This window comes from Pagrus pagrus (assembly GCF_965226575.1).
Source record: "Pagrus pagrus genome assembly, chromosome: 8".
NCBI classification, from domain to species: Eukaryota; Metazoa; Chordata; class Actinopteri; order Spariformes; family Sparidae; genus Pagrus; species Pagrus pagrus.
Window position 1 is genome coordinate 28,336,508 of NC_140192.1, and position 288,358 is coordinate 28,624,865.

Genomic DNA, 288,358 nt, shown 5'->3' on the forward strand with positions numbered 1-288,358 from the left:
TATCTTATATGAACTTGAGTATCAAAAGTAATTTTTTGGGCCAAAAATGTACTTGAGTATGAAAAGTAAAAGCAACATGATACATACATTTACATGTATGTATACACTGAATACTATGGGTTGGCCGACTATCGGATTCATATTCAGAGTTTCACATTTTTTTTGTTTTATCCAATTTGTGATGAAATAAATTCATTTAAAATGCATTACTTTGGCTATGATGCAGCATCCAATCTGCAAAATAGGAAATACACGTACAAGTACCTCTAAATTGTACTTGAGTAAATGTACTTGGTTACATTCCAATCTTCAAGTAACTTTAGTAATTTAATGGAGTTAAGGTGCAATATTTGCCTCCAAACTAGTGGAGTGGAAGCATAAAGCAGCAGAAAATGGAAATATTCAAACTATACACTATTTAAGTACAGTACTTAAGTACATGTATTTGTTACATTCCAATCTGCAAGCAACTAACGTTATCAAATAAGTTAAAGTAAAAATTACAATATTTACCTGTGGAAGTATAAAGAAATAGAAATGCTCAAAGTAAAAGTGCCTTGTTACTTATTCTTAAGTAAATGTTATTGGTTACATTTCACTCTGCAAGTAACAAGTAACTAAAGCTCAAATAAATGTAATCAAGTAAAAGTACAATATTGGCCTCTAAATTGTCGTGGAGAGGAGGTATAAAGTAGCAGAAAATTGAAATACAAAGTACAAGTACTTCAAAGTTGTACTAAAGTAAATTTACTTTGTAACAGATTCAATCTGCAAGTAACTAGTAACTAAAGTTGCAAATACTCTAAACTATAAGTACCTCCAAATTGTAGTTAAGAACAGTACTTGACTAGATGCACTTTAGTTAAACTCCAATCTGCAAGGAACTACTAACAAATATTGTTTTTATTACCCAAAGTACAAGTACCTCAAAGTTATTCCTAAGTAGAGTGACTCATACATGCACTTGGTTACAAATTCAATCGGCAATTAACTAGTAACTAAAACTATCCCAAAAGAATGTTGCCGAACAAAATACAATATGGTCCTTCCAGATTTAGTGAAGTGTGTGAATGAAGCAGCAGAAAATGGAAATACTAAGAAGTACCTTAAAACCGTAGTTAAATACAGTGCTTGACGACATGTATTTGGTTAGATTCCAATCTGAAAGTAACTAGTAATTTAAGTAAGTATTTTCAGATTCAATTTTCAGCATTTTTCTCTTTTTCATGGAGTTGGAGCTGTAATAATTCATTTGAAATGCTCTTCTTTGGCTCTGATGCAGCATGCAAACTGCAAAGTAATAATAAGTGATAGTAACTAAGGTTATGAAATAAATTAGGTGGAGTAAAAGTACAATACATGTGTCATCATAAACTCACTTTTATAAATCAGGAAAATGAATCTCTTAAAATCTCAGCCTTCGAGGGCGGATGCAGGTTGGTGTTTGTCCACACGGGGGCACTGTTGTGCCATCATCACCTTCACAGCGTCTGAAGAAGGCCTACTGCCTTCTAGCTCATTGAAATTTCCTATCTGCTCCTCAGTGCAGGGCCTGAGTCCCCTCTCTCCTCTGGCACTCGGTGGCCGGTCCACATTCACCGCTAAACGAGTGAGACAAGGGAGGTGAGGTGGAAGGGAGGGCCGAGAGATGAACAGATGGGCAGAGCTGGTCCCTTTGGCCCGGACATCACTGCATCTCTGTACTAAGTTATTCTTAGACAAACTATCTGTTGTAGACAGGAGATATGGACGCAGGATATTTATTTTAGAACACCTATAATGGTTCTGTACATTTATTAAAGCTGGAAGCGGGAGCAGCTGGCTGCCTTCAGAGGGTGCGAGCTGTCATGGAGCGGTTAAGGAGAGTAGATGAACCACAGCACTTTAATTCATACATCTCATCATCACTCCCTTCACACCTCCTCGCTGCGAATGTGTGTTTGATGGAATGAGCTGCAGAGAGAGGAGGAAATAAATGTAAACACTTGTGTAACCACTCCACCTCTCCTTCCACTCCACCTTTTATTCAAATGTCACTTTACAGCAGATGGGGGGAGTGTGAAAGCACCTTTCACACACAAGTGTAAACATGCAGACGCTCAGTGTTTCTGCTCTGATTTTAAACCACAGGAACAACACGAGCTCTGTGATCCAGGAACTGAGAGTGAGCCGTTTACAGCTGGAGGTTCAGTGTGTAGGAAAAGGCCCCATGGCAGCACTTTGGAGTGCAGACTTGTATTTTGATATCTCTATTTCCACTGAAAAAGTCACGCGTTAGGAGGGGTGGGGTAAGCAGGAGAGGCTGTCGGAGTGTTTCATCTTCCTGCTCAGGCACCAGCCTCCCCACCATGTGAGTATTTACCTCAGGAGGGTCTTTAAAGCCTCTGAACAGTGTCAGATATGAGAGCCGGGGATGAGGGCTGCTGTTTCACTGTGTTTTCCTCCATTTGCACAGAGCCGTGAAGAAGAGCCCCCTAAGCATGAAGCAGAGGAGCCATGTGAATGACAGCCTCTGGAAGCAGGGAAGATTCATACAATGCATGTGTTGACACGACAACAGTGAAAAGATCAACACAGCGAGGGCTTTGTTGTTGCCAAAGAGACGAGCAGGGCTGAAGGCGAGCTCAGCACGCGCTGGAGGGAAAAAAACATGCAGGTACAAAGGAGCTGATGGAGGTCTGTGTAGTCGGGGCCAAACCTCTGTCTGTCATCCCCTCCACGCTGTCTCATGTTCTGGCCAGCCGCTGATCACACAGCGCCCTGCTAATGATGCTCATGATCACCGCTATTGGAAAAGAAACAGGCCATCTATACTGAAAGGTTGCCATGGCAACACAGCGCGACCCCTTAAGTGCAAATCACAGGGCTGGAGGAACAATGGTTTATGTAGCACACACAACTGCCAATACGGCTTCTCAGTCAGGCCTCAGTTTGGTTTCTCTTTAACTAAATAAACAGTTATTTAAAGGAACGGTTCACCCAAAAATTAAAAATACATATTTTTCCTCTCACCTGTGGGGCAACTTATTCATCGAGATTGTTTTGGTGTGAGTTGCAGCGTGTTGGAGATGTCTGCCTTCTCTCCACAATAACAGAACTGGATGGCACTCGGCTTGCGGTGCTCAAAAAAGCCAAAAAATAAATAAATACATTTAATTCAACAGCAATGTCTCTTTAGAGAAATCATGACCTAGTTACTCAAGACAATGTGGGAACATTTATTTAAACTACGAAGAAGGAAGTGTACATCTACTCCTGGATGAGAGGCTTGCTCACTAAGCTAATTAAGCTAGCTAACAGTACAGCTCAGCTGAGGAGAACACTATCAATGTTTACACAAGCTTCTGGTCCAAGAATAGATGAACATTTCCGGTGACACAGTTGGCAGGTGTAGTTCAAGCCCCCAGGGAGAGTGACAGGCTTTAAAGCAAATTTTAGGGAGCGGCCAAACCCAAAAAGCCCTCCTCCCATAAGCTTACATTGTAAATTAAGAGGCTGTAAAACGGTGGATACATTTTGGGGGGTTGCAACCTTTGCAAAATCACTAGAAGAGCCTCATGATTAAATCATTTTCTCCCCATTCAAGTTAGTGGAGGGCTAAACTGGAGGTCAGGTAGCATAACTTGAAAAGTCTATAGTGCACATGCTCCGCATAATGTGGATAAAATGGGTAATGGCCATGATGTAGTTTGGTAAAAAGAAAATAATTCCAACATGAAACTGCTCACAACAAGGTCTGTGGATTATCTTGAGTAACTGGATCATGATTTCTGGAAAGAGACATTGCTGTTGAGGTTTTCAAATGTATTTTTTGGCACCAAAGGCTGAGTGCCATCTAGTTTCATTACGCTGAAGAGAGGGCAGACATCTCTGCTGCCAAAATCTCCAGAAATTGCCAATTCTATCTAGCCTTTTCATGGATGGTGTCCACTGCAATGGACAGATACTTGGAAGCCATTATAAAACCATTTAAAGTTGAAGTACTATGTCCCATCGGACCCCCAATTCTAGTGGATTGTTATCATTTTTTAGATCTAGCATCATAAATTCAGGGAGTATCCCTGGAATGTACCATGTAATGTACCTGTATTGTTTTCACCCATGTCTGTTGGTTGGTTGGTTGGTTGGTTGGTTGGTTTGTCAGCAGGATTACACAAAAAATACTGAACAAATTTTCACCAAACGTGGATGGAGGATGGATGGCCCCAGAATAGACTCCATTAGCATTTGTTGCGGATCCAAATATATGGACCGATCCAGGATTCTTTCCTCACTTTCTTCAACATTGTGAGCTTTTTTGCAGATCTAGCAGATTTGAATGTTTTATTTGACACTGGATTGGGCTTGATTGAATTAGAGGGACTGTTGGCAGCGGTACGCTCTCTACTGAGTGGCATTCTAGTTTACACTTGAATGAATTTATTAAACAGCAATATAAAATCATCTTTATCTAAACATAGGACCACTAGGCAGAGTATATCCTTTGATGCATAAGGTCCACTGGAGTGGGCAGACGTATTTTTAGTCACAGAAAAAAGATGTACTGGAAGAATATTAATACAATCTTGATAAAAGTATTCATAACATCTTATTTTTTCCTTTAGAATAAAAATGATTATCAGTTATTCCAGATTCAACCAAAAAAAATATATTGAAAAAAAGTTATGGCCATTATTTTCCAATTATTTAGAAATAAAAACAAACATTCACAAACAACATTATGCAATCATTCATGCATAAAGGGCCACATGGATAAATAGCACTCTAGGTAAGAGGAAAAATATGTATTTTTGATGTGTTTTTTGGGGGGTGAATTATCCCTTTAACATTAGGAGGGAGCAAAGTACATTTCATACTTTGCTGTCCTAATAAAAGGTATCCCTGCTCTCTGTGCTCTGCTAGTCGAAACATCTTCCAGGTTATAAAATGTTTGCAGCCGCTCCTGGCTGATCCTGAGTTTCTGCCTCTCTGATTCATCCTAATGAAAAGGAGAGATGATTTCTATGATGTCCTCCCCCCTGTAATGAGGAGCTCTGTTTAGTCATCGCCCTGTGCTCCTTACACCTCCTACAAGCGGTGAGACTCCTGAGGCGAATACAGGACAGGCCTATTACTCTAAATGATGAGTCACAGGTTCGCTGGCTGATTTCAATGAATCGCAGGAGGACTGGTGGTGGTGGTGAGGCGAGGAGGGGATGTGTGCCAGTGGTAATCGCTCTGCGTGCAAGACGGGGTGAGTGAGCACAGGAGCTGACACGCTCCACTTCCCTCGATATAGTGATAGGAAGTGTCATTCGGCACTTTGAAAACGTACCACGGAGGTGTACAGTATAAGTCTGCCAGTCTCTGCTCCCTCCTCCTCCCACTCATTCTCTCTGAATCTCTTTTTCTTCCCTGCCTGCTTCTTCCTCTCTGTCTGCCTCTGTCAGCTCACCACGCTCGGCTGCTCTCATCTTCCACACGAACATCTTGTGGTATGACAGTCATGTAAGTGAGTGCCTGTGAACCACAAAGGAGATCTCTGTATTCTCACTGAGTCTTGGCGATAACCTTGGCTGAGGTGTGGCCCCCGCTCTGCCTGCCGCATGAGCCCTTCACCCCTCAACACAACATCTGCCTGTCCTGTGTGTCCTGTATGAGCTCTGTGACACACTCAGATGTTATGCAGGAAAGGGAAGAAAGCCACGTCTTCCAACCTGCCGAATTCAGTCATCCATTGTAATTGAACATATCCGCCATCGTGGGTTGGAGAGTAAATCATCATCTCCTCTTCAGCACTCATTCAATTTTACAGTCTTAGGTCAGTGTCAGTTCTTGTTTATTGTGATGTGTGTGTTTTATGAACAATATATCAATTATGTCTGTTAAAGGTGTACAATTGTGAGATATGGTCAGAATTTTAGTTTAAAAACTTTCAAAAATGATCTAACATGGACAGAGTGTGAACAAACAACAGCGCTGACATTCTGTCACAGACGTCTATGACCTGTGTTGCAGAGATGTCTTCTGAAGTTAGCATGCTAACCAGCTAGCCCCAGCCCAACCTGTCTCATAATACCAAGGTCACTACTTAGTCTAGCAAGTAAACAGAATAAACTCAATAAATGTCAAGAAAGGACATATTTTTTACCTATATACCTTTATAACAAGGATGGTATCAAAAATAGGCATCAAAAACACTGGATCCAACATGTCCCTTTTTTCAGTACCTCTCATCTGTGATGCTGAGTCTACGACCATGTAAGCTCTCACTGCGAATGCTAACATGCTGATATTTAGTAGGAACAATGTTTACCACATTAACAATCTTAGTTTAGCATGTTAGCGTGCTAACATTTACTATTTACAAAGCACAGATGAAAATATGGGCGTCTTACTGGTTTTGCAGGTGGTCATAAATCAAAGTGTTGGACAACATAACATTTTGACCTGATTAACATTAATGTTCAATGGTTGTCCAGACATTTCACCATAAAATAGATATACAGAAGTGGCAAACCTACACACATTCTTTACTCAAGTAGAAGTACTGATTCAACTTCTTTACTCAGGTAAAAGTAATAAAGTACAGGCTCTGAAAAGTACTCAAAGTATTAAAGTAAAAAGTGTCCCTCTGAAGGACATTTCTGTCCAAAGCTAACTGAACCTCATGTCATAGTAATATAATTCATATATTCAGAGTGTTAAACTTAAAGATAGATCAGTAGGTTTTGTCCAAACTGTTTGTAAACGCACCACAAAGATAGTTGATTGTTGAGTCTCATTCCCAGGACGTCATTTTGGTGTGGTTAAGTGTCCCGAGCACAGCAACAAAGTGAGAAAATAAGAAAATCCAGGCACAGGGCTGCAGGGTCTCTGCAGATACAAGACACTAACACACCCTTTCTCTTCTGTTGAAATAAGTCTTGTGATGTTGGGAAGGCGCTGTGCAATGACACAAATGAAAAATAATCAATAATTCCCCCAAAATGCATCAAAACTTAAGTCATGAGCCTGTTCAGAAAATGTAAGGAGTTGAAAGGACTTTGTGTTCAAATTCAGGGAGTAAAAATAAAAAGCTGTCATAGAAATAAGTACAGATACCTGAAAAATATACTTAAGTACAGTAAGTATTTGTACTTAGTTACTTCCCATCTCTGAGAAAATATATCACTCAAACTTTCATGTTCAGTTGTTGAGATGCTGTAGTTCAGTCTGGACCAAAGTGGTGGAACCAGCTGACCACAAAACAGATCAACATAACCATCCAATCATTTTTAGCCAAATCACAAGCATGAATCGTATTTTAAAATCTCAAGCCATACCTGGAAAAACCCTGATGATGACATCATGACATCTCTCTCTCCCTCTCTCTCTGTCTCTCTCAACCCAGCTGATCCAGGCAGATGGCAGACGTTAAAAGGCAGTTTTCTCACCACTGTCGCCAAGTGCTTGCTCATTGGGGAAATGTTGGGTCTCTGTAAATAAAGTATTTGTAGTATGGTCTCGACCTGCTCAATTTGGAAAGTGTCATGCGATGACTGTTGTTGTGAATTGGGGCTATACAAATAAAGATTCATTGGTTGATTTTCACAGACTTATACAGAAGAAAATGGCTTCATGGTGTCAGACAGAACTGCTGCTGCTGCTGCTGCATGGCTGCGAAGATGATCTCTTTTCCTTTTTCTTGGCCGCTGTTGAGCAAAAAACTGAAGTGTCTAATGTTTCAACCACCCAGTGAAACCACAACGCAGAGCAAAGTGGTCTGGGATGGGGGGGCGAGACAGAATTTAGAATGGTGTTTAGGGGGATGGGTGAGTGTAGGGGAGACGATGTAAAAAACATGGAGGAACCCCACTCCACCACATACACCCCCACCCCCTTCCATCTTCCCACTAATTCCCCACCCCCTAAACAAACTCACACACGTACTGAAAGATGAATGTCCAACAAATGGAGGCAAGAGGTGAGTGAGGCCCCGTATGAGAGGTGTATTGTGCAGCCGGGGGCCTGCACCCCCACCCCCACCCCCATCCCCACCCACCCCTTCGGAGGCCAGTAATCAAGGGGCCCCAGTTGTCGGGGCTAGGCGGGTGGGGAGGTCGAGGGTGAAAAGGGGCAGTGGCTGCTGAGGAGGAGGCAGTTGCTGTCTCACTAGGGTCTTATTTATTGGACTACTTTGAATCTCCTGCTGCCTCCTGCACTCCCTGTCACTCCCATTGATCACCCCCATGGATGGCTTTGCAGACTCTCCTCCTCCTCCACCTCCTCCTCCTCCTCCTCCTCCTCCTCACCCTCCTCTTCTTCCTCCTCCTCCTCCTTTCATCTCATGATGTACATTGTGTTAATAGCCTTCTACTCCTGGCATGATATCCAGAGGGAGCTGAGAAAAGTGCTTTAGCATCACTTAAGTGTGCAGTGTATATGTTTAGGGTGACATCAGTCTGTATTTGCTCTGCACAAACAGTCTGTTAAAAATGTGCCTGTAGGTTCAGAAGTACGTTGTATCACTTGCTGTTTCTTTAGTGTTCATGCCTCTGGTTAGATTATGGTGGTCTGCAACGTTGATCAGACATGGTGGCATAAAAACTAAATGATGTGGTGACCCAGCAGTTTAAGGCACGATGAACATTATGAACATTGCTCTATAGTTAAATGAATATAAGTCTACTAATACAGTCTAAAGTAACAAGAAGCTCACTCTGCTGCACACATAATGCAAGACATAAGCGCAAAAAGTATCTTAAGGAACAAGTGCTTTTCATGTTTCTTCTTCAATCGTACTTGTATTTTTGGGCCAGTATCCAACGTTATACTTTGCACATCATGCCATTTACACTGTTGTTAGAGGTGGTCTGTCTAAATGCTTGTATTAAGTGTTGGATACCGTGCGAGAAGCATCTCTACTGCCGATGCCAACTTGCAGCAGTCTGGTAGAAAAAAAGAGTGAAATGATGACAAAGCAAAGCTTCCTGTGAAAAACACCGAGATAGCTTTTAAAAACTCTTCTAACCTTCGAAAGCACATAAAGTAAATTGCACCTGATGTAGGTGAAAATGTAGTTAGCTATCTAACGTGAGCTATGTTAATTTTTCACGTGTGACATTAACCTTTGATGTCATGATAATGACATTAACTTATCTTGTAGCTAGTGGTCTGTTGGGCTTTAGAGAGCAGCTAACCTAACATAATGTCAACTTCAACATTAACGTTACTTCCATAATTGCAATGAATTAAAAATAAATATGGGAAGTAGCTTCATTTGCACTTTGAGTAATTAATTAACCAGGTACTTTTTACTTTTACTTAAATAGGCTTCTCACATTGTAATTTTCACTTTTACTTAAATCATCTGGGAGTAATTGTACTTTTACTAACTAACGAACTGTGGTGGAAGTTAAGGATTTTCCTACAGAGGAGCATCATCTTCACACCTCTCTGCACCCCACTAGGTTCTTGATGTTCATTTATGTTTTCAAATACATATTCAGTTCAAGAAGTGAAATTACATTTTATTCTCAAATTCTTGACACTTGTTTTGTGTACATCATGTTAGAAAATGACTGGGCTGTGTAGCCTCTTCCAGGAATTTTCCCACCTAACAGTAAGGTTCATATTGTATTTTATGAGAAATAGACATTCAGTATAGATTTACTAACAAGTGCACTTAATGCCGTTACATATATCAAACTATATCCTGCACACAAACAGAGAAATCCAAGCAGGCTTGTGGTTTATCTTTGTTCTATGTGAACGTGCTCGGCACATGATGGATCTTTTTTGTGGAATGCTGGGCAGCGCCTGGAATGTCCCGACCATGATAGGAAACATGTGTGTGAGATGAGGAGGTTGGTCGGTGGGAGATAATGGGATTCACTGTCACATGTATGCCTGGGGGGGCCTCCAGTCAGACATCTCAGGTGCAACACATGGATCATACAAGTCAGCTGCCTTTGCTCCATAAACCCATCGACCCCCTTCGCGGCGTGCACTCCTGTATACTCCAGATACACACATGCAAGCCACAGATACTTATGAAGTACAACATTGAGCCTGAGCAATGCAGGGCACATCAATCTGTGTTGTTTTTCTGGTCTAACCGCATCCACAAATCCCACCTCAAAACCCCAGGCAGCTTCCAGCCGGAGGATTCAGACACGCAGACAGACTATCTCATAACATCCCTGGTTCAAAATACCTGAGGCAGGCGCGTGTTGTCAAAATGTTTAAGGCTAGGTGTGGCATGGCTCCAGATCCAGCAAAGACTGGCTTTTGTAGCCACATTCTTGGAATGTCAGTCAGTCAACCGCTTTGGTCCAGACCGAAATATTTCCACAACTGCCATGAAATTGTCTAAAAACACAAGTGCCACCAGCAGGTTAACATTTCCATTTATCCAGTTAAATATCTCAACATGTTCTCTTTGTGCAGACAGTCATGGTTCCCAGATGATGAATCCTAATTATTTTTGGTGATTCCCTGAATTTTTCTGCGTGACACCAGCAGGTTAGACTTTTCACTCATCCAGTAAAATATCTCAACATGTAATCGATGTATTGACACATTTCTGCATACATTCAAGGTTCCCAGTGGATGGATCTTAATGATTTCGGTGTTTCCTTTACTTTTTGTCTCATCTAGCAGGTTAAAGTTTTCATTTATCCAGTGTAATATCTTAAAATGTACTGGACGGATGGGTTTTGTGCAGTCATTAATGGTTCCCAGAGGATATATCCTTGTGATTTTGGTGCATGATGGTTAACATTGTTTTTTAAATGTCTTGACAGCTATTGAATGGATTTCAATGATTTGGTACACACAGTCATGCTCCCCCGCGATGATCCATCTTACTTTGGTTTCTGACCAAAAACCTGCAATAATAATGACATTCCCATAAGCCTCCATTGTAGTCAATCGCATGAACGCCTGTTATCATGCTGAACTAAGATTGTGTACACTGTCAACGTTACATCTGTTCCATATTTGCAAGTTATTGTCACTATGAGCTTATTAACATGCTGATGCTATCGTTTTTCCTGAAGCAAAGAGTCATCCCTTTTTCTTAATAAATATTAGAACTGCATAAACTCTGCTTTTGTCATCTGCGTTTGGGTCCGACCCTTGTTGCTTCACTCATACCATCCCTGACAATTATAGCTGATCCATAATGTACTCAATCACCCGTGGCTGTTGTGTGGCAGAGAGGCTGCATTGCCGCTGCGGTGCCCACTACTTCCAGCCTGCAAGCACGTCGATAACGAGCAGCAGCCTCTCTGACAGAATCGTTTACTGCCTGGAGGGCATGGAGACGAAAGTGGAGTGTGCATGCCTGCCTCTAACCTACTTAAGCCTCACGCTGCACAAATGGAAGTGTTGATATGCAACATGAGATGTCCTGGTGGATTCCTGCCTGCAAGACTGACCAGAATAAATGTGCGAGATTAATGCCAGAGGAAGTACTGATGGTGTTACTGTGCGTGTGTGTGTGTGGGCCTAAATATGCGTGTCTTTGCTTTATTTAGTGCTTATGTCAGCAGTTGTGATTACAGGCATGAGTGTATTTTATTGCAAATTCTACATTTTCAGGATGTTTAGTCTGGAACAGTGGTCAAAATGATGCTCTAAATGGAGTTTAAACAGCAGTGTAGTGTAAAAATGTGCAGGTATGAGAAAGGAAATCATGCAGAGGGAGCTCTCTCTGGCTTTCCAACATGCTCCTGCTGTCAGCTGAGCAGCTATAGCATAGTTTCAGTGACTCGAGTTGGCTCCTTAATTCTATTTGCCTCTCAGGGGAACCTCCCCCAAACCTCTCACACACATTTTTCAAGAGCTTTGTTGAGCGAGTGGGGGAGGATGGGGGGTCTGTACACCCAGCTCCCACTGAGTCTGGACAAGACACATAAATCACACGCACACAGACACACAGACTCACACACACACACAAGTACTGCTATGTCATGAGGCGATGGGGTCCAGTATCTGGCCGGGGGCCTCTTCTCTTGCCTTAAATGTTGGAAGAGCTGAAAGAAGAAGGGGGGTGAGGAGAAGAAAGAAGAAGAGTAGGGGGAGGGGTCAATTATTAGTATGGTTAATTAGAAACTCTTTATTCTTATTCTTATCAAGGCCTTTCTATGTGGAGTTTGCATGTTCTCCCTGTGTCCTTGTGGGTTTTCCTTCAGGTGCTTCCTCTCACAGTCTGGAGAAATGAAGGTTGACCACAACACAAGACATACTGTATTAGTGCCTTAATGATAAGTCAATTAATCAATTAGTCTATCAGTTAATCAACAGAAAATTAATCACCAAAAATGTTTATAATCGAGTAATCATTAAAGGTGTAATATGTAAGAAATGGACAGAATTCGAGGGTAGCTCCAAAACTATCTTTGCTGTAGCTATCTTTGGTTACAGCGACTAGCTGCCATTAGCAAGTAGCTCAGTTAGCCATTGAGCTAACTTATTAGCTGACAGGATAAGGTGACCAGATTTCTGAAATGAAAACAGGGGACATTTCCAGTTCGGCAGTCAATATATCATAAAAATATCCAATATTACGCTTCAGTTCCAAAATCAACACATCTGAAGACACATTGTTTTCACATGACAGGAAGGAGATTAATTTGAAAAGTAACAAAAACTAAAGATAAATGTAGTTGAGTAAAAGCACAAAATGAACCTATGAGATATAGTGGAGTACAAGTATACATTTGTTGCTCAAGTAAAGTACAAGTACCTCAAATTTGTATGTAAGTACATTACTTGACTAAATGTACTTCGTTGCATTCCACCAGTGACTAACAGGCACACTGTGAGAAAGAAAACAACTACACTGCCTGGCCCAAAAAAAGTAACCACCTGGATTTCACTAAGCAAATGGGTACGAAACCTTCAATTGGATAATAACCGCAGTGATTAATATGTTTCAGCTGGCAACAAGTTATTTAACCCTAACTGATGCAGTGAGGAGCTTCTCATTTCTTAAACAACCATGTCGGAAGACATATCCTGTGGTTGTGGAAAATGTGTTACTCTGTGCAGTGCTTTTACACAACATTATTAGGGAATTTGGCAATCAATAATAATTAATGATTATCAGGGATAATATGTTCAGACGCAACCGTGAAGGCGTGGCACCCAGCTCTGTGAATTTCAGCGTCTGTATCTGTGTCTGGATGTCTGCGGCTCCCAGTGTTACCTGAGGCTGCCGGTGCCCAGCTGTGGAGCGCCTGTCCATCTGTCTCCAGTGAGTGGCAGTTTCTTAATTGGTGTTTAAAAATCAATAAATATCAACTGTGACCAGCAAGAAGACTTACCACATCCTAATGAACCCAAAACAAAGAGATTTCTCTGTGATCTGACTGCAATAAATGGATCAAAAGGACACTGAAATAACAACATCATAATGCCACCTTGTAAAAAGCCTGAATATATGCTTCATCAGGTCTGTCGACCAAGACAAGCAAGCAAGCAAGCAACTCAGATCAATCAGGGCTATGCTGTGCTGAGACATATTTCTAAAACTTACCAGGTAGTCTGACTTTCTCACTCACTTCCCTCCATGACAGCTCTTTATTTGTCCTGTCTCGGTCAGAGTAGATGTGTTTTCGTACAGCTCTGGGTGTCCACAAACAGCCTCAGTTAGTGATTATTATCCTCTCCTCCATTGTTGTTCATGTTCAACGTCTGGACATCAGCCGATAGGCTTTCCCAACACAGCGTCAACTCATGAGATTTTGTGTCGCGTTTGGTCTGAACACTCCATTAGTTTATGTCAAGTTTGAATCAAGTGTGTTTTAGAACGAGTTAATGAGGCAATTAAGCTCGTCCTAGTTCGGTCAAAGAGAAACTAGTATTTTTCTGTTTAGTAAGCTGTAGTAATAGATGTAAAAATATTTCCTTTCTTGACTCAAGTTTATTTTGTTTGTTTTTGACTAAGTAGCAATCTCGCCATTTTTAAATCCCCTAGCTGAAATTATGTGGGCAATCAGACTGTCACTTCTTAAGGTAAAAAGTGGTGTAACAAGACAGGACAGGTATTACCGCTAGCTGGTTAGCATGCTAACTTCATCTGACATCTCTGCATCACAGTACATACAGTAGACACCTTTGAAATAACGTCAGCACTGTTGTTTCATCACATTCTGTTGTTAATGTTCATTTTTTAAAATGTTTTAAACTAAAATTCTGACCATATCTTACAAATTGCCTCCTTGAAGACCTTCACTGAGTATTCTCTGTTCTCTGTTCTCTGATTTGTGACGGATTTGCTGTTATTCTCTGGTTTCTGGTTAATTGTGGCATTTAGGAAGTTCTGATTTTCACATTTAGATCATTTCAGACATTTTATAGATAAAATAATCAATTAATCAAAACTCAGATAATTCAATAAAAAAATAATTAAAAAAACATTAGCCACAGTCCAAAAATATATCAGTACATATGGATAAATACCCACACGTGATTGAACCTCAACCACCTATGCTAGTAGGTTATCATCAATATATATATGGTAAATAGTCTAATTCAGAGTTCATAAAACCAGGCAGCTCGTTCTTTAAAGTTTCATTAATAGATTTTTGGCAACAAATGATCAAAAAGACGAAAACAAGCTGACACACATCTTCTACAATATTCCTGCTTATTTACACATCCAGTAATATCATCCTATTTAAATAATTTTTGTGTTCTAAGTCCTATATTTCCTCCTCCCTGAGAAGAATATCTGATTTTCTGGCTGCCAGATATTCCACTATATTTGTGTCTATCTACTGTTTGGTGCTATGTTGGTAACATACAGAGGATTTTCACTAAAAACAGCTGTCTTCCACAACATTCAAAGGTCAGCAGGAGACAGAGTTAGAGAGCGAATGTTGGTATTACAGCTATATTTGAGAAAGTAAGCTGTCATTTCAGCTGACAGATACACAGTCGGGAGTTAGAAATAAATGTGCTTGTTGTCCAGCTCTGTACACACTCTTTCAGAAATTACTTTAAAAATGCTGTTGGATGGATAATGCTGTTATCCATGGGTTTATTTTGTAGGATGTCCTTAAAAGAACCCAATGCCAGATACCCAATATATCTCATTTAGTGGGATGTTGGTACCTCTCTCCCTGTACAAAGAGAAACCAATAAGCATAACCTGATCATAATCAACAAATCTTTGATAATATATCCACAATAATTTTAATGTAATAGTTATCATGTACCTGTGTGTCACTGTCCTCAGACCCCTACTGTTAGTTGAGGTTTCTGCCCTTAAACACAGACCCAGACACCAGCTGGGGACCAGGCCTGGGCTCAGAGGAGAGCAGCTCCCCAGCCAGGAAGTTACAGAGGGAGGCCGACAGGGCCACCGGCCAATAGACCAGCTCCTCCCAAACCACTGAGTGGAAAGGCTAGAGGGAGAAGTGTAGCCGCTGTGGAGGAGGAGGAGGTGACGAAATCATCATATTTTGTCTTAGCTGCAGTGGTCCACCTTGTAAATCAAATCAAATCAAATCAAATCAACTTTATTTATATAGCCCAGAATCACAATCACATTGCCTCGGCGGGCTTTACAATCTGTACAGCAAGCAACATCCTCTCTCCTTAGACCCTTGATTCGAATGAGGAAAAACTTGCCATATCGAGAAAAAAAAAACTTTTAACAGGGGGAGAAAAAAAAGATGGAAGAAACCAACAAAATCACAGTTTACAAAATATCAGATATCAGAATATCTGATACATGAAATCATATAAAATATATGTGAAGAGTGTGGATCCAGCAGGACGACTGAGCGGAGTCACACAACCTCCTCTCCACCGTGGTGACCTGGAAGAGGGCAGACCACACAAGATAATTAGCAGTAAAAAGAAAACATCAGAATGAAGAGGCATCAAATTTTACAGACGTAGATATGAGGAGATAGTAAAACAGAGGAGATGGAACAAATCCTGTGCTGTGACATCAGTAAAGTGTTCATATAACAGAATTTATACCAACTTCAATTTCTTCCAAAATGAGCTCATTAACTCTGATGTAAAATTCAACTGCCTTCAGTGCCAACACATCAACTGACAGTTCCACTGCTTTCATCTCTTATTGTTTCACTGAGAATTAATTTGGTTTAAGTGATTACACTTCAATTCTAGGTGCTATATCGTAGGCAACTGGAATTGTTTCAGTTTCTTGAAGATATTTCACCTCTCATTCAAGAGGCAGTTAACTGAAGAAGCCTCACATGTTAAATTATAGCATATTTTGTCATTGTGAGCATGTTAGCATGCAGACTTTAGCTAAAAGCACAACTGTGCCAATATCACATTTTTGTGTAATATTAAATCTGATTTGTGATTATTTGTACAATTATTGTGATGTTAAAAAAGTATATTGTGGTATATTTTGTGCTGTATAGTTTGTTTGGTTTAAGTGGTAGAGTCTGGTGTGGATTTATATCCTTTACAGGAAAAATTCAATATATTTCAATAAAAAATGCATCTTGAAAAGCATCTTGAAGAGCCAAATAATCAATAATTTCATTTAAAACTAATAGATATAAGTGGTTACATGTTTTAAAACAAAACATTAGTCAGAAAATGTTATCCTTCTTATTTTTTATGAATTAATATTTATTTTATATGCAACTTTGGCAACACTGTTGCTGACAAACACAATAAAGTCAATGGAGTGTAAAGAAGGAGCAGGGTGGAGGATGGGCAGTGTGTAGTCTGCTCCCACCGCCACACACAACCCCATCAAACACACACACACACACACACACACACACACTATTCTGCAGCCTCCCCTCTGAGACGCAGAGATCCATAAATCCTGTCACAGTTCACAGACAGTGACACGCCTCGCCTTTGCCCCTACTCCATATCACCCTGACTCATCCAATGTACACGAAAGTCTTGCTCAACCTCACTAGTTGTCTCTTCTCACATCAACTGAGACTATTGAACAAGCAAATGTAAATATCTGATTAAATATGTATAAGCCGGGACCATGTGAGTCCTTTGGGTGGATCACGCATGTGTGTTTGCAAATGCATTTCACTGAGCTGCACGATCAGAGAGGTATGAGGAGACAGACAAAGATAAGGTTACCATTTTTCCTGCTTAAACATGCATCCATAGCTCTGCTGGTATGTATAAAACTAATATGTAAATATTGCAGTTCTTCAGCATTGACACAAATAATATTTATACAGCTGATAATGCTCACAAACCATTGCATGCCCTCTGATTTTAAAGGAAAAGGTTCACCCAAAAATTTAAATTCAGTCATTTCCTACTCACCTCCATGCCGATGGAAAGTTGGGGGAAGTTTCCAATTACTTCCATTCCTATTAGTTTCCATTAATCGGCATAATACAAGTCTACGAAAGCCCCAAGATCTCACATCAATTTGAAAAGACATTATTAACACCCGAAGCTGAAATCTTTGCTGCTGCTGCCAAGCTAAAACTGCACACCCTCTCTGACATGAGTGCACAGTAGAGTAAATATCTTTTCAATCAGCACAGTCTCCAGTCTCCTACATACCATATAGACATTTCTACAAAACGTGTCACATCATGTTCACATTATATATTTTTTGACCTGACTTTCATACTAGAAGGCAGAGGGGATGGTGGTGGAGTAACAGGCGAGGAGGCTGCCTGAGTGTGTATAACATTTGTAAGGTCGAAACCACTAGATATTTTTGATAAGGGACTACTGTGTTTGTAAACATGACACCACAGGATATTTTTAAGGAGACATCAGGACAATTTCCAGCCAAGAAGTTGTGACATCTCCAGCTGTGCTTGTTGTGCCCAAAGCAGGTTTTTTTTAAAAGAAATTGTATTTATCAAGTTTATTCTCAGGGACAGTGCATATTAATGAACATTACTGTAAATCAGGAGACAGGTTTTAAACAACAATCACAATGTAAGGCATACCAATTACAGTAAAAGTACTACAAAAACATGGAGAGCAATAAAAGCTGAGCAAATCACAGTACAACGAAGCAAAGACGAACAGTACAATAACAAGCAAACACAAGCAGGCACAGACATGGCACGTCATTTTCTGAACAGCTTTGCAAAAAGAGACATAAGCAAAGACAATAAGCAGAGACAGATTTGAGAGACAGGACAACTAATAACAGTAAAAACAGTAACATGCCCACTGACAGCACCAAATCAAATAGGTTTTGAAAAGAAGTCTTAAGTATCATTTGTCTGTCACATGGTGAGTTTGGAGCACACATGTCTGTATTTAATATTCTCGAGGTGACTTGAATGCTTGAGAACATGTGCAAAGTGTTAACCAGCTCTCGGTGCTTCCAGTGCCGGCTGACGCCACCTCAAAAGAGCGTCATTAATTAACATGCCATTATCAGAGCTGAATGCTGGCTGGGGGAGATTAATGCTGTGAGGAGCTGCTAGTGGATTAAAGGTCACATCCTGTGTGTTAATCACGCAGCACCCCTGACCCTTGGAAGGAAACACAGTAGAATGGGCACATTATTGCCACCTGGCTGGGCACCAATCATTACCAGGAGCAAAATGAAGACTGGTCCGCAGAGCAGACACCGAGAGTGAATAGACGGGATGGAGAGGAATCAAAGGGTAGGATGTGACTTTTCTTTCACAATGCAACACAAGCTTGAATAATGACATTTCTGTTTTAAATTCCATAAACAACAAACACAAAAAATACACTATTTTTTAAAATAATAAGCAAGTCAGAAAGCTGCTCTGTAGTCTGGTGGTATGGCAGTGAATACTTCTGTATCTCCTGTCAGATGGTGGCAGGGTGAGCAGGGGTGGTGCTGTCTTTTAGTATCCCTTGGGCTCTGTGCAGACACCTCACTTCACTGATAGCATTGTTGCTAAATGTCTGAAAAGGACTAGGTCTTTGTTATATATTTTGTTGATTTGTGTACTTACATCATCCTAAATGGTTCCAATAAAATGAATTACATTTTCCATCCAGCTCCAGTCTGCAGTCAACATTACAGTAACGTGACATTAACACCAATAACATCTGCAGATCACTGCTGCAGTCAGGTGAATAAACGGGAATGAAGATAATAACAAAAGTTAAAAAGTCATCTCTGGCTCTCTCCCCATTGGTAAATGGCTCTGGATCAGAGTCAGAATCCAATGTCCAATAGCTCCCTAACACTCTAGCCGACTCTGAGCAGGCTCCTCCCCACAAAACACTTTGCAAAAGCAGCCATCTCCTCTGCCTCGTGATATATTATATATATATTCTTTGTGCACCATTCTGCAAGATTGTTGATATGAACTGTCATTGCTGTTTGTAATGTGACTGATGATGGTGGTGTCATCTCTCAAAGTCAGGGAGTACAATGTGAACAGCAGGGGCCTGAGCACACTGCCCTGAGGAGCTCCAGAGTTGAGCACTAAAGCAGAGAAGGCGTGACTGCCAAGCAGATCTGTCGAGTCAGTTTTTGTTTTTAGCAAAATAATGACAGGAAATCAATGATACAGATAATCATGATCATGTAGATATTTTTGTGCAATGATAGTTTATACTAGAAGTAATTTAAAATGATTGCAGAGGTCACTGGGTGCAGAACTGCTCCAAGGTTACAACTGTCCTTGCTGTTGTGAAGTAGAAACAAGGACGGAGGCAGGAGTAACAGCAGAGGATATCATTATCATTGAGTCATTTTGAAGACAACCATGCATCTTAGACAAGGCTTTCAGCACATATACAGTGTATTGTTGGCTTCCTTCACAGTCTCCGCTCTGTCCCTTACGGACATAAACACACAAAGACCCTTCAAAAGTCTGTTTCAAACACATTCAATTCTTAGTGTAAAAAAACCTTGAGGACTTTCCAAGGTGGATGGATTAATTTCTGGGTGTTCACGAGAAAAATGCTCACAGGCTGGATCAGCGCTTCTATATCATATTTCTGCAGCCCACACACACCTCCCACTCTCCCACATCTGACAAGAATCTCTCAGATCGGATGTGACTCACTAGCTTTGGCAGCCAAGTGCTGAATTCTTCTTCTGTTACTCTCTTACTATGACCGCTTCGCTCTTTCCACTGCCTTTATTTTTTTTACTCCACAGTGCACTCCAGCCCACAGTGAACAGGAATTTACATAATGTCAAAATAAGGTTTTGATTAAACTCACAGCTGTGGTGGTTTATTTCACATCAAACTGTGGCACATTTAGGGAATTATAACATCTATTAATAGGCATTTTTCTCAGCATTCACAAGACATGATGAAATATGTGTCTACAAACACACCTCAATTGTTCAGAGTGCCTCTGCGCACTCCGGACAAAAGGCCAGGTCAGGTGAAAAAGGGAACACACACTGAATGCCCAGGGAGTGTTGTAGATGCTTACAGAGCGTCCTCTATTCTCAGAGGAGCCTGTATTCCTGCATCAACGCTTTCCAGGATGCAGGTCGTTTGGTTCACTGCTCGTTTGATGGACTATTTTCCCTCCTTCCCGAGCAGGTTGTGTACATTTTGACCTTGGTGTCAGCAGAGCTAAACAGAAGCTGCTGAATAGGATATCTTCCTCTTCCTCAAGGACGTATACAGCAATCTGCTCCTTTATGCTTTTTCTCGGGTACAATTTGAAGGAAAAACTGTAACTCATGTCCTATAAAGTGTTTAATTTGCATAATTAGAGTGATTTGTGTAATCTATTCCCTCCACTATTCTATTGCAATTTAAAGGATGTCATTTTATTCTTTTACCATGTGTAAAATGAAATATGTGAAACACTGTGATATACTGTATGTCTTCTGTCATTAAAGCTTTAATATGTAGGACGACCTTTGTTAAATACTTTGTTGAGTTGTGTACAGACATTCGTGTTTCCCAGAAGATGAACCCTACAGACTTTGGTAATCTTCAGTATAAATTGTTTTAACCTTGATGGTTTCTTCGTTGTTCATCTAGCACCACCATCAGGTCAAATTTTCCCTTTCCATTTTTTATGATTAAATACTTGCAAAGCATCAGCCTGATCTGTTATTACCACTTAGTGCTAATTATCAAATTGTAGCATGCTAACACACAAGGGAATGAACATGGCAAACTTAATACCTGCTAAATATCAGGACCAAAGCATTGTCATCGTGATTATGTAAGCATGCTAATATTAGCATTTAGTACAACCTCATAGAGCTGCTAGTGTGGCTTAAGACTATACCTTGATATAATAATAATAATGATAAAATTACTTAACTATGATTTGAAAGGGGCCAATCAAAATAAATTTAGCTTTTTAGTGTCTTTCAGCACATTATTTTTGTTTTCTGGCTAAAAATGTTACTGTTTTGATAAATTCTCGCCCCTCTCATAGTGCTGTTTTTGATCACAACGAGCAGTTTTTTTCAGAAGATAAAATCTAGAAAGCCACTGTACTCTACCTGCCCAGCATCTAATGGCTGATAGACAAAGTAAGCAAGTAGTTAGTGAACGTGGTAAAGCATTTAGCAGCTAGAACAGCAGAGATATCCCTCAGGAGCTGGTGGAGACCAAGGACAGAGCTAAAAGAGGGTCAAATCTGGTGGGAAGTATCACAACTCTATAATCAAGCTAATATTGCTTCATGTTTGTTGATGTGTAAATGGACAACTGTATGTAACAAGTTCACCATATCAATTTATAGCAAAAGGCTACAATATATTAGTGATAGTTTACAGGTTGTTTCCATTGCCCACAAGTGACAAAAACTCAGTTATTAAAGGCTTTTTTAGGCAAGGCAATTTTATTTATGCAGCTCCATTCAGACATAAGGCAATTTAAATAAGACATTCAAATAAGTCATTAAAAAAATGTTTAAAGGGCATTCAATAGACAATGAAAACAAAGAGCAAAAATCAGCAAACAAATAGTTACAGGTTTAAAAAGTTTTTTTATGTATGTGTATTAATTTATCCCAAAGAAACAGTAATCCATTAATGCGTCTCTGTTACATACGGAAATCTGTTCTCTGAGGCATTGTAACCACAATGATCACTGTTTTTTTTTATTTATTTCACAATTGGTCGTTCTGTATGATATCCCAGTAACATTTGAGTGTCACCTGAGCTGTTAATAGTATATGTATTGTATTTTAGGTTCTTTGTCTCTTATGTGGTGGAGCGAAAACACTGTAGAGGCAGCAGTACAACTTAAAAATAGCTCCGTCTTCCATTGTCCTGTCAGGGTTTGACAGGGTTTGGGCCGATACTCAGGAGAACTCCGGCTGCATGCCTGGAGATTCCCTCTGCCTTTTGACAGTGAGATGTAATCGGACTGTCTGTTTGTTGAAAGGCATGCTTGAGTACTGAGTAGGGAGCTAAACTCTGAATGCCCCCGCTATGGCTCAATATGTTGCCTCACAACACAGAGAAAATAGACGTTTATGACGTAGCGCAGTGCAGAGGCTTAGCTTTGAGGAGTTCAACTTCATTACACTCGCTATAAAGCTAAAATTGCTGTGCCTCCCCAGTCCAAACACCAGCATTCCCTCAAGGGCAAATCTGGATTCTTTACTTGACAGAAGCAGTGCTCAGCTGTGTGATTAAAGTCTGACATTTGCTCAGATGACACCGGAGCATCTGGGGAAAAACTGGAGCCTCAGTCAGTGATGGACAAGGATTTTATTGTGTATTTTTCTGTGGCATCTTTGAGCGTCAAGCTCCCTCTTTTCAGTAGTGTTGCCTAAAAGCTCTTCCCTCAGGGTGTTCTTACTCAGCCTTGACACAGACACTGACACTACCTTGTGATTCCACTGCAAAAATCACATCAAAGTTCACTCTCAAACACACACACACACACACACACACACACACACACACACACAAAGACAGAGAGGGAGTGTGTAACAGACTTCAATCACAGGATCTGCTCTTGCACTCTATTCTTATCTGTGTACTGTTATCAACTCCCTCTAGACATAAGCTCTGTTGACATTTCACCTCATTTCTGGTGTAAAATACTTCAGAGGCTTTATTACTGCTATCAAATGCCTTGTTTTAATTTCCACTACTAAAGAGCTAGCATATTTTCAGTCTGTCCTCTGGGATCATTTTAAATCTCAGCTCTGTTTATAGTACAACATAATGTGAGGCATGCGTACACCTGTCCTGTTCTAGTTTATCCACAGCCTGGCTCATGAATTAGAGAAACCTTATCAACACTTATTGACATTCCCTCCCCATTACCTCCCTGACTCATCTGACTCACAGTCTGTGAGCTTATTCTTTCACCTTCCACCCACAGAATAACAATAAAGCCATCATGTCCATGTGGGAAATGACAAATGCCTTAATTTCCGTGGCATGTTAGATGCATATGCATGTGATCGTGAGTTGCTTGCAATGTGCTGACTCTGTTCTCTGCTGTATGTTCAGCTACCCCCTGCACAGCTTCCCCCAAAGCAGCCCATCCCCCACCTGAGACATTTTTGCTCTCGATGTGTGACTACATTACAGCAGCTTCCTCTCCCCCACTGAGTGAGCCTTCTGAGTCGGTCCCAGGGGTGTGGAAAGCAGGCCTTTTTCCCTGTCCATGGGATGTTATTGATGAGGTGAGGTAATGGATCTCCCCGCTGTGCTCACAGGGACACTGAGGATAAATCAGACAGTGGGTAAGACCCAACCAGCCATTCCACCTCTCTCCAGACTCAACTGCCATTTCATTAGCTTTATTTATGGGGGTTCTGCACTCTTCTGAACCCCTCCCCTTTTCATCCTCCCACAGAAAATACCGCTATTCTTCTTCTTTCTCCCTTATATAGTGCTATGGCAACACATATACACCCCTTCTTTCCTCCCTTTTTCCAGGAAAACATAGTATCCCTCGCCTCCCACACATCCACTCCCTGCCTGAGTGTAGTTGATGCTGAAGTGAAGATGTGAGCAGCCTGGGAACCTACAGTCTGTTATCATGAGATGGACAAAGAGCTGGATAGATAGTGTCGTGCCCTGAAGTGGTGAAGGACTCCGCACTGGCTGGGCTTTTAACATTAGACACAGCAGTGCAAGTCCATCCAGCACAGCACTGCCTGCAGAGCTGTATTTGAGTTGGCTGAACAGCAGCAATTCACCTCTGGGCTTATGGCTTAGCCACTTAGCGAGAAAACTGCAGCCAAAACCAGCTTTGTCCTTGAGGCAAGAGACAGGAATTCCTTATGTGTCCCTGCTGGAGAGGACTAAATTAACTCTTACCCTCACCATAGGATCAAATGTCAAATCTTCTGTCAGAGATGGTGCCCATTATTTGTAGGCAGGCCAGCTGGATTCTGCTTAAAAAGGTGAAAAAGCCATCACATCACTTCCACATCCATGATTTCCTCTCATCACTATGTGCTTCCAACTGCCAAGGTGTATTTCACATAAACTGAGGAGAGCCAACAACACCGTGACCTGATTGAATCTGTAAACAGCATCAATGTTATCAGTGCAAGTGCTGACTGTAGATGTTCATCGATCAGAGAGCAAATATCTAGACCGACTCGCAATTGATAGTTCTGAAAAGCCTTACTAGTACATGTCTCCAGAGGTGGGCAGTACAAAAGTGCATTTACTCACAGGACTCACGGACTGTACTTAAAGGAACAGTTCACCAAAACATCAAAATTCAGTCATTAGCTACTTGCAAAACATTTCTGGAGCGTCACAGCAAAACAGCATTGCAGCATTCTCCTGAACAACTCCACCTGGAAACAACAACAACAAAACAAACATAAAATTGCTCCATTCAACTCACCCGGCATAATCAAAGTGTCTTGAAGATACGTTAACACAGGACGCCCATTCGCTCAGTTGGTAGAGCGAGGCCGACCCATGGCCCTTTGCTGCATGTCAGCAAAGGGCCACGTTTTTTGCAGTTGAGGAGAACACAACACAACACAACACAATACAACACAACACTGTTATGATTCAGTGTCTTTTGTTGTGTTGTATTTTGAAATCAGGCCCTGGTGTGTCTCTTCTTCCTTTTCAGCTTCTCCTGTGTGTTCTTCCCTCTGTGTTTTTCCCTTCGTTACCTCACCTGTCCTCTTCCCTCCTCACTCTCCTCACCGGTTCTTCGTCTTGTCACTAGTGTGTCTGTATATAGTCTTTGTCCTCCCTCTTGTCTTTGTCAGTTTGTTCCGTCTTCCGTCAGCCTCTGTCTGCGATGTTCCTGGTTACCCCGTCTTGGTCTGTCGTTCCTTGTGTCTCCCATTTGGTATGTTTTTGGTTTCCTACTTCTCGTTTTGATTTGAACATTACTTTTTCTTTGCACTTTGTTTTTTGAGCCTTTTAGTTGCTACTTTGCATTTTGTCTTGTTTGCTTGTGGGTCTAGGATCCCTTGGTTTTTGTATTTAGTCAGCTTTATTAATAAAGCTCGCTTTTGTTTCCCCCATTTCCTGCCTCCTGTGTGTGTGTGTGTGTGTGTGTGTGTGTCTGCATTTGGGTCCTAAAATATAACCTCACCGGGACAGACACAACATCACGACACAACACAACATAACATGACACAACACAACATAACAGCACTTGACAATTTAAATTTAAATTTTGCACACAAAAAAATGAAAATGAAAATGTGAAAATATGCAAGTGCAGCTGAGATGACTAGTGACTTACTTGACTGACAGAAAAAAAACTGCCAACTCTTTTGATATTTAAATTTTTTTTGTTTTTTTCAAACACATTTCATGGTTTCAGTCTCACAAATGTAAATATTTACTGCCTTTCCCTAAAATTCTCAAAATAATAAAAATGTATTTTAAATATTCGTAAGGTTTGTATGATTGGTTGGACAAACTAAGCATGTAAAGGTGTCACTTTGGGCATTTGTCACTATTTTCAGAATATTTACAAACCAAACAATTAATCAATTCATGGAGAAAATAATCATTAGTTGCTGTCCTATACATGCCTGAGTCATAATGATCTAATGATTAAATAGTACAACAGACATTTTAGTGCATTGAGTACTTTTAAATGATTATAGTTACATACTTTTACTGGAGTGAGATTTTAAAAGCAGGGCTTATATCAATAACAGTATTTTTACTGTGTGTTATTGGTACTTTCACTTGAGTGAAGGATCTGAACACTTTCCTCCAGCACTGCATGTCTTGGTATCACATGTATTTAAAGTAGTGAAACCTTGATCAGACATGAAAGGCAGTGAATCATTCTCTCCTTGCATGCTTTTTCCATTAGAAAAAGACAGGAATTAGGGGTTTTGTTTCATTTCATGGTTAACATTGATGTCATGACAATCGTGCTTGAACATGTCCATACAAGGTCCACTCTGGTTTACTCTGCATGAATCCATGCAACCTAACAGATGGTTGACTGAGCTAAGATCTAGCAATGTTGTGCCGCTGCCAGTTTCATTACAGGGGTTCACTTGGACGAGGGACAAGTGTGAATACGTCTCTCACGCCCACTGCAACCACAAACACCAAAGAACTTACAGCACTGTAGCATTTGCTACATGCAGCAGTATGTGATATGTTAATTGATTATTTTGGTGCTAATTAATGCTAATTAAACTGTTAAAGTATTAGAGTCTCTTGCTCGTGGTGTGTGGTTATTTAAAAAGAAAAACCGATATCAGTGATAGAAAAACTGATACAGAACATAATCCAACTTTGGGTGAGGTTGGAAAAACTCATATTATGTCTCAACAGTAAAATTTGGTCAACACATGATCTTGATAAAGGGAAGGAAAGGAAAAAATGAGAGAAAAGTGTGTGCTGGCGGTCGGCCAGGTGTGGACAGACTCAGGAAGTTAGGCTGGAATTCCAACAATGCAGGCAGTCGTTTGACTCTTTACTGAGATGCAGCCATTTTTCCTCTCAGGGCTGTCTTTGCTGCGGCTAGGAGGAGGCAGTTAGGTGGAAGCGTTGTGGCTGTGAATAAATTTCAGCCCTGACTTTGCATTGTAAACCCAGATGTGTGAATGATACGAGGAAAATACTGTCATGATCAGGCCGATAAAAAACAGGCTCCTCTCTTGCTTTCTGTCTCTGATATCCACAGGGAAAGATCATTTTCACAGGTTCGTCTGTGACAATAATAAATGCCAGCGATGGCAGAATGAATTATGTCTCAGCTAAAAATGTACATCATAACGAAAGGAAGAACCTGGCATGTAATTATAGCGGTGTTATAAATAGCAACACAGGCCACACAGTATCCATCAGCTTCATCTAACACACATGATTTCAATCATGTGTGATTCTATGTTTCTGTTTTAATCGCGCTTGAATCCAATTTGTTTAAACTCAACATGCCTTAATACTACCCTAGCAGACAATAGAAACCTAAGAATGGGAGTGGGTAATAATATGTTACTAATCAGCCACAGTTTTGAAAGACGGCACCAGCGAAAGGGGTATTTGAATTTGTAATCAAAGCTGATCAGTCACAAAGGGAGCGCCATTAATCTGCTAGACTCCGAATGGCAGTGCTGTTTTGATGAGGATTTTCCCTCCAGCCTTCTCTGTTCTGAAGGATTTTCTGTTGTTCATCTTTTATTGCAGAGCCGTAATGACTCTCTGTAGTGCATCTATCAACTGACAGCCTTTGAAATCTCCAAGGTTTTCTTTACTGATGCAGTCGCTCTCAGTGGTGCCTTTCATGTGGGCTCTATTGACAGAATGCTCTCAAGTTATTTTTTAATAATTTTTAAAAGAGATGCCTCAGGTGTTTCCCTCCTGCAAATTCGTCTTTGCAATCAGGGAATCTTGTTCAGATATTGAGTATTTACTGTTTGTGAGGATCTCAAGGAAGTTCATTCCGCCATTTGGGCTTTTTGTATAGAGCACCATTTTACTCTGCAGGGGATCTGGCTGCAGATGAAACACAGCTGTTGACATCAAAACTGGCAAGTGAGAAACATTTGTGCTTTATCAGTGAGCTGACAAATTGGGCATCGCGGAGATAGGGGATAGATTATTCCGACATGCGCCTGGGCCCACAAAGCACATCTGAAGTAAACAGTTCTCTTTCCTGCTTTGTGACAGCTGGATGAAGAGATGGTGGCTATTCTGATGGTTAGAGGGGGTCTCCCAATCCACAGAGCAGAAAGAAAAACACAGGGAAGAAAAACAATCCCATCTGACATCACAGGGAAGGCTGCCGCTGAAATTTAGGTCAAGATATAGCCTGCCTGGAGTGTACCAGTTTTATGACAAAGTAAGGTTGCCAACGCCTTGTCCAAGAGGAATGGCATTACACAATTATACAACATAAAATGAAGTGAACCTGTCAGAACCAGCATTACATAGCAGCAGGTCTCTTTCTTTAATAATCCCCACTGAGTGACTAAAATGCTTTTAAACAAAATCATCTCTGTTGGTGAAAGAGCTGCAGTATGGGTGGTGGTTTGAAAAGCAGACACAGAGGTTTCAGACCATTTAGGGCACTGGCCTCAGCAGAGTCATCAACTATGTACACAGCATGGTTTGTTGTGATCTTCCAAATACTATCCTTCAATGTTAAGTCACTGTATTCACAGCTTGTACTTCTCCACGGGCATCAAGCAGCACAGATGTAGACTTCCTGGAGTGTCAACGCTTGAACTGACCCCCTTTGGAACCTCTGAGTCCAGACTGGAGCAGGATGGGAGGGAAGGAGGGAGGGAGGATACAGAGGGTTTTGTCCTAATAGCTGTAGTTTGAGAGGGACAATACAAGTTGTTGATAATGTGACGATGTGTGCCAACGATATGTTTATGTACATATGTATACAATATATATATATATAAATATATATATATATATATATATATATATATATATATACATACAGAATGAATATATATATATATATAGTGATATACTGTGTGTATATATATATATATATATATATATATATATATATACACAGTATATCAGGGTAATACTACTATTACTACTACTACTACTCCTACTACTACCACTACTTTTCCTACTCCTACTACTCTTACTACTACTAGGCCTACTATCGCTACTACTAATAATAATAATAATGACAAGAATCCTTATGATAAGAATAACAATAATTAACTAATACATATACCAAAATAGTGGGAAACAGTTATTGAGTACCATGAAAACGTCATATCGTTGGGACTCCAGATTTGCCTTGCCACATGGTTCAGTTGATGAGGTGTGCATTGGAAGTCAGTCAACTACAATCAATCAAGGACTTGGGATCCTAGTACCATTTTCCATCTTCACAAAACAATACAGTACATTAAGTGCTTGCTTTTGGCCCATAGCCCAACATTAAGTTTCAGGTTATGCCATCCAAGAGCAAAAGTTTAGGCAGCCCTGATATTGCTTGTAATAAAGGCTATGTGTGTGACCCTATATGTTTGTGAAGAAATGCAATTTGTGCAGGTGAGTAACTGGTAGCATGACACAGTACCTGCAGTCCAATCAGGTTGCACAAGTAGTCCAGTTCCTCCAGGATGGCACATCCATATGTGCGGGCGCAGGAAGGTTTGCTGTGTCTCCCAGCACAGTCTCAAGAGCATGAAGGAGATACCAGGAGACTGGCTGTTACACAAGAGCTGGACATGGTTGTAGAAAGGCATCAACTGAGCAGCAGGACCGGTATCTGCTCCTTTGTGCGAGGAGGAACCTGAGGAGCACTGTCAGAGCCCAACAAAATGACCTCCAGCAGGCTACTGGTGTACATGTTTCTGACCAAACTGTCAGAAACAGCCTCCATGAGAGCAGGTTCACACTGAGCACATGTGACAGGCTTGAAAGAATCTGGGAAAGCCGTGGTGAACGTTATGCTGCCTGTAACATCATCCAGCATGACCGGTTTAGCGGTGGGTCAGGGATGGTCTGGGGAGGGTTAGGGTTGTGTCCGGCCTCATGTAGCCAGAGTTTGTAGGCAGTTCCTGGATACCATTGACTGGCTGTCTCGTACCCCTGAGTTAAATCTAACTGAGCACCTATGGGACATTATGTATCGCCACAGACTGTCCAGGAGCTCACTGATGCCCTGATCCAGGTCTGGGAGGAGATCCCCCAGGACACCATCCGCTGACTCATCAGGAGCATGCCCAGACGTTGTCAGGAGTGCATACACACTACTGAGTCACATTAGTTGTGAGTTGCTGTGATAAAATTCGCACAAGTTGGATCAGCCTGTGATTTAAATGTTTTATTTTTTTGAATCCAGCTTTCAGTGGGTTACTGATGCTGGTTTCCACTGACCGTTGTTACGTCATTTAGTTCTCAACAAATGATACAATGTACATCAGTAAAGATTTTCAACTTAAATAATTAGTTCATCAAGATCTGATGTCTGATTAGTGTTCCCTTAATTTTTTTGAGCAGTGTAAGATTATATGTAGAGAAATATGTACAGGTTGTATGCAGAAATGTATATCAGATATGCTAAATAATATGCATGCCGATAATCGAAAATAGTGCAGAGGCTAGGAAAAAGACAAACTGTGGAAAATACCAGCTACTTGTCTTTTATATTTTTTTGTTATGGTGCCTTATGATGATGACTGACTGTAGCACCACATCTCTATATTTGTTGTGGGCATGGGAAAAGTGCAGTCCTTGAGTGAAGAGGAGGGGCGAGAGAGCATGCGGACCTATTGAGAGAGAGAGAGGCGGTTCAGCCCGCTATGGTCTCAGCAGCAGCGGCTTAGGGAGTAGTGCTAGACCACTGTGTTGTGTAGGAACAGGCACGACATAGCTGAAAACCGCTAGCGGAACAAATGAAAACGAAAACCACTGTTTCGTTTGGATTAATTCAGGGGCGAGACACTCAGTCGAAGCGAGAAGCTCTTTAAGCGAAATTGGACCAATTGACGAGGATTGGGACATTAGCTACTGGACGATAACACCGCCGAATGGTTTCTGTTGCCCCGCCGCTAAGGTTAGTTAGCTTCCATTGCTGGCTGTCCGTTGGTGTAGGGGGGTCTGTCTGTTCTGTTGTTGGCCGACGGGGTCCGGCTATTCTTTGGAGGAGAAACAGACATAGCCGTATTGACCTTTTCGAGGCTATACGTTACGTTTAAGCTACACGATTCGTCGAACATTTAGGGAATTAAATGTCAGAGAGCAGTTCAACTAGCTGGTTGCTCACATCACCACCGTAACTGTTACTCATAGTTGGTTGGCGATCGTCAGCTAGTTAATTATTTTAATAATCAGGAACACGTGCTACATGGCTAGGCTAAGCTAGCTAATAGCTAACGGTGCTAGCTGCCTAAGCTAGCTGTCAGAACTGCGGAGAAGCTAGCGCCGATTTTACAGAACTGAATTAATCCAACATTGATGTTGTGTGTGTGTAAACACGCTATTCCTCATATAAAAATGCCATTACAAGCAATTAGTTAATAATGCCCACTTTATATTTTTCTGTCAATAACGTATATTATGGTATATGGCTAACTTCGTTAGCTGCTAACCTGGCTAGACACAGTAGCGTCCGTTTTGCGTTTGTAAACAAAGGTTTAACATGAAGTTGACTTAGTACGCCCTGGCGATAGCTAATCTAACATTAGCCGGCAAAGCATTGCTTTGTTGTCAGATGGTCGATAAGCTATGATTTGCTTACAACTGTTGCCTAACAACCTTGATGTCAAGTCAATGGTAACGTTAGGTGAGTTAGCGTTAATGGTCGGTTGTCTCAGATTGAGAAGTTGCTCTTCTTACAGTATAATTGACACAGTTGACCTTGATTTTCAACATTTAAATGTAACAGTATAGGGAAGGTTGCTTTAAGAGTCACTGCTTGTGTCAAGTTATAATGATCTGAACAAGCGTTTTTGTTAGAGGCTGTCTAATTTGCAAACTGAACTTTGAAGAGCAGGGACATCTTTACAGACACGTTGATATTTTAATTGAGCAGCCAGATCTATGTGTGAAACAACAAACAGAACATTACCCCAAATGAGGTGATCATTAATATTAACAAAGTGTCATTGTATTGTTGCGGAAAGAAGGATATCTGTTTTTGCCAGCTGCTCAATCTCTACTGACCACTTCCTAGACCACTATATTATTTAGCTGTCATCACTGCCTCTGCAAATGAAGCTGCCAGATTCAAGCAGTTACACAACCAAGTGTGGTTTTCAGTGCATTTTTTGTGAACATACCTTGTATTGTATTAAACTATTTAGCATTGTCCTAACATCCATAGTTTTGATTATTTTGAACCACTGTAGTTCTAAAACCTGAGTTAAGTTAGAATGAAAGACACCAGGTGCAGGTTACATGTCAGTCAAAGCATATGTGAATAATGTTTTGTTGTGGTATTAGAATGATCTTTGTGCAGAGGCATTTTTAGAGATGAAGAGGTTGTCTATATGACTGGGACACTTTATGAGACACCCACTTTGGGGTTAATCTTGTTTTCCTCCTCATCTTCATGGAGTGCCTATTGATCTTACATAAAAACAAACAAACTCATGCGCTTTATTGGAACAGCTGTCAGATTTGTTGTGATAGGTTTGTTCACTTGCGCTGGGTGGAGGCAACATGTCTCAAAACTGTCTGCATTGGTACATACTATTAATGCTACATATGTTGTTGTGCCTTTGATGAACTGTCTGTTTTGATTATGTAACACAGGGTTTCCCTCAGGAAATGGTTTAGCTGAGGTGGTAAGCCATGATCTTAACTTGTCGCAGCTGGTGATCTACTTAGTAGCTAGTGATCTATAAACAAGAGCTACACTCAGTAAGCATTTGCTGTTTGAAATGGTACCTGTGCTTCGGCAAATGTGTCCCAAATTTTATGATGGTGGTCCTGTTCCAGGCGATGTGATCTACCTCTGCTGTTACACATGATGAAATAAAAAGCTGTGAGGAACCTTGTAACCATAGCAGTTCCTGTTACTGCTATACAATTAAAGCCTGGCATTGGCCAACTAGTATAAACTTCTTATTGTGAAACGGTTACAGATTCCTGAAGCATTAGCCAGTAACATTAGCGACTGCTACTCCCTCAGACGGTAAGATTCATGAATGAGGACATTTAGGTTTTATTTCTCTGCTGATACGTTTTAAATATACCATGAAGGATTTTGGAGAAATGACCACAGCCACATTCACTGGCATTATGCTTACACCACAGGTTCAATGTTTATGGTTGCCTACTTTCCTTACTATTATGAAATTTTCCTGATGAGTGGTGTACATGATGGAAAAAAAAAGCACACACAATACTCGATTTCCGGGGCTGATTCAGATTCTGCGAAGTAAAAAAATTGTATTGATAGACAAAGGTATGTAACGGAGGCAGGATATTACTGTTCAACAATAAATTGTATCATCTTCAAATGAAATCGGTGTACTGAACAATGAACAAGCATGTCTTCATTGCTCTGTTAAGAAACATTTTCATATTGAGGCATAGTGGACATCATATACACTGGTACTGATGTATCTGTGATAGGCAAATATCCCTGATAACAGCAGCCAACTGATACCCGCCAAGTTCTGGAATACATTTAAATACTTGTGTTTCTGGTAACTGATTAGCAGTTACCAGTTAATATGCCCGACAACTCTTGGGGAAAATGTCTGGCTTTATAGCCGCTAAACATGCTAACTATGTTAACTAGCTAGTTGCTACCTTTGCCTGCCTGCTGTTTGGTGCCGAGCAGCTACTATCCTGTGAGTTTTAAAGTTTTTTTTGTTGACCGCAGCTGCCTGTTGTGGCCAGAAATGATGCTATGAGAACAGTGAGAGTGAATGAAAACAGTGGTGTCCAGAGCTGGACGGATAAACAACAAGCCAAAATTCGCTATGAAGCAGAAGAGAGCTTCAGATTCAGCTGATGGTTCTCTGTAGGTTCATCACTTCCAGTGACCACTTTAAGATTGTTTTCACAATGCCGTTTAATACTTATTATTTATAGACGCCTTAATAGTGATGCCTTCTTGATGAAGATACCACGAAAGGGGGGTGAAAGTTTGGGGCTTCACTGAACTGGCAGTGGTAGCTGTTTACAAAATATATGCTTGATAGAACTTTGCTCCTATTGCTGTCATTAAAGATTTAGTGAGATCCATCAGAAATGACATCACAGAGAGTTACTTTGGTCATCAATATGAAAGATGTTTGATACCTTACTCTTTCTGAATGTAAAATGTTCTACAAGCATTTTTATAGTCATTACCTGTCCATTTGTATGATTGACTGTTCCTTCTTTTCTATGTACTATTAATGCTTTGTTTTTATTTAATCTGTAAAATTACTTTTCTATTACATCATATTTACTGCTTTCTTTGCACAGACATCCCCTAGACAATTGACAAGAAGATATAAATTAAAAAATGATTTAAATAAGGAAATATTTGGCCAAAGAATAAGAAAGACAGACCAGGAATCTAAGCAAAAATGTTTCACCAAGTTTTGAAAGTTTGGTAAGTTTGTTGTATTGGCACAGTTAATTGGGTACTTCATAATGAAGTTTTCAGGTATTATACTTGGTAATAGCGCCTGCAGACAGTTGCAAAGCCTACGAAGTCTGCTAATAATCCATAACGTTGTGACATTGCTGACTTGGGTTCTGAGCAGTCAAAGTACAGTATCAGCTTAGCAGTTTGGATTATAAAGAGTTAAATGAGAGTGAGGAGATATCTCTCCCTTTTCCAAAAGGGTAATGGGGGCAAAGATAATCCCGTGCTCAGCGTGGTGCCTCAGGGAGACCGTTTCACTGCTCGTTCAATTTCTGCTCATATTATGAAACACAACACAGTTATGAAACTGGAAAGGGGAGAGTTCTCGCTTATTTTATTGTCTGTGAAAGATGAATCCTCGCACTGAATTCTTGAGGGAAAAATAGCCATGTTGCATCATCATAAGTGACATAAGATTTCCAATAAAATTTCAGAAGTTAGTCCTTCAAAGTCATAAATGTCATAAACTGTCACTTTCAGTCAGGCTGGAACTGTCTGTCATTTTTAGAACCAAGTGCTCATGTCACTCTAATTATTAATCTCACTATCGAATATGAATATTTTAAGTGTACAAGAGTACATATGAGAGAAAATCCCTAGTTCAAACCATTTTTAAAAAAACATTGTACAAAATATATGATGTTTATCATTGATTATTTAGAATGATCAGCAAGTTATCATTGAAACTGCTGTTCTACTAGCACAATGTATTGCCACTTATACATTACACAACACTGACAGATACCAGGAAGTTGTTTATGTAAAACGTGGAGACTTCTTTTTGTCTTTGTAATATTATCAGGTTGATGTAGCCTGTTCATGTACAGTCCTCATGGTAGGTTCTATCTAGGCAGATAACTACTGAGGAAGTTGAGTTTGCACCTTTTTTTTTTTTAATCTCCACCTGTAGGTGATCATGCGTTTGTGTTTGTGTCTGCAGCTTATCTTGCATACTACTCAACCCATCAGCCTTATATTTTTGTGCACATATAAATGCTCAAGGATACAGTGATTTCACAATTTTTGAAAAGGGTGTTATGTGAAATAAAAAATAAATGAAAATATGCATTTTTTGCGGGGTTTTTTGCCACTGTGGGCGGCTGTATTCACCATTTAACAGTATGTGGTACAACATAGCAAACGGGATTATGACAATCAGCTAGGCTAACTGAGACGAACAAATAGGCGTACCTAGTCTGGTGCAGGCCACATTGTGGCCTAGTTGTGGCTCAAAATCTGATTTATCTTGAACTAGAGCATCTGTATGTTAGTTCTATACCTGACGTGTTATAATACACAAAAGTTTGACACAATACAAGATTAATAAATCCCTGTTTTTGATTTTTTTGTTTGGTTGTGTTACAACAACATTATTGTTTTAAATAAATAACAGCAAGACGAACCCAGAGTCAGTCAATACATAACACCACTCTATGCATCTGAGACTAAACTGCAAAAACACTATTAAAGCTTTGCATACAACTGTAGCAGAAAACTAAAACTATACTATACCATTCAAAAGAACTTAATAGAAAACTTTCCACCTCTGCTGGCTGCATTTTGCAGTTGTAGTGGCATTGTGGGAGGTGCTTTACTATCTGTTTCTTCAGATATTTCACCGTCCTCTGTTTCAGACATACTTAATAAAGCTCTGTCTTAGGGGTGGGTGATATGGCAAAAATATCATATCACGATTTTTAAAAAATAAAATCACGATTTCGATTTTATCACGATCTTAAATCAAAAAAAGAAAAACAGACAATTTAGGCCAAAGAAGAGATTTTAATTTAAATAGTTGCAGTTTTGCCAACATGTGCAAACAACGTAAACATACTAAAAGGTAAACAACAACACTCTGATAAAGTGCACTCTTGCAACATAAAAGGTAGCTTTCAATAAACATGAAAGTAAAATATTAATGAAGACATTACTGTTTGTTTTATTCAACAGTCATTTTAACAGGATTTAAGTATATCAAAACACTAAATAGCTTATTGAAAAGGGTCAAATAAGTCCGTCAGTGGTCGGACTATCCGACGGGGGGGTGGGGGGGTCGCGGTAATTTGAACACTGTACAATTAGCGCGATATAGCGCATTTACCGCGACCTATCCATGCGCCCGTGTGTGTGTGTTTGCGTGCCCGCTCGCCCGCACCCGAGAGAGGCGGTAGGTGGAGGGGCTAACTGGCAGAGATGAGAGATGATGAAACGCTGTTTTTTTTTTGTTTTGTTTTTTAAAAAAGCGGCCAACTCCTACGTTTGGCTTTCTGCCATGGCTCTCCATGCGGCTACCGCTACACACATAAACAAGGAGGTGGGTAAGAAAGCGCGTCACTGCCTGTTATTCGCTATGATTGGTCGCTCAGGTTGACGACGTAATACTTTTGGTGCGTCGGTGCATCAGCATAGAACTACAATTTATAGAATGTGCCCTAGACGATCCTACGATCTCTGCACTTTGGCAGATCGTCTACACATTCTAATCCTTCACGATCTAATATCGTCATATGGCCCACCCCTACTCTGTCTGCACACTGATGAGTGCACTCCTCTTTTTTATCCTTAAATGTGTTTATGAAGTAACCTTAGTGCTTGGCACCACACTATAATGTGCGAGTGAGCGAGCACTATAAACAGAATGATCATTTTTGGGTATTAGAAATGTTTGCTCTTGTGTAACTTTAAATGTTAATCAGATAAGTTTGTTGGAAACGATGAAAAGACAAGGAAAGAACTAGGATTGGGCGGTGTCCGCCGAATTGTTGTATGACGATGTCGACAGTGAAACATTGTGATGGACAATGACAGTGTTGTTTATGAATCTGAGGCAGCGTGTCCCCTCAGTGTTGTTGTAAGGCAGCATTTGCATATTAGCTCACCACTGTAGCCGCCGCTGTTTCCCACCATTGCTCTGTCATGACTCTCCAACTGTGTCACTCTGCAGAGAAAACCATCTCCCATTACCACCGACATACATCCCTGTGCCAGGTTTAAAAGCATCCTCGTCTCTGCACCACATGTCCGTAACTTAGCTTGGTTCAGCCTCATATGCATAAAACAACGTTGGCCGAATAGCCAAGGAAGCTAAACTAAGAAAAAAACTGTATAAAAATGGCATGACTGAGAGAAACAGCGGCCCGCTGCTGCCACAAATTTAACCGAGTGTCTTGGGTTCGCCGAACTGAGATGGTTTAATAAAAAAATAATAAACGGGACATGGAGATGTAATGGTAGTGCACTGAGCAGCAACATACTTCTTTTCATTTCCTCTCCCCACATATCGCAAACAACAACAACTCATGCCCTACGGCAACTCTGAGGGGACACGCCTCTTAACTGTGCTCTCTTGTGGGGAGCCTTTTGAATCACGATGTTACGATGGTCAGGGATTAGTAGTTGATGGCTGTCAGCCATCGGCGATGGATGATGGCATCGTTCATCGGCCCAACCCTAGAAAGAAGTAATCCTTTCTTTAATCACAAGATTGTTTTTTTTCTTTTTTGAATTAAGGCTTGCATCAACATGTACATAACTACATCCCTACATTGATTACATTGATTCCCCATGCTGAATTGGCTGAATAAACAATGATGAGGATTGACTGGAGCCATCAATGCTTGGCCATGTACAGATGGTTTGGTGTGTCTGATAAAGCCTTTGTAGAAGCACACAGCCCTCTGCAAAGGCTTTATCAGAGGTGAGCTTCTTTAATTACCTCTGCCATGGAGATTATGTTTTCACCTGTGTTTGTTTGTTTGTTGGTTGGTTTGTCAGCAGGATTACACAAAATCTATTGAACGGATTTCCACGAAACTTGGATGAAGGATGGGTCATGGCCCAGAATAGACCACATTAACTTTTGTTGCTATCTGGATAAATGGACGGATCCCGGATTTTTTTATACGTTTTCTTTAACATTGTAAGATAGGGTGTTTTTTTTATATCATTTTCATAAAATTCTCAGTGAATAATGCATGGATCCTAGTGTAAATAATCAGACATGTTTAGGTGGCTGGTACCTATGACTGAGAACAAATTCATGCAGATCCAAATGAAAACCTTTTTCTAGCATATTAAAATATGTTGGATTAGGCTTGTTGGGCAGAGGTATGCGCCCTATTGTGAGTGTCATTCTAGTTTCAGATGAAACTTTCATGAATGAGCATTTCACACTGCATATTGAATATGAATATTTACTGTAATGTAATTACTGTAGATGTAAGAATGATTACAGGGAAATGACAGAACTCTGGTATGTTGCGGCGTACTTTATGAACCCTAAAGTTTACATGCAGAAACCAAAGAGGGAAATATGAGGCAGTCACCGTGAAACTGCCCCTCAGGCACGTTCCCTCCTCCCCTCTCACTCAATGAGTAACAGCAGCTGCCTAGCATGTCTTGCTCACTAGTGGCCTGCACCTGGTAGGTTTCGTGTGTGGAGAATGTTATCCTTGACCCAGTGAGGTAGAATATTATGATCTGGCACAGCTGGTCTGTTGCAGTGCCTCACAATACTCACAATCAAAGTTCATTGGACTGGACACAGTGCCACCTCAGTTCCAGTGGCTGTACTGGGTTTGAAGTTGAGCAGCTGTAACTGTAATTTTCTGGAATTGCCAGTTGGAAAAACGTGGTTTTGACATGTTTGAGGAAAGTACCTTTCTCATCCTGCAAGAATCCATTAGCTTATTTTTCTCGTCCTCACCCTGTCATATTAAGGTTGCAGTTGTAAGGTTGCACTCATCAAAAGAAGGGGGTTGGGTGTGTTCGGGCTGCTGGCCTTCGGGTTAATGGGGTCTGGAGGTCAGACTTATCCTGCGCCTGTCACTCTGTAGAGCTCACAGGATTCATCTTTCCCACCAGGAATTTGTGATGCTGCTTGCAATAATAAAATTTAACAATTCAGTCAAAGTCATGCTTCACATTTTTACCAGTTGCCAAACTTTCAGGCATAAAATCTAATCTAACAGCAAATCAACAAATGTACACGAGCATAACTGTGTAATGAAGTTGCTATTCCTGAAGTTAGTCCTGTACACCTATACTCCTGAGGTGTGTAACACTCAACAAGCTCTAGAACGCTAATTCAGTTCTTCAACCAGGACAAATCAAATCAAATCAAATTTTATTTGTATAGCCCAAATTCACAAATCACAGTTTGCCTCAGAGGGCTTTACAATCAACAACAGCCAATGATCTTTGGTAATTTCAGTGTTGACTGCAGGCTGGTTTAAATGACGTGCTTTAACAGTGAATTTTAAACCTCTGCAAGGTAAAAATTGCGTACATATCTTTTTGCATCTTTATGCATTATTGTATTTCCACACTTAGGCAATAGGATAATTTTGATAAAACATTTGAGATGTTCTTCCTTGAGCATGTTAAAAGCTCTAATTTGATTTCAGTGCTGAATGCATTTTGAGTAATGAAATGAAACCAACATTTGTCATTTGTTTTTCTGACTTTGTTGCACATTTTGACTATCGAACACCAGCTGCTCAGAAAGACAATTTATTCTCTGACAGGAAATGTATGATATGATGGTTATCTGTGAGTTCTGTAAACATTCACATATCTTTCTTGTGGCTCTGTGGTTGAATCAATATTTGGACTACCACTATTTAGTTTGCCTTCTCTGTTGATCAGCTGCCAACCCTGTTATCAAGCTGCAGTTACCGTATAATTTTGTGATGGAGAGACCGCACTGATACCTGATGCTGTTCCAATTGATGTGGCAATAACGTGTGAACCGGCTATCTTTACAGCCCTATGTATAGTGTTTCTTAAGCAATTGCTGCTCAAATAAGTTGGTAAGCTTTGTGGTTATGTTAGATGTTTGTGTTTTTATGTTTATATTAATGAGAGGATAGATCACAGCCCAGAATAGACCTCATTAACTTTTGGTGTGGATCCAGAGAAAGGGACCGATCCAGGAATATTTTTCTCACGTTCTTTAGCATTGTTAGATAGGGCGTTTTTCAACATTTTTGTTGATTTCTCAGGGATTGATGCATGGATCTTGATTTAAAAACACCAGGCATGTTAAGGTGGCTGCGATCTATGAGTGAGTACAAAAGGGGATTGTTAGAGGTGTGCGCTCTACTGGGTGCCATTCTTAGTTTTAGGCTATATGAGTCTATACCTTTTATATACGAAATCCTGCTTAGTATAACTTTAATCAAAGGTATTGCTATTATTATTATTCAGTGTCGTTGGAGATAATCTTTAAATGTACCTTTCAAGATTTGAATTTTAAGCTGCTTAATTTTGGTTTTCCTTGATTAAGACCAAGTAAAATGATAGATTTAATGACATGACTTCACTAGACAAATGGACAACCAAAATGAGTTATTGTGTTGACTTGCTAGCCTTTAGAAGCCTCGGATATCTCTTTGATTTCTTATTCTGTGTGTTACTAGAAATTAATTAAAAGTTGAAGTCATTTATTATTAAGGCTTTCTATTTTGATTCCCTGGCTCTGAAATGGAGCTGCTATTAAAGCCAGTCACCCATATTTAAATGTACTAAAAGAGAGGCAGACAGTGGATTAGCAGAGATTAGAAATGACTCTGTGGTAAGTCATTCACTTGACTCTGTTATGCAACACAGATGGCAGGACATTACTCTTGTTTGTGTGTAGGCTCCAGCTGCGGATAGTGTTATATTTATCTCTCTGATTGGCCTAATGTTTCTACTAAGAGTGTGTGTTGCAGCATAGTTTGTTTTTCACATTCTGAGAGCAGCCAAGGGCACTCACACCTCAGGGTGGATGATCTTACAGTGGAAATACGAGTGACATGTATCGGTGAAAGGAATGACGGCCTAAGTGGAGTGTAATTACAGGTTATGGTGCGCTCCTGTCTTGACATGTGCACTGGATCCATGACAGTGCAGTATGGAACAAATTATTCCTCCAAGTGCATCACAACATCAAACTGCTGATGTAATGTCTGGTGATTGTTTTGTAATGTTGAATATTTTTCTCACTAAATCTTTCTCTGTCCATAATTCAAAACCTTGTGTATCAAATCTACATTTGATGTTTTGTTTTGTATGTTGTCTTTGTAAATAAATCCTGCATGGATTGACACCAGTGTTTGAAAGTACGCACACATGCACACACGCACATTCTCACACTGTACACACACACTCGAACCCTCTCATGCATAAATGGAAGCTCTGTGAGGCTGCTGTCATGAGGGGCAAACAGAGGCACTCGGGTTGCATGCGGCCATACAGAAGAACATTTCAAAGCTCTTGAATAATTAAGCAGCATTGAGGAAGTAGGTCAGCCAGCAGACAAGTGCAACTCAGTTTTATTTCCTGCTGCTTAGCATGGAGAGCTGAATATCAGGTGGGATTTAAAAACAGACAATAAAGAGGGATTTGTAAATTTAGACCTCGTATACCACATTGATGCTGTCACATTGTGTCCTGGAGCTGGGGAGTCTTTGTGTTGTGCCGTCCAAGAGGATCTGTTTTGATTGGCTCTGCTTTGATCTAAACGCAAGACCCAGGTGAACACGCTAAATTCTGCCGCGCTAAGTGATGACGCATTATCAACATCTGGTGGTGGCGTGTAAATAAAGAAGGAATCTGGTATGCGGTCTATTCAAGGACGTTTTATTACTGGACACAGCGTTGGAGGTGGAGCACTGTTCATTCCTATGAAAGCTGCTCAGTGGTGTTTTGAAGCCAAAAAAGCTTGACTTCCTGGCTATGAAAATACCTGGTTCCTCCGGTTTAGCGCCCGGCTAACCTGAATGGGGATAAAATAATTTAATCTGTTAAATCTGCTCTGCTAGACTTTCTAAATGTTGATAGTGAATTGAGTCATTTTCACCGATACTTCTCACAGATGCTTTTTTCATAATGGGTCTGTTGTTTTCTCTTCTGTTACAACTGTTTCCGGCGCATCTGTGACGCGAAAAGTGACTTCAGTGACGTACAGACAGGTTGCCTTGCCTGCAGGAAGTGGGAATGGGGTCGGTGGACACACGTTTAAAAAAACTTGTGTAGACCTGCTAATTTTGGTGGAAAAGCAGTATTGGTTACAACTTAATCAAATATTTACTCAACCATCTAAACAAAAGTCAGGAGTTGAGAACATCACACGTGCGTGTGTGGGGTAGGCCCTAGTTCTACTCCAGCCAGCGGGGAGGGGAGAGCCTTATGTAATTTCACACAGTGTCACTGAGGCAGCCGGCAGCAGGGGATCAGACAGGAAATCCAATAGTTGCTGTGCTGTCCAGCATGGATACAGCTGGATGATCACATCTGGAGGTATAGGCCAGCCAATCACTGGCCCTGTTATCTCTCTCTGTCTCATGTCTTCCCTGTCAGACACACACTGTATAGTCTGTCTAGTGTTGTCACAGTACTGGAATTTCTAATTTTGATACAACACATTGAAAAACATAGATATTTGATTCCATTTCGATATCACAGGAAAAAACACACATTTAGGGCATAATAGCTTAGATTTTTATTAAAGATAAATAAATGAAGCTAACATGACAACAAGGTGCAACTTTTCCAGAAGCAGAGGACATCAAAATGACTGTAGTAAACATAATATCACACTTTATAGGAAACACTCTCTTTTCCTCTTTAAATCATTCCTTTGAAAATACTGTGTCTGTCACTGGGATTAGAGAGCAAGAAAGCACAGATGGTCCTAATGAGTACTGAAATTGTTTCAGATTTTTAGAACTCATTGGTATTGAGAAATCAGTGTTTTTGGAAAAACTTGACAATGCTAATGATGGATAAAATCTGTTGCAGAATATAAATATTCCATGTGATTTCGCCAGTCCAACATTTTATTCATTATAAAATTTGTGTATATATATGACAGTAATATTTTTCTTTGGTTCTTGTTAGGGTTGTAGCAATGGACAAAATGCAGTTAATACTTCTTTTAGAGCTGACTTTTTTGTTGCAGCAAGGAAATCAAAAGAAGAAAATGTGCTCCACATTATGACTGATTGTTTTTTATTCAGAAGCTGACCTATAAATATATATAGAATATATTCATGGCCTCCAGCCATCAGAGCAGCCACCCCATATGTAAAGAACAAAATCTTCCATCACGATATGGATAATTTCTTCTCACGTTTTCTGTAAATTCTATGAAAAAAATGTCTATAGAAAATAACCACATACCTCATGACAACTTTTTGATAATTCTGTGAATTAACAACTTTCTCTTTTTATTTGGAAGCGACATAGAAAAAACCACTGTCACAGTGAGATGAAAAAGCTTGTTAATGTTGAAATCAAACTCGCACCACGTCCAAATCCCATATTCTCTCCTCTAAATCTCTCGCACCACCCAGCCTCCTTCCCACCGCCACGCTTGAAACAACCATCACTGAAACGTCACTGCGCCCCTCCACCTCCTCAGAATCATCCTCTGTCTCCACAGTCTGAGAACAGCAGAGCACATCCTGTCCATGTAGACAATACAACTAACTCTTAACAGATATGTGCCGGGTCCAGGCTACATCATTAATGTTTTCCCAAAGAAAAGCCAGGGCCCCTTTGAGTACAGGTAGCCTCCTCAATTCCTGTGTTCACAAGTAATAGAAAAATGGTGAATTTGCTGAGAAATACAACATGCTTAACTAAATCTGCCAATTTATTACATTCAGCTCTCATTGCTTGTCATATACAAACTGTCACAAAAGATTGCACAATTGGTTTTGACTCGGTAAAATTCACTCTATTAAACATCAGGTCTCTGGCAGGAAAATCTTTTGTAATACATGATTTTATCATCAAACACAATCTTAATTTTATGTTTTTAACTGAAACATGGTTAGACCAGGATAACATTGAAGCTGTTCACATTCAATCAAGCCCTCCAAACTTCTCTTTCCTAAGTGAGACTAGAATGCATAAAAGAGGAGGAGGTGTAAGTATTCTGTTTAATGAGTTACTAAAATGCAAGCAAATGTTTTATGGAAATTTTACTTCTTTTGAATATGTGGCTCTTCAGTTAAACTCTTCTTCTCAGACTATATTTCTAAATATCTGCAGGCCACCTAAATACTGTACAGATTTTTTTGATGACTTTGCTGAGTTACTGTCTCTTATCTGCACTGACTTTGATTGTGTGTTAATTGTTGGTGGCTTTAACATCCATGTTGTCCATGTTGAGGACAGAGAGACTAAAGAACTGTGTTTTTGGACTCACTCAGCATGTGACGCAGCCCACACACAACAGGGGCCACATCCTAGTCTTGGTTATCTCCAAGGGTCTGAACATTTCTAAGGTTCTGGTATCTGATGCTGCTCTCTCTGATGATTACTGTGTTTTGTTTTGAAAGTGTTATATCTGTGTACACACATGTTCAAACTGAGATTGTCTCAAAACGCCACATCACTGAAAACACCAGTGACATATTCATTCAGGATTTCTCCTCCACAGGAGGTGCAGTGTTTCCCACAGAATCAGACTTTAATTGTGGCTGTGGCCACCTAGCTGGGGTGCCATAGAGCATGCGACCTCAAGACTTCTGCCTTCCGATTCGGCTAACTTCCGGTTTAGCACCAAGCTAACTTGGATGGGGATAAAATGTAATTGGGCGGCTCTTCTAGACTCTCCAAATTTTATTGGACCGAATTGCCCAAATTTTGACAGTAAAACGAGTCATTTCGCGGGTGTTGTGCGACTTTTATTACCGTTTTACAGACACATCTTTCATAATGTTAGCTTAAGGGAAAAAGTCCCCAGTGCATCACACGACGATGTAATTACACGGCTTGGCCACGACAAAAACTGGCTTCAAGGCCACAGATTGTCCACAGATTGGCTACAGATTGTCAACATGTCTCTTCTCTCAGGCGTCTTCCCACAAGCCATGAAAACTGCAGTTATTAAACCACTCCTGAAAAGATCTAGACACATTGATAATAAATAATTATGGGCCCATATCGAACCTCCCCATTTTAAGTAAAATCATTGAAAAAGCTGAACACTTACCTGATAATAAATGGCTGTTTTGATGTCTTCCAATCAGGATTTCGACCACATCACAGCACTGAGACTGCTCTTGTCTGTGAATGGAAGTATGTGTATGGAAGACTGTAGCCAATTTTGTAAAGCACTTTGAATGGTCTGTGGACCAGAAAGGCACTGCCAATTACTATTCACAGTTTTGAGTGGTAGCGTAATTGATGCTTGCTCAAACTAAAAATGATATCTATGCAGCATAAAATGTACTTGTGTCAGGATTAGCCCCATTCACACTGCCCTTTCAAGGCAGGAATCTTGTGCCGATATTCTGCCGTCTGTGTGAAAGTTACAGAGGTGGAATGGGGGGCCAGTTTTGTTCCACTTCTGATCCGCCACCGGAGGTAGTAACAGAGCCGCAAAAGAGGCGGGTCGACCTTTGTGTGAATGGAAATGCTGGCAGCGCGGGACAGGAGTGTGTCGGTCTGATGGCGTTCACAGTCTGACAACTAAACAGATCCTTCACTCATCAAATAAAAGAAAAATGTCCCGCACTTCAACCCACAAGGCAAAGTTATAAGGCGAACAAAAGTAATGTGGTAGCAGGTTGTGTCTTCAGCATCTTATTTGAGGAAATAAATACTGAATTTATACGTGGAAAAGTGGTTGTCATCCTGTCTGTCCTACCGCCTCTTCGCTATTGTATTGTTGTAGTTACTTTCTCTGGCAACTTGTATTAAAAAAAAAAAAACACCACGACGGTCAGTCAGCCCTCCTGACCAAGACCGAAACCTGATGTCAGTGATGTACAACTTAACGCTTCAGATAAAAATCACAGATGGGCTGCCTTGCCTGCAGAAAGTGGGAATGGGGTCAATTGCTGATTTTTAACGGGTTGATCCGCGTTTGAAAAAACCTGTGTAGACCTGCTAATTTCGGTGGAAAAGCTGTATAATTTAGAGCAAAAAACGTAACCTTGTCCCTTTCCAGGATGTGTGGTGGGTCAGGATCTCTATCACAACACATTACATATAATTTATAAACTGTTGGTGGATACGTGTTTAGATTAACAGGTGGAAACCGGAGGAAACACGTTAAAAAAGCACACAGATCTGTACAGTTGAAAGTTGAATATATTTGTAATCTCGTAATGATAATGGGTACAATTTAATGGTGTCTTATCTGATGGTTAAGCCAAAGATGATCCATATTAAAGTTGTAACTGCTGCATTTTAACATATTTTAAATCTCAATACTACTTCCAGTTTCACAAACACTTCAAGTTTTTTTTTATCACTCTGCACTTGTGGTTGCAGATGTTTCTTCATACTGTTAACATGAAGTGTGCTGTTCAGAACGAAAGGTATGACAGGCTGTGGTTTAGGCAGATGATTGTACCGCTTTCTGCCAGACAAGTGCAGCCATGCCAAAGTTGACTGGGTGTTCACGTTTTTCTCACAGTCTCTTCATTAGCCGACGATGATTTCCTGTGTGAAAGTTGAGCAGATGTATAGTAAGATCAGCTTGGGGTGACAGGATGTTCTTTCACTGTTTGGACAGAATAGTTGTGCTATCCACCTGCCTGCTGCACTATATATCAAGCTACCACACAGGCAATAATTATGTCACCTGCTGCCTTTTATAGCCCCTCTCCGTCACTTAACATTTGATTTTACTTCCCTGTTGGTAACTTATTGTCCTGCTTGCCTGTTTCAAGGACCTTATGTTATATCTGGACACAGCCTTGGAGGTGGCTCTTCCCTATGAAAGCTGCTCAGTGGCATTTTGGAGCTAAAATCTTGACTTAATGGCTATGAAAATACCAGGATCTTCCGTGTTGTGGGGCCCATGGAGTGTGTGTGGAGATACAATTATTTAATCAATCGGCTCTTCTAGACCTTCCAAATTTTATTGGACCAAATGGCTCCAATTATGACAGTCGAACGACTCATTTTGTGGAGGTTGTGACACTTAGAAAAATGTATCCACTGTTTTACAGACGCCTTTTTCACAATGTTAGCTTATGGAGAAAGTGTTTGGCCACTACGAAAACTGGCTTTAAAGCCTGCCGCTCTTTCTGGGGGCATGGCCCATTTGCCCAGTTTGCCAATGATTGGAGGACCACATTAGTTTGGGTTACAATATTTTTTAGATTCCTCTGAAAATATTGCATTTGTGTTTATCTTGTCTGCTGTGTTTGAGGTTAAACTTCTAATATCTTATTATGGCCTCTGCACTACATTGATCTTGTGTTGTGTTGTCAGTATGTCAAGTGCCTTGTCAGCATTACTGAGGATATTACTGCTTGGCAGTGTAAAGGGCGTTGTACTTGGGTATGGTAGATCTTTTTTTCCTGCTGTTTTCCAATTGTTAATTTAAAGATGTTTGCAATCACCTTCCTGTTTTTTTTGGTTTTTTTTGTTGTGTTTTTTTTTACTGGCGGTTGTACTGTGACTTCCTCCTCTTTCCTTTGCTGTGTTGAATAAGTTCAACTCTTTCTGTCCTTTTTTGGACACTGATGCCCGGAGGAATAGACCATTTAAGGTACGAGAGCCTAAACAATGAGTTTTTATTACACAGAAAGCAGTCAAAAAATGATTATTGAGTCTAGGGCTGGGCAACAAATCAAAATTATATCGTCATCTTGATGAGACAATATATAGTCTTTTTTATCTCAATTGTGGATATCATTGTGGGTAATTACCTTTGCAAGACGAACATTAAGCAGGCCACATGTCTGTGATGACTTCTTATGCCATCACAAGATGCTACGACGTAACGTTAGCTGAGCAGAGCAGCAATCAGCTCTAACAAACAAGACCAGCTGACGACCACTAACAAGCTAACAAACACGCACCGCAACATTCAAGACATTAAAAAACTCTGAGGTGAAGAAAATAACTGCTCAGTCTCAGGCTCCAAAAGGAAATCGATTTGCAACACACTTGTTTGAGGGGAATACAGATGCTTGTCACGGGGTTGCCTGTAGTCGTGAGACGTCACCGTAGCCTGTTTGTGGCGGGGTGGGCCTGGCTCGGCGCAGTAATACTGGTAATGAAAAAGCAAAACGGCGTGGCTCGGTTTGACTTGGCACAGCCAAGCATGCTGGTGGAAAAACGGCGATACAGTTGAACAATACCAAAATATTATTTTGAGGCCATATCGCCCAGCAATTGAGTCTGCATTGCATGATACCTTGAGTTATCAAAGTCACAAGAAAAGTCCATAGATGGTTGTATAAGAATAAAAAATATTGATAACATAAAGTCATATGGATTAGGTGTACGGTCACATGGAAAAGGTTTAAGTGTTTATGCTGTGAGAACACTGAGCTTACCACACAGATTGACCTTGTTCCTGCAGCTTGACCTTAAAAAACCTCTTGGGGCCTCAATAATGACGCTTCAGCCGATTAATTGTGAGAGCTTTGTTTCCATGTTAAGTTTAGACGGATGTGGAGGGAGGTGAAGAGTGGGAGAATAGCAACCTGCAACTGCAAAATGAGTGTTCGAGCCAATGCAGACGCCCGTCAAGATTTAGTTGTTGAGTCATCCATTATTTTTCCCAATCTTAAATTTCATAACGTGCACTGGACCCATTTAAAAATCAGTGTTTGCATGCATGTGCAGTGTTCGTGAGCAGTTCGGTATCGATGCTGATGGTGGGTGAGTGAAAGGGTAAGCGGGCGAGAGCCTCCTTGTTCAGGGCCCTTCAGTAATGAGGCTCCAGGGAGATAAATCCTTATGAGACCTGACAGGGTGCCACATTCCTAGGCTGAGAGTCCTAGCAGCCCCCCTCCCCTGAGCTCAGCGCTTTAGGGCGCTGCTTTATACACTTCTGATGCTGTTCCCAGACCCAGCCTTATGCCTATTACAGTTCACTCATCTGCCTTTTCACCACAGCTCCATGCCTTTGAATCGAGCCAACATGTCTTTTGGCTGTCATAATAATGCAGAAGACCTTGCTGACCGCTCAATACCCTAAAGTGTTTTTGTTTTTGTGTATTAAAGTGTGTTATTGCTGTTACGGCGATGGGCAATCACACCCTAGGTTCTATCGAGGTCCAAGCCATGATATCAGGGCTTTTATCAAAAAATATGTTACAAGCTGTTAATTCCCTTGTGCTCTCTTTAAGAGCTTGACTGTCAAGCAACCAAGTCAGACCAGACAGAGATTTGATTAACTGTTTATGTCAGTAGAATTAGACCGTTGTTTGAAGTCAGCCTCCTGGTCTCCTTGGCAGGCTAGGAGCCGTCTGTGTGCTCTGTACTAGTATTTCCACACAGCCATTCCTAAAATGGAGTGGGAGGGTGGGGGGTAAGAGGATGAAATATTGGCTTGCACCGCTGAAGGCTGAGGCCCACTCTACTCTGTGCAGAAGACGAAAGCAAAAGAGGGGGAGAAGGAAAGCACGCTCGAGTGAGAGAGTGAGGTGACTGAGTTCATTCGCAGTGTTGGCAGTGAGCCATCGACTTGCCTGTGGGTGTCTGTAGCGCTGCCAGTGCATGTGTTTAGCCTCTCGTCTGGAAGGCCCCCTTCGCCTCAGAGTTTATGTCAATGCTCTCTCATTGTATTGGCCCTCTCATCTTGATTCAGGTTTTTGTCCTCTGCAGATCTTGTGACTGCCTTCAGACTTGTTTTCGTCCTTCTCAGGGGAATCTCTCTGGACTGGACGGTCATCAAAGAGAGGCTTTCCAGGAGGCTGGCTTATCTCACCCTCTCTTTGTCTTGCTGGCCTCTTTTTCTGCCCTTTGTTGCACATATTTGTGTGCTGTGTCAATCTCATGAGTTTTCCTCATCTAGTATTTCACCAACAGTGAGGTCTACTCCAGGACTTCCCTTTGTGTGGTCTGTTTATCCAGGTCTGTCTGACCAAAATATGAGTGTGGAGCAGTTTTGAAAATATTTGAAGCCACAGTTTAGACTACTTTACACAAAGGCAAAGTCTTGAGTTGGTTTGAGATTTTCAGCAGTGCTTTCCTATCTATGCCTGTGTTTACAGAGCTCCTCTGTTCCTTAAAGCGAGAGCCTTGTTCAGCTGTTGGTAATAGAGCTCTTTGCGTAACTGAAATCAAGTGACACTTTGTGTTAGTGACAGTCGAGCAGGAAGGAAGGGTACATAGTACCCCTCTTTGTACTGCAAAAGAGTCAAAACTAGAGCCAGACAATGGAGACTGGCACACTGTCACTCTACTATAGGTTCATAGAGATATGGATAGATTTATCTATCTATCTAGGTGTGTGTGTGTGTGTGTGTGTGTGTGTGTGTGTGTGTGTGTGTGTGTGTGTGTGTGTATGTGTATATATACATATGTAGAGATATATGTAGATGTGTATGTATATATGTGTATTTATATATATATATATTTATATTTATATTATATTAGAAATTAGAATTTCTCTCTCTGTATATATCTCTCTCTATGTCTCTGTATATATTTCTCCCTATCTCTCTGTATCTCTCTCTCTCTGTATATCTCTCTCTGTATACATCTCTCTCTCTCTATCTCTCTATATATCTCTCTCTCTATCTCTATGTATATCTCTCTCTGTATACATCTCTCTCTCTATCTCTCTATATATCTCTCTCTCTCTATCTCTATGTATATCTCTCTCTGTATACATCTCTCTCTCTATCTCTCTATATATCTCTCTCTCTCTATCTCTATGTATATCTCTCTCTGTATATATCTCTCTCTATGTCTCTGTATATATTTCTCCCTATCTCTCTGTATCTCTCTCTCTCTCTGTATATCTCTCTCTGTATACATCTCTCTCTCTCTATCTCTCTGTATATCTCTCTCTGTATATATCTCTCTCTCTCTATCTCTCTGTATATCTCTCTCTGTATATATCTCTATGTCTCTGTATATATATTTCTCACTATCTCTCTGTATCTCTCTTAATTCATTCAATTCAAAGGGGCTTTATTGGCATGTGTGCGTGTGCGTGCGTGTGCGTGCGTGTGCGTGCGTGTGCGTGCGTGCCATTCACTGTCCCTTAGGTTGTGGCATGTTGATACATATTGGGCAGCAAGATATGCCTTGTGCCATATGCCTCTCTATCTCTCTCGATCTAATTCTGTGTGTGTGTGTGTGTGTGTGTGTGTGTGTGTGTGTGTGTGTGTGTGTGTGTGTGTGTGTATGTGTGTGTGGGATGTAAAGTGTCTTTGTGTAGCTCTGCGATGAAGCTGCTGCGATATAGCTGACCTGGCATTAGTCCTAGTGAGATAACAAATACAGTTTATAGACCATCATTTTTATTTTTAAGCTTCAATGAAAATGTTTATACATTTGGCTATAGATGACTATTTAAAAATTGACAACTGCCCTTTGAGAAATGGAATAATTAACACAAGGTCACTAAACATGATCTGTTAAATAAGTACAATTTCTAAGTATGTCTTGCATAGGGATGTTAACGATTAGTGGACTGAACGATTAAACGTTGTTACCTTTGCTTGTGGGCGCAGTAAATATTGGTTTGTTAAACTTGTGTTAACCGGTTAGTGTTGCATCCAAGACTTACGTATGATTGAGTTCACCCAATAAAACTTGTAATTATCCAAAAGATTTTAGGCTACAGTGTAGATTGTTTTCAATGTTTTTTTTTAAAAAGCAGGATTCGTGGTTTCAAATGGCTCCTATAATATATGCATATTTTTCAAGTGTTTTCTTACTATTCAACTATTTAACTTGTCTACATTTTAACTTTTGTTTAAATGTCAAGGAAATAAGTGGTTTATAACATCCCTAGTGTTACATTGCATCTCAGCCAGTTCGTCTACTTTGATCGTGTGTTATCATCAAAATAAGGAAGCACCAAAATAAAACAAATTTTATTTAGGTTGTAACAAGATCAATAAAGAATTTCTCAACATTCCTTGATATGTTTTTTAACTGATTGTTATTTTCATATAAAAAACTAATTGGTGTGAGCATTTACATTCACTATCAGATCTCATGCATTGTTATTTACAAATGGAGTGCTTGTGGAATGTTTTTGGGGAGGTTGGCTCAGAGGTGGTGGCTTTGTTAACTTGTCAAGATTTTGATCAGTGCCATGTTGAGAGCCCATGTTTCTGCCTGCGTGCCTCTTGTTGTGTGCCTTGCATCGTGCTAAAACATGAGCCATTAGTGAGAGGCCCATAGAAATGGCGGGAGTCCTAATTTCTTTTTTGGCAGGAGTCACAGGGACACATGAGTACTGGTCCACCCACTACTACTATCGCAGGCTTTTAAGCATGTCTGAGAATGGTGCAGTTACAAGGTGACCGTTGTATCAAAATGTAATTTAATAGGACCGCAAGATATGCTGTAAAATTCAGATTGGGATTATTTGGGAACTGTTGGGTTAGTTAAAGAGTATGGTCTAGGCCTGTTCAATTTGGAAAGTGTCATGAGATCATTTTTGTTGTGAATTGGCGCTATACAAATAAAAATTGATTGATTGATTAGTGGAAATCATCATTTTTGCATCATGATTAAAAAAATTTCTGACAAAAATTAAAATCATGATGATGTGACAAACAAACATGTTCTCTTACATCTGGTGAACAAGATTTGTAGGCCAGGACATCTCTGCAGCAACACAGTACTTTATTATAATGCTGTTTGTCACACATTACGGCTGTATAAAACATTGCAGCTCCTGCGATTTGGGTATTGCACTTGGTAATATAGCAATTTCAACAATATTAAGGTTAATTGTGAAGCCCTTGAATTTCAGATGCATTTAAAATTCTTCAAATCGGTTCCCATTGAAGCTATTTTCATAAGTCCATAATGTTTCTCTTCAGCATTCTCAGGTTTTAAAAATATAGTTATACTGTTTTGTTGGTGTGTGCTGTAATCTGCATGCTCACTATAATAGGATTAATATCTTTCACTCATTGACTCTGTACAGAAAAAACCTCTCTTCTTAGTTTTTAGATATTTAGAGGTGTGCTACAGCTTCATGTGTACCTGTTTTTTTTTTTTTTAGTTATATCACCATTCCTATGACACTTAGATAAGACCACTCTATGTTGCATAACATCACCAGGAATTAAATTCTATTACGCAACGCTCAAGGACTACATGTCTATCTGTCATTGAGTTATTTATGTTTCCTTCTAAACCACCATTAAACTCAGTGTTTTAGGTTACGGTCTAGCTGCTTGACTTGGCTGGTCTCCGTCTGTGCGTCCTCAGTGTGAGGACAGTGGACTGTTCAGTCTAGCAGGTGCAGGGACTCTCACTCCTTTACATGAGCAGCTGTGGTAGGGAGGTGATGACATTCTGATATCCGGAGCAGACTGAGACACACACTTGGAGGTGCTTGCCAGAAAAGATCAAATTGTTTCTGAGGAAAAGTTACGCATATTGAATAATGTTTTTATAAGGTATGAAGGAGTCCAAGGTCGCTCCACTGAGGCTGTTCAACTTGAAAAAAATGTCTCACTGCACTTTTTTTTCTCTACAGGTTGCTGGCTAAGAGAAACTGCCAATAATGCACGGCATCTACTCTGGAAACACACCCACTTCCTGCCTGTAGAGGAAGCGGCTGTGCCAGCATGTCCTCCCATCCCCAGTCTGTGCCGTCGGCTCGGAGGACTGTGGACACACGGCACCTGCCAAACCCCGCCACTCTACCACTGCAGCTTCAGCGGGCACACACGGTAAGAGGCCTGGCACACTACGTGTCAAATGTCACCTGCGGTGTCTCAACATTTTTAAGGATACACTGGAGTTGTAGCTCTGTCCTGCTGCTTGGTGGATATTTAATGAACAGTGCATTACTGTGAAGCGGAGGGGAGGGGTTCAGGGAGAGGGCCTGAACCCAGGGGCCCCCACTGGTGTTTTTCCAACAGAAACATTCACAGGTTACAATGTTGTGCACACAGACCTGTTCCCTCATTAGATGTTTGAGTTGAAAGTTCATGTTGACATTCTGCAGCCACATTAAGGCCTCCCCCATTATTTTCATCCACATCTCCTCATTATTAAGATTATGTTCTTTTGCGTATCAGGGGCAAAGCTGCCGGTGCATCAAAGAAGGGGCCCCCAGCTAATGTAAAAGTTCATTCAGTGACCTGCCAGTGTTTTTCTTGTGTGGCAGGAGAATCGAAAGCTTACCCCCCATGGTCCTCACAGCTGCACCTGTAGTTAAGCCTACCACTCCCTCTTATCATCACTTTCAGGAGGAGATGAGGGTGGACAGGCTATGTCCAACATTCCCTGATTAGCAGAGGTGCAAGTTTACAGTAGCTGCATGGGTACATGTGTGGGAAACAGATGGAGGGAGAGGGAGACATGAGAGCTGGAGAGAATAAGAGAGGATGTTATAGAAGACACAATGAAGGAAATTGGAATGTAAAGATTTATTATTATTGTGATGTTGGGATGGTGCAAGATATTTTTTTCTGCTTTGACGACTTGTTTGTGTTTTAGGAAGTGGGACTGGTTGACTACCACTCTCATCATGCCAGGGACTACAGCTGCCACCTGGCCCAGCCGCATCGCCGCCGGCCCTCCTTACTTTCAGAGTTTCAGCCTGGGAGTGAGAGGTAGGTGCACCTTGTTCATGAGGTCTTGCCATTGCTTTAGATTCTTGGTGCTGGTTGTTGTATAGTTTAATTGTGCAATATTATTTACAATGTGAATATAGCATCAGGATATGTAACAGACACATGATGAAACTCATGTTGCCCAACAAATAGTTAACTCAGCCTAAATACCTTACCAATCACCTCTTCTGAGGATTGTAGATGAGATGATATTTTCACTTTCATATGTTTTTACTAGACTTTAGGGGTGGTAGTTTCACTTTATTTTGCTTTTGATAGCCTGAGGAGCATGGGAAGCTTATGATAGCCTATAAAGCACTGCTAGTGGCCAGGTAAAGAAGCACTGTTCTTTTTTATTTAATGATCGATAGGGCGAACTAATTGCGAATTCGTATTAGCGATGTCAGTTTTGGTGGATTTTGCTTAGCCCGGGGCCCAATGACCGATAACAAAACGGTTAAATATGAACACAAAATAAATGCAAAATTAGATTAAATACAAGAGGTGCTTTCATTTTAGTCTGAAACTTCAACACAATGTGTCAGCTTCGTGGCGAGATTGTCTGACATGTGCCGGACAGAGAGGCTCTGAGTGAGGAGCACATTAGTCTCACATAGCTGGACTTATTTCCACACTTTTTTTTGTTGCTGTGCCAGCGCTGGAAAATGGAGCACACTGGACTACATCTTCCACTCTGCGCTGATGAAGTTAGCTTTCATTCAGGGGCTTGTCAGAGCTCACATTAGCTTGCCTGGCCTGGCTAGCTTGACTTTTAGCTCTCGATGGCATAACGTTCTCTGGCTTCAGTTACCGAACTAGCTCTTTGTATCCCCCGCTGATTGGCATGGCAGCGGCAGTGTTTCCCCTATATACAAAAAGCAGCAGAAATTTGACCGCCGCTGCTGAGGAGAGGAGCAGGAGAGGAGAGGGGGGTGGAGAAGGAGAAGGAGGAGTAAAAAGGAAGAGAGAAGAGTGTGGAGAGGGCTGCTTTTCAGCTCTGATGTATCTAGTTCAATTAACACACCTGAAGTGATAGTGAGTAAAGCATAGAAACGTAGAGGACTATAACTGTATCATAAGTTTACAAACTAAAGTCGTATTTTTTTCTCACTACTGACACGTCATATCGAGATCACTTCACAAAGGATAGTTAAGAGTGAATAATCGGGAGAATGAATTGAAGACAGTTAGCTAGTCATTAGGTGGATGTAAATGCCAGAAGACACATTGAAACCTACTGGATGGTGCAATTTGCAAACGTACGTCCTCCGCTGCTACAGCTTCATCCTAGGGGAAACACTAAGCAGGGTGCTTGTTCCTCATGTGGTACAGCTAGGGGTGGACGATATATCGAATATATTCGATCTATCGCGGCTTGTTCCACTTGAGATGTATTAAATTACTATATCCACTACAAAAAACGAAGAAAGCCTCAACTCTGCATGTCCACATCTCCACCTTCACCAAATAGAATGTCAAAGGAACCAGTCCCGAAGCAAATGACTCTGGCTTCTTCGTTAGCCAAATCAATCCCATATGACAAAAAAAGCTCAAAATCTCATTTAGTCACTTGACCCAAAGTATAATTTGCCAGGTCACAAATTTTTTGCAGAGAAAATGCTACCAGAGTATGAAGGGAAGGAGAATACAAAAATGTACAACACATTTCAGTGTGAGAAAAGGTGGCCCCCCAAATGTGACCCACTTCTCCATCAGAACCTGTGAGCCTTATCTCAGCTTAACAGTACATTTCATAATTTGTCACATGCAATTAAAAACACTGTGAGAGTATTTCATGATTTTTTCATGCAGTTAGAAACTAAGTGAGAGTATTTAATGACTTGAGAACTAGGCCACAGTAGGAAGGCCTAGCATGCTGTCATTTATTTTCATTTGTTAAAATTATGAGGACAGTTGCCTGGTTCAAGATAAAAAGTTTGCTAAATTTAACCTGATTGTGATTTCCCCCTTTTTGCATGCAAATTTGAAAAAAAATCCAATAGAAGGGACTTTGAATCATCACACTGGTGTCATTTTATGCATCAAATGGTTGACTTTAACATTTCTACAGTGATTTAGAGGAGATTTCAAAATATTGAGGTGTTTGTGTGTGCGTGTGTGTCTCTGTGTGTGTGTGTGCGTGTGTGTCTCTGTGTGTGTGTGTGTGTGTGTTGCGATATAGCAGAAAATATTGCAATATTATTATAGAGCATTCAGCATAGTGCTGGCACTACTACTAAACTGAAAAAACTGAAAAGTAGCATTGCAATTTTTAACTTATATTTGACTTTGTTGCACCTAGAGTTTATTTTAGTTTGCTTCACTTTTTTTTTCTTATTTTTAACTCAAATAGATCTAATAAAGCAGATTGCAAACAGTGTGTCCGTATGCAAACTAACCTATAGACTAGTATACAAAACTGGTCAAAATCATTCTCACTGGAAGCATATTGTGCTGGTCGTCACTCTAAGAATTTTATACAACTCAAATAAAAATGGTCTTATTGCCCTTTAATATATCTGTCCATGTTCATTCTTGCAGCTGAGGGACAAAGCATGCTCAATGGAAGCGTCATGCAGACTGCATTTTTCCGCAGTATTATTTTACTAAAGCCTCTGCCAGTTAACCCTCCCCCAGTATAATCCTTATGTAATTGGCATCGGCAAGCCGTTCCTCTGTAATGTTGTGTTAAACGGCTCTGCGGGGCAATGGAGCTTGCAGAGTTTTGCCATCTTCAATAGACCAACAGTAAGTCAGGCAAAGCATTGTATGTACAGTACTCTCTCTCTGGAGACTCAGGTCTTGTACCTACCAAAGTTGTTTATTATTTATATAGCCATGCTTTTTTGAGGATGACTTTTGATGAGTGCCAATGAATAATTTATGTCCATGCCATACATTTTGCATGATGCACAGAGGATAAGGGGATAAGTCACAAGAATGTTTTTCTCCTCAGTTGATTGTCATGGCAGATTCTCTGGCATATGTGAAAACATGCAAGCAGTACCAGAGAGAATTTTCAAAAGGTTTATTTTAATAGAAATCAGCTGTGAGATAATTTGTGTACCTTTTGAGCTGACGGTAGAAAGCAGATGGTAGAATGACTCTGTAGCAGTGTGTGGCAGTTGCATGTTGTGTCGGAGGGACTTGAGCAGTCAATCAGATGGGATTATGGTCTTGAATGCAAAGCACAGAGCGGTGTGTTGGTTCTCCTTAACTGTTATCGTAGCTGAGCCCACAGTGTGGGAACACTGGGTCATGGGTTGATATGGAAATAGACACCACATTGTTCAACTGCGACCCACCAGCTACTGATTTGCTGACATACATCAATTTAATCCCGGGTGCTTTGGCAGTCACTCTCTGTATGCATTATGTCTGTTTTTTGTGAGCCAGATACCTTGTGCATCTTCTACAGGTTGTATTTGAGTAGATAAAAAAACAAGCATCCTTTCATTAGGGGAGATTAGCAGTTAGCCCACATTTCTTTGTGGAAAAAGTGAAATAAACCGCTGCTCTGTGGTTGGGGAGTCGGTTGAATATATCAGGTCTTCAGTATTCCTTTAGAGGGCTTAGAATCCAGTCTGAAGCCCTCATTCTATTTTCTCATTCAGTCTGAATAATGAGATTCTGGCCTTGGCAATCCTTGAATCTATTCTCCTCTCAGATGTGTCCTTGTCTTTTTATAAATCTCAGTAATTCTGCACACCATGTCTTGATTTGTAGTTCAGGGTTGTTCACATTCTGACTGAGAATTTCAAGCACTAACAAGGACTTGGAAGGTGCACTTTCCTTTAAGAATGACATGATCTCTTTCAAAGTATGACTGATCTATGTATCCTTCATCTCCTCTTTAACTGTCTTTGACTGAGGACAAGGTGAAAATGTGCCATTTAGTTAATGCTCCAAATGTTCTCTAATTACAGGTCAGGAAACCACTACATTATAATCACTGGCAAGCCACTGTGCTTGTTGTTTGTTTCATCCTCCACTTTACTCCAGGCAATATCTCAGTCACTCCGCCTCTTCCCATCTGTCTGAGATCCAGGCTACTTGAGAAAGAGAGAGAATACATTTTATAGCAAGCATAACCAGACCGAGAAACCACTTAACAGAGTTTCTTTTCTGGGCAGAGCAGAGAGTACAGTGCAAACAAATGTGGTGCAATAATGCAGAACCAGTTTGTACAATAGCTGTTTTTTTTTTTTTTTGTCATTTATCTGTGAACTATCAAAGAAATATTCTGAGGCTTCAGTTCAAAACTTAGTATACAGTATGTATGTGTGCATTGTCATATATGTATTTACTGCTGTTTATTTACAAGGTTAAATTCCTTTTCCTGTTTAGTTGTTAACCGTGTAAACCTCAAGTTTCATCGCAATATGATAGTATATTGATTCATTGGACAGCGATGCAATATTTGCCAATATCACTGAGTCTGCCAAAGAGATGGGATAAAAGATTTTATCGTGATAAAAACACTCACAATACGTTGATCATGGTGAATTTTCATTATTGGGATGATCCTGAATCAAGATAAGTCTGAATATCTTCACATGACCTTATGATGTATTATTACATATTTAAGATTCTTTGATTGTTTTTCACAAAAAAAAGATGTGTCCTGTAATACAAAAAATTGTTACCCAACAAAATCTTAGTTATTAGTAAAACCATGAATCGCAACTATGTTGGACATGATAACTGTGAAATTAAATTTTTATAACGTCCCATGCCTCATCTGCCATGATACGATTTCAGTTTAATTCCATTCTTGTGGGCTTGTGATCGATAGGATATCATATACCCATGTAACACAGTTACAGAAGAAGCTGCCACCCCTTTTATTTTCTGCTTTTGGCCTGAAAAGGAAAAAACAACACATAAATAAATGTAACTGGTTATTTGCAGTAATGTTTATCTTAAACTGACTCCACAAACACACATGAAACATGTCTTAACAAGGACATTTAACATAGTGTACAATTCAACTCAATATTAACTTTCCAGGTGACAAAACAATTGTTTTTGCTCGTCACCATGGGCTTAATCCTATGGCATATTACATTGCATAAATTAGCCTTGCGGCTAACAGACTTTTCCTTCACTTTTCATATCCGCAGCTGGTTTAAGTCACAGCTCACTACAGCAGTACCGTTGAAATTTAGTCTGCATGCACGTTTTTTCAGCCTAACATTGTTACCCTAATGAGAGCAACAAATTGGTTGACTCATTGTCTTTTTCTTGGTTTCCTGCCATCACCTACCTGGTGCTAGTACTGTTTGGATGTGTAGGAAGAGAGTGATCTTAGACAGACAAGGTGACACAGACGTACCAGGGGAATTTTAAGATAAAGGCGCATCTTGAAAATTATGATATGGATGTTTCACTCTGCTTTGATCACACTGAATCATCAATCATTGAAGATATATCAGTCCATATCAATGGATTGTTACATCCCTAGTAGTTATTTACATTTTGTTGTTTTTTTAAAAGATAATCTTTCCACCTGTTTTTTTTCATTTGTACTTATCATTTCAAATGTTTAAATTCTAAAGGGTCTGTTGAGAGAATCAATGCTGCATTACTCAAAAGCAAATTATGATGCATATAAGAATCAATTGCTCTACTACATTGCAGTGCCTTGTAGATCCCAAAGTTAATGTTAATAATGTCGTTTTTGTTCAGCAATATGAACAGAAAAGTGGAGGGCTTGACCACATTTTGCAGTTTATGAACTCCACCCACTGTCCCTCCTCTTCTGGGCACTTTGTTAGTTTCATTCATCCCAGCTGTGGTGTAGTTAGCCTGGCTTCTCTGTTAGCCGTCCACAGCTGGGGAGCAAGGAACAGATTGGCAGCCACACAAACGCCACAGTGCTTTTACAATAACAGGCTGCGATCTGCACACATGATCTCTGTTCTTGTCGTTACTGGGTCCAAACCAGTAAGAAAGTAAAGGAGCTCTTGTGGAGGTGTTGTGGTGCCCCATCCTCCTCCTTCCTGCTCGTTCCCTCCCTTCACTTCTACACACATCTCTTTCATCCTCCAGACAAATCCTCCCCAGGGATCAGATTATTCTGCACGCTCACAAGAGGGACAGGGAGAAGGAAAGGGGGAGAGCGAGGGGAAGAGAAGAGGGGGGGTTGGGCTGCAGCTTGATGATGTGATTATGTAAGTGCCAACCCTCTATGGAGATGAGGAAGTGTGCGACTGAATGAGCGAGAAAAATGTGTTCGGGGGGAGTAGTCACACACCATCTGGGTATTAATTTTGGCTTCTTATTTTTCAAGGTATTATTTAGGCCATCACACAGATAGACATCCACAATCCATTTCTTTCTTTGGCACCCCATGACACCTTTTAACATGCAAATTTAGCCCCACATATTACATAAGTGACATGACATATCTGTCTTGTATAAATCTCTTGGAGGATGCTCTCGATCGTTACAGCACCCTGCTAGGCAGAGACAGGCTCCATGCTCTTTGGCACATAAATAAACCACACACTAGGCCATTGTGGGCCTGGACCAGCAATTATGGTTGTGTTTTCCCTCTTCTCTTCAGCAACCACTTCCATTTTGACACTGGCAACAAAGTCACTAGCATTCTGGCATCTGGCTCCAGGGCAGACATGAGAAAACCATTTCCCTCAAAAAGATCAGGGAGCCATTTACAAGTGGGCTAATAAAATATACCAGATCTGAGTAGCTAGAGCAGTTAACAGTTGAAAGCTGTCATTTGACTACACACACTTTAGCTTGTTGCTATACAATCTCAGAGCACACATACAGCAGATCATGACCAGATCACATTGCAGTATGGTGCTTCCCCTTCTCCAGTGGTTCTTGAATAGTTAGCATTCCTGGCTCTCTGGATCAGGTCTAGTTTCTAGTTTTAGGGTACAATATAGGCATAGCCATAGCTGCCACTGCAAAGTACAATCCCATATCCAATGTTTACCCCTGACCCTTGTTTTTGAGTGCTCCCTTGCCCTTCAGATCACAGTTACAGGATGTAGTGGTTGAAATCTCCCCCCTATGAAATGGAACAACCCTTCAACACCCTCATACGACATCCATTGAAGTAGATGGTGATCTTCAGCTGTGGTCATTTCTCTTAACCCTGGTATTATCACAATGCCATTTGCCAAAAGAAAAGCATGGACGCTTGCAATTTGTTCACAATTTCATAGTTTCAGTTAAGTTATCAAATAGAAAAGGGCATTCCTTTTTTACCTGTTTGGTATTAAGAAGAAGGCCATAACACATTGAAACGCTGGAGTTCTCATAATTATCGGTTAGAGGTGTGGCTCTGAAAAATCTCAGTTTGGAGGGTCATGTAGCCCTAACACTGTGCCCTACCCTACTACCCAAACAAGAATCAGGGTGTGAATGCGCAAAACAGAAGGGGTAGGGTGTTTTGGGACTGGGCCGAGTCTAAACAAAGCACTTTCTTTATTGTTTTGTGTGTGTGGCTATTGACTGCCTAGCTACGCCTGCAAACCCCACACAAAAGCCACTCTACCATATGCTGCTATATTTAAAACCATTTGATGGTGATGTTACAGTGAGTCACCATTTCCAGTGTTCATGCTTCCCTTTCCTTCCACTTTCCTCTACTGAGTGACCCACTGCATGTTCCCATTTTGCAGAAAAATGGTCTTCAGTGATTACTTTATGATGATTTTGTTTGAATCAGATCAAGCCAGCTGGCGTTTGTGTGTGCGTTGAACACCACTGTAAAGATTTGGGTCAGCCTGATCCAAGGCTGTAACTGTCATCCTGTGCTTTTGTATAAATGTGTCTCTGTCTGGTTAAATGCACCCTGTATAAATGGGATTTGATTGAGCCATTGTGTCCAAACAAAACCAGCACCATGCTTCATTGCTCGATGAGAAGATCAATATTTTCTCAATGTTTGCAGATGTCTTCACATCTAAGATTGTATAGCCTTGGATATCAGTTTGATGTGACACATTAGATTTCCTTTTTGTGTGCGTCTCATTTCGTTTGCTCCATCTTGCTGTGGAGCTCTGGTCTACATCAAGTAAAGGATCATAACAATCAAATTGTCAGTCTTCACATATGGGCCTTTTGTTCCATTAGTTATTTTTTCAGCTGTTCTTCCATGCTAACTTTGATATGTTAACATGCCTTCAGTTCAGGTTAATACTTGTTGGCTAATGAGCCGACATACACTACACACAAACATTTCTGTGTTCATAATAAAACATTGACTATTTAATAGGCCGGACTCTTAGATTTTCTCCAAAACTACACCAGGTTACAGGACCTCTCCTCACAAGTTTCAAAATAAAGTGCTCTGTAACTGGACAAAGCTTTTTGTACATGTAACATCCAACTGAAAATGAATTGCATTATATGCAATTTTATTGAGCATGTTGTAAGCAAAGTTATTTGGTGACCTTTCGGTGAAATTGTCTAATTGAATTTAAGTTCCGCCTGATAAGCATTTGCACAGTGTATACTGGTATCCAGGACACTTATTGTGAAAGGTAAAAACTTAAGAAGTCTGTCAAATGAGCTGCAGTTAAAAGTTTGCTGTTCTGGTTCAGACAACAGAGCCTTTGTGTTTTTATTTTGCATTCATAGCCCTCGATGACAGTGTTTTAATTTCCCCAAGAAACCAGGTGCAACAAATCACACAGAATTAGGTAATTGTGGGAATGTGTAAACTGCATTTACATCCGGGTCAATTGACCCTGCAGCACTCCGGATTTTATCACCTCGGCTCGGCTCGGCTCGGCTCAGATCTAAGCGTAAGACCCGGGTGAACACGCTAATTTCCGCCGCATGTAGTGATGACGCAGTATCAACTTCCGGTGGTGGGGCATAAATGAGGAAGGAATTTGGGATGTGGTCTATTAAAGATGTTTTATCACTGGACACAGTGTTGGAGGTGGAGCCCCGTTCATTCCTACGAAAGCTGCTCAGTGGTGTTTTGAAGCCAAAGAAGCTGGACTTCCCATCTATGAAAATACCTGCATCGCCGACCAAGCCGGCTCAATAATTTGCTAAAATAATGAAATAATAAAGCAATAAAATGGGCTATGGATGCAGTAATTACCTTAGACCTTGCCAAGTTGTGGCTTGAAAAAGTATTTAATCTCCGTGTCTTTGTCTTGTGTGTTCTTGCTAGTGCAAGCTTTGCTGGCATCCTCATTAGCCCCATTCACACTGCCCTTTGAGTGTGGGAATCGTGCGTCGATTCTCTGCATCGTCATCTGTGTGAAAGTTTCAGATGTGGAGAGGGGGGACAGTTTCACTGCGGCTCTGATGCGCCTCTGGAGGTAGTATCAGAGCAGAGGCAGGATGGCGTCTGTGTAAATGGATAAGCCGGAGGCACGGATCAGGGGTGTGTCGGTCCGGACCTGTTTAACTGTCAACAGTTAAACAGGTCCTTCACTAATCAAATAAAAGAGAAATGACCTGCAAAGCAACGTTACAGGATAAAACAATATTAATGTGGTAACTGGTAGTGTCTTTGGCAACTTACATGAGGGAAAAAAATGGCAGTTATACGTGGAAAAGTCTCTGTCATCCTGTCTGTCCTACTGACTCTTCATCACGTTTCTGACGTCTGTCCCCCGGCAAAAAACTTTCACTCACCAAGTGTTTGTTTCCTTCCACTATTGTGTTGTTGTAGTTACTGTCTTGAAAAAATCACCGCGATGATCTCCTTACCGAGACTTCAGTGAACTTTCCCCCACAAAACACCATCCCTCCCCGTGAGTGAGAAAGTCAGACAGCATCCGCTGTCTACTGATGCCGATTATGTAATTATGTAATTAAGCGCAGAAAAACGTAACTTTGTCACTTTCCACGATGCATGGTGGGTCAGGATCTCAATCACAACACATTAGGACTACATCCATATGATTTTAAACAGTCAGTAAATACATGTTTAGATTAACAGGTGGACACCGGGGGAAAAATGTTGAAAAAAACCACACAGATGTCAACATCTGCATTTTTGGATCCGCAGCGCCGGCGCACTGTATGCATTGACACACTGGTGCGGCTTTACGCTGGAGCTGCTTAGTTCTGTGTAAACAATCAAATGCGGAGAATTGGCAAGCCTTCACTACAGAGATAATGCAGAGTTTCTGTGTGAAAAGGGCTATTACAGGTTTCCCCATGCCGTCTCACCAGCTAATTTTCTAATCTGTTGTGCTACCACTGCACTTAAACGCTGTTCTATGGAGCTTACAACTGGCTTGCATTTTGTCCAACTTTCTGTCCTTATAAAATCTAAATCTCTTCCAGACTTTTGATTTTAGATTTGGCAGTGCATTGGAAATCTTGTCAGCGTTGTCGGACAAACTAATGTTACTGTGCCCCATCTCGCGAGAGTCTCATCATAGCAGCTTCACTCAACCGGTTCATAATTTTCAAATCGGGCCATTGACTGGTTGACAGTTCATTTGGATCGATCCAGAGGTCCGCGTATCGATGTAATCGTATCTTTAACTTTAAAACTGATTTCCGATTTTTACGCCCCTGATGACAACACACCCCCACATAGTGCTCGTGTGGTGACCATGCATCTCCAGTAGGTTGGTGTCCCTTGCATGGAATGGCCGGCCATGTAATCCGACCTGACCCCCAAAGAGCTTCTCTGGAATCAGTTGAAGTGTTGTGTCTATCCCCGTGACCCACGACCACATTACCTCCAGGAAGTCAGATTTGCTGTTGTTGCAGAATGGAGCGTTGTACCGCAAAAACAATTTACAACACACTCTTGTATTTGTCCAGAGTTGGATACTGGGTATGCAATAAATGAAATGTGTTGCACTATCTTTTGGGACCAAAAATATTCACCAGACACAAAAAGTAAATTCAGATATCTCACAGAATAAACAATCAAATGAAACACTAAAATGTCCCAATATCATTAGTCCTAGTGTATCTGACACTGACTGGCTGGTCCATGGTCATTGCCGGTCATGCCTACAACTGACCTATTGTTGTCCCAGGCCAGATGGATTGATGGATGTCACTTCTAAAAGACTTTGAGAGTCAGTCACTAGTGTGGATAAATACCTGATGCCAGGTAATATATCATGGGGAAAATATTCTTAAATTCAATATCTTGATAGCTGTTCCATCAGCAACTGAACACAGCTTTTTATCGGAAGACCTATATTAATAGCCGCTGCCTGTAGCTTACTGAGCATCAAATTTTGTATTTGTAGATTTTTATACTGTTCTCTAATCTGCTATGTTTGTACTGTTTCTGTTGCAGAGGACAAGAGCAGCATATCCGCTACGAGCACCTCTACCTGCCAGAGCCCAGCGGCCAATCAGACGTGGAGTATGCAGAGATCAAACGGCCTCGTTTAGAGATGGGACCAGAGTCTCTGATGAGGCCTTCATCCCACCGGCCACAATTGCCTCTGGGAGCAGCGGAGGATATGGCAAAGGTCAGTAGTCTCGTAAATACTGTGTGGATAAACGAGCAAATGACAAGAATATGATTAAAAGAATAAATTGAATACAGAATTGTGATAAAAGGAGGCTGGATGTGTCACCATAATTTTGAATTAATACTTAAAAATCAGTAATTAGACAGTATTTTGGGGAAATTACTGTTGGTGCCTTCAGGAGTTGCACATTTATGAGAAGATTGTAGAAATTTTGATTTCTAGTGTCAATAGGGTGACCACTTTTTAAAGCAAATGTTAGAACTTTATTCTTTGAATCTTTTGTTCTTTGATTAATCCTGGCAGCCTCCTTCAGAGGCACAAAGGATATTATTAGACACACCACCGCAGAAGTCGTAGAGCGAGGTTGTGCTTTGTTGGAGATGGAGCTCTGTGAGCAGCAGTGGGAAGACTGAGGAAGTTGTGAAATAGCGATTAATAAATAATAGAGCTGACCTAGATTTCAAAAGACTGAGGATGAAACTGTGTGAACTGCACATCAATACGACTTGCTCGCAGTGTAGAGCTTCTGATGGGGAGGTGTTCCTGACATTATACAGAGTGCTTCAAACTGCCAGGGGAGGCAGACAGCCATGGAATGGTAAATAGATACACCAATAACTGAGTGTATTGGAAAAAAACATTGAATCTTAAGCTAGCAGGAAAATATTCAGGAATGCCAGTAATTGGCCTGAGAGCACAGGGACTGTAAACCTATTATGTAAGTCATGTCAGATGCAATCACTGCATTGAACAAGTGCACCAAAAGATAGTGCAGATATAAGGGGAAATACAGCTGAAAATGAGGCAAATGGCAAGTGTAGGGAGTCACAGATACAGGGAAAAAGGGAACGGGAGGAGACAAAGACCAACAGGAAAGGAGGGAGTAGGCCAGTACTATCATACAAAGCTGATGCTGGTATGATGACTCACTGGGCAGTGGATCAGAGGACCAAAGCAACATTTTGTACTGTTCACCATTGTGCAGTCAGAGTTCTATCTGAATGGGTCAACACAAGTCAGCTGACCCTTGATTACGAGCACCAGATAAATAAATAAGTCAATATTTGCTTATTGCAGATACATTGGTATTGCCTTTTGAGGCATCCCCCTTAAAGAATACGTTCACCTCAAAATTGTCTCACCCCCATGACGATGGAAAGTCAGGTGACGTTTTGTAGTCCACGAAACATTTCTGAAGCTTCGCAGCAAAACTGCATTGCAGCATTCTCCTAAACAACCAAATTAGCTGGGAACTTGTTCTAAATCATTAAAAAAACCAACAGAATAAAAATATAAAATGGCTTCATACAGCTCAAGTTGGACTGGAGTCAACTCTTACTTTGTCAGTTGAATTGCTGCACTTATTTTTCGGATGGAGGACAGTGTGAGGTAGGTAAGAGCAGCCTGTGTCTTAGCTTTGGTGCTCTCATTTAAGTAGCTGAACTCCTTTTGATCCAGAGATGTGTACAACCTCCTCTCCTGTTGTCCAGTGAGTCTTTGTCTGTCAGCAGGCTCTCAGGAGAGATCCGCCATGATGTGCTAAGATTTGATAACTGAACTATGACTTTCTGACTATGTGGAAATCTGATGTTTTCACATCACAGATGATGACCTTATGTTGGAGTTAAGTCTTGGGCAGCAGCTCTGCAGGCACACTATGTGTGATGTTTGTTTATGTGTTAAAAATGACTGATGTATAGTTACATGTTTTAACTCTCAAATAGCTTCATTAATATTGACTTAAAAGGACACTTTTGGGCATGCTATATTCATAATCCTTGTGCCAAACTGGGTCATTTTTTTTGCCTGGCTTTGGTGGCCAGGTGTCTCTCTACAAGGGATGGAAATTAATTTAATGGTATTGAGGCTTAAACATCTTAAACTGACTCCCTGGAAAGACAGAGATAAAATAAGTATTAAGCCAGAGGGGGAGATGGAAAGCATGAGAAAGCCAATGCAGAATGGATAAAAAAGACAAGAAGTGAAACTGAAACATGAGTGCAGAGATTGATTCTAGCCATAATATGAAAGGCTCTGGGTCTGGACTGATGACATTATTGACTCAAGATGTTCAGCGGTCAGGGACAACACATGCCAGTTGTCAAAACACAACATCCTGAATGTGATTACAGGGTTTCTATAGTGTGTTGGTTTATGAGCAGCAGTGACATGTCATATGGCAAGACTCAAAAACTGTATAAGGAGTTATTTCATAACTTCACTACAACTTATTTTTTGCAAATGTAAATTTATTTGACTTTATTATTTGTACAAGTATGAGAATATGAGATTGTAGATATCAAATACAATTTTAATCTGACCTACTTGATTCCTCTCATTTACTCACTTATTTTAGGGATACAGATGTATTAAAATAATTTATAGTTGCTGTCTAACACTTAACACAACACCCATTGAGGACCACTAGTCCACATTTTGTTATGTTCCAAGACGATGACACAGAATTGACATGCATCTACAGTCAGTCTTTGGCTCAAAGAACAAAACATAAAAACAAGTCTGCAAAAGCCGTTGTTCACATTTAAAGCTCATAGATTCTCCTTTAAAAAAACATGGTTTTGAACATATAGCCCCACTGAGATGGAAGATTCAGCGTTGAAAACTAAGTGTGTTTTCAGTTTCAGCAGCCTTGTGCATCTGCTGTTGGCTCCATGTCAAAACAAGAGGGACTATTATGAACATTCTAGCATAAAAACAGGATGTCTACAACTTTACTCAACTGTTTTCTGGAATGCATATACACAAGACTATGTGCCGCAGTCACACAGGCTGCTGCTCACTAAATGGAACATATTTGCACAGACACACTACAATACCCAGAGGTAATTTAAAAAAAAAAAAAAAAAAACCTGATACATGCACTGCCGGTGACATCATGCTGTGGTGTGTTCTAAATGTGCTGTGCTGGGCCAAGGGCTTATCTATTGGTCTATGACCTTATCACACTATGTCACAGGTGTAGTGGCTGTAGATGTGTTGCTGTACTCTGGTCTTGTGCCCTACACTGTCCTCTGAACTCGTACAGAGGGAAAACTTGCCAGTCTCAGTATCAAACCCGCAAATCCTTCATGGTTTAACACACTCTAAACCAGATGCTGAGTTATACTTTCTCATCATGGACAGCTTGTACAACATCTTCCATTATTTGTCAATTTTTATTATTATTTTTTTTCATGATAATGAGACATGGACCAATAATAGCATTTGGCTAACAACTTGATCACAGTGACATTTAATATACAGAACAGTCTAACAGATTATGCACTTATAAAGACATGGAGAAAAAGATAAACAGACACCAACTGTCATATGAGTCAGATGAGTGATTCCCCCCCACCCTGTGGTGGCAGCTGAGGGCACTAAAAGGCCGTTGCCATTGTGTCTAAAATGGCAAATATGAATGACAGAATAACCCATAACATTTAAAGAAAATGTGGTTAACTGGACATCTGTTCTAAACATTTGCACACACTTTATCGTCAATGAGTTAGCAGCAGAACAAAGAAGCAACCGTTTAATAAGTTTAAATTAAAAAAAAAGTTGAACATGAGATGCTCCACTTCCGGCACACACCATTCAGTGATGGCATGTTGTGTAATAATATCTGGTTTTACGTCACTATGGTTTTGAGCCCTGTGAGAGATTTCCAGCATGCTGAGCTGTACCAAAGTTCAGGGGAGTTTGAGGGGTCATTTTAATCACTCAAGGATGTTGTTTTAGAAGAAGTCAAGCCATCCTATGAACTATTTTCCATTGTTGTATTTATTTATAAGTGAATATTTGAGATTTACTAGCTTTAGCAAACATGAGCTTCTTCATCCATGACAGCCCCTCAGCATCCTCCGCTGCTGACATTTCCAATCACAGGGGGGGTCTACAGGGCTATAATGCAGCCTGCCTTGTCCAGATTAGCCCACTTACATAACCTTCATTTCAGACGTTTAAAAATAACACAGAACAACAAGCAAGCTCAATCACACACACAGTGGAGGCTATAAATCTAGAAGGCTCGCATACATGCAGACAGTATGAGCACACATACCGTCAGTGATCTGGGAAAGATGATTAGTGACCCTGCAGAACAAGTGGGCCATCTCTTACCATTCGTGTGTGTTGTTGTTACATAAATAGGCGCATGTTATAACAACTCCATTTCCACTCTTGCATTGCATGTGAAGGGATTACTGAGAATTGGCTTAAAGCCTGATGTACCAGGCTTTGAAAAAACAGTGTTATGTGTGCTGGGCTTTTCAGCACCCACAGGCGAATGTGGACCAGACACCTCATCAAACTGTCTTGAAGATGTCAGGTGATTAGACAACCCAGCATCTGTTTAAATATTTGCAAGACGATTTATTTTTTTTAACCATATTGTGCAGCCCTAACATGAGGTGATGGACACCTCATTCATCATAACAGTTGAACTGGTTTGACATTGTAATAACAGAGATACACGGCTACCCCCCAAAAAGATGCTTTCAACAAAATGATTATACTAAGGCTGAATCGAGGGAAACATTCAGGTCAAATGACTGTCCTGCTCATCGTATTTAGAACTTCAGCAATTAGCCAGATTGTTTTGCCCTGTTTTGTTATTTGTGATGCTGAGGAAAACTGAAATAAAAAAAAATAAAGTAGTTGTCAAAGCAAAACCCACCTGGTGTTTGTGTAGTTGTTTATATAAAGCTGTGTGAATTAAGGAAATTTGAAAAAGGCAAAAATATTGAAAACATTTTTTTTTTTTTTTTTAATACACATGTTTAATGTGATACAGCAAAATGCAACAATCTGCGGTGTAAATTCTGATAAAATTTTGATGAGTCTATACTCGGAGTGTATACACTGACTGAGGAGTACAGTATTGTGCCTGGATTTGTTTGATGAATTGCTTCTCTCTTCTCTCAACAGTGCATCTGCTCAGTTGATGAGCAGCACTGTGTATTGTTTGACTGACAGACACTCATGTTTAAATTTTTCTGTCAGAAGACATGGCAAATAAATATCCACTCAATTTGATCTACAAACAAAGTGTCTTCAACAGAGCCAGCTACCAGTGCTCCTGTGCATAATCCTGGCATAGAAGGCTTTGACCTCATATTCATTAGTGTGGTCTAGTGACAGTGAGACACTACACTGGCTTTCATTTCCCAGAAGAGTTAATTACTGCCTTATGCTACCTCCCTAAAGGATACACAGAGTGTTTGGGTGATTTCTGGTAGAGTAACCTACAGACCTTGTAATCAGTGGAAGACTGCTATGCTTTCAACTCGAGAGAGAACGCATTAAAATGTGCAATTTCATTCGCCTGAGATGGTGAATTTATATCAAGAGGGTCCTTATGCTCTGTTGTTCGTCAGATACCTTACACAGACCTGCTATCTGTAATTGGCTTCATCCAAATATTGTTTGAACCATATGAAATTCTTCTTTGTTGTCATTCCTACCTCTACTGTCAGATTTTGATTTAGATTGATGTATTGTTTGACTTATGCTAGAAAAGTATACACATCTTTAACATCTAACTGTGTCTCTGTTGTTGTGTGTGTAGGATCGTGGGAGCGGCATGGGGAAACTGGAGCCTATCTCCCCTGTGAGCCCAGTCCACATGGACCCTGACTTGGATTTGGTGCCGGCTCGCTTCTCCAAGGAGGAGCTGATCCAGAACATGGACCGTGTGGACAGGGAAATCACTATGGTGGAGCAGCAGATCTGCAAGCTTCGCAAGAAACAGGTCTGCACACTCTGCTCATAACTTTGAGATGATATTGTCTTGCATAGCAAATGTTAAGAGATCATACACAGGTTTCAAGTTTTCCTGCTTACTTCTTTGATTTTAAAATGGATTTATGCTGGGGTATGAATCTTTGGCAATCTCAAAAAATCGATTTTTGGGTGTCCTGATTTGATTCAGAAATGATTTTAAAAATTATCAATCGAATGAATAGAAAGGAGGCACTATTTTGTCTTTTACTCCAGTTAACTGTGTGCTAAACCATTTAATTGGAGTCCTCAATCTGCTGAAATACAATATGAGAGACAACTAGAATTTAAGATAAATGATCTTCAGCCTTTTAATTTTAAGGAGGTAACAGCAATAATTAATTAATTAATTTGAAAGCATGCAGCCTCTCTGCTGCACTGTTAGCTCCGGGCGGGGTCTATCATTGTACAAGGCACTGAGCAGAAGCTTTTGGTAAAATAGACTGAGCAGTTATTTTCTTCACCTCAGAGTTTGTTTAACATCTTGAATGCTGCGGTGTGTTTGTTAGCTTGTTGGCGGTTGTCAGCTGGTCTTGTTTGTTACTGCTGACTGTTGCTCCGCTCCGTTAACGTTACGTTGTAACGCCTCATGGCGGCATAAACATTGTTCACAAACATGTGACCTGCTAAATGCTTGTCTTGCAAAGGCAATTATCCAGTTATCAAATAAAAGAAACACTTGCAACCGCTGCCTTGTTTGAAAATGAACTTCCCAAGATAACTCTAGCCTGTGCGCACTGTAAATTGTCCGGGTGCTGCTCTACCCTTGCAGTTTAGTTCCGCCTTTTTTATTCTGTCAACAAACCCCTACCAATTAACATTTAGAAAATCAATTTTGGACAGTTGTGCTTCACCGGTCTCAAAAAATGCATATTAGGTTAATTCTCCAGTCAGTGCCCTTGACCAAGCCACTGGCTTAGATCTGGAGTTGGCCCTGCCCACTGCTCCTCAGGGATGGGTTAAATGCAGAGAGCAAGTTTCACTACATTGTACATTGTATAATTGTGATAAATAAAGATTAATCAGGATGTTCTAGAAACAACACAAACACAAGTTGCAGAGCTATGGCATCCCAACAGCGTGACTGGTCAGTTGCAATGACGGTTCAAAGGTGTAAAGATTTTCTCAATTATAAAATGTATCGTGATGCAGACTTGGAAGATTCTGCATTTAGTATAATCAGGAGTGTGCAGCCTATGTGGGTTGTCGATTCAGCTGGACAATAACGTTTTTTAAGCTATGTTGCTCTCTTGCATTGAATTATGAGAGCGAACATTAGGCTGAGGAGATATTGTGTAGGGAGGCAGATATTAGCACTGCAGATTAATTTGTGTTTGTTTATGTAATGCTTAAGAACGGAGGTGGGTCACACAGATACTGGTGTTGAAACAATGCAGCTTTTTATATTGTAGGCTGTTGTAGTCTCATTTTTAAAGGACTTTATAAATAAAAAGGGAATTTAAATGATGAAAAAGTAGCCATGTGCAGTAATATAGTAAATTGATGATGTCATAGATGCATTGCGATTAGTCGACAGACACATAATCGACTCGTGAGGCCAGTTTAGATTCACACCTGTAGTCCTGAACAACATTAATTATGATGTCTTAGGTAGGGGTTGACCAACATGACTTTTTCATGGCCGATACCGATTATTACAAAACATGGAGACAGGGGACCAATATTTGGGACTGATATTCATTTGCAATAAAATGAAAATCTGTACTGTCTTCTCTTGATTAATTAGATTTTCTGCTACCTTCTCTACACCACATTTACTTGATACATTTAGTTACTAGTTCCTTTGTACATTCAGATTGTTCAGTGTTTATAGTAGAGGTAGACCAATTTTTAAAAGCCGATATAACGACAGTGGTTTATAAGATGCATTGCGTTGCGGACGTGGAAGATTCTGCATCGATGCAGAGACAGAGCATAATCGAGAGTGCTGATACATGTTGATTGTTGATTGTCCGGCCTCAGCTGGACAAAAAAGTTACGTTGGGACGTTGCTCCCATGCTTTGAATTGTTGGCGAACATTAGACTTACGTTACTTATGTTGGAGGCATGTGGGAGGCATGTCGGAGCGAGGCAGAGATCATCTGCATGTGATAATAATACCTCGCTGAGTATTTTTTTTAAAGCGACATCTCAGGGCACATGTCGGATTTTATGACCTTGCTGGGAATCACGAACAGGATGAGACCCACTCTGAGCCTGACATCTGCCTCACAACAATTACTAATCACATTAGCCATTTTCAGCCGAAGCTAATGTCTGCAGCCATAAATAATAACAGCAAGCCCGGCTAATCAGCCAAGATCTGTGGAGGTGCTGTCAACTTTGCTGTCCAACCCTGAGGAGAGGTGTGTGCAGCAGGGTCAGTAGATGCCTTATCTTGAAGCTGCCCTGTGAAAACAATATTATTGTAGATGACAACAAACATGTAAATGATGAAAAAGTAGCCACGTGTAGTAACATAGATCATTGAGGATGCCATATACTGAGATGCATCGAGATGCATTGCAATGCATCGAGAATCGCTTTGCATTGGAATCGTTGACCGTTGAATTGTAATCGAATCGTCATATTTTAAATGTTTTTATTTCTTTTTTAAATGAAACACTGGAAATTGAACAATCTTTGGTATTAACTTTATTGAACTGTTAAACTGAACATTAGGGCCCTCTCTCTCCGCCTAGTCCCTTCCACCCTCTCGGCGATAAGTTAAATGTCATGTCATGCAGCTTAATATGAACCACCTCTTTAGAAGTATTTGCAGAGATGATTTAGGCACTTATTTTTTCTTATTTTGTGCACAACCTGTAAGAAGAGATGACCTGCAAAATTCGAGTAAACTTAAATGTCATTTATCTGCATTCTGCCCTTATTTTGTCCAGGCTTTTAAGCACTCTAAGGTACCCACAACTGTATTTGTAATGCTTGTAGATGTCTGAGTCTTTGCCATTGTTGGCATCCTTGTTGAGTTTTCTTAGTAGCAGCATTTGGCTTGTTCGAAATGTTCATGTGTGGTTTTCCAATGCGACTTTCCCTGCCAGGCTATAGTTGGCATCGGTGTGATAAAGTCTTAAGCACACTTTGCTGTGTTGTAATCGCTGCATTCAAGTTCTGTAGCTGTTTCATGAGCCATGATTCTCTTCTCGGCAGCTGCATTCCCTTTTCTCTTGTCTTCTCTTTGGCTTTTTATTTAGCAGAAAACTAGGTTAAAAATATATAAGGCTATAAATAACAGCTTCCCTAGGGGAGGAGGAGGATTATGGTGGAGGTTTTGTGACTGCTAAACCACTCATAACCCTGCTGCACAGTCTCCCTTTTGGCTGCTTGCCATGTTTAGTAGAGAAGCTGTATGGTGGAGCTTACTCTGTTCCACCTGAATCCCTCTTCATCACCCATGTAGTTATACACTATTAACACACTGTTCATTGAACTCAATTATTTAAAAACATCATTATCCAAAAGTTACATAAGTTTAATTCACTGATTAAAGTGTTGTACATGTGTTGATCTTGGTCTTCTCCTGACTTTCGACCACTAAATTACGTTATTGACATCTCTCAATCCTGCAGGCTCCTATGTAGAGCTATAGGTTTGATAATCTGTAAATATTCTAGCAGTAGCTGTCTGTTTGATATCAAGACATAAGATCTACATGAGATCAATTTAATTTCATGATTAGATGGATAGTGTCGTGGCTGGATTGTTTGGAGTAGAGAATGCCACATTGGTAAATACAGTATTAAGTAACGTTAACAGAATGGTTTCTTTTCCTGCCTGCGTGGTGCCCTTCAGTGCCCTGTCCCTATCGTGGACAAGGTGATGGTGTGTCGTTATATATTCGAGACTAGTTAACTTGTTGGGAGAATAAACTGACAACGGGTCAGATGAGAGGGGTCTGGCTATGCAAGACTAGATATGACTTGAATGCCACACTTGTCAGCCTCTGGTAAAATCAGCTGTTCCAACGTTAAACGTTAGCAATGTTTTCACGTTTGGCCATATTTTCCGACTCTATGATCTGAGTAATGCGTGGAAGGTAATTCATCAAGTGGAGAATTACTTTACGAAAAAAATACCTCTGATGTAACGTTAGTCTCTTAGTCTACATTGGAAAAACGTGACATTAATTAAAGTCTGTCGCGCATTTATGGCTGTTGCATATCTAACGTTAACTTACAGCAGTTACCTGTCTGTGTCAGTTTGTTTACTTTAGATTAAGAGGGAGATTAAGAGGATTTAGATATTTTCAGCAGAAGTGGCATCAAATGATGATGATTGACTCAGCGTATCCTCCATGCAAAATGGTGACGTGCTCTCCCGTATGGTCAGTGGAGGCTGCGACGTGTGAAAAATTGCAAAGTCGTGTGTATTTTTCGGTCAATATATCTATCTATTATGTCCACGAAATCGAGCATTTATGAAGTACTTCTAGTATTATATTATTATTGCTACTTATTTCTAGTAAAATATCAAGATATATAGTATTTATAGGCACAACGCTGAACACCAAGCTCTTTGGTTGAGAATGGCCTCTAAATTACATTAATGTAGCAAATGCCAAGTGTTTCAGAGGGTTTTGTTCATTTTTTGGTTCCCATGAATTAGCTACAGCTCATAAAATCTTCCAACAACAAAAACATTTCACGTGATGAAATCGATAGTTACAAAGATAAAAAGAAGATGCCTGCTACCTGCGTGTTTTGTACATCGCTCTTTGTTAATAGAGAAGTTGATGGAAGGACTATAATATGAAACACTTGGTATTAAATTAATATACTTTGCTCTGTGTTTTTAAATCAATTTTCCATTGGAGCCAAAATAAAACTTGTGACACTTGTGAATGATTGAGAGGCAAAGCTCTGCAGCTTACAAGGATAAATCTTCCTCTCACCCTTCCTCAATACACACACACACACACACACAGTATTTTTATGGATATTTTTTTTATAGTCCGGCTCTACTGAAGCATTAAAACATCTGGACTAATTAAGTGACACGGTAAAACTTTATTTAAAGAGTTCTGGCAGAGTTGGTGGATGGGCAGGAGTTAGTGCTTAAGTTACCGCCAGCCTGTAATGTCAGCCAAGCCCAGGATGGTTGGTTTATTTTGTTTTACTTTAAAAGGGGACGGGGGGACAGGTCTATGTGGGAATGCTTGTGTTGCCCTCACCAGATGCTTATCCAGGTCTATCATCCACATGATGATTCATCTTGCTCCACTCTCATGTAGGAGGACGCCCATGACAGGAGGATGAAGCTTGATTTATGCTTCTGCGTCGCGGCGACGGCGTAGCTACGTCGTCGACGCAGACCCCTACGCAGACCCTGCGCCGTAGCCTGACGTGCGCCTCCAAAAAATCCTGACTACGCGTCACGTCGACGCGTCGAGACGCGAACGGCAAGGACTGGGATTGGTCCGCTCAGACCGTCATTCCGGCAGTTGCTTTTCCGGTCAACAGTATAACAACACCGCCAGTTACTTCTGCTGCTTGCATGCTTGTCTCCTATTGCTTGTGAACTCCATGCTTTGTGAGATCCCAGCAGGGCAGGAGGAGTATTGGTGTTGTGCAGCATGTAGCTTGTAGCCCCACACTGTGACCAGAATGCTACACAGCATATGCGCTCTGACCGCAACTGCAGTGCAAGAGAGCAAGAACCCCCCGAAACCAATCCCCCCACCCCCACCCCCCCTCGCGGCTTGGCGGTGAATTGAACGCGTTCCCTCGACGCAGAACTTCGAATGCTCAATGACGGCGTAGGGTCGACGACGTAGCTCCGCCGTCGCCGCGACGCAGAAGCATAAACTAGGCTTTAGAAGGAGGAGTAGTGGCTGACTTAACTGTAGCTTGAAGCTATATGCTATATGCACACCACTCAGTGACACTTGGCTTTGGCCTATAGACACCTGGTTTTAGCTTCTGTCTTACTGTATAGCCTGCACAGCTAGCCACTGTATCTTAACATTTTTTGCCACATTATGTCAAAGAGTATAACTTTTTTTTTCAGTGTCACAAGGCTTTAATGTTCATTTGAACAGACAAATATTTTTGATGATAGTGTAGAGATATTTATCAAACTTATGGGATACAAAGTGTTTGAAATGCATTTACTAAAATGGACATAGATGAAGAATACCTTTGTCTTCATCTATGTCCATGTCTTTGAAGGGGAGTCTGAAAAGTTAAGATATAGATTTTGGTTCAGATGCTTTGATGGCCTTTAGAAGCTGAGTTAATTATTAAATATCAGTTGATAGTGGCTGCCAAATGATATTTTGTCAGATTTTACTCAAATGTCTGACCTTTGTTTTTGCTCTTAAAAATGTTTACTTAAGCAGGAAAATCAACGGTCCATCCAATAAAATGTATCTTTAATTAGAAGTATAAATTGAATTGGTTTGGTCTCAAATACCCAACCCAATTGTCTGTTTATGCATTTGATATCCAAATTTAATCCATATTCTTGTAATTAAAAAAAGATTGATGATTGCTTTAAGAGTTTTAGCCAGCTATCTAACAAGAAGCTTATACAGATGTTGAGTAACATTGCTAAATAATAATAAAGACAAAGGGTTTGCTCATATAATAAATGCTACAAACTGCAACACCTTTGGCCTTCTTTATGCCAGTATGTGTAGAAACTGCTGTTATCTGTGTTGCATTAGAAAATTCAATGTATGAATAATTTAAATGAATAATTTTTGTCTCATTATTGCCTGCTACAGACTGAAGAAAGTGGCAATTTCCACATGCTGCTTATTGACATAGTTAAGTGTGGGAGGATTAATGATCCTGACCAAGCAACGGTTGGTTAGATGCCAGTCTGACCAGTAAGTTAGAGAAACTTTTCCAGGGTTTGTCTGGTGTTCATTTCCCACATTTGCCTCTCTTTTGTTATCACTCTCTCATTGGATGTTCCAGCCACACAGCAGGCATTGGCTTTGTTTACAGGCTATTGTAGTAAGTCTTTGATTAATTAGGCCCTGGGGAGTTAATAGCTATTACGGCTAATGGGACAGTTTAGTCTCGTCCCTGCTTGGAGAGTTGGGGGAGGGAAGGTTTATCTGACACACTCTCTCTAACCTCGCAACAGGAACTGGTGAGCCACAGGTCTTCCTGGAAGATCAGGGCACTTCTGGTTAGTTAAATGTTTACCAGCATATTTGTGTGTGTTGTGTTACAGCAACAGCTGGAGGAGGAGGCTGCAAAGCCCCACGAGCCAGAGCGGCCCATCTCACCGCCACCCAGCGAGGCCAAGCACCGCAGCCTGGTGCAGATCATCTACGATGAGAACAGGGTCAGTAGTATACACAGACGCACCACACACACACACACACACACACACACACACACACACACACACACACACACACACACACACACACACACACACACACACACACAGACAGCAGACACTCACTCACAAGAACACATTACCCTACCTCTCGTAGGTTACTTCTTCTTACTTCTTAGTCATCTTAATTCTCCATCTTGTTTTACTGTTTGCTCAAAAAATACTTTCATTTGCTTTCCCTTCACTATTGTTTTCACCTCTGGTCTCTTTGCCCGCACACCATCTTGCTTGCTCCACCACATGTCTTTCTGTTTCCCTTTTTCCTCTCTGCTCTGTGGACTTTTTTTTATCAGCCTTTTTATACTGTTTATAAAGTCAGTCAAAAAACACAACTTGCATTTTGGGTTTTTTTTTTTAACCCACAATTCACAACAGCAGGTGAGCTGCAAAGGGGGGAGGCTTGTTGTTAATCATTTAGCCTGTCAAAACCATCAGAACCAATGTGGTACCAACCAGGTGCACTTAAAGTTTTTACAAAACAATGGCATAAGTACGCCCACATTGAACAGGAGAGGCTTCAACACAATCAGTGTGCATTTATAGGAGGAGCGTAGGTGTAATCATTTAAAAAATATTGAAATTTCAAATGACCAAGTGAATTTAATGGTGAAATGTGTGATAACATTGCATTATAATGAAATGCAGCAGTGTGGCAGATGATGTCCACACAGATAAAAAAAATGAAAATAAGAAATGCTAAGATGGGTCGCCACCAATACACCCGCCCCTGCGTGGCAGCTCCAAAGATTGAAAATCAATATATGGCAGCCAATGTTAATTTTGTGGTGGGCTGCCACCAATAAGTGAATGTATGGGAAACCCTGCGCTCAGTCTGTAATCCCCCGCTCGAGCCCACATCACCTTTCAGATGAATTTGGTTTCACTTGATACCATTTGCAGTGTTTTCATTACCATAAGTGAATGTAAGAGTGAGAGAGAGCTGGGTGCTTTCCTCCTGTGGGTTAGTGTGGTTTCGGTGAGCTACCTCTGAAAATTCTCTGTTGTCTAGTAGGTTATTAGGTTCTAACATCTGGGGTAGGGCAGCCAGTGCTAGAAATGTATACAGAGCCTGTAAAATAAAACAGATTACCCAGCTTTGAACAACATTTGACCATGAGTATAGCCTTACAGTGTGTATTTCTTTCATTCTGTTTTTCATCTCAGACACAGAGATAGGATATGTCATTCTCTCTTACTTTTTGATTTATTCCTCAAAAATCGTTGTCAGAGGGCGTCATAAAGTGACCATCTCCTACCTGAGCCTGACACTCGTTACTGTCAGACGAGGCTGAGTTCTTACCTAACAGAATGAGCTACTAAAGGTCAACATAGCGGGCATGATGAATCACACAAGTCCACACATGCACTCTATAAGGTGACACACTGAAACAAATCTTTGTCTTTTATCACCTATAAAAGCATAGCAACTTAATCAATCTTTAAAGAAAAGGAAACCAGAGCGGTTGACAGATCATATAAAGCTATCAGGAAGTGTTAAGTTTGTCCTTTTCACAGCTATCATTCTGTGCAGCAGTGCTCTGTGCAGAAGATATAAAGTGATTTTTAGTGCGCTCAGTCCCTCTAGTGGTCGAATGAAAAAAGTATCCTTTTGAGTGGAATTGCCATATTAAAAAAAAAAAGAGAACTCCTCTCACCTATCACACCACATTCAACCTCTTTGAACAATCCCCCTATGGGAGACTAGAAGTAATAATGTTTAAACTTCACAGTTCAGAGGAGAAGGCCTCTTGGATGTTTTGCTTTTCATGGTAAGGTACAGCAGTGAACTGTGTGTGTAGAGGGTGTGTTGGCAAGCAAGCATTCACCCTGTTAAGTGTCATTGAGCAAGAGACTAAATCCTCAGCAGCTCCAGGGCTTTTGTTGTCACACGTCACTTTAACCTGCACACATGTCAACAGATAACCATCAAAATGCTCCGAGAGGCCCCTTTAAAGGAAACACCGTGGTGTACAGGGAGCGTCCTTCATGACTTTCACCCTTTCTGTTATCAAGCGTCATTAAATAACAGCACTTCTATGCAACAGAGGGGCACTGCAGATTGCTCAAGACTCCTCTGAAAGGCTTGAAGTTAAGAATGACTCATGGCTTACTCCACAATGCAGCCTGACCTCTGTAACACTTTCTACTTCCCTCTGACTGACAGGATGTACTCTGGCCTACTGCCTTCCCCCCTTACCTCTCTCCATCCTCCTTCTCTCTCTTTCTCTGTCCAGACTTAACCAGTTTCTTCTTTTTCAGTTTCAGTCATGGGAACCCCAATGACATAGTGACACCATTTATTAATTTATTCATATTTACATTCATTCTTTGTCATTACATAGGTTCAAATTACAGTTTTTAAGTCTCTCATGTCCTTAAAAAAAGAGAGATTTAATACACTTTTGTTAACCTGTAGCCAAATATAATGGATTTCTATTTAAAACTCAGTTTTCCCTGGCCACATGCAAGTCAGCAAACCGTACACCAACCCAGAGCTTCTTGGTAATGCTTCTTAATGTACGACAAGGAACTGTTACCTAGTTATGAACAGTCCCAGTGTAATACTGATGACTCTCTGTGACCAACACAAGCAGATGCATACATACTGTACAAAATGCCTGTTACCGGGTCAGACTTCAACTTGTCCAGCACTAAAACCAAGTTTATCTTGTTTCATGTCATCATCCTTTGTCCACAGAGGCTGCCTGCTCAATGTTTAGTAACCCTTTACAACACCAGAAGAAGGAACTTCACTGGGTTTTTTTTTTTTTTTTTTTTTTTTACAACAATAACCGTTCAGCCACTCAACTAACATTTTTTTCATAATCCAAAACACATTGGTGATCTGCAACAGGACAAAAGTTTTTACCCATACAGATTACTGCTCCCTCTTCCATACAGGTAATTCAGTGGTTATACTTATCTAATAAAATATGTATTTGTTTAAATCCCTGGATAAGCCTCCAGGGATGTAAACAAATATAGCTTTTCAGTGTCACTTTAAAGCAACAGCAGCAATTGGCATTTTGGGCGATTTGGCGCCCCCGACAGTTCTTCAGTGCAACACCACTGTTGTGAATACAAATCCCAGGTCTGTAACAATTTGTCAGATATAATGTAGGTGCCAACTGCCAAAAAATGTAAAACTCTTACGTCATAACAATGTGAAACTTCTATCTCGAAGTAAACATGTATGTAACGCTGTGATCCGACCCTCTCACTAAAGTTACATAGTGAAGCAACAAGTGATGTGGGGCGGAGTGGCTGAGACAGAGATACCATTCACCCTGTTACAAGACACTGTACCATCAACGTGATTTTGAAGCTGTTATTTTAAGGTAAAATAGTTGCATAATGTTGCTTTTAAATCCCTGGAGGCTATTTTCAGTGGCAAGTGCCATGATCACAGTGCAACCTGCAAATGGCTTTTTTTAAAATCATGTTCTAATGTAGTACCCCTGTGTGTCCTGTATAGACGGATGCATTACACCTTTTCAACATCTACCTTGAATGCTTCTTAAAAAAATTAGATATAATATCTAACATGTCCACATTAAAATGCCTAAAAATGACTAGACATTTACTCTGTATTTTGTTGAGTTGTGTACTTTAATGACCCCAAATGCTTCCACCAATGTTCAAACCCGAGAAATGCATGATTTTACTCAAGATAATGTTATGTTTCATTTACTCACCCTTCAGTATAACTTCCGGAAATCAGTGAATATGACTAAATGTGAATAAAACGTTGATGAAAACCTTGTCTGTGAACTTGGTTTCTGCCTGAGTCACGTAGACGCAGTTTCATCGCAATGGTGGTTGTTCACACTAAAGAAAACAACTCCCATAATCCCAGGCTACTTTGCGACATCATCAAACTACATCTTTTGTTTTCATTGTTTTTATTGAGAGAACCCTAGCAGCAGAAATTAAATACTGGGCATTTAAGTTGGCTTTTAAAAAAAATTGGATAACTATTGAATTAGAGCAGCAATAATTAATCAATTAGTTGTCAACCTTTAAATTAATTGCCAGCTATTCTGATAATCAACTACTTGGTTTGAGTAGTTCTTAAAGGAATAAAGGAAAAGAAAATTCTTTGTTTCCACCTTCTTAAATGTAAAAATGTTCTGGTTTATTTGCTCCTCTGTGACAGTAACGTGAATATCTTTGACAAAACAAGACATTTGACAATGTCATCTTGGGAATCTTTGGGAAACGCTGATCAATCTGTCACACCATTTTCTGACATTTTAAATGTGCCCTATATGCAATACAGTGCATCAAGTGGCCACGTGTAAAACGGGGTAATAGCATTACATTAAAGCTTAATGTTACATGTCAAACCTATGGCGTGTGTACATGTAAGTGCGTACATGTGCAGTATGTGTGTTTAAGCACCTGGCTATAAATACTTAAGCCTCCACTTGCCTTTTTTGATGTCACTGCGGTGTCATCTGTCCCCTCTGGGCGCTGTGTCACCAGCTCTCCCACACAGGGTTTTAGCCATTGTCAACCCTGGGGTGGCTCACCTCAAGTTCACTCTTCTCATATTTGGCACATAGCTGTCATGGACACAAACACAAAAGGAGACAGCCCCACTGAGGCTGCATTATCATAATTCTGTTGAGCTATGCTAAATCCTCATGTCTATGCTAGGTTACGATGGCTCTGTAGCTCCTTCTCTGTTTCCCTGCTTTCTCTCCTGCATTCACTGCGACGCGCTACCAGAGTGTTGTAGTGCTGTGATTTTTCAGGCAGTCACAGTTTTATGTTTTCTGGGTTTCTCCTCAGTCTTCTCATGTTTAAAATGTATTCAGTACAAATATTGAGTAACGTGCACGTGTGAATGAAATTCTCTGTACAGCTTCTTTTCGATCTCATCCACACTGGTCTCCACATTGCTAAATTTGTCCTTCCTTGTATTTAATGTGAAGGCCAAACTACAGTAGTTTTCAGGTCAGTATCATGCAGTCTCATTCAGAGATTTATTTAAAGAAGGAAATGAAGAGAAATCCTTGAGCCTGCCTGCTCCCCAAGGATGAAAGGCTGACGTTAATAATTGCTGTTCATTAAGTGCTCCTGTAGTAAGCAGGCTCTCTGAGGCAATACTCTGCAGCCTGTTACACCTACTCACTGGTGCGGAAGCAACAGGAATGAGGGAAAAAACCAGATCAATGCAAAACGACTGAAGGATGAATAATGGCATCATCTTGGGGTATTTGCATTTGAATGATGGTAGTAGTGTATGCATGTAATTCATCAGAGCTTCATCTTGGCTACAAACTGGAGCCGTGTCATTTGGCTTCACTCACAGGTGACTCAGTTGGAAGCCAGTGTGCGTGAGCTCCTCTTGGGTCTTCCATCCAAGTCTGTTAGGGTGAGTCTTGTATAAACCTGTGGAAGGATCCCAAATACCTCCTGTATAACCTCCACAGTGAAGACGGAGTGAAAGGGACAAGGTAGCAGCGTGACATGGTTGGTAGTGAAGAATAAAGGTTGACATGTACACACACACACACACTGGCAGGTACTGTCTCTGTTATCAGCTCTAGTCTCGTCTAAGTCCCAGCTCCCACATCTTCCCCTCCATCCAACCCTCCCTCACTGTCCTTCCATCCCGTCTGTCACCCTGCCAGTCTCACTGCGCGGTCACTGAAGGAAATGAAGTGAGATGGAAAGCAACAGAGCATGTGGTGTGTCACCAAGGAGGGTCTGTTTGATCGATGGAGTGGAGAGAGAGAAATGATGAAAAGAGTGAGAAGGGTAGCCTAGGACACTGCTCACACATTTTTCTGCTTGAGCTAAATCAAAATGTATGGAAGGGCAGAGAGGCCATCCACAGACACAGATGGGGGTTTTTGCTGCCCAGCTTTATGCCCCAACACATCACCTTTATGGTACCTGCCACGATTTTTTGTTTTAAGGCTGATTGTTGTAGGTAGTAAGCTGGAGTTGAGATCTTTCTCTGTCTTTCATCAGTTGTCTCTTGTGAGATAAGCACCAAAGCCCTTTGCCCCCCCCTCTATGCTCCTTTCCCTGTCTTTTTTGCTCTATCTCTCCCACTCACTCTCTATTCCACTCCCACTTGCTTTCCTGCCTGCCTGCTCTTTCTTTCTACCTCTCTCTGCTCAGGGGAGGTGAGTAATTTTTTTTTCTGGGAGAGGGGAGAGAGAGAGAGAGAGAGAGAGAGAGCTGCGGCCCAGCTCAAGTTAAAAGCTCTAATAATAGTCGGTGCATCCATCTTTCTATCCATCCACACATCCAACCGTCTGTCCATCCATCTTTCCAGCGAGCGGCGGTGTAGCCTCAGCAACCGAGTGAGCATGCTCACTGCGTTGCTGTGGTGATGGCAGAGTTGCAGGCAGCCGGCTAATGTGCTACTTCTGTTTGTGTTATCTTACCAGAAAAAGGCAGAAGAGGCTCACAGGATACTGGAGGGACTTGGACCCAGAGTAGAACTGGTGAGTGAAGATTTTGATCTATGTTATGCTTCTGTTGTATTTTTCTTTCTCCTGCTCTCACGTCTTTGGGAAAGTTTTGTTTTAAGTCAGGATAGAGGGATAAAAGATGCCTCAGAGAGAGAGGAACAAGTCTGCATCACTTGATGTCCACAGTTCTTTGCAGGGTTGTGAAGTAGTGATGTAGAGATATTTGATTACTGTACACAAAGCTCCATTAAGCAGTATTAAACGTATTGATATTGAGCATTGAATTAGATGACACGTCAAGATGCAGTGTCAAAGTGTGAGAATAGAAATCGGATCACTTCTCACTTTGCCATATTTTCAAAATTTTGACTTGTACTCCGATACAAAGTCCCAGAGTACCTTTGTACTTTGCACATACTCTGTCTACGTGTCTATTCATCTATCTTCCATTCACTCACAGAATCACTCTCCCAGTGAATCTGAACACTTGATGCTGTTACGCTCATGCTAGATTCTATAAAAAGCAGGTTGTCCTCTGTTATCTGTGGAGGACGTTTTTAAGTGAACAGTTCTTTCAGCCTCCGCCAGTTTTCATTCACTCATATCATGATGAACATTTCAGCAGTCACTGAAATTCTACATTTATTTGTGTCAGAATCGTATTGATGAGATGTTGAAGTGAACTCTGTCTTTTGTCCATCGTTAATTTGCTATTTACAGTGTGTTGCAAAGCTCAAAAATAAGATTGATTTATTTGTTCCATTTTGTTTTCCAGCCTCTGTACAATCAGCCTTCTGACACCAAGCAGTACCATGAGAACATCAAAATGTGAGTCTGTCACAACACACTTCCACGTTATTAATGTTTTACATCCAGCCATAGATTCATAGCTCATTTATATTTGATTTTTATATTGTATACTCCTACAACTAACGATTATTTCAGTGTCGATCAATCTAACAAAAATTGTCATGATTAATCGGTTAATCTTAGGTGAAAAGTCTTGTCTTTAAGTTAAGTGTTGTCTTCTAGAGTGTTTTTTCCAACCAACAAAGATTTTACTTTATTATCACGAATGACAAAAAAAATGAAGAAAATCCTTTCTTCCTTTCATTTCCGATGTTGGAACAAGCTAATGTTCATATATGTTTTGATACTTTTTGTTTGAAAAGTGACTTAAACACTTATCAAAATATTCGGGAGATAATTTTCTTTTGATCAACTAATTGATTAATCGACTACATGATTAGTCATTGCAGCTCAAATGTAAAAACAAAAATAATTTGTTGTACATTATATCACCAATTGTAAATATTGCAGGATGTTAAAACCTATCAAAGGGTAAGAGGCCAGAAAAGGTTAAGGTGCCCTGATTTACAGGGAGAAACATGACTTGTTATTGATTGTATTTAGAGGGATTATTTGTTTCTGTACAAATTTAATAACTCTGAGCCAATTTACTTATAGCAGCTATTAAGTCCCATGGTGGTTGTGTATTGCCTTTGTGAGAGAGTCTCAATCACTACTCCTCAGCCCCCCCTCCCCTTGGCAGATCACAAAGAAAGACATTACAGAGGTTATTCTCTATTCCTCAGAATATGACTGCTAGCTATGTTTTGAATTGGGTGGCAAATAAACTGGGGATAGATGTTTATATATTAGTTGTAAGTAAATCTGAGATTTTTTTGAAATAATATATGAGGTAAAATAAGAAAAGTCAGAAAGGGGTAGGAGTATTTGCTTTTATTATGTTGTTTTAATTTTTGTTTTGAAATAAAGTCATTCATTCATTCGTAGCTACTGGATGCTAGCTTTTACCACTACTGAGCTAACAGGATAGATTTTTATATTCCTAGCACATTTAAAAACAAGACTTGGATACAAAAACAGCAATCCTTATTTCCATAGACAGATGTAAAGGCACAGTAAGTCATATTTGATTTCTAGTTGTGTTTTTCTGCAGCTAACAGAGCCTCAAATCGTGTAAGCTCAAACTAAAAAGCTCGAACTAAAAACCCCAAACAAAACAAACAACAAAAACATAGCTATCGATTCTCAAAAATGGTCTAAAAACATTATTGATTTATTGTTTTCCCCTGGATATTATGACATGAAATATTAACAGCAGGATGCATTTCTCAGCATCCAAGGTTGCCTTCGATGAATGATTAATAAATCATGTCAGTTTCATGTTAGTGGATATCTGCAAAAACAGCATCAGAGAGTACACAATTTTGTGTGGCTGCCATGTCTATCAATAGGGCTTATGAGCATCTGTAATCCTTTAAGGACCATAATTCACTTCGGCACATCAAAGGGCTGCAGGAGGGTTATAATGGCTCTTCTCCATCGTTGGCACTGAGGTTTGGGCAGCGTGGCATACCACAAGATGTGTCTGACCTCTTAACCACACACTGCTCTGTCGTCACTCCTTTTGATCCCTGCACCGTTTGATCAGTATTATTGCCTCAAAGGAATTAACTGAAAACTCCTCTCTCCCCCCCGCGTGTGTGTGTGTGTGTGTGTGTGCGTGCGTGCGTTTGCGTGTATGTGTATGTGTGTTATTAAATGCCACTGTGTAGCTTTGACACCGCACAATTGACTCCTTTGTCAGGCTAACCGGTTTGATAACCCTGGCACTCGTCCCTGGTGGGATAGATGAGTACCAATATCTCTGTGGAGTCCATCCCAGTTCATCTCCTGCACACAGAGTGCCTCCACCACTCAGCTGATAATGTTCACCTCTCTGTCGTTATTTAGTTTGAAAAAATCCATAGTATATACTTTGTATTTCCACACATCCTATTAATTTTTTTTGTGTGGGATACCATTGGCAAGCTGAGCCCTCAACCATGTCCTACTCCATACAGTACAGTTGCCGGAGCATATCATGGCCGTCCTTGACAATGCTCGTGTTTCCACCAGCTACACCACTGCACGTTTCAACAGTGTCCCAGAAGTACTCAATGGAGAATACGCACCAAGTCTATGTTTTTGAGGGACGCACACCACAGGTGGACTGCAAGCTGCACAGAGTAGATCGAGCCAGACAGGAAGTCAGACAGCAGAACGGCATGGTGCAGTCTGGTGAATTTTCAATATAAAACACCCTGTGCAGACTCAGGAGTTACAACACAACAAAGTCAGAAATATTGAAAATAAACCCACTTAAAACAGACAAACAACAAAACAATTTAACAATATAAGCTACTCAACCACATTAGAAGCACAAAAATCAGGGAGAAATGACATAATAATCACAATCTGCAAGTCAACAATATCAGGCAGGCATGATGCTCTGCTTCTGAAATGCTGCAGAAGTGATATGAGGCCACACGGAGGACGGAACAGAACGGTTTCGCACATGCCGGGTAACAGAGAGTACCCAGTGGAATCAAGGGGTTAGGATTTTGGAATGACCAGAAAGATGTGGAACCACCCTTGTGGAAGTTCAAAATGAATCAGGAAATAAATATAAGACTGTATTATGAAGCTACACAACTTTTTGAAGTCACTTGTGAGGATTTTTGTGATTATTCTGGTTATGGAAATTCAGGACAGTCAACTTGTCCTGAGTGCTTTTCACCACAATACGTGAAAAAAATCTCCAGTTGTCCCGTCCCTAGTATAAAAGGGACAGTGTTACCTTGGGAAAACACTGTACAATATAAATAAAATGTTACTTTGAAGTCTGAAAAGTTTCATCTCAGTGTGCTTGTACTAATGAAGAACATCTGCCACAAGTGTGTGTGTATAATGAATCTTTCAGCCATCATGTTTTAGTGGTACTGTATTATGCTAAATTACAGTGTTCTCTGATATCTCAGAAATGGCACAGGCTTAGAGCAGGACAAAGGAAACCTTTCGCTGCGGTTCAGGGCTACTAATCTCTCCCTTTGCCATCTGGTGTCCACAGGACAATGCCATCTCTGTCTTTAAAGGGCTTAATCTATCACTTCTGTTTTTGCCATACAGTACCAAGTTAGTTCTCACCCTTTATATACCACGACAAGTGTGGATATCGGCAGTATCTAGCTGGATTTGGCAGTATTTCTCTTTTCTGTTGCAATGGCTTGGCTCAGTATGTGTCTGTTTGTTTGTGTGGGAGGGTTTATGTGGGTTGGAGGTTAAGGCTGTTTAGTTTTAACTTGGGTTTGTTATTGCAGATAACGTGTTTGGGGAATGAAGAATAGGTCATCTTGTGTGTTTATCCCTCTAGACCCTAAATGTTATGCTATCTTCCAATTTTCACAAAACTCATACACACCAGTAGCCCACTTCCTCGCCTGTGACCTGAAGGGCCCTGCGGCTCAGCTGCAGTGACTAATGTAGAATAAGATTACATTAATCAGCGGGGAACGTGACCTTACGACTGACAGATTAAGTGTCAGGAATAAAATTCTGTCTCGCAGCAAAGAAAGAGACAAACTGAGTAGCTGCCTGAGGAGATTACTGGCCCTGACCTTTATTTGAAGCATTGTGGCTGGCTGTTCCCAGACCAGACAAGTTTTATAAGTTTGGCTCACCTCGCTGTCCTTTCTACCCAGAAGCGAGTTTGAGTTTATCGAGCGGTGGCATACAAGGACAGGCATTGTTTGTGTTCAGTGTGTGTATGTGTGTGTGTGTGTGTGTAAGGAGTGTGGTTTTTGTTTGTTTATTGGGTAAAGAGACAGAGCCTAGTGCAGAGGAGAGAAAATGTGCACCAGAGGATCTGGAGAAAATCAAATACTTTGATTTACGATGTGACAAAAGTGATGAAAGCCAAAGCACTGTCTGAAGTAAATGTCGTTACCTTATCCTCCATCCCTCTCTTTCCTCATCCCTTCAGAAACCAGGCAATGAGGAAGAAGCTCATCCTATACTTCAAGAGGAGAAATCATGCTCGTAAGCAGTGGGTAAGTAGAGTTCTCAACAGTTTGGACCCTCTGCTGCGACTAAGCCCATGACTGATGACCAGTGTGAAACTGGGCCAGCTGCTCCTTGAAGTGCGTGGCCACTTTAGGTCGACCGAAGAGGACAAGAGATCTTTTGTCAGCGCTGTGCCCAGGGGAAGTGATTTGCTTTTGAAGAACAACAAAAAGTTCTCTCTCACACTGTCTTCTGAAAGAAAATCCTAGATTCTTTTTTCCACGCTCGTGTTGAATTCACTGTCAGCCAAGTACTTACAATGAGCATTGTACAAGGTTAGCCTGCACTCCTGCCTGCCAGTGATTGAGAGAGGCCGAGCCAAAGAGCATGACTATAAATAAAGCAGGGATCAATGGGGTGAGCTCTGATGCTCAAGCCAGGCGGACGTCTTAAAATCAGTTGGCGTGCCTGGAAGTTGTTATTGCAAATCACATCTACAGTTTTACTATAAAATTTGCATCTATTCACAATTCAGAAATATCACGGGAAAGTATTATTATTATTTTTTTAAATGCTTCCAACCCTACAGATGGTGCCAACAACAACTCTCACACGGCTCTGTATTTATTTTGTATTGCAAGTTTATGTGAGGCCAAAAAGAACAGTTCAAATGCAGCACCTGTATCAAAGCCTGCGAGTTGTGGGCGAGTGTCCAGTCTTCTCTCGCCTTGTGTCTAAGTGGAGGAGGTATCTCCTCATGGGCAAAGAGTGGTTTATGAGCCCACTGAGGGTCGTGTCTCAACCAGGTTTAATGGCCTGCTTTACAACCTGCCTGTGGGGAAGCTAGGAAAACAGTGGGGCTGTCGTCTGCCAGAGTCATAGCTCAAGACCAGACTCCCTTTAGAATACCAATATATCACTTTGACCTCTCATGATGGGACAAAACAAAAATGGAAAGCTAGGGATGATTACTGAAAAATTCATTTTTCATATCAGTGATTGAGTGCTTTGGGGGATGTATTGCTTCATCAGTTTATCAAACGTTGAATGATTGTAGTTCCTGAGACTCAGTGGGTCTGCAGTGGACTGAGATCTCTGTCCATCTGTCTGTGGCTCTTCAGGAACAGAAATTTTGCCAGCGCTATGACCAGCTGATGGAAGCCTGGGAGAAGAAGGTGGAGCGCATCGAAAACAACCCGCGGCGCCGAGCCAAGGAGAGCAAGGTGCGGGAGTACTACGAGAAACAGTTCCCAGAGATACGCAAGCAAAGAGAGCTGCAGGAGCGCATGCAGAGGTGAGATTGTTTCTCCCTTCCGCAGCAGGCATGGGTGATTGTGCCTGTGACAATTAAAAGCACAAGGTTCATTTCTTGAACTGATTCAATCCATTATTTGCCAGGACTGCTGTTACTTACTGTGGATTTGTTTCATTGTGCAGTGCAGGTGGCTCAATTACAGTAATATGTGGGTAGGTTTGATTGACAGGTCTTCTCTATTTTTCCTTTTTAGCCGTGTTGGGCAGCGAGGAGGTGGGCTGGCCTCGTCTGCAGCTCGCAGTGAACATGAGGTCTCAGAGATCATTGATGGAATATCAGAGCATGAGGTAAGCTCTTCTGTTAAAAACGGCTTGCTCTTCTGCAGCTCCTGTTTTCACATTATCACACTGATGGTGGCCAAACATCTGGATTGTCTGATTTTGTTGAGTGGCTGTATTGACTGCCAGGAATGAATTCTCAAGTCTCTGAGGTTGTGGAAATCGACATGCATATGAACATATTTTTTGAAAAGTAGTGTGAAGCAAGGGTGAATTAAATCAATTAAGCAGACCAGATCTTTATAAAATTTTTGGCTTCCCCATACAAAAATGTAAAAACATATACAGACTGATAGTATTTATGACTGAACTTTGAACTATTGGCTGTTTGGCTTGTACTACATGGTGATAGAAATACTACAAAACATAGCCTGCAAGGATCTGACTCGAGCTTTCTTAAATCACTCCAGCATAGTTTGGATTCAGAACCATATGCCACCTAATACTGGCATATAATCCAGCTGTAATACAGATAGTGTGGTATGCTACTGGAATAGCTTTGGTTAGCCTCACATCAAGCACATCAGCACAGCTGCTTTCAACTGAAATGCTCCCAACACTGGTGGTTTTTACTGCCTGTGTCTTTTTTGTAGTCTTCCTTCATTTCTCTCCTCCATCTACAACATGATCAGTCGACACATAGCGTGAGCTGTTGATGCAGTCGTGATTATTGTTCTGTGTACTCGTCCTCTGTATAAAGTCCAGCTGATTAATATAAACTCGGAGGCAGAGTGCAAAATCAAAACCATTAAATAACCTGCAGATTGTAACTGCTTTCAGAAAAGTTTCAGTAGCAAAAGGGTCTAAGAAAGCTTTTTTTCTGAAGCCCTCTCAGGCAAATTATATAAATAAATCTGACTTGTCTTGACCTCAAACACACCCACCGAACTCACACTTTTTGAGATGACAAGGTTCACACTTGGAAAACGTCAAAAGCTCACAGTTCACACATTTTGGCTCCAGTGAAAACCAAATATTCTTGCCCAATTGAGCCTAAATGGTTGAAATATTTTCAATAAAAAAAGATACTGTGTATTTATATAGAACATGCACAAACATTTTGACTGAGCTCACCAGATAAATGTCTTGCTCATCATTGATGTTAAATGTCAGCATATGCAGGAGATTTGCTGTGCTCGAGGTGTAAAAATCCTATAATGTGAGGCAGTCCTCCTGGTGTTAAGGATAATTGGTGCTCTGAGTTGACATTTCTGTGATATCCACTAGTCACACATTAGAGCTGTTCCTCTCGTGTCAGCCAGGTCCTATTAGGCTGAGCAGTGTGTCCGATCAGCTTGTTTTGTCTCATCTACAGAAAGGCTTTCTACCTTCCTGCCTCCTCCAGTTAACACAGTGCCTTGCCGTCACTCCCCTCCCCTCTCCTAGCCCTGATCTCATTTTGAAGATTTTTTTTCTGTTGGGTTGTAAAATGAAGAGTGACAGCAAATACGTCTGTTTTATTGGTCTTTACATTCGGCATGGAACATGCCTTAGTCTGCTGAGCCAACAAGACACCCTGACCTCAACACAGAAGGAATAACCACTTTACGTTTCACAAATGCGTCAATATAATCACTATGTTGTCTGATAGTTTCCCTTTCAAGACCAACCCACTCACTCCAGGATATTGGTTTGTTTGTGTGGCATTTGTGTGTGTGTGTGGCAGAACACAGAGAAGCAGATGCGACAGCTGGCGGTCATCCCTCCAATGCTGTTTGACGCTGAGCAGCAGCGCATCAAGTTCATCAACATGAATGGATTGATGGACGACCCCATGAAGGTGTACAAGGACCGGCAGGTTATGAACATGTGGAGCGAGCAGGAGAAGGACACTTTCAGAGAGAAGTAAGCAAAACATTTCTTTTTTCTTGTTATTTTAATAGAAAAATACTTCCATATATCCTTATTTCCTAGCAGCTGAATTGGGTTTTGTTGGCCAAAAGTACACCTAAATATGACTTTTGATGGTAACAATTTGGCAAAGGGCTTGAAATTTTGTATTCAGATTAAATTTTATGAACAAAATTCAGAAGGTTCATCCCTTTTTTTTGTCCCAGGCTTTTCACATTCAACCCATTACATTTTATTTTTTTACAAATCCCATACAAGATTCCAGCTCCATTTTCATTTTGTAGGCAAAACCTTACAAAATGAAGTATGTCTTCGCTTCATGTGAAATGTGTGTGACCGATAAACGGTCCATCAGTTGTTGTAAGGAAGTGAATCTTCCCCTTTCGTGAGAAACGAGAGGAGGCGTTTCAGGCTGCCAAATCAAATCAAACCCACACAGTAAAATCAGTGACTTTAGTCTACCCACATTCAAACAGAACAGCTTCAGTTCAGTTCTTCTTCTTATAACTGAGTCCAACACTTACAGTAAGTATTTGATCACTGGTGACTGTGTAATATTTTTATGATTATTGCAGGAGATTTGGTGTACTTTTAAGACGCTGGCTCAGTCTTGATCTTTAATTGTCTTTTTCTCACCTCCTCCATCTTTCACTTTGATATTCTGTGATCTACTTCAGCAAATGCCAATGATTTAAAATACTTTCACTTGGAGGTTGTAAGAGTTTCTTTGTTCTGCTCCCACAGGTTCATCCAGCACCCCAAAAACTTTGGTCTGATTGCGTCTTTCCTTGAGAGAAAGGTATCGATTCATATTCTTCTCTTGTTGTGTGATTTTCTGAGATTCAGTCTTTAGTAAATTATTGAAACCTTAAAGAAATACCATTTTTTTGAACAGACGGTGGCAGAGTGTGTGCTCTTTTACTACCTGACCAAGAAGAATGAGAACTATAAGAACATAGTACGGAGGAACTACAGACGCCGAGGAAGAAGCCAGGTATTCTTACCTTTCATTTCAAGTGAATAGTTAAAAAAGATTCTGTACTTTATATCAAGGCCCATTTACATAACACGCTTTGTAGGCCTGAAAAATATCTTTTTTAACCTGCAAAGGTAGAGGTTTCGTTTTGCTATTGCTAGGCAACAAGAAGTCAGCTGCTGTCTGTCACTGAGCTCACTTATCTAGTGACGGGAACTAAAAACTGGATTTCTATTTCAGTCATCATGCTCCAGGCCTGCTGCCATTCTCTGTTCTCAGACAAGTTTGGCAGGAACAACCACCACTAACCTTTCCCCTGTTTTTCTTGTGTACAGTGGATGTTGCATAAGAAACACTTTGATTTTATCCAGTTGGACAGCAGAAGTTGCATTCACATTTTTTCTATGCAGAGTTGAAGTTGTTTTAACGTGCACACAGGGCGCCTTTCAAGGCAAACACAGAGATTTGAGTTGTCAAATATAGCGTTTTTATCGATACATATTGATTGTGAGTATTTGATACAGTTTCAATACTGATTTTCCAAATTATACATACATCGGGACTGCTTGAAAATGTGAAAAGTTTTAATATTTGTGATCATCGCTGTTCGTGTCCCGTATGATATCAAAAGTAAAAAGTTAGACTCCAATCCAAACCATCATCTTTTCCTAAACCTAAAAGGGTAGTTTGTTGCTTAGACCTAACCAAATTGTGACTGAAACTGAAAATATCCTTTTAAATACCTAAAAAAGCAACAATCGATTCACCAAGTCTAAAAGTAGAAAACAAGAACCCCCACCCACACACAGGATACAAACTCCCATTCCATGCATGGAAATCATGTTCAAGATCCATTCACCCAGCACGACTTGCTGTGGATTGTCATTGACCACTTTTATACCATATCACTTTCTAAACGCTTTCCACAGAACTTCTCATAAAACTGCCCAGACAGTCTTACAAGGCAGACTATCACTTTCCATGCATAGAGATGTGAGGTCAAATACACAAATTATGGAAAAACAATGTGTACTCGGAGCACAGGCTGAGACGGTCATTCAACTCGCAGAAGCGTGCACTGCTAGGAAAGGGACAAAAGAAAAGGACAAAGCATGCGTAATATGCTTTTCGCTCCTTAGCTGTGAATAACTGTTCTCTCGGTACCGAGGGTGTGGCTTAATCCTGTGTAAACACACAGCAACCAACATCGGCCCCAGAGGGAAAAGCAGGCAAAAAAACCTGCCGTTTCTCAGTCACGTCGCAACTCCAAACGCTGTCACCCAATCTACTGCTTCCAAACCTGAACCTGGAACCATTGGCAAGGATGCTTGTACTGTAGCTCCCTCAGGGGAGGGAAGCTGGTCCTGCCCTGTGCACTGACACAGTTCCACACACCGGCAAGCACAAAAAGATAGGCTTTGACCCATCTTGGCTGCCAGAGAGGAAATACTCCTCCTGGCTCTACATTACTTAGTCTCTGATCCAGTGCTAGCTGTTAAACCCCATGGTGGCGGACGCTACGGAAACGGCACGTTAATTTACTATTGACCTTTTCCGGTGTGTACAAACATGGTGCCTCCTCATCTCTCCTGAAGAAACCTGCACTCATTACCTGGTGGTTGAGTAGCAGTGAGCACTAATAGCTCACAGTCACAGAGGGAGGTAGTTACAGAGGAGGAACAGAAAGTGCAGTGCTATGTGTCATAATGACTGCTACTGCAAGAGACATTATGTTGTCAATCATTATGTTAGTCAGCTGGTGTTTCCCAAAGCCCAAGATGACATCCGCACGTCTTGTTTTGTCCACGCAAAGATATTCAGTTTACTGTCATAGAAGAGGAGAGAAAATAGTCACATTTAAGAAGCTTGAACAGAAGAATGTTTACTTTTCTTTTGCCAAAACGTTTATTAATTGATCATCAAAATAGTTGGCAGATAATTTAATAGCTGACAACTAATTGTTAAGTGGAATCTAAACCACATTAAAAGTGTGTGTTTTCATGGCAGATAAGAGGTTCTTTTCAGTGTGCTGCTTAGTCAGTATGAAGCAATGTTTAAGGTTTTTGGTGAGACTGCATGTCTGTGCTAATCTGAACTCTAACCCTAAAAGCCCAGACAGGCAGGAAATTGGTGAGGAAGTGGTTCTGGGTGCTTCAAGAGCGCATTTAGGAACTTTCTTATCCTGTTTTGTTTTGCGTATGCAGAAAATGATAAGGGTGTTTCAGGTTTGTAGATGTTTGTACTAACCCTTCTTTACTTTAAACAAGTGAACCCAAATCTTTAGAAATGTCAAATAGGGATCTTTTTTTTTTCATGTTTGTTTTTATATGCTTTTGCAACTTCATGGTGCAGTTTTCTGTGTTATCTCATCAAGACGCCAGCCAGACGTCACGCTGTCAGCAGCTGTGTGCCAAAAGTACATCTAAATCTGAATAATGTCTTGGATTAGAGATGTGCCACAGGAAATGCCTCCTCAGTCGCTGTTTGCTAACAAGCCGAATATGTCTGTGGTTAAAAGAGATCAGCTCTTAATTATAGAAACATTTGGAAGAATCAGCTGAAGTGAAAAAGTCACCTTTATTACTTGTTGACAGTTTGTCCCCCCTTTCCTGGGTCAGTAGATTGATTGTGATCTCAGTGAAATTATTTAGGTGATAATTGCATCCATGTTTATGTTTGTGGGTCCACACAATGAAGTTAACGTGTCTAAATTATGCAGGTTACAGGAGAGATCAAGGTTTTTGTTGGAAGCCTTTCCTCTTTTTAACGCTGTACCTTGCTTCTGTCTCCCTCGTCGCAGCACGGCCAGCAGCAGCAACAACAGCAACAAGTGCACCGGAACAGCCAGGAGGACAAGGAGAAGGAGGAGAAAGAGAAGGAGGGCGAGAGGGATGAAGAAAAAAATGAAGCTGAAGACAAGGAGGATGGAATGAAGTGAGTTACTACTTGTACTTGGTAAACCTTCCAGTCATGAGTCAAAGTATTTCTAACATAAATTTGTGTGCTGCAACCGTGATCTTCTTCACTGATTGGTTAGAAATGCCCACTGGCAGATTGAGAAGAGTGAGACACTGAACCTGTGCAGCAGCAAAAATCTTCTCACTTTCCCATTTCTCCAACACACATTTTTAGAATAGTTCCAGGTCAAGCTTCAGCAAACACAGTAGGAGAAAGTTTTGGTGAGGGGAGCAGGTCTGGAAATCCAATCATTCTGTAACCCTCAAGCTCTCGCTTCCTCACCTCCAGCCAGACTTTCCACCTACGGCAAATCCGAGCATCCATTCGTTCTCCTTATTAAAACAGCTGTTTTCCTGTTTATGCTTCTCCCCTTCCCAACACTGTGCCAAGTTTCATTTTTAAAATCTGTGCTTATTTTGTTAGTCTGGGGTTTTATGGTGGGGAAAATAAGTGCGATTAGCCTAGTTGTCATTTTGAATTGTCAGTGTATTAGAAGGAGAGTGTGTGTGTGTGTGTGTGTGGGTGCAGAGGTTGAGGAGGAGGTGTTTTCAGGCACAGTGCCAGCAAAGGACGCAAAACAGCAGATGGAATATTGCTGCTTTTTGGTGCCTGAAAATTAATAGATGAATCGTCTATGTCTATATTCATGCACTTTATTACGATGTCAGCCGAGGCCGTTCACTACAGTAGCTTGAAGTATGAGCAGGTCATTTTTATTAGCAGTTGTGTCGGGCTATAAGATGATGATGAAGCATTGCCTCCCCGCTAAGAGGCGAGGCCAGGGGGACTCCGTGACTCCCAGCACACCCTGCTGCCCGCCTGTCCCTGGCACAGCTGGCTCGACTATATTTAGGGCGCAACCGGCTCCTCTCAGCAAGATTAATGGAGCTGTGGGAAGATGAATGGAGGTGCAGTGGGTTCAAACTCAGTGGCTGTCTCCTGGCATGCCATTGTGCTGACACTCGATAAATTATCTTTGAGAAAAAAGAAAGTAAAAGCAGTGTCTCTGTGTGCACGATCATATTTGGTCCTCCTAGTTACCTTACCAGGTCCATGGCACTAAAGATGATGCAATATAGAGGGCAAACTAGATGGACAAAAGATTAAATAATCTTTTTGGGATTGCTAGCATGGGAAAGACTGTATTGCTATTATTTATATTGAACTACGCTCGTTAACACATCGCAAAACACACTTCAAACTCGACCACCAAAATAAAACTCAGTCTTTCCACAATCACCTCTCATTTGGTCAAAACTAATTCTCAATCCACAAAGTTAGATGTGAAAATGTTTTGGCTCTACACTGTTTTCACCAGCTGCTGATGTCCGACTCTCTCTCTCTCTCTCTCTCTCTCTCTCTCAGGAAACATTTCAACCCATTGAAAAATAAGCGATTGCTAAGGTTTAGAATATACAAATACAAAGAATCACAAAAAAGCTGAAATTTAGCTCCGAGGGCCAGACTTCAAAAATCCCTTAAAAGGTATTTGGAGTACAGCTATAGGATTTTTCAAGGTTCCACAAATTTCTAAGAAGTTTCAAGATGAATGTTTTCAAGAAAATCACATGAACTTGAAGGCCTCAGTGAGTTAATATTTGGTTGCACTGTTCTGCAGTCTGTGGCCAATATTCATCTAGAGATATCTTCGTTCCCTGATCGTGCACCTTGTCTGTTATCTTCACAGTTATCTTCAGTGCTTGTGTCAGGGGTGTTTTGAACAATCAGTTTTTTGTTAATAACAACTTTACTTTGTCTAAATCGTTAATATGAGTGTCCTACAATGCTGCCTAAAAATGAGGCTGTGTTTTGGGCTTTAACTCAGTGACCTATCATATGTTCACCTTCAAACTGTCTTGCTGACTCTGTGGTCATTTCCCAAACACAGGGATGACACCTCTGGAGAAGATGCCGAGGACAAAGAGCCCACTGTTGCTTTCAAGGGTCGACGCACAGCCAACAGCCAGGGGCGACGCAAGGGCCGCATCACCCGCTCTATGACCAGTGAAGTGGAGGAGACCACCACACCACCACTCAACAATGAGCTTGGTCAGTATCTCTGCACTGCAACAAATTAGTGCCGGTCTGCTCCTCTGGTTAGTTTTGTTTTAACATCAGAAGAAATCCAGTATGCAGCGACAGGCACATTGTAATACTGTAATTGGAGAGGGTGTTGTGGATAGATGGTTAAAGGGACAGTTCATGGCAACCAGGTTAGCTAACCAAGCTAGCTTACGTTACAGCTTAATGTTTACAAACCTCTCATCCATGAGTGGATGATAAGGTTGGCAGTAGATGCACTGATACGAAAATTTTGGCCGATCCAGATAACCGATATTCACATTGCTGTTTTGGCCGTTAACCGATATTTACTGATGTCGATGGGGTCTGTATAAATATTTTCTACAATAATCATATTTTTCACATATTGAAAAACGTGTACACTGTGAATTTGAAAAAGATTTTTTATTTTTTTCAAAACATTTGTAAAAGGGTTAGGGTTAGGTCTGACATAGCTAAAACGAAAATATCAGGAACATTTAATGTGACTATAACTTGACAATATTTATAACAAACACTGTAATCTTAACACATTACCCAACTTAATGCTCTCAAAGTAAATGTACTTCACCCTGAAACAATGTCTGACACTAAAGTCTAGGCCTACTTCATTAGTGGCAGGTTTTTTTTTGACAAAGAGAAGCATTTCTGCTCTCTCGCACAGGATCCTATTTCTCTTTTCATCGACAACATGAGCTGCAGCAGAGAAAAGGCGTTCACTGTCGACCGATGTACATGGAGCTGAGAGGTACTTGCTTGCCGCTTTGGCTAGGGCAGGGAAGCGGGACATGTTACTTTTCCAATACAGCAGTGGACTCTCATGCCTGGGGATGGTGGGTTCACTCAGGTAGCCATGCACCTATAGAAATATATGTGTATAACTATACATGCCAAGCAATTTAGCAGGAATCAGGACATATAATATTATCCTTCTTTTGTTGAACAGGGCTACAGGCCAACCTCAAAAGGGAAATGTAGCAATATTAAAAGAGGTGCTGTAGTTTTTTCATTTAACAAAGTTAATCCATTCATTTTCCCTTTAATAAAAATTACACAAATGACTGAAAATTGAAACTGAAACACTTGATTATTTTAATAAAATACTGGGTCTGATAATACCCCGGTTGGACTTGTCAGGCCCGCCTGCTGTCCCATTGTTGAGTTTTCCTCCTGTATCTCATTAAACATGTCCAGCAGCGACTGTCCACCCCATTCACTTTCTGTACACATCTTCTTTTCTTGTGGCTTTTCAGTGTCAGGTGTATCTCTGGCACTGTTGCTATGCATCATCTTGTCCACTTGCACTACATGTATTGCCTCTTGCTTGATGACTGTGTCAAAATAGCGGTCCAAAATTGTTACAGTGGCTCGGAGAAAGGGCTTCCAAATTGGTTGTTTACAGCTTCCAGTAGTGTGCTCTCTGCTGTGCGGACCCCGCTAGCTGTTTTAGCTGCCCTGCTCAGCAAACGTTTCAGTGCTACAACAGAAGGAATTACATCAGCAGCAGTAGCCAAACGTGAGCTAAACTCTCTTGTTAACTCCACTGGCATGTGTTGAGAGAAGCAGGTAGCTCATGTTCTGCCCCATACACACCAAGTACACACTTCTGATCCAGGCAGTCTTTTCATTATAAAGAATGTGCTATACCATCTGGTTACTTCGTCTTGTTGTAGCATCTTGGTTTTCATGCCCAACTCCCATTAGCCACACAATCCAGATGTTTTGCTGGATTAACACTCCTTTGTTTACTGTGACCTGCAGTATATGAGCCATGCAGCCCAAGCTTTTAATACCACACTTGTCCATTCCCTTCTTCATATTTTGTGCGTTGTCACAACTTGCAACATGCACATTATCGTTCTGTATTTTCCAACAAGTAAACATGCTGTCAAATGCACTAGCTATGGCAGTCCCCGTGTGCGAGCCTGGAAACTCTTGGGCATGCAACACAGCTCTTTTCATTTCAAAGTTATCATCGATCCATTGAGCAGTAAGGCTTAACATTCTAAATATGCGTAGCTACCGTGTCGTGCAAAGCAGGGACGGAGACGTCAGAAAAGTAACGCCGAGTAGCAGGGCTCAATGTGCTCTACCGACTGGTGAAATGAAAATGGTTGGTCGTCCAGGGCAGTCATCTCCATGATTTTCTTTGTGATCGTCTTGGCCTTTGCGCTGTCCCTGCAAGTATTACACACTGCAATTTGCGTGTTCGCAGACATTACTTCACCTTCATCTTCTGCATGTAAATCACTTGCTGCATCGCAAATTCTGTGTGGCCTAAAAAGAAAAAAAAATGATGTAAGAAAAATGACTAACATCGACTGATACCGATATGTTGGCCGATATATCGGGCGTCCCTAGTTGGCAGGTGCTGTTTGTTGGAAAATAAAAGAAGTATGTAGTTTAAACTGTCTTGTTAAACCTTAGTAATATGTGTGATAAACACACACAACATTTGCTATAATGTCATATTCATTATAAGAGAACCTCCTATCAGGCTGATTTGAACAATAGAGGATTAAAGTACAAAAAGTATTTTACTCTGATCACACAAGATTGACTTGTCACCTTTGATCTAGTTGTGGCCTCCTGCCCCCACACCACAAGAGTGCACTGTTGTTCCTTTTGTCTCTATTCACTTATTCACATTCAGTCATGCACCACTTTTTGAGTGAAACTAAATATGAATGGCATGATAACAAATCAAACCAGTGAAAAACTGTCACTGCAGGAGATCTATAGTTTAATTCCAATCTGTTGGCAGGAGACAAAAGTATTATTTAAGGACAAAATACTCAGTTTGTCAGCAGTGTCCCCCTGCTCAGCTCTTTTTTTCCTTGCAGATGGTAAGTCAGCCATGCACACACTAACACTCACTGCAGGCTATCAGCGGTTTTTGATGTCTCAGCAGTTGTGTGTATATGCTGCAGTCGCTCCTGCAGCACAGGTTCAGTTACAGGGAATCCCCAGGTGGCTCAGGCTGTGGGGGCTCTCATCAGCAGCCCCCCTCGCTGCTGTTTGTTCCCCTGCTGGCAGCAGCGCTCACTGCCCCACTGTGCCCTTCACAGGGCCACGTAGAGGACACATAAGCACAGGCTCCTGCCTTGCTGTCTGCCAGGCAGGGCCAGGGTCGGCCTAGCTTACGGCCTGTGCAGGGAAAGAAGCCAGTTGTTATGTCTATAATCATTAACTGACTTCTCTCCTTGTATTTCCTGCTTCCTCCATCTAAAACAAACAGTCCTTGGCGACCCATGCTGCAGTGCCTCACTGGCAAGCAACACAAGTCACCCTGTGCCCCCACCCTCTCATTCTTTTTTCTTCTCTAATTTCTCTCTCTCCTTCCTTTCCTCGTGTCAGTCACTCCCTAACTGACTTTGTGACAACTGCCAGCCCCCACCCCCCCCTACCCCCACCCCCCTCCTCCCGCCTTCTCTGACTTGGTGGTTCTCTTTTTTTTTTTAACAGCCAATCTGGAGATGAATGAGAGCTCTCGCTGGACTGAAGAAGAGATGGAAACTGCCAAAAAAGGTAATAAAGAGTTATCCTTTCTTCTCCCTGTGAAGTGTAACTTCATCGCAGTTGCTGTGCATTATAATAAAGGTGGCAAAGGACAGCGCACAAGTAGCAGCTCGAGCTTTTTTTTTTTAGCATAGACAAGTGATGTGGCTGTGACTTCCTGTTAGTGAGGCAGCAACCACCACGTGCTGTGAGGTTGTGTCTATGAGTGTCAGTGTCAGTCTGTTGCTCTTTGGAGCCGTTTCCTCGTCTCTCTGGGTCAAGGCAGCCTGTCTTTTTATCAAGTAGGCTGTAAAGTCTGTCTCTTATCAACCAGCCTCTGCAGATGAAGCAGTCATTAACCCAGCCTGTTTATTGTCTCTGACTGAAGATTACCCAGAAGTCTGTGGCTGATCCACAGAGGTCACTGACACTGCCCGTTCTCCTGAGCGTATTCGATGGTGTTCGTTGCGTGCAATCTTTGAGTCTTAGTTACGGAGTTAGTAATGAGCCCCCACTCTCAGTGGTTTCTAATGCGTACTACTCTGTGGACAGGGATTTCCCACTGATCTGTCACACCAGATTGACAGTCAAATCTGGTTCTCATCTGTCATAGGTATTAGTGCTGGGTGCAGTTACGTTGATATTTATGAATACCCTCTAATTGTTTGATTCCTCTAATTGATTGTACAAGGAACCCTAACCTGTTGAATTATTAAAAATATTAATGTTTACATTAAGAATTAAATCAAACGATTTCAGAGATTGGTGGTTGATATCTGCATATGGAGAACTGAATTGGGATATTGTTATGATTTTAGCATCTACTTATAAAAATGCTGTAGTGACACAACAAAAAGTAATTACAAATGTAAGCCTCTGTATTTCAACCAAAGAAGATAATTTCTGCTTCTCACTGCCCGTATCGATAAGATAACCAATAATCACACGAGGACAAGAAAGGCTAACATATAGTGAGCAAAGATGGAAGATTTAATAATTTATAGCTCTAATAAGAGTCTTCTTCTTCTCCTTCTTGTCCTCCTTCTTCTTCTTCTTCTTGCCCTTCTTGTCCTTGTCCTTGTCCTCGTCCTCCTTCTTGTCCTCCTTCTTGTCCTTCTTCTTTTTGTCTTTCTTCTCGTCCTTCTCCTCCTTCTTCTTCTTCTTGTCCTTCTTTGTCTTCTTCATCTTCTTCATCTTCTTCTTCTGATGCACTTGTTAAGGCACTTATTATTGTCTCTATTTTACGGCTTGAATTTTACCGATAAATAGATCATATAAATTTCCCTACTTCAGTGAACATTTCAACATACATGAGTTTACGAGGTGCACTTGAATACACCCGACTTGTGTGTCTGAAACTCTGAGACAGACAGCAGATAACAGAAGCAGCATCACTGTAAATAACACCAAATCATGGAAGAGACTCTCAGCATAGTTTTTAATCACATGACTGTCCTGGGAGAATAATTGGCCAAGCACAAAATTTTCCCGCATTTTGCACTTGGTGGGACCCCATCATGCATCCAAAGGAAAGGGCATGTATGGAAAGATCGATCTTGGAATTTGTGATTCATTATTGGATCATTCAAACGACAATCCATTTTTTTCAAACCAAGCCCTGCATCTTTTTATAGGTGATTTTCAAAGAGTTGTTCTGAGGTGGGTAAGCACCATCTTTGTAAAGTCAAGTCCTGCTTTCTGTTCATGACTCAACCAATTTCACTGCAAGGCTGCTGGTTTGTGGCCATTTGGAGATGATGTGTCATCTTGCTTTGTGTGACTCTCGTTCTCCCTCTGACTAATTTAACCTGTCCTCCTTTGCAAACAAAACAGAAGATGAAGTGTTTCTTGCCTTGAATATGATATTGAAGCCACATTTGGTATGGAGGAGTTGTGGCATCTGTCTCGTGCTGTGTGTGTGTGTGTGTAGTGTCTCCTGCAGTTTGGGGTTTGCGTATGTGTGCGGGTTTGTGTGTTAAGGGGTTATTTTGCGATAACTGGCGCTGGCCTGGCTTGAACACGGTCCTGTGTAGTAATCCTGGTTAATGTCTTCAGTTCCATTCTCCTGCAGTGGGATTAGTGGGGCTCTCCATCCCAGAGGATTAGCCTGGCAGCTCGGTGGGAGCGGGGCTTCTGTGAAGGTCTTATATAACCAGAGCCCCAGCCACAGTGCTGGGGCCGAAGAGGAGGAGCTCTTCTGGCAGTTTTTCACCAGTTCTTACAGCCACCCCCCACACCTGCCAAATGGGATCCCCCCTGCCCCATTTCCACGTAGTATTGAATAAGCTTGTCATGGTGCTCTCCCCTGCAGATGCTAGACATGTATATGTTTTTAAAGAGGCTTCGGTGTCCTGATGCTAATGTGTTGAGCTAAACAGATCTGAATAATGGCATTTATAGTGCCTGGCAGGACATCATCATTCCAGCATGGCAGCGCCAGCCAACGCTGCCTTCGAGGATGGCATGGCCACACTCCGAGATGGATCACTCTGTCTTCACTGCTCTTAAAGACTGCGACCTCAAACAAGAGACAGCCAATCTTTGCAAAGCTTCTCTCATACACCCACCACCTCTGCCTGCCTGTGTGTGTAAGATATGTGTAGTAAAGGTTGAGCCTGTGCGCACCAAGCTGTGTGTGTTTGCATGTGCACCCTTCTTGGTCGCCGTTTATGTAAGTGCACTAATCTGGCAGGCTTTGCTTGGGTGCAGGCAGGCAGGCAGCTGGATAATGGCCCCTGCTCTGCTTGCTGGAAGAACCCATTTAAAGGAGCAGCAGGTAGAGAATGCCATATTACGTATTTCTGTATTTATCCCCCACTGTTGCTCTCTCGTTCTGTCCGTCTCTCTTTGATGGGAGGTGGCAACAGCCCAGATTGGCAAGAGCTGTGGAAGATTTGGCAAGTGGCTCTTTCCCCCACATACTCACTTTGTCTCTCCCCTCACTCGGTGTTGTTATAGACTGGAGAGAGGTCACATTCAAGATGAAAAGCAGGTCAGTCAGGAAAAATGTGAAAGCCTTTATGCTTTCTAATGGTATCAACATCAACTCCCTCTCTCCCCCTCCTGTCCCTCCCCTTCTTCTCTCTTTGCTTACTCTCCACTTCTGTATCCTTTCCCTTTCTCCATTGTCTCTTTGGCTCTTGGCTCTGCTTTCTCTATCTCTCTCTCTCTCTCTCTGCTCTCTGTTTACTCTTGAACTGACTGAGTGTGTGTTTGCGTCTGTGTGCAAGTGTATTAACAAGAGAGGGAGAGAGAGAGAGAGAGAGAGAGAGGGTTCGAGTGAGTGTGTACTCACTCATGCGTTTGTGTGTGTGTGCGTGTGCGTGCCTGTACGCGCATGTGTGCGTGCCGCGGTGCCTGCTGGCAGACTGAGGCAGGGGGTGGGACGGACCGACAGAGAGAGGGAGGGAGGGAAAAAAAGGGAGATAGAGGAGAGATCAGATGAGGGGAGAGAGAGGCAGAGCACCGCCCCACAGTCCCACTTTCCTGTGGAAGTCTTCCCAGACGACCGCCATTGGGGAGAGACACGGCAGAGAAGAACAGAGCTGCACTCAACGAAGCACAGGGAGGACACAACGAGAGGAAAAGGAGGGGAGAGGCCAGGAGCATGTGCCGTTTTGGAGCATGTCAACCTAACACCGGCTCAAGTATCAAGCCAGCTGGCAGGAAGAGCCGAGACTGAGCTGTGTTCATCTCCTCTGCTCTGAATCGGAAGGCCCAGCCCCGAAGAGCTTCCCCTCTGGCCCTCCAGAGATCAGACGGTCTGATAGTGTTATCCACCGCAGGGCCACGAGACGACGGCCGCAGCGACAGGCATGTGACAGACAGGAACAACCACTTTTTGGCTGCACCAGGTGTTGATTGGACTTTCTTTGGGAGGAGCTAAACGGAATACTGTTTCCTGATTGGGTGTGAGACCACCACCTGCTTCAGTATTGCTGCTGCTGATTGGATCTTTGCTCCATGTGTGTTGCTCCAGCAACTAAGGCCCTCAGTCGAGCAGAGTTGCTGGAGATTGTGTTTTGTGAGCTTGATGGAATAAACTGGACGTAGTTTGCTAAAGTAACCTTTGACTTCAGTAAATTATTTTCATTGTTATTGCTTCAGGATCACTGGGTGCAGTGTTTGTCTTGCTTTTTTGAATGTGTACCACTTTCTGTGTCTTTGTTTGCCTCCGCACGTGCATGTTTGTGTGTACTCGGGTTTGACTTGTAGGGCAGTCTGCCACCCCCTCCTCCCCTCTTGTGAGAAGCTGTAAAAGGTTAATAGGTGTCAGTCACATGTCTCAGTCCTCTCGGAGCAAGTCATGCTGACTGCTCTGCTCTTTGTAGAAGCTTTCCTAGCAATGCCTTTAGTGGCAGCGATGAATATTTCAGCTGATAAACCTCTTCCACTTGAACACTTGGATTGGTTTCTTTATGCGCAACAGGTTGTAGGTGCACCGCAGCTTTTAGACACCAGGAGCTCAGACTTGAAGATCACCTTTACTTTTTATGGCAGTGCTTTTTATACTGGCATTAATAAATCCTCAGCGTTTAGAGATTAGAGCTAGAGATTTTCTAGCTGTTATGGCAAAAGTGTTGTTTTTCTTATGAGTTGTTTATGTGTGACTAAGGAAGTGTTTGGCTGCAGAGATAATTACAATAGATAGGGCTTCAAGGGGGTGGATTGAACTCTAGAAATGCTGCTGTGCAGGCACTTGTCTGGATACTTTCTGATATTTGCAGTGACATGTTTATATGTATCTTTGAAATCAAAAGTCAAAATCGTGACACCCTGTTCCCTGAGTATAGTGATACTCACAATCATCATATGAAGATAAAGGTTGATGTTAAGGAGGCAATACAGTAGCCTTAACCTTTTTCAGAGATCCTTTATTATTATTATAATTATTATTATTGATTTGTTTGAGAAGAGGATTTATGCGAGACAGAGTTAAGAAACCAAACTTTGTTGTTTACAGTTGAATCCCTGATAGGTGGTATTTTTTGTTGTAATCTTTATTTTTCGTGAATATTCTTTTAACTTGTCTAACCTAAACCTGCAAAAAGACAGCAGGATAAAGTCAAGCTATTATTGTAAAATATCTTTTTAAAGAAGAATTTGTAAGTGTAAATAACAGTTTTTCGGGCATAAAACAAATTAAGGATCTGGATTTCCAACAAATCCAGATGTGATAGTCTTACAATAAGCCAGCTGCCAGCGCTGAAAAAAAAAAAAAAAGGCATTTAAAATGAGAATCCCCTACCCTGTACACATAAATAAATACTCAAGAATAAAATCCTATAAATTAAACTTGTAAACATCCAATAGACTGTCTTTTATTTCAGCTAACTTAGATAACAGATAACTTATTAATAGCATAATTCTCTAAAGTTTTGGTATCATAGTCCGTCTCTCTGATGAAGCTAAAATGACAGGGCTGTAAACTCCTGCCTGTCCTCTCCTTTGGCTCTGACTTCTGCTTGTTGTCCTACTGCCTCCATTAAGCGATGAGATGCAGAGACCTCTGAACCCATGTCCAAGGTTATCCCAGGAAGTGTTGGCTCCCTGCCAGTTAATAACACCACCACCCCTACCCCCAACCCCAACAACTCTTTGAGAGGCTGTCCTGTTGCCAGGGCCTGTCAGGCTGGCACAGGAAACAAGTGGGTGGTGTAAGCTAAGCCTCTTACAACACATACTGTTAATGAGCTGCCTTTAGCAAACAGCAGACTCTCGGGGAGGGGGGGGGGACACTGGAGCAAATTCTACGCTGTCTTTCTCACTTCCACTTCCACACTGACTGCTCTCTACGTGTCTTCCTTTAGCACACATACACCGAGTGGTGGTGTATGTGTGTGTGCCTCCTGACAGGTTGATCTATCACAGCTCTGGCCCAGCGGGTGCCTCTAGACTCTTGTGTAAGGCACAATCATGTGGTTGACTGCGTAAAGGACCAGGGTTTCTTGGAAAATGGGTCACATCAAAGTCAGTCAGAATGTGACACAGAGTGACCCCAGTGGAGAGAGTTAGTGATGTCATTGGTCCGACTGACGTTTCAGCCAGCACTCCTCTCTCTCTCTCTCTTACTCTTCTTTAATTCTGTATATTTCTGTCTCTACTCGGGAAGCATGTGGCATTAGGCCATGCAGCTGCTGGGAGAGTGGGACTCTGTCTGTGTTGCATTGTGAGCTAAACTCCCAGGGTGTGCTACAGTTTTGGCAAGAGACAAATATTGCTGGCTATTGATTTACTATAAGGAGACTTCCATATTGTGCACTTCACGACTTTGTTTTGAGATTTTGTTCATAGTATATAATCCAAAATACCCGGCAAAATGTGCAATCTTTACAATGAGTGTACTCTGCACAGCTAACATGATATTTATTTTTTCACAACTACAAAATGAATATCTTTTGATCTGGAGTGAAGATGTAGTCATGCAAGGCCAAATGTCATCTATGTCGGTCTGCCTTTGTTCCCATCCTATCTTAATCATTCTGCCTGTCCATCTGTTATTTCCAGGCCTTCTCCAGTATGGTAGGAATTGGTCGGCTATCGCCAAGATGGTGGGATCAAAAACCGTGTCACAGTGCAAGAACTTCTACTTCAACTACAAGAAGAGGCAGAAACTGGATGAGATTCTGCAGCAGCATAAAATGAAATCAGTAAGCACTAGGAGAGCTTTTGAGTTGTATTTTGTGAGGCTGACATTTTGTGCAAGACCAAGCTATAAAATTCTGTCTGTTTTTTCTTCTTCATCTGAAGATCTCTTGTGCCCTTGGTCAATTTGTTTATTTAGTGTGTGTTTTGTTTTGAACCAGGAGAAGGAGCGAAAGGCCCGTCGTAGGGGCAAGGCCCTGCAGAATGAGGAGGCCACTGCCGCGTATCCAGCAGAGGAGGAGGAGATGGAGGGTTCAGGAGCCAGCGGCAATGAAGAGGAGGCTCCTGAAGATGGAGAAGGTACACCATTCAAACAAGCTGCATGCATAATGCTAATTGTCAAAACATCTATGCTACTTGCATTTATTAACTGAAGAGTTTATCTTTTTGAGCATAATGGAATATGATGTTGTTTTATTCTAATAATTAGTATTTTTGCAGTAGTAAAGGGGTTATGCTGATGTGTATCAGCATTTGAATGTAGATCATTTTTTTGTAAAATGTTAAGAAAAGAAAATGGATGCCTTTGCAGGACTAGTTAATATGTACATTACTGTTCAAAAGTTTGGAATCACCTGCCACAGAAGCTTGATTCTGTACAGTCGGATTGCTGAGAGGACTTCCTTCTCCTGGATCCAAATAGATTTTATTTTGTTATAAAGGGTTTGCAAAATCAATGTTTCAACCAGAATGTTTCAAGAGAAAGGACAGAAAGAGACTAATACCATTTTACACAAAAATTAGCATATACATGCAAGTTTTTGAAATGTTGGTAAACCCGCTAAAATAGAGGGATTCACTCTTTCCCTTTTACGTCCATTTCTCAATACGATCCCGCCGGAAAAACAGGGAATAGGATAAAGCAGCACATCAAACACCTCATCAGACTATATCCAGAAGATGTTAAAACTAATAAGTCGTAATCAATAACTGAATTAGACACATTGTTTTTCCAGAGTTGATGATGGAAGTTGCTAAAGAGTGAGACCACTCCCTTCTTTCTCATCTCTGTTGAGAGTTTGCTCATGCGCAGTTCCAATCAGGCAGCTGGAAAGAAGGGGTACTGACCTGGAAGCCACCAATGGTGGTTACTTTTAATATCTTTCACTTCAGTCACTCTTTCAAACTCAACACCAACTGAACGATGTTCGAGCACAGCTAGAACAGAGATAGATGGAAACGTATTAACAAGCCTGCAGCCTTAACTTCAACATGCATCATAGCATCGTGCTGGAAAAGAAGTGCAAATTGGCTTGTCCATCCGGAAATTGTGTTTTCATCAGAGCTGGAGCCCATAAACACGTGTGATTACTGCAAAGTATTAACACTGTAGTGAAGTCCGATTGTACCCATTCACATTAAAGACAAAAGCCAGATGTAAGTGGGTGGTAGTGTTTTTTTTAATCCACTGTAAAAGGGGTAAAAGATGCCTCTGTGTAACACTTAAATAAGAATATAAGGCATCACCATTATTGGAAAAAAATAAATTGTAAGTGTCAATAATGCTTATAACAAGCTGGAATTAAAAGGCATGATACTTTAGCAAAGCTATTCTTGAAACTTAAAATAGAAACTGGTCTAGAGATTGGTCTAGGGTTAGCACCATTAATATCAGCTGAACATACTATAGACTGATAAAACACAGTCAGTCGAACCTCTGAGTAGACTGCAGAGGCACAGTTGTGGCTCAGTTATAATCTTGGGTCACTTACGTTTTTGAATTTTATTTGTAGGAAACAAAAAGTTAAGACAATGTTCTCCCCTCTTATGCAACTGATTGGGGACATGGACTGAATGGAAGTTTTAATTATTAATTAGATTTCAAATGTAAATTATACATTTGGTGTCTGAATCATACTGTTTTTACCTATGTTAAAATAGCCAAGGGAAAAAAAACATCAACAGGTGATACCAAACTTATGAACAGTATGTATTAGGTATACCTTCCTATGGAATGCAATCCAACGCAGCAGATGTGCCACCTTTACAAAGATTATAAGGGGATTTTTGTTATTATGGCCTATTTGTAAATAGAGTAGGCAAAATATTAGGAACATGTTGAGTTCATTGCAAACTGTAGTCTCAAAACTAATATCTGACAATGTTATTCAAAGCTGAACATCGCCTTGGTGTGAGGTAGAATTGTACCTGATATAGTGGCTACTGAGTGTATATAATGTAATTTGACAGTGAAACTCTTTGAGTAGCTCCCTGTTAGCTTGGAGAATCATGTTCTGCAGTGACAGCTATCCTGAAACTCCTGCCGTAGTTTGTTGATAGAAGTATACTGTGTAGACTGTACCTCCACAATAGAGCATTGAAGCCCTGGGGGATTCAGTCCATCATCCCAATTGGTTTTGTGTTCCTCCTTATTGTACAGTGAAACCTGATTAGGCGGAAGACTGACACTGTGAAGAATCTGGTTTAGCGGAAAGAGATGGAAAAAAGATGGAAGAAAAAAGGACATTGAGATATAACATGATTTATAGTGTAAGCTCTGTCCTGTCTTATGATCTGTGTTTTCTTTTTGTCCTGCCAGGTGGAGCCAACAACAGCTCTGACACAGAGAGCTTGCCCTCGCCACACTCATCAGAGGACAGCAAGGCTAAGGATGAGGGCTCGAGCAGGTCAAAGGCCAGCTCAAACAGCGGGGACAAGGAGGCCACCGGGTCCGACTCGGGCCCAGCCGGGGATGAGAAACCTCCCATCAAGGAAGATGCAGACTCAGCCATCAAGCTGGAGATAAAGACTGAGACAGGGGAGCCCAGCAAAGAGCAGCCAACATCAGCCAGCGATGCCACAGATAAAAAACCTCCTACAGCAGAGATGGAGGATGTCAAAAGCTCCACCAAGAGCTCCAAGAAGGACCATGGGGCCAAAACAGGCTCCCATGGTGACAGTGACTCTAGTGCCACCTGTAGTGCTGATGAAGTGGAGGAGACGGACAACACAGATAAGAGCAGGTAAGAGGTGGCAATTAGAATTCACTTCCCATTCATTTAGATAAAAATTATATACTCTATCTTTTCTGTTTTGTTTCATTGATGACATCATTGTGCCTGCTTGACATTATTAGTGTCAAAGTGCTTCTGGTTTTTGAACAGCAGTTTACTAGGTTGTCCTACTTCTCTGGTCTATCATAGCAGACATCAAATAATACAGCAGCGAGGGTTTTGAAGTGTTATTAGTTGCCTAGCGACACTGTGAAGCCTTGTTGTATTTGGCAAGCCACTTATGTGTACACCACGTATTGCTCTTTTCTATCAGCCAGAGAGTTCATTTGTACTTTGTATGAATGGTATATGTATATGTATATATATATATATGTGTGTGTGTGTGTGTGTGAATGGGTCTCTCAGTAGAGAAATGGGTGTCAAAGTGCGTGGGAGGAGTGATTAGTCCTGTTTGCACGGTATTTGTTCATTTTTTTCCATGACAGCAGACTACATGTACTGGCAGAGCCAAGGGAAACGCTGCCCTCTCTGCCAAAGCAAACAAAGGGAGTGAGTGCGTGTGTGTGCATGTATGTGTGTACACACTTTTGTGTGTGCGTGAAAGTCTGTGTCTGTGATTCAGATTATGATGTGTGCTTTCGGCAGATGTGCGAGACATGGATATGGATTTTTACTTGCAATTTATTTCCATAGTCTTAGGTTTGATCATCACTCATTCTACATTCTACATCCCTCCCCCCCACACACAGGAAAACACACACACACACACACACACACACACACACACACACACACACACACACACACAGACACAGATCCCATATATTCCTGCTGTTCCCCATCATTTGAATACTTTGTTAAGTGAGCGAGGATTCTGGTTTTGCCTGTGTCTCCAGGAGGGTTGGTGGAATCACTCTTTGTTGGAACAGTTCACCAAAAAACTTAAATTCCATCATCTCCTAACCTCATGCCGATGGAAAGTCAGTTTTGTAGTCCACAAAACATTTCGGAAGCTTAACAGAAAATTAGCATTGCAGCATTCTCCTAAACAACTGAAGTGGCTGGGAACTTGTTTTAAAACATAAACAATAACCGAAAAAATCATAAAATGGCTCCTTACAGCTTGTCCGGCATAATCCAAGTCTCCAGAAGCCCCTAGATTTGAAAAGACATTATTTACACCGTTTTTTATGCTATCTTCACTGTAGCTGCTAAGCTAAAAGCATTAGCGCACCCCATCTGTAGTGAGTGCATGAGCTCGACCAGACGTCCCTGTCAAATCGGTTTATGATCTTGGGTTTCCAGAAATTTGGATTACACCGGACAACTTTATGGAGCCATTTAATGTTTTTGGGGTTGTTTTCTTACGCTTTAAAACAAGTTAACAGCTACTTCAGTTGTGTAGGAGAAAACTGTAACACTGTTTGCTCTGAAGCTTCATAAATGTTTTGTGGACTGCAAAACTTCAGCTGACTTTCTATGGAGATAATGTTTCTTTAGGGTGTGTTCTTGTGTTTCTGGATTTTAAAATTTGCGTCAGATAAAATAAAGCAGTGTTTGGGCTCAAGTGGGACAAGCTTATGGGAGAAAGCACTAACTGATAACCTGATTTCTCTCTGTGTGTGTGTGTGTGTGTAGAATGATGTCTCCACGGCCAAGCCTGCTGAACTACACTCACGATGGGGTGATATCCTCCCCGCTGCAGAAGCCCATGGACCTGAAACAGCTCAAACAGAGAGCTGCTGCCATACCACCTATTGTAAGTCATTAATTAAACTGTGTGTGTCTCTTTTTTGTGTATTTTAATTTTTTTCCTCATACATCCAACTACAGTGAGGTGAAGAACATTTTAGCTGTCTAGTTGTGAAGAAGTCTTTGACCCACCTTACTTTCTGTAACAGAAATCTGATTTGCAGACACACGTACACAGTGGTATCAATGCTATCTTACGAAGATAACGGTATAGCAGGTGAAATTGTTAACTCATATTTGTATAAGATAAACTGGCCAGATGGAGGATGATGGGATAGATTGCTTTGTGGTGGAGAAATTAGATCCAAGGCATTCGGGAAACTTTAGCTTACCAAGATAAGAGATGATTAGTAGCTATCATGTTTATCAGATACTGTATGTGGCTAACCATATGTCCCATATAACGGCAGGTAGGAGTTGGCTTGTGTTACATGTGTGGTGTGATTACAACCTTTTACTTTTCCTCTCATCTTCCTGTGTGTAGATGCCAGAAGCCTCCATGCAGATCAGTCAGCGGAGTGGGGGCAGCAAGGCAGTGCTACCCCCCCATGCCCTGGCACTATACCAGCAGCAGATCACCATGGCTCACGGGGAGTCCTCTCAGGAGGTCAAACAGCAACAGCAGCAGCTTTCAGGCCAGCCAGGCAAACAGCAGCAGCCTTACAACCCGCAGGCAGAGAGAGACAGGGAGGCTCTTCGTAGCAGCAGCCCTCGTGTTCGCCCACGCAGTCCCTCCACCAGCGACAAGGATGGTACGCACACCTGCATCATGACAGAGCCAAAAAAGTTTATGTTTATAGGATCCTAAATCTTTTAAGTCACCAGTCACATCAATACTTTACTAGTCAGATGTATTTCAGAGTACTATAGATGGGGCTGAAGAATATTGGCAAAAAACTGACAATATTTTTCTTGTCCGTGATATATATTGTGATGAGAACATACAGGGAGTACAACATTTAAAACTATTGTAAAATGGATATAAAATAGCTCAGTCTATCCATACAAAACAATAAAGCAAATGGCAAGAAGCAATAAAATATACGTTTCCAAAAACTGCAAAACAAATAGACCATAACTCATTCAGTTTCCAGTAGCTGTATTATATAAAGCATGCAAAGCAATATTTGTGTGAATGTGAAGGACTCCTGGAGTTCAATCCAGAGTTTTCCCGACAACCCCAAAACAGTTCAGTTCCAATCTAGTTCGCAACCAAAAAAACAAAGGTTCTGTTCCGGGTTTTACCACAGGTCCCCACAAAACGGCTCTGCTAAGACAGGCGACTCCTGCAAGTTCACCTGGAAAAATCAAGCATCCACTTGATTATGCCTCTTCCTGACTAGGGCTGTCATGGTTTCAGATTTTGACTATTTTGACTACCGAAATTTGAAAAAAACAAAAAACAAAATACCATTGTTCACTGTGTGTTTTGTGTCTTTTTTTGGCAAAATAAACTACCCTCAAAAAACTAGTGTAGGGAGGTAGACAGAGACTTTGTACTAGTGAAAGGGCAACAAGATAAACTCCTGTATTAAAGATGCACAAGGCCGAATATCTTCGCTGGGTATTTTAATGTCAGGGTTATTGTGAATATTACGACACAGTGACACCCCTACCTGACACAGAGACAAGTCTTATGTTTCACCACGAGCTGGCGACAGTGACGCAGACTTTACAATCAAATCTGATGCAGAGGAAACCTGGCGTTCCTCGCTTCCTTTGACCAAAAAACACCCGGTGTAACACATTCGCTATTCATGCACAGCCTGCCTGTCACTCACGAGCAACAAACTGTATAGCCATGAACCCTTTAACCAGAGTAAATAATGTTACATCAGACAGACCTATCTAGAGTAGTTATAGAAAATGAGAAGTGTGTGAGTGGTCCTTTTGTATCAACCAGCAAAAGAGCTGTAGCAGGACATGTTTGAGTTAATTTGCCATAACTTTTCTTTCAGTGTCATTATTGCACATGCACGCATCTAAATGTTGATGCTGAAATGACATATCGTGCAGCTGTACTATAGGATGTTAGCTGCTGAAGTTACAAATATAGGAACCCCTCTCACTGTTTCCAATATTTTTCTCATATTAATCACCCCCCTTTTTTTTCCTGCCATCATTTTCTTTCTGTATGATCCCCAGTATTCAGCATGGTATTGGTATACTGTATTGTATATCATGGCACACTGCTAAAGTTGTCAGTGTTATAATGTGATTAGCAGTGAAAATGGAGGTTATGAAAGTGCTTCATATTATGCAGTTTTAGTAGCATTTGATCCAGTTTTACTTAGTTGGTCCTTGCTACATGCTTTAACCTTGAGTCTGTGTTCTCTAGTGCTGCTCAGGCTATTCAAGTGTTTCTGGGACACTCGTGGAGAGAGAGTACTGATAAATGATCTGGTATTGCTATTGACCCAGAAGGGAATATAGTCTAGTTCAGTGCACTTACTGTGAGCTTGTGGAAGCCTTTTAGCAACAGTACGCTCAAACACAGGTCTTTTATAACCAAGTGGGCACAGCAGCTGTGAACTCCAAAGTACAGCAACCACTTTTTTATGAATTCTTAGATATGAAAAGGACTTATAAAGCCCTGTATACAGTGCCTGACACAGAGGCAGGTGTAGCTGCCTTCTAGCATTTGGCTGTTGGTAAATGCAAAAGTCACACCATGTGGTAATGGTAGTAAAATGTTTGTGTAGTTAGTGAATAAAATTCTTTGTAGATGCGATGATCAATGGTGTGTTTGTGTCCCTCCAGAGCTGGAAGGCAACGAGAAGTGGTTACTGACTCTCCTGCAGGGATTAAGTAGGTTCACCCCTCGCCACAACATAAAAATTTTTAATTCCACCTTAACCACAATGCAGGCTGATCACCTCCTCTGCTGGATTTTACTGTGTGTGCATCACAATAAATATTAGCAGTGGCTTGTTGTGTATGTTGGCATCTTAATTCAGTGGTGATACCACCCTGGCTGGGAAGTGGCGCGAGGGGTTTTGTGTATACGATAATGATGATGATGGTAGCGGCAGCTGATGGACATCTTCTTGGATTAGTGGAGGTCTGGCTGAGTGCTGACTCTGTTTGTGTTGTACAGAAAAGTCCCGGGCATTCTCTCCACACGGTGATGCCAAGAAGCAGGCAATGGACCCGGATGACCTAAGAACCTCCAACTTGGGTCGGCCAGTTCTCTCCCCCTATCCCATGTCCCCGCGAGACATGGCCAAGATCAGTCATGACCAGCACCTGCTTCACTTCAACTGTAAGTCCTTTTCTCTGTCTGAAACTTGCTCTTTTTGATGCCAGAATTCCATAAGAAACCTCTTGCCAAAAGTCAAATAGTCAAACTAAATCCCAAGAATCTCTCGCTTGCCTTTCAGCGTTCCAGCAACCAGGCCACCCCTCACTCCCGAGTCTGCCACAGGACAGTAGTCGGCTAGCAGCAGTGAGGCCCCTCAGCGGCATGCCTGAACCACCTCCACTCATTTCCTCAACTAAGCCCGGAGGCTCCATCACACAGGTAAAAACAACACAAATAACAAAAGTATATTTGTGGCTTTTTGCACAGACATCTTGGTAGCATACTCGAAGATTTGCTATTTGCTATATTAAAGGGACCTTTCACCCCGAAAACAAAAAAACTACTGGTACATGTAGCACTATTTATCCATCTAGATTGTTTTGGTGCGAGTTGCCGAGATTTTGAGATGTCTACCTTCTCTCCCATATAATGGAACTCGATGGTACTCGGCTTGTGGTGCTCAGAGTGCCAAAAATACTCAACATTAATGTCTCTTCCCAGGTATCATGTCCCGGTTACTCAAGATAATCCACATCCACAATTTGCCTTCTCTGTGTTGTTACAGTTGGCGGGTGTTGTCTGATAGAAAGCCAGTGCCCAGTGCCATCTAGTTCCACTGTATTTTAGAGAAGGCAGACATCTCTATGGATAACATCTCCAGAACTCACACTAAAACAAAAGACAAAAAGACATGGAAAACCATTTAATTTGACATTTATGGAAGAGCAATGGTATTGTTTATCACCATTATAACCAAATACTTGTTATTTAGGGCACCCCAGTGCAGTTGCACAGCCCAGCTCATGGGGTTGACCATGGGAAGATGCCCCCCACTCAAATGGGCTTGTCTTGGATGGATCAGAGGAAAGTGGGTGAGTAAAATTGTCTGGAAGGAGTCGTGGACCTCAACATCACCACATCTGATCGTATGACGTCTTTCTCATTATGGTCTCTTTGTTCATCCCATTCCTTTCCCAAACTGTTTGCGCTGTACAGGAGGTCCTTTCCCCATGGTAAAGCAGGAACAGTTGTCCCCTCGCAGCTCGTCCTCCCAAGCTGACAGCATGTCAACTCAGGGAACGCCTCATGAAAGTGCTGCTGGACGTGGTGGGTGGCTCATTTTTTCTTCCTTTTTATTGAATTGTCATTCACAGTAAACTGGTGTTGGTGTTTTGCTTCTGCACTTTCCTTGTCCTGTCTAGTGGATACAGAATGTTCTGTTTTTTCCAAGCTGTGTTGCATCATAGATATATTTTTTTTAACTCACTTCATTTTTGCCATCAATCAAGATGCCATACAATTGTAATTAACAAAGTCAAGTTTTTTCACATGTTGTAATTGATAGATTTCCCTCCTCAGCTTGACAGTGACCTGAAACACACAGTTAGGACCACACCAGAGTAACTCTAGGACTTTAAGCCTCTGAATGGTCTTGTGTGACCCAGGCTAGACTTAAATCTCAATTGCAAGTCGGCGGGTAGTTGAGTTCACTGAAGCTCATCTAATCTGACAGAGCTCGAGAGGATGTGAGGAATGGGGAAAAAAACTACCCAATTCCATGTGTCCAAAGTTGGTAGATGCAAACTCAAGAAGATTAAAGACTGGAATTAAACAAAACACCATGATGAAGTGTTCAGAATGAAAATTAGACTTATCCGTAATAATATAATTGGCTGTATATTGGCTGTACTCACAAACTTGAAGAACTTTATACAAAATAAGTTTGTTTTACATTTTGTTCCTCTCAAAATGCTAAACTGCATTTCTTTCTTATTATCTCTACAGCATCTATTCCTGCTGTTCAAGGGGGTAGTATCACTAAGGGAATCCCAGGGACCAGAATGCATCCAGATTCCTCAATCTCCTACCGTGGAGGCTCCATTACTCAGGTAAGCTTAGCCCACCAAGATACAGTGAGTCCTGTTGTTGCTGCAAGAATTGAGTTAGCAATCAAGTGTATAACTTACTGGAGAATTACTCTGGATGCTAATCAAACAACAAACATACATAACAAAGGTGCACAGTGAATACTAAATTAGGCCCTCATTGACATTAATAAAGTTGATCCAATTTCGATATGTTTAAGAGCTAAATAACTTTATATTTAGAAAATATCTTTTGGTTCAGACATCTTTTTCTTATTTTAATTGCGAAAACTAAAATACTCTCAGGCTGCTAGTTTGATGGTGGAAACTGGTGTAATGCATAGATGATGATACAGTGTTATGCTTTTACTATGACTGTAGCAGAATCTCTCATATGAGCAGTATGTTTATTGCTGTGCTGGGTGCAGTACTTGGAATGTAAGTACATTTACTTAATTACTATAGGAACTTAGGTTTTCCATTTTCTGCTCCTTAATAATTCCAATACACTGCATCTTGGAGGCAAATATTGCACTTTACTCCATTACATTTATTCTTTTCAGATTGCATGCTACATCAGAGTACCACATTTATAAACTAGAACTCAGTAGAACTTGTACCTCTGCCAAGGCCCAAAAGTCCCCTTTAATTCAATCGGGCATCATCACTGTTGGTACCTTTTTAAATCCCCATTATCTCAGCTGCAGATTGGTGGTAGTTGCAGGTTTCTATCCATATTTGTTACAGTGTATAGGCTAAAAAAGACAACCCTCTTTTCAAAGCATATTTAAGTCCACAAGATTCAGATTTTATTTGGATAGATACCAGCCATGTAAATACATAAATAAGTATCTTATCTTTTTCATCAAGATCCATGGATTATTCCCTGAGTAATCAAAGAAAATGACAAAAAAATATATAAAAAACACCCTATTTCAAATGTTAAAGAAAGTGATAAAAAATTAATGGTTCCGTCCCTTTATTTCAGGATCTGTACCAAGAGCTAATGGGGTCTATTCTGGGCTGAGATCCATCCTCCATCCGATATTAGTGGAAATCCATTCAGTAATTTTTGTGTAATCCTGCTGACAAATCAACCAATCAACAGAGAGATGAAACATAACCTCCATGGCGGAGGAATAAAAAAAAACAAAAAACACACCAATTCTGATGATCACAAAAAATGCTAAGTATTAGCATTTTTAAAAGTATTAGATCCATTAATTGCCCAGGCCCATTATCTGTTGATCTGTAGTATACTGTATCATACATGTAAATATATGTATATTACATAAATTAACAGTGCAATGCAAAGTACATTTAATATGAGATACTTAAAGGGTTCTATCTTACGCTTGGCGCAAAGCAGCGCAAGTGTCATTGCTAACTTCAGACTGACAGTCATTGTCATGCCCAGTGCCCACGTTGTGTAAATAGCACATGTACTTGCGCCCACCTGTGCATGTTAGTCTTAAAGTGAGGTGTGGTCAGGTGCATAGCCGATTGCTATCTTGATGCAGCAGAAAGAGACTGCACAATAGACCAACAAAGAGCTGGTCTACTCAAAGTTGCAGTCTGTTTCCTGCTATTTAAAGAGCGCATTATGTATTATTATTAGTAAGATGCGCCTACACGGGCGGGTTCACACCCTGCACATGCTCTGATTAAATGATTTGAGAGACTGCTTTCCTTTATTTATATTTTTTTAATCAAGATCTTTTTATTAAGGTTCTACAGGGCGTAACAAAAGTGCAGTGCTGTTCGGTCATTGAAGAGAAATCTGAGACGAGTATGATTATATAATAACAGCAGCTGGCACCAATGTCAACATATAAACAGAATGTCAATGACCATAAACAAAATAAAACAAACCAACGGATGTACTGTATACACACTCTATATATATATATATCTACAATAAAACAAACAATAAAACAGTCCCTCCCAAGTCACTGCCAGTGAGCTATAAATACTGATATCTACCTGCCACACCAAAGACTTGTGGTGAATGAGTGAATTAGTGTGTAATGTAGTTAAGCTGCACGCAATAATCAAGCATTTACAGGGTCTGGAATGTATTTTAAAAAAGGCCTCCATGCTCCCACAAATATCCGGTTCGAACATTGAAGTGAGTATCTGATTTTTTCAAGTTTTGAGCAGGACATGATGTCCGCCAACCACTGTCCCACCCACTCACACACAGTGGTTGGCAGACATCATGTCCGCCAACCACTGTGTGTGAGTGGGTGGGACAGTGTCCCTCCACCTGAGCAGGATTGCTCGCCGAGCCAGAAGGGAAACAAAGGACAAAGTACAGCATTTTTCTGTTAACTGCGTCTCCCCCCTCCGTGACCCCAAACAGAGCAATCGGAGGATTTGGTTCCAATTTGACATTTAACACCTGAGATGGCTAGAACATATGGATGAGGGAGGCTACGGCACTTTTGCATTTATCACATTAGGGACTAACCTCAGGGTACATGCAGTCCTGCCATATATAGGAGGAAATAGTCGAATCAAGTTGATCAAAGAAGGATCTGGGATAAAGAGTGGTAAAGCCTGAAAGAGGTACAAAAAGTAGGATTGTATAATGGGAAATAGCTCGCTTCTGTGAAGATTTCATTTATATCCTGGAAATCGACCAAATGGACTGAGCAGCAACAGAGCGGAGGGCAGTGAGGTAACAGGGCTCGAGACAAAAAGCAAAGGGTCGTCAGCATAGAGTGAGACCCTATGCTCCATGCTGCCCCTCCAAATACCAGACATGTTCTTACAACTACAAAAGGCTGTGGCAAGTGGTTTGATGGCCAAATCGAAAAGCATGCTACTCAGAGGGCACCCTTGGTCGGTTCAACAGTGTAAGTCGAAAGGCCTTGACTGCTGGGAGATAGTACAAATTGAGGCTGAGGGACGCAAATATAGCAGCTTAATCCATGAAGTAAAGTTCGGTCCAAAACTAAATTTATCCAGACCAGCAAATAAAACTACTTATTCAACATTCAACACGATCAAATGCTTTCTCTGCATCAAGAGAAAAGAGGATGTTCTCTAGTCTATGAGCTAGGACCTTAGCTAAGATCTTAGTGTCCGTGCCGGAAAGCCATTGTGACCTAGACACTTGCCTGACTGCATTGAGAAAATGGCTACTGTAATTTCTGCCTGAGATATGGGCTCTTCCAACCTCTTCCAGAAGTCTGAAGGTCTTGCGAGTGATCTGAAGTTATGTGGCCATTTGGATCTAAGAGATTTTTTTTTTTCGCTTAAGAGCCTTTGAGTTGGTTAGCTAGCATTTTGTCATATATGTAAAACATGGCCTTATTTTTTTTTAAAAGGGAGTGTTCAATTGAATTCGTTGTAAGCAGGTCAAATTTGGTTTTGATATCAAGCATTTTGCTTGTCAATCTCTCCGATTTGGTGGGCCAGATCTGATTGCTCTTCAAAGGATTTTGGTTTCATTTGAGCGGTATATGCTATGATCTGCCCCCTAAGGTAAGCTTTAAGGGCATCCCATACAATTAGGCTAGAAGTTTCAGGGGATATATTAGTATCGAAAAAGAGAGTATCTCTTTGTCCATAAATTCCACAAAATTATCATCTGATAGTAGAGTTGAAAAAACTGCCAGTGCCTACTTCTCCATGAGAAGTCAAGGAGGGACATGTTCCAAACAACAGAAGCGTGGTCAGAAATGACGAAACCAGCGGGACAAGTTGGTTATCTATGAAGAAATAATAAATTCTGGTGTATGTGTGATGGACATGCAAGAAGAATGAATATTCTCTGTTGTTTGGATGTAGAGAGTGCCACACCCAGTAACCGTAGTCAGAGAGAACGGCTTAATGAAAGAGGCTGATTAACTTACCAGTTGGGGTTAGTAGAGGTCGGTCTAAAGTCGGGTCTAGCCAACAATTGAAATCACCACCAAGTATGAGAGAATATGTTTTGAACAGTGAAAGCAACCGTTCAAAAAAACCTACATCATCTTAGGGGCACACATTTATACAAATACTACCAGTGTATTATAGAGTTTTCCAGAGACAATAACATACTGAGCAAACTTGTCAGTGATCACATTGTGTGGTTCAAAATAAATATTTTGACTGATAAAGATTGAAACCCCTCTGGCTTTGGCTTGAAAAGAGGAGTCAAACCACTGCCCCATCCAATCCGACAGAAGGCGACCACTGTCTGAACTACAAATATGGGTTTCTTGCAGGAAGGCTATTTCTGTTTTAGGTTGTTTGAGGTACGAGAAGACCTTTTTTGTTTTGATAAAGTGGTTTAAACCCTTCTGATTCCAGCTCAGTAATGTCACGTGTCTATCCATGTAGCTTTAGAAAAAAGATTGAGACATGAGCAAAGTGATTCAAATGGCAGCCTTAAGGGAGAGCTGCAGAAGGTCAGTGCAGACCGGATGTGACTAGTGTACACTAATAGATTTGTAGCCACGTTTGATCTAACTTTGGGGCAAGCAGGCCAAATGATGTTTTGAACTCGGTCGCTAGTGCATCGCAGTGTTGCTCAAACACTGAACACAGACCATTAATCAACATGAAATATTAACCAATCCCGTTGGCAAGTTGGGAGTTTTGAATATGTTTATCAGCTGTTCCTCGTGCGCAAATGTGCATGATAATATAGAGATACCCATACCGTTTCTGGAGTATCGCTGCAGATAATGTCATTAAGTAGTGCTGTGCCACCTCATTTATATATCAGGGTATTTTTTCATATGCAGAGTTGTTGATGGGACAGATGATTGTGAAATGGCAGTGCAGAGGGTCCAGCAGCCAAGGAACACATTCCTGTCCCTCAGCAAAAACGAGTGCCACTGCTAAATATGTCCCAGGTCCTGGCGCATCTGACTCTTTAAGGGAATGGGAGACGACAGACGGATCAGTTTAATCTATTATTTATATAATTTCACCCAAAACACACCCATATACACCAAATACAACCCCTTTGTGCCATGTGCCTCACTTTGTGCCCGGATTAACCACCTTTTAACTAGCAAAATGGACTTGGACATGTCCTAAATGCACTAGCGCCATGCACTTTAGACCAAGCGCTGTAGACTGTCTAAATAGGGCCTAAAGACTTTGACTCTAGTACTTTTTATATGGTCGACTTTCACTTCCACCAAACTCATATTTTAACACATTTTCTTTACTTTTTCTCAAGTATGACATGGACACTGTCAGGTTGTGGCAATCCTGATATAAGTGCGTTTGAATATTCTGCTGACAGTGTTCAAATCTGAGTAGCACATTACGACAGACAACTGGCTAACAGTTCTCTTCCCTTTTATTTGGAGAACCTCTGAACAACCTCTAAAATTAATTTAACTAGGTCAGTTTTGAAAGGTTGCTCTTCCAGTTTAGCAAAGCCTGGTCATAAATACGATGATATTTGTCCCCATGTTTCTCAGACACTGGATGTAAATAGTGAACTGAAAGTGACATTACATTAATCTGTGTGAAGGTTCATCATCATAGCAGCTTATATGGCTAGTACACATACTCACTATCATTATTTTCATTCCTTCCACCTTTTCTGATGTTAACATTGTTTCTGCCTGTATTGATGCTGTCATTTGGACCATATTGTTTTAAGCCACTGTCGGCAAACTCTGAGCCTTCATGTTGCCAAGCTTTGATTTGTGCACATATAACCATAGAGAGAACAAAAGAGCTAATGAGACGCCATAACAAAAGCCAATTGCTGCGGCTGCTGCTGTAAAATATCCACAACTCTAAGTGTCCCTGTCACCGTAGCAACAGGTACACACTGTGCCGCGTCTGTTAGGTCTTTTATTTGTCTATTTACTCTGGCCCGGTCATTGATATGCCCACTGTAATATCACAACCAGCTGACATACAAGAGAAAACAAGTGCTGAGGGGGCTGTAATCCACCGTGATAGATTAGTAAGGAAAAGGTGAAAGTGATAAGAATAATGAGCGCTGGTAAAGCTCCATTGTTTTTTATTGAGATTGCAGTTGTATGGATTGATCGATATGTACTTTATGCAAGCACACATATATAGCAGTGTTTGACTTTTTCAATGAGTAGATGAGGACTGCTTCGGTCACTGCTATCTGATCTTGTTAGTGTAACCCCCATGCACTAGGTGGGTGGTATTCCAGTGTAGTCACCGGTGTCATGTTTGGCCATGACATGGATTTTGCCATTTATTTTTGATGGAAATGGTCCAAAAACGACTGGAAAACCTCTTATATGTGCACACTAAACATTTTACTTTGGACTGCTTTCTCAATGAGGGCCAGTAACGTAAAAAGCAAGTTAGTCTGTTGAACTTAGCGTTAGCACATCCCACGGCTAATGTGGCTAGAGCATATTGCAGCACGCTGGATCTACATTGAATAATTTCATATTAGGGGTAGATTGATTATTGGTCTGGCCCTAAAAAACCATATCGGTCGACCTCTATTTTGTATAGAGAGACACTGAAGAGAAACTGCATGAACCTCATTTGAGGTTGATTAAATAACCAGAGTAGTACATTAGACATGGTGAAACTGCAACACAAACTCAGCTGTCTCTGTTTTTAATGTTACACAACAGCTCCCTCTGCTCCATCATCCTCACCAGTAGGCTATGTGTGTCTGTTGGTGCTGTATGTAAATGGAAATAATAAATACATAAATATGTTTTGGGTTTTCTACATATAATTATTGTTGGGGTGTCCCAGTCGCTAAGTTGTTAGAGTGTGCGTCCCATGTGCAGAGGCTTTGTCCTCGCTGCAGTGGCCCAGGGTTTGAGTCCGACCTGCGGCCCTTTGCTGCGTGTGATCCCACCTCTCTTTTGTCCCCATTTCCTGTCATCTCTTGAAGCTGTCCTATCAATGAAGCCATGAAAAGGCCCCCCCAAAAACATTTTTTTTAAAAAAGGCAGAAAATTTTGATGTAGAGATGCCTGATCCTACCCCTTATCTAACTCTGAGAATGAACCATATTACATTTTCTAAGTAAACCTTCATTATCTGACAGGCTACTCCTCCCAAAACCCATGTAGAGACCTATACCTCCATTAATTGCCATTTGAAGCCGATAAATAAATGTGTAATTTTTCAAGATATGTTTCCTTACATTGCCAATAGAGTGAAAAGAGATAGTCGTATCCTTTTAATTTTTGTAATGATCTGATATGATACTGTCATCACAAAAAAACGAAAAAAGTACCATGATATAAATTTAATAAATCTCACCCGCCAAACTTTAGCAAGGTCTTCTTGGAAAAGCTGCAGTCATCAGACAAAAGCATGATCTTAGGCACTGTTGTCTTCTGCTCAACCGTCCACCCCCAATCACACACTGTGATAATTATTGCTCACGCTCTGGCTGAGTGATGTGACTAAAGTCTTTACCAAAGCTGTCTGTTGTCGTCTACCGTTGGTGCACCTCCGCTTCTACTGTGTATTTCACAGCTGTGTTTGTTGTTTATTTATTTGGACCCCTGCAATCTTTCACCATTGTAGCAAACACAAATTATTCAAGCAACAAAAAACGCATCCTGAATGTAACACAGTCTACAGTGTGCATTGTAGCAGGTCGCTGCTGCCTCTAGTTACTTCCAATGCAACAATCCTAAAAGTAGAAAACAAAGACTATTCCCAGTCACTATCAATACTTTTACTGTAACTGTGGGGCTGCAACTAAAGATTTTTTATTGTTTTCACAAAATGTCCTTTTGGGTTCTGCTGTAATGCACATGCACAAGTTCTTAAGAGCATTACTGCTCTGACTGCCCCAAACTGGGACTTGTGGAGCAAGGTGCACAAGCTGAAGAAATAAATATGCTCTTCACGTTCCCAAAGTGTACGATGCCATTGTGGCTCAACAGGTCAAGCTACGGTTCATCAGTCAGAGGGTTTGTGGTTTCGATCCCTGACCCCTCCAGTAAAGTCAGATACTGCGGGATTTGCAATATTCTGCAGGAGGGAACATGCTTGTAAATGTGACCGTCACAGAATCGGATATATCTGACATGTTTGCCCAGACACTGGTCATGACTGATCATGCTGAAAAGCGGTCGATCGATCGTGCATCTCTCCTCATGCCTCCTCTCTTCAACACAGGGGACACCGGCTGATGTGCTGTATAAGGGAACCATAACCCGTCTGATCACAGAGGACAGTGCCAGCCGAGCTGAGAGGGAGCGGGACGAGGCACTGTCCAAAGGTCATGTGGTCTATGAGGGCATCAGCGGGCACATCCTCACATACGACCGTGAGTACATAAGCAGTCTAATTTATGCCAGTAATTACTGTCTGAGTAAGATTTGGCACAAGCCCAACAAATGAAATGGTTTATTCTGAGGTAAACTTGCAAGCACTATATTCCACCTTGAGTCATTCATGCAAATGAATAAAAGAAACTCTTAGTCTCAGGAAGAAACTAATCCTGAAACTAAGAGATACAGATTTACCTAATCAGTGCAACATCTGTGATGCATTATCTGTCATTTGTAGGTTCGGCTTCTCAGACTCCTAAAGATGAAGGCCGAGGCTCCGGGCAGCCTGGGGAGGTTCTAGGTCTGAAGCGTCCTTATGATGTCATGGAGGGAGGCATCTCCAGAGGACTGCCTATGAGAGATTCACTGTCTGCTGAAGGTGGGAGACGACTACACTTAACCCCCTGTCACTCTCACAAAGGACTGCTGGATATGATTCTGTTTAATTTGACCCCTGTTTAATCACATTCAACTGGCATTATTGATTAAATCATTTACCACAGTCTCACATCTCACTCTGACTTCCCCTCTTCCTCTGCCTTAGGTCTGATTGGTCGAGCCATGCCTCATGACAGGGAGAGTCCACACCACATGCCCTACAAGGATGCTCAACACATCCGTGGTTCCATCTCACAAGGTAGGATGACACGAGCATGGGATTTTATTTTCTTTATCTAGATGCATCACTACAATTTCATAGTAGTGTGCTTAAGTACAATTTAGAAGTTTATATTTTCTGCTACTTTCTACTCCTCCACATTTATTTGATAACTTTAGTTACTAGTTACTTTGCAGATTCAGATTATTCAGTGTTGATCACTTGTGACGTTTACTGTAACTAATCAGATGATGTTGTGGGCTAGACATTCAGTGCTGACTACAGACAGAAGATGGATGCTCCATCAGGTCCCAAATAGCGCATTTTTAAATCAATTTATTTTATCCACAATTGGACACAAGAAATACCAAAAAATAGTAAATACTGGCCCAGATAATCGGCCAGGCCGATAATATGTCTGCCCCTAGTCTAAATTAGAAAAAAAAAAGTTGAAATATGCTGTCCACTCTTGTTTGAAGAAAAACAATATTGACCTTTTCTTATGATTTCAGGTATACCTCGTCATCTGGACCCTCAGGATGGCTACCTGAGGAGGGAGTCTAAACAGATGAAGAGAGAGGGCTCCCCACTGCGTGGACCTGGTTCGCTCTCTGACCCAATGAAGGGCAGAGAGAGTATGGTGCCCACTGTGAAGGAGGCTGGGCGCTCTATCCACCTCATTCCCAGAGAGGAGCTCAGACCGCCCGGCAAGGAGGGCATCATTTCACAGGTAGACAAATGCTAACAACAGATACAGGGGCTACCGAGGTCTTACTGTTTCACCCTCTCTACTAGGCCTGGGCGATAAAAAGATAGCAGTATGTATCCATGATACACGTCATCGATGGCAAAAAGAAAATAGTTTGATAAAATGTACAGTGGTTTCACATTTATGCATTACATACAAACCAATGGAAAGCCTATAAGAATATGCTCCGGTTCATAAACAGCTTGTCATATCCCTTGATAATGGAGCGGGCTCTGCCTACGAGTCCAGAGACACACTGCTGCGACAGCCAAATCGGGCGGCACGACCACCAGGTCAACTATGACTGACACTCCGCCGCACCAGCTCCACTGCTGGCCCAGTGTTTTATAAACCAACCATGAGAAAAACACGAGCACAGGCAATTACCAGCAGAGTGATAACATTTGTGCTGATGGAGAGGAAATTGTGAATAAAAAACAGGTCTGCTCGACAGTATGAAAGTATTTTTACTTATTTATGTAATTTTATTTGTGGGTTTTTCCTTGTTGTGTTAATATAAATTATGACTTGTGTGCCTTGAGAACGTGGTTAAATCCAAAATAAAGAGGTTCAATCCAGCTTTTTTTTAAAATGATAAAAATTGGACCGACAATTAAAATTATCAATTATTATCCATTGAGCGATGTGAAACTTCACTATAGTGAGAAACTTTTCAGCCATATTGCCCAGGCCTACTCTCAGCACTCTTGATCCAACTGTACTCTATGTGTACGTGGACGTGGGCATACAAAAATGAGGAAGTGCAATCCGTAGCCCCAAAATCCTCCAGTTTTGCATCATTTGGAGGATTTTTGTCGGCAAAAGAGTGCGGGGGCTCTAGGTGCAGGCTAAATGGAGAAAAGTTACCATTGTTCATTTGCATATACTTCCAACACTGTAGTGATACAAAACTGAATCGCCCCATTTAAAGTTTCCTTTTAACGAATGAATTCCTGTCGTGCTTCTCTTCAGGGAACACCCATGAAGCAGGAGGCAGCTGTTTCTGGGAAACGTCATGATGTCCGTTCCATCATAGCCAGTTCACCACGTTCCTACCACAACACACCCTCCCACCTGGAGAGGGGACGCTACGAAGAGGCACCTAAAGGTCGGCCCAGTGCAGTGGTCAGTACAGCCAGCCCTATAGCCCGCTCTTCTCCCCTTACACTGGGGTCAGAGCAGGGAGGCAAGGCCCATCATAGTCCAGTGGGCTACGATGACAAAGGCGGCCTAAGGAACCCTTACCCTGGGCCCTCGCATCGTGGCTCTCCTCTGTCCAGGGATGCAAGCCAAAGGCAGCATGATGGTGGGTACCTCTCATACAGTCGAGACAGATGTTTTTGTTTGTTTGTCTCTGAAACAAGAGCTTGATTCCAGCTATACCAACACTTAAATCAAGTATGTGGAACCCATGAACTCTGAATAATGGGGCCTTGAATAAACAAGCCGAAATTTTTCAGAATAAGATGCTTCACCCCTCAAAGACCGTACGTTAAAATCTTTTTTTGTCCTTGTCCTTATTCCAGGTTCCAATAAGAATCCGCCCCAGGAGCGTAAAGGCACACCAACCCCCAGGGAAATGAGTGCTACCAAATCACCTCTCCCTGGTGTTCCAGATCAACAGACATACGAGCGTCTGCTGCAGGGACTTGGAGCAGCAGACGTGTACCGTCAAATCCCCTTAGCCTTCGATCCTGCAGCACTGCCCCGCGGAATCCCCATTGACCCAGGTACAGACATAGTCAAGTTCTGTAAGGCCGTGCTTACTCTCTCAGGTGTTTGATTATTTCGGCAATGTCAGACCTCAGCTAAATTGTAGTTGGGTAGAGCTTTGCTGAGAGTTATATAAGGTCATCAAAATTCATGTTCTAAATAGGATACAGAAAATCCCTCAGATGTTACCTAAAATGCTGGAATCGCTATCGATGAGCACACAAATCTAAGTACTGATCCCATACCACATAATTTATTTACTAGGAATAGGACCCTGCTACTTCTCAGCAGCGTCTAGTACACATGTATGCCATTTTTCAGGTTTTTTACTGCACAAATGGCCAATATACTGTAGGCCTTCTCTAAATTGTCCCTGTATCAAAAATGCAACTTTGTCTATTATTGAGAATTTAGTGTTGGTACAGAGAAAGTTGTGTGGCAGAAACTGACTTTTGTCACAGTGTAGCATATCCATTGCATTGACCAATCCAAAATACGTAGAAACAGACCCGGCTGCAGAAAACAATTTAAGGGGGGGCATTAAATTTTTTCAGGGGGGCAAACTTTTTCAACCTACATTTTATTTGCTTCAGGCTGAACAATGGCTCTGTGACCACTCCTACAGTGCGGAGAAATAATTTTCCTCTTACTAAAAAGGGGCAGTTCATCCCAAAATCTAAAAAACAAACAAACAAAATAGTGTAGTGCTGTGTCCATTTATTCAACTCAAGCATTTATTCAAATTCTATCAAGTTTTACTCTTTCAAATAATCAACCATCTACAGAACTTTTCAGTACGCTATTTTTCTACTTCTTCTCATCATCATTATCATTAATTATTATTATTAATAATATTGTTTAAAGTGAGCCTCTTATCGTTTAACAGAAAAATCATCATACAAGCAGCAACTTTTGCAGCCTTGTCAGTCTGATGGCGAGTTATCACCTTTCTGTCATCACTAACATGCTGTTAATAATCAAAGAAGCTCTGAGGCTTTGTTCTATATGTTATAATACAAGATTTCAGCATTGAGCTACAATCAGGCAACATTCATGACTCTGTACAGTCAAACTAACCAAAAGCTTATTATTGATCATCAGTATAAAGTTTCAGGGCTGTAACCATGGTAACTCACGGTGCCAAAGGGGAGGGAGAGACGCTGAATGAAGCCATTTACACAGATACACTGCAGACAAAGTCCAGACTATAGTTGTTATTTCACACATGTAGCACACAACAGGAGACTCTCCGTGTCAGACGAGTTCTCACATGCTGACTAAACTCAGTTGATAACGTAGCAGCGCGACGAGTCCTTGCTAGCTAAGCAGCTAAACTTTAGCGCCGCTCCGTGTTGAGATCCCGCCCTGTGTGGGTCACTACACTGTCATTGGTCAGGCGAGCACACTGTTAACGATACCATTGGCTGTAGAGTGTGACAATCTGTCAATAAACATCAGCCAACAGTTCTCCGATCTACATTGATCTCACAAGTCGCCTCTGTTAAGTTTGAATGACGGAAGTCCGTCGTAGCGACGGAGAACTTTAATCCATGCGAACGCCACAGCTAACTAGCGACTCTATGAGCAACTGCGACCATGAACGTCAAGTACTAACAGCGTTACCCTCTCATGAGGATGACTCAGTGACCCGCCCCCCCACCACCAGTAATTGGCCAGCACGTTTCCTTCGTTCGTTGGTTGAATTGTATGATCGACAAATCGAGATAGGAATAATAGAGCGTTGGCCACTCCGAGGTAATAAACAAAACCCAAATAAAATAAACAGCTTCCAGCCCAGGGCGGGCACGGCTGACTCTGTGGGCGGGCACGGCCTGCCAATGCCCGCCCATGCCGCCGGGACTGCGTAGAAACCAGGGGAACTTGCCCCCAAATTCCACCAGATCCGTGTTTGGTCCATCTCCGATCCACCACGGCTTTAAGAGCTCATGTAAATCAGAGTTTTTCAGCTTTTCAGTGGTATCACACGTGTTTGGGCATTCAGGGGCTACTAGTGAACGTGATTAGGCCATCACGTTCTGCAGAATTGATGCGTCAAAGAAACACAAGTAGGTTCTTCCTCTGGGCCAATGTCCAATGGTTGTAGCCAAGCTGCTGTAGTTGTTCGATGGATATAATGTTTCTCTGAAAAAAGTCCCTTTTGCTTCAATGTCCTTAAGATTCAATAACCTTTCTATTAACTCTCTACACACTTACATGATCAGTAAATGAAATAAAGGATTACGCTTGTTTTTCACTGACAAAAAATGAGGATGATAACAATAATAATAATAATAAATGTCAGTAACTTAATTTGGCAAAGATCAGATATCGCCAAAAAAACAACTAAACCTGAGGCTCTGTCTGAGATCAACAACTAAAAAAAAGCACCAAATTAAGCCTTTTTTTTGATAGAAATTCTAGTGAATTCATCCATTCTCAGACAAAGCAAATGTAAAATTGGGACTTTAACCGAGCCAGACTAAAACTTAAGGTTCTCCTGAATCAAATGATGCATGTCACTTGATGCTGACTGATGGAATAGAATAGAAAGAACAAAATAAATACAGGAGAGTCAGGCAAACCAAAAAATTGTTCAAGGTCTGGTTAGGGTTAAATAGTCTTTACATGCCCATGTAGTCCTGAGAGGGCTTCTTGTCAAGAAAAATGTGAAAACATCTGTGTGGGCCTAGAGACATTTTGATTTGTTATTTAGCCCAATATGATGTCCTGACAGACATACTCTTCTCTTTATACTCAGCGGCCTACTACCTGCCTCGCCACCTGGCCCCTAACCCGGCGTACCCTCATCCCTATCCCTACCTCATCCGTGGTTTTCCTGATACCGCGGCGCTGGAGAACCGCCAGACGCTGCTCAACGACTACATCACATCCCAGCAGATGCACCAGTGGCCTGCAGCTGCTGCCATGGCCGCCCAGCGCTCAGACCTGCTGAGGGGCCTCACTCCTCGAGACCAGCCCCTTCCTCTGCCCTACTCTGCAGCCCCACGTGGTGAGGCTGACTTCACAACACTCGCAACTCTCTTAGCTTATCTGCACTTTTTATGCTGTTTGGTAAACTGTTCATCTGTTCCAACCTTTGTAAACTTTGTCAGCAGCTGCACCTACAGACAGAGATTGGCTAGATTTCATTATTTGTGACACCTTATCCCTCACTCTGCAAATTAGGTGGATCATTTTTTTGCAAGGATTTCTGTATTGCATGTGTATAGAACATGTTTTGATTGAATCAGCTTTTGATATATTGAATTGTTGTTTTTTTTTCTCTAGCCATTAATGCATGACTGATGGTAATCTGCATGTTTCCCAGCTTTGGTATTTGTCTGGCACACACACACAAGTTGTCAGCAATCAGCTGGTGCGCTGCATCAAGCAGCAGTTAAAGTATTTCTCTGCAGGAAAGATGGCCCTGGCATAAAACTGAGCTGTCTCTACAGTACAAAGACACAAATATTTTTGAAGTTGGTGCTACATGACCAGAGAACAGAGAAAAGGGGCTTTGGTATTCAACACCAGAATGCACTGCGCTGCAACAGACCAATAAACACACTGATGAGGGGCGTACTACGTGTTGGGCAGTGCTTGGTTTTGGCTCAGAATATTACAGCTAAACAGTCCACTCAAATATGTTATTGAAAACATTTTGGGACAGGATCGTGGTTCATATTTTATCAGCACTGTCTTGTTTCACAGTTTGAGTTTTTCAGCCTTTGTTGCCACAATCAGGAACAATCTGTTGGCCGCTGTCAGTTTACAATCTTTTTCTGTTGCAGCTACATAGTTTGCTAAAATATGTTTCTGAAAATGTTTTAGGCAGATCAGAATCTGGTTATATAGTTTAACAGCACTGCCTAGATTAGAGAGTTTGATCTGAGTTTGGTGAGATGCTCCTCAGTTGATAGAAGAGAGAGATTTTCTGTAGTCGACACAACATCCTAAAGTCTCACAGACGACACGTTTTGGCAGATTTGTGCTGGCATAAAAGTGGGGGTGCTCTGAGTGCAGGCAAAATGTAGAGAAGATTAATAAGTAGTTGCTTAAAAAGGAAATATTATGAATACTGTGACTAAAGCAGAATCTAGTTACAACCAAACATATTCTTTCATTTTTGCCCTCTGTGATCAATTACATCTTTATTCCAGGTCGTCAATCCATTGTTAAAATCCAGTACAAAACTACATTATTAGTCTGATTTATCAGATGTATACTGTTGGTATAATGCCTTTCATTGTGCACCTATTCCAAGCTTTCTTTCGCTATCCAAGTGTGCTGTTATCAAAATTCCTCCGGCTAGCAACCTACACACTGAAACTGGAAAGTTACTTTAACACTAACTTGTATGCTAACATCACAAACATAAACAAGATTGCAGCTGTTACCTTTTTTCTTTTGCAGGCATTTAGCCATTTTAATGCCAGAGCTCACCTTCCCACAAGCTGGGTTAAACACCGCCCAAGATGATTGTGACTGGTTTAAAGACATGCAGTGTTTTCAACCCGTATAGCAGGATGTCAAGTTGGTGTAGCCAGACCTTTCTCCACCACTGACACAGTGCTGTGGGGATAGGTCTGGCTATGCATGACTACTACATTATAAGCCTCAAACTGTTGCATCCCTAATGTCAAACATATGTTATTGCAGTGTTAGTCTTTATTTACCTGTTCTCCTCTGGACCACAACACATCTGGACCAGCTGTCCAAATGTGTTGGACTTTTCTTTACCCTTCTCTCCTCTCTGTCCCCTAGGGATCATCGATCTTTCTCAGGTGCCACACTTACCTGTCCTGGTCCCTCCCTCTGCAGGGGCAGCCGGCTCCCCAATGGACCGCATCACCTACATCCCTGGGGGAAGCACCACCTTCCCTGGCAGGCCTTACACCACCTCCCCCATCTCACCTGGTACGAATAAGTTCACATTTAACTCACTGACAGATTAAATATGTTGCGCTCTTATTGTTTATATAATGTTTTTTTCTCTCTTTGCCTTTTTCTGTACAGTTGGGTCCTCGCACATGAACAAGATGCCAGGCTCATCTTCAGAGCGAGAGCGTGAACGAGACCGTGAACGTGACAGGGAGAGGGAGAGAGACCGAGAGAGAGACAGAGAGCGGGAGAGAGAGAGGGAGCGTGAAAGGGACCGGGAGAGAGACCGCGAACGAGAACGGGAGAGAGACCGGGAAAGGGACCGGGACAGAGAGCGAGACAGAGACCGGGAGCGTGACAGAGAGAAGGGCGGGTCACTCGGGAATGTGGAACACGCCCCCATCTGGCGACCAGGTGTGGAGCGGATAGAGTTCTTTATAATAGAGGCAGAAATGTTTTTTGAGGGAATGAAATTAAATGAATGTGTTTGTGACTCTCAGGTACAGAGCACAGCTTGGCAAGCAGCAGCAGTGGTGTGAGACCATCTTCACAGCCTTACAGCCACCAGCACTCCCCTGTGTCCCCTCGCACCCAGGAGAACGTGCAGCAGAGGCCAAGTGTCCTGCACAACACCGGGGGCAAGAGTCTTTCTGTCAGCGAACACTCCGGCTCTTCTGTGTTTCGGTAAACTGCTTTTCACTGTTTTTACAAGGACAAAACTGGGACATTTTTTTGAATGGGCATGGGATATGCGTTTTCAGGTGTGCTGTGTCGACAGAGATTATTTCTGAAGCGGCATTAAATGTTCATCTGGAATTTTTTTAAACCCCATTTTCAAAAATACCTGTGTATGTGTGGACTATGCCTTATATAAAGTGCTTAAATATGCGTGAAATTTCCTTTCATAACTAGAATGGCATTCAGTACAGCGCACACCTTTACCAAGGCCCAACGGTCCCATTTGATTAAATCAAGCCTAATCCAGTATCGGACTTGATAGCCCTAGAGTTTGAAACCAAAACTGCTTCACAATAATTAAAGATCACCAGATCTGTAACAGTGAGGACAAAACAATGCAGATGGAATCCTAATTAAATTACAAAAATGTTGAAAAACGCATTGTTAAAGAAAGTGAGACAACATTTCTGGATTCGTCCCTTTATCTGCATCCACAGCAAAAGATAATCTGGTCCACACTGGGCCGAGAGCCATTTTCCATCCAAGTTTCGTGGAAATCTATTCAGATTAGATAGACAACTAACAAACGGACACAGGTGAAAACATAACCTCCTTAGCAGAGGTTATACATTATTTTATATAGGCTCAGACAGGTCTTCTTACAGACAGGTCACACATTTTAAAATATGAAAGTATTTTGTGTTTTAATTCGTCACCCTTCTGTAGACGGCCATCACAAACATAATTCTGGTCGTTAATGGCACAATAACATCTGATTAAGTGAAACAATCATAAATATGTAATCTGCCACACATGTAAGATGCTGGAAAAGCTTAAAAGTGCTTGAATTTGAGTATGCTAAAGGTGTGGGACTTTGTGTGCACAGCTAGGTGAACATTTTGATAGGCTTGTTTACTAAGTGTGTTTTGTTTGGCCTGCCAGGTCCATGCCCTCAGGGCCGGCTCGCTACCAAGGTTACCCCGGTCAAAGGACAGGTGTGCCCCCTGAGGCCTACCCACCTGTCATTGACTCAAGTGTGGCCAAAGAGCAGAGTCGCGATGGAGGCAAAAACAGGGGAGGTCTACCCAAGCACATGCAGGACCAACACGGGCCCTCCAGTAAATCTGATCCCAAGCTGTCCAGCCCCAGCCCAGGAGGAATATACCCAGGTTCCTATCCCTCGGCTTCAGGCCGGCCGCCTCACCTGCTCCCTCCCCAGTCGGATAACCCTCCTGGCCGTGGAGAAAGCGGTACACCTAGTAGGGAAAAGACTCAAAACAAACCGATGTCCATTCAGGAACAAGAGCTCCGAGCACTCGGTAAGACCACCATGACTGCGGCCAACTTCATAAACGCGATTATTATGCGTCAAATTTCTTGTGAAACGGGGATGCCAGAGACGGGTTCGCTTGTTGCCAGCAGCGCCATTGATGGTAAGACGCTCTAGATCCCAGAGTCCCCCTCATCACCCAGACCCTCCCCCGTCAGTCTGTGGCCTCTTGCACGCTGTGGTGGTTGGCATTATCAAATCAGCCCGATTCATTTACATTTATTTTCCTTCAGTGCTATACTTTTTTCTTTTTTCCAGTTTTAATTATTAGTTTTCTTTAAAGACTTAAAGACCACCAAGGGTGCCCTCTGGAAAACCAAACCTCTCGCCCGTCCAAATTGGAGTGACTGGCTGAGATTAGATGAGAAGAGGCATCTTAAAACCTTCAAGGAGCATTGATAAAATATTAATGGCAAAATAATTTTCCATGAAGAAGATCCTAGGTGTCCTTTAAGAAGTCATTTTAAGGTAGCCGAAGCTGTTGGTCATGAAGGCAGAAAATCCTTTGCTGCTTATTTTCATTTTCTTTTCGTATAGGTTGTGACATGATTTTAACATGTGGCACCCCCCCTCCCTTCCATTCGGCTGCTTCCTTAAACAGAATATTTCACCAAACGCACGTGGGCACAACAAGAATATCTTAGACTCTTGAAAAGGCATTTCACCGCAGGAGGGTTGTATAGGACCTGTAGTTCCCTTTATACATGCAGTGGCTCTTGTTCACTGATTCCTGAAGAGCAGGGGTCTCCAGCTAATACTCAAAGTTCGGCATCTGATTTTCCTTTCGAGGTCAGGGGTCCTGAACAATTACAAAAAACAAAGTAATATTTAATCAATTATTTAATGTCACATCTCATGTCTTTTGTATACAAAAGTACTACTTGTCCTGTGGTATCAGAATATGGTTGAGTAATTTCTTTAAATGTGCTGATGTAGAAATGAATGGGATATTATAGTTAGTTATGATTTTAGCATCTAATTGTAAAAAGTGCTGTAGTGAATAGAACAAGAAAGTATTGACAGATGTAGGCCTGTGTATTTCAGAAAAGCTTCTACCCCCCACAAAATCTCTGCATGTCCCTATTTTTGGCTCACTGTAATTTATGCAATTTTTTTTTTCTCATTTTATTTCCACACATGCCAACCGCTCAACACATCTCTATCAATCAAGCCCCTGGGAGTGTGCCCGTCATTTGGAATGTGATTTTGTTTTGTTGTTTTCCGCTTGGAGAACGATGTGTCACATCTGTATACATTACAAACCTGTAGGGCGAGAGACCGCTGCATGCTGAGGACAAATGAGTGTTGTGGGTTTTAAAAAGTCAACAGGAAGCATGATTCTCAAGAAGACAAGATAAGATCAGCTGAGTTATTCATAGGACATCATCACCTTGCTGTTGTCATGCGTTCACCATCTAGTTCCGAGGAGAGAAGTGAAAGCGGTTGTAAGCTGTTGTTGAAATGACCCCAAGACTCTAATGTGGTTAGTAGCTCACGACAAATCCGCAGCATCCTGTCCCTCTGGAGGACTAGTCCTCTGCGGGAATCCATTCAGTCAAACTCGCCCCCCGTGTTCAACTTACATCATCTTCTGCTCAGATAAATAATGTAGTGCAAGAGTTGTGTATGAAAACACTGACGCATGAGGTGAAAACATCTTTTAATAGACGTATGTTTCTCAGTAAATACATTTTATGATATTTATCTGCTCAGTACAGAACGATGGTTGCGAATACATCAGTTATAAAATGATATTCTGTGACTTCTTCATTTGAATCACTGATGCAAAACCAATCAACACTATGCTTGCTAGGTCTGTATGCAAAGAGCACATTAAAAATAAATGAGACCTGAAGTAGCCTGTCATACACCGTCATATAATGTTTTCATGTGCAGATGCTACATGAAATGTTTAAATTGCACGTCCACCATGAGTCCTGATGGATAGACAGACATTTCCAAAATACGCATGTTTTGATTAGCACATTCTCGAGATCAACAAAGGCTGAAAAACAAAACTAACTTTTACGCGTGTGTGTGTATCTGTGTCTGCGTGTGCGTGTGCGCATGATGTCTATTGTTTGGATTTGACTCTCAGCTCAACAGAAGATGGAGCCTCACGGTCTGTACCGTCCTCCGTCTGAAGAGAGACTGTCTCCGGGCCAGCAGCCACCGTCCCCCTGTGTTAAAGGCAGCCAGAGGGTGGTCACCCTGGCACAGCACATCAGTGTAAGTTCACTCAACCACTGTTACAAAGACAGTACAACAATCTTACTTAATATTTATGTAGCACATGTTTCCAAAGTGGTTTTATAGGAGACCAATTATGCTTTTTTTCTTATTTTCTGTCATAATTATACAATGTTTAAATGTGGGATGTTTATATAAAATGTGGTCAAAGTTTCAAATAATGAGGTGAAGCATGTTACAGCAGAAAGAGACAACTTTTCAAATTACCCTCCTCCTAGAGTTTCCCATGTGGTATTACTGTTGGTGCGACCTGGCTGCTGTCCAAAAGTATAAAACAACTGTAAGAATCCCAATTTGACCCAGACAGCCTCATGAAGAGGCAGAGTAAGACAGCCGGTTGTATTTATAAGTAGGCAGGCTTTGTTACTCATTGATATAGTAGAAAGAATGTTGGTTTTGAACCGTCTCAGTCTCAATTCAGTATTTTGAATTGAATTGAGTCTCAAGTACCGGTGGTAAGAGGAAACGCATGTCAGCGAGGGAACAGACTTTGACACACAGACTGCTGTTATCTGGGGATAGTGACCGGGGTTAATAATGCCTCTTCCCTTTTTGGTTGTGCTTCCTTTGTGCTGGAATTGGGTCTTTATCTTTCCAGGAAAAAAATCAAGCCTGGTGGCAGACCGTGTAGCTTAGTGAAAGTGGTTTATAGGGAACCAATCGATACATGGATGGTACCATTTTTCTTGGATATTATACTGTGCAATCAGTATTTACTCCAGAAAAATGTATCCAGCGTTTTACTGGCACCTTTTTTACAATGTTAGCTTATGGAAAAAAGTCTATTTGGGCTGCAGTGTGTCACATGACGATGTAATTACATGGTTTGACCACTACGAAAACTGTCTTCAAAGCCGGGGGCTCTTCCTGGGGGCTTGGTTGTATATATATAAAAAAAAATGTCATCATAAACACAGGAGAGAAAACACACAGATCACACAAAAACATGTCTTCACTTGCCCCTCAGGGCTTCCATAGAAACTCTGTAATTCAGTTATTTCTCCATAAATATGACCCAGTTGAAGAAAGAAAGGTATGAATCATGAAAAACTGCTCTCCTGGAGTCCCAGACCAACAACATAGAGCTGTGAGGATAATAGGTCCTTGTAATAGTGCTCAACAGAATATGTTCATTTCTGACGTTGATATGTCTAAACAGGAGGTGATAACTAAAGACTACACCAGGCAGAGTCAGCAACAGCAGAGCTACCAGGGCTCTCCTGTCCTGGACTTGACCCGTCCACCCAGTGCCTCCCAGCCCCCACCCACCTCACAGGATTCTGGCCAGGGGCCCCGATACCTAGAGGGCCTTGTTGGAGAACGCAACAGAGACCGGTAGGAAGCACTCTGGAACGACAAAAATACCTGCTCTACTGTACATGTCTTCACCTTTTTGTAACCAAAATGTCTAAAGATTCACAGCGAATACCTCTCTGTGTGATCCCTGCAGGTCTCCTCCTCAGCACAAGACATCACCTATCAGTGTTTCAAATGATGGCATTGAACCAGTGTCTCCTGCTGGGGCCAACTCTGAGCCTGAAGTCCAGGGTGGGATCTCCTACGCCAACGAGCATGGAGAGCAGGGGTAACGCTCACATTACCGTAGATCTTCACAGAATCTGCTACAGATATATTTTATTGTCTGTAGATACTAAATTGGGTTCAGACACATGATAGCAACATGTAATTAAACTCTGTTTATGTTCAGTACATGAGGGACATAGGTTTTTTTGAATACTGAGATTAGCTATTGATCTTTCCCATAGTACAGCTCCCTCTTTAGAGAACTTCCACCCTCAGATGATAAACGGGTGAGACGTCTCCTCTATGTTGCACAGATTTTGGAGATGGAGCTAACGGGCTCCCATCTCCAGACGTAATCAGCTGGTGATTTGAGGGGAGACGAGGAAAAACCTGTGCTGTTTTCCCACTAGCACTTTTGACAAGCTTTTAAATTACTAAAAATTACTAAAATTACTAAATAACAGGGGGCTTTTATTGTGAAGAAGTTATAGTAAGTGAGACATGTTTGTAACTGAATTAGAGGAGCCACTTTGTTAGCAGTGATTCTATGATGGTACTGCCGGGATCGAGAGAGGCGCCTCATTGGTTTAAGATGCACCTTCAAGCAGGTAGCCCAGTTGTGGTGGAAATGCAAAAACCCGGGCCGCGCCGAGTCAAACCGAGGAGAGGTAGGCTGGCACATAATGGAAAAATGGCACTGGGTCCAGATCCAGATGCCATTCTATCCAGACCCGGACCTAGTATTGATAAATTATTGAGAATAATTCAATTTGACAGAATGTTGGTTTTAACTGGCACAGCTTTTCTCAGGAAAGATGGACACAGCTGCATGTGTTGGAAATCACTCACTTGAGGCCCCCTTCGACTCTGCAAAGGATAAGCGGTTACAGATAATGGATGAGTTCAGAGAAAGCAAGCAGACATACCCACTCAAATATGAATTGAGGATAAAGTATTTTATATGGCCCTGAATCATAGCACAAGTTAGACATTTGGATGTTCTGGACATTTGCTTCAAGAAATCTTCTCTAACTGAGCTTGTCTGAGAATCCCCTCGTTGTCAGTGTTGTCTTGGATCTATAATATTCTCTAGTGGGTCGGGGCCAGTCATCGCACATCACACTAAGCCCCCCTTGGAAAGCTTATGCCAGAAAGCTGAAAGACTCCTTTCGGCATGAAAAGTGGCTGTCCGAGCCTGTGGTGACCCACCCAGGCTTAATTGGAGTGACAGCTGTGTCTACATTATAATATACATTATATGTAATATAATATTGTTTTTCCCCTTTATTTTTATTTTATATTTTACATCAATTTTTGAAATACTTTATTTTAGTTCCCTCTCCCCTTCTTGTTACTGATGCAGCTCAAAGTCTTCAAAATTGATTCATAATTTTGACCTGCATGGTCACTAAAATCATTAAATCCAAATATAAGCAGCTACATCTAGATGATTTTATCTGCAATCTCATTTTGAGGAGGTTGTGTTTCACCCTCAGAGAAACGGTGAGGAGCTTAAACACCCAGGTGGAGTATCTGATCAAGGGCAGCATAAGGGGCAATAACTGAACCTGTCTTATGGTTTGCTTGCTGCCACCACAAACAGGAAAATAGATCGATGAGCGAATAATTTAGAATTGGATTTGTAGCCTTTGTTTAAATCAGTTGTAGCCCTGCAAATAATTTTGGCAGACATGTAAATGATAACTTGCAAATGCTGATTCGATATGCCAGATACTGAGTTAGAATGCATGCTAAAGCAGTGTAGACCTCATCTCTCTACAGATTCTTACAAATCAACATTTTACCATCTTAACACCCAAAAACTATACTATACTATACTTTAAGTATGTACATTTCTCATACCTTGGTTTGTGGGTGCGTGTATGTGTATGTTAACCTGGCTCTCCTTTCCCTCCTGCAGAATGGGCTCCCGTTCCCCTCCCAATGCCTCCCAGCCTCCAGCGTTCTTCAGCAAGTTGACGGAGAGCACGTCAGAGATTGTGAAGTCAAAGAAACAGGAGATGATCAAGAAAATGACCGTGTCAAATGAGACTGATTTCAGTAAGTCTGACCTCAGAATAGAAATGAGTGCAGAAGAGAACTGCAGGTGTGATTTTATAGAGAGGCTTTTTGGACTTTTAAAAAGAAACCCTGTTCCCTCTTTCAGATTCTGGTCAGCCTGGAACAGAAATCTTCAATATGCCAGCGTCGACAACTGCAGGTAATCTTTTTAAACCTCATCAAATATGAATTTGATTTAAAGTGAGAATAAATGTTTTAGTCAAACACAAAAGCGGATGTATGTCTGCAACACATGCAGACATAATGTGGTAATGGAGCAGCACTGTGATGGTGGCTTAATAGAAGAAATGGAAGTAGAGATGTCTGATTGATCAGCCAGGACCTGAATCAGCAGGTTTTCAGCCGGTAACTGCTTTTGTTTTGTTTTTGTCTGTGAGTCCGACCAGACATGGAGCGGAGCAGAGGCCGTTTATGACAAAGCTGTGTTGTTATTTTGATCTGTTGTTCCTTTGGGAAACTAAAACATTGAAACTTAAAGGGTTATGAATATAAAATAACAACACAGAGGCTCCATGGTCAAAACCAGAGCAGCCAACTTTTAATAATGCCTACATGTCAACTGTAGCAAATTACAAACTTACAAGATGTTTACCTTCCCAGATACACCAGCTTGCAATGCATAAATGCAGGTAATGGAGTGCTTTAATTTGAGATTTGTTTTTGTGAGAGCAGGTCCTCTAACCTGCTGCAGTTTTGGAGAAAGTTATGCAGTAGTGTTTTTAAGGAATACAAAATTAAATTTTTCATTAAAGAAAGGTAACAGAAATGTTTGTGTGTTCTGTCAATTATACATCTTAGAAAGAAAGAAAATCGGAATCAGCAAGTTAGATTTTTTTGTAAAAAAACAAGGAAATTGCCAATGGTGACTCTAAATGGAAGGAAAAATAACGTTGGCAGGTTTTCATTGTTAGACAAACTGCTGTTGTACACACTGCAGCTGTTGGTTTATTTCATGAAGACTGTACACAAAAATGCTTGCAATAAAACTGGAAATAAATCAGTCACGTGACAATATATTAGCAATGTCGGGTTGACAAACATGCAACTGAACATGAACCTATAGATTGAAGTGTACTGCTGTCCAAAGCCCCAACATAACGATTGGTTCTGTTCCAGAGAATTACTGGACTTTATACAAACATTATTAGAGTTAACTAAATTAGGTTAAACTCCTACATAAAAACTAAACTAAACAAACTGAAAAGCCAAATTAAAATAAAAACTAATGAAATTTAAAAACTATAATAACTTTGACACACACTCACTCCATTCCTCATTGTTTGAGTTGCTCTGTGAATGGCAATACATTTAGTTATTTTTGAATAATTCTGGGACTTTATTTTTCCTCACTGTTTCGTACTTCGTGTAGCTCTTAAAAAGTCTTAAATGTGACTTGTTAAACCTGCAGAAACCCTGACATAAAATCTTCAAAATTACAGCTTTTTCAAATGCCCTTTGTCTTTCTGCTCTGTTGCGCTCTGTTTTGTCTCTGCTGCGTTTACTTTCCTTCTGAAACTATTAACTGCTGTGGTTCTGTGATTATCATTACTCTCTCTTCCTCTTCTTCTCACTTGTTTTGCTTTCTCTTCTTGCTGCCAATTGTCTGTTCTTATCTTACTTAACTCTTTTAACCTTCTTTCCTTTCAAAGGACCAGTGAGTGTCCGCACCCACCCAGCTCCAGAGACGCCTGGTAACTCAATAGGCTTGGAGGCCATTATAAGAAAAGCCTTAATGGGCAAATACGATGAGTCTGAGGAACGCCCTCCATCCAACGCTGCTAACCAGATGGGCTCCAGCGTGTCTGGTATGCCTGCAGCTGAAGGACGTGCTGAGGACTTTTTCTCTCAAGGTGCCCTTCCTTTTTCTCCCCCTCTTAGTATGATAGTATGATAGCATGTTATTCTTCAGTTAGGCCTTCTATAAAGCCTTTTGTAAGGTCCAACAGTAATTTATTATAATCGTTCAAGACAAATACTGAAGGACTAATGCAGCTCAGTTAGTTATGGCACAGCAGGCAGGTTAGAATCAGCAGCTCTGATGGAGGTGTTAAAGCGTTGGTTGAAGTTCTGCCTCCCCTGGTTGCAGGTGGGGGAAAGTCCTCAAAGGGCAACGGGCGCTCTAATGGACGGAAGGCCAAATCTCCAGGACCAGGCCTGTCAGGAGGGGAGAGACCGTCTTCTGTGTCCTCAGTCCACTCTGAGGGAGACTGCAACAGACGAACCCCTCTTACCAACCGCGTCTGGGAGGACCGGCCTTCATCCACAGGTAGAAACCCCCCTGATTGATGTTACATCAGTGTCGTCACAGCAGATGTTTGTTTCATTCCTTGTGGAAAGTGTCAGTTTGTCACAGGCTGTACCAGCCTGTCTGCTTGTGTGTCTAAAGTGCGTCTTACCTGCCAACATTTTGCAGCTGTTTCAACTGATTTCACCGTTTACACACAATTTCTGAAAGAAGACAACCTTTTTACTGATGGTAAACATGTCAAATAGCTATGAATTATTTTTCTTTGTGTGATAAACATCATATTTGTTTGTATCAGCGATGTACATGTTTATTTTTATGTCGAGCAGGGAAGTGAGATCCCCATGTTAATGCCAGGTGTGAACTGACACACAATCATTCTGTCTTTCTGCAGGTTCAACTCCAACTCCCTACCCGTGTAACCCATTGATAATGCGTATCCCCAGCGGGACGGTGTCTGCTCCCTCCCCCTCCTCTGGTCAGCCAGGGGCCCCGGGTTTAGGGCCGGGACAGGGTCGGTCCTGGGAGGATGAGCCCAAGCCTCTGCTCATGTCTCAGTACGAGACCCTGTCTGACAGTGAGTGACCCGAGACTCATTCGTACCACAGGACCCGCTAACAGTCAACCAACTCTGCTGCTGCAGCCACACACACACACACACACCTGCTGAGGCATCTGCAAACCTACACCCACCATTCCACTCTGCATTTCCTCCTTCAGTCATCAAGCAAGGATTCTCCTAACCTCCTGTCACACACCTGAGACACCACACAGGGCGAGCACACACTGCTGCTCTGTGTGTGTGTGTGTGCGTGTGTGTTTGCACTTATGTGTTATGCATTCACTCCAGGACTGCTCTAAAGGACAAATCACTTTCTTCTTCTTTGTTTTTTTTAAAAATCTTTACTACTTTTCCTCACTGGCCTTATCAATACAGACACATTGACGTGCACCTTTTGAGTGTGGCGCTCTGATGTGCTGACACTCATGTGGATGGGACTCTGAGGCTGGTTCTGGTCAGGAGCCCAATGACGGCTGCACTAGGGACAGATTTGGATCTGACCTTAGAGCAGCGGCCCACACAGCGAAGACCCTCTCACGTTTCTTCACGGTGAACTCCAGGTGCAGGCGGCCTGTGCACTGCTGCCACAATACAAATATGTGTGAGGGGACAGGAGGAGAATCAACATCTTGTTTTTCTTATTTTGGTTCTTTTGCTCCTTTAAATTCAGTCCAGTCCTGTGTTTGAAACGTGAGTTGAGACCTTTGGTATACTTTGATGGTGAACTTTTGATGGTGTCATTTGTTGTCTATTATCTGCAATGATGTATCTTTTTTGGGGTGGGGGGCAGAAATTGTTATGCGGGAGGGTCATATCATTGGTTTACAGGGTAAACATGCTGTTCATTGCTGATGTCATATATTAGGGAGGGTCCTGAGGAAAGGCGAAGGCCTGTTGACTTCAGGCATCCATGCAGGGAGATGATTTGCCAGATGGATGGCACTGAAACAAGTGACACTTTCTCACTGTTTTTATATTAACCATGTCTGTGTTTGTTGGATATTAAGCACTTAGTTGTCAATCTGTTCACAATGGCATTTTTAAGAATCTGTGTTTCCTGGGGCAGGTGAAAAAATGGACTCCTAGAAACCCCTCTGTGGCGGGATCCTTTAACACCTCTCTGTTTAGTTTTGGTCTTTATCGCTCCCACACTCAAAGCGACAATCACATTTTCGCGAAAGATGACTACCCCGCTTTGAGCAGATGCAGACCAACCTTAAAGCTGCTTAAAGGCAAACTCCTCAGCATCACTTGGAGTTTGTTTGCATTTAGGAGGTGACAAAAAAAAGCCATCTTTCTATGACCCTCAGTCCATGGCAGCGTCAGCTGACCTGCTTAAATCCCATCTGGAAACTGTTGTGACAGTCTAACCTCTGACCTTTCACTGCCTAGAGGAGGAGCTGAGACCCAACTCCTCATCCAGGCAGGTTTTGTACAGTTATGAAATATTCCTAGTGTAAAGTGCCATTTATTTTACATATACAGTACTGAAGTTACTAAGTGACGCACAATTTTTCTTTTAGCCCCCCTTGACAGGGTTTATACTGTCCACGCAGGGAAATCTGAAAACAAAAAAGCAAATGAAACGTCCTCTTTTTTAAAAATTTGTGTGCATTTTTTCTTTTCTTCCAAATCCATCATAGCCTTAGTTTTTAACTGTTTGACGCATGACAGTTCTGTTCAAAACGAGCTGTATCACAGGATAGCAACAAACATTTTCTTCTCTACAGGACCGATGACATACTTCAAGTGTACTTCACTGCACCCCCCCGGTCAGAGGAGTTTGAGGGGAAGGCATTCGAAAGCACTCTGGTAGTTTTGTGTATCATTACTTGACATGTTCTCACATTTTTGCTGCAGTATTTTAGAGGTCACCCTCTCTGTAAACGGTGTGAAATGTTTCCAGCTTGTGAGGGCCAATTTTGTCCTCTGAGTACTCTGCTGTGAGCTAGTTTGGTGGTTTAGAAAGACACACCTCTCTATTTGTAGTCTCAACACAAGCATGACTGTTATAGGACTACCTCCTCCCTCCTTGACTCATTCAGCATGCCACACCTGCAGAAAGCTCAGCCATGTTTTGGACTTTTCTATCAGGTCTGATGTCAGGCTAAGAGAAAAATACAGCCAGGCTCTGCTCATCAGTCTCTCTGCGTGTATATCATTTTTCCACTGATGAAATATAAGAATGTGATGGTAAACAGACTAAGCCATATCCAGCTGTTCCCTTAAACCGATGACGGACTAATGTGTTGTTTTTAAAAAGTATACTGAAATGATTTTTAACATGCAACCATTTTGTTTTTGTTCTTACAGATCGTTTTGATTTTCTTTCATGTCACAAATCAAAAAATAATCATTCTGAAAAGATAAAGTTGATTGCTGATGTGCTTACTGTCCAAGCGTGGGTGGGGGCAGGGTGGGTGGGGGGGTTGACATAAACAGTACATTGTTAAACCATTTTGTGCATAATGATTTTTTTTTTTTTTTATCATAACCCACTGTATAATAGCAAGGATTGTATATAAAACTGAAGAGATGTAAATATTTATGTGGCTTGCTTCAAGGTTGGTATTCAGAAGAAAAAAAAAAAAGAAATATTCACATGGTTAAATTCTACATGCCCACCAGCAAGCTTTGTGGATAGCAGTGTAAAAATGAAAAACAAAAAAGACACTGCCTTAATGTTTAAATAAAAAGCTTATTGCCATTAATGGTCTCAGAGTCATGTTATTTATCACTGTGGCATTACTGTTGAGGAAGGGGTGTACTTGTACTTTTATGAGTGTTTTTTTTCAATGTCTGTCATTTTTGTCGCGCTTAAGTCTGCATCACACAATGTAATCTACTTTAAACCTTTCGTCGGACAAAAAAACCTAGAACTCTGCAGTAGGCCCAGGTTTGGAGAGGTGACCCAGACCACTGAGCTGCACAGCACAGCACAGCTAGTGTTTGTCAGTGGATTTGTCATGAATCGGGAGAAATACAGGAGAATTGTGACCCCGAGAGGAAAGCGGGAGAGGGCAGTGAAAAACAGGAGTCTCCCGGGGAAATTGTGAGGGTGGCATCAGTGGCAGATTTAGTCATTTAGGGGCCTCAGGCAAACACAGGCACGGGGCCCTCCACATCCTTTGTCCTCCCTGTTTTTCAATCATTACTAAGGCCTACTTGTAACCTCTTCTCTTCCAGCTTGATCTTCTCCTCAAAATCATGTCAAGACATCTGGAATTTCTGAAACAGATCTGTCATTGGTTGTCATTAAATTTTGTTTTCCAGCAGGGTCTTTCGGAAGAATTAAATATAGAGGACTAATTTCAGTTTAGAAGTTTTACGTTTTATGTACAGAAGCCCTGAGGGGCAAGTGAAGATTTTTTTCCTGTTGATCCAAAAGAAGTTTTGCAGGAGAATTTTTATTGATGCGTAAAACAGAGTGAAAACAACATTTGAATTTGAATTTTTTTCCCACATTAAAAAAAGTAGGAAAAAAGTATCCTGAAAAAGAAAACAAACAATTTAGATCAGACTTGGCAAGTGAATACTTTTTTCTTCTGGTGATCCATTTTCTAAGTCTGATTTAGATTATTTTCACTCCTGTGTTTATGACTTGAGAACTGCTGGAAAAAAAAGGTTTGCCAGGATTATTTATCTACGTTCCTTTCCATCTGTGAAAACACGTGAAAAAATTCGGAGAAGGTTTTTTTTCCATGTGTGAAACATTTTTCTTCACTTGTCCTTCAGGGCTTCTGTAACATACCTTGCCAAAAGAAAGACATGAAAGTAATGTGACATAACCTGCTGACACACAATAGATGTATGGTGTGTTCAGTGTGCATGGAGAAATTAAAACTCCCCTGGAAGAAAACATGAAAGCTTTAAGTCCCATTCAAAACATGTGGTAGTGGTGCACTGCAGCCTCTTGTGGTGAAAATGAGTATTACAAAAACAAAACCTCAAAATGGGCCTTACAAAAACTATACTAACTCAAAATTCCCAATCGGTCTAAAATACACCCACTACTAGTAGAGACGTTGTGTGCCAGGAGAGGGCAACACATAATCTTGATGTTTTCTATTATATTTCTTCTTATGGCTCTATGTTGATGAGCAGGAACAGCTAGATGTAGCAGTTTAATTCAAAAAGTATTTTTTTATTTTATAGACTTATATGCAGCAAAGCAAGATGCTACTGAAATGAAACTTAGAAAGACGTGATGTGCATTGTTACTGGAAATATGACTCACGATATATTGTTTAGACTGGTTAGAACTGAAATTCCTTTTTTGTTACGACAGAGAGTAAAGTACCAAAAAATTCCAGGTACCAGTATCGGTTCAAATGTGAACGGCATGAAAAAAACATTCAGTATTTTTTTTTAAACTCCGTTTCACCCATGAAAACATTTTTTTTCCCCACGTTTTCACAGATGGAGATTGTTTCAACTTATTCTCAAGTCATGAACACAGGAGAGAAAACTATTTAGATCAGATTCAGAAAATGGATCACCAGGAAAACAACAATTCTTCACTCGCCCCTCAGGGCTTCCGTATGTTTGACTGTATATCTGGAGTTAATTTACCTTTACACAACTTCTCTAATGTGGGCCACAGCAAGCAGGTTCAATCAGGAGATTCTGGCTTCTATCTTGTGTTACTAAAGTGAGAAGGCAACACACAAACCAATGTAAGTTGTGTACCCAGGGGTGTAAGGTAACCAAGCACATTTCCTCAAGTAGTTTACATAAGTACAAATTTGACATACTTGTACTTGAGTATTTCCAGTTATCGGACACATCGATCAGTCTGTACAGTCTTCAGTTGTTGTTAAATAATGACGCCACAGACTATTAAAACTCTACACAGGCCATCTGTGATCTGTGTTCATGGATCAACCTCCATTTTTAATCAGTTCTACCATAAATCAGCTTCATATCAGTTTGCTGCTGTTCATCTGAGCAGACCTGTGCCTTTCAGACTACATTAATAAATACAATATATTAACAGTCAAACACAAAAGCAAAAAAATAAAGTGCAATAGTTTTCACTATTGAACTGTCACATATTTATACTGTCGGGGCTTCACATCTGAATGGTCACGTCCCACTGACCACAAGTTTTACTCTTGTTAAATGTTTTACAGGCCGACTTAAATGGGTCAAATGTTAACAATTATTTATCGTGTGCTGTTTCCAACATGGACGTGGGCTATTAAGTCTCCTTCAAACCTTCAAACTCAGACAAATAAGGTCAAAATCTCTCCAAGTGAGCAAAAATAAAAGTTTCTATAAAACGTCATATAGTTGAGTCAACATCTAAACCAATCAGCTGTGTGATCAGGCGACAGCCAGACGTTTCCCATCATGCCAAGGGTCTCGCAGTCGGTGGAGAGCAACTTCATGGACCTATTACTACTATGACCTATTACAACCTACTAGTTTACCCACGATTACCACTGCAGCGCCTGGACCCAGAAACTGCAGCTGCCTGATCCCGTGAGATTACCGTTGCCCACGTGTGCGTGACGTCAGAGCTGCGCAGCTCTGGCTCATCTCAAACGAGCCTGACGACTCACCAGCATGGACCTATCACCTATCACCAGCATGGACCTATCACAAGCATGGACCTATCACCTATCACCAGCATGGACCTATCACCAGCATGGACCTATCACAAGCATGGACCTATCACCTATCACCAGCATGGACCTATCACCTATCACCAGCATGGACCTATCACAAGCATGGACCTATCACCTATCACCAGCATGGACCTATCACCAGCATGAACCTATCACCAGCCGCTCTGGCCTCTACCTAGAGACACATGTACGTACAGGACACGACAGACGCCTCATTGAGCGGGTCTGCCCGCTGCTGCGATACGTCGACTTGGCCGCCATATTGGAAGTGGCAGCTCTGCCCCGTGAACTAATACAAGTCAATGGAGTGAACTTTATAAAGCTCCTTCTACAAAGTGCTATAAGTTAATGCCTCTCATTTACACATTCACACACATACGAATATATTCAGGAAACAGACAGGAGCCAAAAACAAGTCTGTAACGTTCTCTGGTGGTTATAAACTACTCCTCATATGTTCAGTATACAGGTAGGCACCAAACCACCGGATGTATTTTTATAATGTTTTTATGAGTGTTTAGCTGCCAGTGTATTGACTCTGTTACTGTGATGATACATATTGAAGCTGTGTCTATAATAACCAGATCCTGACATGTAATATCATCTCAAAAAACAAAAAGAACACTAAACAACAATAAGGAAGACAAAATGGTCGATGATGGTCAGAAAATACAGACAATAACAAACAGTTAAACATAATGTGGTCGGTCAGTGTACAGAGGGAGGGATTATAGTTATTAGGTGGAGTATACAGTATGTGTTTAAGTGTGTCTGGGTATTTGTATGAGTGGCAGTGTCATGTAATATTGTGTGCAGTCAGGCATCTGAGTGGTGGGAAGAGTAAAGGAGGAGAGAGAGAGAGAGAGAGATAGTGAGAGGGGAGAGGGAGAAAAAGAAAAATATACATTTATACAAACACACATATACATACATATATACACATACATACTGTATACATACACGTCTACATACACATGCACACACATACATACATATATGCATGCACATAAACACATATATAAGGCCTGGGGTGATTATAGTAGTATAGTAATTATATTTAGTCTTACTGCTATAGTACAATAATGATAATCATTTAACTGATTTTGATGAATCGTTTTTATATTCAATGATTTATATTCGTTTAAGTACTAATAATGACAATCACTGAGGCACAAAATGAACAAAGTCTGCAATTAAAAATAAGACACCACCTGGCAGTGAGTCTGCTTTCTTCTTCTTCTTCTTCTTCTTCTTCTTCTTCTTCTTTTCCTTTTCTTTTAGCAGTGAAGTGATTTACTCCATGACAGAAAATTAAAGACTCTTATTTTATTGTATACAATAACATTTCATGGTAGAAAAAAAAGGAAAAACTTGCAGTAGGCTACTATTATAAATATGCACAAATATTATGCGAGTCAGTTGTCCATATGTTGTTTGATCAATATCATATGAGGATATCAAACAAGTGAAGGGATTTCCATTTCCTCTTAAATATATGGGATGAAAAGTACCAGTATAACTAAAACTAAACACAACAGACTGATTCAAAATGTAACATTACCCGAGGGAAATTTAGTGGACACAAAGGCTGCCACATAAAGGGGGGGCAAGGTTCAGGAGGGCTTTGTAGGTGATGATAAGGAGTTTGTTGTTTATACGCTGGGGGATGGGGAGTCAGTGGAGGTTATGAAGGACGGGGGTGATTGGGTGTTTTGGATGATGAACTGTAGATGAGACTATTGCAGATAAAATGTTATGTTGTGGGAACTTCGTGCATTTTCATGAATCCCTCAGCATCCTTCACTGAGTGCATGTTTACATCCCATAATTTACTAATTAAATAAAGTTAAAAGTGTAAGGATTCAGTACTGTATTGCTACATGCATTTCCACACTCAACACTGTGGTTTTTTTTCTAAATGAATCCAAACATTGGCTGAAATTATTTTAGAGGAAACGAGACGAGAACGTGAGACCCGTCCCTTTGTGTCCGGAGAAAGTCCTCTTTCTTGCAAAGTGACAAAATAAAACCTGTATGAGGCAGGCAAGGATTAAATTAAGCAACAAATGTACTGAACACAACAGATTAAGGGTTTGGGTATTGCTTTTTTATTCAATTAGGATACACATCTTTTTAAATTATTTCCTTTGATCAGAACAGGAACGATGATTGATGTACAAAAATATAAAGAATTATGAAGTGCCTCGATGCCACATATACAACAGGAACATTTTTTACAGTAACAAAATCAAGTGTTAGGAAACACGAAAGTATCTCACATAAAGCCACCATAAACTTGACACACACTGACTTTCTCTCATCATTCTCTGACATTTCACGGACCATCAACCGCAGCAGAACTCTTCATCATCTTCCCAAGAGTTTCCATCTTCTGAACTATATCCTCATCTCATCTATAATGTTTCTTTTGAATGAGCAGATCTGACTTTTCTCCTCTTGTTCTGCTCTTATTTCTACGTTCTTTTCCCTCATTAAAACCCAGTACTCATCTTACAGTACTACTGATGCATCACCTCAGCTTTGTGCCCTCCATGTCTCTCCAACCATTACACTTTAACCTGGAGAGTGTTTCAAACTCTAAAAGCAACACGACTGCAAGCTCAAGCTCATAAATGATACGTCAGAAATACACATTTGCAATAAAATAAAACCGATAACGAAGGAAATTTGAGGTAAAGTCTGAAGTTTCAATATTTGCCATGTTCGATAATATATAATCACTTGACACAAAAAGAAGTGACGAAAACTCAATTTTACATCTTCAACAGGGAAAAATGATGTTTGGATTAGAAACTGCTCAGTTTGCTGATTGTTGAAACAAACTGAACACTGAGTTGCACCAGCTATTCACCGCTTGAACACGTGTTTATTAGGTGGAGGTTACCACATCACTAAATGAAAGGGGGTTGCACAGAAACTAGTTCTTGAGAAGAGTTTTTTTGCTAGCTGATCAAAACAAACCGACAAAGCTAATGTTAGCTTGCTCATGTAGACTCATTTAGAGAGAAGCGTTAGAGCATTCATATGTAGTCTAGTTAAAACATTTGACTTTACACTTGGACAGATTTTAAAGTTAAATTTCACTAAAGTAAAATCAAATTAATGAACATTATGATAATAATGTCTGCCTTAATGAGCACATGAGGCTAGCTACGTTAGCATCACGTACTGCATGAAAACCAACACTGAAAAGCACATATTTCTCAATTTAAACACTGTTAAACAAAAGTATTAGCTACCAAAGTACTTCAGTTAAAAGTGTTACTTTCAAACTAAAACTGTACACTTTTTGGAAGCTATGCTCCAATTTGGGATGCTACCACCGACTCAGACACTAGTCTTTACTAGACAGAGGTGCCCACTGTTTCCCTTGGGGGGCCAAAATTTAACCTTAATGGGGGACCGCAGGCAAAAAGCAAACACCTTCTGTATTGTATTGAATTCTATTGTTAAGTTGTAAAATGGTAGGCTAATGTACAGAAGCCATGAGAGAGCCCTGAACAAATTGTTTTGCACAGATAATCTTTTTTTTTTCACTTGCCTATCGAGGCTTCAGCATTTCTAGGATTGACTGACTTCCTGCAAATATTACTTGTCCCACCATCTTCAGATTATTACAAATAATAAATAGTTTTGGATCCTACAGATGTAAAGAACATTTTTACCTTACAGAAAATAAAACAGCATCAACCGCTATTCATATTCTAATTTTCTTTAAATTAATTTTTTTTTTTTTTTCAAACTTTTATGCTGGGCCCACTTTGTGCAACCTTGAGCAAAGACATTTGCTTAGTTTTAATGGCACAACAGGACTGAGGAAATCACTGGTCTGAGATCAATAACTACAACATGCACAAACTACGTGGTGGATTAACGAATAACTGGTGCCACTCAATCCAGGAGAACTATATTTTGAGCGTTGGTTGAAACAGAGCAAGGTAAATTGTTGCACTTCACTATCCAGACGCCTGCAGTTTAGAATGGTTCTTGTTTTCTGTTTGTTTTTGGCTCTCATGGAAAAGTAGATTAATTTTTTTGTACTAATGAGTGACTCATTAGTACAGTTTGTCCAGTTTTGACAGAGAAGTTAGTAAAACATTGTTCAAACACTTCCCCGATTGTCTTTTTTTTTTTTTTTTTTTACCCTTTCCTGTGTGTGAAGCTCCGCCATCTGAGACCAGAGCAGGTTAAAGACAAACTGGTTCACTGATAAAGCAAATGAACTGGGTTTCTAAGCGTTAAACTCCAGCCCAGCCGGGCCTACCATAAAGTGTTTGCAGTTAATGTTTTTTGCAAAACACTGATACATTCACATTTGTACTTCTTGTTGAAACTACCTTACTGACATTTCTACAAAATGTGTCATATCAGTTTCAGATTACATGTTTATAACGTGACATGGCCTGTCATTTGTAAGTGTGAAACTACTGGATATTTTTGCATTTTGCTATGTATTCTGCTGATTGGGTTGTAAACTCTATGAATAATAATTAAGGATGTTTTTTTTTTCCAATTGCTGCAGCTCTTCAGTACCTCCTAGAAACCAAACAAGAACCTCTTTACCAAAGCACCCTCAACTCCAACAAAGTATTCAAATATCTTCTTTTTTTCAAACATTCTCAAGGCATTCTGTTTCTGTGCTGTCGTCCTTCTTTTGATTAGACTTGACTGACTAGATTGAACTAAACAAGCCACTGTTTGAATGTGTGTTAATTGAAACTGTAAAAAAAACAAACAAAAAAAAAACATGTTCTGTTAGAGATAAACTGTTCAAACTATCTTTGGTCCAATTTTTCACATGCAGCACTGAAATCCCCCCCCGCACGTCCACAGAGAGGACTGTGACATTAAGATCACAAGTGCAATAAAGCCACATTAGAAAGCTTTGCATTGGTGTAGAATCCACGACACGCACCGTCTTGACTTTTCTCTATGTACACAGACAATCTGACTGTCACCTTCACCGAGGTTACAATCCAACCTGAAGGAGAGCAAAGGCCACCAATTTGTCAACTTGTTTTTTAAATAAGACATTAACCATTGACGAGCAGCTTTAAACTGCCAGAGGACCGACTCCCTTTTTAAAGACTGCATCAGTAGAAAGTCTAAATACACTGAAGGATTCCCAGAGTTTCCTCCATGGCGAGTAAAGATGAACACGTTTTTTTGACGAGCTCCAGGTATTTCTCTTTCAACAGGGGCCTTCCTGAGTTCCTCGTCCTCCAAAACATAGTAAGATGAACACCTGGCAGCACTACAGATCCTCTGTGTAGATGATGCAGGGACTCGTATCCTCGCTCGACTCCAGCTGCACTGTGGAGACGAACCAGCGGCGGGAGCCCGTGGCATTGTAGTTGAGCGTGGTGCGGTAAGTGTTCTTGGCGCGTTTCGGGTAGATGATGGTGGTGCTCCGGTAGCTGATGGGCTTCTGCCGCGGCTCCAGGTACACCTGAGACTTGTAGCTCCTCCAGGTGCAGTTTTGCACCGCCACCACTGTCTCGCTGAAGGAGGTGGCCGTGGGGACGGGGGCACAGTAAACCTGGTCCTGGTAGTGTTTGTCAGAGTCGTACTTGACCTCTGAGTTGCACCTGGAAAGGAGAGGAAACACATCTTAAACTTAACACAAGGTGGCAGCGTTGACAAGAGAATATTGTGTGAGCTCGGCTCCATATTCTCTTTAGGTGTCAGAGTTCTCTTACTTGATTTCCTGCTCTGGTTTGGGGTTGACCTCGATGCTTTCCCCGAAGAACACAGGGTGCATGCGAGTCTTTGGGTCCGTTCCCGTGGAGTTCAGCAGCAGGTAGGGCAGCTGTGCAGAGGACACACAAGAGTCACAATCTGAAAATACCCATGAGTGTTCCTAACCCTCCTGCCAACGTGTCCGTTCAGGGAATTGCAGTAAAAGATGCCAGCGTGTTGGGGGTTTAGAGCAAAACCGAACTGAAAACACATCAGTCCCCACCCTCCGCAGGAAAACAGGTCCCCTGATGAGAACATGCCTCGTCAATGGCGAAACGACTCTTACTAGAGTAATAATTAGACAAGAAATACAGCGGGCAAGGCAACATTTTGATTCAGATAATTACACTGTGTGGGTGGTGGTGAATCTCTCTCACTGCAGCTAAGGCTGGCTGGAGACGTGTGACCCTCACACAGCCTGCCTATATGTGTGTGTGTGTGTGTGTACTGAAAATATGTTGCCGCTACAGTAGATAACTCAAAGCAAGATACTGAGACCCAAACTGAGTTATTACCCCTGATGAGCAGGTGACCTTGCATGGTAGCCTAGGCCACCGGGGTGGGAATGGGTGAAGTCCATTGAGTGGTTTACAAGACTATACATGCCATATATAAATACAGTCCTTTCACCATATTTATTGATTCGTATGTGAATTGTTTTTTCTTTACACATTTGAGAGCCTCTCTCTTCCTCAGGTTCATCCTCACCTCACTACTTCACCTGCTGTTTCACACACCTGACCCAATACACACATGAACAAAAACATACATTAAAGGCACGTTTAGAGATCTCATGTGCCCAGCTGAGATCTGGTATTTACCAGTTATGGCAGAAACTATATGTCAGCCTGGAAGAAGAAATGTGGATTTATTCGATGTGTTGTTTGACTGACTTAATCAACAAATCTTTAAAGGCCGTTTTCTCAAAATGAGTTTTTTTCTCAGACTCTGAGCCATAAATCTCCACTTCAGCAGCATTTACTACACCAAACTTTCCAGTTTTATTTATATTATCTATATTCTGAAGGTTTTTTACTGAGGGGATTGTTCTCATATCATTCACAGCCTAATTTATATAATATTTTATTTTGACAAAAACCTTTAACTCTAATATGTCAACAACATGAAACAAGGGTCTGGAAATGGATGCTAATTCACCTGCAGTGTCTGGACAAACACATTCCTGTGGGCCTCATAAGAATATTAGTTTTCATGGCATTCATTTAGAGCATTTGTTCTGTTCTCAGCAGTGTAGCTACAACACCAGACGCATTAAATTTACTGATCAACATCTAACTGTATGAACCAGGTCTGTTTTAGCCCTGACCTTTGACCTCTTAGCTGCACCAATCAGAAACACTGTCACACACTGAAGCAAGGTTATAACTGTGTGTCTAAACAGTGACCGGTCTGATTCAAATGGCACCCCGACCACAACTCCAGCTACTCTCACATTACACAGGAGGCTGCTGTCACATGCTGCGGTTTGGCCGCAGTGAAGCGCACATGCCACTACAGGAGACGAGCAAGAACAGGCCAAGGGCACAGCAGAGCACCGTGTGGAGCTCGTCTTACCTAAAGACCACGATCATCACCACGCACACAAACGCATACACACACTATCTAAATGGTGCAGCTGCTAGTTTCACCACACAGGACTGAAAATCTGCAGGCGTTCAGTCTCTGCTGCTTCTTGACCTAAAAAAAACTTGATTTGACCGTCTTTTCTCTGCTGCTTCGGCATGGAGAGCATCCCAGGTATTTCTCCACGTTGCGTTCTGGCAACTTGTGCAAAGCAAACATGCAGAAGTGAATGGAGGGCAGGTCAGCTCCAGGCAGTGGATCCCCCAGTGTGCACACAAAGCATGAATCCCCCTTGAAGCTAGTTTCTGCCCAGGAAAAATAGTCTGCAGCTGAGTGACCCACACAATGCACAATGCACAATGTGAGGCTGCAGAGAGAAACGCCTAGTCAAACACACCTTTTCCAACTGGAAGCCTCTGACTTTATGTCTTATGTTTGTGTTAATGTGAGAGCATCAGCGAGGCAGATTTAGAAGAAGTCATGAGATCTGTCTCCTGTGTGTCCTCCCGTCTAATCCACCGACACTTCAACGGTATCCTTCAACAGGACAACCTGTCACAGATTACGTGAGCACACTTTTTAATGCTTCTCATCCCTATGGTTAACATGAAATATAAAATGAAATGAATAAAGTCTGTTTAAATTCGACCCCTGTTTAAAAACAGACTGTCTGAGTGTTTATCCATGTTTAATTTAGAAATGAGAGGTCATCAAAGACTTATGCAACAGGCTGCTCCCACACGAACAAGCCCCTGCAACCCGAAATAGAACTTGAGGATTGTTCTTTGGTGCCACACAAAAACAACACAAAAATAGATTTGGAAAGAGAAAAAAAAATGGAGCACATATATGCCTCCCTTTGTCCAGCTAGTAGACGTCTAAAAGCTCGAGATCAAAAAGTTTTATTCTTTCCACACACACAGGCCCACAGACGGAGCAGCAGCAGCCTCTATCAGGAACGATATCCTACTAATCTGAACCTTCTTAGTATTAGAGGATCTCTCTGTTTCTGTTTCAGGCCTCAGGAAACCTGTGTCATGCAAACACTGCATTTCTGAGGCCTCCTTCACACACTTTGAAAGCCACCTCAACCTGCGCAGACATGTCTGCAAACTGGAAATGATTTTCAATCAAATCAGCATCGTTATGTCACTGAAGTCCTAAAAGTGGACTTGGCAATTGTCCTTAGTTTCCATAAATTATATTCTGCGTGAAGTAACATGTCCTCAGAAAGCAATATTAGTACTTACTGTACTTACTTACTAGGTTTTACCGGAAATATGCAAAATCATCTTTAAGATTTGATTAGTAGGAAACACTTCCTTGTAATAAGTTTTAGTTAATAGATTAAAAGGACCTTATAAGATGTTTACTAACATTATTATGTATTCGGCTGCCATTTATATGAAAGCAATAAAAAGTAAAGACACAAATTTTCTAAAGCTTCCTTTAACTGTGTTTTTGTGCTTTAAAAAAATGACACATTTTGTCCACACGTAGTGCTCATTCCAGCTGCAAAAGGCTTCGTTAATTGTTAAAAGATTATTAATAAAGTGTATATTAATCTTAACAAAGCAACATTACAACCTTAGTAAAGGTTTAACAATAACATAATAGGTAAGTTAGTCGGACTGTATGACATAATTACAAGAAACCCATCACGCTTTTATCAGTGGTCTTAAGCGTCTATAAAAGGTTAACAGGGTTCTTGTTAATGTGCTTATTAATGTCTTACAATCTAACAATAAACCTGTTTATGATGCTATTTTTAACAACAATGCCTATTAGCACATAATGTTTATAAGCATCATATAAGGTTTTATACAGGGTCTTATAACCCTAACCCTGTTAACTAATTCTTATTACAAGGACTTTAATAACTTTAAGTCCTTGTAAGTTACTGATTGTTGTAGACAAATAAAATTATTCTATTTGCTCTATCCTACAGATATTTACATTTTTCAAGAAATAATTAAAGAATGACAAGGTCCTAAAGGTTTATTAAAACAACAATATTTACCATTAATAAAGACATTTGGCTACAACAGCTTGGCCATATGTTTTTTATCAATAGTTCAGTTTTGTGTGTGGACCTGGCTGGTTTCCATGATGAGTTACGACCTGAGATTGATTGAGGCAGATAGCTAAAAGTGTTGTTATGAACACAAAAAATGTTTTCATTACTGATTGCTGAAGGTTCTGTTTCAATTTGCTGATGCCAATGTAAAGAACATTCTGAGGTGGATTTTCACTCAGATACACGCTACTGGGTTATAAAACCTTCCGTCATCTTGCTGGGAGCCCCTGGAATCCTGGCAAGGACCCCTGGGAGTCCCTGGACCCCACTTTAGAAACCCTACTGGGTGTAATCAACTCACTGACCCTGGTGACACCATGCAGGCTAGTTAGGGCTCAGCTGATGCACCAGAGTGTAAAAGAAGACGATTTTGTGGGTTGTTGAGGGTCAGTGGTATCTTCAGTACAAGTGCAACATCAGAGAGAGAGAGGGGTGAGAGAGAGGGAGGAGGGAGAGAGAGAGAGAGAGGGGGGGCTTCCAGATGTGTGAGTGGACTAAAGTGAAATCTGTTTCTGGCTAAACACTAAACTGCTCACAGCAGCGTCATCATTCGTCCATGGGTCTTTTTAATCCTTTAAATCAGCGTTTTGGGAGGCGACTGCCTGAAAAATTACACTGGACATAAAACAGACTTTCAGATTGCAATATTGTTCAAATCATGAGACATGTTCCTCACCAGTTTGCCTTCTCTGCTCTCCTTTCTGTAATATCCATGATGGCTCTCGACGGGCGTCGTGCAGCTGCCGGAGCGCGACTCGATCAGACCCGGAGAAAGCGAGCAGAAGGGCGGACTGGGACTGGGGGGTAACCCCGAATCCGGACTGTCGAGCAGCCCTTCCCGGTTCTTTCCTTTCAGGCTATCATCCATCGCTTGTAAATGTAGGTGCCCCACCATTTCTGGGACGGCTCAAGTAAAAAAAAAAAATAATAATAAAAACAGCCCAGACGAAGTTCTTCTTCTCGAAGCGCCCCGAGTCGCTGCTGTGCGCTCCTGCGTCGAAAAGAAATAATCCTGGGCGAACGTTCTCTGGATGACTTCTGCAAACTGGGAAGAGGGGATATCATCAGATTCTATGCATTTGTGCCCGGACACTGTGGACGAACCTCCACAGAGTGATCTGATTTCAGCGGTTATTTCTTTAAACTTTACTGTACCTGCGCGTCGTGAAGCGTCCACCTTAAATCCCAAAGGATATTCCAAACTGGAGTGAAAAATTACACAAACTTTAAAAGAGAAACCATCAGACTTGCCACCAAAGTGAAGTATAAACTATTCTTAAAAAACAAACAAACAAAGCGCAAACAAAATCAAACAGCGGACCGTTCTGTAGCAGCGCTGTGGATGAGAGCTGCTCCGCTCCGCTCCGCTCTGCTGCTCTGTCAGTGTGTGTACATGTGTCTGTGCGCTCTCCAGTGGAGAGCTCCCTCTTAATGATCCTGCCAGGCTGTTTTTTTCACCTGGATCCGGTCCAGCCCTCATGATCTGGATCACTTCCATGTACAACCAACAGCGGCGTGCGTCCTCTTCTTGGAGTTTGTTTTTGAGTAGAATCCCTGCTCAGAGCATTTACCAACATCATTATTCATAATTAGCAGTATGTGTCTGATTCGTTCCTCTTTTATTTCTTAAAACTCCTCAGGATTCTGCCGTTCACCCTTTATCTAATTTATTCGACTAAACTTTATAAAAAATAGTAGCTAAGGACTGCAAGACTCTCCAAAGCACGAGCAGGACAAACCAAGCCCAGTGGCCTGATACAAATGTTTTAATGTTTATGCAAACCAGTATGTAGTGTAACCAGTAGTAGGCTAAGTACCATATTGACATTTCTGCAATATGTCTCATATCATGTTCACACAACATGTTTATGAGTGTCATGTTGGCATGTGGTGGAGTTACAGCTGAGAAGGCTTCCAAGCCAGTGACTGCAATTCATGATGTCATATTGACATTTGTAGGTATGAAACCACTAGATATTTTAAAAAAGACCTCGGGACAATTTCCAGCCATGTTTGTGGTGACAAGAAAAATTATATTTTTGAGAAGTTGGGACATCTCCACCAGTGTTTGTGGCGACCAAAACAAGTTTAAGCCAAAACATGATCTTTTCCAAACCCACAAGTGGTTTTTGTGCCCAAACCTAACCAGACCTGAAGCACAGCTTTGTCACAACATAAAGTTGAAAACTGAACCTACAGAAACGTAAAGTTGCAACATAAAGAAATGTAAATTCAATTTAAATTCCTTTTGCCGATGATTCAAATTCAGTGGAGCAGAAATATGAAGACCTGTCATAATGTTTCCAGGAATGTCTCCTATTCTGATATACAACCCATCCAGAATGGCATTTTAAATGATAATATACTAATAACCCAGTCAATGTATGGGCAGAAATGTTCAGCCAATTCTGGATTGGAAAACAAAGTTTTGAACATTTTAAATTGGTAAATTAATCTCAGTGCGCTATGATGAACAAAATGCAGAGAGATAATTATTTAGGATAACACATCACTACAATCTTGAGGCAGTAAAAAGGTGACAGCAACCATCTTATCCTGGCTTCGAAAAAATAAAGATCTTGTGTCTCAAAATAAAAATCCAATCTAATTTGCTTTAAAATGGTTTAAAAAGATTGTCTGATAGAATAACATTTATCACGCCAAAAAACTGTCAATCCAGAGACAGCTGCTGGAGGCAGCTTCTTTTTTTTTTTTTGGCTGACATTTGCCAGCTGTATTTGTTGTGACAGAACCAGGTAAGCCGAAACATGATCTCCTTACGACAACCAAATATTTTTGTGCCAAGCCTTAACAGATAATAAACACTACTTTCCCGTAACATGAAACTGAAAATTGAAGCTAAAGAAACGTAAAGTTACAATATACAGAAATGTGTCAACATACCCGTGGTTTCCGGAAACATAGAGTGCCAACTCTAATTGCTATACATTGTTTCAGTTTCTTGAAGATGGCTGACCTCTGAGAAGCTACTTCAGTTCTAACTAACTGGAAGGGAGTTGCAGGCTTTTAAGCAGTGTGTGGGAGTGTCCTTACAGAGTCATTAAGGACGTGTGTGAGGGCTGAGTTTCAAAATCGTTAGGGTCACTTGTGAGTCGTTGACCCAACCAGCACTCATGTGGGACGTTAGGGCTAGGTGAGCCCAGATGTGAATGGTTGTTGAGCTGTTGGGGAGGGAACTCAGTATTGCACTGTATGTGGGTGATAAGTAATGTCGCCGGCACCTCCTCTGTTCAAAGACGGTCATTCCAGCTTGATGTAGATTGATTCTTTTAGTCCTCCTTCAAACCATCGGTCTTCTCTGGCCAAGATGTTTCCTTGTTCTCAATTCTGCAAGGGCTTCCTCTTCCCTTGTTCTGACCCAGGTGTCGTCCACATACCTGAACCAGTGGCTAGGAGCAGTTCCTGTGAATGTAATCAAGGCTCTGCTCTCAACTTCTTCCATGTAGAGGTTGGCCACTATTGGGGACACTGGTGAGCCCATGGCACAGCCGTGCTTCTGTCTGTAGAAACCTTCACTGTACTGGAAGTAGTGGTAGTCAGCCAGAGGTCAAGAAAGGCACACATGTAAACAGAAGCTCTCACTTGGAGAAGTAAGGACATCAACAACACAGTATATCTGGACATACAAGAAAAGTGGGTGAAAAACTTGTCCAATAGAGAGCTCACCCAACTGGAGAAGGATGTCTTACTTGAATTTCATAGTAACTCCAGAACAGATACCGGTAGTAGATTTTACAGAAACAGAGTCAGCCATCAGAAGCAAAAAGTTGGCAGAACAGCTACCACCAGAGCCTAAGAACAAAGGAACTGTGCCAACGCCCCAACGGTTGGGTAAATTGCACCTAGGTGACTGCCTTCCCTCTTTTTCCCTTTTTTACAGGAACGCTGTACAACCCAGCCATTCCTTACCGCCTGCAGAAGGAAGAACGTTTCCTCTCTGGAACCACTGAGGTCCGTTCCTTCAACCTGGTTGTCCCCACTGTTTTTCTCTACTAACGTGAGGACAGCCTGCCATCATCTGCTGCTAGGACGCTGCAGTGGACCACAAACACACACATCCATCCACCCAGGCGGACATACTAACGCACACATAAGTTTGGATTAACACACACGTATCTTATGAGCGATTTGTCAGAATGAATTGTTAATCATAGCTGCCATTTTGTATTCGTGCCCGAACATGACTTACTCAAATCTGATCTGCCACTTTTGTAGTCCTTTCAAACGTGGTTTCCACAGAACTACGTTGGCCATCCTCATTCATCATTTTTTGCAAAATGTTGGTTCACTTCAAACCCAGCAACACACTGAGGCAGGATCTTGTCCGCCCTAAGAACAAAACACCCAGGCATAAACAGTGTGTAGTTTATGCTGTTCAATGCAGCCAGCCTCCATAATCGAATGGCACAACACAGAAGGACCAACTCCTCAGGTCAAGACAAAAAACATTCCTTTGAGGACAACAATGTAAACATCTTGGCCAGAGAGGGCTGGAATGACCATCTTTGAACCGAGGAGATGGCCTACGATACTACTTATGTTGTAGGCCAACTCCTACAACACAATACTGTACTGAGTTCCCTCTCCAAACAGCTCAACAACCGTTCAAATCTGGGCTCACCTAGCCCTAACATCCCACGAGTGCCTTTTTTTTGTGCAGTTTGGTTGGAAGTAAAACCTGATAAGTTTTGTTTGCACTCAGCACAAGCTTGAGCTGAGTTAGCTGAAACTGCAAAATATTATGTGCAGATGGTTTGTGACGTGCATCTGAGAGAGAAGCTGCACAGATATACAAAACTATATCATCTGCATAACGTTGAATTTTAGCTTCATGTTCCCCCTAGATTGTTTATGTTAACATTTTTTACCAAGACCTGGAGCTCAATTCAGAACCAGAAAATGATTACACATTAGCTGGATAACTGCTGAGTAAATCTGAGAACATCTTTTAATCTGGGAAGTCATCCAGATCAAGTTATTCAGAAGGTATTCATAAGTAATCCTGCTGTGTCAGAAATCAATCACCATCCTTGTATAGTTTCATTTATTTTAAAACATCTGTGAGCTGCTTTTGTGGAGCAGTTTGTTTTTGTTAAGAAAGTATTTAGTCACTAAAAGGGTAATTAAAGGATCACTACAGTTATTTTTCATAAGGCCTGTGTGACTGTGTGTGTGTCTGCTTGGTGTATTTCAGGACTGGGTGGAGATGGGTGGAAACACTACACACACACACACACACACACACACACACACGCACACGGCAGACAAAGCAGACCTGAGTGAACAGCTGAACGGGCAGACGAGAGAGAACTGAATCCTTGTTGGTTCCCTCCACAGATCGTCGCTCTCTGTTCATATGTTAGCAGCTCTGCCAAGAAAGAAATCAGAGCTAATATAAGAGCTGCAGAGCTGCACAGAGCTGACTGAGAGTCTGAAGCAGTTGATTGTATCTTTGATGGTCCACCAGCTCTCCATGGTGATTACCACAGATTGCCAGGAAATCATATGTGATGTTTTTTGTATTCTCAGTTCTCATAAAAGCTAAGATAACTCTGTTTGCCTTTGTCGTGAAGATCAACTTAAACACATGCCCACTAAGCTTGTACAGCTGTAATTCTGTTTGCTGGGGATTGTTTTCCCTCTTCTGAGTTATTGTTCTGAAGCCACAACAGGAAGTGGCACAGGGAGTTTTACTGATGTTCCCCCCTTGAGGTGTGTTCATTTGTAATCACGTCCATCTTAAGGAGCCCATTATGTTCAGGCATTCAAAGGATCAGTTTGCAGATCTGGTACAGATAATATAAGATAGTGGGACACAGATGATGAGTGTGTTTGCATGTCCGTAAGCACAACAACGCAAAGATGTTCAGTTGCAGCCTCAGGGAGGGAGAATGAAGACCACAGTGCCCATGCCGGAATCTTGTTCTGGTATTTTACATGTTTGGTCACATATCTACTCTGCTATACACTTACACAGTAAAACTTAAGTTCATCCAAATGACAAAACACAAACATATTTTCTCACTTATGGGAGATAGATCTGGTTTAATTTCTTTAGGTTTTGAGGTGTCCATCTTTCAGATTTTTGTCTCCATCCAAATACAGTGTAGGTGAATGTACTTACAATAAACCTTTCTAGGGGTATTTTTACTTCTTCAGTTTGGCAGATATTGTGATGTATCATTAAGTAATTGTCTTGCAGTGTATTAACATAGATTGGCTGCTCTCACAGTCTCCACATCCTGTGTACAGGTGATCTGAATCCACTGCAATCAATCCAGAGGGATTTTGACATTCAGCTAAAAGAAAAAGATAGCAAGTACTACTTGATGTGACTGCTACACTGTGACTCTTAGTATTAAAAAAAAAAGCTAAATGGTATGCTTGGCTAGATCCTCCAAAACAAATGACAAAAATGCATAATTTTGTTATGAGGATAAGTTGATCACAAATGTAACCAGAGCAGTTAAATGTCTTGTTCAGGAACAGTTTTAGACTGATAGAGATAGAAAGGCTGTTCTGGTTTCACTATGACTTATCAATGCCAGAAAACTGCGTACCTTTACCAAAAATTATGACCTACATGTTTATTCAAAGCATGTGTTGGACACGCCATTTTTCACACTGTCTTCTTTTACGTCTAAAAACATACTTTATAAGCACATGCTGAGTCCATTGTTGCTTACTTATTTTATTGTTTTTTAATTTCTTGCTCACTATTTAAAATTTGCTCTCTTCTATCATTCATTTTGGTATTGTATTTAATTTAAATGTGAGGCACTGTGTACCTTGTTTTAATGAGGGCTCTTCTGATAAGGATTTTTTTTTATTACTAACGTGCAGTTTCTTTTTGTTTGTTCAACTTATGACAACATTTGGCTCACATGTGGAAACTTCATTCCAGAAATGAATCAACGGAAAGACAACTTTAAAAAACAATCACCTGGCTGTTGTTTGGTTTTCATTGTGCATGTGTCAGCCTGCATTACAGTGAGTTTCACTCAATTAGGAAAGCTGTTTTTTTTTTTTTTGTCACAAGGAAGTCATATTCGCACTAAACCAGACAATTTTTTAATTTATATATTCACTTATTTAACTTTTATGTAACCAGGAGATTTAAATTCTCCTTTTCAGTAGTTTCCTGGCCATGACAGTTGCAGACATACAACAAACACAAAACAATTTAAAACAAAAAATAAAATACAGAAATATGAAATATATAACATTAAAAACATCTACAGACAGATGTTTTTAACAAACAAACCAAAAAAAAGCCATATTTTGACAAGAATTGGTTAATATTTTGTCCACCTGTTCTCATCTATTACAGCTTCAGGGAGATTAATTATTCTTTAAAAAAACTGAAATCATTTATTTTGGGGATGGCCATCCTGCTGCATACCTGTTTTATCATTCTCATTCATCCAGTAATGTTACTCTGACACTGTATATCAAACCTATGACCTTTACATTATGGATGATAGATCCGAGACATTATAGAAACAGACACCGTTACCATTTGGCTAAGCGGCCACCTCCATTATGTGGGAGTTGATTGAGTAGTTCTGCAATCAGGATTATATTCCTGAGAGCTCCGAGATCCCAAGAGGCTTCAGACAGACACTGAGGGAGGAAGACAGCCAGGCCGTCTGCTGATGATTCATATTTTAGTGCTCCATCAACCTTCCCCCCTCACAGGACAATAATTCATTTCCTGCAAAAACACACACAGGCAAAAACATGAGGACACAAAAATGTTTAAATGCATAGATGCAGAAACTCTCTCTCTCTCTCTCTCTCTCTCTCACACACACACACACACACACACACACACACACACACACACACACACACACACACAAACACACACACATTCCTGATCTTCAGAACTCTGGCTCAGTCTCACTGCATTCATAAAACGCTGCCAAGCCAGCTGTGCGAACTAGGTCTGGAAAAGAAAAGAGTGGGGGTAATACAGGTGTGTGTGTGTTTGTTTGCATGCATTAGAGGTAGTGAAACAAAGAGAAAGACAGAAAGAAGTACACTTATTTCACTCCAGTGACCAATTTTTCAAGACTGTGTTTTCAGTATTTCCTCGAGGTGTGCACGTTGGCGTGTGCACATGCTGTCTGGAATAGCTCTCAATGTAAACAAACCACAGAGAGGCAGAGAGGTTGTTTTGAGCCGGCAGGGACGTCACTGTGGTTTCCACACACAACGCTCTCCTTCAGACTTGAAGTTATGAATCTTCTCCGGCTCACAGATAGGTGAACATTCTCTGTTTGCTTTTCACACAATGTACACACAAACACTGGATGCTTGTTCAGCACACTCACGTGAGCTGCACACCTCTGCTCTGTTCTCCTCGGCCTGTTTGAAAGAGAGTTAGGGACGGGATTTGACTTGATGATGGATGAGCCTGACAGATTCCAAATATGCCATCCAGACTTTAGAGTACAATTCATAATGCACCTCTCTCCTTTGGAGCCTGGCTGTATCTGGTTTTAATGTGCAGAGACATCTGCCTTTTCTGCTCACTCCCTCCACAATCTGTTTTCAATGGAGATAGATGGTCCAATCACAACATCACCTGATCATGTTAGGTCTAGATAACAACTCTTTATGGCTGCCTATAAAATGGCTCACTGGCTTATACTATATTACTTGATATTACTCTTTCAATGATTTTAAAGTATGTTGTGACACCTGTGACCATGCACATTAGATACAATCATTCACTTTTGGTTAAGCTTAATATTTGTTTCAAAGTCACATACAAATGCTTGGAATTATATTTTTATTCTTACAATGTCAATTTGCTGAACTTATGCAATATTTCAAGCTGATATTATTTAGTTCTCGAGTGTCTAGTGTATGATTAAGGAAATATCTTCTGGGTCTGGTATCCTCCAGTGTATAATGGTATATAATAGCAGCAAATTAAGGTTAAAGTAAAAAAGCTCAAATACCAAATATGAAGAAAATTATCTGGTATAACTACATAACTTTGGGTTAGGGTTAGCAATTTGCAAGAATCTTATTTATGTAACTGTGTATTTGTCTTAAAACCCACAACACTCCCATCAGCCTCAGCTGTACTTTGTAAACTAATTAGAAATAGCCTAACGTGTTAGCTAAACTAAATAAGATGGTTAACATTACAACATTATAACTTAACATTTGCATTTCAGTATTGTCACTGTGAACATGATAGCATGCTGACAGACATTAACACGAGTTGATATCACCATGGTAGTGTATCCGAGGGTTATGAATATTTCCTATACCTTAAGGAAAATATAAAATAACAAGACGGAGGCTCCGTTATGAGAACAAGCGTGGCCGAAACTTTTATTCCGCTCACTAGTCAACAGCAGTGAATGCTATACAGAACTTTTCCAGCCTTTTGCCTTTCAAATTAAGAGTCCCGGATATTACACCGGTACAAACTGTTCAAATGCACACATGACAAATAAAATAGCTTATATGCCTCCCCCTTTCAAAAAGAAACATCCTCGTTTCTAAACATTATCAAAAGCACAATATCAATACAGCATAAACAGTAAAACAGTAGAACTGTAACACTACCTGCCAAACACCAGAAACATATCAAGCGTAAACAACAGTCCGAAAGACAATATCACATAACACACAATGCCCCGAAAGTATGCTCCACTCTCCCAAATGTACACCAGAGGAAGCTGACATACCATAAGACATACCATACACACACTGAAACAATGTGACATTACAGTGGAAAACTTGCCAGTCAGTCATCAGATATTTCTGTCAGTCAACGATACAAACAGGCAACCATCAGTCAACAATGGGTGACAAAGTCCCTGAAATGAACTGGTGGCCTCACAGTTCATCCAGAATGGCTCCCCAACATCACAGGTCTCATCTGGCGACCGCCCATCCTGCAGTGAAGGAGCATGAACAGGAGAAGCTGGGAGGTGACTTGACGAATCAGCAGGCATGATCAGTTTGTAAGGTTTCAGTCTTCATTTCAGTGACCAGAGGGTGAACTTGGACTCATCTATTGTATAGGCACAAGAGATGAGTCATGGTTCACCCTGAGAGTCCAACATAGCCAAGTCTAGGGTCCTTTCCAGTGGGGAGCAAGCTTCATAAGATCTCCGTAGGATTGTGTAGCAACACCAGATTAACTTCAGCATACAGCTTGTGACAGACGGCTACATCATAGTACATTTTCTGCTTCTCATGGGCATCATCACCATGCTGCCTGGCACTGCTGAAAGCATGCGGATTGGTGCAGGTTTTCTTGATCACTAGAAGTTGACCAAGGTGGGAAATTAGGTGAATTTGATCAACCCACAAGCCACAGTGGCAGGTTAGCAATTTGGACAGGAGATTCTAAGGCAGAGAGCATTCAGTTGAGTTATACAACTGACCTGTCAGGGGCAGCAATACACCTGTGCTGCCACTAGTCTGCCCAGGGCTTGAAGTACTCTGGCGTGGTGCTGGATTTCCGGTGTATGACTATTTTAGAAAAAAACATTTGTTTTTGACTTGGTTTAACCAATCGGCTTCAGCGCAATAAAGGGGTAGTTCCACCTACCAATGGTATGAGGCTGACCAATAAGTGCTAGCCAATCAGAGGCAGAGTAGGGTCTTGCCAAGAAACATGATTGCAGTGTGGTAGCCCTGCAACTTGGCTCAAATGGAAGCAAAGTTTATTAAACCCGGCAAAGATAGAGCCTTACTTGAAAAAGGAGTTAAGAACAAATGGGGATAGATAGAGCAAAATGGTGGAGATGGGAAGCTGTTCAGCACTTGGTGCCACAAATTGCTTCTGCAGCATGTGTCGAAGAAGCTACTGTACGGCAGCAGCATTTACCACACCAGGCTCAGAATCCTGAGGTTGCGTGCATCAGCATTAGTATGCTGCTGTCTGTCCTTGTGCTGAATGACCCAGTTGAAAGGGTCCGGTTCCAATATCCATCTTGCTCTTTTCCCTGTGGGGTCCCAATCTATAGACATGCCTTGGACACCCAGCAGAGGTTTGTGATCAGTAATGATAGTGAACAGAGCCGATCCAGTATAGTGTCTGAATTGGCGTAAAGCCCCCACCACAGCCCACAGTTCTCTGTCAAATGTGGACCAACGCCTTTCAGTGGCAGTTAGCGACTGACTAGCATACACCACCACTCTCTCAAGTCCTTCCCTGTCTTGGGCCAACACAGCCCCCATTGTTTCCTTGGAGGCATCTGTATACACTTTAAAGGGGATATTGAAATCCGGCATCATGGCAACTGGGGCAGAAGACAGCACCCCTTTCAGATACTCAAAGGCTCACATTCAGTTGTCCATTGGAAAGGCGTGTCTTTGCATGTCAGGTGGTGCAGGGGAGCTACATGTTGGGCAAAGTCTCTGACAAAATGTCCACAATAGGAGCATAGGCTCACAAACACTCTCACCTCAGTGGGGTTTCTTGGTGTGGGCCATGTTCTGACTTTGTCAGTGTTTCTGTGGCCCGGGGCTCACGTAGGCTGGAGAGATGGTCTGCTAATGAGGGGCTGTATATCAAAACATCATCGAAGAACACCATACACACCTGCCACATGAGCCCTCTAAGCACTAGCTCCATCATGCCCTGAAAAGCCGCGGGTGAGTTAGTGATGCCAATCGGCATCAACCGCCACTGGTTGTGAAGGCCGTCTTCTCTCTGTCTTCCTCTGCGACCTCAACCTGCCAGTAGCCATTAGAGAAATCCAATGTGCTAAACCACTGGCAGCTCGCCAAGGCATCCAAGGTGTCATCCACACAGGGAAGGGGATCACAGTCTTTTCCTGTCACACTGTTCAGATGACGATAATCAATACAGAACCTCCACTCACCATTTTTCACCAACAGGTAAGGCCCAGGGGCTGCTGCTCTTCTCAATCACCCCATCAGCTAACAGGGCCGCCACCTGCCGGCCTATTTAAACTCTCATTTTTAGTGAGGTTCGGTAGGCATGCTGTTGCAGGGGAAGATGATCACCAGTTTTGATGTGATGCTTAATAAGTGTGCATTTACCAGTCACCCCCTTCGTTGTACTGAATATGTCTTTATGTTGGACTTTAAGCTCGGACTCATCCACAGAGAAAAACTCAGGTGCGTGCCTTCTGGCAGTATAGTGTCCTGATCTGTGGGGTTCATCACACGGGCTACAGTAACCCCATCCTTCACAGATGTTACCGTGTGAGTCACAACACATTCGCTTTTAGCTTGGAGGTTGGGTGCTAAGTAGCCCACAAAGTCAGGCCTGGCAGGTGAAACCTTTGCAGGTACCAGCCTGTCGCTGAGGGGTGGTAGTGTCATGGCAGTAGCAATAGAATCATTACACTCTGGAATCAATTCTTGGTTACTCAACAGTGGAATACTAATATCCCAATCTGCCACGGGCAAAGTCTAAGAGGGTACGGTTGGGGACCAGGAAGTCTAGGCCCAGTAGTGCCGCTTGTGTAGACTCCCTAAGTACATAGAAAACATGCTGCCAGGATTTATGACCTAGACGTAGAGTGGCAGTGGCAGACGGAGGCTCCGTTGAGAACAAGTACGGCCAAAACCTTTATTTCTCCCTTTAGCTAGTAAATCTACACATCATGGAAGTCAAGTCCATGATAGCATTAAACAAAAAAACACTAAAAATCCAATCATGTTTAAAGCTAAACTGAAACATTTGCTTCTTGATAATGTACCCCTGTAAAGGTAGTATGTAATTTACCTAGTGGACCAGTTTTAGTATAGAAAGAAGTGTGTAGTATAACTAGTCTGTTATCAGAATAATGCCTGTTAATGCCCAATACAAATTTATTTTACATATATATAGATGTTTTTTGTGCTCACACACATGCTCACACCTCTTCGACAAAAACTTCAACAACCACAATGGAAATAAGTCCTGTGACTTTCGTGTTATGCTTCATGCTCTTTTAATTGTACATGTACATTGGTGTATCATGTAAGTGTACTTTTAAAGAAAGAAATGAAAAATGAATAAACTGAACTAAAAATAAATTCACAAGAAATATTAATATTAACAAGAAAAGCTATCATGGCTGGACAATGAAAAAAATCTTGCAACCTATCTTAAAATCAGGGTTTAAACCAGTGAAGAGTCATGTTTCTCCTCCGTCTGTTTGGCAGGACAATATTTCCAAATTTTATGAAAAACTTTGGGTAAGTTTGATAAGGCATTGGCACTAATTAATTAATGTCATTAGGTAGCTTTCTGAAAATGTAAGATTTGTGACATCATAAACTTCCTGCTCAAATATTTTTCATTAAAAATCCCATTTTGTTGGACTAGAAATAAGTTTAAACTTGGCTCTGCTGAAAACTATTATTTGCAGACAATGTAATTGGTACCAGTTTGATCTTCTGTATTTTTATAAGCTGCTCATGAATGCATGTCTTGAGGTAACAAAGCTGTTGTTCCCATGTTTTGCACCATTTCAACAGCTCTAAATCATTGTCTCTGATCAGTTGCCGTGTTCACTGCAGTGTACACACTCTGTGACCTTCTCAGGGACACCTCCCTGAGGCTCCACAGCTGTTGGCCTTGCATGTTAGCTGCTCATCCACCCTCAGCTGTAATCAGTGATTCACCTGCACACCACTTCCTCTGACATTTTTACTTCCTCACATCTTTGTGTGAACAGTCAATGGGTAAACATGAGAATGGGAGTTTTGTTTAATGTGTAAAAGTCAGACTGTGTTTACTGACACGCTCAGTGATGCAGATGTATTGTATTGCTCTTTATCTGTAAATATGTGGATCTATATTTTGCAAGAGATAGTTTAAACGCATGAAACATCAGTAAAAAAAATCGTCTTTGTGTGCAAACAGTCAGTCGCTGGTTTAGATATTGCTGGTGCACATGAGTCACAGATCTGTCAGACAAATACCAGGGAGGGAGTCGGAGTGTCAACAGTTACCACCCTGAGAAAAATGAATGTGGACTGAGATACAATCTGTGCTTTGTGTCAATGTGTCAATTCTCATTGTTATTTATTGACTAAACAAGGTGTACAGTGGTCACAGGGAGAGCCAGGCTCAAACACAGCCATGTGATCGAGTCAAAAAAGATGAGAGAGGTCACAGCAGGGGTAGAGGATGGAGAGATAAGAGCTGTTTATGTTTCTTGTCCCATTCGTCTCCAGTGAGGTGCATTCATCTCCACACTTGCAGAGAAAAGGCCCTGCCTTCTGCAATCAATCAGTCAGTCTTTATTTGTATAGTGCCAATTCACAAACAAAAAGAAAAGTCAACACTTTCCAAATTGACTTGGGGGGTACAGCAGCCCAGCAGTAGTAACAGCTTTATTAACTAAGATATGAGTTTTAATAATACTAAAAGTATAATGATAATAATGATAATAGTGATCTGTGCTCTCTGCTTTTGACTTTTTTTACTTACAAGTTCTGAATTGGCGCCATGCAAATAAAGATGGATTGCCTGATTGATTGATGGATTGAAGTCCCACTCTCTGCCCTGCCTGTTTGCTCAGAGTGTTTGCTCAGGACTAGCTCACGGCAGAAAATCAAATACAATTTCATGTCAGCTCAGCACAGTAACATTATATTTATTACCCTGCAATTAAACTGATTCAGTCCATGTTGTAGGAAGAACAAACAAGCTTTGACTTCCTCTACCGTGACAGAGGGATTTATTCTCCACAACACATACTCACCAAAAAGCTTCCTCTCTGTTGTCGCCTCTGCCCCGGAGATAGCTTCATCTCTGGCTGGTTTACACACCAAACTTCCATCCACAAGTGATTTGTGTTCTTGAGTTCATGACAAGATTAAAAGCAGCTCTAGTGCTCTTCCACCAGGGAAGGTTGTGTTTCCCATGGTGCTTTGTGTTTGCCTTCTTGCCTACAGGGGTATAATGACAAGTGTGGACCACCCATGTCTGCTTTGGCCTGGCTGTTATTTGAGGAATTCCCCCAGCTTCAGTGTATGTGTGTGTGTGTGTGTGTGTGTGTGTGTGTTAGTGTGTCTGTGTGTGTAAAACATAAGCTCTAGTTTATGTTTGCATGCTTGTGCTTAAGCCAATGTGATGAAACATTATTTTGAAAAGTTGACATAAAGATTTAAAGTGATTACATTGTAATAACTGATAATTGATCACTTTCTTCATCATTACACAAAACAAACATTTATTCAACAGTTTGTATGAATATTATTGTGGTTCTCTATCCACTGACTAGAAGTGTTGGTGGCAAACTTACATGTGCTTCATTAGGAGTTTGAACTGTTATATGTTATAATATGAATATTAAGGATGGGCATTTTATAGTATGTTATATCCTTATTATGATATGACACTATATATCGTTTTAGATGTGGGATATTGTTATATGACACACAGTAAGTGTCTCATTTTGTTAAAGTACCAGCAGTCATCCCTATAATTAGTTGCAGTATTGATATCGAAGTATTTGGTCAAAAACATTACTTTATTTGATTTTGTCGCCCAGTCCTAATATTTATATATTTTATTTTATATTTATATTTAAGTGCTTTTGAAATATAATTTATCTCATAAGCACTAGAACACACCTTTGCTGAAGAGTCAGTTTTTATTTTACCTTACTTGGTCTGGTATGACCAGTAGCTCATATGGTGGCTAAGGTAAGCTTATGTTAGCAAATTAAATAAAAACAAGTTTCAATAACTTAGCAGTCTTGCTAAATTCAATTCAATATTAGTCCAACATTTAACATTATCTCAATTTATTACCTGTAAATGCAGATGATGCTGTTACACTCTCACTGTAACTGTTTATACAGTTATAAATACTTCTTTCACAAGAGGAGTTATAGTTATGCATACAAATACATAAAGAAACAATTAAAATGCCCTTACATCTGCTCACAGCTACATTAGAGTGTGTTATAATCGATTGATTAAAGGTCCCGTATTGTACAAAGGGAGATTCCCTGTCTTTTTGCTTATAAAAGCAGCTTTAAGTGCTATATAAATACTTTTTTAAAGTTATTTTATTCAGTTTATTTCTTAGTAGCAGTGCATATTAATGAACATAGCTGTAAATATGCCAGAATTAGCCAAGGCTAGTTTTCTAATCAGTAGTCCCAAGCCAGGTATAAATTTAGTCATTTCTAATCAAGAACATGTCTGATAAAAATATGCAATGGCAAAAAGACACAGAGGCAAAATTAAGGAGAAACCGCACTAAATGGGTGAAATCATGGATACTATAGCAACAGGTTCAAGGGGCTCTCCCCATCTTTTTCAGTTTCTTTTCTCACGCACTGATTGGCTTAGTTGAACAGCCAATCCCACCAATGGGCTTCATCAACATGCCTAATTGGGCCAAAAAGCCGCCGACAAGGGCCACACCGCAAAAACTAGTGCCACAGATGCTCATTAACAACTCCAACAATGGCTGACAGACAACTTTAGGTCATGACGTCACAACAATACAGCCACTGCCCTCAGCCACACTCCCAGCATTGGCCGTATTTGCAAAAACACTGTCTGAGGCAATGTGGAAACATGGTGGGCCTTAAAAAAAAAAGTTTTTTGAAGAATAAAGCATGTGAACATTTAAGTAGGCACCTGAAATAAAAGTATGAACCTGAAAATTTGCATAATATGGGATTTTAATGGTTATATAATGCTTATAAATGCTAAATAGAAAAAAAAAAGCCGAATAAATAGTACAGTGATACTTTAGATTGACATAGATAGATAACTGCTGTCCATGCGTTTCTTCCTGCTGTGTTTCCAACTTGTTGAGCATCCTCGGTGTGAAGGAACTGCATAGAAACTCAGACACAGACATCGCAACCAGACAGAAACATGAACAATAACACTAAAGGTGAAAGTAATTCCAGTTTCAGTTCGTCTGGGTGCTGAGTCACACCACAGCGTCCTACTTTCTTCTTCTTTCAACTCAGATTCGTTCTTCATCATTCAAAATGACTCAGTTTCATTATCCTTCTCTGTCCACACCATCAGCATCTTCTTTTTTCCATCCTCAGTCTGACATCACCTCTTCAATGAAGTGCCGACCTTTGAACTCTTGGAGACAGACCTCTTTCCACTGATTGAGTGGGCCACGTTAGGATTAATGATTAACGTCTGTGTGCCCATGTGTAGTTTCCAGCACGTCAAACTTCCAAACTCCTGTTTGTCATCTGACAGCAGAGGAGTGCAGAGACAGTTTCAAGCCCTGCTTTACAGGTACATGAAGGAGTGGAGGTGTCTGGAAACGTCCCACCAAATAACAACATGAAAGCAAAGAAAATTCCTCACATTTTTCCACTTTACATTTTCAGCTCAAGGATCCAAAGTGAAATCAGAGTCAGAGACAGACTGTAAAATTATTAGAAAACTGGCCAGTGCTGAAAGTGCCTTCAGCCTGTCATCGATGGTAGACGTGTGAGTCAGACTTGTCTGCCGTGACACACGCTGACAGAGGTTCTACTTTTCTGCAGCCGCCCCAGGCCTCAGGGAGGAAACTCTCCACTCGTTCACACACGCACACACACATCTCTGAGCTGTTGCTCAACACAGCTGTGGGTAAACAGGCTGTGTTTAGATGCCCGTGTCTCAACTTGTACACACGCATTAACACTAGGACACACATACATATGAGGGCAACAAACCAACACATACGGCGTGGGCGTATTTGCAGTGCCACACCAAACGTCTTGCCGCAACTTGTTAGACTGAATGAAATTGCACTCTTGCACACATACAACAAAATAACATGCATGCACCTCCACACGCCAGAGCTCAGAGATGCACAGTAGTGTGTAAGTAATGTAGGTAATTGGTGCATTTGCTACACCTGATGTTAGCTGGCAATGAAAGAAAGCATTTAAAGGAATAGTTCATGCAAAAATGAAAATGTAGTCATTATCTACTAACCCCCATGCTGAGAAGTAGTAGAATTTTTAGTGGTGTCAGCAAAACAGCGTTTCTCCTAAACAGCTGAAGTAGCTGGGGACTTGTTTTAAAATGTAAAAGTTCTACGCTGCTGAGAGATATTTAAGTTAGTGGATTTAATTGATTATAGTGGAAAGTTCACACACACACACACACACACACACACACACACACATTCACATACTGTATGTATATATATATATGACTCTACTCTTTGCCAGTTCATTCCTGGTTTCCCTTGTGTTTCTCTTATCCAGACTTTTTAGGAATATAAAGCATATTTATTTTCCTGTGTACTTGCCTGCCGGTCTCCACGTAAGCTTTCATTAAATAATCACTAAAGCTATCCTGCTGCCTCGCCTTTCTTCTGTGTTTGGGTCCAACCCCTGTTGTTCACTTACCAGTTGTGACAGGTACTTCATAAATTTATTTTTTCTTTTTGGCAATTAGAAGTGTTTCTATTCTAACTTCTCTGCAAAAATGTAATTTTAGCACAACATTTGAATGATTTTCATGTTACTTAATCTTTAAACTTATTCTTCTTGGCTTATTCTATCAATTGCATTTTTACACAGGAAAGTTTTGCAGTGAAGTTGCCAGGTGCAGTAAATGTACAGAACAGGTCACAGTTTGACCATGAATAAAGTAGAGGACTATGTTTGAGTAACCGCTATTTGTATCCCTGCTAATATCCATGCTAATGCTATCCATGCTAATGATGTTAATCATGCAGAAACGACAGTGTCTGGTAGCAATGGTATAACGTCCAACTATTAACCAAATTTAATCTGCATTATTTTTTAACGTATTTTAATGGAAATACCTAAAAAAGTGCAGGATTAGCGTAAATGTACTTAGTTACATTCCATCACTGGGGATAATAAACATGTAGGTATACTGTGAATGTAAGTTTAGTTTTATTTCTGCTTTTGATACCTAAGTTCATTTAATATCAGATACTTTAAGCCTTTTACTCAAGTACTATTTGTACGGGTGACTTTCACTCTAACCAAAGCAATATTTTAACATAATGCCTGTACTATTACTCAAGTATTAGTTGCTAATGAAATAAACCAATCTAAAAATGTGCTACTTTGGCTTTGATAGGGCATGTCATCTGAAAAGCCTCCAAAATGTGGCGGAGTGGAAGCATAAAGTGGCAGAAACTGGAAATACTCAAGTACCTCAAAATTGGACTGAAGTACAGTACTTGAGTAAATGTATTATTACATTCTCTCAGTGTTTTCAAACCACACACAGTAACTGAACAGGGAGGTGTTGCGTATGTAAAGGATATTTTGGTGGTTAACAGTGGCTGTGATCCGGTATAACATATACAGCAGTTTGTCAGAGTGGCTGCTACATTCCAGCATGTTTTTTTTCTCAAAGCAGGTCAGACGTGCAGCTTTGAGCTCAGTAGCCCATGACGTCTGACTCAGGGAAAACAACATTTGTTTGCTTTGATTAATCTGCTGCTGATACTAGACAGGTGGAGTCACCTCGACACACACCAGCTACGGAAACATGAGTCACTGATAAGTACGCTAAATGAAATACTTTTGTGATTTTCTGGCTCTTGTTATACAGTAGCAAACCATCTGGTACACCAACGTAAAAGAGCCTAAGATTATTCTGGAAATATTATTTAACCTGGCTGAAACTCGATCCTCTGGTGTCCCGTCTAGACAAACCACTGCAATTTAGCTTCCTAGAATTCATCCTACAGTGATTAAGGGAGTGGGAGATGCTACTGTGGCCCATTTTTTTTACACAGGATATGAGGGCTCAAACTTGAGCTCAAGCCTGGTTTTGGCAGTGAGTCTGTTCAGCTGTGTGGGGCTGGACTGAGGTCACATCCTAACCACTGTCCCACCAGTCCTTGCCGACCCTGACTGACCTGTGGGCGGCTTTAATGGGAAGCCAAAGAAACAGAACGCACAGCTGCTGCTTCCAACAGAAAGCTTCTTCTTAGTAAGGTTGGTATGTTCACGTTGACAGTATCCGTCGGCCCCTGAGCATCCAAAGAGGGAAGTCATAAGATTTCTGCATATGTAAGCTATAAAGAGCATTTAACATTGTGGCAAGTGCAACTGTGCCGTTAAAGCAGGGGCCCTTTTTGAGTTGGAGAGGAGGGATTTGGAACGATGTGTTTTCCTCTTTGCTGCTCGGCACTGTGAGCCAACTGGTCCATTATCCCTGATCCATTTTCACAGGCTGCTTTTATCCCTCACAAAGCCCGAAATACCGCAAGGAAAATGGGACGGGGCGGAGTTCAAACGACAGCTCGAGTTTTATATTGAATGGAATTAGAAATGACTTTTTAAATGCCACTCTGTGTGCACTGCCCTACCGTAAGAACTCTGTTAATGAGTTTAATGTGCAGTTGTTGGCATGAGATGTTCATTTTTCTTTCTTTAACTGATGAAAAAGTGATTTATAGCTACAGTGGGAGTCTGGGTTGCTTTGTCATGTGGGCAACTTATTATGATTTTAGAACCCCTCATTTGCGTCATCGCTGTATCAAACTGTATTTCATGTTGTAGAATGTATTGTGTTGCTGAAGTATTAGATTTCAGTTGTAACTTGAAGACCCTTCAGCTCCAGCGCTCCAGGCCGCTGACTGACAGATTGAGAGTTATCGTGATACTTGAGGTTTGAGATGAGAGGTTTATGTTGTCAGCACATTCCCTCCTTCATTTTCATGACACAACGCAGCATTTTTTTCTTTTACAGAAATATTCTTTTTGTTAAAGATGGATCTTAAAGGGGAAGGGCATGCATGGGGAGCTACATCATCTTTCAACCTGCCTGCTTCATGCAATCAAATTACTGCAAATCAGATGTTTTCTTGCAGGCTGCTGTGTAATATTCCTTGACAGTTAGATTGAAGCATGTTTCCGTGTGTTTAGACTTCTGGTGTTACATAAAACACTTGGAACACTTCATTTGCATCCTCTCTGTAATTTTAAGTCCTTATGAACATTTTTGTGGACAGGAGTGAAGGAAGTGGTGGCACTTATCTCCACTGGTGGTCTCACCTCAACCCAGAGTCTCAAATGTCCCAAGGTTTTAAACAACTGTGAACGTGTCACACTCACACTGATAACTACGCTTATTAAACCAAATATTGCAAGGGATTTGCAATGCAGTAAAAGTTTTTATTGATTGAGGACTTATACCACTTAAACACTGCCTGGCCACACTAATATTCTGACCAAACAGACTCCATGAGGGTGGCATGAGGGCACCATGCAGCTCAATTTGGGATTCGCGAGAAAACACCAGAATTGGCAGGTCCACCATTAGTGCCCCGTTGTCTTCACAGATGAGAGCAGGTTCACACTGAGCATGTGTGACAGCCGTGAAAGAGTCTGGAGACGCTGTGGTGAACGTTATGCTGCCTGTAACATCATCCAGAATGACCTGTTTAGCAGTGGGTCAGTGATGGTCTGGGGAGACATATCCTTGGAGGGTCGCACAGACCTCCATGTCAAAGCCAACGGTACCCTGACTGCTGTTCGGTACAGAGGGATTGTCAGACCTTACGCCGGTGCAGTGGGCCCTGGGTTCCTCCTGGTGCAGGACGATGTCCGGCCTCATGTGGCCAGTGTTTGCAGGCAGTTCTGGGATGATGAAGGCATTGATACCATTGACTGGCTGTCTCGTTCCCCTGACCTAAATCTAATTGAGCACCTATGGGACATTATGTATCGCCACAGACTGTCCAGGAGCTCACTGATGCCCTGATCCAGGTCTGGGAGGAGATCCCCCAGGACACCATCCGCTGACTCATCAGGAGCACGCTGAGACGTTGTCAGGAGTGCATACACACTACTGAGTCACATTATGAGTTGCTGTGATAAAATTTACACAAGTTGGATCAGCCTGTGATTTAAATGTTTTATTTTTTTTAATCCAGCTCTCGGTGGGTTACTGATGCTGGTTTCCACTGACCGTTGTTACGTCATTTAGTTCTCAACAAATGATACAATGTACATCAGTAAAGATTTTCAACTTGAATAATTAGTTCATCAAGATCTGATGTCTGATTAGTGTTCCCTTAATTTTTTGAGCAGTGTATTTAAAACCATCACTCTTCCTTTCCAGTCACTGAAATATCCTCCTTGAGTGTGGTGAGAGGTGTACCTTGTACAGCAGTGATTTATCTGGACTGAGTTGACAATGTGATAATTGATAAGGAGCCAGAGAAGACAGAGAGTGTACCTGTTTCTTGAGCTTGTCAATGAATTTGTTGCTAATGCCTTATAAATGTCATGTATATAATATATATATTATTATTTAATATATATAATTTCAAAACTTATGTTTTAAGAAAAAGGTTAATCTTTTATTATGAGGATTTAGACATGATAATTTGCAAAAATGCTGCACTGTTCCTTTAACTTTACTATTGGTATTTGTAAAACAATAAAAACTTTTCTGTTAATTTTCCAAGTGGCATGTAATTTCTTTTGTACTGACAAGTACGTTGCATTGTTGGATTGTTGCTCTTCGCCATGCACGAATTTGATGGCATGTATCAGTGTATGAATGTGTGTGAATGTGTGCACTTAAACAGGACAGGCATGGCAAGCACAGGCATGTAGGGACTATGGCGTCTGAGCAGGTCTAATGTTTTTGTTGGTGCTTGTCACACACACACACACACACACACACACACACACACACACACACACACACACACACACACCTGCACTGCTGGGTTCTGGTGGCTGTGTGGATAAAGATGCAGACTGTGACTCACATAACGAACGTGACACTTGAACCGTCCAGGCCGTCACATGTCACAGAACCACACCCTGCTTGCGCAAAAACTGTGCTTCTGACGTAAATACAGCAAATGAGACCTGCCTGTCAAACCCTGAAGGCAAACAAAGACCTTTTAGGCCAATGAGTGTTTAAGGAGCACTTAATGGCTGCAGTGGTGATGCCTACATTTCCATTGATTCATCTATCGATTTTCCTAGACATGTGTCGAACTAAATGGGCGCAGCGTTTTTTCAAGGTCAAATATTTCCTCCACATGTGTAGAGGTCTATTGATAGCATGTGGTTCCATTTAATGTAGACGCATAAAACAACAAGCAGGAAGCATTAAAACCATGTGAGCCTGGCTGTGCAGCTCTGCAAGGGACCCACTTCTCAATTCAGCCTGTGTACTCACAGGGACACAAACGTACACACAAATATACCTGTTCAAGCAATTAGACATGCCTCCATATTGGAATAATAAATACAGACTGACTGGTACTGCAGCACTTTACCAAGTTCATGCTTCTCTTTTAGCCCTCTGTGCCTTATTAGAATAAACAGAAGTAGTTTGCAGGTTTGGGAAAGTTGCGGGTAGCAAACAGACTTCACATACAATATATTTCTTGTGATTTGTTGAAGCAAACAGTGTATGGAGGTTTGAGAGGTATATTTTAAAGTTATTGTGGTGTGCTCTGTTATTTTAAATGTGCTGATACAATAAACCCCACTCATGAGGGGAAAACAAATGCTTATGTGAACTACTGTTTTACCCAGCTCTGGCGCTGGATATCATTTATTTGTGACACCCAATAGTGCGGAAAGCTCTTAGTGAGATTCCCTCCATGGTAAACAGTCATAAAAAGCATAGCATTCAGTTGCACAAACACAAATAGCTGACTATTCATAGCTCTAATGAGAGCTGCCAGGAACACCAGCAGGCCTTGAAATGTACTGTCGCCACTCTGAGAGTTATGGCACGACCTGAGGTAGAAACCATGGCTGGGTGAAGTTCCTGTAAAACTTCCCTTTTTTCTTATATTTTCTTCTTTTCTCTTTACTGTACAGTGGCTGCATTTACATGCACACTCATTTTCTACTATTATTCTGATCTACTCTTTTCTGATTAAGACATGTGGAATATGCCAGTATTATTCTTGTTTTAGGTGCATTCTGTCCCTGTCAGCCATGTCTTCTCATCGCCGGAGTCATAGTCCTGGTCAGAGTTGCTGTAAATCACCTCCTTACTGTATCCCCTGTCTTCAAACTGACCTCTGTCCCTCTTGGAGGCTGTATTCAGTCCCAGTCTGGTTTCCAGCGGTGTAAACTGGAAGTGCAGAGGTTGGTTGAGCTGAGCCCCATTGACTGCGGTGACTCCTGTTAGCTAATAGGGCCACTTAGCTCCATGGCTAACTGAGCTACTTGCTAACAACAGCTAGTCGCTACAGCAAAGAGTATAAAGAGCAGCAGTTAGCGGTTATGCTGCCCCCTATAGCTTTGGAACTAACCCTAACCCTGCCATTTATTACAATTTAAACCTTTAAAATGCAACAAACAAATCTTTCCTCTGTTAATTTTTGCTGCATTTTCATCATGACAAACATGTTTCTGAGCAGTACATATATATATCACATTAATTCTACTCGTCTGTTCGTTCATGCAGTGATCTGCCCTCACAAAACCTTGCCACGTTAACTGTGCTGCAGATTGGATTATGGAAGTGTTGAGTCTCTCCCTGTTGGTCAAAAGCTATTTTCAAAGTAAGCCATTAACTTGCCATAACCCCCCACACACCACAATGGAGGGTGTGTAATTTAGCGACACACTGATTGATTGGTCTGTTTATTTTTTTGTTCGGCATGACAGGAATTTTAGACTTCAACTTTCAAGCCAGCCGGCCTTTTGAAGCCCCACTGTAATTTACCTTTGGAGGAGAATAACAAACCAGTACACAGGGGTACTGTGGCCGTGCCTCAGCTGCTTTGATGTGGTGCCTGTGTTTGCTCTGCCATGAACTGGATGGGAGGTGAGTTCTGCTGACATGTCCTGGGCTGCTGAGGGGCATGTCACACCCTGGGGGTCTGCCTCCAACCGTCACACAGCCAGAGGCACGGAAAGGACTGTTATCGCCTTTCTGAAACACTGCCTACATTTACTTTGACGGAGGAGCTTGGCCATCAGCCATAGTTTTATTAGCACATATCATAACCTGCAGTCGGCTCACCCTGTTGCCTCAAATGAACCAGTGAACATAACATTCCTGTGGAGCTCAGATGAGCTGATTACTGATTTAGGCTACCTGCAAAAAAAGGAAAAACATAATGGCTGCCAGCTTCTGCCTCTCACCCATATCTGTGATCTGGATTGGAAGAAATTCACAATGTAAAATGAGGACTGAATTACAAGTAAACATCATATATACTGAAGTGCATTTATTATTAGTCTCCTTAAAGCTGTATTAATTGAAAACATCAATGACTTTGTGATCCTGGTACTCCGTGCTTAATACATCACACCACAAATAAGACAAGAATTAGCTAGCTAGCGTGCTATTATAAGTTTTGGCTTCAACCTACACCCTTTCGGTTATATAAGCTTGATATATACCGAAATAAATAAATTAAATTCAATATTTCCTAACTTTATGTTCACTAGTTGTCTGGTGTTAATGGGTTCTGTGTGTTTTTGTTGAGGTTGGTTTGTAAAACAAACAGCCAACAGCTGAGCTGATACAATCAGGGCATAATTTGTGCTGGATCCTTCTGGAACAGGATCCAGGACCGCCCAGATTTCTGTAAGTGAAGCTGTGAGTTTTTTTTGCATAAAACAGCATATGGTTTATGCTTTTAAGTGTCTATTTGTTTGTTATTTGTGGCATACGATCACTCAACCATCAACCTCACAAGTGGGCATTTGTGTTTAATATGTGTTGATAGCGTGTTGTCCATACACCTGAAACGGATCGGAGGCAATCGATTAGACGGACGGACAGACAGAACATGTCGCCCAGTTAGGTTTCTTAGCTTCTGCTTTTTGTAGTTTGTAGAACTTTTTGGCCCTAATTTCATTTCCTCCCATTGTAGCAGTCCACAAACAGAGGGAAGACGAGTCGATAGAGCGGTGAAGGGACAAGGAAAGAGAGAGAAAAAGAGGGGGAGAGGGTGTGCAAACACCATAATCAGCTGTTGCTAAGCGCCTCTCCCTGCTGATTTTGAGGGATTTTATTGTGAATACTTTGATTAATATATGTAAATAAATAATGCTCAGTTGTAACAACAGTTTTGTTTTTTTAACTGCTAGCCCCCTGCCATTGTCCAGTGTGCTCCAGGCACTGTGGATTTTTGATGTGTTCCCTCACTTTTTTGCTCCCCCTGACCGGCCCAAACAGCACCCTGTCAGTGTTTTGGGGCATTTTGATTTACAAATTTAGCAATGGATACAACGGATGGTGAGCTGTAGTTTCCTCAGTAAACACACTGACCTCAGCTGTTGCAGTGTCTCTAGGTTAGTTAGAGGACCAGTGGCAGGGCAGCCTGCCCTGTCCGCTCTGCTAAGCCCAGAGACACTGAACCACAAGAAATACAGACATAATCAGTAATAATCAATCAGAGGCGGAGCAGGGCTGATCCTGAAGAAAACGAGTGGGAACCATAATAACGCTAGTATTGGTTTTGTATATTATAACTCAACATCTATTGTAATAATGGCAAGAATACCAATAACGTTGAACGTTCCCTTTTAGAGGGTTATAATATTTTACTTTGATTATTATTACCTATGTATTCTGATATAGTCAGTATTGTAACCGCGCAAAGTGAAGCTAATTTAAACAAGCCTTTAGACTGCTGGGAGGTTCAATCCATGGATCAATGTATCATATGTTAAAAGATAATAATTTGGCAAAACACTGTCAAAAGGTTTGTTTATTGAGCAGTAGGAATATTCAAACGTTTTTCATTATCCATTTATTTAGGTGTTTTCTTTAATTCAATTTCAGTATCTCAAAAGACAGAAGACAAGTCCCAGCACAAGAAAAATGTCTTCTTTTCCCTCTTGCTCCATAACTCCATAATGCAGCTTTGTTTGACTCTATCATGCAGTTTGGTCTGGAGGCTTTTTTGGCTCTATCCTGCAACAGGGATAGTGGCTTTAAATTAGCCTGGGCTTTAGTGGGAGCTCCATCATCAACAAAGCGTGTTGTCGTTCCTCTGCTCATTAGACCTGCAGCACAGCTTTCCACTCAGTGAGCTCAGTGGTATAGCATTGCAGACACCTTATATCTTTTTCATTCGTGCAGAGTGCCATTCACTGTCTGGGTTGACAGATCGCTGCTGTGGCATGAGACCAGTCAGTCATCTCTGTTCTCCCTGAAAATATGTTACAAATTTGTGAGGAGTTAATGCTAAACAGACCGTTGATATCTGGCTTTGCATTCTTTCCCCTCGGCTGTTTTGCTTCTTGCACAACTCTGTTTGTGAAGTTGAGTAATGTGTCGATGCTGCTCACAGTGTGCCCTTGTATTATCAAGTGTTTAGATTTCCTGTTGAACTGCCTCCTACTGCTTTGGCTTTTTTAAATCACTTTTGCTTTGTGAATGAATACTTGGATCACATTGCCAATTTCCTTATTTTTCTTCACTCATTCACAAAACATGATACCACTATATCACTGTATTACACACCAGTAAGGGGAGAATTTGTTCACCCACTTCTGAAGATCCTATCTGCCAAAGGCCTGGATTCTCCCCCACAGTGCTACAGTCAGGTTTTTCCTTCTCCATGTGCATTTTACAAGGCCCGAGGAACAATGTTGGCCTTGTGAAGGCTTTCCATGCGTTTTCTGTTAAGGACGTGGCATTTGAGAGGAACAGATTCCTTTGAATGCCTCACAATGGCAATGGATTTTCTGTGTCAAAATGTGGGCAAAGTGGGCTCGGGTTCATATTCAGAGTTGTAAAGAAAAAGAAAACTCACTTTGATTAAAATGTACTTGTAGACTGACATGTGTGCACACGGCTGCTTCCCTCCCCTTGCAGGAGTGTAGTGGGTGTATGCATAATGTGTGTGTGCAGGAAGGTTTCCACTGGCCCTTGAAGTGTCGGTGGAGAGCAGTACAGCGGCTGTAAGCTGTGGACAGATTGGTGCTCCTTCTTATCTGCTGTGTATGGCTGACATTCTGGCTCAATGGGCCATTTCAACACCTCAACACTCTATCCACATGGGACAGAGCTGCAGACCTCTCTCTCTAACTCTCATAGTCAGCCCATCTCTACCTCTTCCCTCTGTCCACAGACAAATGGCCCTTTATTTCTTTTATGAACATTTTTTATACAGTATTTTGAAGCACAACTGGTTTATCTTTGGCCCAATCTGATAAAATCCCAGTCAGGAAATTCTTCAACAGGAGTGATTCAAGCCACACTGAAACACAAAGAGTGTGTTTGTGTGTGTTATAAAAGGAAACATGGTATCAAAACAAATATATAATAATAACCATTGTATAAATTCAGACGACGGTCAAAGTATAAATTAAAAACAGTGTAACCACGGCAGCGGAGCTGATAGGTTTCACTCTAGTCTGTGTGTACTTCCACTGGCTCCGCTGTGTTGTATACCTACTCCATTGCAGCTGCGGCAGTCCGGACCCTTCCGTAGCAGATACGCAAGGCTTCTATTCCTGCCAAATGCTGGAGCACGGTGCATGAATTGAGCCGAATTCAGCACAGAGCACACAGGAAGTCAGACACCGAAACAACAACATAACATCCTGTAATTTTCACAATAAAACAAACATTTTGACCAAAAATCCAAGCACTTCTTCTAATCCTGTTCCAGTTGGGAACACTAACCTTTTGTCTGTTTGTTGTTGTGTTATAACACAATATATGACATATAACTGTGGTCGCACGTGATTCTGTAATTATCGCGGGAACTCCTCGGTCTCGCAACTCCAGCTGGCCAGCAGTGCTGCGTCGTGCTGCACTCAAAATGCAGCCATGGGGGTTGACGGACGACGGAGCATGGAGCAAAACTGTAGCGGTGCCGTTCTGCAACGTACATGCAACCAGTGGAATTCCTGGGTAAGTCTCTTTGAGCATGGTTATGGCTCACAACTTTGCTGTTTTGGTCCTCTCTCAGTGTGGTTTTCAGATGCAGCAGGTAGCTTTTTGAGCTATCGAGCCTTAATAAAACAAACATCAGAAAACAGACAAGACAAACAGACAAAGTTAACAACTAGTAGGGTTGCTGCAGGGTCAACATTTTCCGGCAAGCTAATAACCTTGTGACAACACTGATGTTACACTTTTTATAAGAAAAGACTGTCTAACTGTCTGCTGAGTACTGAACCAACTTACTGCTAATGCAAACCAGACAATTTCTACAGCTGTGGCTTCACATTAAAAGCATTTAACTGGTGCAACACAAGTTGACTTTTATCATTACGTAGGCTTGTCACAGTAAATGCAATGTGTTCAGTGAGATTAGCACACATTTTGGCCATTTGTTGACAGCAGATCAATTCTAAAGAACTGTAGGAGACGAGCGACACACTTTCAACTTCTCAGTGAAGTAACCAGTTCCTATTCCGCAATGAACGTTATCAAGTTCCCTATGAGCTTTGGGTTTAAATCTGAAAAACTACCTTTTGCTTTAACAAATCCTCCGTCAACTCTCCTCGCTCTTGGAGCAGAAACCTTCAGTTTGTACTGTAGTGTCTGTTGTCCGACTAGGTATTGATCGTCCGACTGTTTGTATTGAAGAGAAAAGAAAAACGACAGAGGTATTGTGATCAGTGTATGCTTGAACACACTGGAACACCGACACCACCGACTGCCGCGGCGAACCTAGGAACTAGCTTGTGAACATGCATGTAGTGTAGCATTAGCATTAGCCTCAAATTTAAAGACCAAAACAGAGATGAGGATGTTGGACTTAGATGCATCAAGTAACAGAACTCCAAATCAATGATAATGTTGCTGTGTGTCTGTTGTAATAAGCCACTGTTTGTTAATTTGTTTGCCATATCAACCTTATAAGATGATTATATGTTAGTATTGAGTTTATAGATTGATGCACTACCCCCAAGTGGGCAACAATTGAGAAAAAAAAATCCAAATTCTGCAATAACGTTTTTATTTTATTTCACTTGAATGCCACGTTGAAGGGAGTTTCCATAATGCTTTACAAAACAATAGAACAGTGCAATGAGTACCTTGAAGCTAAGACAACCACATTTCATTGAGTTTCTTTTAATTATAACTTACTTAACTATATGTTGTGCTCATAATCAGTTAAACCAATGTATGCCAAACTCACAAATTTCCCATAATTATAAATAATTTTTATCAGAACGTGTAGTGGATATCAGTAGGAGCTGATGGAGGCCAGGAGAGAAACAGAGGGAGTGCCCTTTCACTTGCACTCCACTCTTTTTATAACTCTCGGTGGGTTCACAGAGGCTGGCTCCTGCATGGCTGCCCACAGCATTCGGTTACCTACAAGAATTTAATGTGTGTAAGCTTACATCAGGGGCCACTGGCTGCTGCAAGGATATGTGTTGGAGTGCAATCTGATGTTGTGGCAGCATGTGTCACCTTTACTAGCAGCAGGGTGTCAGAGGGTGCAGTTTGGGGCAGTCATGTAGGCTACTGAAATGAGGATTGAATTTCTTTCAGGTCTGTAGATGTACTTTTTCTTAATTATCAGTTGCTTGTGTTAAAAGAGTGTAAGGATGGCAAGTTTACAGTCGGCTGGACAGTTGGATACAGCTAACACTGGTTGTTAAAAGTATTAAACCATATTTCTTAAATGCACAGTATACTGCTAGGGGTCACTCAATCAAAGTGAAAACAAGATAAGGAGATTGATTATGTTGTGAAGTAGCGTGGGATTCTGGGATTTATTGTCTTCATTGTTAAACAACTACCATCGCCATCATTGTTCATGGATGAGGTAATTACTCTCTGACGTGTCATCTGATGATTTCCCAGAAGTTACAGCCATACAAGACCAAATTAAACCCATAGTTACCTGAGCTACCTAGTTTAAACATTGTTGGAAACTTTGGGATAAATTAATATTCAAGATTCATTTAATTGTCATTCAATACAAGGTAATGAAATGTCAGTTGTAGTTGTCAAAAACTGGCTGGTGTGGCTGGACACAAAGGTTGATGAGTGATGTCAGTATGACCAAATGATAAATTTGTGTCCGTAAAACCAAAACAATGAGATGAAAGATGCTAAAAGACTCCATAGAACTGAGGGAACCTGCAGAATCAGGTGAAAATCTGTTGGTTTGTCATTAAAGGTGCCATCTTGCTCATCTTGATCCCATTTCAATTATTATGATGAGCACAATTGTATAATCAGAAAAAAATTATGCCATTTTAGGGTAAGACAAGTGTTGATGGATGGATCAGTTGTGACTATCTGTGACAGTATGACTGTTAAGGGCTGGACCATTTTGACAGGCCAAAGGCGATGCAGGTGGTCTGATGGGGGCTCAGGTTCCTTGCTGCCTATGTGCACTTGCAAAGTCAGCAATCACCCTCTGCCCACACAAGAACACCAGTTTGCCTCCAACACCCCTAATGACCATCAATCTCCTCAACTGAGGCACCGACAACCAGGAAAAGCTCTGACAGATCTGTTTGTGTGTTGTCTTCACTGCCACCTCATCCCTCTATTTCTGCCTTTCCGCCTCTTCTTTCCCATACTCAGTCACTCCTTCATTACAACCATTCCTTTTCTCTCACTCACTGCTCCTCTAATTTGTCCCTGTGTGTATAACGGGAATCCACTGCATGGCTCCTCTGAAACTGAATCCTCAGAATGGGATTTGGAGAGCCAACTGAGTGCTTGGGGGAGCTCGTGCAGGTTTCTAGAAGGTCACAGTTGGAGTCCACCTAACAACAAAGGAGATGTGCTTTGATCGTGTGCCTTGAGGTTCTCTCCCCATCCAATGTCCTCCGACAAAGTCTGAAGTTATGTAAGCATCATGATCCCGGTGCAGCAGCTCCGCCTTTGATCACGACCTCCTGTCCCACCTCAGTCTTGTGACTACAGGGCACGGGGACGGTAGAGGGCATCTGAGCCATGCTTGGAAGGTGACTCCTGGTGCCAGTGTTGGGTTTCAAACTCGATCTACAAAGTGAGAAGCAGAGGCCGTGTGCCGCTGCTGTCGGGGCAGCAAGTGAGATATAGAGAGTAAAAGGTGACAGAGACTGAATGAGAGTGACAGCGAGAGATTGGAAAGATAAGAGAGAAAGAGAAACCATTCTGGCCATGAATGTGTTTCACCACAGAGCTTCAGTCCTCACCACTACTGACCCAAACACGCTTCATTTTTGGGGCCATGATTTTAATTTTCAATTTGGTGCTTAAGTTGTTTTAGATATTGGCTCTGAGCAAACATTTTCACCACACAAGCTTGGGCTAAACTGCAGCAGGGATAAAGTCTTAACGATTTGCACTTGGCTGTATACTGCCACCTTTGTCATGAGTAATTACACTGTGCTACTTGTGCAGAATAAAGTTATTTCATCATGGAACTCTTGATAGATGATACTCTGCCATAATCAGTGGAACACAGATGACAACTGATGTTTTTATATCATTCAAGATTTATTGTCTACTGCAACGCTGCCAGACCTGTATCGGGAGAGATAAAAGATAATAGATGTGAGTCCCAACAGGTTGATTCAAACACTTGATGTAAATCCACTCCCAGCAGCCAAGCAGGAATGATGGGAATGAACTCCTCACCCGCATTCTCTATTGTCATCCTGGGGAGATGGCAGAGGAACAATTTTTCTGATAGAAACCTGAAGTGACTGCCCTCTCCAAAAAGTACTTACTCTTACAGCATTCTGTTTGCATCTTATTCCCGGGTTCAGTAATTTGAGTATAGTAAAAACTTATCAGAAATCAGTGGAGGTTTAAAAATCTGTTTTGCTTGATGGTAACTTTACGTTTTCAAAGGCTGATCTCTGGAGGAACTCTAACAGCTGGATCTGCATCTGCTTTGCTGTCTGGTTTTGTGGTTTGAGTTCAGTTCCTGTTTCATTCTCACAGTTTTATCTCTCATCGGACATGTTGTGATGTGATGCACCTGCTGATATCCTGATTATTCATATTCATACAAACAAAGCTTCTGTACACACATTAAACTTCCTTGTTTTGCGAAGCCACAACCTTAAAGTTCAAACTGCGCCTGTGATTTACATTGCCATCTCTAAAACTATGCTGCCAGCGTGGCAACTGGCTAGTCGCTGGACACTCAAACAGCTCCTGCAGAATGGTGTGCACGCATGTTAGTATTAAAGTATGTACTGTATGTGCTGATGTATGTGTGTAGCATCTAAAACACGTTTCATATGCTGCACGCGCCACTGCTACATGCTGTGTATATCATCTAAATTGTGTTTGCACTGAAAAGAAATGAATCCATGTCTCGGTGCGCAGACACAGAACATTCTGCTCTAATGTGTCTAGACTGTGGACAGCGGGAGATGTATTAGTCACATGTACCATTTATAAACTGCAAAGAGAATACAAAGTACACATGATAGCGTGATACAGCACTGTTGTGGTGTTGATGACAGATTATATGACCCTGCTATGTCTCTGTCTCTCAATCAGGCATTTCTGTCTCACCCTACCACACACCTGCCTTCTTTTCCCTCTACATGTTTGTTGCTGGGCCTCCCCAGTGGTTGCCAGCTTGAGTGGGCTAAATTTAACTCCCAGCCGACCATGAATTTTGGACATTTATTACCACACCCTTCCTTGTCAGTGCCTTCTTCTCAAACACATGTTTCTGTGCCTGCAGCCAAATCAAAGTAGCAGCGGGCTATAACTGACTGGGAGGCATGTATAGAAAATAGGAAGCGAACATGAATATACAATACAAACAAAATGCAGAGGGGTAGTCCAGCTTAAAAATATCCTGGAGCTGCACCAACTATAGCACTAGTGGCACGTCCAAAAATACAGTATATTGTTAAGGGAGGGTGTGTGTGGATACAGTATGTGGTTTCTTCTGATCTGTGAAAAGTTTAGTTGAGCTACTGGACTACCAAACTGTTTGCTCTGAGAAAACACGGAAATCCACCGCTAGAAGATAAATCACTGGATTCCATGGCTTCTTAAAATATGAAACAGTGTGATTAAACTTGTCTGTCTTCCAGTGTGGTAGTGAGCATGTGCATTTGTTTCTGTGTAAGACGGACAAGTGGGGAGTGGGAGTGAACATGTGTTTACATATCTCCAAGTTCTTATCAACAGTGTCGACTGAGAGGGAAACCTAATCTCACCTTGACCTTAAACCTACGTGGGACAGCCCTATTAAAACTGTTGCAGGGAGAAGCCTGAGAACCATTTCAAAACCACATGAAAATATTTTAAAAAATGAAAGATGCAACGATCATTAGACCGGCCATCTCAACCCCACTACTGTCGGGGATGTGTGCCAGCCCTCGCCATGTTACCTCAGTGTCCGGTAACATGGCAGTGACTGGTGCACATCCTGGTCGAGTGGCTCAGAATTGTTTACAGACCTAATGTGAAGTCCATACTATTATTTCCTTAGGAGTTTGTTAAAGTACAAAAACTTTAAATGGCAACAAAATGAAAAATAAATGTAAAATGTCCCACTTCCTGTTGGGTTTAGCGTATGGCACCAAGAGGCTTTTTGTAGATCTAAATGTGATACACATGCCTGCACAATTTCATACATCTGCTTTGTTTAAATTTTGTGGATGGCACTGACAAGGACAAAGACAGCAAAGAAATCTCAACAAGGCCTAAACAGAACAGAGTTTCTGCCTTGAGTTGAGGTCTTGAATCAGAATGAACCAGGTGTGCCATTCCCCACCTCTTATAAGCCTTCAGGAAAGAGCGCGGTCACACCCTGATTAGCCATGAGGGGAATGCCTTAAGATGCTCTAAATCATTTATTAGGAATCAGTCTCCACACCCTGCGCAATAGATGATCTGAATCAACTCCAAGCTGTCGAGAGAGATTTTAACATTCAGCTACAATAAAAAGATAGCAAGTATCAGATAATTAGACTGCTACAAAATGAGACCCCACCCAACACATATACACATCCACCCTACAGTACCACAAAGCAGATTTTTTACATTATAAACATTTCTAACATAAAAAGTCAATCCAACTCAAAAGTCTGTTCAAAATGTACAAAGGGATCTTCTACCTTTGATTGAGTCATAACTAATTCAACATTTAGACTTCTGATTACACTGCACTTTGCATCAAAAAGAGTGTTTTTGTCTAAATCAAGATGCTCTGCTGAATCTTTCAGTTATATGACTTGATTAAAGCCAGTTTGTATGAGTTTGCTCTTTCATGATGGAACTGGTGTGTCTTACATTTCTGGCAGCAGCAGTTTGTATGCAATAAGTAGAACAATAAGCCAACAAAAGGAAAACGGGAACAGCCTGACATTCCGAAACACCTCCATTCCGAAACCCCTCCATCCCGACACACCCCACTCCGACACACCGCTGTTCCGAATCCGACTTTCAATTTCCAGTTTCTTCCCAATATGGCTAGGGTTAGGGGTTAGGGTCAGGGGTACCACAATAGCCTTTTCGGAATAGCGGGGTCTTTAGAAAAAATGAGAAACCACGCCATTACGATGAATGGAAGTCTATTTTCGGAACAGCAGGGTTTTGGAAAGGCGGGGTGTAACCAAGGAAAACTGCCACTCACAGAAACTCAAACTTCACCAAGTGTACGACTAACCTGCTGAAAGTGGAATTATCATGTGAGAGGGGAGATATTATTTTGTGACCGTAATCATTCAGCCTTTGCGAATATTAACAACAAATTCAACAGCAATCCACAGACACATTTTCAGGATATTTCACTCAAAACCCAAACTCTCAACTTCATGACGGCACAAGGAAATGTCAGAAGATCTCATCCTCTGGTGAACCATGAATATCCATACAACATTCCGACACTTCACCCCAACACATCCACTACTACTAGCTCAAAAATCATCATAGACATCATATAAAAATGCCCACAATGAGTGACTCAACAGTGATCTCTGGGAAGTGCAGGACAAAAAAAATAATGAGTGCTTCCCGCTAGATTGAATTAAACTCATAACAACATTTTAATTAATTCCCTACTGTTGTTTCCAGCCGTTGCTCAATAGCTCCTACTAACTGTAAACAAACTGTCCACAAAAGAAGCTCAGGAAAATATTATTTTAAATACACAGAAATAGAAGTCCTGCGTATCTGCTCCAGATGGCTCCGGACTGCCGGAACTGGGATGGAGCAGATACGCAGCACAGCGGACCCGGTGGGTAAGAGCTCAAGCGCTGATGACAGTCTTGTAGTCAACCACAACTTAGTGCTTTTCTGGGAATCTGAGCCCTTTATTAGATTGGGGGAAAAAAGGTGTCTGTGCTTCCAGTGAAGACGTCCTCATGTTTCTATGTTAACACCAGATTGTCTGGTCCAACCGTGAGAGTGGACGTCCGGTGGGCCGGTCAGGATGTAGTCATCCAGGGGCTCTATTACTTGTCTTCCACTTGCAAGCAGGAGCTGTGGTACCTTGGGGCTTCTGTAATGTTACTCTCTTGGAGTGGGAGAGTAAGAAATGGTTTGAAATATGGAGTAAGACTGAGAAAACAGCAGCTGTGCAAACATGGACTCCATCAGGTCAGATAGGGTGTGAGTGTTCGAAGGTCTGTGGAGCAGGAAAAGTGGGTTTCTCTTTTCTACCTGACTTTCTGGTCTGCAGATAATAGCCCTTTTCACACAGAAATTCTGCACTGTCGCCGCAATAAAGGCTTACCTTTATGCCACCTTTGTTTGTTCACAATTAACCAAGCAAGAACCAAAAGAAGCATGATGGTACACATCATAACGTTGAGGTCAGTGTTTTTTTAAGCATGTATCCGCCGATTATCATATGGATGCTGTTATAATGTGTTTTGATTGAGATCCCGACCCACCATGCATCTTGGAAAAGTGACAAAGATAACTTTTTTGCTGTTTTTGCTCTTATTACATCACATAATCGGCATCAGTAAATAGTGGACCCTGTCCGACCCCTCAAGGGGGGATGCTGTTTTCTCGGGGGAAGTTCACTTAAGTCTTGGTCAGGAGGGCTGACCGTCACAGAGACGGTAACTAGAGACATTAACTACAACAACACAACAGTGGAAGGTGACAAAGACATGGTGAGTTAAAGTTTTTGCACTAAATTGCATCACATAATCACTGCCATTCAACTGCGGGAGCCGCCTGACTCGCACGGCCGCAAATGTGACGAAGAGTCGGTAGGACAGACAGAATGACAGACACTTTACGACATATAAATTCTGTGTTTTTGTCATATATCATATAAGATGCTGAAGACACGACCTGCTACCACATTACTATTGTTTGGTCTTTTGTAATTGCTTTGTGGGTTGAAGTGTGGGACATTTCTTATTTGATGAGTGAAGGATCTGTTTAGTTGTCAGACTGTGAACGCCATCAGACCATTACCCTCCTGTCTCACGCTGCCGGCTTTTCCATTCACACAGACGCTGTCTCTGTTGTGGCACTGTTACTACCTCTGCTGGTGGATCAGAGGCAGAATGAACCTGCCCCCGATTCTGCCTCTGCAACTTTCACACAGACGGCGAGGCGGAAAGAGTCCCTCCTTGATAAGGCAGCGTGAATGGGGCTACCAATTCAAACAAGACTGTACAGTATGGGGAAAAGAAGACCTCCTCTTGCATGGTCGGTACAGGAAATCTCCAGGTATTTCATTCTTTTCCCTGTAGCTGAGATTGATCATATCCACTGACCCCAGTTGGATCTAATTATTAGAATATGAAGCAAAGGGGGCCCATCAGCTCAGTTGGTAGAGCGCACGTCACATGCACAGGGGCTGTCCTATCAAATAAAGCTGTGAAAGGCGAAAAATATACTTAAAAAAAAAATGAATATGAAGCAAAGGTAAGGAGAAAGGAAAAGTTCACATTTCACTCTGATTTATGACAATGATCTTTCTGTATTGATCAGGATGAGGTGCAGGAAAAACATCAAGACAAAATACTTCAAGGCTAACTCCTGCATCATTTTCCTCCTGCTGATTGCTAGAATAACTGTGACCACCACAGTGCACATTCTTCCCTTAATAATTTCCATGCGTCTCGCAGGGATTGAGAAAATTGCTGTCATAAGTGGTACGCAGACATATGTAGTCCCCGCGATGTTAAAGTAAACACAGAGGAAACTCACCCTCTTTCTTGTTTACTCTGCTTTTCCAGCCGCCAAACAAATACAGCAAATTGGTCTTGATCAAAACATTATGAAAGTGCAAATTATTTTTGAATGCAGCCTGCTTGTCTAACATGAGCATTAATCCCATTTGAAACATGTGACAGTAAGTAATGTACAGCATCTCTGTGTTTTCTAATTCCCTAATCCACACCAAATTTTCTTTCCGATTCCTTCTGCCTCTCAGCTGTGCAGCCTCTAATTCTCCCCCCAGCCACGCCTATTAATTAGCACACTCTTATAGGAAACAGATGACTTTTAATAAATTAGGGTCATGTTTTGAATTGCTTTAATACTTCCACTCCAGTTCCTAAGCAGCAACATGAAAGCATTCCTCTGCCAGTTCAACCCAACGGCAAAAATTCACCAAGATTTCAGAGTGGCAGGACAGCTGGGGTAAGAGCGCGCACGCACGCACGCACGCACACACACACACACACACACACACACACACACACACACACACACACAGGTCCTGAGTTATCCTGGCTACCACAGCTCAATCTCCTTCTTCCCAGGCATGGTCCCTTGTTTTGGTAGCCAGATGGCCTGATTCATTACATACAGCCTACATTTACCACAATCAGAGCCTCTATCTAGGGCAGTTCCTCTTAACTGTTGGTGCACTCAAGATTAAGCCCAGGCCCGTATCTTACCTTACCCCGGCATTTCCCCTGGAGTCAACTCCTTCCAGACATTTTGTGGTTTCATCTCAAGTTCTCCACTTCAGGGAGATTTTCCTGATTAGTGTCACAGGGCTCAGTGAATGAAATGGGGTTAATGTTAGACAGCCCCCCCCCCCCCCCCTCCATTTTCTTGTCTTTTTTCAACTACCGTAGAAGCGTTCTCTCTTATTAGGAACAACTAAAGAAGATGATGGCGCTCAGAAAAAATCGTTACATGGACACGGGCCCTTAGCTGCATGACTGACCGAGCTTACTACCTAATGGCAGCTACTGGGGGTGTGACGAGATCTCGTGCCACGAGGTGTCAGGATATTAAAACGTGACGGTATTTCCCATCGAAGCACCATAATAAAATAGTCCCGTAAACCGCGGCTATGAGCACTATGCAAATACACCTACAGAACCACCACAGCTCTCTACGACAGACAACCGGCCTGTGAAGAAACCACTGAATGGCCAGACAATGCTGACAAATGACAAATGGTAAATGTTGTACTGCAGACTCACCCACTTTTCGAGTCCCACCCAGAGGCAAACATAGCCAAATTTGCAAGCAGCTGTCACTGACTGGGAGCTTAAAAGGCCTAACCATAGCATCGCAATTGTGACTGGCAATGCGTGTAATAGCCTAGAATATCTAGGCTTGGCAGTGTAGTTGTAGCCAGCTCAGCTCTGTATCATGCTTGAAGAGACATTTGGTCAGTCTCTCTTTGATTATGGTTTGCAAGAAAAACTTTTAATTTATACAAATAACCAATCCAATTTGTGGAAAGGAGTTCAGTTAGAAGGTCACACAGCTTCAGTTATATAAGTCAGACGCTCACACATAGTTCATGCAATTATAAAGTCTGAAGAGACTCAAGAGGTATCATACAGGAGAGAAGCCAGTTTGTGGCAAAACCTTTTATAGTGCTTACATATTGTCTTTTTCTGCATATGATTATTCATACTCAGTCAGAAAGTAGAACTGAAGTGACATTCATTACAAGATGATTACCAGTTAAAACATTTCAAAATAGACGTGCATTGTTATGCATTTTGAAACTTTTGGTCGAATAAAAGACTGCTTGTAAGAAGTAGTTAGCAGTTACTTTAGTGACAAGTAAAGCTATCTGTCCAGAGTCTAGAGACATCACAACATACTTTATCTATAAAATCTGATCCAGTTTCACTCAAATGAGTGAGTAAAGATATAAAGTTGTGTTTTTGTACAGTAATCTGTGAGAGGGACCCCCAGAAACACTCGGCTGAAGCAGCATCCTTCTCTTTGTACAACCATTGTAGCATCATAAAAATTAAGAAAGCATTTATGGATGAAACATTTTTATATGCCCCATTGTACAATGGGTGGCTGAGCATTCAGCCATCAAGCTCCTCTCCTGTGCATCCATCATCCAATGTTGGTTCAGGGGGCAGACACCCTCTATGTTTAAGAGTAGACTTAAAACTTTCCTTTTTGATAAAGCTCACAGTTAGGGCCTGCAAAGGCTCTTAGCTATGCTGCCAAAGGTTTAAGACTGCCAGGGGATTTCCTATGATGCACTGAGCTCCTCTCTCTTTCTCTCTATCTGTACACATTCATGTCTCAGTAATACATGTTACTGACTTGGCTTCTTCCCCAGAGCCTCTGTGCTGTCTTGTCTCACAGGTTCCCATGGATGGTGGTTGGCTCTGCTGCTGTGGTCCTGCTTGAGTCCTACTATCATCATCATCGTAATCATTATTAGTATTATTGTTATCATTGTCGTTGTCATCATCATCATCATCATCATTATTATAGGTTAAGTGTTATTAATATTCATATCTCAATTAGTGAAGCTGTGGCTGCTGTATCCCCCCTCCTCCCATCTCTCCCACAGCTTCTCCCCCCTCTCATCCTCCCTCCCTCACTCACCCCCCTCCCTCTCCCTCCCTCCGATTGTCCTTTTCTCACTCTCATTCTCTCTCACTGTCTCTCTGAGTGCATGCTGGGATCTTGGTGGTGGAGAGTGTGGTGAGTTTGGATGGTTTCTTTAATTTTTCTTTTTTTCATACTTAGTTTACTGTATGATTGGTTTGCAGTTATTTGTGATTGTTATTAGTGTAGTTTGGTGTGTGTTCGGTGGTTGTTTTGGCTGATGGTGAACCGTGTTTCTTGGCTCTCTGAAACATAGAGTAAGGGGTGGTAGCACCACGGTGGAGCATGTGCTGGTGGCGGTAGAACAGGTGGGGCATGGAAAAATCTTGTGTGCTTCATGTATGAATAAACTGGTGGCTGTATTTATGAAGGAACAGGGGTTTGTTAATCAGCTCATATAGAGCGGCTTGCATGTAAACAATGAGTTCACACAAGTTTCCCACTGGCAGTGCCTTCCACTCGATTCACCGTGTCGGGAGTCCCTCCGTTTATTTCCAACGAGGCGCTAGAGAATTAACTGAAGCGCTTCGGGAGGTTGGCGAGTGGATTCTGGACGGCGAGTCTAGGCTGTAAGGAGACAAGTGTTCATGTTTTTGGACTCTCTGACTCAAATACTTGATGTCTCTTTCTGTGTTAAATATGAGGATGGGTCCTACATGGTGTATGCTAGCTCTGGGAACATTAAGGGTTCTATCTTACGCTTGGCGCAAGGTGGTGCACAGTGCAGCGCAAATGTCATTGCTAGCTTCAGACCGACGCAGTTGTCATTTTCAGGCCCAGCCCCCATGTTGTGTAAATAGCAAATGTACTTGCTTCCAGCTGTGCGCCCCTGGACGTGTTGGTCTTAAAGTGAGGTGTGGTCAGGCGCACTGATGGCGGAATTTGCTATCCTAAGGCAGCAGAAAGCAACTGTGCCATAGACCAACAAAAAGCTGGTCTGAAGTCAAAGGCGCAGTCTGCTTCCTGCTATTTAGAGAGCGCATTATTCAGACAGTAAGATGAGCCTACACAGGCGGCTTCACACCATTCATACACTCAGATTTTATGATTAGAGAGGCTGCTTTCAGTTATTTTAAACATTTCTATGAATGCAGTAATGTACAAATGTAACAAATATCATGGCACATTTAATCGGCTAAACTAAAAGCTGGAGAGGAAACTCTCCAGAGAAAAACAGAATTAAACTTTTAGCTTCTGAAATAAATATGTTTAGACAGGATCTCATGATTTATCAGGACAGCTGCTTCACTCCAAACTATTTTCCTGTCTGAATGTGGATGGTGTGTGTGACCTTTTGATGCGTAGAAGAAAACAGAACAGGGAGGCTCCGTCTCAGGACAGCTTTATAGTATCGCCATCAAGCCTCTTCTCTGCAAATTGAAGAGCAGGCTGAGGGATGTCTCTATGCTTGAGCTGGCTCAACGCTGATGATGTTAATGTGTTTCTCCAGAATGGGTATCAGGGAGATGTTCAGGAATTAAAAGGAAGCCTGGCTTTATATGAAAAAGCTTCTTCAGCCAGGGTTAATTGGGGGAAAAGTTGGGCTTGTTTGGTAGGTCAGTGGAGCTTGGGGGGCATTCCTGGTCTTCCTGGGAACCTTAAGTGGAGAAAAGGGGGCAGAACTGGGAGGGAGTGCTGGAGAAGGTGGAAGCTAAGTTGTCTAAATGGAAATGGTGTGCGGTCAGTGCTGATTGGCTCCTGCTAGGTTGCTTCTCAGGAAAGCTGGACGATTTGGCCTGAACAAACAGCTTTTTCTGCTGAGATCTGAAGCTGCGCTGACTGGGCTCACACCTTTTTCATAGCTTGGAGGTTGATGCCTGGCAGATGCCGAAAGTCACATGGACTCCTGGCCCCAGAGCAGGAATGTGGTTCTTTGAGGAGCCGCTGTTTTACAATAACTTCCTTACAAACACTATGCTTTCCTCCACTAAATTAAGGACTAAGTTTGTTAAGGCTGGCATCATTAAACTGAAGCATCTCACAAAAGCATCAATGGAAACACTTGGTGGTATCACTGACATAAGATCCTCTAAAGTGCTGAGGGGGATTGTGGAGGAAGTCTGGCAGTCCCTGTCTGTGCCACTAAGAGTGTTTGCTGGGAATTGTGCTCTGGTTGACCAATGGAATGATGACAAGTATGTTTTTCCCTCCCTGATTGCCAGTCCTGCCGTTGGGGAGTGGCGAGAGGAGACTGGAAGGCTTCTTTCTCTGAAAACACCAGTGCTGGGTAGTTTCAGCTCTTGTGGGAAGAAGCAGCTTTATCACAGTTGTGTAAAAGTGCTGAGACTTCGCTATCTGGCTGAAGTCAAGGAGTCGAGGTGGAATACGTTTTTTGCTTCAGGCTGTACCCCTAAAGGCAGGTGAAGGGTCCTGTATAAGCCTCCTTTTGAGAAAAGGGTGGCTGATCTCCAGTGGAGAATTATACATTAAGCAATAGCCACGAACAGACACAGAGCTCACCTGGACCCAAGCACTTGGGAGGGATGTCTGTTCTGAGGAAGGGAAACATTAGAGCATTTAGTGGTTACTTGTCCTCAGTGAGTGGGCTTATTTAGAGTACTGCAGGAATGGGTGGAAGCTTTGAGAGAGAAATTCTCTGTGCCCATGTTTGTTTTTGAACCTAGCCACGTGGTAAGAAAAAGATCGACTTTGGTTCTAATTCATTTCTTGATTGAAGGGTCTGGTGGCGGCTCGTCTAAAAATAGAGCACACTTTCTTTACCCTGACCAGTAATCTGGACTCTTTCAGGGCTCTGTTGGGAATCAAACAGGGTTTATGTACACTGAGGGAAGATGGTCCACTGGCCCTTAATTTTTAACTTATAATGGTGTGTGTGTGTGTGTGGGTGTGTGTGTGTGCGCGCGTGTGTGTAAAGTGATTTGATAGAATTTTAGTAATGATACCTGATAATTTATTGTTTTCAGTTTACCAGATGAAGTAGATGAGGATGGAACGAGATTTTTTCTTATAACATAAACATATAAACGTTTTAAAAGTAAAACATATTTTTCTCACCATTGTCGCCAAGTGCTTGCTTAGGGGGAAATGTTTGATCGATTTGATTTGAATGGATAAATTAATCAAGGAGTATGGTCTAGACCTGCTCAATTTGGAACGTGTCATGAAATGACTTTTGTTATGAAATGGCGCTATACAAATAAAAATTGATTAATTGATTGAGTGAAGGATGAGCCAACATTTATTTTTTCTTTCCAGGATACCCTCATTTCTAAATTACATTTAAGAATGCCAACAACAATACTGCTTTGCCATTGTTGGACCTGATACTAGTATATTGGTGAAACATAGAAATATATGTAAAAAAAAAATGCAACATCGATGTTAACTTAATGGGGACTAATTTTCCACTTCAATGAGTGACCTTTTCCTTTTATCTTAGCCTTCATTTTTTCAGTGTTCTTGAGAATGTGAAACAAATAAGGATTATTTTTCGTGGGTTTTAATTATTAATGTGCTGTAGCAAGTCAAGCATTTTTTTTCAAACTTTTGAATATTATCAGCCTACTTATTTCTTCTACTGAATTAATGTATTTCAACATTTCTTGTCAAGTTAAATTGTGTAGCTGCATGTTTAGCATTAAATAATTTTCTTTCCAAATTCTGTGCCTTCTTCTTGCTGTGTACATCTAAACCCCGACTGTTGTTCATCATTGACATCTATAGGATTTCTTATGCGTGGCTTGCCCAGCTTGTGACTCTAATCCTCCTTAAACAAGTCTCTCCCAATGTCACACCATGTTCCTTAAGTTTCATTAAAGTGAAGTTTTGTGGCCTCCAATGAGTTTTTTTCTCTCTCTTCTGGCAAATCCAGAGGCACAAGCGTGAAACTCTGTGTAACATCTGAGCTGGACGACAGCCCAATCACCACTGAAGGATTTATGTGCATAGATGTTGCCTTCAATGCTAAACAAAGGCAAACAAACTGGCTCTTGTAATGGGCTGACCTCCAGACCACTGTTGTGTGTTTTTAATGCACCTCATAAATCTATGAGTTCACTTCTCCTTTTGGACATTCTGACAAATCTATCAAACAACCGAGTCATTACCCCATTTATTCTTTTTGTAAACTGCTTAATTTTAGCAGGTAAACTTGTCGTATTTATGTCCAACTCTCTTTTTGGCTGCTTATGGTGAAACTGATCATGGTGTGGCTGCTGCTCTGGCCTCTGTCGCTTTCTCTCCTTTTGCGTTCTTGCAAGAAGAAAAATGTCTTTCCATTTCAGAAGGGAGAAGAGCACTGAGGGGAGCTCGGCCCTCTGAGTTTCTCTCTCTGCACTTTGGTCACTAACAACACCAACTGAAACCTTTTTCTTCTCCTAATGAGACAGATAATTTCTTGGCTTATGCTGAATGTGGGCACTTTTTCTTACTGGCCACCTTTGGTTTTATGCTTTTGGCTATTTATAATACCATAAACCACGTGAATTAGCTTTAACTGCATAGGCAATTGACACTTGACTTGGTTTACAAAGCATTATAGCATTATAGAAGCTTCTATGTTTCTTTACTTCACTGTTCTTTGTAAAGACATGTCTCTCCTTAAAAAGGAACCTCCACATGTTCCTGATTGAGGTAATTTAAGGGAAATCAGTTTATTTAACACTAATTAAAGGTTTTAATTAGTTACCACAAGGCCACTGTTTACCTCCTCAACAGTGGCCTTGTGGGTACAGGAAACTCACAAGTTAATTCCAACTAAGAAACTTGCTGATTGTAATATTCTTCTTTATGCAGACGATACTGTTTTTTATACTGTGTTGGCCACCATGAAACTGCACCTCTCCTTAAGTAAAAGTATTAATCTCACTTGTACTTTTAGCCTACATTAGTACAGGAGAAGTAAAGGAGAGTAGTGATACAGAAGAGCTGCAGGAAAACCAGGAGAGAGCAATGAAAAACAGGAGTCTCTCAGGGATATCAGGAGAGTTTGCAAGTATTTTATGTTGATGCACAAAGAATTTTCTGTTCCGATAAAAATAGGTATTTTCGTGACTTGAAACACTTGTATGTATCAGAAAACAATGGATGGTCTTATCCATCATTTGAATAAAACACTGCATGGCAGAAATCATAGATGTTTAACCTGTGAGGAGAATGCAACTTTGCATACAAAAATGTATGGTTTATTTTGAAGAAGAAAAAACTATTTAGCTTATAGGAAGGTATGTTAATTGAGTTTTGGTAGGTTAACTGTACCCTCCATGTTGATGGGAGCTGCAGCTTCTCACGTCTTTCTCTGCAGCTGTATTAAATATTTATTTCTTCCCTCTGTGTGAACAGAGCGCATTCCTGCAGCCCCCTGCTCCCTGCTGCTGCGGAGGAGAGGAACTTTAACTGCTCTGCATGGCATTTTACAAAGGAGGAACACACACTTTCAGTCGTTAACTTTCCCTTTTATTGCCCTAAAGTAGCCAGAAGAGAAAGGTGCCATTTGCAGGCTTTTTCACTGTCCGCTGACTATTTTACACATATGGTAAAGTGGTTGAGAGAATTCAGGGCTGGACTGTAGAGCGAAGAATTTGAGCAGAGACAATTTTTCATTATGAGTCGAGGAGATGGAGGAATGCTTGCACAGACACCAACTGTATCTAATTTGATAATTTCTACATTCTATCATTGAGGAAATTAGTTATGATAAAGTGCACAAGGCACAATTGGAGGAATGGGTGCAGCTCTCCACCAATCACATGACCCCAACCAACCCTCTCCTTATCATCACATCTCCTGTTGGCAGCCCCACACTAAACAAATATACAACCCAGTCTGGTCCTGTTTTGCTTCCTCTCCCTCCCGTAAAACTCTCCACAGTCTCAGATGCCCTTGACTTTGTCTTCAATGGTAATTCTCTGAGGTTAGGACAATAAATACTGCACTGATGGGCCCAAACCCAGCAGAGGCCACACTTCCTGTCTACACAAGCTGTTCTCTGGGCGAACGAACAGAGGATTGACAGGAAAGAAGGTCAGGGAGACAGAACTAAAAGGTAGATGAGGCAGAAAAAATGTGGAAAGAGAATATGTGTGTGAGTGAAAAAGAAAAACAGGAATGTGGTGCGTGTGTGATCACCTTTGCAAGACTTTCTTCACCACAGGAACAGTCTGGTGAAGTTGCAATAAACAAGCTTGCTCTTTTCATCTTTTTCAGTACTCGACCTCCTAGAAACAACAACTGGTTTCATCCTTCTGCTATGAACGGAGCCCAAGTCCTTTCCTGCATTTATCAACGGACAAACAACTGAAGCAGATTTGGCTGCGGATGAATTAGTGGCTGGATTTATGTTTGTCTTTCAGACCACATAGCTAAATCCTGTTTTTGCTTGAATTCCAAAACATTGATTTCCATGCTTAAAACTTTTTTTTTTATTCTTCAGGAGTATCTTTGTGTGTGTATGGGCTCCATTTTATTTTTAGATGCACATGTTTTTAAATGTATAATTTTTAGGAATAGTGTCAGACATCAGCAGCAGGTGAAAATGGCATGTAGAGCAGGAATATTTTAACACCTTACCCTGAAAATTGAAGATGTATTTGGACTAAACCATAGGTGATTGTTAAAGACAAACCAAGACTCTTGGTGAGTTTGATTTTATTTATGAATGTTATATATATATTAAATGTGTTTTACGATAAGTTAACAAGTAGAGAGACAGTAAGAGACAGTAACAGTAAGAGAGAGAAAATTGAATTCAGATGGTGTATGGTTGTACTTTTCTACTTGGTAAGAAAAAATAAGTGTAAAAATATTTCCTGTCATTTTGCCAGATTTACTGATTAGCAGAGGTGGAAAGTAAGAAATCTGCTGGCTTGTTACTTTAGCTTTAATGCATTTGAGGGGAATTATGGATTGTTTTTATTTGTGTCATTGCACACCACCTTCCCAACACCACAAGACTGATTTCAACCTATCAGTGCATATTACGGACAGCAGACGCAGCGAGAAGAAACAATGTAAAAGATGTAAAAAGACAGAAATGGACAGAGAGGGAGAATGGGGAGAAAAGGTATGTTAGTGTCTTGTTTCTGCAGAGACCCTGCAGCCCTCTGCCTGGTTTTCTTATTTTCTCACTTTGTTGCTGTGCTCGGGACGCTTAACCAAACCAAAATTTTGGTATTTGACGCCCTGGGAATGAGACTCGACAATCATCTTTGTGGTGCGTTTACGAACAGCTTGAAACCTACTGATTCCACCTTTAGGTTTAATAGTCTTTGAATGATATTAATATGACGTGAGCTTCAGTTAGCTTTGGACTGAAATGTCCATCAGAGGGATACTTTTTACTTTATTCTTTGACACACAAAAGTACACACATTCTTTACTTGAGTAATGAATGTGTGTACTTTTGCCATCTCTGCTGATTAGACTAAGTAGGGAACTTGCCATTATCTCCCAGCTGAAACTACGGGGGCTATTAGACTATCACCTCTTGTAGTACAAAGTGGTATTAAGAGACAGGACAGGATGGGGCTACCTGGTTAGCATGCTACCTTCATTAGATATCTCTGCTACACAGTACATAGATGTTGTTTAGCATTCTGTGGATAAAGTTAGTTCATTTGAATGTTTTAAAGTAAAATTCTGGACATTTCTTACAAATTGCCCCTTTAAGGCTTTGAGTGCATGTTGCAGATGCTGTGCGTGGCTGCAAGCTGCCTCTTTCTCTCCCTCCGTCTTTCTCTCTGTCTTTGAGACATCTGGCTGCAAGCATCTTTAGGATTCCAACAATACCACAGCAAGGGGGGAAACCCCACAGCTGAAAAAAGCAGCCTCAGCAGTCTGTGTCTAGGCCAGCTCATATCAACTCCAACAAGCTCTCAGTCATCTTGCAGGCTCTCTGAGGTATAGATCTGGCCCTGCCAAGAGTCATGGAGCCAGAGGAATGAGGGGTGAGGTGCCAAGAGGGAGCTTGTTTCTGTCCCAGTAAAAACCAGGGGGTCACTGGTGTGCAAGAGGGGGTGAGCCTGTCTTTGAATGGCATCTAGGCAGTTCCAGCTGTTGTGCTTCATCTTGGTAATTAGCTGTAATCAACTCTCTGAGCTCTCTGGGTGTTCTAAGACACTTTCACATGCTGGCACCACACCGGATATTCCTCATCACCATATCCCAATCACACACACACACACACACACACACACACACACACTGAGAACTACCTGGGAACTAAAGTAATAGTGTGAAACTTCAACCCCCCTGTAAAAGTGGAGAACATGGGTCCATGTGTGCGTGTGTGAGTGATGTGTGGTGGTTGTTTGTAGCCAGGTCTCTGTGGGCCTCTCCAGCCCGTGGCTCTCACTCTGTTCAGGCTTCGCCATGTGTTGCACACATGTTCCCAGCAGCCCTGTGAATCAGTCTTTGTGCAGAGCAGCATCCCTCACAGCAGTTACTGTATATCCCCTTGTTACAAACACTGACCTGGTCTGCCTTTCCACCTGAGTAAAAGCAGCTTCTCAGCAACATGCTGGACAAAGTGGGTGCAGATAACCTTGAGGACCAATGTATATACAGACTGTTGTACACACACAAATTCCTGCATGCATATAGTACACGAAAAAAATTGACACACACTGAAAAAACAGGCTGTCCGCGACCTTCTTCCGATCTATTATGACTAATCCCTGTTATGGGATTATAGGAAAGTCCTGTGACTCTTGCTGTGGCACTCCTCACAGGCTGGCTACACTCGACGCGTAAGCAGCGCCTGTGCGTAGTGTTACGTCTTGCTTTTTATTTCGGCGTCCATGTTAACAGGTTAGAGCCTGGGTGCGTGACTAGTGCTGCTCACGTTTGTGTGTGTGAAGCTGCAGCAGTACTTATCTAGAGATTTGGAGTTTCACCTATTTTTACTGCGACACGTGTGCCTGTAGTGGACCCATACGCAGTCATATTGTCATCATACCAGCATTTCACTATAGTTTTAAAGTCTGTATCTGAAGAATATGTCACAGACATGAAGAGAGTTCAAACAACAGGCTTTTTTTACCCTGTGCACTCTCTTTCTTTCTTTTCTCCCTCTCTTTTCCCCCTCCTGCCTTCCTCCTTTTTCAACGTGGGTAAAGAAAATAGTCATCATATTTATTGATAACTATCAAAGGCAAACTCCATGTAAACAGATACGGCAGACAGGAGCCGCACTGCCCGGCAGTAAGCAGCAGCAGCTCAGCAAAGCAGCTGCCACGCACAACACAAGCATCCAGTGTGGCCAGCCCGCCATCCCTAAGTGTGTGGGCCGAGTTGGCACCACAGGCAGGGACGACTGCTGCTCTGGGCGACAGCCACTGAAAATGGAGCTGAAAAATTCTACAATATGCACCTTGCTGCAGGCTAATTGCATATTACATTCTGTACATGTGTACACACTTGCAAACTGTCTTTACCTTCACCATTGAACTAAAATAAACCCATAATTCATGCGACAATAACTCATGAGGGTCTAAATGCAGATGTTGGAAATAATATTCTTCAGTAAAAAAGATCTTGATGAGTTTCCTGTGTAGGTTGGCTGGGCTCAGCGTTAGAGATAGGTGGAGGAGCTCGAACAGCAAGAGGAGTTGAGATGGTTTGAGCATCTGATTATGATTACGGCGCCTCCCTTGGAGGTTTTTCCGGGCACAGCCAGCTGGGAGGAGACCCCGGGGTAGACCCTGAACCCGCGGGGAATTCCACAGGATCCTCCAGGAGGGGCTGGAAAGCGTTGCCTGGGAGAGGGACGTCTGCTTAGCCTCCTACCACTGCGGCCCGGATAAACGCAAGAAAACAGATGGATGAAAAATTGAAAATAATATTAGATACAAGTACATTGCAACACCATGTTTATGTTAAATACCTTAATTTTAGTAAAACTTTTGGTGTGTAGGAAAAGACCAAGGACCGATATGATCAGGACAAAAACTCCAGCACACTTATCTCAGTTGCAGTCAAGAATTAATTTCAATAATGTTTTGGTACAAGGACCTTCATCAGGTTATCTGTAAACATCTGCCTTCTAAATGTCAGGAACAAATGCAGATTCATTTACCCATCTGCTGTGAACTTGTGTGAATCTCTGACATAAACGGCCAATAGGACAGTAGACCGCAGTTTAAGTCACACTGGTGGATATATCACACTGGTATATATATATATATGTATATATATATACATATATATATATACATATATATGTATATATGTATATATACATTTATATGTATATATATATCGAGCCATTTTGTGTGTGCCGTGAAAAGTGGGCATTTTTTTAAGACCTGTGGACATTTGTATGGCTATTGTGGCAACCAAAACTGGCTATTTTTCACGGGAAGTTGGACCATTTCCATCTCTGAACGTGGCGACCAAAACAGGTATTTTAAACCAAACCATGATGTTTTCCTAACCCTAACCCAGTGGTCTTTGTGGCAAACCTAAGCAGAGCAGAAGCACAGCATTGTGGCAAAAAAGGGGAAAAAAATCAAGTTGCAATATAGAGAATTCTGACTAAGCTGGCATAAAATTGTGTGAAAATGAGTGTTCTTTCTTTTCTCCATTTCTTGTTCCTTCTCTTACTCTTTGAAAAGAATGAAGCCCAACAGTACAACAGCTTACATGCAGTATAGTGCCAGAAACAGGTTGTGATAGACAAAGAGGGGAAAGGTGTGAAAATTTGTCAAAAATCCTTTGAAATACTGGAGAATTGTGACCTCAGGAAGAAACCGGGAGAGGGAAATGAAAAACGGGAGTCTGGTGCCATTTTTCCACTAGCGCTTTTGACCACGGCAGTCAAACCGAGCCGCGCTGATTTGATTTTCCACCATCAGTTTTACTGCTCTGAGTTGAACCGAGGCACGCCCACGATGGACCTGCTCCGGAGTAGGACTAAGCCACGCTGGCCCTGCCTCTGGGCGGGCTGCAGTGACGTCTCGCTGCCGCGGTCAACCCGTAACAAGCACCCGTGTCTCCCTCAAACAAGTGTGTGTTGCAAATCAATACTCACCTCGTGTCTGTGCAGGAAACCTGAGAGAAAGACTTGTGTCAGTGTGTTCAGCCCGCAGTAATTCTGTATCTTCTAACTGATCTCTTTAGTTTCTCTCGTCCTGTGTGTACTTTTAAAACCTTTTCAGCTGTTTTGGGAGTCATGTTAAGTAACTGCTGGTGAAAACACAATGTTTCCTGTAATGCTGCTTCATAATAAAAGCTTTCAAATGACTAGATAACTAAGGGGCTTTTATTGTGAAGAAGTTATAGAAAATGAAACATGTTTGTAAGTGAATTAGCAAGCCACCAGCCAGCAGGTACCCCTGTTGAGGTGGAAATGGAGTGGAGCACGGCCGGCAGATGTAATGGTAAAACGGCACAGGTTAGCACATATGAGGTAAGACAGATGGGTGGTTTCAATGTCTTTCTCAAGGACACTCCAGCAGGATGGACATAGTGGTATGAACCTGGTGTCATTACTCATGCTCCAATGTATCAGTAGTTGCAATTTTATCAAAGTGTAACTGGCTGTATTGGTTACTGTCGGTCAGTGTTGTCCTCCTTGCTTTGAGCTCTTTGTCTCACAGCTTACTCAAACACGCCTACATTTGTACAGATGGTGAAAAGAAAGAAACTTACACACACACACATGAATAATGCACTAATGTGTGCACACATGCACACTGTCGACTGACCCTTGGCCAGAGTGAAGCCCAGCACATTCTTTCGGGGCATGTTGACACCCTGGAAGGATCTATGAGGAGGTACTGGCATCAGGAGCATTTTGTTATTCCAATGTTTCTGCTCCTGTGGAGAGAAACTCCCCCAGCTCAGAGCAACACACCGAGGACTAATTCAGCCAAGTATTTCAGTCGCAGCATATGCAACATTAGTGGATTTTGGAACTGTACACAAACGAACAGATATTATTACTTTTCTGGCTCAGAATTTCCAATTTTTGGGGTTGAAAGGTTTGACTGCAGTACAAATCTGTGCTGCATACTAAAGATGTTGAAGGAGGCATTGGGCAAAAGGTCCAATACTTTGGACAGGCGCAAGTACATTTACACATTCACACCTGTTTAATACATTCTTAAAATCAGATATCATGAAATTATAGTTTATGTGGATGAGTTTTGTAAGAGAGTAATAATCTTTTCCTCTTTCTTGTATTCCTCTGTAGGATCATTTAAAAGGTTTCTTCACTGACTGAGCATAGCAATCTGCCACATTGTTGGTCCCACAATTTACAGTTTGAAAAACCATCTTTTTTATTCAATGCATTAGGCCGTTTATTCCTTCCTTCTCAAAACCTAGTGCCTAATTTCTGATAATGCAGCTCAACTGCAGACGCTGAGTTGGAGCTTACTTGGATATTTGGGTGTTATTCTGATAGCTGAACATACAGTATATATCTCAGCTTTTAAACTTTAAAACCACCCAGTTTGACTCCTTTAAGGTCCACGTATCTCGCTACATTTTCCGCTCTGTGATGAACCTGACTAATTAGTGGCAGCTTGCTGTGACCCATGTCTATAAATAGGTTTCCTTGTGCCTCGGGCCTCCTTTTAGTCAGGACCTCTTAGTGGTCTTAAGATGTCTTTACCAATATGAGGCACAGGACGGTTAATGTCAAACACATGTGGAGAGGAAAAGGGTTTACAGCGTAGGCTAGCAAAGATACTTCATCTTTTAAGTGATAATTACTTGATTCCTACCCTGCTTCTCTCAGCGTTAGCCTTTGATCTCCTGTGAGTCAGCCTGCAAGACAAGCATGAAATTACAGGAGAGTGTAATGAGTTTAAAAGCCCCATACTTGACTGTTACATGTGTAATTAGGGAATCTCTCTACCTCTGCCCCATTCCCTGTTGTATCCCTCCTCTCTCTATTAGCTGTTCTTCCACATTTGCTTCTATCCCCTCTGTGTATGAGTGTGTTTGTTGTTGTTTTTTTCTATTGACAAGAGAAACATACAGAACACTCGTAGGGGAAGAAACATCAATACAGCACAATACAAATGCTGTCGGTGTAAATGAAAGGAAAGGGATCACATAAACAAAATAGAATACAAAAAGAACAAGTAAAAATCACAAGGTTAGGGCATACAAGCTATACAAGATACAACATTTAGGAGCAGCATTCAAAAAGACATTTATCAAAACAACAATTGGCTAGATCATCATACATCTTTCTCTACAAACCGTACAAAAGAAGGCTTAAAACATCTCCACTTACTACAGTGGATATTGCCCATGAGAATAGTCACATTAACCACAGTGCGCAGCATACATGCCTCCTGACACATTTGCCACTGACTATGGTATGACTCAGATGCCAGTGGAACAGGGTGCAACTCCCACTGCCAACTCCACATATTTTCGAAGTCAAGATTTGCAAATGCTTCTCAGAGAGCCCCCTCACTTGTAAATAGAACAAGAGTCTGTAGGAAGGACACTCTACTTATGAGCATTGTAGAGCTATCAACAACACTGAATGGAGGATTGTACAGTATGAGTATCTCTGAAAAGTCAGAGTGTAGTTTTTGACTTTTGCCTCCAGAACTAAAAATCCCTCTTTTATTTGCACCAGTTGATCCTGTGTGCCTCTTGAGTTCATGTTAAAATGTGAACTCAAGAAACTTAAGAGGCCGTTCAGCGCTGCAGGGCTCAGTCTCTGGCCATGTTTTCATCCTCCCCGTCCTGCCTACCTCTCTCCATCCCCTGACCACTTCCTCCTGCCTTTGAAGCCCCTGTTTGCTGCTGCTAGACAGGATACCCCACATCCTGTGAGAGACAGGAAGAAGCCCTGCTCCGAGCCCCAGACACAAAATCTGCACACCAGCCGCCTCCAGCAACCCAGACTTCCAACAACAAAAATGTTACTCTGCAGCAAAATAGATGGAGAATTAAGAACATTCTTATCAAACTGAAGCAGAAATACTTACAAGTGTGATAATACAAGTGAGTGTAAATGAAAATTCAGTCATTATCTACCCGTGCTGATGGAAAGTCAGCATGTTTCATAGTCCTCAAAACATTTCTGGAACTTCGTCAAGCTCGTGCAACTACTTTAAACTGGATGTGCACTAACGTTATCCTCTCACCTAAAAGACTGAATAGGGTGATCACCAGTCACTCACAAAATGACATATATCACTGTTCCCAAAACAACATGACTGTTTCAAACCTGGCAAGGTTTGGGAAAACATCCTGATTTGGGTTAAAATACGCAAATTATGGGTGAGACCTCAGGCGCATCCTGTCACTTAACAGGAACTGTCATGGTTGTACGTGTGCATTATGTGTGTTTTCAAGGTTTTCGTGGTTTCTTTTGCCCTTTCTCCAGTGTTCTGTTTTCTTGTGCTCTTCACCAGCCTTATTTTCCCTCTTCACCTGTCTCGTATCTGTTTAATTATGCGTCTCTTTTACTAGCCTTCCTTCTTCCCAGTGTTTTTATAGCCTCGTCTCTGTTTCTAGTGTTTTTCCTTTCATTACCCTCGCCTGTGTTTCTCCGCCTCAGTCCACCTGCACCATCGGCCAATATGTGTTGAAAAGTTTGATCAGTGGTCTGTATAGAGCCCGACCAGAAGAGCCGATCAAATAAACTCACGTTTTTTAAAGTCCTCAGCTACTTCAGTTGTTTAGGAGAATGCTGCAGCACTGTTTTGCTGTGGAGCTCCAGAAATGTTTTGTGGACTCCATCTGCATGGGGGTGAGTAGATAATGGCTGCATTTTCACTTTTGGATGAACTATTCCTTTAAAACAAAAAACAATCCATTCTTGGAGGTGCACTTCAAATCTGCGAGGATCTCAACAGCTGACACCAATTTGCCTGAGCCTTTTTTGGATGGGCTTGCTTCAGTGAATACAGGCCAGACCGCCATCTGATGCAGAGCTAGTGGTCGTCTTGGTGGCTGCACTGATAAACTGCATGCAGATCAGGAATTTGATCAACAGAACTTCCAGAGCTATGTTCAACTCGTACAAAGGCACAGTCTGTCAAACGATCAGCTGACAGTGTCGGGATTGTTTAAAGCGGGTGACAGCGCTCCATCCCACCCTCACAGGTTCTCTAAGGTGAAACTTTGCATGCAAGAAAAAAATGCATTATACTGTATTTAGTGCACCTCAATGGAAGCTGTTCAAGGAGGGAGGAGTGTTACTCACTCACTGCACTGACCTCCCCGTCTGTTGGCTCATGTCCCATGAAATGCAGCGTCTGCTGTGGTTCAAAACAAGGAGCTGGGTTGTTTCAAGCTCCAGCTTTATTTAAAGGAGACTTTATTTTTAATGTTGACATGTATTTAGATTTTACTGCTAAAGTTGATGTACTGCAGCCTCACCCTTCACCACCGCCCAGTGTCGCAGCCACTTGGTGAGGTTGGCCGTGTAGTCCCTGATGTGGAACTGTGCCTGCTTTCCCATCCGCCTACAGTTTGAGGTCAAAGGGAGTCAACCGAAGACCTGCTGCCTCACCAAACCTTCCCTGACGCTCAACTGTCACCTTTTTTTTTGGTTTGTTTTCACAGGCATGTCAGCTTGTCAGAATATTGCTTTTCAGCGCTGTGAAAACGCATACTCAAAGTGGTCGGCTTCCTCCCGGACAGTAGGGAAAGAGCTACCATTGCGGCCAGAACTGAACAGCTCCACAGCTACAGCCAACATGTTCCCTGTCCAGCAGCGTTGATCTAACCTCTGTCGGCATCAATCAGCTTCCTTGCCGCCCTGACAGCTTTCAGGTGTGGAGAGCTCCTCTCTGCCAGGCAGCCATCAAATGTAGTACGGTAATATAGACCATTAAGAAGCAAACCAAACCGAAAAATGCAACCATACACCTTCTGAAATAAGTTTCTCTCTTTAACTGACACAACATGAATTGCCGAGTTAACTCATCATAAAACACACTTAATGTAAACTCAACATAAACTAAATAAAACTCACCAAAATAGTCTTGGTTTGTCTTCCAACAATCACCTCTGGTTTGCTCCAAATAAATCCTCAATTGACAGAGTAAGATGTGAAAATATTCTCGCTCTGCTTGCTGTTTTCACCCACTGCTGATGCCTTTCTCATCTGCCGCTTCATGTCTCCTCTGTCTCCTGCTGTGTCTTCTCGTTCATGGAGTCATAGTCCTGGTCAGAGCCACTGTAAATCACCTCTGTACTGTATCACCTGTTCTTCAAACTGGCATTAAAGCCCACAATGATTGCCCTACATCCAGGGTTAATAGGGCCACTTAGCTCTGCGGCTAACTGAGCTTTGAATTCTGTCCATTTCTTACAAATTACACTTTTAATGACTAAGCTGGGAGATGAACAGGCCAACTGAACTTGATTCACTTAGATAGAACAGATCAAGATCAAGTGCTTTTGTTTGCCACGTCTATTTATATCTACCTTTTTTATATTCTTTTTTTGTGTGTGTGTTGTTCTTCCTTGGACCATTTCAGCCAATATCAGTCTGTGAGCCTCTGTTTGCTGCCAGAAGCCTCTCTCTCTCTGTGACTGAATCTGTGGCCCAAGGCTCATAAAGTTCACTCATAAGCCCTAAAATAGTCTCCCTACAGCAAAAAGCTCCTGCTGCCAGTAAGATATGGACAGAAAATAAACTGCAGTCTCCAAAATATGAAGGAGGATAGCCAGAAAATTATGAAACCGTTTTATTCTGGGCTTGTTCATCCAACTTCCTCTCCTCTTTATGAGGAACAGAACGCCTGTTTCACTCTGACACACACTTGTCGAGGTATTTTTTCTGTTATGGTGATGACAACTTGTTTCAGAGTTTACTACATTCACCACCTTCTCACTTAAATACTGCATATTAGCTGAGTTTGGAGGCATATCTGCTGTCTTTGGCTGTATGGTGCAGTGCTTGGCATGCACTGATGGTCATGTATGTCTGCTAGTTCCAGTACTGGGTACTGCAGTGGAGCTCAACATGCAGACCAACAGCCTGAAACTGAGCGTGTTTGTAAGCAGTGATAGGAGACACCTAGTGGCCTGATTGGTGCAGAGATAATACTGTGGAGTCAAAAGTTTAGTATACAAATCAGTATGAACAAAACATATTAAAGCTGCAAATAAAATGGGCAAAATTCCCCAAAAGTTCTCTTCTTCTCTTCTCTTTTCTTCTCTGGTTTAGTACACCCGACAAAGTATGCATGTTCTCTCCAGCACCCTGACATAATTTATACATGATGTCAATGTCACAGCTGGAAAGTGGCCCTTGCATTTGACATTGGTGCTACATGAGGAGAGAAAACAGAGGGGAGAAAAGAGTTGAGCGTTGTGTTCCGTTTTGCTCAAAAGGTAGAAAACCTACAACAACCAGAACGTGACTGTGCCACATCGGACCAATAAACACCCCCGCTGATGGCAGACATACTGCAAGTTGGACGTTGCTTGGTTTTCACTCATTGTTTTGCGTAATTAGTTTTTTTTCCGCTGGTAAAGAGTGGTGGGGTCTGGGTTCAGGCAAAATGGAAAGAAGTTTACCATTGTTGAACCTTGTTGAACAATAGTAAACTTCTGTTCATTTTGCATCTCAAGTGACCACTTGTGATCGGATCGTTCTCCTGCTGTATATTAATTAACACCTACTGTATATTACTGAAAACGAAAGGTAACAAAAAAACTTCAAGTATAACATATGCTGAATTAACAAATAGGCCCTAATAATTAATAATTTGTCATAGAAAGTGTTTCACTAAGTGTTTAAGGTTTCTCTGAACTCAACAACTCACAAAATTGAGAGATTTTTTAGAATTTCTCTCCCTCTTCATCTCTTTCTCTTTCTCTGCATCTCCTTGCTGTAGTATGTTGGTGTTTAAGTTTGTTACCTGCTGTTTTGCAAAACGTTCTCAAATTGTTGTTATTAACTATTTAATGTAAGTTATTCTGGTCATTCAAACTCACAGAAAAAACATGAATATCACACATCATTCTATAGACTGACCCCTTACCAAGTGTGACTGATCTCCTGCATCCTTGCATTGTTAATTTGCATAAACTACCAACATTGCTGCTGGTTGAAAATCAAAACGCAAAAGTTTCCCCTTAAATCGACATCTTTGTCTTACTCCCTGTGCTGATACTATGTGAATGACAATGTATTTGAAAGACGTGAATGTCTCAAGCCTCCCTCATGTTGGTTACCTCCAATCGCAACAGTCATGCATTGAATAGCAGAGCGACACAGTAGTGAGGAATGGGAGTCATCGTGAGGACCACATGGGGACTCACTCGCCTGTTGACTCTCCAGCTTTTAATATGCTTGAATTGGCACAGGAGTTAAAGTCAGCTAGCCCGCAGTTCAGATTCAATTATGCTGCTGCCAGAATTTGCACCCCCTGTTCTCCTTTTCCCATCAGGCCCCTCACCCTGATGCTTTCTGCCACCCGTCACTCTGGATGTTTGGTCTAACTTGTTGCTGTTAAATGTCTGGTTAAAGGTGGTGGTGTGTCAGCAGCAGAGCCAATGTGGAAAGTAATGTTAGTGATGGAATGTAACTAAGTACACTTACTTAAGTTTTGTTCTCAAGTACTTTTTTCTGCTACTTTACTTTGAGTATGTTCTATTTCCCGCTACTTTATACATCGACTTCACTACATTTTGGAGGCCAAATTGTACTTCTACTCCATTACATTTATTTGATAACCTTTACAAGTTACTTTACAGATTGCATGCTGCATCAGAGCTAAAAAAGCACATTTTTAAATTAATTAATTTTTTAGGCAATCGTAAAAAATCCAATATCATATCTACAGTTTGCTTTTACTTGATTTTGATACTTAAAGGAACAGTTGACCCAAAAATTCAGTCATTACCTCCTCACCTTCATGCTGATGGAACGTCTGGTGAAGTTTCTTAGTCCACATAACATTTCTGGAGCTTCACAGCAAAACAGTGTTGCGGCATCTTCCTAAACAACTAAAGTAGCTGAGGATGTAACCCAAGTCTCCAGAAGCCCCAATATCCCAAACTGATTTGAAAATGTTTTTAGTTTAGCTGCTAGAATGAAGATTTCATCTGAAAAAAAGGGTGTAAATAGGATGACTTTCCCTCGACATTCATTTTCCTTTAAGAACATTTATTGCCAGAAAGTTACTTTGATACTTAAGTACATTTAATATCAGATATTTTCAGACTTAAAGACTTTAAGAATCAAGTGGTATTCATATGGGTAACTTTCACTTTTAAAGTAAATTTTATCAGGACATTTTAATAAAAGTGTTCAGATGTTTGTGTGCAAATTTCAAATCCCAGATGTTCCATGTGGACATGTACAGTATAAACACACAGCAATTATCCATGTGTGGAATCCAGCTAATCAAACGACTCAATGCGAATAAGGGGCCAGTAAAACTAAGTCTGGCTTCTTTCCACTGACAGAGGGCTGTTTGTTGCTTGGTCTCACGCTCTCTCCGCTCAGGGCAGAGGCAGCAGTGCCAGTGTACCAAACGGCGGAAGTGGGTCAGTGCTCAGTCACACAGTGGCAACACATACATCACGTGTGCACCTGTACAAACATACAGATGGAGGGAAAGCAGAGGAGAGCTGGAATGGTGTTACCTTCAAACCTGAGTTAGTAGAAGCAGAAATACAGAGAGACTGGTGCACTATAAGTTTAGATACTATAGGCTGACTTACGTACTTATGAATACGTCACAGAATACGTCTGCCACACGAGGAAAGCATATGTATTACTAATTTGTTGGATCTGAACTTGGTGCAGTCTGCGGTAACTGCTGTCCTGTGTGTGTCACTCAGAACAAGGACTCTCTCCTGCAACAAAGCCAAGACCGCAGAGGCAATATGTTTTACAACCTCATTTGCATCCAACAGTTTATGTTCTCAGCTATAGCTCTTAATAGTTCAGAGCCTATAGCTGTCTGTGACTCAGTAATCTAACAACCTACATGAATGTAGACAAACTGAAGCCGAAGCCTGTGTGGTTTTGTGAGTGTGTTCAGGCACGTCTGGAAGGATCAGGGTGTTGTTTTATGTCAAAGGTCTCTGCATTCATTCAGTGTTTGTCAGAGCAGGAGGCTTCTATTAGAGCCAGTCAGAAATGGAATGTTTACTGCTAATTCACTTCTTTTTTGTTTTTGTTTCAACTGATCCAACCATTGAACAAGTAGCCACAATATCCCCAGACTCCCTTAACAAATCATGTGATTTAAAGAGTTGTTTCATGAGCAGAATTTTAACAAACTCTATGAAAAGGCTATGACAAATTCTAAATCATTGGTGCCTTCAGTTAAGGCAGTTGTTTTTTTCCTTTTGACAGTGTCAGTTTGTCACAGCATCACTGTACCAGCCTGTCTGCTTCTTTGTCTTAATTGTGTCTTACCTGCCAACATTTAACAGCTGTTTGAACACACTGTTTCAACTGATCTGTGAAAGAACACAACATTGTATTGATGGTAAACATATCAAATTTTGCAAATACAGTAACAGTGATCTCAAATATGAAAAGGTGCCTGCCGAGCTGTGACAGCAGCAGGAGAATAAGACAGACACGGGTCTGTCTTATTCTCCTGCTGTCACACATGACCTCAAGTAAACAGCGACTTCAAAGTTTTGCTCTTTAATGTATTAATAAATTGCTGCAGGCCTGTAAACTTTAACAGCTGTTTTGTTGCTCATTTGCACTTTCCTGTGTGGCTCATGTTCAGAGTGGAAAATGTCCCTGACAGCTAGCCTGAATCTACTTGTTCCCATAAAACATTTCTTTATTTCTGTGGGAGTTTTTTTTTTTCCAGTGCTTGGCCGTATAGGCCAGACTCAACATGTCTTTTCATTGGGGGAAACTTGTAAAGAGAAACTTCTGTAAAAGTAGTTCATTAAAATAGCGTATAACTGCTAGTTGATTAAGGAGATTTTATTTCAAAAATATAGATTATTATGTTGCATCTGCAAAGGATACGTGCGGTGCACCTATTAATACAACAGATCACCAGTCCACTTTGAATATTCATTAGGGATCAAATAAAGCATAAGATTCAAGCAATAAAATATGTCCTGCATCTACAGCGCATGGCGATTGTGATTTTCTCTGCAGGGTCTGTTTTGTGTGAGCTGTTAACTCAGAATCACTTTTAAAGGATAGTATTTCCATGTAAAAAGTCAGGAATTTAGACAAATCTACTAGTCTTAATGTAAATACAGAAGTTTTATTTATTTTAAGTGACTTAAATGTAAAATTCTGAGATTGTATTTCCAGACAGAGTTTAATCAACTCATTAAAACAAGTTTCTAAAGAAACATGATCAGTGTATTAGCTGACTTCCAAGCATGCATTGTGTCGGAGTTAAGACTCTGAAATCCTTAGTGCAGCTTTTGACACCATCGACCATCACATCCAATCACAAAGACTGGGACATTTAACTGGTATTAAAAGAACTGCGTTGAGCCGGTTCAAGTCCTACTTAGCAGACTGATCTTAGTGTGTACAAGTTAACAATGAATCCTCATTGCATACCAAAGTTAGTCATGGAGTTCCATAAGGTTCTGTTCTAGACCAATACTATTCACTTTATATATGCTTCCTTTAGGGAATATCATTAGAAATACGATACACAATTATACTTACCCATTTAGCCAGATGACACTAATCAGTTAGCTAAACTTCAGTCATGTATTTAGGACATAAAAGCCTGGATGACCTGCAATTTTCTGCTGCTGAACTCCCTAAACAAGTGCTGAGCTCTAAACAACTGAGTTGGCTTAGTTAGTGTTTAAACCTTGGTTGCGGGAAGCTCCAGGCGCCACAGAACTCTTGTCCGGAGTGGCTATGCTAGAAGAGCCTTTGTTGGACGAATTATATTCGAAAGACTCCCATACTGGAATTATCATGGAGCCTGTTACACCTCTTCTCTGTGTACCCAGTTGTCAGCCTGCTAGCTTCTCACTAGCTCCAGGGCTTGCTAGCCATCAGCTAGCTAGCCTCCCATTAGCTCCAGTGTTTGCTGGCCATCAGCCAGCTAGCCTCCCGTCAGCTCCAGGGCCTGCTAGTCCCCAGTCTTTGCCTCTGCCCGGGTGCGTTCGTAAACACACCACACAGATACTGTAGTTTATTGTTGAGTCTCATTCTCAGGATGTCAAAGACCAACATTTTGGGTTTGTAAAGCATCCTGAGCACAGCAACAACGTGAGAAAATGAAATCCAGTCAGAGGGCTGCGGGGTCTCTGCAGATACAAGACACTAACACGCCTTTTCTCCCCAGTCCAGTCTCCCTCTCTGTCTGTCATCTTTTACGTCTCTTATATTGTTTCGTCTTGATACATCACAATTTCACAATTCACAATTAGAGCTCATAATTAGTTCAAATACGGACCAGAGACAGCAGGTTTCTTAAAGGGTCGCCATCTTGTTACGTCTTTTACATCGTTTTGTCTTGCTACACCTGCTGTGCTTGATATGCACTGATAGGTTGAAATCAGTCTTGTGATGTTGGGATGGTGGTGCGCAATGACGCAAAATAAAAACGATCTAGAATCCTCAAATACATTAAAACTAAAGTAACAAGCCTGTATGTATATACATACTTAACGCTACAGAGAAATGACCGTTGTGCTCCCGCTGTAGTATTTATCCATGCTAAATAACATGCCCTTCTGATCGCCAGCTCATGTGATTGGCCACCACAATGCGACGTTGGGCTGCGTTTCTCCAAATGTTGAGTGAACTTCAACTTTTCCGCCGCAGCCGGACGCATTTTTTTGCGGTACCCGCTGCGACACACACCGCCACAGCCAAAATGGACTACCATCATTAAAATGAATGGGAAAACCTGCGTTTTAAAATGTTATTTAGTTGTTATTCCTCAACTCATCAAAGAAATCATTCAAGGTAATCCAGAAGTAAATATTTCTCAGTGTGTTATCAAAATAAATCATGGCATTTATTTACATTCATAAATGTTCGTAAATGTATGTTGCTGTGTGCAATGTGTGTGTTATATTGGGACAGATTGATTGTTTGATTATTGTCAGTGAGATTCAGAGAAGGACTTTTGGCCTCTTCATAAAGTATCAGCTGAAAGAAAAAATCGCTCGTTGGATATAACTGCTCCACTTCTTCAACAACATTCAGACATTCTTCAGTGGCATTGGACAATATTTGGAGAGGGAGAGAGAAGGAGAGAAACCCAAGACATAAACACGTGGAGCTGGGAGAGCCTACAGGCACCGGAGGACACCCTGCCAACAGGAGCTGTGGCTTCCAGGAATGTGCACAGACACACCGCCTCTCTATTCCCCTCAGTGCTGAGGATCGTCTGTGCTCCCATTTCTCTTTCTGTCTGTCTCACCTGCAACCTGCAGACACTTGAAAGCTGAAACTGGGAGCTATTTTTGACATCTAGGAATAGTTTGACAGTAGTTGGGCATTAATGACTTCATTGCCAAGACTAAAATGAGCAAATTGATACCACTCTCATACTTGTGCGGTAATGTAAAGTTAGAGCCAGCAGCTAATTAGCTTAGCATAAAGGCTTGAACCAAGGGGGAACAGCACGTGCGGCTCTCCTCAAAGTTAACGACATTTAGCTACTGGCACCTCTAAAACTAATTAAAGTTTTAGATTGTGTTTGTTTAAGATGTCAACTCATTATTTATCAGAGATTGTGCCAGGAAACTATCTCAGACTCCAGAAAGATAATGGTCCTGGCTGAAAAATAGTCTGACATGTAAAAACCAATATCAAATTTTTCTTTTTACACTTTGGCTTTTGAACAAATTAAACACACACGATATAAAATATGAATAAAGTGAACTTAAGATGTGCTCGGAGGCTAATTCTGTTACCTTCACACAGCCTTGAAGGCACAGTGTGTAATATGAAGTGGCATGGAGCAGAACAGACTTGGCAGAAATGGAATATAATATTCATAAGTATGTTTTAATTAGTGTATAATCACCCGAAAATAAGAGTCATTTTGTTTTCATTACCTTAGAATGACCTGTTTTTATCTACACAGGTCTGCATCCACGGAGGTCGCCACGTTGCACCGCCATGTTTCTACAGTAGCCCAGAACGGACAAACCTGGCACTAGTGAGGGCCTTTCGCATTTTGCGTGGCCGCCAGAAATGACTAGGTTGGAAGAAGAAGAGCGAGTGGCTGCTGTTTCCTGCTAAACTATATGTATTGTGAGAAGTTGGAAACCACAACCTGATAAAGGATGGATGATCATACTTATTTTGTACAAGAAAAATCACAGGAGTGTGAATCGTTGTCGAGGAAACGAAAACTCCAAGACACTAAATGAGATCGGGACAAGCGACAGCATAAAACAATAATAAACACTGGAGTTGCCTTTCCAAGATGGAAATCTCTGATCATGGAAATATTTTTGCAGAGTGTCCTGCTTTCTGCTCTACAGGTAAGAGTAACTTAAAGGATTACAACCGACCGTGATATATATTTGCCCCCACTGCTAATGGTACAAATCCTAGTGAAAGTACAATGTTTATTAGCAGTACATTGGCTTCACTGAGAAGAAATGCCGTCACGTGTAACGTTAAGTATTAGCACACCATAGACTCAGTTTGGGCCTCTCAGAGAGCTGGTGGTTTTTAGTTATAACCTTTAGTTTTATAGACTTAATAACTAAACAACCCTCAACGCTGTTGTGGACGAGTCCATATTTAGAAAATAAGATGTCAGCTAGGGATGGGCGAGCAAGGGAGTGTTGCAATCTAGAACCTTAGAGTAGTTGGCTATGACCTACGCATGTGCTATATGTAGCCATTGGACTATGTACAATTGCAAAACAATACAGTAGCCAGTAGCACACAGCAATCCCTCGCTTCCTTTGGTTTTACAGCGGGACAACCAGGGCACCCAGCGGGGTGAGATAACCAAGAACAGACAATTGGCCGTGGGTCCCACAGATCTCCCTCTCTGTTGTTCTCCAGTGGATGACCAGGGCCACAAAAGTCTGTGTCAGCATAACTGCATAATGCAATATAACTGCAATTCGGAATATCGTTACATTCCTGGTGATTATATTAAGTTTTTATGTCCTGGTGGCCAATGAAAGTTTAGTTATAGCTCTCAGCCTGAAATATCTGCCTGGTTTAATTGCGAAGATGCCTGCTGATTGGCAAACCTTGCCTTAAAGGACGCCTCTTATTACATTTACATTACATCGAAAGAAAGAAAGAAAGAAAGAAAGAAAGAAAGAAAGAAACTTTGCATCCCTGTTGTTCTTCATCATCTGACCTGGCCATGACCCTGGCCTGCATTTGGGGTGCCGTGTCACGTGAGCACTGTGCAATTTAGAAAACGTTGTCTTTTATATCATTTAAAAAACACTGTGTTGTATAAAGACGTTTCATTTGTACTAGCCAGCTAAATTGCAATAAAGCTTAACTAGCTAATAATGCTAGATAATGAAGCTATGTTAGCTGCTAAGGATGTTTACGAATCATCTGAAAGTGAAGTCTGTTAACTTATTTGGCTAACTGTTGCTGCTGCTGGCTGTTTAGTGTTCCTCCTCCTACTTAGAATGTTAGACATTGTGCTGAAATTCACTGACCAATATGGACAAATTATTACACATATTGTGTAACTATTTAATTGTAGTGCAACCTCTTTTATTTTACTAATGCATAAGCACAAGTAGGTAATAATTTGTTATGTTGAACGACTGGTGCAAGTAGTTGTGTGCAGGCATGTTTTTGCTTGTACAGTAATCTACTCTATAACTGTCCAGATGCACTCAGGACATTTTTGCAGAAGAGCCTTCTTATCTGCCAGACAGATTTAACAGACTTAATGCAGTGGTATAACAGTATGGATGTACTGTATGTTTGAATACAGCTGCAAGTCAGGCAACAAGCAGCAGCAGCACCACAACATCTAGCAGGCCACCTACTGTACCTCCAGCGAAACGCAGCCTGAATCCTAATCCTAATCTCGCCTAGGGCACCAAATGTGAAGGGCCGGCCCTGGATGGCAGCATGTTGTTCCTGCCCCGTTCACTTCACCTCGACGGCTCACTAGCTGCTCACTCAGCAGCACGTCACCAGCTTCGTTTACACAACTCACAATTTTTCCCTCCATCAAGTTTGTGTAATTTACTTCTCGCATGTCACCCTAATTCCTTCATCACCCACTGCAGCAGTGGACTTTTGGTCACAGATGATCACAATTTTGAGGAGTGATATGTTCTGTTTGTGTCTCAGTGCTGCTACACATATGATGTGTCCTGTTGTCCCTGCAGCATGTGTCAGCCCAACCATTTCAAAATGATTCTGCACCAGTGTCATCCAGGTAAATTCTTGTGTTGCATGTATTAGGTTACTGTGTTTAGAGGTGCAAGTCAGAACACTATGTCAGCTGATGTTTGTGGCTGTTACTGTTAACGCTGCCAAGTACTGAAGAGTTTCATTCCACCTCCAGAGGTGAGTGAAAAAAAACAGTCAAAAGAGCGATTTATGTCGGGATGTGTTGATGAAGGTTCTCAGTCATTCAGGTCATGGTAATTCTAAGTTCTGTTTTGAAGGCAACTGGACTTGTTTCAGTTTCTTGAAGACGTTACACCTCTCATCCAAGAGGCTTCTTCAGTTCTAACTAACTGAAGGGGAGTTGCAGGCTTTTAAAATCTGTGTGGGAGTGTCCTTACAGAGTTGTTAAGGTCACGTGTGAGCTCTGAGTTTCAGAGTCGTTAGGGTCACTCGCTGACCCAACCGGCATTCATGTGAGTCAGTATGCTAGGTGGGTTCAGGAGTGAATGGTTGTTAAGCTGTCTGGGGAGGGAACTCAGTACTGCATTGTAGGTGGGTGATACGTAATGTCCCACCTACAATGCAGTTAGGCCACCTCCTCTGTTCAAAGACGGTCGTTGCAGTTTGACATAGATGGATTGTTTTCATCCTCTTTCAGACCATCTGTCTTCTCTGGCCAAGATGTTTACATTGTCGTCCCAAAGCAAATGATTTTTTTCCTTTAGATGTAAGTGGACAGCAGAGTCTTGACCTGAGCAGTTGGCCCTCCTGTGTTGTGCCATTCGCTTCTGGAGAGGTTGTTTTCCCAGTGTATAAGTCTGTGCAGTCCTGGCCACGGAGTAAGTGGCAGATAAAGACTCTTTTCATTGCACACTCTGGGGCACTAGAGCAGGCCTGTCAGAGGGTTTAAAGGCAGAGCTGTGCCCCTGCCTGAATGAAATACAGCATGGAAAGAATTTCCTGAAATGGACCTCAATTGCTTTTGCCACTAAACAGCAGAATATGCACTGGAGGAATCATCAGCAGAGTGTTGGGTCTGAGTGGCTTGTTAAAGCAAATTTTAGAATTACATGATCAAAATTAGACAACAAATGAACATGCTGCAGCTCCATGAAAGGGAAAGAATTCAAAAATGCACTGAATACAGATTTATCTCTGTACAAATATTCAATTCCTTCCATCTGAGACTTTGAAATGATCTGATTTTTGTCGCAGGGGAGCTTCAACTCAGAGTTGAGGGGTGGTCGAGCAGCACTGAAGTATGGCAGAGGAGGCCGTAATCCTTGGCTTTCCTGTGCTGACTGGTCTCACAGAGCCCAGCTGGTGTTGAGTTTTCATTCAAGCAGCTGGACTTGGGTGTTTTGTGGTCCTCTTTGAAAGAGGATAGTCAAATACAGTCCCTCCATGAGGCCCCGAGGACCCTGCCACTGCAGCCACACTAAGCAGAGACGCCTCTGTTGCTGACGTTTAAAAAGACAACAGGCCGGCAGAGAGCAGCTGGAAGACTCTGGGAGATCTTGGCAACAGGTGAACACAGCACCAGTGTGAAGGAGAATATCTGGCAAGTGACTTGGAAGGTCTTGAAGTAATGTGGGAACTCAGGATGTTGTCAATATGGGTGAAATGTGTCTGACTCAAGCAGTGGGAAGAAATAAAAGACACAAATGTTTTCAGTTCAGGGAGGTTTCTCAGACAGGGTGGGGAAGCAGCTCTCCTGCTGGGAGAGGCGCAGGGTTAGGTGAAGCTTTTCATTTACCCCTACAGAGGAAGTGGACTTTAGGAAGGGCCTTGGCAGTGTGTTGATTGGGCCTTTTCGTCAATCTGACTGATCTAGTGTTTCTGATCTGGAAAGGCCTCAGGGTTGAAATGGTTTCCTTGTATTTTTGCCTGGCCGCACAGATGGTGGAAAATAGCTCTGTAGTGGGTTTTGCTTGGCGAGGCAGCTCTGTTTTATTTGGAGTCCTGCGCTAAAAGGATGAGTCGCCCAGTTTGACTGGAGTGAGCCCCAGGCCTTTGGAGGCACTAAAATCCATATGTGAGATGTATAAACAGCAGCCAGTGTTTTATTTACAGCATTTGATCCTTCAGCATGTACCCAGGGTTCACTAGCTCCACACTGTGGAGAGAGGAGCAGAAGTTTAACATACCTGGGTTGGGTAGGTGAGATAAGAACATACAACAAACACAAACTGAGGCAACTTTCACATGCAGTTCTGTCAATGCAATTTTAGTATCCTGTACCAAATATACAATTGGAGCCTGAGCACTGACAAGTGTGAGGACCCTTTTGAAATTACTTGGATTATTATTAATAGTTAAACTCATGAAACTCTTCACCTGCAGCGTTAAATTTACTGTGCAATTTTAAAAGGAACTGTAGTTTAATGAGCTCCTAGATTGAACCCGATTGACTTTACATTTGGTCAATGCAATCCTAAAACCTTAACAATGAAGAGATGTCAAACTTTTCAATTTCATTGAATGTTGTGGTTGAATTTCGAATTTTTGCGATGAAACAGGAAGTTGTTGTAACTTAAATACACAATGTCCATTGTGTCATCTAAACTTGCTATACTAGAGAACATAAGATAACATATAATTAGGTGTTCTCTACGCTACAAAGAGGGCGCAGGAAGTGACATTAAAGTCCTTCCTGCAGAGTCCAATACACATTCAGAGCAACATCAGAGTTTTGTTGACGAGCCGTTATTCAGTTATGAGGCCTTGGCTGCCACACACATGGGGCTGCAAGGGCCCTTTTAATTCTGCTTGTAGCTCTACCAATATTATATTGTATTATGCAGGTTTTGAGCTTGAAGCAGCTGAGGACTTCATGGAGGTTCATCCTTATCAATCTGTGTTCATCTAGATTCAAGGAACAGTTCGACATTTTGGTAAATGTACATTTTCAGTTTAAGAGTTAGATGAGAGGATTGATACCACTCATGTGTATGCTAAATATGACGCTGTATCCAGTTAACTTAGCAGAGCATTGATACTTGAAACAGGGGAAAACAGTCCGGTTTCATCCAGATATAACAAAATCTACATTAGCTTGTGCAAAGCTAGTAGACAGTTACAGTGGCAGCCTCATTTAGTTATTAAGTAAACAAAGATGCAGAAGCTCCAGAAAAACTACTTTACTACTTTATCATCATCTAAAAACAACAGCTCCTGGAAAGAAACCACGTCTGCGGCAGAGAAAAGAAGCTATGTTAAAAGAAACAATACAACAGTACATCTTGCTGGGGCTTTATAACGCTGGAGACCACTCTAGGCGAGTAAAAAGATGAACAACATCTCTTTAGACCCGTAAGTAACATCTAACGTTGGCTGTTTACCGAAACATATCTGTAGTGTAACTCAATAACACAAACTGTAACAATTAGCGTGATGTGACTGTTATCTTGTTACTGTGGCGTTGTTTAAACTGAGCTAAGTAAGATGTAATGTAAATTTAAACACAAATGCCACACGTGAAGATCATAGGACATCTGCAGTTTGGTCGAGTTTTGCGCATTCATGCTCTGCTGTCAGTTATTGGTTGCCTTTATTAATCACAAATGACTGTAAATTGTGATTGTATGGACACACTAGTAAACAGACTGAAAAATGTCACTCAGTTCATCATATTGTAACCACTTGGCATTCCTGTTATGAGACGATGCAAAATTTGAGATTGGGAAACTTCTTACATTTTTGAGGACATAATAAGGTTTATTACTTGTGTCTAACTGTAGCAATGGCACTGTTAGATATTGTGTGCAGTTGGTAAATTATGAAAGTCTTACAAGGGTATGAACAGGGAGCAGCTCCGGCTTCTACCCCCATAAAGAAACGACCAGGCCTGCAGAGCTGCAAGCTCCTGCAGTATCAAGCATAGGACCGATTGACAGTGACAAGTAAGTCTAAAGTTATCATTAGACCTGTGCATGTTAACACCAATAGAATGAGTTGTTCTCAGAATTTGGTATACTGGTATTTATTTTGTAACAAAAAAATGCAACTGAAGAATGGTGAACGTATGGGTAAATAAAGACATAACCCGTAATAATTATTTCGGTCTTTACAATGTTAACAACTCAAAACAATGAATTTGCGTAAAAACAAATAAATGACAAAAAGGGTTTTGAATTAAACATTGAGGACCTGTACACACGTACTTGGGTATGGGAGGCCTGAGAAGGGGGGATATACTGCCCCTATTTGTTTAAAGCAGATGGCCTGGAATTAAAAACAGGTCCTTTAAGTTTGAAAATTATCATGCCAGTTAGGACACATCATCAGGTAGAGACAAGTGTGTTTTGTCAGTTTTAGCTATCTAACATTCCTTCAGACACAGCAACAGAAAATTTATAAATTTTCTTAAGACGAAAACGTGACGTGGGAGACAACCCAGCGGCAGTAAATGCTCCAAAGCATGTGGTAAAAGAATATGACCCAAATACATTCAATTTCTACTGAACCCAAAGCTTTTTTTCCTCATTCATTTGGGAAGGTGGTCCGTGGATTTTTTTTAACAATCAGAAAGGGGCCTTGATTTCCAAATATTTGAGAACCCCTGGCATATATTTACTTCACGGATATGAGACTAGTATCAATTTTCTCATCTTACTTTCAGAAAGCTAAAATGTGTGTTTCCCAAAATATCAAATTACTGGGTCCCTGGTATGAATTTGTACTTTTTCACCCTTTGCAGTGTAAGAATTTAATAGATGTCTGTTTTAGTGTTGAGTTTAGAGGCTTCCAACACTCACAGGGTTAAACTGCCACTGCTTAGACCCCTAGCAGAAATAATACCAAATTCCAGTACTCTCAGTACAGTTTTAAAGACAGAGTTATGCAGCATCACAGTGGGATTTAAGGCATTACTTTAAAGCCCCTGCACTGCTTTTCACAGGAGCCACAGCCACATTACACAGATCTCATGCATATGTATAGATTCCCCTCTGCAAGACCACAGCCACAAGGACATTTCAAGCACTGACCTAGAAGCAAGTGTTTTTGAGATATTTTATGGAGTACATTAACATGAAAGTTAGAAAGTCTACACATGCACCATTTGGCTAAAGCTCCGTGGATTATATTTCAGAGAAATGCTCTCTGCTTTTGAACACCCAGTATTCAAAGATTCCTCTTCAACCAGTGGTTTAAAATTGGATAAACGTGGACATATGAAATGAAGGAATCAGCAGAATCCCTTTTGTGACTAGACACCAGGATAGAATATTTCCATTGAAAACATAAAACCTACAACCAGTCTCTTGTTTCACTGGAAAAGCAGCTATTCTTTGAGCTGTATCTCAGAGTGGTGATTATGGTGGTGTGCAGAGGATGACTGAGGTGGTTGAAATAAGAGCCTGGAGCGTTTTATGACTACTATGAATCCAGGACAGGCATGTCTGCTTCTCTTCTGGTTGTCAACCAAAGTGTGATATTCCAAAAGGAGAGTGTACACCACAAACCACAGAAGGGTTGCACATAATACCACACAAGTTAGCCTGAAGCATCGATTTGTTTAGAATAATACTGTACTGATGGTGATTCAGAGGTTCTGATTATGCTCGTGAGCATGTGAACATTCACTTGAACAGATAACTTAAAACTAATAGCACAAATAAAATTTGATGAAGCTTGATAAAGGAGGACAATGTGGTGCTGTATTTTTATATCCACAAAAACACTTATTTAATTTTACATCTAAAGCACTGGTATAGAGGTTTTAATATTTTTCTACGAGGATGCAGTGTGTTAAAGTGAATGATGCACTTTGAAGTAATTGTGGGTGTACCTCAAGGATCAGTTTTAGGCCCTCTATTTAGTCTATATACACCAATCAGCCACAACATTAAAACCACTGACATGTGACGTGAATAACATTGATCATCTCATCACAATGTGATGTTCTGCTGTGAAAACTTGGGTGCTGGCATTCATTTGAATGCCACTTACCTGCGACTTAATGCCACACAGGTCAGAGCTGTTTTGGCTGCACAAGGGGAACCTTCCAGATATTAGGCAGGTGGTCCTAATGTTATGCCTGATCGGTGTATATTTTATTTATTTCCACAATGGTGTCAAGGGATGGAATTGCACATGTATGCTGATGACACTGTTGTATATACACATGATAAAACAAAGAATTCCTATGTTAAATATAATACGGTAGATTGATCAATCATGTCGAAGGCCCAATCCCAATACACAACTTGCCCTGCCACTTAGCCCTACCCATCCATTTTGTGCGTTCACATCTAGGAGTAGGGTGTACGGAATTTTTTTGGGATAGTGGGGTAGGGTGGTTTGTTAGTGCTACATGGCCCCCCATGGTTTTTCAGAGGCACACTTCAAACCAAGGGTTATTAGAACTCTGTTGTTTGTGTATTGTGTATTATGGTCAATTTCTCTTTAACAAGCATAAAACAATCGCTACAAGTTTGGTGATGTCTCAGTAGCTAACTAGCTAGCTTGCCAATGTGACATTATTATTTCTGATTTGTGCATGAACAGTGACATTTTGACTTTTTTAATGTATGTAATGTAATGCTTCTCCATCAGATAAATGACTAATGGCATTGTGATAATACCAGATTTCAACCACTACCCATTGTAAGTCTGTTCTGACGGCCAAGAGGGCACTTGAAAACAAGGGGTTGACTTTATCTTTTCACTATTGAACAAAGGGGACTCTCCAAAACCACTTTACAGCTGTTGACATCCTCATCAGGGGTGAAAAGATGGATATAGTTACTGCATTTAAACAGTAACTACAATACATTCATTTAAACATCTTGAAATTTTAAAAAACAAGTCAAAAACAGTGAGATCAGTTGTACAGGTGAGGTGTTCTTTCTGCTTGGCTTTCCAGCCCATCGCACCTCTTCTGGTGCCATTAGGTCAGCTGCAGGGTAGTCAGCTGGAAACCGCCATTCACCGATGTATTGCCCCCTATACCAGTACGTCTCCCGGCAGGGGGGCAGCTGCCTTTACAGGGGTGTTAGCCCCCAGCCAATCCCCTTCACCGCTTTCTGCAGGTTTGACCCCGTCATGCCAGAACCACGGAGCAGTTGGACAACTGCTCTGCTGACAAATCCTCGGCATCCAACCTCCATTTGGTAAACCTTGGCTTTCCAGCCTGCCTCTTGGCATGCCGCTGCCAGCTCTGAGTTCTTCAGATGTTTCCTTTCATGGGCTGCTGTCATGCCCTCTTACCAAGGAATGGCAAGCTCAACAATGAGGCAGCTTTACTCCACAGCAGACCACATGACCATGTCTGGCTGGGGAGTGGCTGACATGATCTCTCTCAGGAAGATCAGCTGCTTTATGAGGTCCACCAATATTTGCCACTCTTTCCTGGGTCTGAGGATGTTGCCGCCCAGCGGGCAGCCAACATCACTTCCAAACCACTGGGTGAGATTCCGGGGGCATGGGAGGGTGTTGTAGGCTCCCCTTAACGGGAAGTGAAAAGTTAAAGGCGCTCTATTAAACAATTAGTAGCTATGTACATGTATTAATCAGTTTGTTATTGGTCATGTGTGAGCAGATTGAACCTTGACATGAAAAATGAGACCTTTCCCGTCTTTCTTGGTTGCCTATACAAGCCTGTGGATGATTTGTTTAACTCCCATACTGCCACAATTGCTTTCCTTTGATTTGTCCAGTGAGCCCTCATGTTTTTTATGTCATTAGCTCATTTAAACTGAGTTATGTGTCTTATCACAGATTGTCTGCTACCAGTATGTGTGGAAGGATTACTCTGTGGCACACATTTTTCCTGCTGAGGCTGGCTGTGCGGGCACCTTAAGTTACAGCCACTTCAAAGTCTGGTGTTAGTGGTCCATTAACCACAGTAATTAAAGTGTCATATTAAATGGCATTTAGCCTGCTGCTCTCCCTGGACTGTAAAAACCTGAAAAGTTGCATGGTTTCCTGCAGTCCACCCTCATTACCAGAATAAAGGCAGTGAAATTTTGGCAGCAGCAGTGCAGTGATGCCATAGCAGTGCTTTCCACGTGGGCCCTATGTAACATGTTGCCTATAATTTCCTCTCTGTGTTCACCTATGCTTTGTCAGCTCGTAAATTTGTCATGAATTAATTGGGAGGTACAAAACTGTGTCAGAGAAGCTGATTGCTGTTGAAATAACCTTTACTTTAAGTGCTCATTTCACATATTCTGGCCCCTTAATTTTAAAATGGCCTCATATAAAGTCCAGATGCTACTGGCATTCAGACTGTACATACTGTGTAAGGACTTGAAATGATAAATAGTTTCCATTCCACATAAGCACAGAGCAAATCAAAATAGAAAAGTCTCTGGGTCCATTTACTGTCTGACAGAGAGAAGATTCAACTGTGTGTTAGAGACTCAACATCTGTCTAAAACATGAGGAGCAGATGAAAATGAGCATGCACAAGCCTGTAGCACTGCTTCATCAGTACCACCATTTATGTAACAAATGTGTTCATTTGAATTAATTTCAAACTGGACGTTATTTAACTATTAATCACATAAAAGAGGATGTTACAATATTTTCATACAATTGAACTATCAATATTTATCTTGGTTTGGTCAAATTTTCATTTGTACTACAACAACCAAAGCTGGACAAATATCCAGTACTTTTAGCTACCCCCATAACTTTAATCACATCTGTTTGCTTGCTAACTAGTTCTAAGATGTAAGCTTTCTGCATGAAAATGTCTAAAAACGACCTTGTTCTATATTTTTTCTCGTGTACTTACATTATCTCAAATGCTTCCAACAATGTTTAAAGGTGGTTTTGTAAGAAAAGTTGATTTTTGAATCTTTTGTCAAACCAATTTGTCAAATACTGACGCATTGGGATTGTAGGCTGGGCCGACCGCCATCCTGAAAGGTCATTTTTTGAGGAGTTGGGAAACCTAAAGCGTCAGTATTTGATGAGTTGGGAATGAGACTCAAAAATCAAATTTTCTAACAAATAGGACCTTTAAGGCCAGAGAAATCCACGACTTTACACAAGGTACATTTTTTTCATTTGGATGCCTGTCGCTATAACTTCTACCCATATAGCACACATACGTTTTGTAGACATCTGCCTGCTATGTTGGAAAGTATATATGTATAATGGGGAGCCTTTGCTTATTGGGAAGACGTTAGCGAGACATCAGTATTTGGTTGATGTCTTGCCAATGACCCAAGCAAGATTACTTTACTGTACATTAGCCATAAGCTAGTGGGCAAAGGCACACAATGAAGGTGTGTTTGTGTGTTTGAATTCAGGTAAACCTCTCACTGAACTCAGCACTCACCAGAGACTGCAGTTCTCTCTTCTTTTTCCCCTCCCCTCTCTGTAACATTACATTCATGAAGTAAAATAGCAGTCAACATTAAGGAACATAAACACCCAACAATGGAGGTTACCTCCAGAGATCAGTGCTGCGTTCGGGTTGATAAACAGGAGTGAAGATGAAATCACATTGTAATGCTGAAAATTAAAAAGTAATTTCTGAGCTCTCCTCCCATCAATAAATAGCTGCGGATCAGAGCAGAATCTGATGTGACTCCCGGTGCTTATTCCTCCAGAAGTTCTATCTCTGCACCTGACTTTGTCTTTCAGAGCTGGCCGGCAAATGTGTTTTTTTTATTGTTTACATATTGTTTTGATGGAGAGACCCCTAATGGTAGAAATTACAAATTGCAAGTTTCATAGCAATAACACTTAAATTAATTGTTATAGCTGACACAATATGTAGATTTATTTTTAATCAAATTGTTTAATTAAATTTCTTGGGGTAGCCCTAATTGGGAATTATCGGTCTAGAGATTATAGGGACTGTTATGATGGAACATTTTCTTAAAGAATTTTTCAGCTAAGGTTGCCTGACTGCATTTCACATTATGATACAGTATATCCAGTATTAAATACACTATTATAAAGTTGAAATAGGTTATTGCCATCGCACTGTCAGCAACTCACTTTGATGTTTGCACATAAATGACACATTCAGTTCAACAGTCGAGCGATTATAACTTTCTTTGGAAGGACAAATAAAAAAATAAAAATGGTCTTGGAAAATTAAATTAGCTTTTCAGAGTTTTAGAGGCATTTTGCTCTGCCAACCTCAATATAATAACTGTAAAGCTATTACAACCTGAGAAGTGTTGGTATTGGCAGCTTGTCAGAGCAGGGGCAGTAAAACAGTGCCATAAGAGACTGGCTGCCATGTGTGTAGATTTCAAGAACTGCGCTATCTGTTCACAATCCAGCAACAATACCAGTGAGACACATTCAAGAATGACATAAATTACTTTTTTGACACTCTTGAAGTTGTAACAAAAGCTTAATAGTTCAATCTTATTACTTTTCCAGCAGTATGACATTTTGGGCCCACATCCAGCACCTTCGCCACCGACTGTATGGCATCATTCAAAGCATTTTTGAGTGCATGGCTGTGTTTGGAAGTATGTATTTCCTTACTTTCTTCATAAAAAACAGAATATAAATCTACAGATGCACTCGGCTGTAACTCAGGCGCATTTATGGGGCCTGCCGGACTCCTAATGAAAACCTCACTGTGGACATGTCAGGTGGGAGAGAAGCTTTGGTCAGTTTGTGTGGAGGACATTTCTTAGCTGGATCTGTCCCAACACCGGATCGCCTGCAGGCAAAGGCCAAAAAAATAACGTCTGTAAGCTGGTTAGAGTCCCAGGAGGAGTCCAAAGTCAATCCTGCCTGATTTATTCAGGTTGAATTCTCTCTGTACTACCTGTTATGATATATGGGGATCTCGAGCAGTGTACAAGTAAAACAAATCACGAGGGTCTCTGCTGGGGAATTATTTTTCACCTCACTTTTGCCTGGGTTGGGATTACTTACCTTCTCCTCAACTGGTTGCTTTCTGCAGGCAGCTGGGACGTGTGCCAGGAACACTAAAAATAAAGAAATGTGAAGAATTGAATCCCTATTACAAACATGCCAAAGCCAGGGAGAGATTAAAGGCTGCTTCCAAAAAATAACACTTCTAGAGGTGGACAATAATTCCATTTATTCCATAGAATATTTTCTTATTGCATGTGAGACTCTTTCTTAGGTTGGGAATTAAAATGGATGCTTTTGTTTTTGGTTTGTATCGTTTTACTCAGTAGCAATGTCACTGAGGAATTTCTCTTGCCAGAAATAATTTAAGGTGATGTTACAGGTCAGTATGAAAAGGCTACTGTTTCCCAAGTTTTCATACGTCATAGCAGGAAACTCTGCCAAAAAGACGAGATAAAAGTACATTTTTCCTCTAAAAAACTACTTTTATTATAACTAAATTTTAACAAATCAAATTAAATGCATATATTGTGATAAACATGCATAACAGAACACTTAGAAACAATAAACTGAGTATAGAAAATCTACGGAACTGTAGCTATCAATCAAATGAACTGTCACTCAGTGTCCAACCCATATGATATATAAAATAAAACAAAAAGGGTGTTGAGGAGGACTATTCTATAAACAATAAAAATAATAACAATATTATTTATATACATAGTTACTGAGGTCATTGGTGAGTTACTTTCCCTTATTTTGACTCCCTGTATGTTTGTGTGTATTTGTGTTTGTATGTATGTCAGTTTTCATTTGAATTGTGATTGGTTGACAGGCAAAAACCAACAAATAATGAAATTAAAGGAGCTATTTGTAATTTCCAGCCGCCTGCATCAAATGAATAGGGGGCAGCTTATATATTTCATTTGTTTCTGTGCAAATTCATTATTGCAAGTTGTTAAAATTGTCATGTACGAAATAATTACTACTATGTGTGTATTTATGTACGGTTATAATCACCATTGCTCAGTTGCATTCTTTTGTTACACAATACGTGCTAAATAAAACTTTTGGAGGTATACATAGACACTAAATTCTGAGAACAACTCATTCTAGTGGTCTAACAAACACAGGTCTGTGGAAGCAGGCATACTAAACAACCAGTGCAACTTACATTTGAATAAAGCTGGCACAAAACCCTTTCCAGCAGGTTGGAATGATTCATTTCAGTTATTGTCAACACAAAAGGCCTATCATGTTTTGCCATTTATTACAAAGTTTACAAAATTAAAATAAAATATCAGTGCATTAGTGGACGATAAAATGCCACTCCTGTTTTAGAGGAAGGAATTTGCCTTGGTGTCTGGTGCATAAAAAATGAAGGCTAATTACTGAAACAGTCAAGAACATAAATATAGAACACATTTAATAACAAATTACTGTTAAAATATAAGGAAATACTATAACAAATACTACTAATGTTTTAGACTCACAAAGCTGTAGATGTGCAAACCTCTTCATCATGTGATGTGCAAAAGTTCACAGTGTAGAGAGTATATGTCATAGGTGATTGGTCAAACACATCAGGTGATGTAATGTATAGAGACAGACGTCTACTGGGGGGGCTTGATGATGAAACCAGCTGCAGATGAGAAGAAAAGGACAGGGTGGTAATTCATCACTGGAGGTGGCTGGACTTGAATTCTGGTCCTAAAAAAGACAAAGGTGTGGCGGGGCAATTAGTTTAATTGAGACACATTGTTTTTAGTAGAACATGTTAGCACTGTGTTTATTATACAGTGTGAACAGTGATGTGATCAGGTTCAGATATACACAGTGTGAACACTGTAGTGTTTTGAATGTTTTTTGTAAAGCCCTCTGTACATGTAAGATATGGTTAATAAGATCTTTAATTTTAATACTACAGACAGTATTAATTCATTATTTCACTCAGATGATGTCTGCACTCATAATACATACATCGCAGTGCCAGCTGCCCTCTTTCAGGAAGAAAGTAAGGAACAGTTGTGTACAAAACTAACAATTTTATATTGTCACATAGTGGAAACATGGACTGCAGAGAAAAACTTGTTCATCAGACAGCCACATGGTTTTCACAGGGCACACAGTTTACAAAGTACAATAAGTGAGATCTTCAGCCACTTCAGACTTACTTGTCACTGTCACTCGGTCCAATGCTCGATACATCAGAATCTTCTAGCTCTGCAGGCCTGGTCGTTTCTTCATGGGGGTAGAAGTCGGAGCTGTTCCTTGTTCTTTCCTGGAGCAAGAATTTCATGATTTGCTGATTTAATTTACACAATATCTAACAGTGTCACTGCTACAATTAGACACATGTAATAAACCTTGTAATGTCCTCAAAAATGTATAGCGAAGTTACATAACAGTCTCGTAACTGTTATGCCAAGTCATTACAAGATAATGAATTGAATGACAATATTCGGTCTACTACTGGGTCCATACAATTGCAATTTACAGTCAGCCTTTAAAAATAAAGGCAACTAATAACTGACATCAGAGCAAGAATACAGCCAGTCAAAATAAGACTATCTTATAATCTTCATGTGTAGTGTTTTTGTATACAGTACATTTACATTATAGCTCAGCTTTAGCAGTGCCACAGTACCTAGAAACACCACGTGTCACACCACGCTAACTGTTAAAGTTTGTCTTGTCACTAGTTTCACGAAAGCTATACTTCAGTAAACAGACATTGTTAGATGTCTCAAGAAACTTTGTGAGTTAATCTTTTAACTCCTCCACAGCTGTCTTTAGTGTTAGAAAGCCTTGACAAAATGTACTCCTGTAAAGCTTCTTTTTATGTCGCTTCTTTTCTCTGCCGCGGACCAGATGGAGCGGGGTTCTATTGCAGCATATTGGATGGAGGTAGATGGTGCAGTGGGCCCTCGGTTCCTCCTGGTGCAGGACAATGTCCGGCCTCACGTGGCCAGAGTGTGTAGACAGTTCCTGGATGAGGAAGGCATTGATGCCATTGACTGACCATCTCGTTCCCCTGACCTAAATCCAATTGAGCACCTATGTGACGTTATGTATCAGTGCATCCGACACCACCAAGTACTGCCACAGCCTGTCCAGGAGCTCACTGATGCCCTGATCCAGGTCTGGTAGGTGATCCCCCAGGACACCATCTGCCAACTCATCAGGAGCATGCCCAGACGTTGTTGGGAGTGCATATATGCACATGGGGGCCATACACACTACTGAGTCACATTATGAGTTGCTGTGATAAAATTCACACAAGTTGGATCAATTGGTCTGATTTTGAATCCAGCCGTCAATGGGTTAGTGATTTTGGTTTCCATTGACCATTGTTATGTCATTTTGTTCGCAACAAATTAAACCATGTACATCAGTAAAGATTTTCAACTTGAGTAATTCGTTCATCAAAATCTGATGTGTGATTAAAGTGTTCCCTTAATTTTCTTGAGCGGTGTATGTATATATACTGTATAAATATATATGTGTGTGTGTGTGTGTATGTATGTATGTATGTATATATATGTATGTATGTATGCATGTACGTATGTATGTATGTATGTATGTATGTATGTATGTATGTATGTGTATGTGTGTATATATAAATGCATTGCTGGGATTATGTAGCCTAAGCCACACACTGCACTCCAACCCTTAGGAAGGCAAGTTCTTGTAAGGGAAATTCAGAGAATTGCTTCAAAACACATTATAAATGTTGGAAACTGATTGTTTAAAACATGTTAAAAGATTGTGGAGTTAGATGGTTAAGTGTTTTATCACCATTTTCATATTTAGGATTTTTTGGGCGGGCCTAAACTCAGGACTCGATGACGCACTGGAGCCATACTCAGCATTACCCTGCCCCTTACATTGTAGTGTTAAGCATCATTAGCATAGTCGGTTCTTCAACTATTACACTGTCTTTTCCTGTTTTCATTTTGCTAGCTAGCTATGCCTTCATCTCGCAAATGTATCTTTCCCGCCAGCGTTACCAGCCAACCATAAGTGCTGTATCGTAGTGTAGCAGAACAGTGTATTCTGCTCTGGTTTAAGTGGGCCAGTATTGTATTGCTTTCTAAATTACTCTGCATTCAATAGCCAATCATTGCATGTGGGCATTCTATTAAGGCAGGTAGTTGTCATCTCGGCTCTCCCTCTGACGCCTCACTTCCTGCGCGCCTGATTTCTGCCCTTGTCGAAGGTATTAGAGCAGTTTCTATTATTAGTATTGTATTACTAGTATTGTTTGTGCTTTAGTTTATCCTTTTTCTTATCTGGTTGTTTATACTAGTTACTTATGATTTTATAGATCTCCCTGTTGTGGATCCTCTTCCCTCCCTCAGAAGTGACTCTTGCAGTTTGCTGCTGGTAGGTCTATACCTTGCCCTGTGATCTTATCATGTTGTATGTAGAAGCTAAATGGGTGTTTTTGTTTTATGAATACGCTCCTAGTGGCAGAATAAGCACCATAGGCTCTCATCCCCCCTCTCCCCTAGCTTACAGGTGCTGCTGGAGCGGGACTGTGGGTCTGTTTTGGTGTTTAGCAGCAGTTGTGACAGCTGCTCTGGCTTACGCTGCAGCTACATCTTTCATTCACTTATTCCTGATTTACTATTGTTTTGCTCTTGGCAATAGTTTGGGACAGTAACTTTTCATAGCTTGCTGGTTGTCCACCTAACCAACCGCCACAGTAGGCAACTGGACTTGTTTCAGTTTCTTGAAGATGTTTCACCTCTCATCCAAGAGGCTTCTTCAGTTCTAAAGAACTAACTGGAGGGGAGTTGCAGGCTTTAAAACTCTGTGTGGGAGTGGTCTTACAGAGTCATTAAGGACACGTGTGAGCTCTGAGTTTCAGAGTCCAGTTGCCTATGATACAGCACTTAGAATTACCACATTGTTTCTGTCTTGTTTTCTTTTCTCTATGGTAGTTCAGATGTGACACAGGTGTTTTCCCAACATCCAGAAACATATCTACCTGCCATTGTGTTCCTGCACTAGAGCCCCACCAGCCTCCATTTAAGAAGGTGAGTTGTGGCACACAAACAAACATGTCATTACTCTTGACTGATTCTGTCCAAGATTTGTATAAAATGTATTAAAAGTGTATTTTAGTGATTAGTATTTGCATATATAATAAATGTCCAGAACAATTTAATATATACAATAGAACTTTGTACAGGTCATATATGTCTTTTTTATTTAAATGGGAGGTTTGCAGCCCGCGAACTCCCCATCATCATCGGAGTACTCCTGATGAATACGGAGCACAACACAGCAGGGTATGACGACCTGGTTGTGCTTTCCCAGGTATCCCCAGCACCAGGAAACAAAAGCCAGAGTTTCACTGTATCTTATCACAGAGAGGGTGGGAGAGAGAGAGAGAGAGGGCCATAATGTTCATTTTAACAGTTCAGTAAAGTTAATACCAAAGATTGTTCAATCGCACGTTGAACGAAGGTGAACGCTGGTCGATGTCAGCATCTTGGGGCTGTGGACCTTTTGCAATGGGAGGCGTCGATCCACGTGGGCCGTCCTTCACACTTCACAGCAGTGTTGGTGGTCAGCAGGACTTGGAATGGGCCAGTCCGCCTTGGTTGAAGTGCGTTCTGTCTTTTGTACAAATTCACCAGGCTGGGCTACAATCACATGTGAATGCAGGACTTTGACAGAGGAACACAGCATTTTGGAAAGGTTAATGACTGGTTGAAGTTTCATGGGACGTTAGTCCTGTTCCTCTGTTCACTGTGCTTCTCTACTCATTAAAGCAATGGGCAGGGCAGATTTTTGCAAGTTTGTTTTTTAGAAGTCCATTCTGTCTTTCCACAGCACCAGCAGATTTCAGGATGGTGAGTGGTGTGGAAATTATGTTTAATTCGAAGAGCCTTGCAGAGTTCGAGTAAGACAGAAGAGGTGAAATGAGTGCCTCTGTCACTAGCAGATCCTTCACTCATCAAATAAAAGAAAAATCTCCCACACTTCAAACCACAAAGCAACATTACAAGACCAAACAACAGTAATGTGGTAGCAGGTAGTGTCTTTGGCATCTTATATGGTATTTATATGTGGAAAAGTCGCTGTCATTCTGTCTATCCTACCCACTCGTCAATGAATAAATACATTCCTTTTCAAACTGCTACCTACTCTGGTGTTTGCTTTGGGTCTAACAACTACTACCAGCCCACCATAACAGGACGAGCTGTATGGAGCTGTTTATTTTTTTTGTTTGTTTATTTGTGTGTATTACATTTTGAAACAAGAACCCAGCTTTCAGTTGTTTAGGAGAATGATGCTGTTTTGCTGTGAAGCTCCAGAAATGTTTTGTTGACTACAAAGCTTCACCCAACTTTCCATCAGCATGGGGGATTTTTATTTTTAGGTGAACTGTTCCTTTAAATTATAATGTCTGCATGAAATTTTCTAAAAACAACTAGACCTTTGACATGAATTTGTTGAGTTGTTTACTCACGTTATCCTAAAGTTTACTCAAGCTAGCGGTGCATTTCATTAGGTCGCTGCTGCTACTTCTGGAACAGGGAAGTCGAACAAGACTACATTTAGGGTGAATAAAACTTTAAAACATTACCTCATCTGTGAACATTTGTGCCTGAGTCACACCAGATCAGTAGTAGTTAGGGCTGAGCAAACGGGAGAGAGACAGTAGTAAGAGAGACAGTAGTAAGATGATTTGCATAGTATTTACTATAATGTAACATCAGTTACTCCCCCCTTATATTCATTAGGACATGTTGCAGACACTATTCAGGTGTTTGGGGAATAACCTACAAAACAGTTCTGAGAAATACATCTTTTCTTTTAAGTGTGATGCACAAATCATCCACTGTCTGCCTCAAGAAACCAGGCACACATTTTTATTGGCAACTTCTCCTCCTCTTCCACCACTGGCTATAATGTGGCTTAGGTGCCATTATTGGCTGGGTTTCACCATCAGCAACTTTTCTTATTAATATAATGTAACACCCAGTGATCACATATACTCTCTTCAGATGCACTTTTCAAATGCTTTGTTCCCACACCTGTAAATCCTCAGCCACGTGCAGACACCTCCACTCAGCAACTTCCAGTGATGTAGCAGCAAGTGCTCCTGTCCCCCTCACCAGGGGCGTCGCTGTGCCCCCCTGTAAAATTCCAGATGAAATTTCATGAATGAGTCTATTTTTCATCACAGACAGTTTATGATCACAGAACAATATCCGTATGTGCCCCTGTAAAGCTGCAGGCCTAGCAACGCCCCTGCCCCTCACCTTACTTAATCCCAGCGATGCAGCATCAGCTTCTACTGTCCTCTCCATGTCAGCACAGCCCAGTGATAAAGCATCAGGTGCTCCTATCCCCTCCACCTCGCAAGAGCCCAGCGATAAAGCATCAGGTACACCTGCCCTCTCTATTTCAGCACAGCCCAGTGAGACAGCGTCAATACCTACAAAAAGGCTGCAGCAACAGACCCTGCTGACTAGCGATCTGTTTTAACTGATAAGGTAACAACAGAGTATGTTCTCACTGATTTCTTTCTATTTGTAGTGCAATACCTCAATTAAATTGTATTTTAATTTTGATTTATGCCATTGTAACTTTAATACACTTGTGTGCATGTCTTATTTCTAAAATAAAGAAAAACTGACATAAAGCAATGTAGTTTCTGTGTGAGTGTATGAACATTATTGGTGTATGATGGCAATTGTCTAAGATGCAAGGGATTGCTAAAATCTTGTTTAATAGTGCATACATCAACAGTGAAGTGATTTTAAAGGCAGGATCATTTGTGGTCATTTGCCCCAAACAGCCAGTTTACTTTACCAGTGAGCAACAGCACACAGCAAGCATATGTGGCTGGTTACGACATATTACGATATATGACAGTTTTACCATTAGCAAAGTAGTCCATTGGACAACAAAAAAATGAATTATTTTGGACTACTTTTGCATTAATCAAAATCAAACATTGAAAATATTGCACCTTATACTAAAAAGTAATAAATGGACGCAGCCCCAAAATTAAAGTTTACAGATTTGTTTCCTTTTCGTCTTACAACATCTCAAAACATCTCCGAAGCAAATACAGTTGGTCAAATCAGATTACCAAAACAGTACTGGCACAAACAACAGATATACTGTGTATTCTACAGTGTGGGATGCTGTTGCTTTTGTGTAAGTTCAACAAAACTGGCGTCACAGGATGCTGTAATTTGCCACTGAAGGTCAACACTCCTCTCTGCTGTCCACCAGCTGTACTCTGATAGCTTCCATCTGTTTACATTAATTTATGTAATTTACCTCACGCTGGCACATAATGAACGTTAAACCTGGCACCTAAATACAGTGTAGTAAGCACTAAGAAAAATCAGGTATGTCACTAATTGCAGTACTGCCTTTCCCGGTGCTGCCACTAGATGGCGGGAACGCATAACCATAGAACAGGTGACAGGTCTTGTTGCTATAGTGATGATGCTAGTGACTGAAAACTGTGGCTCGCCCCTGACAACCGCGACTTCAACATTACATATCATACAAGGTCGGTAAATCCTTTGTCGCGTCTTGTGTTGTGCTTTGAGCATTAAAGTCTTAGTTTGAACCGTTAATGTTGAATTACATGATTAGAAATAACTGTGATTGGGCTCAATACAGCCTCCCCGGGTTTCCCATGATGCATCGCTTTATTTTGTCTAGTAGCTCAGGGAGATGATAGAAAACTGACACAGCCACCCCCAAGCCACCCTCCCCTCTCACCCGACCAAGGCGAGCCACTGACGGCATCACCAACATGACCCGCAAGGCAGAACGCACTTAGCCGGTGTGGCTAGTCTGTTTAACCATCTACAGCCGTTTACAGGACACTCGACGCACGCGTATTTTAGCCATAAGGTAAGCTCTCCACGAGATAATGTGCTGTTGTATCCTAGTTAGCCGTTCAGCTAAGCTAGCATAATTAAATCCTCATACGTACTTCCCCTGCATGGAGATTAATTCAAAGACATTTTGGAAATTCCGCAATTTTGGTATTACTATGCGTATTTTCAAACGCAATAGGACTTATTTTTGTGTATTTTTCGATTCGGCATTCATCCAAGCAGGTTCATCTCATTGACATCTCAACCCTTACAATGGACTGGCTGTGTCTTCGTCAGAGAAATCTTAAATGATACGGTAGCGATGTGTGGCCATTTGAGCTAAAAACTGGACTTTTATTAAAATTAGGGCCTGTTTGGAGGGTTCAGCGTATGCTGAATTTACCAGAACAACTCAATGCCGAAACACGTTATTTATATTCCACTAGTCGTACGGATTTTAAAGGCAGTTTGGTGTGACGTTTTTCTCAGCTAGCTTGTTTGCGGTTCTGTTAACTGGACAGCTCCTCCCTGGACAGCAGCCGTACACAACATTAGCCGCAAGGACAGCCTTTGTGATGACTATACCGAATGCAGTCATGGCATCCAGTGAGGTTCAGGTCATAAAACAACGAGGAAATTGAGATGTTTGGAAGCCGTTCACAAGCACCGCTCGCTTTACGTCCTCTAATACGTTTGCTGATGATAAAAAGAAGGTCATGTCCTGGATGATATCGCTGTCTGAAGCTTGACGATAACGGTTGTGTGAAGTAGTGATCCTCTGGCAGCTTGTGTCAGAACCAGCAGCAGTTTAATGTGAACTGTTGCTTTGGGGTGCTGTCCGCAATGCAGGTGCTGAAATTGAAAGTGCCGTGGAAAGTATCAGGCGTCGGTGTCAACACGTTGCTCATGTCCTGTTTGCTATTGTTAATGGTTATATTAGTTAAGCTGTTAGCAGTTTATTTATTGTTAATTTAAGTTTTATACATCGTAGCAGTAGCTTGGATAATACGGAGTGTTTCGCATTTTGCCTCACCACAGCTTCACCACAGACCAGTGACTGATAAGCTCTAGTTGTAGCTACTAGCTAATGTTACATGCTGCTGCAGTTCATTGATTATTTATTTCCTCTGAATGGTTAGATGCTGTTGTGATGTTTGTGTTTAAGATAAAGAAGAGACACAATCTCTGTCTTTGTTGGCTTCTTATTTACCTCCTACATTGTCTCTGAACAAAGAGATCTAAACTTTATTGTCTCTGTTGAATTCATGAAAATACCACTCCCATTGTCACCTCCACAGTATGGCATGTGCCATGTTTTAAGGTAGCTGAGGTCACGTCTTTGCGAATGGAAAGCTATCTAAGCCATTCTAGGAAAAGATCAGGGATGAGAGATATGCTTGCAGTGCAGAGTTTACCGGAAGGACTCCACATTACTCATCAATAATAGATTATCTCCTCAGCCATTATGACACACCACTGGCTCCATTTGTGATTACCAGCCTGTGTTTTGGTCCTCACATTCTCATTTCCTATCCGCCTGTAAGCCATGACAACACCAAAAAAAATCACACTGCTGAAACTGGGGAGTGTGTCCAGCGAGGTGTCGAAGGATATATAATTCATGTGAGTGAGCTGATGATGTAATAGTGAGAAGCTCTGGGATGTTTTATTGAAGCACTCTTATGCATGCAGGGAGAGGCTTTCTCTGCACTCAGGAGGGGATGTAGCAGGGATCAATGTGCTCTCAACTCTCAGTTGTCTGGCAGGGTGGAGCTGTTGGGATGGAGTGATTGTTTCTCTCTCGCTGGCTCTGGAAACAAGGACTTCCAATGAAGGGTGGGAGGAAGTAGGTGGGGCGAGGCAGGGAAGGAAGAGAGTGATAGCCCTCATGCCACCCTCAGTGTCATTGTGATGTCTATTGATGTATAGGTCTATCACAGTAGTTACGTTATCGATGTATGGTATATATATTGTCATACATTATCAACTTATTGATGAACAGCAAGTCTGAGACCACAAGGGTTAGGATTGGACGTATTACTGGTTGCAAGTCATACTGTAGTATTTCTACATATTATTAGTAGTATTTCTTATATCCACAGTATTGAATTTTACCATATTAGTGTTGTTAAAAATGTATATACTTCAAGTTTATATCAAGTTTCATGTCTGTCAGGACTCAGGACAGGCTATTTTCTGAAGTTATAGTAAGCACTTGTTCAACAGAAAAACCTGTCTATTTTATTTCTTTAAGGGTCTTTATTTCTTTATAATTGATACAAATGATAAAAATAATAATAATCATTATGTAATACTATATACCATGATACTGTCAAACCATGATATTTTCTGTGATGGTTATTGAAAATATTGTACTGTTGCAACCCTAGTCAAGGGTTAGGGTTAGGGTTAGGGTACTTCTAATTTGCATCTGTTCTAAATGTAGTATTATTTTTTTCATTTCAAATCATAATATCGGGGCACCCAAGTAGCTCAGCTGGTAGAGCGTGCAGTGCACCCCATTAGCAGAGGCCGTGTCCATATCTTAGCATTTAGTTTGTCTCCCCTTTGCTTTAATGAAGGCATGCACTCAAGCTGGCTCCACAAGTTAGTGTAAAACCTGCTGACTCATGTTCTCCAGTGTTCCAAGCAGCTTGTGATCACAGAATGCTTTTTTTTACTTGGCTTTCTCAGTCTTCAAGTGCCTCCATAATGTTCAGTGGGGTTGAGGTCAGGTGACTGTGGAGGAAGTCCATAACATTCAGGATACCATGGTCTTCTTTTGTCTCCAAGTAGTTTTGTCAGAGTTTTGGGCTCATTATCCTGCTGCAGTACTCATCCTTCTCCACAAAGATCAAACCAGAGGGTGGAGCATGTCTCTGGAGAATGGATTGGTACATCTTCCTTGTCAGGGTGGAGTCAGTTCAGAGCAGGTGTCCAAAACACTCCCAGACTTGAATATTCCCACCACCATGTTTCACTGTGGGTTTGAAACACTGTGGTTTCATTCTCTCTCCTGTTTGTCTCCCTACATACACCCTTCTGTTGTAGGGTGTATGTGTATTCTAACCGACAGAAATCTAGAACTTGGATTCAACAGTAAATGGAACTTTTTTCATGATCCACTGTGACGTTCTGGTATTTCTCAGCCCACCTCAAGTGTTTGTTCTTGTTTCCCCTCCTGAGAAGTGATTTAGAAACCGCTACTCATCCTCAGCCTTCTTTTGACAGGACAACTGTTGATTGGAGTCTTGTTGTTGTTTATTTAGTCAATTCTGTATCTGTGATGAAGATGCTTTTCTATGTCTCAGGGAAAAGCTTGATGTATTGATCTTCTGATGGTGTGGTCACTTTGGGTGTGCTTGATCGTGCTTTGGATAAAGTGTATTAGAGTTACATGCACTGCCCCCTTAGAAACCTTTAGTCTAATCATGATTTGATGTTGAGAAAGTCCTACTAATAATAACATAATTTCTCCTGACTTCTGATACTTCAATTTACTTTCTGAATCCTCGAACTTCAAGGTTTACGTGACAATATTTAAGATTTTCAATGAGGTCTCATACTTTTGGATGTAAATTATCTTGGTCATTTTTCCGTTGTGTTTACATGCGTGTTCGTTTACATAAGAAATGTCATCCACATTTATTCAACATGATGCCAGAATAAATAGGGAATTCCCTACCATTGTAAGACGTGTTTCACATTTTATTGATTGTTTTGTTTTATTTTGAAATTTGTTAGCTAAAATGAAGAAAGAAAAAAATCAAGTGATATATAAAGGAAACACATTTATCCCTTAAAGAGCATGACAAAGTTAGGTCATAAAAATACTTTTAGTAATTTTAAGAAGAGCCTCAAAAGAAGACTGGCTATTATATCTTACTCTCTTAATTTCAAACTCACCAAAGTGTTGACTGATAAAGAGGGGAGATTTGTAATAGTTAATGGGAAAATAGATAACAATGTGGTTACTTTGGTTAATGTTTATGTACCACCTAGTAGTGATAATTGTTTTTAAGGGTGGTGTTTGAGACCATAGCTCTGGAGACTGAAGGAATCCTAATTTGTGCCGGAGATTGCAATATGATTCTAAATGTTAAACGTGATACAACTAACAATAAGAGAAATAGGACCCAGCTGTTGTTTGATGTGTTAGGGAACTTTATACAAATATCAGTAACAAAACAACAGATAGATGACATTCTTAGTAATGAAATAGAGAAAAAATTAAGGTTCACTAAACAAACCTACTATGAATCTGGTCCTAAAGCGGCTAAATATTCAGCGAGGCGTGTTAGGGTTCAGCAAGCCTCTGCTACAATACATAAGATTAGAGACCCCCATACAAAACAATTACTATATAAATTTGAAGAAATAGAGAACGTTTTCAAAAATTTGATTTATATTTATATTCATAGCCCCCAGCAAAAGAATACAAGATTCAAGAATTTCTTAATTCATTAGACTTACCATGTATAGGGGAAATGCAAAATGAAAAATTAATTTCTACATTAAATGAATTAATATCTAATATATTTCTAAATCTTCCCCCTTCATGGAAGGAAGCTGTGATTTCAGCTATAGCGAAAGAGGGAAAATATATATATATATATATTGTGAATCCTATAGACTGATCTCTATTCTTTGTTGACTATAAGATATTTACTTCAGTCATTGTTAATAGGATAGAAAACTTAAGGTCAGATTTGATCGATGAAGATCAGTCGGGGTTTATCAAAGGTCGGCAGATCAAAGATAACATTAGGCAAACTCTACATATTACAGACCAGTACAAAAACAGGGAGTGAACGCAGTTTTAGTAAGTGCGGACGCAGAAAAGTGTTACACCTCGTTGTGTGTAGTTGGACCCAAAAGTGGACAGTGAGGCAGGGAGTAGAGTGCAAGGTAATTTATTTGACTTCACAAGGTAACTGCAGGTGAAGGTGGGGAGATACCCAGGCTGGCGTCTCCATCCGGGAGACGGAAGGAGGAGGAGAGGTTGCTCACGGTGGTGCTGGTGGATAGTGTGACGTGAGGCTCAGGTGAGCGCAGGGCAAGGCTGTTGGCTGCAGAGGTACGGAGAGCAGGGTTGCTGGATGCGGAGCCACTGGAGGTAGAACAAAGAAATATTAGATCTCCAAGAGAAAGCACAAAAACACAAGTAGAAACACTAGTAGGCGATATAGTCGGAGCCATGTACCACGTCTGACTGATCTATGTTTGATGATTTATCTGGCAGCAGGTAGCATGAAGACCAGAGCTCATCAGCAGGCCAATCTGCTGCAGGTGCGTGTGTGTCTGCAGCTCCGGTGAAGGGAAAACTCCGCCCAGCCTCTCAATGCACCTCTGCAAGCACAACAGAAAGCAAAACACCAAAACACAAAAATCCACCACAGAATTTTGACAGGCCTCTTAACTTATTTTGAGTGATTATGACTTTTCTGGGCCCATTTTAATTTTGAATTAAAATTTTACAAGTGTATATCAAGTTTTGACCACAACTGTATCTCTCTAAATCAAGAGATTTGGGGTTTTGGACTGTTGCTTAGACAAAAGAAACAATTTGAGGATGTCACTTAGGGCTCTTGGAAATTGTCCTGAGCATTAAGTGATTTCTTGATTAGTTGGGAAAATGTATTATTCGATAATGAAAGTAAATGTTACTTGCAACCCCAATTGGAACCAACAAATGTTTGACATTTTTGATTGAAAAAAGACTGTAACTATTAATAGATTATGAAAATAATGTTTTAATTCATTTTCTTTTTGATCATTTCAGCTCTTACATCATCCAACAAAAAACAATTATTTTGACAAGCCTATTAATGTGTAAAGATTAGATTTTTCCTTTGTTTTTGTTGTTATTGACTCTGGTAAGAGAGTCAATAACAAAGCAGAAGGAGATGTCATTCCTGCCATCTGTTGTATTTATTTTCATTAAGTGTAGTAAAGATATTCTACAGGATCTGCACCTGATACTGTTCTCTAAGTCGCCACCTAAATTGAACTTTATAGTCTTATCTTTCGTCTGTGTTGAGGAATAGGCTTTCCACTGTATGTCCTAAAGAAATTACATTAAACAGTATTGATTTCATTAGCATATATTAGATTAGTGTCTGAGTTGAAGGCCTGCACTGCTCACTCTCAGGCTCTCAATCATTTATGTCTGCTGAGCTTTTCTCTTATAAAGTCTCATTGTAGCAGAGACCCAGCATTATTAATAATCTGTTTATTGTAGTGCATCCTAGCCATGTTTGCTGCTCTTATTTATCAATGAATAGGGTTACAATATTTACACTTGCTCTGTTAGCTGAAGTGTGAAAGCATTTGATTGTATTATCTAATTGCGATTACTTCGATCGGTCATCTAAGGCAGATTGTTTTGGCCAATTGGCAGACGGAGCAAAGATGGAGCACATCCAAATGGGCGACAGAGTGAGAATTAACAGCGTGTTGGCAAGGTGGATTTGCTTGTTTATCATCTTTACCTTCTCTCTCTTTTCTCTGTCTCCGAAGGTTGCGAGACTGGTGTGCGGACGTAATCAGCCATGGCATCAGCAAATGTCACGCTGGAAAATCAGCTGCAGAGTGCACAGAAGAACCTGCTCTTTCTCCAACAGGACCACGCCAGCACATTGAAGGGGCTTCATGCAGAGATCCGCAGATTACAACAGCAATGCACAGGTGAGCACAGCCACAGGTAGTCACCTCTTCTATTAACGCTGCTGCAAAGGGATGCACATTTTATTTAGATAGATATTAGACAGTCAACTGCCTTAACAAATTATCATCAGTTAAACATTAATATTGAAAAAATGTTTTTCCATTAGGAAATGGCTTTAACCACTGACTTGATCTATGTTCGATGCAAAATCGGAGAAGGCCTCATTGAAAGAATAGATAAAGTCATCATTAAGTTACTTTAACGATAAATTAATAACAAAAAATATTGACTTTATTTCAGTTTCGGAGCTGTTGCTATCCAACATAAGCCAACCTATATTTAGGCTATTAAATGGATAAAATATATTAATATAATTTGTAAAGAATGTCTTTTTGTATTTTTTAATTGACACAGAACAAAGTTTTTATTTAAATAAGTTTTCTCATATCAGTATTTTGTGTTTTGTTTTGATGATTTGATAAGCAAGTATTTTTCATTTGTGTTTGTGCCCATCTCTGATTGTTGATTAATCGATAAATCATTAATCATTAACATCCCTCCCTTTTGCGAAAAACCAGCACATTAAATAACCTCTTAGAGAATATATCAGGAGAAAAGATTTAACACTTGAAAACAGTAAAACAAACAACATTGATCCCAGCTTCCTTGAATTGATATAGGTATTATTCTGGTAAGTGCACTCAGGCACTGTAGTGATTCAGCAGACCCAAACCTGCCTTGAGCGTACCACCAGTGATAGATCCACTCTTCCACAAAGGGAGGATGTGAAGAAGGTCACACAGGACGCTGTCTGCTGCAGCCCTGATGTCCCTATCCTTGGCTAACCTGCCACTGAACCTGACGTGGAACTCTCACTAATCTTGTTAAATGAATTCTCCACCATATGGAAAGTACCGACATGCAGCGCTGTTCCCAACATGCATGCTGTGTGATAGCTGCAACCTCATGTGGCACTGACATGTAAGTAACCCTCTTCTTTTTTTTTCACAGACCTGACATATGAGCTGACTGTGAGAAGCTCTGATTCCACAGGTAAGCCACATGCCACATGCACATCAGTTTTACCACTGACATAAGCTGGTTAAGCTTTTAAGGTTAAAAAAACAAAAACAAAAAAAAACATAATAAAACACATTAAATACAGGCATCAAAAACTAAAAATAAAACGGAAATACAAAAACAGCCACTACCAACAGTGACTGTAACCACAATGACTAAAAACAACAACTCAACTTTGGATGTTGACACTTCTAGACACTGGACAAGTTGTATTAAGCTGTATTAACACTGTTTTGCTGCGAAGCTCCAGAAATTTTGGGTGGTCTTCGAAACTTCACCTGAGAAATATTGACAGAATTTTCTTTTTTCCTTTTGAGTACTACTCTGACAAAAGAAGAACTGGACATTTGATAATGATATCCACTCCAGTAATATCTCAAGAGTTATGTTGGATTTTTTTAAAGTGATGAAAAATTGTGGACATGCAACAGCAACAGCAGAGGTCAAGGTTAGACATCTGTGTTTCTGCTGTCAGTGCACAGGCCTGAGAGCAGAGGCCTCTGTTTGTTTCCTGGTGGTGGCACAGTTTTTCCACTAGCACTTTTGGCCGCACCAAGTCAAACCGAGCCACACTGATTTGCTTTTCCATCCCCCGTTTTACTGCGGCGAGTTAAGCCGAGCCGAGCTGCGCCACCAATGGACCAGCTCCAGGGTAGGGCCAAGCCGTGGCCGCCCTGCCTCCAACCGAGCTGCGGTGACTGTGACCAATCCTTAACAAGCACCTGTGTCCCCCTAAAATTGATACTCAACTCATGTCTGTGCAGGAAACCTGAGAGACATAATTTTTTAAAAGTCTGTTTTCAGCTTTCAGTTCTTTTGTAGCTTCTAACTGAATCTCTAGTTTTTCTCGTCCTGTTTGTACTTTACATTTAGGACATTTAGCAGACGCTTTTGTCCAAAGTGACTTACAGTAATTCATGCATACATTCATACACTGATGGCGGTGGCTGCCATGCAAGGTGCCGACCAGCACATCAGGAGCATTTTGGGGTTCAGCATCATGCTCAAGGACACTTTGACATGCAGACCAGGGGAATCGAACCAGATGTAAGTGGACAGCAGAGTAATCAATAATGTCAGTCAAGACTCTGCTGTCCACTTAGGCACTCCCACACAGGGTTTAAAAGCCTGCAACTCCCCTCCAGTTAGTTGAACTGAAGAAACATCTTGGATGAGAGGTGAAACATCTTCAAGAAACTGAAACACTTCCAGTTGCCTACGATACAGCACTTAGAAACATCTGCTGTGTTTAACTGTTTCATCATGTTCACTTTCAGCTGTTTCAGGAACATTTCTTGTGATGCTGCTTCATAGTAAAAGCTTTTAAATGACTAAATAACGGGGGGATTTCATTGTGAAGAAGTTATAGGAAATGAGATGTGTTGAATGTCCAGAATGTGGACATGAATTAGCGGTGATTCTTCAAAAGTAAAAACCAACCAACATTGGCAATTACCCCTCCCCCCACATTACCATGTCCATGACGCGGGGTCACAACAGTGCTCTGATTCAGCTCCGGTCTTTGAACTGGCTGGAAGTACAGAACAGTGCAGTATGGAGGCCTCATACAGGCTGTGTAAAGTTTGATTATTTACAGGTGACAGATGACCTCGCTGGTGTGTGTCACATGTTGCAGCTCACCAGGATCATAATGTCGTAGGCTTTTCAACATGGCTGCCCCAGATCTGTGCGGTATTGTTAGCTCCTCCACTTAGAGGCACTATCATGTTAGTGTTGAACATCTCAGAGATCGGAGTGCTGGAAATGAGATTACCTGTCACACAGTGCTAATGCACAGCCTGCAACCTGTTTAGTGCAGCAGGGCTCAGCTGTTCCAGCTGGGGTGAAAATTTACCAGCTGCACTTTAAAACAATGAGAAAAAGCACTGTCATCTTTTAAACCATCACTGTAATTGAGAGGAAACTGACTTTAGGAAATGTTAATGTAAACTAGACATCAAAAACCTGCATTTTTCTTATGCACGTTTACATTCATAACGCTGTACTCGAGTGTATTTAATTCCACAGTTTTTGCCAACATGACTGTATGTATGGGCGTGGCAGGGCAGCAGCAGTGAAGGTCAGAGGAGAGCAGTGCCCTGATGTCTACCAGAGCTGTTATATGAAACTGGAGCTCTCTGCAGATGAGTCTCCATAGGATCATACTGTCTCTGTCAGCTGACAGACTTTCCATAGTGTCTGCACTTAATGGACTAATGACTGGGCTGTCTGGGGATATGTGTATTTTTGTGTGCACTTATTTATGTGCACTCGTGTTTGCTGTTTACCTACTGCATGAATCTTGTGCATTTATTCTAAAACACTACCTCATCTTGAATATTTGTGCCTGAGGCTCGTCAGACCTATTTTCATAAGCAGTGGTGGTTGCTTAATGGTGCGTTCACCACTAGTGAAGCAAGTTTGACGTGTTCATTTGTGTTACTTGCCCAAGTCTTCAGTGTTTCCCCTCTCCTCTCAGTAACTTCACGTTCATGAAGTTAAGTACATTCCAACTTCAGGTCCAGTCAGCAGTCAACATTACAGAACATAAAGTCCCGACAACGGAGGTCACCTTCACTGATCGCTGCTGCAGTCAGGTTGATAAACAGGAGTGAAGATAAATCCACTTTTTAATCCCAAAAGGTACAAAGTGATCTTGGACTCGAGGATGAACTGACTAGATTTTGGTGGTCAAAGATCAAGGTCACTGCAAACCCACATAACACATTGTTGGCCATGACTCAACAATTCATGATAATTATGACAAAATTTCACATCTAGTTGGATAAGATCAATTTCAACTGTGACATAATATTCTGCAAAAGATGTTCTGGTGATTATTCAACGGCATAGCTCAGGAAAAGCAACTTGACTGGTGTGCGGAGGCATGCAACTGCAAGGCGGCAATTATACTTTGGATTCAGAGACCCTATAAAAATTGGCAAAAATGATATACATGTTGTGTGTTTAACTGTTTTTTATTGTGTGTGCAGACAGCAGTGAGGTCCGATGCAAGGAGCTGCAAAGGAGGTGTGAGGAGCTGGAGGCCCAGTTGAAGAAGAAGGAGGAGGAGAACACAGAGCTGCTCAGGGACCTTGAGCAGAAGAACGCCATGATCTCCGTTCTGGAGAACACCATAAAGGAGAGGGAGAAGAAGTACCTGGAGGAGCTGAAGATGAAGAGCCACAAGCTGGCTGTTCTGTCTGGGGAGCTGGAGCAGAGAGCAAGCACTATTGCGTACCTTACCTCACAGCTGCACGCCACCAAGAAGAAGCTGCTAGCTGGCAGTTCGTCTGAGGCCAGCCCCAACGTCAGTCCAGTCACCTCATACAAGCCCACACCTCCTCCGGCCAAGGACAGGCAGCCTGAGACCCCACGGCGCCGCATGAAGAAAAGTCTCTCCCAGCCTCTTCACCCAGAGCTGACAGAGGTGTATCGACTTGGCCCCGACGGTAGGCGGCTGGTTCTACGGGAGACGGTGGACGCCATGCCCGACCCCACACCCTTCCTGCAGGCTGGAAGAGAGTCCCCTGAACCGCAGGTGGTGCGAGAGCGGCCTGCCGTTATCCCTCCTATTGCCTCAGAGCGCTCCCCTATCACTCCCCTGGGTGCTATGGCCAGCCCTCGTCACAGCCCTGCTCGGGACCGTCAGTACAGGGCTCATGTGGGCGTGGCACACCGCATCCCTCACGGCACCCCTCCCCTGGCCCCGCCGCAAGCAGAGCTGGAGACACTGGCAGTGGACCAGGTCAATGAGGAGAAGGTTGTGCGGAAGCGTTCGGGAGCTGACAGGACAGTTTAGCACTGCAACGCTAACATGCACATTAACGCACACACACATCTACTGTATACACACTACACTGCAAGAGCAGGAAGGAGCCTGACCCACTGTGTAGCCTGCTTTTTATGCAACACTGCAATATAAAAAAAAATACAAAATGATCATTTTGTTCATGGTATTCCATGCAGACTTTTCTTTATATACGTTACAAAATATAAAGCATGCCAAATGTTTCTTATTCACGGCCCGTTGTTGATCTTGTATTATACACATGTTGACTTTCACATCATTCTGTCTCATGTGGTGCGAAAAACAAACTCTCAGCCAAATATCTGCATCAGTGCCTGCTTGACTGGGTCAACCATACACAAGCTGAGTAGTGTAGTCATGGCTAATAGTTACCGTTACATATCTCTGTCTGCTCCATCATGTCAAATGTACTCCGGACATATCAACAAACTATATAACAACATGTCTGCAGCTTCATAGAGGGTAAAATTGAAATCATTAAACTAATCCCCCCCCTCATCTTCTTCTATATCAGTTTAATAATGTTACTGTAGGTACAAGCTGCATAATGTGCAATTGAAGTTTGCTGGTGAAGGGTGAAAGAGCTTTAAATTCACCTTTCTGTTGTTGACTTGCAGCAGTGGTGCACATGTGTAAATGCAGTATGAAATGAAGGTGAAGGGTGTGTGTGAGAGAGAGAGACTGAGTGTGTGATTCAAACGAGAGAATTAAGGCTTAAACAATATCCGTTAATGTTATTTGGGATACAAGGGGCATTTTGAAATAAAAAATAATGCTGTAATAGAATTTTGTGATATTAACTAAGTACTTTATAAAGGCTGTACATTTGTGTACATCAATGTTTTTTTATTTTTATTTATTGTTTAATAGAGAACCCTAAGCACCTCAGATATTTACTGTAGTCACTGCACCACCAACACGAAGGTGATTATAATCACTTAATAACCTGCTTTTCACATTAACATCACTTGTCCTTGAAGTATGAATCAATACAATAAAGGAATGTTTTTTTGGGTTTGGTTATTTGGTTTCTGTTTGTACATATGGTGACAAAATAAAGAAAATGACAATATTACTAAGGTGTTGAACCATTTTGAGCCTCTAGAAGAACGTCGGTAAATATTAGAATTTTCTGGAAGTCCACTGGTGAGATGAACACCATTCTTCCGAGAAGATATTCACTCATTTGATGTTTTGTCGATGGATGTGGAGAGCACTGTCTAACATGTCTGTTCAATGACTGCAGGTTCTTAAAGGAACAGTTCACCCAAAAGTGAAAGACATTATCTACTCACCCCCATGCCGATGGAAAGTTAGGTGAAGTTTCATAGTCCACAAAACGTTTCTGGAGCTTCGCAACAATCTTAAAGAAGAAAAACTGGCTCTATACAGCTCGTCCAGTATAATCCAAGTCCCCAGAAGCCCCAAGATCCCAAATATGTTTAAAAAGATGTTATTTACAGCCTTTTTAAAGCTGAAATCATCACGGCAGCTGCTAAGTGTTAGAGTGCACCCCGTCTGAAGTGGGTGCACAAGCTCAACCATGTGCCGAAGGTGAAAATAACGCCTTTTCAAATTAATTTGGGATCTCTGGGCTTCTAGAGACTTGGATTACATCAGACAAGCTGTATGGAGCCAAATGACGTTTCAGTTGTTTAGGAGAATGCTGTGAAGCTCCAGAAATGTTTGGTGGACTACAAAACATCACTTGACTTTCCGTCAGCATGGGGGTGGGGAGATAATGACTGAATTTAAATTTTTTGTGAGCTGTTCCTTTAATGTTACACTTACTCTGAAGTGTCTGTTGGTACTGACACAGGATGTGAATCTAGATGGAAAACATTTTATACATTTATACAAACGTGTCTGTGGTTCAACCATTCAGCCACTAGGTGTCCTACTTGAATCACAGTAAAAACTGATTCCTGAATTTCCTGAACCACCAACACTGATAATCTCACCACAGTTTAAAGGAAAAGGACGTTTGACACCAACACTTTGCAAATCTTGAAATAGTGTTCTTAATAAAATATTATCCCTGGGACGGATTTGGCCATCATCAATGAGTCGAACATATTTTTCCTTAGCATGAATTGTGCTTCTGTGTTTAAACCCGACCCTCTTTTATGCAGCTGCTTCAAGTTTCCTACTATTGAATATGGAGTTCCTCCTTAGTTTGCTTCGAGCACAGTGACCGACATACGAATACCATTACTAACAAATGATTAAAATAAATTTTATTTTCAGAAACATATTTAGTTAAACTCACTTAAGGTAGACCTCTCAGTCTTCATATGTATGTTACAATGACACTACGTAATATACACTCATGGTTGTAGATTATTTGGCATAATATTTTCTTGAAAGTTTCATAATAATTACAGGTGAAAAGGCCACTTAATGCACTTACAGGACTGCCAATGAAGGACATTTAAAGACATCACAACTCACTGTAAACGACAAATATACTTGTCACACTTTTAATTTTCACACAAAAATTAAAAGCTTTCCTCGTGGTGGCATACCAAAGAGCATACTTTAAATGATCAAAATTTTCACATTAGACTTGAGATCCTTCAGATCCCGACAGCAGAGTGGATCTAAAAGCTTTCAAGCAGAAAAATGTGATAATTTACAAAAGGAAAATATATTTTTAAAAATTCTCTTTGGCAGCCGCCACAGAAAGGTATTCTTATTTTCATTAAATCCAGTAAAGTGCCTCGTTTTCATCTTGCCATTGAGTTTACAACCACTTCAATGTCAATTTTGTTATTTAAGTACTTTTGTGAACTCTTTCATGGATATAGTTTGATATGTTGATGCAGAGCTTCAGACTTGCCATGTTTTGCTATCACTGTGCTGGCTCTAATCTCTTGGCTGGAGATGTCATTTTCTTCTGATCAGAGCCTGTGGAGAGAGGCGACCATGTGTTACTATACAACATTTCTATTACAGCCCAAATGTTAGGGAAAGATGAAGGCAAAAACCTCAATCTGTGAGAGTCAACATTTTCAACTCTTCATCCAGCTGCTGAGTGGTTATATCCACAGGGCTGTAGGGTACAGCAGGTAGAGAACTGAGCAGGTCGTCACCTGTGACGCTCAGCTCTCCGGAGGGTCGCAGAATGCTTGTTGGAACTTCAGGTAAACCTGAGATGGAATCTGGCTTCGACTCGTCCAGCAAAGATTTCAGTTCGTCCTCCAACTCATCCATGTCTTCATCTGCAAAAAACACAACATGTTTAGATCTCCATGATGTTCAACTGGGTCAATGTCTGCCAACTCGCACAGAATTCAGAACATTACACAGTTCATGTAGATTTTCTCAAAAAAATTCATGTACTTCTATTATATTCATGGGACCTGGCAAAATCCTGATCTGTGGCACTCACTGTTTAATGCAGGACCAATTCACTTCTAGATGTGATAGAACTACCCTGATGTGGTGTTATACTGTGACGATAAAGTGTTCCCCTAATTTTTTTGAGCAGTGTATAATAATACTACACAGAATTAAAATTTGGTCGCAAGAAAGTAAACATTTTTGAAAAATAAAGATTCTTCCTTTTGGTTAAGAAAATATTTTTTGATTACTGTCTACAACTATTTAAATGAATAAATGTAAATGAAATGTAAATAAATGTAATACATTTTAACCCAATCTAAAGAAAATTAAGACGTTGGCGAGGCTGAGAATACACATACAAAGAATCACAAAGATGACTAAATTTACCTCGACTTCAAAAATTCAAAACTCAAGTGAAAAATTAATTTTTTCAAGAGAATCCATGACATGAACAAGGAGGGCCTTGGTGAATTGATATGTAATGACCCACATATAAAATATATTAAATAAGGAACTGACAGTACAACTTACCTGCGCCGGTCACTCCACTGGATAGAGTTTGGTTCACCTCATCATGAGTGTCACACAACTGGTTAAATCATAGAAAAGACACATGAGGATGCTTCAGTGCAAGATTCAAGTTAATTATCTGGCAGACTCAAAAATATAAGTATGAATGAGAGTGACCCCTGGTGGCCAAAACACTGTACAGACTTTAGTAAAACATAATGGCGTCATGACTGCTTCATTTTAGTTATTTTGAAAAAGCAGGGCTGGGCAATATATTGATATTATATATTATCGAGGTATGAGAATATATATAGCTTAAATTTTGGATATGGTTATATTACAATATGGCATAAACGTTTTCTTCTCCTGGTTTTAAAGGCTGCGTTACAGTTGAACTATATTGTGAGTTTTCGGTTCCAATGATTTCTACAGATCTCATGTTTCTGAACATGAAACACCCAATGATTCCAGGGACAACACTGACAATACTGTAGACATAAGTTCATAGTGCAATATTACTTTAAGGCCACACTGCCCAGCCCTGAGAAAAAGGGCTTTAATCCAATATAAAAGTTGAAACAGTTCACTACTATTCAACCATGTTACCAGACATTAGTTTTATACACCAGCGATCATGAAAAGTTCCTATTTAAATAATAAAATACATAATTCATGGTCTTAAAATAAGCAACTACCTCCTGAATTTGATCCACAAGGTTCTCAGCACGTTCCACCGTCACATCCTTCAGAGAGAGTCTCAGGGCTGCCACTCCAGCCTGATAGGCTTGCATAACCTACAAACATGTTCAACATCGTCTTAAAATACTGACAACAGATTGGATTACACAGACAGAAAGAGTGGCGATGTCTGTCTGCTTCTCACCATCTTGTCGGTCTGTGACTGGGCTATTCTGTCCAGGATCGCCCTGATGGACTCCAGTTTGGCAAACAAGTTGTTGGCTCTCTTTTCTACCCTTTTGCGGCCTCTTAAACACCTCAGAGCCTGTAGGAAAGACAGTGAATATGACCACTGAACACAGTGCTCTGACAACTGGTTGTGCACATTAAAAATGATCTGCTGTGAGTACCTGTGATTTCTTCCCTTCCCTCAGCAGCATCCTTGCTTCCTCTTTGCATCTGCACTTAGACAATACAAAGCAGTTTTAGCAATAATCACAAAGTCTGACATTCAGAACATTTAAATACAATGCAGTCCTTCTGACTATTAGTTCCACAGCTGGAAAAAAATACTATTAAAGCACCAAGTTGCACACACCGTTACTGCACATCTGTACACCTTATATGTCATCATCTAAAATAACAGTACCAACTTCTTTACCTAAATGGATTGTGTTGATTACAAATACCTACCAGACTCTTATACTGCAGTTTAAGTCCGCACATCATCAATCAATACTAATACTAATGCTACTTCTACTGAAGTTCATATTTGAGTTGATATACTTGTCAGCCTGAACGCCCAGTTTCTCCACCCGCTCTCCCAGCAGCTTCTCACTGCGCTGCAGCTGGTAGATTCCGATATCAACATCACTGACCGGGGAGACACGCTCTTGGCCAGGCTGACAAAACTTAACAATCTGTATAGAAGACACATAAAGACAGAAAAAAAACATTACACCAGCAGTCAGAGAAGAAAATATCTCTCAACGGGTTTTGATCCTGATGTCTGAACAGTTTGTAGAATGCTAGGTTATACTTTACCTTCTCGCCTTCGTGCAAAGAAACAGTCACTTGTTTGTCCCTCTGCAGCTGCAGGAGAGCCATGCACAGGGTGCTCTCATCAACACACACGTCAGAGGACAGAGTACACAGCTCTTGAAATGACAAGATGGAGCTGCTGGCATATTCACTGCTCCGGTACACCCCTAGTAATTCTGCTGCTTTCTCCTGGAAAACAAAAGATAACAAAATGTACATCCAGCAGCTGCCAACATGACCTTTACTGATCAATTTAAGGCTGCAACTGATGATTATTCTCATTGTTTGTTATTTTCTCAATTAATACTTTTTTTTGGTCTATAAAATGTCAGAAAAAGGCCAAGATGACATCCTCAACTGTCTTGTTTTGCCCACAACCCAAAGATATTCAGTTTTCCATCATAGAGGAAAGAAACCAGAAATTCTCATTTAAGAAGCTGAAATCAGAGAATATTGACCTTTTTTTCTCTACTGATCAAAGTTGATGTGCATCCAACTAACTCCAAATGCAGGTGCAAGTGTGACTTCAGTCTTGAAACAAGAAGATGCCACACACTGCTCTTGCTTAGCATCACAGTTTATTTATTCCAGACATTTTGATTCGACTGGAAATAATCTTGAGGAAGGTCTAGAAGTTGTTTTTTGTCAATCAGCCAACAAAGACGCTTTTAAACGTGACACAGGGATGTATGTCGGTGGTAACGGGAGATGGTTTTCTCTGCAGGGTGACACAGTTGGAGATTTGTGTTAGAGCAATGGTGGGAAACAGCGGCGGCTACAGTGGTGAGCTAATACACAACTGCTGCCTTACAACAACACTGAGGGGACACGCTGCCTCAGATTCATAAACAACAATGTCATCGTCCATCACGATGTTTCACTGTCGACATCGTCATATGCCAATTCAGCAGACATCGCCCGACCCTAGTTCAGAAGGACTGGCTTGGTCAAATCCTACTGATTCTACCTTTAAGTTTAATAGTCTTTATATTAATTATATTAATATGACATGAGGTTCAGTTAGCTTTGCACAGAACTGGCCGGTAGAAATGTCCTTCAGAGGGATACTCTGTACTTGTCAGAGCTTACTTCATTACTTCTACTTTTGGCACCTCTGCCTCAAAGACAACCAACTGAATATCTTTGAGTTGTGGAAAGGAAAAGATATTTGAGAATGTCATATTTGACTGTGAGAAAAAACATTTTAAAAATGTCACCATTTAATACATCATTAGTTGCAACTGCAGCCATAATAACCTTTATTATCCTATTGATATGCCTGAGATAGAGCAAGAGAAAGGTGTTGTACTGGATATCTTTTGCAAACGAAAGACTAAAGGGAGATTTAATATGGAAAATTAAAACAACAAGGGGCTTTAGTACACATGGTCTGGAGGTTTACACACTTTTTTGGACCATTTTTATAATTATTTGTCAGAAATTGTACAGCGAGTCATTACACTGGATCCTTAGATATCTATATCAGGAGAGGCAGAAATGCTCAAAGAAATCAATAATAACCAAACAAGCCTATTTTATCTTTCTCATTTCTTTTTGAAAAATATCATGTAATTACACATAAATCTATGTAAGCTCTTGCATCCTTACAATAAATGATGAAAAAGCAGAGATCAATAATGATGAATGATGAAAAGAAAATGAAATCTGACAAAATATGGTGCAACCATGTTAACAGTATACATAAAATATAGGGGCAGTTATCTTCATAGATAAATACTGTTTCATGATGACATCATAAAACAGTATTGTTGATATTTATGACAGTTTGAGAGGATGCTGAATATGTACGTGTGTACAGTGTTGGAGGATGTTTGTCTATACACCATGTAGAAATGTTAACATATAAAATAATCAAATCAGATCGATGTTGTGCAATGTTAGATCAAGCATCTTACTGAAAGCAAGTTGAACTAAAATAAATAATGATGGCGTCTACAGTATCATTATAATAGAGTACAGTGATGCCTCTGAATCCCATCATGAGGCACGCAGCTCGACAAACCTTGACCAGTTCAATGACAACAAAGGACTCCTCCAGAGGCACCCGGCTGCCCCCCAGCAGAGTGGAAAAGGTCCATTTCAGAGGCTTAACCAGCAGCAGGCCGACACCCCAGGACAGCCAGCCACAGTCCACGTTGGCAGCAAACTCGGACTCCCTCATGACCTTCCCACACCTGGCAGAAGTTAAAGTTAATATTAACCCAGAGAGGTACGACAGTCAGCAGTGACAGAGCAGACAGAGCGACGGTTACCTGGCCATGGACTGGATGACAGTAGGCAAACCCAGCGGGGACTTCTCTTTCCTCCTGAAGGTCTTGTTCAGCTCCTGGAGGCTGACACACACGGCGCCGCGGCGCCTGCAGCTCTTTAAGACCAGAACCGTCCAGAAGTCCATCTTACTGTCCCAGTCTGTCGAGTTGACGTCTCGGTTCTCCTTGAAGTCGGAGAACATGTAGTCCATCCGCTCATCGTCGCCCCATTCAGGTGTCAGGTCCATGTCAGTGGAGTAATACCCCCAGTCTAAACTTTGGCTAAACCGACCTGCTAGTTATTCCAAGAAGACAGCTAACACAGCTAACATTAGCTAGCTAAGAACCAAGTTAGGTTAGCTAGCAACACCCACTATCTGCCCTCACTCCTTCCAGAAACAAATGTCAACGCATTACGGATGTAGCATGTAAGCTAAAGAAACCTGTCTGTCCAGGGAGAAGTGAAAGTGTCTCACATGTCGCTGCCAGACATCAGAGCAGACCCTCAGTTCATCATGATGCAAATATGACTGGCACGAGCTAGCGTTTCACATGTCAACAACATATGTCCGCACGCGTTTTTCAATCCAGAACCGCGCGAGAAAGCGGTGATATGTGTACCAAAGAGCAAATGCGTCGACCCCGCCCCATGCAGACACGTTGACGTAGGAAGCAAGCGCTTCTTAAATCCGCTCACGAACGTTGTGTTTGCGCTCTTGTTGCGCATCGTTTGTGGGAAATAACGTATAAAATACATGATTAATACACATTTAATTAGATATTGAATATATATATGTTAAATATGCGTGTGTTTATGTATCTTTATATATATTTAGATATGAACGTTTCTATATGTAATTATTCCTATAGCCTACCAACATTCATTTGTTCACATTTATTTATAGAGGCGAGGTCACGTCCCTTCCAGTGTGCTGCATGGGACTTTATTCTGGAACAAATTGCACAGTAGTCATTGGGAGAGACAGATAGGCTACATTTCTTATTCCATTTGAATTGTGCTATTTATTACACATATGATGTTTGTGCATTTTAAAGATAATTTTGCAAGTTAACAAAGTCACAGTTTGCTGTAAAGACAGTAAAATACCATTTAGTTTTGTGGCAAACTACTCAGCGAACTACATCTCACTTAGTATACGTCACCACCCCAACATGGCTGTCACCTCGACACAGAAAAAGTAACACAAATGGTGAAAATCTCAACAAATCTGGTCATATTTACTGAGCGAGCTCATATAAGGGACCGGCTCTACAATGTTTTTGTGAACGTTAAACAGTTGGTGTGTAGTCTTTCTAATTACGTATTTTCAGTCTTATACTGCATTAGTTTTATGGCAAACTACGACTTTCTTGACTTCTAAAATAATCTTTGAAATTGACAAACATCATATGTGTACTTTATGGCACCATTCAAACGGGATCGACAAATTATTTGTCTCTCCATTCACTAACACGCAGATATTTTTCAGAATTAAGGTCCCATGGGGCCCACCGGAAGGGACTTTGTCTCTTATGGAGGGTTTTGAGGGCCGAAACTGTATGCAGAAATACATATTTAATTATGTAATTAAATGCTTGAATAAATGAATAAATAACATTTGTATTATTGTCACCATGAATAAATAAATAAATAAATAAAAAACATATAATATATATGTTGAGTTTATATTTGTAATATTTTTATATAAACATTTGTATATTTATTCATTCATATATTCATTTATTGATTTACTTTTTCATTTATTCACATTTATTTATGGGCTACTTTAATTTATCCTTAGTGTAACTTGCTGCAGTGAAATAATAATCTGTCACCTTCATCCATCAAAGATCATTGGTTAAAGCTCTGATTGGTGACTGAGCAGTATTACAGACAAAGTTCAAATTACAAAGTAATTTCGACAAAGTCATGAAAATATGACAAACAGAACAACTAAAGATTATGATTTCCCTTTGCCAAAATTAACCTAACTTTGGAGCGCTATTTAGCTCACTTTCCAACAAGCATGTCATGGTTACCAATGGATGCCATAGAGATATTTATTTTCCTAGGATGGTGCCTTCTCTGCTCTGGCTTGCCCTGAAATCCTTACTGATAAGACAGGACACTAGACTTTTGGGGGCCATAAGCTTTAATTATACCCCCTTCCCACCCAGCCTTCCATGTGCAAATATACACAGCAACAATTAAATACAGTTTGTGACTGTACATTCAAAACAAACGAGAGGATTACAACTCTTTTTTCTTTTATAACTTAATGTTTATACTCTGATCTTGTTATAGCTCGCTCAAATCCCCAAATAATGTACAACTCCCCCCATAATGCCCCAGTTTGCTCAGGTGATGCCAAATATTTTCTCATTTCACATGTTTTGAGGTTGGATAACAAAATCAAGGAACATACTTTTAAGTTATAAAGAAAATAGGTTCACATTTGTGTTAATTTTGGGGGCCCCTCAACTAGGTTTGCTCATGCCTTAGACCGGCTTTGATCACATGTTATTTTTGCTGAGTGAACATTAAATCCATAACAGATTCAAGGGTATCTCATATAAAGATAAAAATAAACACAGATTTAACGCATTGCAATGGTTAGTATTGCTTGGTTTACATAGTTATATAATTTGTCCTGTGTCATGCAAAATTCTCCACAGATAAAGTTCACCCTGTAACTTACGAAATCTTCATAGTTTTACAGTCAGTCACACTCCGATGTAGTGAATAATTTAGATGCACATGCACATCATCTTCACGCTAGTAAAGTACAGTATACTACATAATACTGTCAAAAAATAATTGGCTTACATATATGGTTGGCAGAACAGAAGCAGTGATGTAGCATAGACATGACACTAATGTTGGCATGTTACCGGGAGTTATCCCATCGTTTCATTCTAGTGCATAAAAATAGATTAATCATTTAATTAGTTGCCTTCAAACATCAGGAGAAACAGCAGACCTTTAGTTACATGGCTTAAACATTTCGCAGTCTTTCATTTATTTGGCACATGTTGATAAAAGCTCAGAAACGGCTTCTCTCCTTCCGCTCTGACTGTAACATGTCTACTTGGCACTGAGATCCACCACCAGGTGCTGGTAGGCCAGCGTGTTGCCTTTGAAGCTGGCAGCCAGTAGAATGTCCTTATTGTCGACAGATACTAAGCTGAACGCCCGCGGAGCTCTCATGTTGAGCTCCTGGAAGGGCTGAAAGCGCTGAGTGAGGTCATCCCACAGGTATACTCTGGAGAAGGAGAAATCACTTCCAAGCATGAGGTACTGGCGCAGGCCCACTGTGAAAGGATACACTGCCATCGAGCCACGAGAGGGAAGAGTCTGGATCTCTACGAAGCGCTGCCCTTCCCAGCGAAGGATCTTGGAGTCACCGATGAAGCGTGTGAGGCAGAGGTAGAGAACTTTCCTCACCCAAAAGTGCTTCACCATCTGCACATCTGCCAGCTCTGTGATCTGGGAGAAGAAAGCAAACTGTTTCTGGCTTCGGTTCCACTGGTAAACCACCGGCGGCTGAGAGGCGCTGGAGAGGATGAGGTGAGGCTTTCCCCCGACATCAAGGAACTCAACATGGGTGTCCCGGTGCCAGGGATGGAGGGACTGGTGGGAGTAGAAACCGTTACTGTTCCAGCGATAAATGCTGGTGGAGCCTGCCTTGGAGCTGTCTGCAACTACAAAGTACCACTCTCCATCCAGCTGGAAGGTGTCCACGAAGTTGGGCTTCCTCACACGAGTGGTGTCGATATCTTGGATCTTTACAAAGCGCTGTGGGTCCTCTTCCCACCTGTGGCAACAAAAGAGTTTCTCATAATCACCAAAGCACTTTCAGTATAGATCCTTTGAACCCATTCATAACCTGTGGTAACCGTTCCTAAACGTGAGTTCTGTTTCGTGTTTCCACCCAGGACAGTTCAATGTAGTCGGAGTTGTTAACAATGGCTTTGGGGGTAACTATGACCAACACTTTAGATTTACGGCCCAAACTGCTAACCTTTTTTTCCTCTGCTCTGCTCGCATTCACCATCTGTTTGCTCTCATGCTCAACCACACACTCAGTACACACAGCGCACATTTGGTTGCTTTTTTACACGAGAGAAACAAGCTTTGTTTGAGTACAGGCTGCAGGCAGCAGGACAAAAGACTGCTAACAAACAGGAGTTTGGAGTGTGGTCTGCAGTGGTTTGGCTCCACCTTTAGATTAGTGTGCTAGGCACCTCAACAAAAGGCTATCAGAAAAAACAGGATGGCACAGAGCAGTTCTTGGTATCATCCATAACTTTTGACAATGGAAAGGCAAAAATAACTGAACCAGACTGCTTGGTGGAAACAAGGCTATAGTATTCATAAAGCTTAAAGATTAATACCATTCTCACATTTGTGAATGCATAGCTTAGCTTAGCTTAGCACAAACATTGTAAACAGGGGGAAACAGCTAGCTTGCTTTATCTACTGCTCCAAAAAATGTAAGGAACACTTTAAACACACATCAGGTCTTGATGAACAAATTATTCAAGTTGAAAATCTTTACTGATGTACATTGTATAATTTGTTGAGAACATAATGACGTAACAACGGTCAGTGAAAACCAGAATCATGAACCCACTGAGGGCTGGATTCAAAATCACACTGAAAATCTCAGTCGTCCTGCTGGATCCACACTTTTTTTTCTTGTTATGTCAAGTTTTTCCTCACTCGAATCGAGGGTCCGAGGACAGAGGATGTTGTTCACTGTACAGATTGTAAAGCCCACTGAGGCAACTGGATTTTGATTTTGGGCTATATCAATCAAATTGATTTGAAATTGATTTGATGTGCCATCCTGGAGGAGCTGGACTACCTGTGCAACCTGACTGGGCTGCAGGTACCCCCTCATGCTACCAGCAGTGACAAGGACAGAAGAATCAGTCTGGAAGGATGAGGAGAGAGCAATTGTCTGTGGACACCAGATGCAAAAACATCCCCTTTCTGCACCTGTTGTCACTTTAATTTGCACCAAAGCAGGTGAAATTGATTCACAATCTGTTCTGTCTCTCTTTGGCTCCAGTAACACTGTATAGATTGACTGTATAGATTTTACAGCAGTGTTGATCTTTTCATCTCACTCTCCACAAGAAGGTGAATAATTTCCCAAAATGTCAAGCTATTCCTTTAAGGGAATGTTTCTTGATAAGCTGGAGAAATTAAACAGTGGTGGAGGAAGTATTCAGATTAAGCAGTAAATTACTAGCACCGCACTGTAAAAGTAGCTCTGCAACAAGCAAAAATTTCACAAATTCATCTGGAAAGGAGACTCTTGAAATGGTTCAGAAAAGGGCAGGTATTTTGAAGTTGATTGGACGAATCATCTGTCTATTACCGTCTATCACAGACTAACTTCAACGGTGAAAGAGCACTACCACCAGTGGAACCACTCGGTATCCAACTAGGGATGCACAAGATGGATTTTTTCAGCCAATATCGATAAACAATAATTTGCTGCTTCTCATGGCCAATACCAGTAATATGAATGATAATTACACGTACTTTCCTTTTTTGTATTAAAAAAGGTTCATAGCCAGTAGTTTATAACCACCTGAGGGTAAAAACAAGGATAAGAAGTTGTAAGGAAATGGATGATTTAAAAATAGTAGACTTGTTCTCTTCTTTTTGAACCCTTGCAGAACATGAAATAACAAACATGTATTACAATCAAATAAATTACAATAACTAGTAACTAAAAATGTCAGATAATTATAGTGGAGTAAAACGTACAGTATCACCCTCTGAAATGTAGTGCAGCAAAAGTAAAAAGTGGCATGAGATCCAAATACTCAAGTAAAGTACAAGTACTAAATTTCAATCTGTTTGGATTTTAAATCACAAGCCTTACTTGTAGATATGAGATCCACCAAAAAGCTGAGCCACCACCATGTACAGACTGTTGGTAATGACCACTGGTTTGCAGTACACAGCAGAGCGAGCTGCAGGAGAGCCACAGAAAAGACATTAGGATACATGTTTTAAACAGAAATATATGACATATTTATTCTTTCTCAGTCGGAAACTTACAGGTAATGTTATGAAACTTTCTGAAGACCATCTCCACATGATCCCACACATACAAGGTGCAGAACCCTGAATCAGGCTGAGCGAAGGTGACAAACTGATCGCCGTTGAACTCGTAGGATTCCACTGACACAGAGTGGAAAGGGAAGGTCTCATACACGGCAAAATCTGTGAGAAGACAACACAGAATTATTAAAAAAGAGGGTCTGCCATGACACCACCTTTGGCATACTACATGAAAGAAAACAACATTTTATTCACAGTAAACATAACATTTTACAAATACAATAAAACTGTAACCAGACTACTTGTTTCCCAATGGGAAAAGTCACCAGACTCCCTTAAAAAATTGCCAAATTTTGTGAGTTGTGGAGTTTGGAAAAACTTTATAAACATTGTGAAACGCTGTCTCTAAAAAATCTGAATTATGTGGGCCATCTTGTAAATTCTGTAAATGTTCTACATAAGTTCTTTCTTCCTTTGTGTAAAACAACACTGTGTCCGTTTGTCCCGCTGATGTAGGCTACATGTTTATTTGCATATAGAGCCGGGACGTGAGATCCAGTTACATCTGGTCAATTGAGATGCACGTCTGCATTGTAATGAAAAGGGCCAAAGTGAAACCTGCGCTAATGCAGTTGAAGTCTCGTGGTGCAAGGTCGTGGATCCTGCGTCCTTGAAACTCAAAGGGGCTGGCACAGTAGATAGCAGGAACAGAAGTGTTGGTCTTCTCCATCCAGTCGACCAGCCACTTGATCTTACAGTCACAGCGGAAAGAGTTCCCCCGCAGGTCTCTGTAAAACAGACAATATGTAGCTTTATCTCTTCAATGCTCAAACATAAATCTTCCAATCCAAACAGGAAGGAAAAGACAAGACAATAAGCAATGCAGCAGTCATCAGATACAAACCACACACAGACGAGCCACATAGTTTTGCAGGCGAGTGTGGTAGCCCTCTAAACCCTCAGGGAGCCTTAACAAATCAGAGTTTTGTAGTGACAGACTGTAGGGTCGAAGCTCTCCGGATGTTAAGACGCTGGCTGTGCTCCAATACCCATTCCACCAAACGATTTAGTATGCCAGGAAAAGATTTATTGTGCCCAGAACATAATCTGAGGGTTGACTAATGACTTCATGGTCTAAGGTAGAAGAGGATGAGTTCTGCAGCTCTTGTTTCCATGCATGCGCAGTTCAACTCTCTGAGTGGTTATGCAGAAAGTATTGGCTCTGGTATGTCTGTTTAGGGCCCTTGATAATTACAAGTCGGCACTGTCTGAGACAACGCTCCAGCACAAAGATCCACAGTAGTGATGACTGCCATCTTCTCCGACTCCACCCTATTCACATGATTTGGCACCCTTGAGACTGCTACCTCTCCCAAAAGATGAAGGAGGAGGTCAGTGGTCACCATTTTGACAGTGACGATGACATCATCGCTGCTGTGGACTAGTTTCCTCCTTCTAACTTAGACCATAAACTTAAAGGAGACATATTATGCGCATTTTCAGGTTCATAATTTTATTTTCTGTTACTACTTGAATAGATTTACATGATTTAATACTCAAAAAACATCATTTTTTCCATATTGTCCAATGCAACAGCACTATACCTCTGTCTAAAACGCTGAGTTTTATCTCCTGTCTCTTTAAGACCCCCTTCTAAATACTCAGTCTGCTCTGATCGGTCCACTCACACATGCATGAGCCAGCACTGCTAACAACAGCGCAGCTGTGCTAAATCAATTCTTAGGTGCCAAACTAGGAGCAAGGCATAAATTATGCCAATGTTTTTGGCATGTTGACATAGTGTGATGTCACAAAGTCACTGAGTTAAAGGCGAGATGACTGATGAGACGTTTCAGGAGCAGTGTTTTCTGTGGGAGAGAAGAGCTTCTGTTGGAGAACTTTTTAACTTTCAAGACCTTTTATACATACAAGAATCTGTAAAAACACTGAAGGTAAGGAAAAAACTGAAACAGGTCTTCTTTAATTATCACCCCTCCGATGTTTGAATTCAGTATGCTAAAAATACCAGGATGTCCTACTACATCTGGTCATATGCCAACATGCTTTTCTCGCTTTTCTGACAAATAATCGTCTACGCTGTGTAAGATAAGTCACATGACTGAGTAGCTGAGAGAGACAGGTGACGACTTTTACTTTCAGCTTGACATTTCTTACTACAGACATGTATGTATGAGCAAGATGGTCAAAGTTTAAGGTGCAATATAATGACAAAGTAGCACGGCCCAGTTGTATGCTAAGATAAGAGTTATTGGAAACATTTTTCCGACTGGGAAATTTCCTGTGAATGCTCTCAGGTCAACTCTGAACGTCAGAGAAAAATTTGGTACCCAAGTTGGCAAGTTGACATCATCTCATGCTGAAACATAGCAGACGAAAGTTAACACTGGGCTGATGGTAAGACACTTACACCAAAGTTATGTGTCATATAGTCATTGTATCCTTTCCTTTGTGCTTCCTTGTCACTCAAATACTGGAAACATCTGAAATGCTAAACAACGTCTCTTTGGCGTCTATGTTGCTCCCACATTCCGACATGATGCACATGAACACACCCAAATTTAGAAGAACGACTTCCCAACCCAGGAAAAGGTACCATCTGAGGAGCAGCAATACTGCATGCAATAGCACGTACTTTGTAAGGGCAGCTGAAGTACGTACCAAAGTAAAAAGAAAAAGTATGCAATTTGAAACACAGCTACTGTTTTGATTTCAGTGAAGGCACACTTACAAATCGGTGAGGATGTCCAGATGTTTGAACAGATCCCTCGGCAGCTGCTGCAGGTTGTTGTTGGAGAGAGATCTGAAAAGGTTTAGACAAGGAAATGTATCATTATGTCTGGCTTACATAGTCAGTAAAAAAACTGTTTGTGTGCTCTTTCCAAGTCATTTTCAAGCTTTAGCTTCAGTCTATTCTGCAAAGTGACAAACGTTTTTTGGCTCAATAAAACACTTACAGATGAGTCAGGGATTTGAGTCCTCTGAAGGTATACTTGGAGAGAGCCTGGATGTCATTATTCTCAATGAACCTGAGAAGAGAGCGAACGTGTCATGTTTAAACAATTCAGACAGTGTTATATAATGTCGTCCTTGCTTGGGGAGGAGGTTGTGTTGCTGTCAGGGCAGGCAGGGTGACTTCAGTAACAACACGGCGTATATCCGGTTGGATTCACAATCAAAACTCATATTTGAGTAAAAGTAAAGGATAGTAAGCATATTATGTTAAAATCTTACTTAAAGCGTAGTCTTAAAGTCTTAAAGGGTAACTCCACCAATTCAGATTATATGCAGCTTCATTGGGAGCCACAATAAGCACATATGCTGCAGTATGACCTGTTAACACACTTTGGTGTGTAAAATGGATGGAGTTACCCTTTAAAGTATCAGATATTCAGTGTACTCAAGTATAAAAAAAATACAAGTAAATTATAGATATATTTCCATATTGTATGGGTTGATCGATTATGTGGATGGCAGATTATCAAGTCTGACATTCAGAATCTTTTTTTTTTTATCCAACCAAAAATATTCTACTTTGGCTCTGATGCAGCATGTAATCTGCAAAGTAACTAGTAACTAAAGTTATACAATAAATGTAGTGGAGTAAAAAGTTAAATATATTTGCTTCAAAAATGTATTTGAGAAATTGTACTTGGTTACATTCCATCACTGCTAACAGCCAATGTTGGAAAAAGAAGTGTTGGATGTTGGATAAATGGCCTGGCTGATTATTGTTTTCAATAATAAAAAATAATAATTATTATTTCTATTTTCTTTAGCAGAAAATAGAAATAATCCATTGCAAATCTTAAATTATATTTAAGTACAGTATGACAACAAATGAAGACATAAGAATACAGATATATTCTATTAGTCTTATTTTGTATTTGATAGATCCTGTTGACTGATACAATCAGTGTATTAACAAATAATATCAATGACTCTGAACAGTTAAAGTCTTTGACTCGTGATAAAAATGAGACAGTGAGTGCAGTGTGTATTACAGATGTCTGCATGTCAGCATCATTTGATCCTGTCTTTGTTTTGTCTATTGATAGTCTGGAACGTACAGTGTGTGCAGACTCTCCAAGGCGGCTGCGAATTAAAATATGACTTTATTAGCATGCACAGCGGGTAGTGGTGGCGGTCATGGCAGCGATGCAGCGAGGCCTGATGGCTGGGCTGCAGCCAGAGCCACACAGCGAGCAGCCTGAGGCACGGCCATCACACACACTCGACGCCATCAGCTAACTACTTTCTAGAGCCCATCAATTCACACAACGGCATACTCAGCTTTATCACACTACAGAGGCAGCATGCAGGAGGTGGTAGGAGGATTTATTTCAGCTTTACTTTTGGCATTCTTTGCTATACTGCAGAGTCCTGGCCTGAAATCTTACATTGCAGTCTTCAGTTGATTCAGTTTACTTCACAAAGAAATCAAACCACCGAGACTTACGACGAGAGGTGGAAGAAGTATTCAGATCCTTTACTTTAAGTAAAAGTACTAATACCACATTGTGAAAGTACAGTACAATAAAATACAACGAAAATACTCTATAAGTCCAGCTGTGTGACAGTGCATTTTCCAGTTATTTTTGCTTAAAGGAACAGTTCACACTAAAATGAAAATTCAGTCATTATCTCCTCACGCACATGCTGATGGAAAGTCGGGTGAAGTTTTGTAGTCCACAAAACATTTCTGGAGCTTCACAGCAAAACAGTGTTGCAGCATTCTCCTAAACAACTGAAGTAGCTGGAGACTTGTTTTAAAGCGTGGACAGCAACTGAAAGATTGTTGAGTGTATTTCAAGTCTCTGGAAGCCCTGAGATCCCAAATTAAATTGAAAAGACGTTATTTACACCCTTTTTAAGCAGAAATCGTCAACGTCGCTGCTTAGCTAAAAGCGTTAACACACACCCCGCCTCAAGTGGGTGTGTAACTTGCATCTTTTAAATAATTTGGGAATGTCTGGGCTTCTGGAGACTTGGATTACACCAGACGAGCTGTACGGAGCCATTTCATGTTTTTTCAGTTGCTTTTTCCATTTTAAAACAAGTCCCCAGCTACTTCAGTTGTTTAGGAGAATGCTGCAGCGCTGTTTTGCTGTGAAGCTCCAGAAGTATTTTGTGGACAACAAAACTTCACCCGACTTTCCATCAGCATGGGGGTGAGGAGATAATGACTGAAGTTTCCTTTAAGGGTGAACTGTTCTTTTATGAAATAGGAGACTTTTCTCAACACATAATAAAGGAACACTTCAGTTTATCACAACTTTCAAAATCAACACTAACAGCTAATACAAGGTGTTTTTTTTACAGGAGAGGAAAGGTGTGAACAATTGTAATCTAAAAAGAAACTAGAAACCAAAGCTGACAGATGTAGTGCAACATTTGCCTCTGAGATGTAGTGGAGTAGAAATATAAAGTTGGATACAAATGGAAGGAAATAATCAATAATAAAAGTACCTCAGGTTTCTACTTAAGTACAATACTTGGGTAAATATACTTCATAACATCCCACGACTGGCAGAAAACAAAGGAGTGCAAAACTGCTGAAAACTCATACAGCATAATGGTAAATGCTAAAATATAATGCAAATCTAGTAGAGGTAAAGTCAGCTAACTGACTCACTGAAACAGCAGCATTTTATTCTCTATTTAAAGTTTGCTAACATTAGCCACCATTTGCTATTGGACTACTGGACCAAGTGAGGCTGTAGCAGCTAAACCTCTGAGTGTTTCTCTGAGTGTTTCTTCTTTTGAATCTTACATGGTCTTGAAGTTTTTGTCAGAACATTCACAGCAGTGTAGGTCAGTTTTATCGATGTGTAAACCAACATGCAGAGAGTTAACAGAGCGGTCAGAATCATGAATAGAGCAGCTGCAGCTCACATTTAAGTGAGACACTTACAGGTACTGCAGGTGAGACAGACCAGCAAAGGCATCATCAGCAATCATGGTGAATGTGTTGGAGTTCAAGAGCCTGCGAATGGAAACAATCATGATCAAATCATATAGATAATGTAGCTCATGTCTAACTGAAGCTATAGGGCGTCATCAAAACAACTGACTGACATTTTCATACCTGTAATAATAACCATGGCCATTTGTCTAAATACATTTCAAAAATACTAACAGTCTCACAGTATGTAAAGCTAATCTGACAGAAATACATGAATATATTTGGAATTTACACAAACACACACAGACCCACACACAAACACGGACATGAATACACACTCACGATTGCATCTGAGCGGATAAATGGCTCTTTGTTCAGCAGAGCAGAACTGAAGGGACTCAGTGATTGGCAATGACACTGATACAGAGCCACTTTACTCTTATTACTGCTATGTCACCACTGTTTTCAATAACCATTCATTTCTAGGAGCTCAAGTCCTTCCATTGTTTCCACAAAACAAAAGATGTCTGCGTGCGCTGCGACATCGGCTGAGCGAAAACATACATGTGGCACAAAGAGTTGTGTTTCTATATAGTTTGTGAAGAGAGAGAGAGAATTAAGATGTTTTAAACTAGTGAACGTTGTCTGTTGCAGGTCAGGACACTCACAGAAACTGAAGCAGGTGAAGGTGTGAGAAGGCTCCCTCTGGGATTGTAGAGAAGGCTGCGTTCACCATTGTCCTGTTCAGAGAAACAACATCAGTTATAATGATGAGAAAGTGACAGTGACAGTGGCAGAGTCAGAACTGAGAATATTGACTAGTGCCCGACCAATATATCAGTTGATTGATATTATCGGCTGACATTGGTCTATCATACCTTACACCGATATCGTCGTATATGTTGTCCTATATGCATGTAAACTATATATGAATATGCAATATAAACTTTTATTCTAAGGATGATGCAGAAAAGACATGTAGATTAATTTACAAAATGATATCCCCATTACAGTTTACTGCTTCAATGCACTGACATCGTTTTGGACGATAAAGTTTATTGTTAATCACTTTTGAGGAATCATTGTCAAAAATGTCTAAATACCAGCTGACAATACTAACAATACAATTATAATAAACTTTATTTATATAACAGTTTTCTTAACAAAGTTACAAAGTGTTTGACAAAAGAAAATACAAAACAGACACAGCCGATAACATGAGAATAAAGGACATGAACATGCATCAAGCAATTCCAAAGGCGTGCACAAAAATAAACGTTTTAAGCAGAGATTTAAAATATATCAATATCAGAAGTTTTTACTCCCTTGGTATTGGCATTGGCCCCAAAAATCAAGTATCAGTTGGGTTTTAACTGTGACAGCTTTTGTTTCATGTCTTATTCAAAATGTGTTCAACATTGTGTGGCTTGTGTTTCTCCTGAAGCCCCTCTACAAACTCAGAATTAGGTTTATTGCCAAGTAGGATTTTACATACAAGGACTTTGTTAAAAGCACATGTAGAAGTTCACAGCATTTGATGAACAGTACACGGAAAAATTAAACTTCAGTCATTTTCTCCTCCCTCTGCTGATGGAAAGTCAGGTGAAGTTTTGTAGTCCACAAAACATTTCTGGAGCTTCACAGCAAAACAGCGTTGCAGCATTCTCCTACACAACTGAAGTAGCTGGGGACATGTTTAAAACATAAAAAACATAACATGGCTCTATACAGCTGGGTAATCCAAGTCTCCAGAAGCCCTGAGACCCAAAATGATTGGAAAAGACTTTTTTAAAGACTATTTCCACCCTTTTTAAACTCCACGGTAGCTGCTGAGCTGTGTGCGAAGTGGGTGCACAAGCTTGATTGTGTGTCAAGGGTGTAAATAACATTGTCTCAAATCAGTTTGGGATCACTGGGCTTCTGCTTTAGAGGTATTCATCTTCTGTGTCATTTGTGAGGATACAATACCAGTAGAATGTTAGAAAACGACCACGCACACAAAAAAAAATCAAATGGCTCATAATCAAAGTCTTTGGAAGCCCTGAGATAGCAAAATGATTTGAAAATATGTTGATTACACTCTGGGGTCAAGCTTGTGCACCCACTTCATACAGGGTCCCCGCTACCGCTATTAGCTTAGCAGCTACCGTGAAGATTTTGGCTTTGAAAAAGGTGAAAATAACGTCTTTTCAGACCAATTTGTGTGAATCTGGAGACTTCCAGATCCCAGAGCCATTTAATGTTTAGGAGAATGCTGCAATGCTGTTCAGCTGTGAAGCTCCAGAAATGAACTACAAACCTTCACCTGACTTTATCTTCAGCATGAGGGTGAGAAGATTATTTTCATTTTTTGGTGAACTGTTCCTGCTCAGCAACATGCAAGGTAGATTCCAAGAGAAATATGTTAATGTAACACATTAGGACACGTCTCTCTTCTCTTGGTCCTCCTTGCGGTTGAAATATCAAGGAGGGCCGAATCCTTTCAAAAACTGGGACACACAAGTTCCTTCTCCACTTCTTTACTTCTTCTGTTGTAAATCGAGGGCACCTGCACCCGCCTGGGTTCTGCATGGAATTCCCCTGACTGTTTGAAGTCAATATTCAATCACAGGCGATGGGGATGAATCAGATGAGAGGGAGCACGAAGTAACCTTCTCAGCAAAACATAACGTTCCCCTAACAAGTGTGGAGCTTTCCATTTCATTATGTGCGCTCCATTTATTGAGTGCACCCTCTTCAAGATTAAATCCCTCAGAGGAGAAGCAGGACTCCTGCAGTTAGATGGGGAATCTATTGTTAGTGTTTCTCCCTGGAGCTCAAGAGGACTGCTGTGCTCCCTCAATATGCTCAAGTTCAGCAGATGGTACAAGAGATTATTATTATGACTGTGTAATTCTGTCTTCTACACAATAATTCTGACTGTATCAAGTAAACATCCCTTAAAATCACTTTTAGGTAACTAAAAGACAAGCAGGGATTCATGCATCATTACATAATGCAGGGTGACATCAGTGATGTAGCCATCTGTACCAGCCCGAGACTTCATGCAGGTTACGAAAAGATGTTGAACTCACAGAGAGATGATTCCAGGGGGGAAGCTCTTGGGGATCGCCTTGGTGTCCACACAGAAGGCACTGTCTTTGGTGCAGGAGCAGGTCGCAGGACAGCGGGGGATCTTGGGGGCTCTCCTGGCATTTGTTTCCCTCGGCAGGATGAGACACAGACACAGAAGCGACAGGCATATCAGCCTCGTCCATCCCTGTCCGAACTCGGGCATCCTTGAACAGGCGGAAAGAGAAGCCACTTCTTGAAGTTTCTCCTCAGTGGCTTGTTGAGAGGTGGCGGTCGGGCTGCCTACAACCCCAGCAGTTCCGATAATGCTGAGTGCAGCGTTGAGAGAGCCAGCATGAGGCAGAGGGGATGGGTGTGAGAGAAAGGAAGGGAAGGAGGAGGGGGAGTAAGGGGAGTCCTGTGTGTCCTCGGTGGGTGTTGGTGCTCTGCAGCTTCCCTGGATCTGTGCTATCTTTCTCCCTGAGCCACTGCCAGAGTGCACACTGCAGGAATGACGAACAAGGCTGCTTTCTTCTCCGCACCAGGACCTGTAGGCGGTGCTGCTGACAATTAATTATTTACTGTTGCACACACAGAAAACCTTAAAACAGCGGCCGGGAGGGGTGAGGAGGTGCTGATGGAAGATTATACAACCGTGTTCTGTGGAGCTCTTATCAGGTGTGAAGCTGCTGCAGTCATGAGAGCAGACGAGGACGCATGAAGGATGCAGGGAGAGATGTGTGTGCATGCATTCCTGTGTCAGTGGCTGTGTGTGTGTGGGAGGGTGTTCATACTCTGGCAGTATAAACACAGTAACCAGAGATGACACTTTAAGTTACATGACAGTGCATACACACAGCCAAGAAGAAGAGAAACACCACCAACTGGTGATGAAACCAAATGCTGAATAAAATACATGAGCACAGAAAGATATCTGTATACTGGGAGTTTAAAGATATGATATGCAACATTTCTGCATTAAAATGTCAACAATTACAATTACCTTGGTTTTACATTTTGTCGAGTTGTTTTCTTACATTATCTAAAATGTTTCCAACAATTTTCAAACCAGAGAAATACGTCATTTTATTCAAGGTAAGTTCATTTGGTCGCCTGTTGCTATAACTTGAGAAAGGAAGTTGGTGAACATGCTAAAGATAATGTGAGAGTACAACTAAAACATTAACTCATCGTGAACATTTCTGTATGAGTCACATCAGATAGATTTTCATCAGCAAGGGTGTTTTTTTAATAGTGTGTACACCACCAGGGAGTGTGTGTCTGTATGTTTGGATTCACATCAACTCTCAGTGAACTCCGAGCCTCTGGTGCTCTCTCTTCTGTTCCCCCTCTCCTCTCTGTAACGTTACATTCATGAAGTAAAGTACATTCCCCCTCCAGCTCCAGGCAGCAGTCAACATTACAAAGAAATGTAATGTTATACATATATTGCACACTGTAATATCAGCATCTACTGCGACCTTGCACAATCTAGGTCAAACTTTTTGCATTACTGGATAAATGTTGGAAGGCTTCACCTACTTTAAAATCAGTCACACTCTCTCACTTTGTTGTTTTGCACCTACAGACCACAGGAAATTCCTTGTATGTGTAAACTTACTTGGCAAAAAAAGCAATTCTGATTCTGATTCTGATTCTGAACACCCGACAGTGGAGGTCACCTCCATGGACCACTGCTGCAGTCAGGTTGATAAACAGGAGTGAAGGTAAATCCACTGTTTAATCTGAAAAGATATAAAGTAATCTCTGAGCTCTCCTCCCGTCAGTAAACAGCTCTGGAGCAGAGCAGAATCCGATGTGACTCCGGGTGTTTATTCCTCCAGAGGGTCTGGCTCTGCACCCGACTCTCTCCCCAGAGATGGACAGCCCTCCCCACACAACACTCGGCAAACATCTTTTGTTTTGTTTTTATTGAGAGACGCCTACTGTGAAAAATTACATGTTGTGCATTTAACAATAAAGACAATAACTCCCATGATCCCACGCTGCTTTAGTCCTTTTTGTTGTTGTTTTTATTGATGATAAACATTACCTCCCAGATGACACACAAGGTGAACACCACCTTTAAATGGAACTTCAGTCATTTAGTATTGCCCCTCCTTTAGGTTGGAGAGACAGATTGAAAAGGAATAGTCTGAGTCAAATCAGGAGAAGCTCACATTTCTTGACTTTTAGTTTCTCATGTGCTAAGTTCCTCCAATTCCCACAATGCTTTTCCAAGCGTCTAGTCCCTCCCTGCCTGGTAAACACCCACATCTTTCAAACTCCTGCCTTTAGTATGTACCATGTGCTTTCTATTAAAAATTAGAAGTCTCAAGTCCAATCAGCGATAACCTTAATTACATCATCAGGGTAATTTAGTCAGACTTTAAAATTCTCTGTTTGAACCACAGAAGACGTTACACAACCGTTTAAACAGGCTGACTTCTCATCAGTTTTAGATTACTTGGTCTTCTGGAAATTAATTTCAACAAACTGTGCTTTCTTGCTTTATTTACTTTATCTCTTCTTATCTGTTGTTTGTAAGTAACAGTACATACGCACAACATGATGCTTAAAATCTATTCTGCCAATGAGTCAGATTTGTGCCACCAGAGGGCACTGCTGACCAGAAAATGAGGTCCATCCATTGCAGGCGGCTGGGCAGTGTCTGAATGGCTGCTGGCAGGGCTGCAGACTCAGTGCCAGGCATTACCAGCCTTCCTTAACAACAACTCTGTTGTCACAAGCAAAGAGACCCTGAAACATGCCGTCTGTCCAGGTCACAGCACACTGTTCCCAAAGCAGAGACAGAGCACAAGGTTTTATAACATCTGATCAGATAACTTTCCTTTCATAGTCTTTCTTTCTTTCTTTCTTTCTTTCTTTCTTTCTTGTTCTCTGATGTATGCTTACTGCGAGCATTGAAATTAAATAAAAACATTAACTTGACAGATGAAAGAGGAAAAGCTTCTTTTGAAATGTGTTAGATTATTTCCCAGCCTTGGGACAGTTTGGTGTTGATCATTGAAAATGTTACACAGATTGGGTCTTTTCCAAGAACAATCTGTGTGACCCTCAAACCTGTGAAGCCTCTCTGTTTGTAAGAGACATTTTTCGAGTGATTTCTCATGTGAACCAGTTATAAATGAGCGGGGTCTGTTTGTGCCTTATCCAGTGAAGGAATGCCATTTTCTGAGCAGCTATTTTTATGGTTTATTTTGGTTTGTGCTGTGCTGCAGTGTGTTTGCGTGTGTCTTAGCCCTTTTTTTTGTTCCAAATGTAATTGTGCATTTATGTAAGTTATGCTCAGTGAGGAGCAGTTAATGCCTGAGCTTACTCCTTGCTGAGCTCAACCCGATCCAAACCTCCGGTGGGAACCAGCATAATTATATGGCATAGAGAACGGAGCATGAAACAGCAGCTGGAAACCCTGACATGCCCTGTGTGAGGCCGAGGAATCTGAATGTTGCTCAGATTAATCTTCTCTCTATACATGTATACTAACTAAATCACAGGTTTCAGTCTAAAATACTGTTTTGGAAAAGTGCAGCGTGACATAAACCAGTTATCACAACAAAGAATGGATGATTTCATCTTCAGAAGCACTTGTTTTGTATTTTGAATGACTTTGGTAGCAACTTTTAAAGGAATAGTTACCTTATGTATTTGGGGAGATATGCTTCTTTACTTTCTCGTGGCGGTTAAAAGAGAAGATGGATACCAGTTGCATGCTGGTGCAAGCAGCTGTTTAGCTTAGCTTAGCAAAAGAGCGGAGACAAAATATGAAGTGTGGATGTGTAATTAAGGAGCTCTGGTGCTGTTAGCTGTATTATTTCAACCAGAGCCAGACTATCTCTTTCAACCTGTTTCCAGTCTTCATGTTTAGGAAACTGAAGTGATATCCAACTCTACGGAAGAATAAGCATATTTCACAAAATAACTAGAAAACTACTCCTTTAATTATATATTTTGTTTAAAATAGGATAAAAAGTTGCTTTGATTCTTATTTGAACCAAGAGTAAATAACTTTTTTAGCTGCTTGGGCGCAGCAGTAACACGTTGCAAACCATTTACAAACGCACAGATTACCTGGTAATGTGAGGGGTTTACACATCCAGTTTTTTTAAGCCTCCTGAACTGCTCACAGACTCATCAGGGCAACCACGAAAATATCCAACATGTTTGATATTTACAATTTTAAATCTGGATGATCACATCAGTACTTTCTAAGCAGGACCACAACAACCAATGAGAGAGGCATCCTGGAGCAGCTGATGGTGCTGCCTAGTAACAGTAAACATTGTAGCCCTGTAGGCTAATTTTAGCTAGCATACTGCTGTCGACAGAAACTTTAGATCTCTCTGAAGAACACAAAAGCCATGTTTACCTCATCTCCCCTCTCATCCAGACTTATTTAACCTTCTGATTTTGTTTTTTTCTCACTGCAACACCTTACTAGAGCAAGTTGTTGCACCGTGCTAATCTCCATTTTGTTTACGTCTGCTTCCCCATGAGGTCACGGTTGAGCGATCACATGAGAGTGATCGCATGTGAGCCAGCTTCAGCCTGCAGAGTCACGAAGCCAGAGCGCTTCCCTGGGTGCTCAGCAACAAACCTGCCAAGTAAATAGGGATGATGTTATGTTCTGACACGCATGGGGTTGAGGTGTGGTAGCTTTAGACTTTTTGACCCCACAGTGTGTCAAAGTTCCTGTCACTTTTTGCTTGCTGTTTCTGTGTGTGTGGGTGAGGGAGTGGAGGGATTACACTGGTTTTGCACTTTTCACTTTCTCCTGTAATTTCCTTGCAAAAAAACGCATAAAAACAGTGCAATGTCATTGCAGTTTTTTAAATAGAAAAGCTGCTGTAAAATCAAGCATTTTAGGCCACAACAATCTGAATAAAATAGCCAGCAAACTCTTGGATCAACCTTTTCACTGAAACAGCTGCCTGCTGTGCCCAAAACATCACTATGAGAGCAGTTAGGACAAATAAATACTATAATTTATGAAGTTTTTGGGTGACAAATTCTAAATTATATTTAGTACATTGCCTATAAAAAGTATATACCCCCTTGGATTTTTCTCCTTTGTTTTTATAAATGGAATCATGGTTAATTAATTTGGCTTTTTTTTACAAAACATTTAGAAAAAAAGGCTTTAATGTCAAAGTGAAAACAGATTTCTACAAAGTGAAAGTCAGTTAATTAAAGATGATGCTGCCACCACCATGCTTCACGGTGGGGATGGTGTGTCTGTGCTGATGTATCTAGTCTGATGGTCAAAAAGCT

The 288,358-nt window shown here is 41.2% G+C and overlaps 5 protein-coding genes across 15 annotated transcripts; 2 read left to right on the forward strand and 3 right to left on the reverse strand.

Annotated features, from left to right (window-relative positions):
- Positions 1-30,556: 30,556 nt before the first annotated feature.
- On the forward strand, positions 30,557-148,218 carry ncor2 (nuclear receptor corepressor 2). Of its 6 annotated transcripts, none has more exons than XM_084359360.1 (48): positions 30,557-30,836; positions 53,791-53,986; positions 54,759-54,874; positions 66,144-66,321; positions 71,894-72,076; positions 79,307-79,420; positions 85,885-85,941; positions 86,684-86,736; positions 90,737-90,803; positions 91,878-92,050; positions 92,265-92,358; positions 94,016-94,194; positions 94,945-94,999; positions 95,096-95,194; positions 97,977-98,110; positions 100,023-100,183; positions 100,860-100,943; positions 103,661-103,723; positions 110,201-110,343; positions 110,500-110,638; positions 112,878-113,301; positions 114,931-115,051; positions 115,529-115,796; positions 117,805-117,852; positions 118,142-118,306; positions 118,425-118,564; positions 119,118-119,217; positions 119,342-119,452; positions 120,131-120,234; positions 128,305-128,455; positions 128,698-128,838; positions 129,004-129,096; positions 129,570-129,787; positions 130,778-131,111; positions 131,332-131,535; positions 134,277-134,528; positions 136,283-136,435; positions 136,535-136,813; positions 136,900-137,083; positions 138,020-138,396; positions 140,506-140,636; positions 141,817-141,992; positions 142,108-142,242; positions 144,103-144,242; positions 144,349-144,402; positions 145,913-146,113; positions 146,350-146,529; positions 146,903-148,218. In XM_084359360.1, exons 2-48 carry the CDS (start codon positions 53,882-53,884, stop codon positions 147,091-147,093), a joined length of 7,272 nt encoding a protein of 2,423 aa, XP_084215486.1. In that variant the 5' UTR covers positions 30,557-30,836; positions 53,791-53,881; the 3' UTR covers positions 147,094-148,218. The 6 variants fall into 6 exon arrangements, with proteins under 6 accessions (XP_084215486.1, XP_084215488.1, XP_084215491.1 ...); XM_084359362.1 differs by having other exon boundaries at positions 136,340-136,435; XM_084359365.1 differs by lacking the exon at positions 100,860-100,943 and having other exon boundaries at positions 136,340-136,435.
- A 6,567-nt stretch (positions 148,219-154,785) lies between these two features.
- rflna (refilin A) lies at positions 154,786-163,507 on the reverse strand. 2 transcript variants are annotated; one of them, XM_084360523.1, is made up of 5 exons: positions 163,443-163,507; positions 163,277-163,323; positions 162,798-163,166; positions 158,421-158,530; positions 154,786-158,309 (listed from the first exon to the last, which is right to left on the reverse strand). In XM_084360523.1, the coding sequence occupies exons 3-5, from the start codon at positions 163,014-163,016 to the stop codon at positions 157,976-157,978; spliced, it is 663 nt and encodes a 220-aa protein (XP_084216649.1). In that variant the 5' UTR covers positions 163,017-163,166; positions 163,277-163,323; positions 163,443-163,507; the 3' UTR covers positions 154,786-157,975. The 2 variants fall into 2 exon arrangements, with proteins under 2 accessions (XP_084216649.1, XP_084216648.1); XM_084360522.1 differs by having other exon boundaries at positions 163,277-163,505.
- Positions 163,508-248,228: 84,721 nt separating this feature from the next.
- Positions 248,229-261,181, forward strand: ccdc92 (coiled-coil domain containing 92). Of its 4 annotated transcripts, none has more exons than XM_084358864.1 (5): positions 248,229-248,292; positions 248,451-248,642; positions 255,128-255,295; positions 256,287-256,328; positions 259,349-261,181. In XM_084358864.1, exons 3-5 carry the CDS (start codon positions 255,160-255,162, stop codon positions 260,155-260,157), a joined length of 987 nt encoding a protein of 328 aa, XP_084214990.1. In that variant the 5' UTR covers positions 248,229-248,292; positions 248,451-248,642; positions 255,128-255,159; the 3' UTR covers positions 260,158-261,181. The 4 variants fall into 4 exon arrangements, with proteins under 4 accessions (XP_084214990.1, XP_084214992.1, XP_084214991.1 ...); XM_084358865.1 differs by lacking the exon at positions 248,229-248,292 and adding an exon at positions 253,539-253,653 and having other exon boundaries at positions 248,299-248,642; XM_084358866.1 differs by lacking the exon at positions 248,451-248,642 and having other exon boundaries at positions 248,230-248,292.
- Positions 261,182-262,388: 1,207 nt separating this feature from the next.
- chmp7 (charged multivesicular body protein 7) lies at positions 262,389-268,630 on the reverse strand. 2 transcript variants are annotated; one of them, XM_084359864.1, is made up of 10 exons: positions 268,014-268,630; positions 267,764-267,935; positions 265,744-265,929; positions 265,486-265,619; positions 265,110-265,158; positions 264,905-265,024; positions 264,717-264,815; positions 264,043-264,100; positions 263,259-263,387; positions 262,389-263,073 (listed from the first exon to the last, which is right to left on the reverse strand). In XM_084359864.1, exons 1-10 carry the CDS (start codon positions 268,256-268,258, stop codon positions 263,018-263,020), a joined length of 1,248 nt encoding a protein of 415 aa, XP_084215990.1. In that variant the 5' UTR covers positions 268,259-268,630; the 3' UTR covers positions 262,389-263,017. The 2 variants fall into 2 exon arrangements, with proteins under 2 accessions (XP_084215990.1, XP_084215989.1); XM_084359863.1 differs by having other exon boundaries at positions 263,154-263,387; positions 268,014-268,629.
- A 1,515-nt stretch (positions 268,631-270,145) lies between these two features.
- lgi3 (leucine-rich repeat LGI family, member 3) lies at positions 270,146-283,742 on the reverse strand. Its single transcript, XM_084359291.1, has 9 exons — positions 283,090-283,742; positions 280,684-280,755; positions 280,025-280,096; positions 277,068-277,139; positions 276,842-276,913; positions 274,711-274,880; positions 274,090-274,254; positions 273,911-274,001; positions 270,146-271,825 (listed from the first exon to the last, which is right to left on the reverse strand). The coding sequence occupies exons 1-9, from the start codon at positions 283,290-283,292 to the stop codon at positions 271,096-271,098; spliced, it is 1,647 nt and encodes a 548-aa protein (XP_084215417.1). The 5' UTR covers positions 283,293-283,742; the 3' UTR covers positions 270,146-271,095.
- Positions 283,743-288,358: the final 4,616 nt, after the last annotated feature.

Excerpts from the sequence above, each read along its gene's own strand:
- ccdc92 (XM_084358864.1), top strand. The coding sequence starts at position 255,160 with ATGGCATCAGCAAATGTCACGCTGGAAAATCAGCTGCAGAGTGCACAG. Across the intron at positions 255,296-256,286 it reads ATTACAACAGCAATGCACAG|ACCTGACATATGAGCTGACT; the intron begins GTGAGCACAGCC and ends TTTTTTTCACAG. Across the intron at positions 256,329-259,348 it reads GAGAAGCTCTGATTCCACAG|ACAGCAGTGAGGTCCGATGC; the intron begins GTAAGCCACATG and ends TTGTGTGTGCAG.
- ncor2 (XM_084359360.1), top strand. The coding sequence starts at position 53,882 with ATGTCCTCCCATCCCCAGTCTGTGCCGTCGGCTCGGAGGACTGTGGAC. Across the intron at positions 100,184-100,859 it reads ACCACTCAACAATGAGCTTG|GATCCTATTTCTCTTTTCAT; the intron begins GTCAGTATCTCT and ends TCTCTCGCACAG. Across the intron at positions 136,436-136,534 it reads CACCTCCCCCATCTCACCTG|TTGGGTCCTCGCACATGAAC; the intron begins GTACGAATAAGT and ends TTTTCTGTACAG.
- lgi3 (XM_084359291.1), bottom strand. The coding sequence starts at position 283,292 with ATGCCCGAGTTCGGACAGGGATGGACGAGGCTGATATGCCTGTCGCTT. Across the intron at positions 280,756-283,089 it reads CCCCCTGGAATCATCTCTCT|GACAATGGTGAACGCAGCCT; the intron begins GTGAGTTCAACA and ends TTCTCTGAACAG. Across the intron at positions 280,097-280,683 it reads CTTCACCTGCTTCAGTTTCT|GCTCTTGAACTCCAACACAT; the intron begins GTGAGTGTCCTG and ends TTCCATTCGCAG.
- chmp7 (XM_084359863.1), bottom strand. The coding sequence starts at position 268,258 with ATGGACCTGACACCTGAATGGGGCGACGATGAGCGGATGGACTACATG. Across the intron at positions 265,930-267,763 it reads TTGTCATTGAACTGGTCAAG|GAGAAAGCAGCAGAATTACT; the intron begins GTTTGTCGAGCT and ends TTTGTTTTCCAG. Across the intron at positions 263,388-264,042 it reads CAGTGGAGTGACCGGCGCAG|ATGAAGACATGGATGAGTTG; the intron begins GTAAGTTGTACT and ends TGTTTTTTGCAG.
- rflna (XM_084360523.1), bottom strand. The coding sequence starts at position 163,016 with ATGGTGGGGCACCTACATTTACAAGCGATGGATGATAGCCTGAAAGGA. Across the intron at positions 158,531-162,797 it reads AGAGCAGAGAAGGCAAACTG|CTGCCCTACCTGCTGCTGAA; the intron begins GTGAGGAACATG and ends TCCTCTGCACAG. Across the intron at positions 158,310-158,420 it reads AAACCAGAGCAGGAAATCAA|GTGCAACTCAGAGGTCAAGT; the intron begins GTAAGAGAACTC and ends TCTCCTTTCCAG.